This window comes from Puma concolor, chromosome A2 (assembly GCF_028749965.1).
Source record: "Puma concolor isolate L17-30 chromosome A2, mPumCon1.1.hap2, whole genome shotgun sequence".
In the NCBI taxonomy this organism is placed as follows: Eukaryota; Metazoa; Chordata; class Mammalia; order Carnivora; family Felidae; genus Puma; species Puma concolor.
In genome coordinates, this window is record NC_141668.1 from 168606995 (window position 1) to 168885472 (window position 278478).

The 278478-nt window shown below is 58.8% G+C and overlaps 6 protein-coding genes and 3 long non-coding RNA genes across 22 annotated transcripts; 4 read left to right on the forward strand and 5 right to left on the reverse strand.

Moving 5' to 3' along the window:
* Window positions 1-3580: 3580 nt before the first annotated feature.
* On the reverse strand, window positions 3581-139218 carry KDM4B (lysine demethylase 4B). 7 transcript variants are annotated; one of them, XM_086699401.1, is made up of 24 exons: window positions 139093-139218; window positions 104084-104181; window positions 91197-91362; window positions 85587-85762; window positions 84929-85043; window positions 81612-81805; window positions 60763-60812; window positions 56573-56676; window positions 51974-52111; window positions 35899-36095; window positions 27666-27767; window positions 27080-27279; window positions 19301-19563; window positions 19112-19213; window positions 18727-18847; window positions 16563-16741; window positions 14372-14594; window positions 13030-13106; window positions 12768-12823; window positions 12476-12584; window positions 8185-8625; window positions 7213-7332; window positions 6662-6754; window positions 3581-5645 (listed from the first exon to the last, which is right to left on the reverse strand). In XM_086699401.1, exons 3-24 carry the CDS (start codon window positions 91335-91337, stop codon window positions 5469-5471), a joined length of 3378 nt encoding a protein of 1125 aa, XP_086555527.1. In that variant the 5' UTR covers window positions 91338-91362; window positions 104084-104181; window positions 139093-139218; the 3' UTR covers window positions 3581-5468. The 7 variants fall into 7 exon arrangements, with proteins under 7 accessions (XP_086555527.1, XP_086555526.1, XP_086555528.1 ...); XM_086699400.1 differs by having other exon boundaries at window positions 19112-19216; XM_086699402.1 differs by having other exon boundaries at window positions 8185-8349; window positions 8440-8625; window positions 19112-19563.
* Window positions 100912-104210, forward strand: LOC147583851 (uncharacterized). Of its 2 annotated transcripts, none has more exons than XR_015248566.1 (3): window positions 100912-101280; window positions 101915-102269; window positions 103703-104210. It is a non-coding gene; the product is annotated as an uncharacterized LOC147583851 (long non-coding RNA). The 2 variants fall into 2 exon arrangements; XR_015248567.1 differs by having other exon boundaries at window positions 100912-101266.
* A 5406-nt stretch (window positions 139219-144624) lies between the features above and the next one.
* On the reverse strand, window positions 144625-178046 carry UHRF1 (ubiquitin like with PHD and ring finger domains 1). The gene is made up of 16 exons (XM_086699405.1): window positions 177894-178046; window positions 169461-169724; window positions 168548-168708; window positions 164936-165151; window positions 159393-159493; window positions 159088-159274; window positions 158366-158489; window positions 158098-158205; window positions 157708-157812; window positions 156810-156916; window positions 153438-153600; window positions 153221-153358; window positions 151396-151555; window positions 151166-151320; window positions 149378-149482; window positions 144625-146172 (listed from the first exon to the last, which is right to left on the reverse strand). Exons 1-16 carry the CDS (start codon window positions 178044-178046, stop codon window positions 146026-146028), a joined length of 2394 nt encoding a protein of 797 aa, XP_086555531.1. The 3' UTR covers window positions 144625-146025.
* A 9-nt stretch (window positions 178047-178055) lies between these two features.
* Window positions 178056-194063, forward strand: ARRDC5 (arrestin domain containing 5). Of its 3 annotated transcripts, none has more exons than XM_086699406.1 (3): window positions 178056-178417; window positions 183859-184064; window positions 193495-194063. In XM_086699406.1, exons 1-3 carry the CDS (start codon window positions 178261-178263, stop codon window positions 194020-194022), a joined length of 891 nt encoding a protein of 296 aa, XP_086555532.1. In that variant the 5' UTR covers window positions 178056-178260; the 3' UTR covers window positions 194023-194063. The 3 variants fall into 3 exon arrangements, with proteins under 3 accessions (XP_086555532.1, XP_086555533.1, XP_025772164.2); XM_086699407.1 differs by having other exon boundaries at window positions 178056-178405; XM_025916379.2 differs by lacking the exon at window positions 178056-178417 and adding an exon at window positions 178669-182287.
* A 1586-nt stretch (window positions 194064-195649) lies between these two features.
* Window positions 195650-202201, reverse strand: LOC147583852 (uncharacterized). Of its 2 annotated transcripts, none has more exons than XR_015248569.1 (3): window positions 201474-202201; window positions 197053-197275; window positions 195650-196090 (listed from the first exon to the last, which is right to left on the reverse strand). It is a non-coding gene; the product is annotated as an uncharacterized LOC147583852 (long non-coding RNA). The 2 variants fall into 2 exon arrangements; XR_015248568.1 differs by having other exon boundaries at window positions 195650-196059; window positions 201474-201986.
* A 5209-nt stretch (window positions 202202-207410) lies between these two features.
* On the forward strand, window positions 207411-226023 carry PLIN3 (perilipin 3). 3 transcript variants are annotated; one of them, XM_086699409.1, is made up of 9 exons: window positions 207461-207512; window positions 209883-210067; window positions 210209-210293; window positions 213592-213790; window positions 213927-214009; window positions 217211-217508; window positions 221672-221871; window positions 223207-223332; window positions 225152-226023. In XM_086699409.1, the coding sequence occupies exons 3-9, from the start codon at window positions 210225-210227 to the stop codon at window positions 225494-225496; spliced, it is 1320 nt and encodes a 439-aa protein (XP_086555535.1). In that variant the 5' UTR covers window positions 207461-207512; window positions 209883-210067; window positions 210209-210224; the 3' UTR covers window positions 225497-226023. The 3 variants fall into 3 exon arrangements, with proteins under 3 accessions (XP_086555534.1, XP_086555536.1, XP_086555535.1); XM_086699408.1 differs by lacking the exon at window positions 209883-210067 and having other exon boundaries at window positions 207411-207512; XM_086699410.1 differs by lacking the exon at window positions 209883-210067 and having other exon boundaries at window positions 207411-207512; window positions 225155-226023.
* On the reverse strand, window positions 223733-225311 carry LOC147583853 (uncharacterized). 2 transcript variants are annotated; one of them, XR_015248571.1, is made up of 3 exons: window positions 225175-225311; window positions 224767-224884; window positions 223733-224385 (listed from the first exon to the last, which is right to left on the reverse strand). It is a non-coding gene; the product is annotated as an uncharacterized LOC147583853 (long non-coding RNA). The 2 variants fall into 2 exon arrangements; XR_015248570.1 differs by lacking the exon at window positions 223733-224385 and having other exon boundaries at window positions 224389-224884.
* A 7903-nt stretch (window positions 226024-233926) lies between the features above and the next one.
* TICAM1 (TIR domain containing adaptor molecule 1) lies at window positions 233927-244184 on the forward strand. The gene is made up of 2 exons (XM_086699412.1): window positions 233927-234082; window positions 241615-244184. The coding sequence occupies exon 2, from the start codon at window positions 241747-241749 to the stop codon at window positions 243907-243909; it is 2163 nt and encodes a 720-aa protein (XP_086555538.1). The 5' UTR covers window positions 233927-234082; window positions 241615-241746; the 3' UTR covers window positions 243910-244184.
* A 9977-nt stretch (window positions 244185-254161) lies between these two features.
* Window positions 254162-257846, reverse strand: FEM1A (fem-1 homolog A). Its single transcript, XM_025916375.2, has one exon. The coding sequence runs from the start codon at window positions 257708-257710 to the stop codon at window positions 255743-255745; it is 1968 nt and encodes a 655-aa protein (XP_025772160.2). The 5' UTR covers window positions 257711-257846; the 3' UTR covers window positions 254162-255742.
* Between the last annotated feature and the right edge of the window lie 20632 nt (window positions 257847-278478).

Consider the following 278478-nt stretch of genomic DNA (forward strand, 5'->3'; position numbering starts at 1 on the left):
CTAACTAGAGTGTCCTAGTGTCACGAGGTAATTTTGGTTTGGGCCTTACCGTATCCAGTCAAAACACTAGTTTCAAAGCCCCATTTGTAGCCCAGCTGGCTTCCTGTGGTTTTCCATTCGGGGATTCCCACCGCATCCTGCGTGATCCTTTTCATCAGCTACCATTTGTGTGACATCGGATGGTGACAGGAGAGTCACAGCTCTTCTGAAGGGCGTGCCCCGAGAGGTCGCCCCTCACCCGGCTAGTCTCTCCCTTCCCTCGTCTCTAGAGACCCTTTCCCAACGGCCCCTGTGGGGAACCAGCCCCCGAGGCTGTCTGGAGCCCATCCACCCACACCGGGACTCAAAGATCCGGCCGCCAGGCCCTGGGGCCAGCATGGTGGCTGCAAAGGGGACCAAGACCCTGTCCTTACACGCATGGGGCCCACAGTCAAGTAGGGGGACAGTCACGAGACCAGGCAGGGGTCACTCCGTCTGTGGGGGGGAAAGGACGCTGGAACGGCTTGACCGGGGCCCCCCAGATGCATGCCCACGCCCCACTTTCCGGTGCCTCTGACCTCATTTGGAAAAAGTGTCCTCGCAGATGTGGTTAAGGGTCTGGAGACGAGGACAGCATCGTGGGTTATGCAGGTGAGCCCTGAAGCCCAGGCGGAAGGTCACAGGCCGATGCGATTTGGGGACAACAGAGCCGAAGTGTCCAGGGGCCAGTAGGGGCCACTGAGACGGGCCGGTGCCACAGAAATTACTTTCAAATACACTACATCCCATGCACACCTTGGGTGCTGTGTTTCTTTGTTTATTATTATTTTTTATCTTTTAAAGATTATTTTGAGAGAGCGCGCGCACGCGCGCGCGGGGGCAAGGGCAGCATGAGAGGGAGAGGGAGAGTTCCCGAGCAGGTTCCACGTCGTCAGCACAGAAGCCTGGCGCGGGGCTTGAACCCACAAACCGTGAGATCATGGCCGGAGCGGAAGTCAAGGGCCAGACGCCTGACTGACGCACTGAGCGGATGGGGCTTCGGTCAAAGTCTCTCTTTCCACTTCCGGAGGGGGTGGGGTGCGAACGGTGCAGGCGGCCTAACTGGGAGCCTTTAAGAGACAAGACGGGCCTGGGGCCCGAGGGCTGGCCCCACAGGAGAAACGGGACATGCAGGCACAGCGGGGGCGTGGGGACTGCGGCCTCCCGCTCACCCGAGGTCTGGGGTGAGCGCGTTGCTCTCCTGTAAGGGGCCCGATACCGAGAGCGCGTCTGTCTTTGCAGGCTCAGGGTGGGCTCGGCCCCTGGAGGGCAAAAGCCACCGGAGGTAACAACTAACCGAATGGGCGTGGCCGTGTGCTAATAAAACTTTATTTACAAAAGACAAAAACAAGCAGAAGGCCAGATTGGGCTCGAGGGCCATGGGTGGCTGAGGCCGGTCCCAGGACTATATACTCACACGCCGGGCACCTGTCCCAGTCTTTTTGATAGGCTGTCCCTTGAGGGCTCAGATCCTTTTTTTTTTTTTTAACATTTTTATTTTTTGAGAGACAGACCCGGAGCGGGGGAGGGCACAGAGAGAGGGAGACGCAGAATTGGAAGCAGGCTGTCGGCACAGAGCCCTATGCAGGGCTTGAACCCACAGACGTGAGATCATGACCTGAGCGGAAGTCGGATGCTCAACCAACCGAGCCACCCAGGCGCCCCAAGAGGGCTCAGATCCCTGAAACGTCACCTCCCAGACATCTGCTCTGAGAGGTCTCTGTGGCCACCAGCCGACCCTCTGTATTGGTGCCCCCCCCTCCCCCGTTCCTGAGCCCTAAACTCCAGAGAACGAGCAACCGTCTTTCCCTTCTCCCCGGACTTCTCTCCAGGGCCCGGCCCAGCACCCGGGGCCCGGGCACCAGGCACCCCCACCGGCTGGGCACGGCCGCTCACCTGAGGGGTGCAAACGGCGGGCCCTCTGCAGCCAGACCGCCTGGGTCCGCGGCCCCCTCCTCGGGGCTGAGGACAGACAGTGGCCGCCAGGCCCTGGGGGGGGGCTCAGAGGCCCCTGGAACAGGTGGGGAAACGGAGTCCTGGCTGGGGGCAGGGGCTCCCCGAAAAGGAGGATCCGAGAAGTGGGGTGAAGGTGGCGGTGGCAGGTGATTTTATCAAAGGAACTCGCTGTCCAGGACGCCACCACCTCGCGAGGACGCCCTTTGCCGGGGAGGAAAAACCGAGCACCCCGTTTGGGGTCCCCCACGTCGCTGGCGGTTCGTCCCCAGTCCTGCACCAGCTCCTGGGGGGGGGGGTTCTAGTCCCAGGTCCCCGTCTCGAGTGTCCCGTAAACATGTCACCTGCACGCCGGTCTCTCCCAAGGGCCCCCTCCCCGCTCCCAGGCCCGGTGTGTCCAGCTTCCCGTAAGTCCAAGCTGCTCTCCCTGCCCCTGGCCTGCCTCACCCCAGCCTGTGGCCAAACCACCTTTCCAGATGCTCAGCGAGTCCCGTCAGCCCCGGACCCCAGGCTCCTGCCCTCATCCACCCCCGCAGCCCGGCCTCCACAGAGCGGCCACCAGAGGGCGCCGCCCATGAGCACCAGAGTCAGGTCCCGCCTCCTCTGCCCACAGCCCTCTAGGGTCCCACCGCCCTGGGGTCAAAGCCCAGGTCCTCCGGAGGCCCACAAGGCTGTGCACGACCTGCCCCGTCCCCTCCCTGTCCTCCCGTCCCGCCCCACCCCACCTCGCTCACTCCGCCCCAGCCACACAGGCCCCCTCACCGCTCCTCCGATATGCCAGGCCAGGTCCTGCCCCGGGGCCTTTGCACGGACCATGCCCTCTGGCACTCTATCATCTCCTTCAAGACTCCCCGTGCGAACGTAACACCCTTTCCCCTGCCCTTTCTACCTCACCGGATGAGCCATACTTACCGGCTGCCTCGCCCAGTCCTGTTGGCTCCACCAAGGCGGGGGTCCGACCTGCTGCCTTGGTGACCCGCCCCCCCCCCGGGACCTGTTGGATTCGTGGCACATTCACAAAGCCTGGGGGCCCAGCCTCATGCCAGGCCTGGGAGACCCCACAGTGTGGCACCCTCCTCGGCTCAGACGTCACTGGAACTGGGTCGTGGTCACGAGGGCAGTGGGAGAAGGTGGCCACTGGCCCCAGACAAACAAGGGGTCAAAGACAGAATTTTTTTTTTTTAAACCTTTAAGTTTATTTATTTTTGAGAGAGAGTGTGAGTGGGACAAGGGCAGAGAGAGAGGTAGACAGAATCCCAAGCAGGCTCCAGAGCCCAGTGTGGGGCTCGGTCTCATGAACTGTGAGATCATGGCCTGAGCTGAGATCGACCCTGACTGAACCACCCAGGCGCCCCCAGAGTTGTCCTTCGGGCGGGGGGGGGGGGGGAACCTGCTGCCTCAGTCACCGCTGCCACCAGCCTGCCTGTGAGTGGAGCCCGACAGACTCTAGGAAGGGGTGTGGGGGGACGCAAGCCGCGGCCAGACGTCGGCCGGGAAGAACCACCCTCCATCAGGAAGCCCGGAGCGGGAGCGAGGGGCCAGGCCGCCCCCCACCCTCCTGGGGGCCCGCCCCCCACCCCGAAATGAAGACACCGCCACGCCAGGGAGCTCTGTTTCGCAGTGCTCACGAGCCTTTAATTCATTATGAACCTAGAGGCAAAAATACAGCGCATCCTTAATCTTGGGTGGGAGCAAATTCAGGGCGGGTGGCTTTGTTTCTCGTTTTTGTACATAGACACGGGTGTACGTTGGTGGGGAAATGTGCGTTTCCCCTTCGCCGAGCCGCGGCCTGTCTGCACGTCGCCCCAGACCCAGACCCAGACCCAGAGAGACCCTGCCTGGGTCTGGCCCACCCCTCCGCCCGAGGGCCAGCCCCCTTCCTCCTGTTCCCTTTACAATATAAATAGCATTTTCAAACTACATATGAACACAGTGCCGGCGCCCCGCGGGGCTGCCGCATGCAGAGGGGGACCCCCACATCCGGCGGGCTCCCCGCGGCACCTCCCGCCCCCGCCCCCGCCCCCTCCAGGGCACCTGCCCCCCGCCCCCACCAACGAAACGCAAGGTTCTCGGCTCATTTACATCTTTTCTGTTCTCCTTATATAGTTCTTTCTGGCGGGGCAACCAGCAGAACACTCTTTTTAATTTTTTTTTTTTTTTTTTTTTTTTACACGAGCAGATTCTGCCGGCAATCCCTGGGCAGGACGGCAGGGGCCGCCGCGGTGGGCAGGTGGGCGGGGGCCCAAAGCCCCTCACAAGCACGCCTCGGAAATCCCGGTTCCTCCGTGCTGACATCAGCGTCCCCCAGACGCACAGACCCACGTCTCCCAAGCAAGACGCGGATGCCATTGGCCCCTCGGGGTCCAAGGCAGGCACCCCTGCGCCCGTGGGGCAGCGGCCAGGGCCTGGGGCCACCGGGAACCCCCGGACTTGGGCCACGGGGTGGGGGTGGGGGGGCCGGGGAGGAGAGCTGGCTGGTTTCACACCCTCCCTCCCCAGACAGCCACGGATGTCACCCACGCTTGTCGGTGAACAGACGCCCGGCCACGCACACGGCCGGGAGGGGGACGCTCTGGGGACACGGAGCCTTTTGCAAACAGCGCGGAGGCCCCCCGGCCGGCCGGCAGTGCAGTCACGAGGGGAAGAAGCAGGAGAGGGAACAAACCAGGAGAGAGCGTGTTTATTTCGTGAAGGCGCGCGTGGACCGGAAAGGGGCTCTGCGACCCCTGCAGCTGGTGGTCGCCCCCAGAGGGAGCAGGCAGGGCCGGCCGCCCAGACCTTCGCCAAGTCCCGGAGAGAGGAGGGACGGGCCGACGCCTGTCACCCTGTCACCGGCACCCTGCCTGGCCTCCCAGGTGCCACCGGGCCTCCCCGCATGCGGGGCACCTCCCTGCCGCCGGTGCGCAGACAAGCGAGGTTTTAAAACAATGACCAACAAACCAACAAGCCAACAAAAAACCCGAGATGCTTTTATCTCCCTCAGCGTATCTTGGTTCTGGAAAAAAAAGAACGTTTCTGTTTTGTTTTGTTTCGTGTTTAAAGCCACAAATCTAGAAAACAACTTTGGGGATTTTTTTTCCTTTTCTTTGTTTTCCTTTTTTTCCTCGTGTTTTTTTAAACAACAGGTATTTCTAGAAAGAGCCTCACAAAGGTCACGTATGTACAGAAGTCACAACCTCCAAGGCTGCTCAGGAGGCAGGCAAAGCAGTAGCACCTTTTCGAGAAGAGCTTACATGGTTTACGAATCTGAGTCGTGGGGGTGGCGCGAGTCCCCGGCCGGCCCCCCCAGAGCCCGCGTGGCCCTGCTCCCTGAGTCCGGGGGGGAGGCCGCGCGCCGGCGTCCTGCTGGCTCCTGTCGCCGCAGAGCGGGGGCGGCCGCGCAGAGGTAGCCTCTCGGGGGGCCGGGGAGGCGAGGACAGGAATTCACAGCAAGCAAACGCCAGGGCCGGCCGCCGCCTGCCTTGCTGGGCCGAGGGGTCGCCGGGCGGCCGGCTGTCCTAGAAGGGGGCCCCGGGCCGGCACTGCGCCCGCAAGAGGCTCTCCATGAACGCTAGGTAGTCCGGGTTCCGTCCTGAGTCCTCGGGGGCGCGTGGGGTGCCCACTCGCGGGCGCTTGGCGGCCTTCACCTCCTCTCCCGAGAAGGTGTTCTCCTGAGGTGCCCCCGTGCTGAGCGACTGCGGGAGACCAGACGGCACGGGGGTTAGCGTGGCAGCGCGGCGCCCCCAAATCCGTCTGTGGGAGCCTGACCCCTACGGTGACGGTATCGGGAGGAGGCCGTGTGAATGGGACCGGGGCCCTTAAACAAAGAGGCCCAAGGGAGCTCTCCCTCTCCCTCCTGCCACCGGAAGGCAGGCGTCTGTGACCCGGAGGCCACTGTCCCCAGCCACCAAATCTGAGCCCACACGTTGGCCTCAGGACCGTGACAGACGACGTCTGTGGTTGAAAATCCCAAGATGCCTCGTCACGGCAGCCCCCCGGGGGGCTCCGCGCGGGCACCCGGCTGAAGCACGTGCCCGCGGCCTCCAGGCACGGTCCCTCAACCGGTGACCTTCTGGGAGTGACACCGGTCGCCAGGGATGGCTGCCCAGCGTTCCTGCCTCTGCGTGAGCCCCCGATCCCGTGTGCGGGCCGTCCAGGCCCCCCTGGTCACGGGCCCCGGGGAGCGGGCGCCCAGAGCCTGGGCTGTCCTCCCAGAGGGTGGCTGGGTGGCCGGGTTCTGTCTGGGCCCCCTGTGCTTCCCGGAGGGATCCTGGGGTCAGGTCGGCCTTGCAACCCACGCCAGCTCTTACTTTGAGCTCATTCACCGATGGCCACAGGCCCCTGCACGTCAAAACCTTGCCTTTGCATTAAAGACAGGAGAGACACAAATGCAAAGGGCCCAGGAGAAAAAGCCCCGTCACCATCCCTCGCCTCTGGGACTCATTGTTCCCTTTGAAAAGGGATGAGCTTTGGAGAAGCTCTGAGCTCAGGTTTTGTGTTCAGGCGGCCTGCGGCCTGCGCACCGAGCACAATGCCCTCCCCCCCCCCCCAGATTCGCCTCCTCCTGGCTGGGCTGTTCCAGCCCTGCGACTAAGGACGACTAAGGACGACTAAGGACGAGGGGGAGGTCAAGGCCATTTGGACAGGCTGCTTCCACAAGGACCACTAACGGCTTCCGGGGGCCGCGTCCCCACCCCGTCCTGCCACTTACCAGCCGCGACCGGACCCTCTTGGGGAGCTCCTCGTCCAGGGTGAAGATGTCCCCGCGCTTCACCATCAGCTGGGACCCGTCCTCGAACTCCACCTGCAAAGAGCCGGTTCTCAGCGGCGGCCCCGCCCCCACTCATCAAGTAGGAGCCCAGAGGGGGGGAGGGGAGAGATCCAGGTGCTGGCGGAACAGCCAAGGACGAGCGGCCGTCGACCTGGGTGGCTGGCACATGGGTGACTTTCTTCCAAGACTTCAAGCTGCTGAATAACTTCCCTTCCACAATCACGGAAAGAAACCCACAACCACCGCGATTAAAAAAAAAATGTGGGGCGTGGAACTGTATGCTAAAAAACGCTTGAAACAGTAAATTTTATGTCTGTAGGCGTACCACACGCGGAGTCAGAAAGACAACTTGGGGGGAAAATACCGGGCAAGTGGAGACCCCTCCCCGCTTAAAGGCCTAAGAAGCCCTGAGCGTTTATGTCCCCAGCGGGAGCTGGCCACGGCCCGTCCGTGGCTCCGTCCCTGCCCCGGCGAAGCAGGGGCCGGCTCACCTGATAGACGTGGCTCGTCACGGAGGAAATGAACCTGGCCTTGTACATGTTGCCATCCGCCCACCGAAGCTCAACAAACTCGCCCTCGGGTGGGGGTCCCAGCCGGACACAGTCCCTACTCTGCAAGGGAGGAAGGGGGCGGCAAGTGGGGCTTCAGCGCCTCCCACGCCTCCCACTGTCATCTGCCCTGGCCCTCGAGCGTGTGCACAGGAGGGGGGTGGCGTTCCGGGCCTGAACTCTCCCAGCGAGTGCGTGAGCACAGGCGACTCTAGAACTGACCGCTTCCCGCTCAGCGTCTGCACGACCCGGGTGTGGGGGGCCGGGCCCCGGGGCCGGGCTGAGACCGGGTCGAGCAACGTTCCCCGTTGACTCAAGCCAACCTGGCGGTTCCCCCTCCCACTCCCCCACTTCCAAGGGCACACGAAAGCCTTGTCAAGGCTGAGAGAGTTCATTCCTGGAGCCTGTGGTCTGCAGGTGTTGGCAGTAATGCTACCTCCCTATTTCTACCCCGAGTCAGATAGAAACAGACATGGGAACTGTGTTTTGCTAGCAATCTATCAACAAGGTCTTGTGACCCGTTCAGAAAGTTCACAAGGTACACAGAACTAAATGTTGTGGCTGGCAGTGATCATGTGAAACCTGTTTATTCTTAGAATGACCTGATCCATAAGAGTCTTGTATTATAAAAGATTGTGTACAGCAACAATAAAGCCGTCACTTGGGCCATCAGCCCACGGGACCCTCCTGTTCCCAAACTTTCTCTTCTCTCTTTTTTCTTACATTCCCCTACCCTCAGGACCCTGACCTCGGTGATTCTCGGTGATTGTCGTGGCGACACCGACACCCGGGGAAGCCCTCCTGCGGTGGTGGGGCCAGGGGAGCACCGCAGGGGCCGAGCCGGCTTTCGAGGACAGCCCCGCCCCCCCCACGCCCTCCCCCCTCCCCGGGCTTCCCGAGGACAGCCCAGCTCACGGTAATGCTCTCCGGGTACAGGTTGTCGCTGTAGGACCCATCGTCAAAGTTGACTTCGTAGAAGGTCTGCGTGCTGGTGCCGATGACCCGGCAGCGGTAATAGAGCCCGTTGCGGTTCTTGGTGATGACCATCTGGCCCAAGGACACGGCCCTCAGGAACTGGACCTGGGGGCAGCGGGGACAGGGCCGCGTCAGCGTGCAGGCGGCCGGCTGGGGGGGGGGGGGGTGGCGGGAGGGGGCGGGCGGGGCACTCACGGTGTGGCCCCCTGACTTGTGCTTGAAGCAGGTGATGGACACAACGTAGGGCCAGTCGTCAGGCTCCATGAGGACCCCGGCGGCGTGGGCGCAGGTCACGTGGAAGGAGGTGGAACAGTGCTCACAGGAGCACTGGATGCAGGCTCCTGACACCTTCTTCATCCGCTTCCGGCAGTACACGCATTTCTGGGGGGACACAGGCCGAGGACATGGGGCTAGGAGGCCCTTTCCGGGACCCCCGGGGCTGTCTCCCGGGAGCGACCCCCCCAGCCCCAGGGCAGGAACTCAGCAGCCCCCGGGGGCTGGCGTTTGTCCGGAGAAGCACTGTGGGAAAAGCCCGCAGAACTCTGTATGGCCAGGGGTCTTGACCGTGGTGGAGAGCCCCCCAGACCCAGCCAGTGGCTTCCTCCTCCTCCACCCACTGTCTCTGCACAGCTGCCTGGGACAGGCACTGAACAGCCACGCACGGGCACGTCCCTCGGCCGGAGCAGGAGCGAGGCGCCCACCCCCGCCGCCCCGCGGACGGACCCTGAACACATGACGCGCAGGGAGGGAAGCAGACACGAGAGGCCACGCGGGATATGAGGCCACGCGAGTGGAACGTCCACAACAGGCTCATCCACGGACGGGAAGGGGGCTCGTGGGGGCCGGGGGCTGGGTGGGTTGACAGCTGATGGGGACGGGTTTCTTTCTGGGGAGGTGGAATGTTCTGGAACCACATCATGGTGATGATTGCCTCAATCCGTGAACATACTAAAAGTCACTCAACTGTACTTTAAAATGGGGAATTTTACCTTAATTTTGAATATAAGGCACTGTGGAGCTGCCCCCTCCTCCACCCGGAGGCTCTTCCCCAGGAGGGTCCGCCCCGCAGGCCGGACCTGCCCCCTCCCCGCCCCGAGGGCGGCCACTGTGAGCATTTCCTACACTTACTAAGTGGGCCTTTATCGCTCTGTAAACCGTGTTCAAAGGCCAGATAAGCCGCGCAGCGCAGGGCACAGCAGGAGCACGCCCACCGCCGATCGATGGCAATGAGATCTCATTATTAAACTGTCAATACCTAATCCCGCCAGCCCGCGGGGCCGGGCGCACAACCACAGGCGGGGGCGCGTTAACCCTCCAGGACTGGGCCTCCTCCTCAGGGGTGGAAGGCGCAGGGAGCCAGGCCCCCACCCGCCGGCGGAGGCCCAGGAGGACCCAACAGCTGGGCTGGCACAGCACAACCCATCTCAGCCCGTGGGTGGCGGGGCCCTCATCCTGAGCTCCCGCGTCGCAGAGAATGCAGGCCAGGCCCCCACCGCACTATTTGCCAGAGCCTCCGGTGCTGGGCGTCTGGGTCTCCCTGGGTGGAGGCTGTACGGAGGGGGTGGAGGGAGGGCGGACATCGTGCAGAGCGGTGGTCTGGGGCAGCCGGGGTCACCGATGGACGTGACGCTGGCCGTAGAGGCTGCTCTTGCCTGCAGACGCCCCCCATCGCCCCGTACCAAGTCCTCTGTGCTCAGCCTGCCCCTCACGCCCACCCGTCAACCTGCTCTGGCAAAGGCCCACCCTCCCTCCAGCACCGCCAGACGTCAGCGCCTCCCCTCAAAGCAGGGGTGACGAGAGGGCAGAGCCCGCTCAAACCGCCTGCCCCCCACCAGCCACACCTGTACCACCCCCATAGCTGATCACAAGCTGACTCGCTTGGAGTCTCCACCGGACCGCGAAGTCCCTCCAGGTCCCATCCCAGCCTGGTGACGGGGGTGAGCATGGGTGCAAACCTGGCTAGCCCGGAAGGTGGTCTGGGCTCAGGCCCCCCTAGGCATGGGGCCCGCCCCCACGAGCCAGGGCAGCCCCAGTGCCCGGGGCCAGAGGCCAGGTAGTCATAGGGACAGCCAGATGGACAGATGACCAGGAGTGACCATCCCCGAGCCCGCGGCCAGCACGTGGCCCTGGGAAGGCGGGCGGGTGGCTGGACAGGCAGGAGTTAACTTCCGGCTTCCTCACGAGGCTCCATTAGGCAGTACAAGTGAGCCTCATGTAGGAAGATTTTTAATTCATCGTTACAAGTACTGGTAATGAAGAGGCTGCAAGCTGGAAATGTCAGATGATCCATAAAGCGTCTGGGAGGGAGGATCTATCACGGGCGCCAAGCACGGCACCATCACGTCCCTGAATGATGAAGCCTTTTAGGCCCGCCGTCCCGGAGGAGCCCCCTGCGGCCACCCGGCCCTTTCCTAATCACCTGTCGGGACTCGGGTGGGGGCAGTGCTGGCTCCGTGACCAAGGCCCCCGCCCTCCCACACGGGCTCCCTCCTGCTGCCCCGTCAACCCGGCCGGGTGGCCCCACAGGACCCCCCGACAGGCCCAGAGCCCGCTTCCTCTGCCTTCTGCCCCCCTGCAGCCCGGGGGTGGGCAACACAGGTCCCCGGCGAAGCCGCCCGCGAACTCACGGCCACGACGAGCCTGACGGCGGGAGCTTACGCACAGGCAGGCCCGGTGAACGCTCACCACACAGAAGGCCACGGGCGGCCCAGCCGACGGAGGGGAAAGCTGAAGTACAGAGAGGTCAGCGACCTGTCTAGTCACAGGGCTGGCCGGTGGCCTGCTCATCGTCCCGCTCTGTCCGCTGCCCCACAGGCTCCCCCAGGGGCGACCGTCCTCATCGGTGCGCAGAGGAGGTGTGAGCCCCTCGAGGCCACAGTCCCCTGGAGGACAGCGGAGGATGCGCGTCAAGAGGGGCCTAGTTACGGGATTCCTGCAACTCGGTAGCAAAAAAGCAATCCGATTCAAAAATGAGCAAAGGACCCGAATAGGTATTTTTCCAAAGCGGACGTCCGGATGGCCAACAGGTACGTGCAAAGGCGCGCCACATCACTCGTCGTCAGGGAGACGCAAATCAAAACTACGAGATCCCAGCTCACGCCTGTTACAACGGCTCCTACCGAACGGGTAAGTGTAGGCGCGCAGGCGGAGGAAAGGGAGCCCTCGTGCGCTGCTGGTGGGAACGCAAACTGGGGCAGCTGCCGTGGAAAACAGTATGGAGGCTCCTCAAAAAATTAAAAGTAGGGGATGCTGGGTGGCTCAGTGTCTCAAGCGTCCGACTTCGGCTCAGGTCAGGATCTCACGGTTCGTGAGTTCGAGCCCCGCCTCGGGCTCTGTGCCGACAGCTCGGAGCGTGGAACCCGCTTCAGAGTCTGTCTCCGTCCTTCTCTGCCCCTCCCACACACTCTCTCAAAAATAAGTAAACATTAAAAAAATATAACTAAGAAAAAATTTTTTTTCATTAAAAATAGAACAGCCAGGGGTGCCTGGCCGGCTCAGTCAGTAGAGCATCTGACTCCCTGTGTGGGGTTGTTGTGTTTGAGCCCCACGCTGGGTGTAGAGATTACTTAAAACATTAAAAAAAAAAAAAATAGAGCCACCATACGATCCCGTAAATTCCACTACAGGGGTATTTACCCAAAGGCAATGAACACATGATTTCAGAGGGGTATCTGTACCCCCGTGTTCAGGGCCATGGCCGTGACCCAGAAACAGCCCAGGTGCCCATTAATGGAGGATGGACTGTGGGGATGTGACATAGCCACAGAGAGAGGCAAATCCTGCCACGCGCAGCCACACAGACAGACCTGGAGAACACTGTGCTCAGTGACAGAAAGCGGACACAGGACACGTCCTGCGTGACCCCGCTCACAAACTCTGACAGGCAGACAGCAGAGCGGTGGTGGCCGGGGTAGGGGAGGGGGGGCGTGTACGTTCGGTGCGTGAAGCTCAGTCCTGCAGGACAAGGGAGCCGTCCACACCGCCAGACCGTGCACTGGACAGTCTGTCAGGAGCGCAGAGCCCGAGGGAAGGAATCGGAGGAGACGGGGGCAGGCTGTGCGGCGCCCTCTTGCGCAGGACGGCAAGCACAGGGCTGCTAGATTGTGCAGAGACAGCGTCTCTGCACACAGACCGCAAGCCAGGGGCCTGCTGCGCCTTTAAGAGCAAACAGGTTTGGCCAAGCTGCAATGGGGCGTCTGCGCCCACAGGGCCATGACCCCAGGGGACGTACCAGCTTCCACCGCTGCTCGGGGATGGCGCTGATGTCCACAGGGTGGCGCTCCATCACGTTCAGGAAGCGCACTTCGGGGACCGCGATGGCACAGATCACGTGGATCCACCTGGTTGCGGGGAGGCTGGGGTCAGGGCGCAGAGGCGACCCGCCCCTGCTGGCACGACCACCGTCCACCCCTGCGCCCCGCGTGGCCGCCGGCCGGTTGGGGCTTACAGGATCTTCAGGGGCAGTCTGGGCGCGCTCGGTCCTCCTGGCCCCCCACCCCCAGGGGGAGCCCCTCGCCACCCACCTGCGGTCGGTGGTCATCTGCAGGGCTCCGCCCCGGAGGTTACAAAGGCAGCACTCCTGCGGGAACCAGACAGCCCGGTGGTGAGATGGTGAGGGGGCAGGGCCACCACCTCCCCGCCCTGGGGCCGGTCCCACCCCTGCCCGCAGTCCTGACGTTTCCAACTGGCTAGGCCGCCCAAGGTCACCCTGGGGATCGGGGCCAGGGCCGGGTCCCACAGGCCTCGCGGCTTTCAGAGCACCACCCAGCCGCGGGGGTGAGTTACCGCAGTCCAGGCGTGGGCCGTGCACCGGGAACACGTCCAGCCCTCGTTGACCAGCTCGGGGCGGATGCCGTAGCAACCTGCAAACAAGCGAGGGTGGGGGGGACCGCTGAACCGGGCGGCATCTGTCGCCAGGACGCACGCCGCAGCTGATGGGGCCTTCTGGAATTCGGCAGCGGCATTTAGGGCAATTGCTCTCCCCACCCTCCCTCCTGAATCCAGGCCACTGCGCACAGCGGGACGGTCTAGAAATGGCTTGTTTGAAACAAGTAGGGGGAAGGAGAGCGGGGCCCCCTGCTGGGGCTGCTCAGCCGAGAGCGGCCCTCGCTGTCTCCAGTCGCATCTAAAAGGCCCAGGCTCTGCAGGCCAGGGGAGGCTGGGAAGCCCGAAAAGTGACCAAGCAGTTGTACGCAACGCAAAGTGGGCCTCGTGGATGCCAGAGTCCAGACGGCAGAGCGGGGCAGGCCGGGCCCTGTGTTCAGGCAAAATCACTACTCAGGAAAGCAGAAGTTGGCAGGCTCTGGGTTACCCAGATGGTTCGCTTAGGACCTTGGCCCTGGTTTAGAAACGGGCAGACAGCAGGGGCGGGGGCGGGGGGGGGGGGTGGTGGTGGAGTCAAGAGGTCACGCCCCAGAGCGAGGGCTCTTCTGCCCTACCCCTGGGGTCGCCATCCGGCAGTACCAGGGGACCTCAGCCACCAGGCCACAGAACTGTAGTCTTCTGCTGTGTCCCCACAGAGGCTCTGAGGGACAGCAAAGTGTCCCTCCTGGAGGAAGAGGGGGCCCCACCTCCCTCCAGTGCCTGGTCTCAGGGGGTTATGCTGGGCCTTCTGCCTCCCAGGCTTGTCCCGGAAGCTAGACTCGGGCCCCCCCAGAGGGCGGGCTCAGCCTGGGCCTATGCTCCTAGCAGGAGACAGAACGAGCTCTGGGCAGGACTCCGCACGGCAGGCCCTGAAATGAAACAGCTCCGGAGAAGCTTTCTTCCCTTGCCGGGAGCTCGGGCTCGCGTTTGCTGCCCCTAACACCGGAGAAAGGGGCACACACCCATTTTCTTGTCTCGGGCTGAGTCGGGCCCTCAGGGTTCGGGAGGGGGGCCGGCCACCGACGGCAGGGACAGATCCGACCCCCTGGACCATCTCTAGATCTCAGGCCTCAGTGGAACCGTCCGAACTGGCCAGGGGGGAGGCCGCCCCGTGACGCCAGGTCCTGTGGGAAGGCCCGAGACGGCAGCCCAGAGGGAGGGGGCCCGCTGGCTCCGCAGACCTAACTGGGTGGGGAGGGGGGGACCCAAGCCACAGGTGCCACAGCTGCCCTCCCACGGGCCGCCGTCCGGGCCCAGGACTCACTGGCGTGAACCTGCAGGCAGCACTTGGCGCAGGCGATCAGCAGGCTGGTCCCGTCGTCGCCGATGTAGGAGTTGGCGGGAAGCGGCTCCGTGTTCTCACCGCCGGATGTGAAGCACATCTCGGGGATCAACGGCCGTGTCTTCTGGCCACTTTTGGAAGGGGGAGCCACCGAGGGACCCTCCCCGAGAGAGGCCTGGGGAGCCTCCTTGTCGGTCTGTAGGGACTGCAGGAATAGGTCGCCGCCTTCAGCGGGGAGCCCACATGGGGCAGCACACCGGGCCAGGCGCCGTGGCCCTCCCCGACTCTGCCCCGTGCCCGCGCCTCTCGTGGCCTCGTCCTCCAGACACCCTGCGGGCTGCTTCTCACTGTCCCCCGGAAGCTGCCCTGTCCCCCCCCCCCCCAGCCCTCAACCCTGAGGCAAGAGCGCTCAAGAGGTCCTCCTCAAACACAGTGAGTCCCTGTCCTGCCACCCTCACTCCCCACCCCAGCTGCCCCTCGACTCCTCTACTCCAACCACGCCAGCCTCCGGACTCCGCCTCCAACACCATCCTGCCCCAGGGCCTTTGCGAGCGCCATTCCTGCTGCCAGGAACCTTCAGATTTCCGCTCACTTACGCTTGGGAGCCTAGCCCACCCGCAAGACCAGCGGCCTCCAGCCCTTCACGCCTGCTCTGTCTGTCCACGCGGCCCTGTGACTGTGAACCTCTGTGAGGTGTTCCCCCTACTTCTGACATATGTCCCGTAAAGGCTGTAGCCCAGATCCCGTCCCACGAACAGACTGTTACGAAAACACCGTGTCTGTGGCACCCCGGCCCAGCAGCCCCCAGCCGGTCTCAGGAGTAGCAGGACTCTGCACTGCTCCTGACCTGGGAGGGAGGAGCCCCGCTGGAGGCACCGTGCCTGGCACAGGCTTTCCTCACCCTCGTGAGACAAGCTAGCCCCGGCCCCCATCTACAAGGGCTCCGACCGGAACCGTGGGCGCAATGAACGTTAGCTACTGGACTGCAGAGTTCCCAGCGCCCCGACAACCAGCGGCGCTAAGAGGGACGCGCCTGGAGAAGTTGTCTATGTCAAGTTCTGCAAACACTGAATCTGTAGAAACAGCGCCCCGGGCAGTGCTGGGCCGCAGGGCCCTTAAGACAAGTGCGCTGCCCTGGGCCCGGGGCCCAGAGCTCGGGTGGCCCGGCTGACTCAAGGGAAGCGCTGGGTGCTAGGCCAGGAGCCAGGGACCCAAAGTCAACTCGGACTGGGTCCCACCCTCCAGGGACTCCCAGTCCAGGGGCCCATGAACACAGAAAGTGGGAGCGAGGGCGGGTGAGCCTGGGGTGCGGGGTGCCCGGGGACAGCAGGTGCAGGAGGGCTTAGGAAAGAGGAAGCAGCTCAGCAGACTCAGGGATGAACAGAAATCTGTCCGGCAAGGCAGGGGGCCGGAGACCTCGGGGGTCAGCTGTGCGCACGGCAGGGGACAGGTGTCACGGCAGAGGAAGGCCGTGCGCGCCCCGTGCAGAGGCTGGTGGAGCTTCCGGCCAGGGAGCCCGTGGCTAGAGTGGCCTCCAGAACGTGCGCCAGGGCCTCAGGCAGGGCTCCTGCCAGGGCTGTCGAGGGAGGAAAGAGCTGGAAGGCAGGTCAGGGTGTGGGGGAGGGGCCACGGGGAGAAACAGCGGTGAAGCAGCAAACAGGGCAGGGCCTGGTGGCCTATGGCTGGGAAATACAGGACAGAGCGGGACCCAGCCAGGAGTGAGTGTAGGACAGGAGCGTCGGGCTCAGTGGAGACCGCCTGGGGCTCCTCAAGCCCTGCTGGGTGACACGGGGTGTCCTGCCTCTTGGCCTCTCGGCTCAGAGGCCTGACCGGTCAGGGCCCAGCTCCGTGCCGCCCCTGAGGGACAGCTGAGGCCGGCCACCTGCCGATGGCCACCTGCACGCCCCCCTGCCAGGCCCCGCCCCCTCCACCGGCTGCCCGGTTTTGCGCCATCGGTCAGTCACTCTCTGGTAAAGCTCAGCGGCCGGGCTCTCCCCTTCTCCCCGCAGCCCTTCCAAGGGCTTCACGCGGCCCCAAATGCCAACAGCTTCTGCCTGTCACTCGGTGGCTGTCCCGCACCCCCCTGGGCCGCCCGCCGGGCGGCTCCAAACTGCTCCCACAGCAAGCGGCCCCTTGGTTTCCACCCCCCCACCCCCCCCCCGAGCTCCCTCACCTGGGTGTAAGGGTAGAAGAGAGTGCAGATGGCGCAGTAGGGCTCGGTCAGGGCGGCCGCCGCGTTGAACTTCCTCTCGGCCTGGAAACCGGCAGCCTTGTTCTTCCACTGCAGGGAGAGCAAAGACCTCAAGGCCTCGGGGCCACTCATGTCCTCCTCCCCGGAGAAAGGGAAGGCTTCTAGAGGAAAACAGGAGGGCGGGAGGGGACGGAGAGAAACCTGGGCATGGCTGGAGGCCCAGAGGAACCCGTCCCCACCCTGCGGGCGCTTCGCTGCGGGGAGCCCCGGGGGTGACCGGCCCCCACTTCCGCGGCCTTGGCGGGTCTGGCGCGGACTCCCCGGGCTCAGCTGCGCCGAGAGAGGCACGCGGGGGGGACCGAGGAAGAGCGGCGTCACTCCCCCGCTCTGGTGACCCCGTGTCACTACCAAGACGGCGGCTGCCAACAGCCGTCCCTCCCACCTCGCCTGTCACCTGTCACGCCTGCTCTCGCTAGCAGCCAGTCACGCCCCAACCCCCCCCCCCCACAGCCCACTGCCTCGCTTCCTGGGGACCCAGGGCTGAGCCCCCCGATGCTCCACAGGAGCCCTCCCCGAGAAGCGGGTGTCATTCCCCAGGCCCCAAACCCCACAGCAGCTGGGCCGGCAAGGCATGGTGGGAAGAGAACGCAGACAGGAGCCTGGAGGCCTGGGCCTGGGCCTCGAGCCTCAATGAGAGTGAGGAGGAGGTCAGCACAGACCCCCAAGATGCACTTGTGGGTCTCCTACAGCCCGGGGCGGGGGGTGGGGGGGCTGGGCCTGACTCACGGGCCAAGACTGCTCTGCCTGGGGACACAGAGACCCCAAGCAGGCACAGGCACCCCGCCGGTGACGAGAGCTGCTGGCCTCCTGTCGCCAAAGAGCCCAGGCCCAGACGGTCTCACAAGAAAGGGCCAGAGGGGCTGGTGGGGGAGGCCTTGGAGGCACTTTCTGGAAAGGTGACGCTACAGTCTTTCGGACAGCAAGGCCACGTCTGGCCCCCCTGTGAGCTTCCCTTGCCCTTGGGGGCCCTGGCCCTGCCGTCCCAGGTGCTTCCAGAGCCCCTCCTCCCCCCGGCCCTCAGATCAGATGGGGAAACGGAAGGAGCCGCCCAGACGACCGGGCACAAATTCCACATAAAGAAAGGCCGACGGTGAGGATGAAAACCTGGCTTAGCGGGATTTCTGCCGGAGGCCTCAACCCTGGCTCTTGGCTCCCCAGGTTTGTTCCAATCTCCCTACAGTGGCCTGGCCACAGGACAGGTCACGGTGCGACTCTGGGGACAGCTGCCCCCCCCCCCCCGATGTTGGCGTGGCACTGCTCCTATGGGCACAGCCCTGTGATCGCCTAATGGCAGTCATTTCTCAACCCCCGACACGGGGCGGGGGGGGGGGGGGGTTGCGGCCGGCGCGGTGGTGCTCGCTTGCTGGCCTGCTCTGCAAATGTTCTAGAAGCCTACTCTGTACCAGGCATCCGAGCAGACCCTGAGCCCTGAGCCCCTGAGAGGGAGAGGCACGGTCCTTGCCCACCTGGGGGCCGCACGGGGGCCACGGGAGCGGGGGCAGGGGCGGGGGCAGCCCCCCCCAGGCCTGGGGGAAGGAGCCTCTGGCAGGAACAGCACCTGCTCGGCTCTGACGAGAGCAGGTGCGCGGCGGGTAAAACCACAGGCAAAACGCGCCGCATCAGCAGTAACCCAGCCTCGGCATTCCCAGCACCCGCCACGGGCTCAGCACCACGGGCACGCTCCGTAGGCACTGGCTCTGTGCGCCTTCCCGGCAGAACGCCCCACGGGGCCGGCAGCGCTCAGTTTACAGATGGGGAGACTGAGTTATAGAAACGTTAAGAGTGGGCTGTGGTTGGAGCCCCAGGACCTGCGCCCTGCCCCTCCTAGGCCACGTTGTGCGTTTCAGGCCCTGGCCCCGGCACAGAGCGCGCACCCCAAGGTGGGAAACAGCGAACAGGGGTGGCGGCAAGGCCTTGGGGTGGTCAGGCCGGACTGTGGGGAGCACCGCAGGAGGAGCGGGGGCTACTCAGTCCAATATTCCGTGCGGGGGTGGGGGTCTGGGGGCCCGACCTCGGTCGGTGGTGGGGCAGGCAGCGGAGGGAGGCCAGGGCACGGGCCACCGGGGGAACAGGCGCCCTCGCTCACCCTCGTCACTCGAGGCCTCCTGCTTGACCACGGTCAGCGGGGAGCGGGTGGGTGGCTTGCCCAGGGGGTGGCGTCTGCTTTTCTTGATTTCCATCTTCAATTTGGAAAATGTGGACGGTGCCTGGAATGCAGAACAAGAAGCATCTGGGGAGGGCATGGCTCTGACACCCCGAGCAGAGCCCGGCCTCCCAGGGCAGAGGGGACAGCCTGGCCTCCGCAGCAGGCCGGAGTCCCCAGCCGTGGGATCAAGGCCCCAGGAAGGGCTGGCCGGGAGTTACTGTGGTTCCTCTGGGATGCCCCGAGGGGGCTGGTTCAGGCGAGCAGGGCCGTGGTGGGAGCACCGGGCAGGCGGGAGCCCCAGGGACCTCCGCGGACACCCCCCTACCTGCACCTCGCCGGCTCTGCTATCCTCCTCGGGACCCGTCAGCTCCATGGGGGCCGCCTGTTCCTTCCAGGTGGGGCCCCTCTGGGCAAAGTGCTCAAAGGCCTGCTGGCAGGACACGCGGCCCTTGTCACACAGCGTGCTGGGCCGCGGCACCACATACAGCATGGGGATGATGGGGCGTGGCTTCACCTCTGGCTCCTCGCCAGGTGCCTCGGGGGGCACGACGTTGAGAGGCGGTGGGGGGGGGTTCTCCTCGGCTGGTGCGGGGCCCGGGGCCAGCGCTGGGGACTCCAGCAGGGGTGGCAGCCTGGGTGCCTCCTCGGCGGGGAACTGGGCAGGTGGGGGCGGCGGCAGCTGGGGCAAGAGGGCGTGGTGGGGGTGCAGGGGACCATAGCTCTTTTTCTTCCTGTCGCTCTTGGCCTTGGCTGGCCGCAGCTTGCCCCTTCCGTCTTCTGCGGGGAAAGAGGAAAAGACAGGTCGGTGCCGAGGCCAGCAGCCCTCCTGCGAGCCCCCCAGAGAAGAGCCACATTGTGGTTCGGACTCCTGCAAAGCCAGGGGGGTGAGGGGGACTGCTCCAAATGTCATCAAGGAGCGGGACGGGCGCAAGGCAGTACCAGGTTTTGTAGATTTCTACACGTAAAGCATACGTCCCGTGGAATTTGTTTTAAAGCGAAACCTCAAACCCCAAACCGTGAAAAGTGGTCGCTTGAGCAGAACTGGAGAGCCTGCTGGGCCTGGAGGGCCACCCCCGAGGGCCGGTGCTGGGGGATCTCCGGCAGGTGGCAGGGCAGGGCGGGAGGCAGGCCAGGGGTGTCTTCAGTGGTGTTTTAACTGGGGGCCAGCACATCAGAGAAAACTGAATGGATGAGCAAATGTCTGGTGGAATCACGGTCCCCAAAGATGCCCGCGTCCTGCGAATGTGGAGCCTGACGTGGCGGGAGGCTGCGGAGGAGTTAACGATCGTAGGACAGGAGAAGCTTTGGATGGGCCCAGCGTACTAACGGGGATCCTTAGAAGCCCAGGATCTTTCCCAGCTGTGGCCGGAGGCAGAGGGACCCGCGGAAGAAGGGTCAAAGACACCCTGGCCCGCTGGCTTTGATGATGGAGGAGGGGCCCCAAGCCAAGGATGCGGTGCCTCCAGAAACGGGGAGAGGCAAGGAACAAACACACTCTCCCCCGGAGACCCGGGCAGGGGCCAGCTCTGCCTTGTTTCGGCTCCGTGCGACCCGGGCCAGCTGCTGCCCTCCTGGTGCCAGAACGTACGTGTGAGTCTGAGGTCACAGTCATGGAAGCCAAAGGGAACTCTGTAGGTCGTGACCCCCCCGTGAGGCCTGCCGTGCTCAGGACGAGGCATCGGGGACCCCTGCCCTCAAGGACATAACCAGCCTGGTGGCCCACTGGAGCACGGAGCCCACAGCACAGTGAGCCCTGGAACCCCCGGGCCTCGCCTGCCCCAATGGAGACTGGGCACACGAGCTCAGGCCCTCGTCTGCATGTCCCAGGTCCCCAGGGGCAAGATGTCACATAAGCAGTGACGGCAGAGGCTGCCTGGTCTGCCTAGGCCCGAGGGCCTCCTGGGGAACCCGGGAGGAGCTGGTCGCCCTGCTGAGGGTACTCGTGAGGCCGGGGGTACCTACGGTCTGGGTCTCCCTGAACCGGCCCCGGGGAAAATAAGGATACACCGGGGGCCAGGGTTCCCTCCCTCTCCAAGAAAGCAGCCACCAAGGTGAAGCACCTGCGTTCTGGTTTGCAACAGGGCCCCGTTTCACCTCTTGCCGCAGAAACCCATCTACGTGACCTTGAAAGAGGTGAGGCTCCCAACGGGAGGGTATTTCACGTCACCCTTGACCTGTGCCGACCCAGGAAGCCGGCAAGCATGGGCGTCCCATCCTGCAGACAGCCAGCCCCAACCGCTGGGACGGAGCCAAACTGCCGACTCGCCCCCCGCCCCCGCGACACCCCACGGCCTCTGGGAGCAGTGGAGGCTCCAGGCCAGGCCCCCTCCCCTCTCCTCCCCTCTCCTCCCCACTGCTCCCCATCTGCAGGCCACAGCCCTGCCCTGGCTGCAGGGATGGCCCGAGGCCTGAGCACTCCGAGGGCCCGTGGGACTCCTCCCCCTCCCTGTGCCGCCGCCCCCCCTGCAGGAGCCCCAACTGCTCCCGAGGCCCCCCTCCTGCCTGCGCCTCATGAATAGTTATCTGGCTGAGGAAAGCACATAATAGACGTTCTCTGCTCTGCAGACAAAACCATTTCTCCCCTACAGACGCGGGGCTTGGATGGCTATGAAAGGTCGCCCGTGGAGGTGGGAGAAGCGTCTGGGGTGGAGGCTGGGGGGGGAACGTGGAGGTGCAGGGAGAGGAGGTGGAGAGACAGTGTGGGAGGGAAGAGGCTCGAGGTGGGGAAGAGACGTCGGAGGGGGGGCGGGGGAGAGGTGTGGGGGGGCAAGCCATGTGGCTGGGGGCGGGGAGCCCGAGCAGGGAGAGATGTGGGGAAGCCGTGGCAGGGGTGGGGAGACGCAGAGGAGGGGACGTGCCGGGGGCAGGGACACACCTGGCGGGAGAGACGTGGGGCGGGGGGTGACCCAGGGCCCCAGGGGCGCGCGGCGAGGCGGGTCGGGGCTGCACGCGGCCCTGCTGCTTCTGTGGATCTACAGAAAGGGCGACGAGGCTGTCCTCCTTGTGGAAGGCGCGCTTTCTGATAAACGGCTCTGTTCTCTAAGGAAGCGCGACACTCCCACCCTGACGGTGCAAACCTACCGAACGGAACCCTAGCCGAGCTCTCCCCAGCCAGAGGACAGTGGGACCTGCTTACTGTCTCTTTACCGTCAAGCGAGAGGCCCTACTGTCCAAGAAGAACACGCCGGGCCTCTTCCCATCTTGCGGGCTCTAGGAAACCGAGGGGGGACACACCCAGGGGACCGTTAGGGGACGAGCCAGTGGCCAGGAAGGACACGTGGGCGCTCAGGGCTCTGTCCTTGCCGGGGGAACCGCCGCAGGGCCTCCCCCTGGGGACCCCATCAAGCCCCTCACCTGCCTGGGCCTGAGGGAACCCGGACACGGAGCAGGGGACAGTCACACGGGCGGGGCTGAGGGTCCCGGCCAGGGATCTCCCCCGCATGTGAGCCTGTCCCCTTCTCCCTCGAGAATGGCAGGGACCGCCCCCCACCACCACCCCAAGCTGAGGACGTCCCAGCACCTCACGGGCCACGGTAAGTCACAGCCAAGAACCCCCCACCTTCAGATCTGAAAGGCCTGTCTGGTAGGGGAGCTCACGGCTGGGGCACCGAAGTTCCCCAAGCGGAGCGCGCCCGAGTTCCAGGCGGGTCTGGGGCCCTAAGCTCAGCAGCGCTGCCCGCTGCCCGAGGACGGCGGGTGAGGCACCACCAGGGCGGTGCTCCCAGGCTGCTGCCAGCTTTAGGGACCACCCCCAGGCCTGGGAGGGCTGGTCCGGTCCCCAGACTCCACCCTCCTCCTGTGTGGAACCTGAGGCAGGGCACACCCGTGGCACAGACACCTGGCTGGACTGCGCTGGGGGCGGGTGTCCTGTGGGAAGGACACGTGTCCAAGTGCAACTCACGGCCCCTCAGAAACGGGCCTCCGCTCACCGCCGGGCGCGGCTGCCTTTGCCGTCCTGCCCTGGCGCCAATCGCACACGGTCGGGCCACCCCGGGCACCTGCTGCTTCCACGACCGTGGACCAGCCCTGCCCCCTCCCCGAGCCCCTGGGCTGTGAGGCCCTGAGAGGCCGGGCCCCGGGGTCTAGGGCCAGCCTGGCCCTCGGGGTGGGGTCCCTCGCGGCACGCCGTACCCGGGAGGAGGGACAGCTCGACGGTGGGACGGGCGCTGCCCCCGCTGTGAGAAGGCACAGCGGCCATACTAACTAGCCACAGGCGGGGCGAGCTCCCCTGAGATGACCATGACCCTCCAGGAGGAGGGAGCCCCTGATGGCCCAGCCAACCGGGGCGGACCCGGGCTGCCTTCCTACCTCGCTCGTGCTCGAGGACCCCCCCCCCCTCCGGGTCCAGGCCCCACAGGGCAAGGCTCTTCCTGCACGGCCTGTCCTCCCGGCCCCTCCCAGCCCTGAGGAGGCTTCCTCCCGGGGACACTGAGTCCCGCCCGTCCCGCGTGTGCAGAGCCCCCTCCTCTCCTGCCCTCCGCCTCCCCCGGGACGCGGTGTGTGAGTGACAGCGTTCACTGTTCTCCCTCCGCAAACCCAAAGCAAAATGCCCCACTGCTGGCGAACAGCACGATCCCCAGCACTTACGGCTCTTGGGGACATTAAGCTTGGATATTAAAGGAAGTCCGGAAAGCACTTTAAGATCTTCCACTCGTTCCGACGACGTGCGTTTGCCATCACCCCTGACTGTGAGCACTTGTTTATTCAACGCGTTCAGAGCTTTCTGCTCCAAGGGCTCGGGGGACGCCTCATAGGACGCCTCTGACTGAGGCACAGGGCTCTCGGCCGTGGCAGCCACATCCAGCACCCCAGAGGGACGGCTTCCTCTCCAAAGCGGCCACCCCCTACCAGATCCTCCCTCCTCCCGGCCCTGGCAGGGAGCACAGATGGTGCATCTGGAATTGGAGGGGGGGAGGTGAGCAAACACCACCCCCCCCTTCCTGGGGTCCACGCACCCCGGGAAGCTGATGGGGTCCCAGGGAAGGACTGGGGAAGAGGCAGAAGACGCTGGAAGGGGCTGCGTGGCCCTCGGTTGGGCTGGGGATTCCACGAGTTACCCCCAGAGGACCCCAGAGCCCCTGCTTTAGGCAGCAGCCGTCTCGGAACAGGAAAGCCAGGGAAGAGCCGGAGACTCACGGGGAAAGCGGTCTTGAAGGGGCATCTCTTGGCATCTCAAGACCGAGGGAGGCCAGGCCCCAGGTGTCACCGGGATGGGACTGGGCAGGAGCGGCCGAGAGCCAGTGAGACCCCAGGCGGTGGGCGTGGGTGGGATACGTACTCCCCAGGTTAGGACAAAGATCTGTCTGAAATTAACTAGATGAAGAAGACAGTCCTTATTCCCTTGCTAAGCAGTTGGGTAAACCGTCTCAAGTCGCAGGTGCGTGAGTACATCTGTCCCCCACCCCCCAGGGCCCCCCATCCAGCCTCAGGCCAACGGCCCCTCGCGTCTGCTCGGAGGGAGGAAACGGACCAGCGGACGTGGAGGCAGCTTTGACTCTTCCCAGGAGGCCCCACTGGAACCCTGGTCTTTCCTGACCCTCTGAACTGCTCGGCCAAGGAGCCCCCCATCCAGCCCCAGCTGGACCCGGGAAAGCCATCTCCACTCAGGCAAAAAGCCACTTCAAGCTAAAACCCAGTTCCTTACCACCAAACCCCACAGGCAGCTCGTCCCCACGCACGGGCATCTGGCAGGGTGTCTCTCGTTCAACCCCCGACGGCCCTGCCGGTGAGTGAGGACCCAGGCACACCAAGGGGGCATCTGGGGCCTGAGTCACGGGGGACAGCCCGAGGCAGGGCAAGGGCGGGCCCGGGGGCCCCGAATCCCCGCCTCCGTCTCCTCCCACCTGCGTGCTCTGCCCAGAACCCGCTCCGCCCCAGGGCGCAACCCTGGGAGGACGGCCCACACCGCCTGCCCAGGCCCAGACTGCAGAGCGCGGCCCGCCCATCTGGGGACAGACCACTGACTGCTCCAGCCCTTGCCAGCCCCGCCAGGGACACCCCACCGAGTCTCCCAACTCCTCGGGCGGAACCCCAAACCGGCCGTATTCCTGGCTCCTCTCTCACTCTCCCTGCAGACCCATGGCCTCCAGGGTCAGATGCCAACCCCAGAGCCCACGTCTGAGAAATCTTCATCTGCCCAACACGGCCCAGCCTCTGGCCACCTGCCACCTCTCACGGGACGGGTACTCAGTCACGAGCGTTTGTTCGGTCGCAGCGCACGCGTGACGGGGGTGCAGGGCCTAGAGGACCCCCTGCTGGTGATACCCATGTACCCCGGGGGCCCACCGGCAGGGAGCCCCTTGGGGCAGCCAGGTGCTCTGTTTCCCCGCTGGTTTCAGCCTTGCTTTCTTCCCGTTATGGGCCAAACCGGCTCCCGCGTTCCCGCTGTGAGGTCCCAGCCCTGGCTGGCCCCGGAACGTCAGAACGCGGCCTTACTTGGAACCGTCACTGCAGATGGTGCGAGATGAGGTGCGTCAGGGCGGGCCCTGATCCCACACCACCAGTCTCCTCCAAGAGGGGGAAGTGTGGACAGAGACGCGCCCACAGAGACAGAGACGGGGAGAAGGGCAGGAGGACCAGAAGGCGGCGGCCACCGGCCACGGGGCGGGGCCCGGAACAGACTCTCCCTCACAGCCTCAGAAGGAGCTGGCTCTGCCACACCTCGAACTTGGACTTCTGGCTTCCGGGGTGCTTCGTCCCGGCAGCGTCGGCCGGCTCACGTTCTCCGTGCACAACGCGCCACCCGGCTCGGCGTGTTCTCCGAACTTGAATTAAACGGGACGCAGAGTGTGATACCCGAGCGACGTCTGAGAGTTGCTCCTGGGGCCAGGAGCGGTGGCCTTCCCTTCTGCCACCCGTCCCGTCCGATCGGGCAGCCTGACTTCTGCCGGCCCCTCTCCCTCCGTCTGTACTTGGGGAGCACCCGGAAACCCTGCGGGGACCCTGAAGGGGCCGCGAGAGCCTGCGTGGCATTTGGAGGAAACCGTGTCGTCGCATCGGGGAGCTCTCCGGACGCACGTCGCTGCGGTCACATGGAGGTTCTTCTGGTTTTTTAAGCAGTCTCTGACTTTTCGGTAAAGGTCTCGTATTTGCCGCTAGGTTTCCTCCAAGGAGCCAACGCGAGGTGGCTGCTGTCATCCCAAGCAGCGTCTTCTGGAGAATCACCTCTCTCCGGCTCACCCAAAGCCTGGCCAGCCCTATGGCTCAGCCGCCGACCCGCTTCCGTGCAGGCGACCGTGCCCACACCGACAGCGGCGAAGTCGTCCTCCTCTCTAGTCGGGACGCCTGTCCTCGCCCCGCCCCGCCCTTCTGGGCCGTCTAGACCCCCCCTCCCCCCGCCTTGACCGTGAACCTCGAAAGCTGTGCCAGGATGTGTGAGATGCTCCAGCATGGCCTCACCGGACAAACTCCAGTCACACAGGTGCTCTCCAATCGGAGCCCTGACCACCAGCCTGTGTGCGCGCGTGGGGCGCGGGGCTGCCGTGGCCTGTCTGCCGAGCAGCCCCTCGTCCAGGCCCCAGGCTGCGCCCGGGGGCAGCCCCCTTGGATGTCACGTCATCTCTGACACGAGCCACGCGGCATCCCGGCGAGCGTACGAGACGGGCCGAACGGCCAGCCACCAGGAGGGACACCGCCTGTCCGAGGTGTGCGCCCCCCCCACCCACCCAGGGGGGTCCGCCATCCAGCCCGGCCCGGCCCTTCCTTCGTACCCGGGGAGCACCTGCGATGGGCGCACAGGTGGTCAGCGAAAGCCGTCAGCGGGCGAACGAAAACGGCCACAAAGCAGCAGCACTGACCACAGCGGGGTGGGGGACCTTTAAAGCGCTCACATGTCACCACTCCATGCCGAAAGGGCCTCAGACGGTGTACGGGGCACGTTTCTGGGACCCCTCCCCAGCACAGCCCCGGGTGCAACCTCACGTCGGAAGCCAGCCGGCCGGGCGAGGGTCCGAACCTGCTGCGCACACGCACGCGTGTCTGGCCGCAAACAGCAAGCTGCCCTCTGACTTGAGGGACAGAGAACACGTCCGTCATGGGCCGAGTGCCTGTGTCTCCCCGGCTGGTGCCCAGGGATGGCATCCGGAGGTGCTGGGGTGATGAGGTCGGGCCCTCGCGAATCGAACCGAGGCTGGAGAGCCCCCCTGAGTGTATGTTTCTGTGAGACCCCCCCCCCCCCCCACTGCCGACTGAGCAACTGAACCGGACCCTCCAGAGCAGGGACTCTGCAGGCACAGCGGATGCTGGCTTTTCCACCAGCCGAGGCTCAGGAAGGAGACCCTCGGCCACAACTGACCTTCTGTGGCCTCGGCCTCCCGGCCCTGCGGTGGCGTCGGCTGGGGCTCCTCCTCTTCCTCCTCGGGGTCGGCCTCCTGTGAGGTCTCCTCCTTCAAGCCGCCAGCCTCCTCCAGGAGGGCGGCCCCGGTGGCCCCCTCCCCTGGGGACTTGGGGTCTTCCGGCTTGGGCTTCTTGGGCTGGCTCCGTTTCCGGTGGGACCTGGGGAGGGACAGTCATCAGCCAGAAGGCCAAGTGACAGGGAGGAGCCCCGTCTGAGCCGCCCCACCACCCAGCTGGCAGAATGGAGCCCCGGGCGGCATCCCAGGGGCCGTCACGGGGCCAGCAGAGCTGGCTCAGGGGCAGGTGGGGGGACAGGCCCAGGGGGCCGTGTGGGGCAGAGCGGGTGCTGATGACCGGGAAGGGGGGGTGGTGGGGGGCCGGGGCAGGGGAGGTGGAGGGGGACAGGCCTGGGGACCATGTGGGGCGGAGCGGGTGCTGATGACCGGGAGGGGGGATGGCAGGGGCTGGGGCAGAGCCGCTGTGAGGGGGGGGCGGAGGCAGGGTGGCGGGTGGAGATGCCTGCACACAGGGACAGGTGCACTTACGGCGGCCCCGGCCTCCTGGTCTGCTCTTTCTTCCTTTCTAGACTGGCCTTTCTGTCCTCCTCAGTCTTTCTCCAGTGTCTGTTTTCTTTCAGACTAATTTGTCTAGAATGTAAACGTCAGGGAGTTTTTCTCTAGCACCTGTGCTGACTCCCCGGACGCCTCATCTAAGGGCCTGGCTTCGGGCACCAGCCGTCCCCGTCCCCCTGCTCTGTGTCCCTCACTCGAAGGAGCTGCAGAGGCCCCCTGCTCGCCTGTCCCCAGCCGGCCTCCGGGGCAGGGCCCAGCCTCGCTCGGGGATGCAGCTCTCTGGGGGCGGCCCTCGGCCCCGAGTGAGAAGTCACCTGAGGCTTAGCTCTGGCTTCTCAGTGCAAACCAGACAGAATCGGTTATAAAGGAAAAAAAGACCGTGACCAGGGTGGGTGGGCCACCACGTCAGAGGCCCGGGCCTCCCTGTCCGGCTCTGGGGACTTTGCAAGGAGGGGAGAGAAGTGGCTTTTAGGCTGACACCAAGGCGTGTGACGGGCCCAGGAGCAGAGGCAGAGGCTGGGGCGTGGAGAAGCCCGCGCTGGGCGGGTCACCGGTGTCCTGCAGGGGTTGAGGGGACAGCCCTACGGGGTCTCAGACTCAAGGCCTCATCGCCTCCGAGCCTTTCTTCCCCCTCAGTGTCAGCAATGCCGATGGGAGGCTATGGCTGCGGCTTCCCGTCCCCCAGGGGCTCTCGGTCTGGCCCCAGTGAGGTCGGTTTGGACACGGGGTCCTATTGGGGGGGGGGTCCCTGTAGCGGTCACACCTCCAAGGATCAAGAGGTCACCCAGCAAAGCAGGGCTACCTGACTGGGGCCGGGAGGGGGACTGGGGAAGCCTTGAGGGCTCCCGATGCCAGGACCCCCACCTCCCACCCAGGGGGTGCCCACCACCGCCCCGCTGTCCCAGGACACGGGCTCCTGACAGCTGCCTCGCCACCTCGCCCCGCGCCTGCGGCCAGGGTGTGGGGGGGCCTCTCCTGACTGTCCCCTAATGCTGACTGCCCTGGTCCTTCCCACTGCTCGGCTGCCTCGCTCGAGAGCCCCAGGCAATGCCAGGCTGACAGGCCCCGGGTGATGTTCGCACGTGAGCCACTCCGATGACCAAAGGCGGGGAGCAGGGAGCATTCCGGGGGAGGGAGCGTCATGGGTGGAGGCATGGCATCACACACATCATGGCGTGCATGGGGCGCTGCGGGGGGTGCGGGGTGGGGTGGGCGGGAGGACACGCGGGCAAGGAGCCAGGCAGGAGGGGGCGCGGGAGCCAGGGGGCCGGGGGGGGGGGGGGGGGGCGGAGAACGCACTCTACCACCACAGAGCCCCTGGGGCCTCCGGGCGGAGCGACTCTGGGAGAGGCGGGCCCAACCCCAGGACAGCAGCACGGCCCAGCTGGCTGCTACCGGAGGAGGGGCTTCTCTCCAGGCCTGAGGACACCGCAGGGCAGGGGGCCCACAGGCGAACCCCCACGCTGGCCCCAGGCAGCAGCCAGCAGGAGGGTGTCCTCCCACTGTCAACTCACCTGGCCTCGGTTTCCTGCAGCTGCCCGTCTCCTCGGCTCCCCTCCTACCCACCCCCCACCCAACCACGGAACCGGAGGCCACTCCTGATGCCGCCGGCCACTCCCAGGGCGGACGGGGGGGGGGGGGGGGGGGGGGGGGGGGGAGGGGGTGGTCCCGTCTGTGCCAGGGAGCCTAGACCTTCCTGGGCCCCCAGAGCATCCTGGACTCAGAGCCCTGGGCGCCCCCAGCCCCCCAAGCACCACTGGGCCTTGGCTAGTGTGGAGACCCCCAGGACGGGTGGCACCAGGCAGACGGGCAGGGGCAGAAGGCCACCCTCTGCGGCGGACTAGGAAACGCGCGCTGAAGGTCAGCGTGCAAAGACAGCCCCGCTTTGTGGAAACGTCAGCTGGGAGAACTGCTGGCAGCCGGGCGGGGCCACCGGGCACTTCCGAGTCGCGCAGTGCGGCCGTCGCAGCGCCCCCCGGCCACATCCCCAGATGGGCCGCCTTCCCTGCTTGTAGCGGTTTCTCCCCTACCGCTGCCTGCACGGCCACGCTGCCTGCCAGCAGTCACGCGGGGTGTGGCCATCCTGCCGCCACGTGCCACGTGGCGGAAAGCCTTCCTTCCGTCTTTCTGACTCTGCAGACAGCGTCCATCCACGAGCGACGCGGCTGCCGCCGTGTATTCCTTGCTCGCCCCTCCGAGAGTCGGTCATCGGCCTGTCTCAGATGCTCGGCTTTCCAGGCGACCCCCAAGCTCCTGGTGTGGCCTCTGACGCAGGGTGTCCCACGCTCCTCGGTGACACCTGGGGACCTGTCCCCTTGAGACTGCCTTGGACTTGCCTGGGTGGGATCCAGGTCCCTGGATCTGACGACCTTCTTGGTTGATGCCCTTGTTTAGTCGGAGCATATCCTCCAGGAGCTTCCTCAGTAAGGAAGGGAAATTGAGGCTTTAGAGATCTAGAAAGATCTTTATCCCCTTGCATATTGAGTTGGTAATTTTGCTAGGTTTTGTTTTCTTTTGTTTTCGGAGAGAAAGCGCGAGTAGGGGAGGGGCAGAGAATCCCAAGCAGGCTCCTCACTGGCAGCGCAGCGCCCGACGTGGGGCTTGAAATCACGAACCGCGACATCATGACCCGAGCCGATATCAAGAGTTGGACACTCAACCCACTGAGCCACCCGGGCGCCCCGGCTGGGTACGTACTTTCCGGTTGGAAATTGTTTCCCTTCCGATTTCTGAAGGCCTTGTTCCTTCGTGTGTTGGCTCGTAGCATCATGGGTGCAAGGTCCAATGTCTTTAGGGTCTCTTGTTCTTTACGTGGGCCTGGCCGTTCCTTCCAGAAGCTTCTGGGATCTTCTCTTTAACCCAGAGCTGTGAAGCTGCATAGTGACGTGTGCACAGTGTGGGTCATTCTCGTCTTCTGTGCCCGACTTGGAACTCTGCGAACGCAACGCTTGGGTGCCAGGCAATGTTCTTTTCTCTCTGCCCAAAGCTCCTGGCAGAGGCCGGAGCTGCTCAGGGAGCCCCCTGTCCTCTGCTCGACCCCTCGGCTCTGGGAGACTCCTCAAGCCGACTCCCAGCTCACCTCTCCGTCGGCCCGCCTGGAGCCAGGTCTTCCTGAGCTGCGGGCTCCTCCTTGTCTGCAGTCGTGCCCGGGAGGGTCAGGTGGCTGGCGGCTCACCGCTCTTGTCTCTCACTGGAGAGGCCGACTCGCACGCCACCTTCTGCCGAATCTCAACCCGAGCCCCACGACGCCTCGCACTCGGCCTCCAGCCCACCAGAGTCCCCGGCGTCTCTCCCCGGCCTTTCCAGAGAGCGCCACGAAGGCGGGCCTGCTTGCCCACCCTTTCCTTCCTGCCAAAGTCTGTGGGCACTGCTCAGCAGCCGCCCTCCCTCTGCCATTCTCGGTCACTCCTCTGGGCTCCCGGCAGTGGTTTCAGGAGAGGGTGGAGGAGAACACGAATTTACCGGCCAGGCCTGACTGGGCGTCCCTGCCGTGGGTTCCTACGAACTGATTACTGGGACCGAGTCCAAATACCTACACTGATATTTTCAATACGGAAGCAGGTTCTTGGGATCGCTGATGGCAGGAGAGGCGGGGTGGGGTGCTCCTCTTGGACCCCCGCCCGTGCAGCAGGCCGGGGGAAGGGCTCCTGGTCTGGTCAACAGAGGGGCCCAGAGCACCCAAGGCGCCAGCTCTCACAGGACCGGCCGCAGCCCCGGGTCTCTACCTCCACAGAGGACCCTCAGGCCACGGCAAGGCCCCCGGGGCCAGCACGGCTGCTGCGTCTGGGCACAGGGGGCTGCGAGCTCTGTGCCCAAGGTCCTTCTCCCCACCACCTGGCCCCAAGACACTCTCCCCCTTTCCCTCCAGCACCCCACGCCCTCAGAGACAGGCAGGCCTGCGGCACCTAAAGGATCTCACCTTCAAGAAACTAACCGCGCTGTGGGGAAGGTGCATTATCACACGCCTCCTGGAACGCATGGTTGGTGCAGAGCGCTTCTGGAAGCACTCGTCAGAAGTAACAAGGGGCCGAGAGGAAAAGGCAGCGTGTGCACCCGCAGGGGGATCGCTCGTTCGGAACGGGAGGAGGAAGAACACGGAGACGCCGGCCTGGGCTCAGCACCAGGCTCCACGGGGGCCTGAGGCGCCCAGGCAAGGGTCCTCCCGGTGCTCAGGGACCGGGGGAGGGGGCCTTCCAGCAAGGAGCAGGGAGGTCACGGTTCATGGCGTGTGTCACCGGGCGGGGTCAACTCACACGACCAGAGTTTGGTGTGGAAGATTAACCCACAGGAGGGCGACAAGAGAGGCCCACATCACTCTCCCGGAGAGGCCAACACCTGGCTTCTGCCTGGAGACGACATCTGGGGTGCGGTGTGGGGGTGCCACCCGGAAGGCCGAAGCCCTAGGGGGCGGCGGCCCGGCTGAGCCGGTCTGAGCAAGGACCACGGACAAGCTGCAGGTGCCAGAGGAGGCGGAGAGGCCGCGTGGGCACTTGCGGGATGGAGGGGGCAGCGGGCAGGAGAGGGGCCCCCCCGCACCACACCCTTGGGCAGGGGCCCCAGATGGTGTCTGGGGGCACCTGTGGTTGTCACAACCGGGGGTGCTGCTGGGTCGGGGGTGCTCCTTAACCTCAGGATGTGTCCTCCCCAGAGACTGACCTGGCCCCCAGTGTCCCCAGTGTTGAGGGGAGGGGCTCCGGTGTGGGGACAGGGCTGGCATAGCCCCTGGCTTGGGCCGGAGGGTGTTCAGGGGGTGCCATCCCAGCCGGGGCTCAGGGGGGCCGGCACAGCGGGTCGGGGCAGGGCACCAGTGGCCGGGAGAGAGTCACACGGGACTCTAAGTGTCACTGAACTCGGGCCGAGCGCAGCGGCGTCCAGCTTGGCCTTGGGTCCCCAGTCAGCCTTTCTGGAGAACTGCCCCCTCAACCCGTGACTTTGAAGAAAGAGAAGGGAATCAGCTGTGTTTTCCATGTTTAAAGGCTTTAAAGACAACTACATCCTTGGGATCACGACTGATCTGTTACTCAGTCTCCCTGCAGGAGTAAAACAGCTCCCCCGCTCCGGTCGGCAGCAAGGAAGGGAGAGGCGCAAGGCAGGAACACTCCAGAAAGGAACAGTGTGGGCACGACACGACACGGGGGCTGACAAGGGGGCCAGGAGGGTGAGGCGGCGGCCGAGGCAGCGGGGCTGCAGGGCGCTTCCTCTGGCACGGAAGGTTCTGGGCTGGCACCCTGTGGTCCCTAGTCCCCGGGCCGGCTCTTCCGACAGCCTCTGATGCCACTCCGTTCCTGGCCCTGCTGCCTCTTTGCTGGCAATCCGCTCTGTTGACCAATTAGCCGGAGCCACAATCAATCAGCCATTATGCAAATGCACGTCTGGCCCGGGGGGGGGGGGGGGGGGGGGGGGGGCGGCCTCAGCAAGAAGCTGCTCTTGGCAAAGAACGCGGAGAGTGGGGAGAGCCTGACGCCGGAAATCAAAAGGACGGACAACAAAAGAAATCGGAAAAGGGAGACTCACCTTCACAAGGGCTGTCAGGAGCTGCCGGAACATTCTGAGAGAGAGGGGCCCCGGGGTGGGGGAGACACGCAGGGAGGCTGAGTCTGCCCAAGATTCGCGGTTTCACAGACGGACACGTGGAAACAAGGACAGCCCGGTCGGGGGCAGGTTGTGGACCTGCACGGCCACCCGGCCAGGATAGTTTTCCCCAGAAATAGTTCCCAGGACGTCCCCACAGAGTGTGGGAGTGCCAGCGACGGGGCCCCCCGAAGGAAGGAGGTGGCCCAGCCTCCCAAGCCCTCAGCGCCAGGCCCCAGGGAGACACAGTCCGCTGCCAGCCAGGTCAAGATCAAGCCAGAAGGGACCAAGTGGCTGCACTGGAAAAGCCTTGCTCGAGGCACAGATCCGCCAGCCCCCTAGTTTGGTGCCGCTGAGGGTGAAGGAAGCTCAGAGCACAGCGATATGATACTTTGTGGCAGGTGAAAATGATACGAAATTCCAACCTCAGCGTCCGACGATAAAGCTTTCCCCGGACACACCAGGCTCGCTTGTGTATCGAGTGTCTATCGTCTACAGCGGCTTTCGTGGAGTCGAGTGGCCCCGAGAGACCGGCTGGCCCTTCACCGCGAGGTCCCGGCTCACAGCCGGGGGCCCAGCAAGCATTTGCTGACTGGTCCGCGGGCACCAAGAAGGAATCCGGCGGAAGGCTGTCTGTGAGCTCTCAGACCCGGGGAGCCCGGGTGCTCCCACAGAAAGCAAACGGACCGACGTTCTGGGCACCAGGCCGCTGCCGGGCCCTGCAGCTGGCTGTCTCTGGTTCCTGGCACCACGCTGATTTCCACCTCAGCCCAGACCTGCCCCCCGCGCCCCTACGGCCTCGGCGACACACCAGGAGGGCGCTGTCGTCTTGTCCTGTCCTCCCCCACCCGATGCCAGGCAACGGGTCGGGCAGCGACTACCCTGTCCTGGAAGGGTCCACGCGGTAGAGGGGGCCCTCTGAGCCCAAAAGGGGTGGAAAGAACTCTGCAGTCACTGCTGTCATCGCGAATCCAAACAGCACGTTTTGGCAAGTGCCAAATGAGCACCCACAGACGCAAAAAGCCCAGCCACGCTAGCTGCCGAGAAGGGACCCGCGCAGCGCCCATGCGCAGAAACAGGGCTCTCGCGCCCAGGATTGTCAGGAGAGTGACAGACCGCACGCGTCCTCCCAGAGAGGAAACTGTGCGGCCCAAGGGCCAAAGGGCTGGCCTCCCGGGAGCTGGAGAACGAGGGGTTGGAGGGAACCTGAGACCCTGATCACACTGACGCCACCTGCCCCAAGGCCCATTGCCTGTGTTTGGGGGAAGTGGAGGCCAGAGAAACACCTGGAGAAGAAACAGGAGGAGGGCAAGAGGAGGGTTGGAAGGAAAAGGAAAGGGGGGGGGAGGTGGAGGAGAAAGGGGGAGATGGGGAAGAGGGGGAGAAGAGGGGAGTGGGGAGGGGGGAGGAGGAGGGGAGAGGAGGGAGGAGGGGAGGGAGGACGAGAGAGGGGAGGGAGGAGGGGAGGAGGGAGGGAAGAGGAGGAGGGGGAGGGAAGAGGAGGAGGGGGAGGGAAGAGGGGAGGGGAGGAAGAGGGGAGGGGAGGAAGAGGGGAGGGGAGAAGGGAGGGAGGAGAGAGGGAGGAGGGGAGGAGGGGGGAGGAGAGGAGGAGGGGGGAGGAGGGGAGGAGGGGGGAGGAGGGGAGGAGGGGGGAGGAGGGGAGGAGGGGGAGGAGGGGAGGAGGGAGGGAGGAGGGGAGGAGGGAGGGAGGAGGGAGGGAGGAGGGGAGGAGGGAGAGAGGAGGGAGGGAGGAGGGAGGGAGGAGGGGAGGAGGGAGGGAAGAGGGAGGGAAGAGGGAGGGAAGAGGGAGGGAGGAGGGGAGGAGGGAGGGAAGAGGGAGGGAGGAGGGGAAGAGGGAGGGAGGAGGGAGGGAGGAGGGAGGGAGGAGGGGAGGAGGGAGGGAGGAGGGAGGGAGGACGAGAGAGGGGAGGGAGGAGGGGAGGAGGGAGGGAAGAGGAGGAGGGGGAGGGAAGAGGAGGAGGGGGAGGGAAGAGGAGGAGGGGGAGGGAAGAGGGGAGGGGAGGAAGAGGGGAGGGGAGGAAGAGGGGAGGGGAGAAGGGAGGGAGGAGAGAGGGAGGAGGGGAGGAGGGGGGAGGAGGGGAGGAGGGGGGAGGAGGGGAGGAGGGAGGGAAGAGGGAGGGAGGAGGGGAGGAGGGGGGAGGAGGGGAGGAGGGGGGAGGAGGGGAGGAGGGAGGGAAGAGGGAGGGAGGAGGGGAGGAGGGAGAGAGGAGGGAGGGAGGAGGGAGGGAGGAGGGGAGGAGGGAGAGAGGAGGGAGGGAGGAGGGAGGGAGGAGGGGAGGAGGGAGAGAGGAGGGAGGGAGGAGGGAGGGAGGAGGGAGGGAGGAGGGGAGGAGGGAGGGAGGAGGGAGGGAGGAGGGGAGGAGGGAGGGAAGAGGGAGGGAAGAGGGAGGGAAGAGGGAGGGAAGAGGGAGGGAGGAGGGGAGGAGGGAGGGAAGAAGGAGGGAGGAGGGGGGAGGGGAGGGGAGGAAGGGAGGAGGGGAGGAAGGGAGGAGGGGAGAAAGGAGGTCAGGGACAGCCTGCGGCCAGCAGCCCGGTAAAGAGTGAGAGTGGGAGTCACTTACGGTCATCACCAGAGCCAGGCAGGTGCAGCGGCTCGGGCCGCCGGGTGACTCACCTGCGCAGGAGCTTGGCCTTGAGTGAGGCCCGGGAGGCGCTCCAGGTGCTCAGCTCGGGGCTGCTCAGGGCTGTGGGCCGGGTGTGGTCCAGCACCGTGAGGTCCTTGCCTTGCTTCCACAGCTCGTACCGCTCTGGCTGCAGGATGCGCACGAAGACGTCCATGGAGATCTTGACCATGTCCTTCCGGCACGTGCACTGTTGGGGGGCGGGGAGGGGAGACCCGCTGAGCCCGTGGCCAGCGAGCTGAACAAAGGCGGGGGTGACAACGGCCTCGGCCCTCTCCTCTCTAGAACTGCTACCTTCAGACACAAAACGGTACCTTTCTGTGTCGGGCGGAAGCCGTGCCCTCCAGTGCGAGCCCCTGGCCCGCCCCTGTGGGGTCACGGCCACCGCCCAGCACACGGTCCAGGGACAGGACAGCAGACCCTTTGTGGGGGCCTCGGGGTCAGCAGGCATAGAGACGCAGCTAAGGAGCCCGAGGCCACGGGGGTCCACTTTCCGGCCGCCCAGGTGTCGGCTTTAAGCAAAATCTCCCTCCTGTCGGACACACGAGCCCCCAAGTGGGTAAAAATGCACAAGAAATGCTTCCTAACAGCAGCAACTCCAAAGGTTAGGAAGGAAGAGGGAAGAGCTGTCAGCCCCAAAAGGCCGAGCGCAAAAAAAGAAACACAAGTGGTTCCGAGCAGGTACAGGGTGCCCAAGGACACACACAGGCCGGTCCCGATCCCTGCCTCGTGGGTTTGGGGAGAGGAAGCCAGGACCCGGAGGCTCAGCAGCCGGCCCCGGGGTGGCGAGACCTCGGACACAGAGCACCGGCTGAGGAAGGGGGCTGGCACGGTGTGCCGGGCGGCCTGGAGGAACGCTGCCTGGGCCGGAGGGTCCTTTGTGTCTGGGAGCTTCGAGCGCTGGGGCAAACGAGTGTGGCAAAGACAGGCTGAAATGGCGTCCCTTTTGACCCCTCCTCTGCTGTCTAGACCCGTCCCTCTTGGGCCCTGAACGACTCCCACAGGCCACATGTTCCTGGAGCCTCTCTCTCCTCCAGGTCACAGCATAAGCCCCGGGGCTGGGCACCGTGCGGGAGGCACGCAGGTGTCCCGGGGACACTTAACACCTCGGGGAGTCATTGGCCAGAAAAGCCAGCCGAAGATTCCGGAAGCTGGGCTCTGCCCAGTGAGCCAATGACCCTCCTCAGTCAGCAGAGGAGGAATCCAGGCAGCCCTGGTCTCCTACTTACCTGCGGGATGAGACCGAGATGGGGCTGGAAAATCATCCTACTGCCACAAGGGAGAGAAACGGAGGGGACACTGGTCTAGGGCAGAGCCGGCAGAGGGCCAGGCAGTGAGCACCTTCAGCTTTGTGGACTGCCCCGTCTCCGCCACAACCTCTCAACTCTGCTGCTGGAGCTCAGGAGCGTCACAGATGAGCACGTAAGTGAACAGAGGTGGCTTCACACCCATAAAACTTGATTTAGGAAAACAGGCGAAGGGCAGGGTGTGGCACAGGCCCTGGTGTGCGGCCCACTGGTCTAGACTCTGAAGATGAACCGGCCCCCGCAGCAGGCAGCCTAGGGCACCTCGGGGATGGGGGGGGACGTGACCCTGGGGTGCTGCACTTGCAGCCACCCTTCGGGGACATACGTGCCCAGGGACACCTGCACATCCACCGCAGCCCCTGTGGCTCGGACTCTGAACTCCTGCCCCTCTCTGCCCCCCCCCGTCAAATGAACGGGCTTAGGAGAAGCCCGTTTCCGAAACCGTGGCTTAAAACCTATTTCCATTTTAAACACACATCTCGCCCTCCCTTTACAACCGTGTCGCCGTCACCGCCGCTTTCTCAACGGAAACGACGGTGAGAAGGAAGAGAGCTAACTGCCTCCCCTTCCAAGGGCCCTCGATCTGCCCCGGAAGCAGGGAACGTGGAGGACCCCCGATCTGAGGTGGGCGCCGTGCGGCTGCAGGAGGGGCTTCGGGAAACTTCCAGAGGAATCTCCTGCGGACCCAGGCCCCACCCCCCACTCCCCCCGGGGCTGGAACCGGGAGCGCGGACTCGGGGACAGCGATAACCTCGCCACGCTGAGCAGGAGGGACCATTTGTGGACAAGCGATTCCCAGCAAACGCAATTCATTTAATGAAAAACTGTGCAGGAGAGGAGGGCTGGCGGTACAATTTGGCTTCGCGGTGGCGGGAGCACAGATGGTGCCCGTGTTTCAGATTCCTGGCCCGGCCGCAGCCTCCCCAGAGTCACCATCAACAGCAGCTTAAGGGATTTGTATCGAGTGGCTTTGCAATCGCTTCTCCTTAAGTAATTAGAAAAAGCACCTGTGTGCAGCACGGAGGGGGACACGTGGATGTGCTCCACGGAGCACTGCCTGGCGGCCTGGAGTCCGGCCCGCTTCTGGCCACGGTGGGGCTGGTCACCGGCGGGGGCGGAGAGCGGAGCAGACGGGCATCCGGGGAGCAAGCAGCGGGACCCAGGGAGGGGATGACAGCCGCTGGGATTCAGGACACGGCCACGTCACCTCCACGGCGGAACAGCCGGGCTCGGGAGCAGGTGCCACGGACCCACGGGCTCCCGTCGGCCCACCACACAGGGAGACAAGGCTGCTAAGGCCAACGAAGGGACCTCAGCTCTTCCTCACAAGCGACTTCCTGGGGCTGAACGTGCCAGCCCCCCAACGGCCCCCGTGGGACCATCACACACCGCTGTTTCGTTGTGGCCAGCGGGGAGCACGCGCAGAGGCTTGGCGTTGCCGGGGTGACCCGGGAGGGGGCTGGGGCAGGAGCTTCGGGCAGCCTCTGAACAGGGCCCGGGGCGGGAGGCCCGGAGCAAACGGCCCTATTCGTTTTCGATCTCCCCCTCCGGCCCCCGTCCCTCCCCCAAACCCTCTGGGACACGCGTTTTCAAGGATCTGCTGGAGTCACTCAAGCAGACGGTCTCTGCTGCTCTCGCATCAGCTCCCCAAGTTAGCGGCCCCCCGTCGGCGCCGGCGACAGAGAGAGCGTGCTTGCTGTCACACGGCTGTCACGGGCTGGCCGTGTCGTTAGTTTCCGATGAGAAATGGGGCGCCGATGCGGGGGAGGAGGTCTGAGGGGCCCCCTCCGGGTCCGAGGCCCCGCCCCAGGGCCTCCCGTACCACGGTCAGGGCCCACAGCCCTCAGCCCCCAGAACCGGGCGTGGAGGGGCTCTGTGCGGAGCAGGGCTCAGTCACTAGCTCGCTGAGTGGCACCTGTCCTGCCCTAATCAGCCAAGGCAGTGTGGCTGGGGATTGCATCAGTGCCAGGCGGGGCCATCTGGGATCCGAGGAGGAAGCAAAGGCAAGAGGCGGGAATTGGGGTGGGGGAGGCGGGCAGAGACTCACTGTGGCACGGGGTCCCCCCCACTGCCAGCCTCCACCAACGGTCTGTTCCCAGACAGCTGCCTGACCTGCAGGTCCCCACCCTGGACCTGCCTGCCTTGGGGTCGGCCTCCCGTCCACGCACAGGCTGCCGCGCCTCGCCCCGATCCTGGGCTCCCTGCCCCGCACTGGGCCCGGCACCCGTGGCTTCGGCCTGTGCCCTCATACCCTCCATCGGCCCGCAGGCAGCCAAGAGGCACAGTGTGGGCTGGGGCAGGGTGGACACCGCCCATACCCGCGGGCGGAACCTGGTTCCCTGACGACGCCTCACATCGAGAGGGGCCCGACAGCCTGCCTCCCAGAGCCGGGTTGTAGCTAATTCACGCGGTACGTGCGGTGGCCCTCCCGCAACGCAGGCAAAATGCGTGCTGCGAAACGACAGCAGAGGAGAGACAGTGCCCCCCCCCTCGCAAAACCAGAACCCCTCCGAGGACAGGCCTGCCCAGCCTGCCCTGACCAAGGCCAGGCTGGTGGGGACAGCAGCCGCCAGCCCCACCTCCTACCCCCGAGGGATCTCACCCAAGGAAGTGAGAAATCCAGACAGAGCCGGGCTCGACTCCAGAACTGTAAGCAGGCTGGTCAACAGTCCTGGGCAACGAGATAGGGCCGCCCGTCGGGCCAGGACACCATTTAAGTGGCAGAACCATCCTCAGGAGAGATCCGTCATCTCAAGAGTCACGCTACGCGCAATCCCAAGCACACTGAAGCCGCCATCACGACCAAAAATCTTCAGAACAAGCCAAGGACGTTCGTCAAACACCTACCGGGGCCCTTTCAACCGTGGGGCCCAACGACCCGCCGACCAAGCTGCTTAGTTTCCTAAATCTCTTTATTGGGCAGGTGTGTCCCTTAAGGCGAGGGTGGGCAAACGCAGCCCCCCACCTGTGCGTGAATAAAGTTTTCCTGGCACGCGGCTGCGGCCACGGCTGTGCGGGCGCTCTGACGGCAGGGTGGGGCCGTCCCACACAGACCTTGTGGGGCCCTTTACAGGAAGCGTGCCGTCCCTTGATGTAGGGGGCAGGGCGACCTTTATAGGTAGCCTGAGGCCGAAGGACCCGCGGGGGAGCCACCACAGACTCCGTGCTATGGACAGAGTTGTGTCCCCCCCGCCCCCGCCCCAAGTTCTCGTGTTGAAGCCCCAACCCCTAACGCGACTGCAAGCAGAGACGGGGACGTCAGCAGGTAACTACAGTGAAACGGAGTCCCCTACTCCCCGCCCCGTCCTGTCCCCACCTCTTCCGCGCGAGGGTCCGGCGAGAAGGCAGCTGTCCACAATCTGCCAGACGGCTCTCACCCGAGCCCAGCCCCGCTGGTCCCTGGTCTCAGACGTCCAGTCTCCCCAAGTGTGGGGAACCCGTTCCCACTGTTTATAACCTCCCCCCCGCCCCGCCCACGGTACTTCATTACAGCAGCTCGAGCTGACCAAGACGGACGTCCTCGTGAGGACTTACTGCGGTCCTGGTCTTCATACCGAGGAGAGCAGGCTGCACACCCCCTTCCATCTGCTTCCGGAATCCAGCTCTCGCCGGGTGCCAGGAAGCGCCCAGAGCCTGGTGCGCACAGGCCTGGCCTCAGGCTCCGTCTTCTCTGGGCCCCCTGCCCTCCATATCTGTCACCCGAGCTGGCCATTCACCGGGGAAACATACCCGCCAGAGACCGAAAGGGCCTCGGAGGGCCTGGCAGGACCCGCCCCGTGCTGTCTGGGGGCTCTGAGTCCCCTCCTAGTACAGACAAATGGCAGAAAATGAGAGGAAGGGAGCCCTCGGGGCGGGTCTCTCTCCTCTCCTCTGGGGTGGTGGGCGTGCGGGTGGGGTTTTGTTCCCGAATCAGTCCCAAGGTGCCACACCTACCAGCAGAGACATCACACGAGGCCCAAGTCGCGGGAGTGGCTTCCCCAAGGGACTCCCGTCACCCCAGGGCTGGCGGCAAGCCGCCTGCAGCCTTCAGAACAGCTGACCCGGTGTGGACCTGTGCTTTACGGGCCTTTAACTTCCTAAGGCTTTAGGATGTTTAAAAAGAGAGGCACCAAGGTTCGAATCTGCAACGCAAGCCATCAGAAGAACCCAGAGCAAAAGGGTCTCGGACTCACAGCTCAGAGAGAGCCCCATCTCCTGCGTGCGGACTACTGTGTGCTCTGAGCTACAGGGACGAAGTGGTCAGGTGTCGCCGCACGCTGGTACCTGGCCTCAGCAGCTCTGGCTACGATGGGGTGGGGATAAAAACGCGTGAGGAGACAGGTGCACAGAGGGCACAGCAGGGCCCCATCCCCCCTCCCTGGTCGCTGGGAGCACTCACCTACTGTGCCCTCTCCTCATCCGGCCCCTCCACATAAGCACCCTGGGGGAGGGCCAGGCCGCGATGCCTCTGCGCCCACCCGGGGACTGAGTCTCACGGACATCTCGCCAAGGTCCCCGAGAGCACCGGTGGGGGAGGGGAGAGGGTGGGGGGAGAGGAGAGAGAGAAGGCAGGAGGGGCAGCAGGAGCCCAGCCAGGGCCCCAGCTGGTCCCCAGACACAGTGCCCCCCGACATGGAGCCTTCTGTCCCATAAGCACAGGCCTCTGTCACCCCCAGGGGATGACTTCTGTCACAGAAGGCCGGGGATCTTGAGAGCACCAGCCAGAGGCTCAACAAGAAGCACTCTTGTCACTTCCAGATGACAAATGACAAGAGTCACGACCGTGGAGTTTAGGGGCCCCGGGCCTAATCTGAGCACCGAGCCGGGAGCAGGGAGGCTGTCACCCCAGGCTGGAAGCCTGACACATCAAACAGCCTGACGTTCACGCGTAGGTCTCCCAGGATCTGCTGCGGGGTCCGAGGAAAATGAGAAAACAGGACAGGGAGGAGGTCTGCCGCCGCTTATCAGAGCAGGGGCCACAAGCGGGGACGAACAGGCTTCTTCTCCCCAGAGCGTGACAAAATAGAAACTGGCATATCGTCAGGCTCAGCGCGGGTGGCCCTCGGGGCCCAGCAGCACTCGGCTTGGGCTGTGTGGGCCGGGGGAGGACAGGGGACAAGCCCCTGGCACTCAGGGCACACGTGGCGGCAGGGACTCCCAGAACCACCAGCAACACGAGACCCTGATGATAACCGAGCTCTACAACCTTGACGCCGGGTCTCCCTCTCTGGGCCGTAAAGCGGAGTAAACTCAACCTTTTCACAGGAACGAACGTTAACGCCCGACACGACTTAGAGGATCTCATGACGTGGCCCTCCCGACGGCCTTCGCCAGAGCGCACAGAATGCTGCCCAGCCACGTGGGAGGGCGGGCTCAGGTCTGAGTCAGCAGGTGGCAGGCGGCCAGCGACCCGTGGCTCCTCTGGGACTGGGCGCCACACAGGCCACCCCCCCCCCCCCCGCTCCCCATCACCGCCAAGGACACAGCCAGCTAGGGAGCGCGCTGGAGTGTGTGCGGCCGGGTGCAGGGTCTCCTCTGCAAGCATTTTGCCAACTGTAGAGAAAGCGTCAGCCCGCAGGCCCAGAAGTACACCCCTACATCTTCCTCGGGAGGCTGGCGCCACGTCTGGGCCACAGAGACGGGGAGGGGGCAGAATGTCATTACAGCAAACCCTTCTGGGGGGAGGCCGGCCGCGCGCCGCAGGGGTGTCAGATGAGCTGACGCACGCAGGGCCCCCGGCCCGGGCTGGCAGAGCAGTCGGCGCATTTCCGCTCCTGGAGCGAGACCCCCGCCTAGTCCTCCCGCCCCTCCCCACGCCGCTCATCTGGCAGGAGCCGGGCCACCCAACTGTTTCTCTGCATCTGAGTCCTAGGCCTGGTGCTCTGTTCCCGCCATCCGAGGACTCACCCTTTCCCAGCCACACCGATCCCGTGCAGAATGACTGAAAGCAAGCAAACCGCTGTGCTTTTGTAAACTGCAACAATAAAAACACCAAAAGCGAGACCTTCCTCGGACGCTGTTTTTGCGAAAGGAGAGCTCTCTCCTGTGCTGACTCCACCAGCGGCCCCGCCACACGCCTCCGCAGCCTGTCCTCAGTGACCTCAAAGCCACTGTGGCTCCTGGCCTGCGGGAGCCCCATGGTCCGCACCCCCCTCCGCCTCTAAGCCTGGGCCACGCGTTGCCGGTCTCTGTGGGCCGGGCTCCAGACGCGACCTCCCAAAGCTGCTTCCGAGGGCTCCACCGGGAGCAAACACACAAAACTCGTGCGCGGAGCTTGACCGCTCCCGACGGACACGGGGCCCTGAATGCCTGCAATTGGAAGGGCCGGGGACCTGCCGTGTCCAGGTTGTTTCCAATCTTCTCCATACTTAGGAATCCCCATATACTGGGGTGTCTGGGGGGCTCTGTCGGTTAAGCGTCCGACTTTAGCTCAGGTCATGATGTCACGGCTCTTGAGTTTGAGCCCCGCGTCAGGCTCGGGGCTGACTCCGGAGCCCAGAGTCTGCTTAGGATTCTCTACCCCTCGCCTGCTCTGTCTCTGTCTCTCTCTCTCTCTCAAAAATAAGTAAACGCTAAAAAACCCCAGAATCGGCCCCTTAAAAAAAAAAAGAATCCCCCACATACTAAACTAATGGGATGACAGCGTGAGTGAGCGTGAAGTTCGCTTCCCTCAGCTGACTCTGCTAACGGAAACCACCTCCGTGTTTCTGGAGGACGGGATGTGATGCCACTCCTCTCGTCCGGCTCTCCTCACCCCACGTGTGTGCAAGTCCACGTTCTTTAAGAGGCGGATTCTGACTGATTTTTAATGTGTCTTTATTTCTGAGACACAGAGAGACAGAGAACGAGCAGGGGAGGGGCAGAGAAAGAGAGGAAGACACAGAACCCGAAGCGGGCTCCAGGCTCCGAGCTGTCAGCACAGAGCCCGACGCGGGGCTCGAACCCACGAACCGCGAGATCGTGACCTGAGCCGAAGTCCGACGCCCGACCGATGGAGCCACCCAGGCGCCCCGATGCAGATTCTGATTTAAACCAACCGCTCAGCATGCCCCTCCTGGCCCTCCCACCACAGAACGTCTCGGCTTGTCCCCAGGTAGCAGGGAGGTCACGGAAGTAAAGAGGGTCACCTGCGGGGATGGACGCCCGACAACACGTGAGACCAAAGTCACCACCACACTAATACGGGAACGTCCGTTTCGCAGAGGAGGGGAAATGGGGACTGAGGCTGCCACGGTCAGGGCACGAGGCCAGCAGGCGCCCAGGTCCCCTGAGGACCTCCCCGCTGAGCGGGAAGACCATGCTGGCGGAAGTCGGGTGGGGGAGGGCCTGGGGGGGGGGCACTTGGCAAAGGCTTGCAGGGCTGCATACGCTCCATTCGGACCCGAGGGTCCCGCCCCAGGCCGACAGGGCTGGTAGCCTCAGGGGAGGGCCTGTGTTATGACCCCAGCTCCTCTGGCCCCCCAGCTGCCCCATTCGCTCCCAGCATCCCTGGCCCGCCTCACGCTCTGATCTGTGCTGGGCTCCCCGTGGCACGACCGCGGCCACAGAAAAGGTGGACACGTCACAGCAGGGCCGCCAGCAATCAGAAGAATGCCGGGCGCCCTTGTTGGCGGCTCCAGCAGTGGGCGGTCTGGGCCGGGGCTGCCCCAGGACACCCGGGCGGCCCTGGAAATGACCGGAGTGCGCGAGACAGTAATGAGGCCAGGCTGCCTCGGGGCCCGCCGAGTCCCGTTTGCCGCGTTTCCCCCAATTTAAATAGCACTGAGCTTTAATCGGAGGCCACCTCTTCTGAAAAATTGAACAGACATTAAAGTCTGCTCGTGTGAAAGAGCCAAACGGGACAGAGAGGATGCGCTGCTGGCCTAGAGGGGAAAATTATTAAACACGGTTCGATGAAATCATCGACCCAAACAGCATGCGTGCACGGGGACCCTCGCACTTTCCCGCCACAGGAGCAGGAGCAGCACCAGCTCCCGGGCCTCCTGACGTCAGGAACCGGGGCGGAGCTTCGCCAGGGCCCGGCGGGCGGGTCAGCAGCCAACGGCCACAGACAGACCAGCGGCCCGCACGGTCCCTGGCGCGCACGAGGACGGGGCACCCTCAGAAGCAGCAAACCCCAGGTGGTGAGGCCGGGCCAGCGAGGGCCGTCTTCCGGCCGACGGCTCCCCGTCCCTGCAGAGCCGGGTGCCCGAACCCACACGCCGCCTCCGCCCTCTGCCCTCTGCCTGGCCAGGCGAGGGCCAGGCACGCTCCTTCCAGAGCACTCGGGCTACTAGGCACTTGGGACCACAAAGCGTTAAACGCCCACCGACGGGGGCAGAAACCCAGCCACGGAGCCCACATCTGCTCGCGACGGCTCACAGACGCCGCGGCCCCCTGTTTCTGATGTAATTACCAGCGCTGCAGCAACAGACATAACAAACCAGTTCATTAGGAAATCCACTGGAAGCTCTCAGAAGCACTTCATAAACAAAACAATTAGGTGCACGGCTCCCGGGGCTCCCCTCGGTCCTCAACCGGGGGCTGCTTCCTGCACGCCCCACAGCCAGCCGGGCCGGCAAGGTCGCTGGCCTTGGACCCGGCACAACGCGGCCCCGGCAAGGCCGGGGCTCCAGTGGCACACCTCGTCCCCTTTCTCTATAAAGGAAACCTCACCTGTCACTGTCCTCTCTGGGGCCCACCTGGGTGACCTTGGCCCACCAGGACGGCCCGGAGAGTCTTCCTGTCTGTCTGCAGCCCGGGGCCTCCCGTCTCCCATTCCAGCCTGCTAATGCCAACGACAACGCGGTGATACTAACAGACTGGGCGCTCAGTGCCAGGCATGCTTCCCCAGAACACTCCCACCACACTGACAAAGGCCACGGAGGACACCACATGCGGTCGAATCTGAAACGAGATAACCGAGAGGCCTGGGGGCCGTCCCGAGCTACCTCGCGACTCTAACACCCAGAACTTCTGCACCGGGAGGAGGAGAGAGTGACAGGAAGCCCCGGGGAAAGAGCGAGGGAAAAACGTCTCTCGCACAGCACTTTTCCTCGAGGCCCGCGCACCTGCCTGTCTGGGGCCATAAATCACAGGGGCAGCGGGGCGCAGAAGGGCAGGTGCCCGGCCCCACCTCCAGCCCGGGCGGGTCGCGGCTGCCCGCTCCGGCCCTCTTCCTCGCTCCCCCACCCTCACCCCGGCCCGGCCTCCTGCCACCTCCCCTCGGGCCCCTGGATAATCGCTGCAGCAGGCCGCATGCTCCCCACACAGAAGGCACCCAATCCGCGCAAGGTGGGTCACGGCTGACGGTAACGCAGACAAAGGCGCCCCCGGCTGGGGCTTCGGAAGAGGCCCCGCCCCCTGTACGCAGTGCATCTGGGGGGCCCGGGGGCCCTCTCCCCTCTTCCACACTCCGCAGAAGCCGCTCCCCCGCTAGATGCTTCTGGGGGGAGCCGACAGTTCCCGGGGAAGCTGAGCTCTCGGCAGGCGGGTGGCCCAGACAGCTGGCGGAGACCCAGTTCACGCACCCAGGCTCCCGGCCGTTCAAAACGGGTTCCAAATCTCTCTCGCTCTGTTTCATCTGAAGTCAACTTGTGCACCTGCCTCGTGGGGCGGTCTGCGATGCCGGCACCACCTCAGAGGGGGAGAGAGCCCCTTGCCAGGCCCCGCCCAGTGCCGCCCACCGCGGGGGCAGTTGGGGCTGCACTCAGCTAATCCAACGTGGCGTGCGGCCCCGTGGGGCTCATTCGAGCTCAGGCCTAGAAGGGCTGGTGCGGGCGCGTTTATCTTCTCCGAGTGAAGCTGGCGCACCCCTCTGATCTCCCCCGACAGCAATCCCACTACAAAGCCTGCCCGTCTGAGCACGTGCCCAGGGAATTGCGTCCTTAGAAATGGAGCACAGGCCTCGGGAGGCAACTCTGCCGCCCCCGCCGAGCCCCGGACCCCAGCCAGGAGGAGGCCACCAGCCTGTAGAGACGCCCTCGGGTGGGGAGGGGGTCCCTCAACAGGCGCACGCCTCCAAGCGGGGGGAGGGAGACGGGAAGGGAGCGGGCGTTCTGGGCCCGGCCCTCTTGCTGCCGTGACCTTGGCAAAGTCACTTCACCTCTCTGGTCCTCGCGAGGTCGCGAGGTTCAGAGTCACCTTGAGGCAGGGTGGTGCCATCGGTAAAGCTGGAGATGGAGACAGAAAAGAAGAGAGACGGAAGGAAAGGGGAGACAGTGCTACCTCCGAGGAGGGGTCCGGCCGAGGAAGGGCAGGGCTCAAAACAGACGCGGCAAGGGCTGCGTGTGACCCGGGAAGGGTGGGGGTGGGGGGTGGGGTGGGGGACAGGCCCCACACTCACTCCGCGCACAGGCCCCATAGTGTCCTGGGGTCCCCGGGGCCCACCGCCCACCTGTCACCCTCTCCCTGTAGGTGCAGCTCCCTCCAGGACCCTCAGCACAGCAGCGCTCAGGATGCTGAGTCTGGCACATACCTTTCCACACTCCCCTTGTTTCGGATCTGGCAGGGGAGAGAGGGAGCTGGGGCTCGAGCAACCCTGTTTGGTGTCTAATTCCCCTTTATGAAACAGACCAAGAGAACCACCGGGAACACGAAGACAAACAGCCCAACCTGGAAGCGGCTGCAGGGCGTTTACGGAGGAAGCACCCAGGAAAGGCAAGACCACTCCCCCCTCCCCTGGAAAGCTACGCTTGTTTTTCCAAAGAAAAAGAGTTGTAAAAAAAAGAAGAGAAGAGAAGAGAAAAGAAGAGAAGGGAAGAGAAGAGAAGAGAAGAAAAGAAAGAAAAAAGAAACACGTTGAGAGCATACGTTTTCCAGGGACCCGAACTCCACCACGTCGAGCTAACATCTAGCAACGTTCGGGCAACCCCCGCCGCCACCCCGCCCGTCCATCCATAGAGCGGGGTTCCGAATGCTTCCCTCAAAGTGCCCGGCCCCGTCCTCCCGCCTCGCCGGGGCGGGTGGAGCGGGCAGGAAGTCCCCCCGGCCCTGTCCCTGTCACCGCTGCTCCCTCCTCGCAGTCCCGGCCCTGGCCCCTAGGGACTCAGCGGTCTCCGCTCGCCCTGGCCCCCCAGCTGCGTTCTCCTTAATTACACAAAACCCTGGCCGCTCGTGGCTGGCAGTGCGGTGGGTGGGGGCCATCCCCTTCTACCCTCCGGCCCAGGAGGAGCCCCCGTCCTGCGCCCGTGAGACCGGAAGCCAGGGAAGCGAGGGGCCTCGGTGACGGGGCTGCGCGATCCACAAACTGGCAGGAGGGTGGGACACAGAGGCAGGCGGCGTCTTCCTGCCCGTCCCCCCACAGCGCGGGCCCGGGAGGGTCCCGGCAGCCCTCGCGGCTCTCCTCCCGGAGGCCGATGGGTGGGAAACGTTAGCGCCGGCCAAGCGGCTCAGGAAGGAAGACCACGGAGGACGGCAGACACTGAAACACCGCGTCGACTCGAACCCGGACCTTGGCCGCGAGGCCCGGGGGAGCTCCCTCCTAGAGCTCTCTGGCAAGAGGCTGCAAAGCCTGGGCTTCCTCTGGGGTTTTCCCGCCCGGAGGAACCTGGGAGCCCGTCTGGCCCGCGGGGGCCGACCGGCACCCGAGGCCTGGGCCTCCTGCTCCACCACGGGAGGTCCGGTCAGTGACGCTCTTCCGGAGGACATCTCCCCGGCCCATCCGGAAGCTCTCGAGGCAGAGGCAGCCGCCGCGGTGCTGGGTGTGGTGCTCGGGGCCGGGAGGCCAGCCTGCCTGAGAGGGGAGCCCCTCTGACGCCAGAGACCCCGGGGGCTGGGAAAGGGCGCGGGAGGCAACGGGTCAGCCCTGACCGGCCGGAGCCGGCGCTGGCAGGAAAGGCTAGGGCCCGCCCGCACCATCGATCCTCGAGACCAGGGACAGCTCACTGCTCTTCAACGGCCGGGAGGCGACGGCCTTCAGTTCTGCAGGCCAGGTGGTCTCGGTCACAACTGCCCAACTCTGCCGTCACAGACGGAAGCAGCCAGAGACAACGTGTCAATGAATGGGCGTGGCTGGGTGCCAATAACACTTTATTTATAAACCGGAAATCTGGGTTTCACCGAACTGCTGTGCTGTATGTTCTTCTTGTGACTTTTTTTGTTTTTTGGGTTTGTTGTTTTGTTTTGTTTTGTTTTGTTTTTTTTTGCACGACTCTCTAGAAAAATGTAAAAACCGTTCTCAGGTTGCAGACCACGCAAAAACAGCCTGCCAAATTTGGCCTGTGGGCCCGGGTTTGCAGACCCCTCTTCTAGAAGGAGAAAGCACATGAATTCCTGACATTGACAGAGGCCAGCCAAGCCCGAGAGCTGGGTTTCTCGTGCACCAGCATGGAGGGAGCCTGGGAGAAGAGGAACAACCTGAGAACCGAGTGAAAAGTCTCTAAAATCTGGAAGATGGGAACGCTTCTCCCTGGGGTCTGAGGAAGGTGTTGGAAGGAACTGGCCCAAGCAGAGATGGGGGTGGGCAGCTCAGGCTGGCAGGGAGAAGCCCTGGCTGAGGAAAATCATGCTAGAACCCTCCCCCAGCCCCACGCTCCATTCCCTAAAGTGCGGCCAAGGACGTAGCAGGTCCCCGAGAACCATCTGACCCGAACAACCTCCCTGCCCCTCCCAGGTCCTGCCTCGGACATGCCTCGGCGGTCATCCGTACAGCCAGCCGCCTCTCCTGCCTGGACTGGACTCTTTACGGGGCCGCGAGGCTTGCAGGAGGCCGAAACTGCCACCCCCATCCCCTGGCTGGGAGCTGACGTCCCGGACCGCAGGGCCTGCCGCGCCACGGCCAAGGGCTGCTCCCCCCCCCCCCCCCGCCTTCCCGCCACAGGACCAGGCAGCTGGGGTGGCCCCGCGAGGGAGCCCGGCACGGGGCCCGGCCGCCCGCCCGAACCCCGGCTTGCGCGGAGCACCGCGCTCCACTTGTTCGGTAATTTCACGCTACGCCGCCCGGCAATGTAAGCGTGGAGGCCCAATCTAAGACGGCACTTCCCAAATGTCACTTGTTTGTGAACACACGGCTGAACCCAAGATTGCTTTTAATATCCGGGCAGTCCCTGCCGGCCCCACTGTGGCTTCGGCTCCGACAGCACCTCCAGAGGACAAGCCTGCGATCTCGTCCAGACCTTACGACTTAATCGCGGCTCACGCCGCGGCAGGGGCTCTGCGCAAGGGCCCCTGGAATTCTCCGAGCTTCCTCTCACCACCCACAGCGGCCTGCGGTCGTCCACGCAGAACCACACCCCCACCCGGGACGTTTGATGGCTCCTTTACACGTCTCTCTTTGAGCGAAGCCAGTGTCTCTGCCAGAGACACCCTCCCCCGCCGCTAAAAATCCCGACACTTAAACCCCCAGAGCGCCTCTCCAGCCTCCTTCCAACAAAGCCCGCGTCCTTTTCTAAACCGCACTCCAACCGCGGAGCTAGAGACACGGGGGGTTAGAAGAACAAAGGTTAGCCAGTTCGTCGAGGCCCGAGCTGCCCGCCAGAAACAGAACGCAGCCACCTGCGCGATCTTCGTTTGTCTGGTCTCCACGGTCAAACGGTAAAAAGGAACAGGTGACGTTCACTTTAACATTTCGTTTCACCCAATCTATCTAAAAACACAGCCTACATAAGCAGCACTACCGAGTACTTGTGCAACATCTCACGCCCCTCGTTATGCAGAACCTCGGACAGCGTGCGTGTTACGCTCTCAGCTCGCGGCCAAGACACCCACACGCGGCCAGCCGCCACGCACTCATCACCACCGGGTCCCTACTTCTGGATCTGGTGGGAAACGCACCGTCTGCCCTGGTCCCGGGCCCTGACTTGGAAGCAACCAAAAGCAATTCCTCGGGGGAGCCCCCAGGCTCCCACTTGGGAGCCTGGCGGGAGGCACCCCATTTTCACGCCGCGTTGGCCTCGCCGGAGGGGACTCTCCTGTGCCGGGTGCCCCCAGCACTAGGGAGCCGTGAGTAACCGGGTCTGTCTGCAGCGGGCAGAGGCCGGAGGGGCCAAGACCCTGGGCCAGAGCCCGAGCCCAGCCTGACGGGAAGACTGCCATCTTGTGCTGAGGCCGGGACAGGGGCCTCGGGCCTCGGTGGCAGTCCTGGGAGGAAGGCCCTTGGTCCAAGCAGCTGTGCACCCACCACCAGCCCCTCCTTGCTGCCTCCTAGGCTCCAACCCCCCACTAACTAGGGGTCCGGGATGTGTACATCCCGTTGCTGGGCTCCCAGAGCCGTCTCGGGCTCCAGAGGGAGCCGAGGGAGCGAGTGGAGGGAGGGAGGCAGGTAGACACGAGCCCACCTGTGCCTAGCAGCTCCCAGGAACCTGCCACCCTTCGAGCTGTCAATGAAAACCACACAGACGGGTACGTGTGGAGCCAAGGGCATTTGGGAACAAGAACTCAGTTCAGATGTCAAATCTGTCGGCCAGTAACCGGCCCTCTTAGAACAGAGCAGGAAATTCTCGGGAGGAGAATCAGAGGAGTGTGTTCCTGTCCCCCAGTGACCTCCATGCACAGCCCAGACCACCAGGAAGTCCTCGGGCCCAGACAGTAGAGTCTGCCAGGAGGGAAAGCCCTCGGCCACAGGTCCCAGGCTCCAGGCGGACACCCACCCACCCGCCCACCTGCCCCCTGCTGCCTCCCTGTCCGTTCCAGGCGAGGAACGTGCTGGGGAGGAGTTCCCGGAGGATCCCGGAAACAGACCCGGATGGAGAGGCCAGGCCCCCGCCGAGTAGAAACAGAGGCTGCAGGGGCCCCGGTCCGAGGGGGTAGGCTGAGGGGGGCCGACCGCCACGGGGGCCCTGTCACGGGGCCTGCGGGCACTTACCTGAGTGGCCACCTTGCCGTAATCGATCCACCGCAGGGTGGCGAAGTTCGTAGATTCCGCGCAGTTGAACCCGTGATTGAACCCGGCGTGGTAGCCGTAGGGGAACGTGATCATGAACTCCCCGGCCTCCTGCGTGATCTGAGGGGGGAAAGGGACAGGTGAGTGGGGAGCCAGCAGCTGAGGGGCGAGGCCAAGTTAGGAATGGCATTCGCTGCTCGGCTCACCTACCAGAAGCAACGCCGGCCCAGGCCAGGCTGGTGGCCAAGGCCACCAGGAGCCACCGCCAAGTACAGCAGGGGCACGTGGGATCAAGGACTTCCCAGCAAGGGCCAGGGAGCCCCGACGTCGGGAGCGAGTGGAGGTCTGCCCGGTGGAGGGTAGCCCCACTGCACGGGCCCCAGCCGATCTCCCACACGGTTTATACAGCAGGCACGGCCGTGGCCAGGAGGAGAGCTCTGCCGTGGCCCGCCGCGCACCGGAGCCCAGGGTGGCGTACCCCAAGGTGATAGACGCTCTGTTTTTTTGCGGGGCGGACGCCTGGGGGGCTCAGTCGGTTGAGTGTCCGACTCTTGGTTTCAGCTCAGGTCATGATCTCAAGGTCCGCGGGATCGAGCCCTGTGCTGGGCTCTGTGCTGACAGTGTGGAGCCTGCCTGGGATTCTTTCTCCCTCCCTCTCTCTCTGCCCCTCCCCCACTAGCACTCTCTCTCAAAATAAATAAAGAGTCTTAAAAAAAAAAAGACACCCTCTAGACACACGGGGCTATTCAATGCTATGCCTCTGGGCGCTCTCGGCTGCAGGGACGGAAGGGGTCTCCTGGTCTGGAGGTAGGTGGCCCTGTCCCGTCTGCCGTCCACGTTCTGATACGGCATCGGGGGCTGGTGAGGAGGTGCAGACAGCACTGGCCGCAGCCGCAGAACCCTTCGGGCGCAGGACAGGGTGTGCTCAAAGTACAGGGTCTTTCTAGCCCTTGTGAGGAAAAAACATCCAGCTGCATAAAAACATTCCTGGAAAATGACCCGGGTCTTCTGGCCGTCATAAGACAGGGTCCGTCCCTCATATCCCGGGAGGTGGCTCCTTCCCAGTGAGAAACATGTTATATGACACGTTATAAGCATGTTGTAAGGACACAATGTCAAGGTCGGAACTCTGTCACATGAGCTGACGTCTCTAGACTATTCAAACGGTCTGATCCGATCTCTCAAACAGACCCCAAACCAAGGAGGTGGGTGTGAGTGACGGGGGAGAGGGCCCACAATGAGCCCAGACAGGCTTCTGGAACCTCCACTCCCAGGCCTGGAGGAAAAAGGTGGAGGCTGCAGCCGCACCCCTGGCCTCGCTCCGTGAGCACTATTCTCTCTCCCTGTCCAGGAACACGACAGGCGGGGCTGGTGGCCCAATCCACGGATGTGGAAACCGAGGCTGGCGGCGAGGGAGTGACAATGTAGAGTCCGAGTGGTTACAGGTCGTCTGGAGTTCTGAGTAACCAGCGCCCCACACAGGAACGGACCACGCCGGGCAGCCAGCCCCCTGCCGCCCACGATCCCCAACCTGGGAGATGTGCCTCTGTTACCGGGGGGTACGTCTCTTTCTAGGGTTTCATTCAACGGCCTCGCTCGGACTGCGCTCCTGTGTCTGATTCTGTCCTCGGTGCGTCTTCGAGGCCCTCGGACCCTCCCGGTCCCCAAGGGTATTCCGTCGTGTGGCCGCGTCGCTGTCTGCTCATCGGCTCCCCTTGCTGGGCTGTTTCTGGTGCGGGGCTCTGGCGAGGACGGCTGCAGGGGGCGCTGTGCTCCAGGCTGCGCACACGGACGGACGGACGGACGGACGTGTGCTTGCGTTCCTGCGGGGTCTCCGGGGGGCAGGAGGTGGAGGTTCCCAGGCAGCTGCCCGGCGGGTTTTCTGCAGCGGCCGCCCGTTCTGCGTCCCTGCTGCCGGTGGTGGGGGTGTGGATTTTCGCCGCGCCTGCGGGTGGGCCGCAGCATCTCCCGGCTTCGGTCGCCTCTCCCCGAGGTGGACGGGTGCGTGTGTCCCCTTCTGCCCCACTTACCCGGCTGTTCATCTTTCTACTGTGGCTTTGGAGGAGTGCTCGAGCTTGCTAATCTTTATTTATTCCTCCAGAGAGATGAATAGTAAAACTTGCTGAATTCGTTTAAGTAGCCCGTAAGAAGTCGAACCCTGAGGGGGTGGGGGCAGGCGGGAGATGGGGGGGCGGGAGACTTCCAGAAGCCAACCACAGCGTCAAAAATCAATCAAAGCCGACACAGCCTGGAGAAAAGCCAGTCCTTAAGAACACGAAGATATTTTTCTTTTCAAGTAATGAATTGCACCAATCAAGGGAAGTCAGTGTGCATTAAGTTATATTTTTAAATTCCTGTCCAAGTGACAGGCGTGTGGGGGATGGAGCGCACACACGGCGGGAGACGGGGGCGGAGAGAGAACACCCAGGGTCCCCAGGGCCCCAGCAACCCCCGTCCACAGCAAGGATGCTCTGGGCCGGCTCCTGTCACAGGATCGCGTGAAACGGGTTGCAAATAAAATCATAATGTAGAATTTTTTTTTCTTTTAGAATGTGATTACTGATTTTCTTATCGTTTTTGAGCTGACCTTGGACGGCACCATCCCCCTCTTCCTCCAAGCGTCCTCGCCTGCCCTCCTCCCTCCCTCCGGCAGGAGGCATGGGGCCTGGCACAGGCTGGGAGCCCCATGGTGGGGCGGGGGGGGGGGGGGGGCTCACTGCAGGGTCCCTGGGAGGCAGGGCTCTGGGAGCCCGGCGCGGGCAGGTGCCTCAGGCAGACTTTAGAGCCCGCTCTCCCTGCCGACCCCTCCACAGACCAAGGCCCAGAACAAATGCACTCCGTGAGGATGGCAAGGAAATCATGTTCCTGTCACCCAACTCTACATCCTGGTGGCTTCATCTCGAGCCTGCAGTGTCTGTCCTCCATGTCACAGCCGTCAACGTTATCCCGACGATAAATTAGAAGGCACTTGGGATGACGGATGCAAGCCGTGAAGGGAATGCCAGCCCCAGACGCCAGTCATGGAGAAAGCCTGAATTCAGCTGCTTCCTCGAGCTCTCGCAGAATAAATGAGGAAGTCCGTGGCAGATTACAGAAATACACACTTTTAATTATTAAAAAGCTCTGCTATTGATCTGCTTTTTCTTCCAGAAGTAAATACCATTACGAAGATTTATAAGCGGAGAGCGGGAGGCCCTCCCCCCCAGGGCTGCCAGGAATTCAGATGAGGACCCAGACGGGGCATTCATCTGGAGCCCGACGCCGCTACCTGCTGGCCCGGCCGCGGCCTTCGCCCCGCAGGCCCCGCAGACGGCCGGGCAGGGGTGAGGGGAGCGGGGCCTCTGAGGCCAGCGGCCCCGCCTTCCGTACACAAAGTGCAGTGCCCACGTGGGCAGCGACACGGGAGACGGGAGGGTGCCCCCGCCAGCCCACCCCTCCGGCCGGCATCTCCCTCTAGGAAGCGGCGCCCGGGAGGACGTTCTCCACAGAGCGCGGGAAAGCACGTCCTTCTCACTTCCGCCAGCAGGGCTGTGTCCGTTCTCCTGACAGCCGGGGCGCTGGAACCAGGAGGGGAGGAGCGGAAGGCACGGAAGCCCTGTGTCTCTCACGGCAGAACGTCCCGCTGTCTGATGGACGAGCCCGACAGCGAGAGCGAATCCCCGACCTGAGCACCACGGCTGCAGGCGGTTTGATCGAAATGTCAGAAGCGATTTCCGACTCGCTGACGCTCGCGGCAAGAATGCGGCGCGAGGGTCCCGATCGCGCAACTTGCCCCCGCGCCTGACAAACGCTCTCGTAGGGAGGCCTTCAGGAATCAGACCCTCGGGAGCCTCTTCCTCTCTGGCTGGCCCTCGGTGCCCAGCCCAGAGGCTGCCCGGAAGGTTGCAGGCACGTCCCCCTCGGGGAGCCGGGCCCGGCCGATCCTGTCCACGAGGCCTGTCTGTGGGGAAGCGCCCCACCCCCGGGCAGAGCCCCGGACAAAGGCCCAGCCTCCCCCTTCCCCCACCCCTCCCCCGCAGGGTCCCCGCCAGCCACCCAGATTCCCCAGCCTCAGGCCTCATGCATCACAGGCTTTCCCCGGACGAGCGGAGCGGCCCCTGGAGCAGTAAATTGAATGAGTTCGCAGTCTTCGTGCTGCGGGAGAGCCAGATAGATCATTTCCAAACAGGTATTCCTTCTCTCAAAGGATGTGTGCAGTGGGCCACGGGGTGGGGCCAGAGATCGGGGCCAAGTTGGGGCGTCTGGGGGCGCGGAGAGGCCTGCCCGGTTCTCCGGGGGCTTCCTGGGAAGCTGGCAGGAGCTGCCCCTCCCCTGCCACCCTGACCCTGCAGGGCCCTGCTGGCAGCTGCCAGCCCCACCAGACAAGGGACTGGGTCTGCGAGGGGCTGGGAGGCAAGGCGAGGCCCCACTCGACTCCCCCCTCTTCTATCCTCACCCCCCACCACAGCCCAGCCCAGCCAACCCACTCTCCTCTGGCTTGCCAGTGCTCTAGAACCTTCTTGAGGGGTGAGAAACCAGTTTCCCGGGACGTTGGTGGTTCCCTGAGCCGCAGCCCCAGCAGCCCCAGCAGCACCTACGTACCCGGCTGAACGGGATCCCGTACTTCTTGAGGATGATGGGCGAGATGAGGGTCATCTTGTGCCGCAGGAAGGCGTCACAGCCCTGGGAGCTCCCGGGGAAGAACCCTAGAGCAGAAAAGATGGGTGTCAGCCTGACGGGTGGCGCTGGGAAGGCCTCTCTGTGGGCGGCGCCTTCCCCCAATCAGGCACGGGGTGTGGTGCCCCCGGCTCCGAGGGAATGAAACGCACAGGACCTCGTCGCAAAGCCACGTGCTCTGCTGGTGGCCGGGAAGGCAGCCCCTCAGACCCCCAGTCAGCGAGCCCAGAGCCCAGCTGTGCAACACAGTGTGCCCCCCAAGTCACAGATGGGGTGCGGGCCTCCCCCCTGAGCACCCCCCAAATAAAACCCGTGCCGCGTCGCACGGGCGCAGTCGCTCAGCCAGTGCGTTGGTGTAGCCGGGGAGATGGGACGCAGGAAGGACGCGCTCACACCGGAAGTCACGGGCCGTGCCCCCCACACAAGCAAGTCACGGACAAAGAGGAAGGAAGGCCTCAGCGCGGGCACGGGCTCTGCCTGGGCTCTTCGCACACACGGTCCCCACGGCAGGCGAGGAGACAGCGGCTCCAGCTGCCAACTGGCCCTCTGAGGCCCTCAGTCTGGCGGGCAAAGGGCCAAACAACCCGACCCGGCCTAAGGCTGCGTCCACCCCTGACCGTCTGTGACACACGAGGGGGTCTGAGTTCCCGCCCGGGGACGCTTTCTGTCTCCCCGAATGCCACACAACCGGTTTATAACAACGTGTGCAGGGGCACCTGGGCGGCTCCGTCGGTTAACCACCCGACGACTCTTGGTTTCCGCTCAGGCCACGATCTCCCGGTTTAGTAGTTTGAGCCCCGCGTCAGGCTCTGTGCCGACAGCGCAAAGCCTGCTGGGGACTCTCTCTCTCTCTCTCCTTCTCTCTCGGCCCCTCCAACCCCTTCTCAAAATAAATAAACTTAAAAACACGTAAAGCGACGTTTGTAAACGTACAGAAGTCAGACTGTCAGTTCTACTTGCTCAGAACCGTGTTTAACACAGTTCGGAGACCTTTCCAAGTCACCAGTGGGCCCAAATCAATGACACGTAGGTCTAGCAGTTAAAGAAAAGCCGGCCCCGGGATCCCACGCAAAGGTCCTGGGCCTCTCACCCAAACCACGACCGAGAGACGGCACAGTCTCGGTGAGGTGCAGGACGGGTTCTCAAGGTCCCGCTCCCTCCAGGACTGTCCCCCAGGCACAGCCGGCCCGCCCAGGGATCCTGCCAGGAGCCGACCCAGACCTCGGGCCCCCGGCCTCCAGGCCAGCGCACGTCCCCATGGGTCGCCAAAGAGGGCACACTCCCACGTGCGTGCATGCTGTGAGCCAGCGCTCAGCCCCACCCCCACCACCCACACACACCTGCTGGGGCAGGAGGGCTTCCAAGTGACAGAGTCACGGTGTCGGGGGTGGGGGGTGGGGCGCCCGCCAGCCAGGACACGACTGCCAGGTTCTGGAAAGTGCGAGGGATTACTGAATCCAGCAACTTTCCTCTGTGCTAAAAGCGTTTCAATTAGAGTTATGGCCCCTGCCGCCCGGCCCGCGGCCTCTCTGCAGTTCTTTTTAATGCACAGTTTAAGTGGCTCTCATTAAAGCTCTAATAAAGGCGCACATTTTAAGTGATTAGCACCAATAACGCGCCAACACATTAAAGCTCTCTCCATGGGCTCCACGACTCTCCCAGCGAGCCCATTTGGAGCTCGGCTATTCATTTTCCATATTCATCGCAAACTCATTCCATCCATCTCAATAATGGAGCCTGTGACGCGCGCCCCCAAAAAAGTTTGGAAGGGACACCGAGGAGGGCAGTGACTCACTTGCCCTAGAACCTCTCCCGCCCTCCCTCTGCGGAGGGGTGCAGGGGAAGCGCGAAGCCAGCCCTCCCCCAGGCCAGACCAGTCCACACCGGTCACAACGCAACGTGGGGAGGCTCCCAGGGGCCTCCGGCTCCTGGCCGACCTGTCCCACCAGCCACCGTGCCTCCCGCACGCCCCGAGACAGGTTCCCGGGCAGCAGGGCCCCAGCGTGAGAAGGACGTGGGGAGCCGGCCGGGCTCCAGGGAGAGTGGCCATGGTCCCACGGGATCCCGTGTCTAGCTTTTCTGGGGGGCATTCAGATCACCCAAAACTTGTCTAGTGGAAAAGGCACAGAGAGGAAGAAGGGGCCGGGCACGACTGCAGAATCCAGCGGAAAACCGGGCCGGGCTGTGGTCACCGGAGGCCGCCCGTGCGGATCACTCCATGGCGGCTTCTTCCATGGCTGTGTAGGTGTGGGAGGCCCCGCGGTGGCCCCCCGAGATGTCTACGTCCTGCTCCCCAGTACCTGTGACCATGTTGCCTTCCGCGTGGCAGGGGCTCCACAGAAGGGATTACGTGCAGGAGCCCAGGATGGGGGCGACCCCCGGGTCACCACAGGGTCTCCACGGGAGGGAGGCAGAGGGAGGCCCTGACCGCAGAGGGGAGAGCACGTGACCACAGACAGGGACACAGGCTGACGCCGGCATCTCTGGAGGCAGGAGCCCGGGCAGCCCGAGCCCGAGACCCGGGTCAGACAGACCCCTGAGCCCCAAACGTGAGGGAGTAACTGTGTGCGTTTAACTAGGGCTGTTTTAGAGCAATTCCAGGTTCACAGCAAAGCTGAGAGAATCGTGCTGCTTGGAGCCACTGACTCGGGAGTGATTTGTCACAACAGCAACGGCAGAGGAAAATAAGAAAGACATTTCTCGACTTGTATTTCCCAATTAGTATTTGTGTTTCCAACTTATGTTTAAAACAGTGCGTGGGGAAAGCATTTCCATTTGGGTGTCACCTGAGATGTTACGAAGGAAGAGAAATCGCTCTTTGCCAGGGCGGTAACTGGCATTTCTAGGGTGACAAGCGTGTTCCCGACAGCAGGCTCCAGCCCGGGAAGGCCGGGTCCGGGTCTCCAACGGAAACGTGAGCCTGGCTGCACGCTCGGCCGCGGGGCCAGCCTCACTCCCGGGACAAGCCTCCCCGTGTCCTCGTCCTCGGGGGAAACCGTGCAGCAGGCGTTTGCTGAACAGACGTGCGGCTCCGAGTGCGGCCAGTTCTCAGAAGTTCTCGGAAACAGCGACCGTTTCCGTCTCCCAAGCCAAACGGGGCAGGGGAAGAGGGTGGCGGGCACTCTCTGAGGGAGGCAAGAGGAGGGGTCAAAGGACCCAGCAGGAAGTTGGGGAGGCTGTGCCAATGCTGAACGATGGCTTCTGGAAGATTCCCCTGGCTGCCAGGGGAGGGCGGGCAGGCTGCTGCCACAGCCACCCAGAGGGACGGCCCTGCACTGTCCCGAGGGGGCTCCTGAACCACAGGGCCATCACCCCAACCGCCCCGACTACCGGGTGCTGCCTGCCGGCGAGGCCCAGACGCTTTGGGCCAACGGGGTCTGTTAACGTTCTCGGAGGCACTCAGGGCCACCCGACGTGAGAACAGAGCAGGGCGCCGTGACGGGGAGCAGCGAGAAACCTCACCAGCCCCTTTGTCGCAGTGGCCGGGGGCCTCAGCGTCACCCAGCCCGGTGTCTGGCTTGTCTCCAAGGATCCCGTGTCCCGAGGGCCTGCCTTTACCCCGAGGCGTCAGTGCCCTCTCTCTGGACACAGCTGGGGACTCACCGTGACAAATCCCGTCCTCCCAGGAAGCCCCCTCGGGCCCAGGCCAGCACATGCAGGCGGACACCCTCACGGTCACCATGCGGCTGCGGGGCACAGGGCAGGGGCTCCTAACTGGACGTCTCACTTTCCAGACTGAACACAGACCCGAAGGCCCAGAGGAGGGCGCGATGTAGTACCAGGCGCCAGGGGGGGACGAAAGACCACGGCCGCCCTCCCTGGCCCGCGGGAGCCTGCAGTCACGTCCCGCAGCTCCGTGCTAACACGCCGGGAAAGAGCGCTCCAAGCAATGGCATCTGTGCGTCACTCACAGAGCGACAAACCCCAGCGCAGGGTCTGTGGTCACGAGAGGGAAAGGGAATGGAAAACCAGACAGGGACACCTTATAGCACGCCAGCCCCCCCAGAGATGGACACTCACACAAGGAGCACGACCCGAGACGCTGGGGCCAGCCCCCACCCCCACCCCACCCCCGCCCTCGGCCCAGGTCCCCGCCCGAGGGGGCAGACACCTACCGATGGCCAGCCGCTCCAGGCGCTTGCCGTGCTCCGGTGGGATGGCGTACCTACGAGAGAAGGGAGGCACGTCAGAGGTGAGGTCACGGGCCACCACGCGTTTGAGGGACCTGGGGCTGCGGCCACGGCCTCGGGGAGACATGCGGGCCGTGCACAGAGCAGAACTGGGTGCCGTGAGAAGGGTGAAGAGCAGCAGGGAGGGTGCCGGGGGAGGGACCCACACAGAAGTGAGGAGGGGTGGGGCGGGAGGGCCCCTCCACGGCGGTGACGGCACCCGCCCCACGCCGGCACTGGTCAGAGCCACCAAAGCCTCCACGAGGCTCAGAGAGCGGAACACGAGAAAGCAAGCAGGGGGCCTGAGGGGGGAACAGGAAGGTTCCCAGCCTCCCTCTGTCGCCTCCCTGCCTCCCGCTCCCCCAGCCCCGGGACCAGGAGCCGACGGGGAAGGAGCTTCAGGAACGAGACTCCGTTTGTCACCACTTGTAAGTTTTAGCTTCACACGTTCTACGTTTGAAAGATTGCTGAGTCCCCGTCACAAACAAGAAAGACGTGAGGTGCAAGTTTGCCAACAGATGAAACGAGAGTGACACTCGCTAATGCTGTGTGCGGAGGCTGGCGCCGGGGGCCCGCCTGGGACCCGTTCCCGGCAGGCAGTGGCCACGGGGGGGGGGGGGGGGGGGGCTGGCGGGGGTGCGAGGAGCCCGCCCCAGCTGACACGGCACCCTGGCCACCCCGGCAAGACGAAAAGCTCCGCGTTCAACAGAGGCAGGCAGAACCGGGACGTCGGTCCTTCACGCCACAAAAGTGCTGAGCACAGGCCGTCTGTCCCGCGGAGGAGGAGGCGGGGAGCACATGAGTCCCCAGGACAGTGGCGACCCCGCCCCCAGGGGTCACGGGGCCACGTGTGGGGACATCCGTGGTTGTCACACTGGGGGGGGGGGGGCTCCTAGCATTGAGCGTGGGGGGGGCCAGGGATCCCACTCAGCGCGCCCAGTGCCCGGGATGCCCTGGGGACAACAACCCGCCCCGTGTCCACAGTGCCGAGGGGAGAGACGCTGCGTCCGCACGCCTCTCGTTCTAGAACGAGTCGGATGTGGGGGGCGCAGGGCGCGGCACGCCCTCCGCCCACACTCACAGTGGGGGACGCAGGATAGGAACAACACAGGACACAGAAGCCGGCCCGGACTCCGTGGCGGGCTAAGTCCACTCCAACCGAGACATTTATTATTGCTTTTTAACAAAATAAAAGGGGGCGGGGGTAGGAGATAACGCCGTCTCTGATCCGACGGACAGAAATAATCAATTTCTGGGCACGGCGCACGGCCCTTGCGGAGACAGCACAGGACCTGCAAGTCTGCTGCTGCTGCTGGAGAACTTTCCAGGGTCTGGACAAAGATGAGGTGACTCTTTTTTAAACAGCCTCGTATCACGTACGTAAAGATGATAAAAGTTAATCCCAATCCAAAGCACCTTTGTGGGATTAACGTCCCCCCCAAACAAGGAAATGAAACATTCCAGTCCTTCTGGGAACTTGCCGGAGGACGGGAGGAACTAATTTATGACTCCAAGGCTGTGATGATTAATGCAATATCCCCAGTCTACAATGCTGCTTTCACTTAATTACCGCCTGTAATTGGGAGTTGTAAAGATAAGATTAATTGAATCTGGTGGATGTTAAAAGTTTAATACATTGGAACGTGGCTCCTCTGTTATCGGAAAGTACAGACCGCAAGACGCTGGGCTGAGCACTGAGAAGCGCAGCCCCTGGAGGGATTAGAAAGGACTGGCGGACGGGAAGCCGACAGCCTCGGGGACTTCTGGACTCCAGTGGCCAAGGGAGAGCTGCCCTCCCGCCGCCTGGAACAACGCTCGACAGCCTCAGCATGCTGAGAAGACCCGGCGCCAGCGGCGCGCGCCCCCTGCGCACCCTCAGGGGCTCGGCAAGACGCAAGCCTCAGATTTTGAGGGGAGACGAGCAGAACTGGGGTGTGGGTGCTTTACGACACACGGCTCTGAGTGAGGGGCGGGTGCGCGTCTGTTAAAACACTGGGGTCTTCCGACGGCCGGGAGAATCCCGGCACTGTGGGCGGCAGGGTCCCCCGGAGCCCTCTCTCCATGCCAGCGCCCTGGGGAGCCCTCCACGGTGGGGGCCCAGGTGAGCTGGCTACAGACCTGGCCTCCCAACAGCAACGGTCACGTGTCCCCGGAGGGAAGCCCCCAGGCCCCACGGGGCCCCCAGAGCAGAGCCGTGTCACCCTCGTCACGGCCACATGTGGGGGCCTCGCTGCCCCTCGGCCCGGCTCTGGGAGGGAAAGGAGGAGGGAAGAAACACAGCTATCTGGGTTGAGCGTGTTTGTTCGCTAACCCCCGAGGCAGGAGCATCTGTCTGGCCATTAGCGAGCCAGTTCTCGGGGCCATAAAACAGAGTCGGTTTTATTGGTCACCAACATGGGGGCAATTTGTCTCGCTCCCCAGGACCTCCGTCCCCATCACAAGGTCAAACTTCACGGCCAACAGCAATCCACTCTGCCGGCCTGCAAGCCCAGCGGCCAGTCTCTGGACGCGGCGGCCCGTCGCCCGGTGGCAAAGCGTTCCTGCACGGTGTCCTCAGACAGACAGCCTCCCCGGGCCCAGTCCAGTCCGGGTGGCCAGGTGTAGGGCCCGGAGGGTGCGAGGCCCAGGGGCACACCTGTCATGGTGGAAGAATCTGGAGAAGCCGGGATCAAACATGGGGGCAGAGCAATCCCCAGAACCCAGTGAGGTGGGAGGGGGCGAGCCGACTGGGGCCCGGCGAGCAGAACCAGACACGGGGAGTGCGGGGGCCAGGGGAGCCCCGGGGAAGGCCGCAGGAGGTACGGCGGCCCGCGTGGGGTCGCTCGGGCGCCTCTGGCTGCAGCCCCCGTTTGCCTGGGACGGTCTGGCAGCTGCCGTGGGCCTGTCTGAGGGGGGCGCTGGCCGAGCCTCGGGCCCACAGTGAGTCCTGCACCTGAAGTCAGCCAGGCAGGCGTCTGAACTTTCTCCACAGTGTCCCACGGGGTGTTTTTATCTCCGTGTTTCCCCAGCCCTCCCCCCTCCACACACTCTCTCTGCTCTGGAACCTTCCCCACAAAGTCCTCCTGGACAACACTAAACCGTAAAGTCACGGAAAAGTCGGTGCTGTCGGAGCGGTATCCCTGGCAACCACCCCAGGTGACCCTGAAGCAGGACTCGACAGGCTCCATAACTCCAGGCTTAATGCCGCGGAATTACCGAGAAGGCCGAATTCAGGCCTCGTTTGCCAGACGCCCTTTTCGGAGAGGCAGCCGTCTGCAAACATCAGGGGCTTCGGTGGGAAAAGAAGACATTTCTAGACTAGGAAAAAGGCACGCGGGAGAGACCAGGGCCCCGGGAACCAGGCCCCCAGGTGAGCAGGGAAGACGCGTGATGTGCATCGGTTGAAAGGCCATTACAGTCCCGCCGTTTCACGGTTCAAACAACCGACCAAACAGAAGGAACACACTTCAGGCACGATGGTGAGGGGCCAGCCCGACGTCCAGAGAGCGAATTTCAGAAGGAAGCGATGCCTGGGTCCGAGGAGGGGCGGGATGGGTCACTCTGGGAAGGCGGGCGTCCCCCAGTCTTCCCGGGGTTTCCTGGTCCTCCGTTTACCCTTTGAGGTGCTTGTGGACAACACACCCCCGTCAATCACGGCCGCCCCAAAAGGCCAAGCTGAAACCCACAAATCTGCCCACAGGGCTGGGTCCAGGGCGGTGAGCAGTCACATCCAGGACCCACAGCCTGGTGTTGGGGAGGATCTGACCTGTCTACAGGGGGGTCAGGAACACGCGTGCTGGAGAGGGGCAGCGCGTGGCTCTTGTTCTGACGGTGAGGCCAGAGGACAGGATGTCTTGCCAGCCCCAGTGAGGCCAGGCCGGGTCCAAGGCGGGACACCGCACGGCCCCAGACGTCAGGAGGCTTCTGCCGGCACAGGTCACGACAGACTCCGTGGGCCTGATAAAGACACTCCAGGGCTTGTGACACTGGGCAGGTCGGGGGTGCTGGGGCGGGCAGAGGCCTCCGCCTGGCAGCCAGGCAGCTCTCGGGGCCAGACAGAGCTGGGCAATTAAAAGGCGATGTGTCCTCCGCGGGCAGGCCCGCCGGCCGGCCCAGGGACAGGCCGCTTCCATTTGACTGACTCACCGGCCCGGGAAAGTCTTCCTGTCCGCCGCGGAGGATGCTATTAATAGTGTCATTTTCTTGGTGTTTTGTTTATTCCCCTGGAATGGCTTGATGGATGTGAATAATTATCAGACTATAAAAGCCAGCAAATGTGCTATTTTCTATCGCTCTAAATCATCAAACAAATAAAGTGTGAAACAGCATTTTTGAATATAATTTTCCCCTCTAATGGCTTAGAATTATTATCAAGAACAATGAAAATAAATAAGCAAATGCCTTGTGAGTTAAAAATTAAACGAGCGTGTCACGAAGAGGAACACAGACTGTCTTGGAGAGCGGGGACCTGTTCGGGAGCCATTAGTTACGATGAGGACAAGTAGCAGGGCTCTGGGCCGTGCAGGCCCCTCCGGCCAGAGAGGCGAGCGCCTGCGCCCGCCCGCCAGCCACCCCGCGTCTCCTCGAACGCGCCGGCTGCCCCAGGCCGCAGGGTCTGTTACAGGTGGACAGGGGTCCCTTGCCAGGAGGGCAGCATTTCCATGGTAATGAGGCAACTCCCAGCATGCTCTCCTGCAAGGATAAAAGGCTCACTGGGCCCGAGGCTCTCAAGTCCCCGGCCGCCCTTCCCTCCGGGCCCCTCAGCACCTGCTGGCGGCCCCGCGCTGCCCGCAGCCGTCTGGCTCTGGAGTCAGGACATGCGACGCCGTGATGCTTTCTTTCTTCCCCAAGACTCTGGTGACTCTGCCGGTGACGAGCGCCCAGCCTGACAGCTTCCACTGCGCGAGGCTCCCGGCCATTAGGTGCCGTGACGAGAAAGCTCATCTCCCCACCCTCCTTCCTCGCTGTTGAAGAACGTGTGCCCAGAGCAGGGGTCCAGCCAGGAGCCCTTTGGAAATGTCAGCTCGGCCTGACGCGTGTTGGAGGGCGAGGAAGTTAATTTCACAGTGTGTGCACAAGGCCTGGGGAGACAGGCCCCTGGCCGTTTAACATGCCATAATTATGGAAACAGAAACAAGAAGGCAGGGGCCACTAGAAGTGCTGAGACCGCGTGTCAAGTCGGAGGCCACCTGGCACGAGCAAGCCGTCCACACAAGCCCCGGAGGCCACGGCGGCTCCAAATGCCAGCAGCCCTGCTAGGGCCCCGCGTGCTGGGCGTGTGGAAAGGCCATCGTTACTGCCGTCCTCACACACAAGGGCCCGTCTTGGCCCACAGCCCGCGCCCTCTCTGGCCACGCGTTGGCCGGGCAGTTCCAGTATACCGCCCCGCACTCTGGGCAGGCCGAGCAGAACGACCCGGTCACAGAACGGGCTTCCCCACAAGCCTCCCGGCCGATGGGGCACCGTCTTTGAGCTGGTTAGTGGAGCAGGAGGGCCCAGACAAACACAGTCATGGTGGTCACCCCTCATCTGATGTCCAAGCGCATCAGGTGACTTCTGTGTCTAGTATTTCACGTGTGGCACGTAAGTTATGCCTCGATACAGCTATTAACAATGCCTCAGCCCTGTGGACATGGGAGTGGTGAGTCCCAGTCCCTGCCCCAGTTTCTGGGCTCAGGACCACAGATGCATTTGGCTCTTCAGGGTCTTCTGGGCCCAGAACCAAAGCATCCAACAGGGTAAGATGAGCCCATCTCAGAGGAACCAGAAGCCTACAGATACCACCTCTGGAAAAGGCACCAGGCCCTGACAGCTTTACTGAGAGCCTCACAAAACTTCCACACTAAAGGGCCAGTGCCCACCTACACTTACGGTTACCAAGCAGACAAGAAGTTCAGATGGCACGTAACTCCTCCTATGAATCCAGCATATTTTCGAAAGAATGAATGAATGGGGAATGCAGTCACCGACACAGGACAAAGACACACAGGAAAATGATAGGCCGGTGTCACATAGCTGCCAAGTCCTAGGTAAAATATTAGAAAATCAGACACAGAAGTGTATTATGAGACTAACCTTTTACCCCAAGGCTTGCAAAAACAGCCCAACAAATAAAAATCTACATAAAATTCCAAAGCATTCAGTATTAAAGCTCTTAGCCAGCTAGGATTAAGAGGGACCTCCCCATGGTCACAGTGCACGATGAGGCAGGAGAGGCATTCCGGAAAGGGCAAGTTGTCCATTCCCAAAGCAGACGCCAGCCTATGCCGTAGGTCAAGAAAAAGACGCAAGGACAGTAAACGGAAGGGAAGAGACAAACTCTTTTCTCTGAAACAACACGGTCTTCTCCTTGGGAGAGCGGAGAGCAGCTGGTGAACAACGGAGTGAGGCGGTCCAGCCAGGGAGCAGAATGAATGCTCAGCGTGAGGACAGCCAGCCGTCCTCCACACCAGAAAGGCATTCGCAGCACGGCGTGCAACCCACCAGGTACACCCTGCCCCTTGTCTGTGGTCCCGAGGCAGGAGCTCCCCCCCGCCACGGAGGAGGTTGAAGGCAAACCCGGGTGAGTGCTCACCACTGACGGACTCGCAGAGTCTGACCCAGGGGAGCCGACGCGCATCTCTGCGAAGCTGGCGCTGCGGGGTAACGGGACCGCTCGCAGCTTCCGTCCGGGGCAGGAGAGCCACAAACACCCATCAGGATGCTCCCTCACCCACGAGCTAGTTCCTCAGTAAACGAGGTAAGAGACCACGCTGTGGTCTGACAGCACCGACTGACTTCGCGACACAAGCGTGGCGGGGTCGCTATGCCGGGTGGGAGCAAGGTGGCCTTATCGTGATGGTTGGAATGTGAAAACAGCATTAATGATAGTCACGCCAGGGGCACCCGGGAGGCTCAGTCAGCTAAGCGTCCGACTTCTGGTTTCGGCTCAGGTCACGATCTCACGGTTCGTGGGATCGAGCCCCACGTTGGGCTCTGTGCCGACAGCGTGGAGCCTGCCTGGATTCTCTCTCTCCCTCTGTCTATTCCTCCCCTCCCCTGCTCACTCGCTCCCTCTCTCGCGCGCGCTCTCTCTCTCTCTCTCTCTCAAAATAAATAAATTAATTAAAAAAAAATAATCACGCCAGATGGCAGGGGTCACCCCACACATCAGTCTAGAGAAATAAAAGACGTTAGAAAAAGCACTCGGCATGGGGCGCCTGGGTGGCTCAGTCGGTTGAGTGTCCAACTTCGGCTCAGGTCATGATCTCACAGTCTGTGGGTTCGAGCCCCACGTCGGGCTCTGTGCTGACAGCTCACAGCCTGGAGCCTGTTTCCAATCCTGTGTCTCCCTCTCTCTCTGCCCCTCCCCCAGTCTCACTTTGTCTCACTCTGTCTATCAAAAATAAATAAATATTTTAAAAAATTAAAAAAAAAAAAAAAAGCACTCGGCAGACAGACTTGCCCTTAAAACAGGCGGAAGACGTGCAAAGGGCCTTTAGGGACGGATAGTCTGGGGTCCCCGTGCCTGCTAGGATGGGAGGGAGACGCCCTGGTAGCGGCCCAGGCTACCTGGACGGGGACACTGCTTGCAGGGGGCTGACGCAGGGACGGAGGGGCACGAGGACCCTGTCCCGGACACTCAGGACAGAAAGGGTACACGTGCAAGCCCCTGAGCAGCCCCTGAGCGGGGGCTCCGGGCCCGGGGGGGCTCCCGTGCAGCCCCAGCTGGTCTCCGCTGCACCAGGGAGCTCAGCCCGGACTGCGCAGCCCCTCCCTGAGCGAGCGGCTGGAACTGTCCCATCTCGACTTCCAAGGAGCCTCGTTCGGCAGCGAGGCAGCCTCCCTCATTTGTCCTGGCGCTGCAGCCCCTTTGTAGGACGAACACAAACACGTGCCGGGGAGACAGGATCAGCAGAGGACCAGGGTGGCTTGTTCCCAGGAAAGAACCTCATCGAGTCACGGTGGGTTTATCTTTAATGGATCGTTTTATGGGACAAAAGGCGATGGAATTCGGTACCTGGTGCGAGCAGTGTCAAGGATTTCAAATAATGACGTTTTTATTGAGACGCACGCAGGAGACAGAGAAAACAGGGCGTCTCCGATGGGATGCCCGCGGCGCCGATGCGGGAGACAAGGGTGTGCTGCAGGCGGGAGGGCTCGCCGAGGCCTCTCCCGGGGCCGTGGGCCCCCAGATGCTCCCAGCCCACCCCGGGGGAGCCAGAGAAGCCGAGACCCCGGCCGGCTCACACACGGCCAGCCCACGTTAACCAGGGAACCGACTTCTGAGGCGAGTGGTGTCGAGCCTGCCGTTAAATGCTGAAGTGGAGGCATCTGATCCCAAGCCCCGGTTCATTTTAGACCCGGGAATTATTTTTGTCGTATGACAGGACTGAAACTGCCAAGGCACGTGCGTGTTTTTGATGTTTTAAAGGGGGTGGGGGCTTCTCAGGTGAGGCTCTGAACGGCAGGCCGGAGAGTGGAGCCCAGAAGGGAGACTGAGGTGCGGGGACGCGGGGCCAACGCGGAGCACCCCCGGCTCCCCCTCGGAGCACCGCTCTGAACATCCGCTCGTAAAGTGAGCCGAGCCGGAGGTGGCCTCCCGCTGTACCCACACCCACGGCCCCCAAACTCCTCCGGCCGGAGGCGCGTCGGCAGTGGGGAGGCCCCCCAACGCGCTGGTGTTTGCACACGGGCAGTTTGAAGCGAGGGAACAAGGACAGGACGCGGAGGGACGCGGCCGAGGGGAATGAGGCCGATGTCGGCCGCCCCGGCCCCGTACCGGCACGAGCCCAGGACACAGCGACAAGCTGGGTTGGACCTGGGAAGGTGGCTGGGAGTCTGGCTCTCTCCACGGGCCGCGAGCAGCTGGGACATCACCAACGCGGGGAGGCTGAGGTCTGTCGAAGTGATTTCCGACGCCCTGGACGTGTGTGCCTTCGTCAAACACACACCCGCAGACGGCGGGGCCCCTGGCGACCGCAGGACGGGCCACAGGGGGCCCTGAGCTCCCCACCTCCTGCTGCCGTGCCGGGAAGGGGGAGCACGCTCCTAGCCGGAGTTTTGAGCAAAGTTGACAAAGACTCTCTCTCTCCTTGTCCGCAGATTTGCAGGAATCTCCCTTTCAGAGGAGCTGAAATCTGCCCACTGCAACCCTGCTGGCATGATAGAAATTTGCCATGGAAACCAGCCCCTGTGTGCAGACCCCGAATCTCTGATGGCTCGTCTAGCTAACAGGCGGGGAAAGCGAATCCTGGCCAGGAAGGCCGTCCCCCCTCCCGCCCCGGTGGGGGGAGGGGACCCCGCCCACAGTCACAGGCTCAGTGGGCTCCTGATCCGAACACTGCGGGGTGGGAGGCGCTCAGCAACGACAGTTTGAAGAGAAGAACTGACGGTTTCCTGGAGTGGTGGGCAGAGAGGGGACTCACCTGGCACTCCGGCCCGGGAGCCAGAACTCAGGCCGCCTACGGCAGAAATCCCGCCTCCCTCAGCACAAGCCGGCCGCTGCTGTTTGCGACCCTGAACAAAAGACTCTGAAGTGAGTGAAGGCCCATCTGCTCCTGCCAGACCAAGCCAGTGGGGACGTGGGACAGGCCAGCGACGTCTGGGCCCTCGAGCGGCCAGCAGACAGAAGACGGGGACACCCAGTGGGGACACCTGCCGGCCCAAAGCCCCCACGTCGCGGCCTGGGCCTGCCCCCCAGCTGATGCGTCCTCTGGGCCAGAGGAACCTTGCTGGGATGTGGCTGCCTGGACGAACCCTCTCGCCCGCCTGTCCTCCAGCCACACGCACCTGGCCCAGCCGCCCACCCTCCAGTGGGGCCCTCTCCACGGGTTGCCGGGCTGCGTCTCTTCCTACAGGCCTCAGCCCTCAGTCCTGCGGACTTCCTGCCACCGCCACGCCTGGCCCTGCTCTGGGGGCGTGGGGCCACGCCATCAGCTCCTGTCCTGACGGGTGGCGTCGATCCCGGGTTCATGCTGGACCCAGAGCAGGCACTCGGTGAGGATGTGAACTGACTCATCTAGCCCTCTCCTTTCCCCACCGTCCTCCCCCAGACCACCCCCCTCCCCCACCGGACAGGGACCTGAACGATGTTTCTCAGGCTTCCTGGCCGAAAGTGCAGCCACGTGGCCAGGCGCCAGCCAGTGAGACGGGAGAAGCCGTGGCATCCTGTGGCCACCCATCGACGTTTCTGGAATACACCCCCCACACCCCCACGCCCCACCCGGACAGCTGCGTGACCTCTGCGGAAGCCACGCGTCGGCCAGCCTGGGTCCCCGCCATCCTGTCTCCGTCTCCCACGGGAACCTGACAGGTTCCGCTTCGGCTCAGGTTGATTCAGTGACAGTGCTGGGGACTACCGTCAGAGTCCTTCCCCTCCCACACCTTCAGGTCCAGGCCACCTTTGCCACCCGGGACACACCCTGTCCCCAAGGCCGAGCGACCGCCCGGCCACCTGCTCCCAGAACCCGCCACCCCTCCCAATTCTCAAGGAGACACTCTGAGGGGCGAGGGGAGCAGCGGTGAGGAAAGGGGGCTCGACCACAGCCCCTCCATCTGGGAGCTCCGCGGCCCTGAGCTGGAGCCCGGCCAGCCTGGGCCTCACCCGCGAGGAGGGCAGCTCAGGGCTGCAGCAAGACGGGCAGGCTCTCGGAGCGCAGCCTGGCACACGGAAAGCATCGCCCACGGCCACTGCCGTCGGGATGTCTCAGGACGTCCTCGTGTGCAGTCACGGACACCGTGCCCAGGCATCAGGTAACAGCACTAACGCAGTGGGTGCAGCTGGCCAGGGTGGAAACAGCCCCAACGCCCGTCGACAGTGAACCGATGGACGGACAGACAGGTGGAGGCGGAGTCCCACAGCAGATAAAAACGAATAAGCCACCGTTCAGGTAACGGGGGTGTCTTCCTCACAAACCCCGAGCACAAACACAAGGACAGATAGGTCCATCTGTGTGGAGTTCAAATGCAGCCAACACCCGGCACGCTGCCCGGGGCCACAGACACACGTAGGGAAAGGACCCATCAGGTCGGGAGGAGGACGGTCCTGAGGGCAGTCATCTGCTCTGGGTGGGGAGGGGGCTGCAAAGGGTGGGGTAGGGGGTGGGCAGTGGGGGGGAGGTTACACAGGGGCAGGCCGCACAGTCATTCGGTACACGGCACGTAAATACGCATCTTCGGGTCGCATACACATTTTGCACGCTTTTGTACTGCGTTATATTTCACAACAAATTCTTTATAGCAGACGCAGTTCTCAGATGCCCCTAAGTCTTCTGCCCCCTGCTTGCAATTAATTGCCCTTGGTCCTAGTGTGCCAGATTTTTGCTGTTCTAATTAAGGTCCCACATCAGGACACCCTAAAATAGGGAGATTACCTTGGGTGGGCCTGACCTAAGCAGATGAGCCCTCACAAGGGGCAGGGCCCTTCTTCAGGAGAGGATCCCATGCTAGCCTGAAGATGGGGGCCGCGGGTGGGGGGGGGGGGACACATGGCAAGTTCTGAGTGACATCTAGATGCCGACAGCCCAGAGCTAGCAGCCGGCAAGGACTCCAGCCTCTGTGACCTTGAACCGAGGACCCAGCTGGTCCACAGAACCTACAGAACCGTGAGCAAATCCATGCAGGCCATGAGCCCACTCGTGCAGCAACAGAAAACCAAAGCCACCTCGACTTGAGGGAAGGAGGGAAAAGAGATGAAAACTCCCCGACAGGAGTGTGCCAGGACGCTCACGTCCGTCCACTGCGTGCACGGGGCACGAGGCTGTTCTGCTCACTCTTCCCTTTTTTTCTTTTTTAACATTTATTTATTTCTTAGAGACAGAGGAAGACAGAGCATGGGCAGGGGAGGGGCAGAGAGAGAGGGAGACACAGACTCCCAAGCAGCTTCAGGCTCCGAGCCGTCAGCACAGAGCCTGACGCGGGGCTCGAACTCACTGGCGGCAAGATCACGACCCGAGCTGAAGTCAGACACTTAACTGACTGAGTCACCCAGGCGCCCCCCCATTCCCTTTCCCGATATTGGAGACTTCCTCCCTCCCTGCGTCCCTCCTTCCTTCCTTCCAAGAGTATACTTCAGATAGGACATCATGGAAACAGGGAAGGGAGGGCACTTACACTGGAGACACTGGACGGCCCACCTCAGCCGGGGGACCAAGGCCAACACCGCGGTGACAGCACGCAGCCCCGGGGTGGTGTCAGGGGGAGGGCGCTTCACTCGGGGGGTCCTCCTCCCTAAACCCATCACCCCAGTCTCACTACCAGAAAAGCCGCAGACACACCCAAGGAAGGGCCTTCTAGAAAACCCTGCCCGGGGCCTCCTCGAAACTGTCACAGGGCATCAAAACCGAGGGAAGTCGGAGAAGCCTCCACAGCCCAGAGGAGCCCAAGGAGACGGGCCGAGTCCACGTCACGTGGGCGCCTGGGACGCTTAGGACCTAAGCGTGGGCTTTACTTATGAAGAACGGATCAACGTTGGTCCATTAACCGTGACCAATGCTCCAGCCTGACGGGAGGTCCCAGCGGGGGAACAGCGCGGGGCGGGGGGAGCGCTTGGACTTTCTCCTCGGTGTCTCCATAAAGCCGGAACGGTTCTAAAAGCTGGTCTTTTTCTAACAAAATATGCCACCGAAAGAGGAAAACAGGCAGAGAGCGCCCCGCAGTGGCACGTTCGCCCAGGGGCGGGGGCTCCGACACGGGGCCTCCCGCCGCCTCCACCAGGGGCCCCGTTCCGCAACGTCGCCCGCTGCCCAGGGGCTCGCGGCGATGCGTCAGGCCGTCCGCCGAACCGGCAGAGCCCCCGCTGGCTCTCACCGGCTTTTCGAGGAGAGCGTGTGGCGAGATTTTTCCTTGGCGGAAGGCCGACCCTCCTCTGCTTCGCGCGACGTTAAAATCGCCGCGCGATCGCTGCGCAACGCCGACCGTGCCCGTCCCCGCCGGCGGGCCGCGAGACGCAGGGGCCGGGCCGCGGGCGTGGGTCCCGCCGCAGGCCGAGTGCAGCCCCCGGGAGGGCGCCCCGAAACGCGCCGGGCCTCCCGCGTCCCCTGGTCCAGCCCGAGCGACACGCTGTCAGGTGCTGCCGGAGCCGCGACAGGCCGTGAGGCTTCAGGGCGAGTGAGGCTGCGAGTCGGAAGCGAGTCGGAAGCGAGTCGGACAAACGCCGCGCCGTGGGAGTCGCAGTGCGCTGCGCCACGCCGGGCAAACTCCTCCAGAAGCGCCCCCGGTACTCGCTGTGGTCGTCAACAGCGCGCTCCTGTCCTCGCAGCCTGACGCCACCCGGCGCCCCGGCTTGAGACGCACGGCTCTCCGCGGCCTCAGGGGTCAACGTGCCGACGCCGAGATCAGCTCTCGGTTTTAGGTTCGCAGCACACCCGGGCGAACAGAAAGCCTGGGCCGGCGGCGTCGTGGACGAAAGCGTGGTTCTGACCGAGCTGGGCCGAGGGCTCCCTAAAGCCGGGGCGGGGACCCAGGCGGGGCCTAACACGGCTCTCCTCCCACAAGCTCTCCCTCGCACAGGCCCTCCTGGTCATGGGGCCAAACCACCGGTCCCAACGCCGTGCCGGCGGCCTGATGCCAGGCTCCAGCCCAGACCCCCCTCCCCGTGGCTGTGGGTGAGGTGGCCCTTAGTGACCTCCTGGGGCTCCAGGTCCTCCGGCCACACGCACACACATCTGCACGCCCTAGGGTGACCGGACACGGCAGGCTGCCCACTCGGGGGGGGGGGGGAAGAGTCCGGGAGGCGGGACTTTTGGCTCTGAAGCCCAGCACACGCGAGTGCATCGTGCAAGGACACAGAGGGCACACGGCTCAGGCACAAACGGAACGAAGGGCGATCAGTGCCGTTGCCCTGGTCGTGGTCACCATTCAAAGAGGAGCTTCTGGAAGGGGGACCAAGAAGGCTCTCCCCGCCTGCCCAAGGCCCCGTGCCTCCAACAGGGAAGCCGAGGGCCGCGGCAAGCCCAGCGAGAGGCAGCAGAGGTTCTGACCCAGAACCCACGGGCCGGGAAGATGGGCCTCAGTTGGTCCCACTCAGCACTCTCGGGGCCTCACTCGGCCACCTGGGACAGCAGCCACGTTCTGGCAGAAGGGGGCCCCGTCGTGAAACTTCCCCAGTGGCCTGTTTGGGGCAAGGCCGTGTGGGCCACGGACGGACTCCGGCTGCAGGCCCGGGCCGCGCTGCATCAGATTTAGGCATGCTGGGGGGGCAGCCGCTCCCCACCCCGGCATGTTGACACGCTCAGGGACCCGCCCGCCACCTCATCTATTACCTTTTCATCAACGGGGCTCTGATGCCTCCAGCCTCGGTGGGGATCTGCTCTCGGGGGAACTTCCTGCTCTAAAACCCTCCTTCTGTGGCTGTTTCTGTCACTCTCACACACGCGGGACCCGGGGCTAGGGAAAGAGGAGCCTGGCGGGCTCCCCAGCTGCTAACAAGGCACAGACAGAGCTGCCTTCCTTCCGGCATCCTGGTGGCTCTTTTCCATCCAGCCCCCCCTCCCCCGCTCCCACCCCCTGCCCTGCCCCGCACCGCAGTCACACTGAGCTGCCCGTGGGGGGAGGGGGAAGGGGCTATGTCCCCAGATGCCCAAATGGGGGTTTGGCCCGGGGTGAGGGAGGGGGGATGGAGAGCATCTATTTCACTTCTGCTACACGTCCGGGTGACAGGACACAGCGTTGGGAAGCTGAGTTATTAAAACCAATCTGTGAAGCCGTCAGGCTCCTACCAATTTCCATCCACGTTGGCGGCAGGCCGAGCCCTCCCTGCCACCACGGAGCCTCTCGTGGGCCAGAGCCAGGCGGCTGGGAGGAGTTACTCCTGTTGCCGGATGAGGGCTGCGCCTGAGTCAGGGAACGGGGACCCCCGGTCCCCACTGAGCCAGGCTCTCAGAAGCCATGAAGCCTCTAAGGCCCCTCCAGGCGCCCCCCCGCACCCAGGGGCCAGCACTCTCCACCATCGGCCACCAAGGCTGCTGCCCACGGCAGCTTCCTGAGGCTCCATCAACCACCCCACGCCCCCAACTTCCCAGTCCCGCTCCCTGGGGACCAGGCAGGGGGCGCACTTGCCGGGCACCGTGGTCCAGCAGCGCCACCTGCAGCCAGGTCCGGGGACAGCCGGGAGGGAGGCAGGGAGGCACACAGCCAGAGGGCAAGGGAGCAGCCCAGCGGCCCCCTTCCCCCAAGAGCCTTGCCCCGCCTCCCTGGGCAACAGAGCCACCAACCTGGGACCCCGCACCTCCGCCCTGCCTCTCACCCAAGCCGCAGCCACAGAGCAGGTAACGTGGAAGCCGACCCGCACCCGCGCCCACAATGCCCTCCCCCCCCTTGTGCCCCCTCGTGCAGGGAGCACGTGTCCTCAAATGTACACACGTGCACACACTCACGCACGAACGCGCACGCGGGCAGCCTCAGCCGTGCCCGCTGGGACCCAAGCTTCCCCGTGGCAGAAGGAGAGCTGCACAGTCCCTCTCTTGAGAAACCTCCCTGAGGGAAAATCCCAAAGGAAAACTCTAGGGGCAGCTGCTCAACAGGAAAAATTCTCAGCGGGCCCGGTGCCCCGCTCACTCGGGCTTCTGAAAGGTCAGAGAAGAAGTGGAGTTCTGGCCCCGCCCCCCCCACTCCTCCCCACACGCTACTTAGAAGGATCCACTCGTGGCACCCAGGGCCGTGCATGAGCCAGCGGGGCTCCGTGCCCTTTGCGGGAGCACAATCCGAGGGACCCTCTCCCCAGCCCCCGGGGCAGGGAGGCCGCACGGGCGCGCGTACACGTGCACGAGAGAACGCGTGTGAGCACAGCACGTGCGTGTGCAGACGTGCGTGAACGCGACACGCGTACGGCTCTGAGGACGCGTGCTCCCCGCCGGGGCGCGTGAGGATGACCCGAAAGACCGCATCCCGGGCAAAGAGAGCAGGAGGGAGGCGCTGGGGAAGCAGTGGGGAAACTGCGGCAGCGCCCCGCGCTCGGGGGGGGGGGGGGGGGGGGGGGGGGGGGGGCTGCTGAGTCACGGGCCGGAAGGCCACGGTCGGGGCCCAAACACTGGGGCTAACGCTAGCTGTCCCCGCCCAGGGGCCCTGAGTAGGCCTCTGGGAGGCACATCCTCCACCTACTCCCCCCCCCCCCACCCCGCCCCACAGGCGCAGGGGAGTGGCGGGAGGCAGTGCTGTCGGAAACGCTGTGCCCCGCGCAGGCCTGCATCTGCGAAACAGAAACGGGCCAGCTGGGTGTATCACAGGGCCCCTCCCGCAAGCCGACGAGCCTCGGGACCCACAGGGGCCAGATCATTCGGGGAATGGCTGCGGGGGCCCATCTGGTGCAGGGGCCCCGGGACAGGCCGTGGGACGTCACCTCCAGCTAAACGGCCACCAGGGGCTCCGGGAAGGCCCGGGTCCAGGGCAGGCGTCCGGCTCCCCTCTCTGGACACCGAGCCCCCGGGCCGCCCCACCCCCCGGGCACGGGCCGAGCCACCCGAATCGGGGCCGAATGGCCCAGCCGTCCCCCGCGGGCTCGTGCCCGCCCCTGCTGGCCTCGCTGACTGACCGGGCCCCGGGGAGGCCGGCGGGCGGGAGGGGGTTGCAAGTGCCGGGTCTATTTAAATCCCATCTCAAAAGGGGTTTTGAGGCACTCGAACGCGGCGGATGTTCTCAGCCCTCTGCCTGACGGCACTACCTGATGCCGGCCTCTTGAAGCAATTCCGTGCTTTTACCGACACCAGGCTGTTCCCGCCGCGGTGACACACAAATCACTACCGAAGTAGCAACAGACCCAGAAAAGCCTCATAAGACGCCGTAAACCTGAGGACGGCGACACTTACAAGAGATGCCACCGGAATACTCAGAAACGGTTGCAATTAAGCTGCTGCTGACGCGAGCGGGGTGGCTCAATCAGGGAGACAGGTGCTTGGGAGCCACGTGCCAGGGAGCAGCCCCCGCCCCCCCACTCCCCACCACCCTCGTGCTCCGGGCAGGGGCGCCGCCCTCCTGGGGGCCGATGAGCTCCGTGACCACCAGCCCGGGGACCAGAGGCACGGCGCCCACCCCCCGGGCTGGTGTCTGGGGTGGCCTAGAGGAATCTCGCCGGGAAGACCGGTTCCCATGGGGGCCGCGCCGCACTCCCAAGAGGCTAAGGGGCCACCGTGGCCCCAACACCGAGCCCCCTCTCTGTGCCAGGCTCCGGCTGGGGGCTGGGGACCCAGAGGAGACAGAGGGCCCTGCCCTCACGGGGTCCCCCATCTGGCGGGGAGATGCACCGGCAGACGTAGCTGGTATGAGTGTGGGGCGCCCTGCCGGCATCTGGGGCCGGCACCCTGGTCTTGGGGGGAGGGCGGGAAGGCTGCCAGCATGGTGACTGAGCAGAGCTGCCCCGGCTGGGGGAGCAGGGAGCTTGGCAGAGGACGGGGTGCGGGAGCCGGCTCCCACACGGCCCGCCAGCCACGCCTAGTCAGCATGAGGGACCTCCACGTGCAATCTATCCGCCTTCAGGACCAGAACCAAGACCAAGGTCAAGCTGCCTTCCGGAACATTCTTTCCCTGAGATAAACTCCTGCTGTGCCCAATGCCTGCCTCGCTGACTGCTGCCTAGGGCTGTCAGGACTGGGTTGTGGCGAAGGGGTGGCAACGGGGCGGGGAGGGGTTGGGGGGGGTGGACAGCAGGGGATGGAATGCTGGGCTGTGGCCTGGAGAACACCAAGCCGCTAGAGACAGGGGGCGAGCGTGCAGGGCCGGGTGTCCGTCAGTCCTGCCTGTCAGCTGCCCATCGGCCGGGGGCTGCTACCCTCCATGTTCCAGGGCCGGCTCCCACCCACCGACAGCTCGCGGAGCCCCCTCGTCTCCCTCGAAGCCAGCCCCCGCCTCTCGAGACTGGCCCGGCCCAGCCGCCTCCCTGGGCTCCCCCGGCCACTTCCCAAGTCAACCGCCCTGTGACCCGCGCTGTCCACCCCACGCTTCGCCCCACGTCAGGCAAGGCCACCCCATCCTCAGGCAGGGCCACGGCTCAGCGCTCAACCTGCCTCTGGCCAGCTCGTGCCAGGACTCAGCAGTGGCTCCTTTTATTGGTTTCGTTCCGGGCTTTAAAGGCTTTTTTCTCCCTTTCTGATCCCTCTCGCTAGTAGCCCCGGGCCAAAACCCAGGCGTCTGCTGGGGGGCTGAGCATTGCCACTGCCCACCCCGCAGTCCTCGCTCTCCTCCTGCTGCTGGTCCCAGGGGGCCTCTGGGGCGCTCAGGGCCGGGGTCGGGAGTCCATAAAAAGGATGAAAGAACCTGGGAAATTTCCATGGCAGGAAGCAGCAGCCAGTGCGGAAGGGTGGGGGCGCCATCTAGTGGCGCTTGGGGGAGCCACGCGGGGTCAGGACCGAGACCCCCCCCCCCCCCCCCCGCCCCCCGCAGCACCAGGAACCATCCTGTCAGCGAGCCGGGCCGCGGCACACACACACTCATACGCCACAAATACACGACCGCACACTTACACATACACACGCTCACACACGGAACTCATGCACACGCACGTACACACCCATGCTCACGCACACGTATGCTCGTGTACCTTCACACACACACACGTACGCACAAACACAGATACACTTTCACGTACACGTACGCACGCTCACAAACACCACTCGCACATCCTCACACTCACATGCGAACACACACACGTACACGCGCACACAGCCCCAGCCTGTGGATCTGTACGGGGAGCCAGAAGGCTGCTCGTCTGCACTCAGCCTGCCACGGCCCATGCGGAGGACGCCGGCTGCCGGGCAGAGGCTCTGGGGGAGGAGCACCTCACACCCCATGCCACGGTGGGGGCAGAGCGCAGCCCCTCTCCAAGGGGGGCCTGGGCTGGGGCCTCCACGGGGGGCGGGGGAGTGGGGATGGAGGGGAGAAGACAAGGTAACGCCCTGGGCAGCCCAGGGGTGACGCCGCCCTCCAGGAAATGCCTCCACTAACACGCTCAGGACCGCGTGGGGTGTGAGATCCAGGCCTTTGTGAAATGGACATCACCAACCCCACCCATCTCTCTGCAAGTTTTCCCTGAAAGGTAAATGCCTCCCAGCTAGAGGCTGCAATGCTCAACAGCGGATTCGAAGCCACGGAATGCCACAGAGATAAATGGATCGAAAACAAGAAGCCCGTGGAGTCATAACAGGATCCCAGCAAATCCCCGAGGTAACACAATGCAGCACGAGGCACAGGTCAGAGGGCCCGTGGCCCGCAGGACGGCGGCCCCGAAGATGTCCACGCCTTAATCACCACAACTGCGCGCACATCGCCTCACACAGGACAGGGACTCAGCAGACGGGATTAAGCCGAGGCCCCAGAGGCAGGGGTGACCCTGAGTTCCCAGGGGGCCAGCGTCCTCACGAGTCCTCACGGGACGGAGGCAGAGGGTCAGAGGCAGACAGACGGGCAGACCCCACGCTGCTGGCCGTGAGGACAGAGGAGGGGCTGCGGGGCCAGGGATCGGTGCCACCAGAAGCCGGCAAAGGCGGGAGACGGGCCTCCCTGGGGCACGGGGGTGGGAACTGCCCTGCCCACGCCCGGGTGTAGCCCGGTGAGACCAGGGTCATACTCCCGGCCTCCAAAAGTGTCAGAGAACACACGTGTGTCGTGATAAGCTCCTAGCGGTCATCGGTTAGAGCCGCCCCGGGAAACTCACACAGAGCCCAGGCCACGTTCAGCCCTAACGCTTCCTCATCCTTCCCTGTCGGGGCAGGAGCCCATGGCTGGACAGCACGGCCGGGGTTCCACCGTGCCAGCATCAGAGGTCAGGAGAGGGTGGTCACACGGCCAACACCTGGACCCGGGAGGCCTGGCTTCCACCTGGGGCCTCCTGCCAGAGTCTGAGCCTTCTGCTCAGAGCGCCTGCGCCCACCCGCCTTGGCAAGGGCTCCGGGGCGTCCCTGACACTTAAAAGGACCGGGGGTGGCCTCCCCCCATGCCTCTGGGCACAGGCCCAGCCGCTCAGGGCTCAGCTGTCAGCTGGGACACCAAGTTAAGGGGTACCTCGGCCAGGGTCTGCCTGGGTCCCCAGCCGGGCTGTGCACCCCCCCCCACCCCTGCCGTCTCCACACACAAAAGCACTCGGCTGAGCTCCAGAGTGCCACGCTCTGCTCCCGGGGGGCTCCCCCCCCCTCCGCCCCCAGCTCCCTCTGAGCTGTGATGATTACTGTAACAGAATAACAGAACCTTCTGGACAGCTGGGAAGAGGCAGGGAGGTGCAAAGCCCGGCTCAGAAATCTCTGCTGGAAACAGCAGTGAACAAAGACAGCCTTGCACAGAAGGCGGCTCCGGCTGTCCTGCAGCAGAGGCTGTGGGTGCGAAGGGGGCGCTCGGCTCGGAGATTCCGGAACACGGGTCGCGCTGGATATTCGGCCCAGCCTGCAGGGCCCACGGCCCACAGAGTGGCCCGCGGGGCGCACGCCCACACCAGCCCGGCAAACCAGTGGGTGTACCGCGCCCCTGACCGCAGGGGGCCTGGAGCCGCTGTGGGGAGGCCAGGGGAGGCTCAGTGCTCACAGCCGCCCACCCCAGGCCTGCGGCCCCAGGGAGAGCCCCCAGCACAGCAGACACTTCGCGGATGCCGCCCCCATAGTCTCCACGGGTAGCAAACCACAGGCTCTGGGGGGGGGAGGGGGGCAGGAAGCTCGTTTCTGGGGACACACATCCCCTCATCACCAACCGAGACTGTCCCTGGAGCCAACAGGGCCAGATGCCCCTCAGCTTCCGCCTGCCCGGCCACGGGTCCAGCCGTGTCCCCGAGGGGTCGTCCAAAGGCACCCCTGCCCCGTGTGCCCCGGACGAGCCGATCCGCAGCCCCTCCCGCAGCCCCGGCCGCCGCGGACGCTCACCAGGACTTGGGCTCCCCGAAGTGCAGGTAGTTGATGCTGTAAAGGTCCATGTCCTCCGTGTGCCAGGCGAAGGTGGTCTTCCACATGCCGAAGTACAGGTAGGGGGTGTTGACGCCCTCGATGATGGTGCCGCACTCGCGCTCCACCATGTCCAGGATGGTCCGCAGGCTCCCGATGTTCCACTGGGCCACGTCCTGCGGGCGACCCGCACACGGTTGAGCGTGCGGTTGGCGGCCAGCCACCCCCGGGCCCCGGCCACCCCCAGACGCCAGCGGCAGCACAGGGAGGCTACGGCGTGGCCCCGCAGAGGGCCCGAGCGCCAGCGGTCGGCCCTAAACCCGCCCCAGGGTCTGCAACCCCCCTGAGACACCGGCCCCAGGCCAGGCAGTCAGGCAGGACTTTCTCCGGATTCCACACTGAGCTGTGTGTTAATCATGGGAGGTGACGGGGCGCCTGAGTGGCTCAGTTGGTTGAGCGTCTGACTTCAGCTCAGGTCATGATCTCACGGTTTGTGGGTTCGAGCCCCACATCGGGCTCTGTGCTGACAGCTCAGAGCCTGGAGTCTGCTTTGGATTCTGTGTCTGCCTCTCTCTATGCCCCTTCCTGCACTCTGTCTGTGTCTCTCTCTCTCTCAAAAATAAACAAACATTAAAAATATTAAAAAAAAAAAAAAATCATGGGAGGTGAAAGCTGTGCTGAGAATAGACACTTCTCCAAAGAAGACATCCAAATTGTGAACACACACGTGAAAAAATGCTCCATGTCACTCATCAGGGAAATACAATCAAAACCACAATGAGATACCACCTCACACCTGTCAAAACGGCTAAAATCAACAACTCAGGCAACAACATGCTGGCGAGGATGCGGAGAGAGAGGCTCTCTTTTGCATTGTTGGTGGCAATGCAAGCTGGTGCAGCCACTCTGGAAACCAGTCTGGAGGTTCCTCAAAAAACTAAAAATAGAACTACCCTACGACCCAGCAATCACACTTCTAGGCATTTACCCACGGGATACAGGGGTGCTGTTTCGAAGGGACACATGCTCCCCATGTTTATAAACATCAACAACAGCCAAACAAACAGCCCAAATGTCCATCGATGGATGAACGGACAAAGAAGACGTGGTACACACACATGCACACACACACACGCACGCACACACACACAGAATGGAATACTACTCAGCAATCAAAAAGAATGAATTCTTGCCATTTGCAACAACGTGGATGCAACCAGAGAGTATTATGCTAAGTGAAATTAGAGAAACACAAATATCATACGACCTCACTCATATAAGGAATATAAGATACCAAACAGATAAACCTAAGGCAAGGGAAGCAAAAATAATATTAAAACAGAGAGGGGGACAAAACATAAGAGACTCTTAAATATACAGAACTGAGGGCTGCTGGAGGGGTCATGGGCAGGGGGATGGGCTAAATGGATGAGGGGCATTAAGGAAGACGCTTGTTGGCATGAGCACTGGGTGTTATACGTAGAGGACGAATCACGGGATTCTACTCCTGAAACCGTTACTGCGCTATATGCTAAGTAACCTGGATGTAAATGTAAAAAATAATGGGGCGCCTGGGTGGCGCAGTCGGTTAAGCGTCTGACTTCAGCCAGGTCACGATCTCACGGTCCGTGAGTTCGAGCCCCGCGTCGGGCTCTGGGCTGATGGCTCAGAGCCTGGAGTCTGTTTCCGATTCTGTGTCTCCCTCTCTCTCTGCCCCTCCCCCGTTCATGCTTTGTCTCTCTCTGTCCCAAAAATAAATAAACGTTGAAAAAAAAAAATTAAAAAAAAATAATAATAATAATGATAATTTTTTTAAATGTGTGTGTGCCCCACAGGGCCCCTGGGATCCCCGTCCTCCGGCCCTCGCCACACCCAAGGGTGCATGCAACTCTGCCCTCAGGCCTGGCCACGTGGCCTCACAAGCTTGCCAATGCTTTGGGGTCCGGGCCAAGTGGATGAGCTCAGGGTCCCAGGGAGAGGGACCCTCCTTGTCCAGGACTCCCTTGCCACAGGACCAGCCACTGGATGTGGGAAACCGAGGTCCAAGAAGGGGGAACCAGGACCAGGGGCAAGCTCGGTCCCTGACCTCCCAGGGCGAGGGCCTCTCCCTCAGGTTCCCAGGGGTGAGCTCACTTCAAGCCTGACACGCCCTTGGTGCCCAGCTTGGGAGAGCAGACCCACCCACGCTGCACAGTGGGACCCTCTAGCTGGAAGGCCAGCGGGCCACAGGTCAGACAGGCTCCCCAAGGTGGGCAGACTGCTGGGACCCACCCAACAGTCACACCTCTTGGGAACCACAAGTCACGGCCTGTCCTGATGGGTTCGGGGGCGGGGGGGGTCCTGGCCCTTCTCAGGAGGGGGCTTTACTCCCACCCACGCCAGCTGGGACCCCAGCCCAGATCTCAGGGGGCACCCCCAGCTGCCGTCATGAGGAGCACGGCTGAGCGGATAAAGTGTGTTCCAGCAAGAAGGGACCTTCACGGTGACGATCTGGGGCGGGGGGCAGACATGGCAGCTGAGGGGCCACCCAGGGCAGAACTCCAGGGCAGAGCACACCCAGGGGAGAGTCAGGCTTAGGAGCTTGGACATCAACCCCAGTAGATCCTTCCCAGGGTTACCGGAAGTCCCATAAGTGTTAATAAACTGTCCCCTAGAAAAGGGTACGTCCCACTCAAGCCCCCGCGTGCTGAACAGCAGCACCTCTGCAGGGCCTCTGCACCACGTTTCCACCAATGCCTGGTCTACACCCCTGGACGGGCAAGGCCAGCATCAGGTCCGAGGGCTGAGGAGCCAGCAGAGGCCCCTCCGTTGCCCCAGGCACCCCCAGGGTCCTCCCGGCCCGGCACGGGGGCTAGAACATCCCCAGGTTTCCCGGATGATGGAGCACTAGGAATTCAAGAGGAAAACCACGAGACTAACTGGGGATTAGGAGGCCCCTGGCAGAAGGAAGGAAATGCTCCGTGTGGCCTCCGGAAGACCACTTTGTGACGGGGCTGCTTTGGTCCAGCCGCAGGGACATGGCGAATGATCAGGGCAGGAGGGGCTGATGATTTCGTAGGAAAGATTCTGCAAATCAGAACGCGCCTGAATTCCTTCTCTCCTCCCCCCGCCCCCGCCCCCCAAAGACTTGGCATGTGGACGCGCACGGAGCCCGGACAGAAAGCCCAGCTGAGCTTGCCGGGGCGTCTTAGCGCCCACATTTCAAGATCGAGTCCCACGCTTGCGCCTTTCCCTCCACGGTTCAGCAGGACACGGCGTCCGTCACACCCCCGGAGCGTCTCGGGGGCCCCGGTACTCACGTCATCGTACAGGGAGCCGCTGATGTCGGCCCCGTAGATGGGGGAGACGAAGGTGAGGTTCTTCCAGTACTTGCGCTCCAGATCGTCGAAGTCCTGGTGCCGCGGGGTGCAATACCTGTGGGAGGAGCAGCACCCTGAACGTGGCCGTGGGGCCCACCCCCATCCCCGGGGCGTGGAGAACACGGGCGCGGCCCCATGGCCACCGGGAGGCTGAGTGCATAAGGGATGGGGCTGCCCCGCCTGGGACGCCCCCCCCGCCCCCCCCCCCCCCCCCCCCCGCTCGTCCCGCCCCGTCAACCACCCGGGACAGCAGGGGCTCGGAGGGTCCTCTCGATCCTCAACTCTGCAATCACGAGAGGCCAGGCCGGGAGGCCGGTGCTGTGTGGGGGCCGCAGGAGGAGGCGGCTGCCGCCCTGCCCTCGAGGGCCGCTTGGGCTGGGGAGCAGAGAGACCGCCCTCGGAAACGGAAACGGAAACAGAAATGCACAAAGCGCGCAGGGAGCGAGGGAGGGGACGCAGTGCAGGTGTGCGTGCGTGTGCCGTGGACACCACAAGTGCAGGGCCGGGGCCACGGAGGCCCCTCAAGGTGTGTGGCTCCCCCTCGGAGGCCGGGTGTCGGGGGCCCGTCCCCACAGTGGCCTCAGCCCCAGCCACGTACTTCTCGCTGTTGGCCAGGCGGCGGTACTCCCCGACCGTCATGGCCTTCTTCTGGATGTTGTACTGTGTGAAGAGGCCCGACTGGCCCGTCACCACCTGCTGGATGGGGGCCGGGATGACCACGTCGTCGATGTCATCGTACGTCTGCCTCGGCTTCCACTCCTTTGGGGGGATGATCTGCAAGACGGAGAGGGGCGACTCAGCGGCGCCTCGGACGCAAGGCCCTGCCCCGGAGACCAGCGGCGGCCCCCTGGGGGCGTGTCCGGGCCACACGCCTCGGGCACCGAGAACCTTTTACGCGCTTCATCAAACTCCCAGGTGGTCTGTGCGGGGCCGCGGGCACCACTGCCCCGGCCTCCCGACACTGCCCCTCAGGCCCCCTGCAGCTCAGGACCAGCCGGGCCAGGACCCTGGAAGACACAAGGAGACTGGAGAGAGGCGACAAGGCCCACGTGCAAAGACACAGAAGAGTGAGTGAGGCGCCGAAGGCAGGAGGGTGACGATGACACAAACCCGGGGGGACGAGACCTGGGAGGGCCGCCTCAGGAAAAGCACGCGCACTGCAGCTCTGGGCCAAGCCCTCGCCGCCCCTCTCCAGGAGGGACACGAGGGCTGCGGGAAGTGTCGCCCCAGGCGGAAGGGGGCCCAGGTCTGTGCTGAGCTTGCTTCTGGCCCTCCTCCTACCCCTCCTGGGCCGGGCGAGGCCTCCAGGCCGGGCAGGGGCCTCCTGGGTGCCAGGCGCACTTCTGTGAAGGCCCTTGTCCTGGGCAGGTGTTTGTAAATGACCAATCTCCTTCCCAGGCACCCAGCGGGCCACCCAACAGCTCTGGGAAAAGAACTAAACCAACCTGCCTTCAGTGCGCCAGCCAAGACCTCTGGGGAGGCCCGAGCCTCGCCCAGCTGAGGGCCAGGGAGGACCATCGCCACACCGATGCTGAGTTTGCAGAGGGCTTCCAGAACGGCTGCAGTTCATTCACCATCCCCAAGGACTCCCCTATACACATCGGTGTTAGAAAACGTTTTGCTTGGCAACGAAAACACTTACTCTCCAGTCACCTATTAACAGCAGAAAGGCTCACCTCCACCGTCCACACTGCTGGAGTTATTGACAGACCAAGAGTCAATAACAACAGCCATTAGAAGAAGGCAATGGGGGGGGCGCCTGGGTGGCGCAGTCGGTTAAGCGTCCGACTTCAGCCAGGTCACGATCTCACGGTCCGTGAGTTCGAGCCCCGCGTCAGGCTCTGGGCTGATGGCTCAGAGCCTGGAGCCTGTTTCCGATTCTGTGTCTCCCTCTCTCTCTACCCCTCCCCCGTTCATGCTCTGTCTCTCTCTGTCCCAAAAATAAATAAACGTTGAAAAAAAAAAAAAAAATTTTAGAAGAAGGCAATGGGTCCCGCCCAGGGGGATCCTGCCCCCAAGTGACATTGGGCGATTTCTGGGGACACCCATGGCCGTCACGACCTCCTGGCGTGGATGCGGGATGCTGCTTAGGCCCCGGAAGTGCCCAGGACGCCCCCAGAGGGAATGACCCACCTCGAGGTCAGCAGTGCCCAAGCTGGGAACCCTGATTTTCATTAAATAGGGACACGGCTGCTCAATCGAGGCCTTTTCTGGGGACGTCCCCCCTCCTACTCTGTGCCCAGAGTTGCGGTAAGTGCCCTGGGTGCCCATGTCTGGTGTGAGGCCTCATGACAACGGGGTGCGGGGCTCAGCCTGCCAGTCCATGGTTTTCTTAGATTTCAAGTGAAAAACCAGACGAGTCAGGTGATAACGAGTAGCTAACACGCTGGAGGCTGGAAATGCCACAAATACAAACGAAAGGGCCTGTGGTTCGGGCACCCGAGACGCTCTCCCGGAGAACGGGTCCTGGGACGAAGGGCTGTGAGCCTGAGTGGCTCTTGAACCATGGAGGTTGCGCCCCCTCTTATAAAGAAGCCTGGACTTACTTCCTCCTGTGGGAAAAGGGCCCTGGATCTGGTCCAAAATGTGTTCACCGAGGGGAACTGGGGAGTCTACCCATTCAGTTCCTTTGGAGGAAGCCGGTCCGTCAATTAAGGCTCTAAAATGAACCAAACGCGGGGCGCCTGGGTGGCTCAGTCGGTTAGGGGTCCAACTTTGGCTCAGGTCATGATCTCACGGTCCGTGGGTTCGGGCCCCGCGTCGGGCTCTGTGCTGACAGCTCGGAGCCTGGAGCCTGCTTCCGATTCTGTGTCTCCCGCTCTCTCTCTGCCCCCCACCCCCACTTGTGCTCAGTCTCTCTCTACCAAAAATAAATAAATGTAAAAAAAAATTAAAATGAACCAAATGCATCACTCCCAAATTTTCGACTGCCGTGGAAAACATCAGGAAACCAGAGAGGGATGCTTCGGGCCCTCATGAGCTACACTGGCCTGGCCACACGCTAAGAAGGTTCTGGAAAAGGCATGTGATGGAGCGGGCCTAACGTGCTGTGGCCTGACACCCTCAAATCTCTGTGAGACCAGGATCTGAAAGGAGGCTCCCGGCTGCACAACCGCTCACGGGTATCATCTGCTGAAACAGGAGCACCGTGACTCCTCCCCTCGGTGCCTGGCGGGCCAGTGGACGGACCCCTCCTCGAAGCTCCTGAGGCCGAGCTGCAGCCGAGGCCGAGAGGGACAGAAAGGTCCCACTCCCCAGGCGAACAAGGCAGTGCCAGGGTGGCTCCGGGTGTCTGGGCAGCCGGGGCAGAAGGTGCGCAGCGGGGGGAGCCCCCATAAGAGGAAACGAAATGAGGGGCCAGCCTCTGTCCCGACCCCTCGTGTTCCCGGGGCCGTTTTGCAGGCTGCGGGCCTGGGTGGAGGGGCCACCGCACCGTAGGGACAGTCCCCAGGGGCGTGCCCGAGCGCGGAAGCCCCTGCCCCCTCCCACAGGACCCGACACTATGACCCGTCCTCATGCCCCGCCCTGGTCCCCCCGCCCCACGCTCCCCAAGGAGCCCGGGGAGGCCCAGCGCTGGCCTGAGAGGGCAGGGGCCCAGCTGGGCACTGGCCCCAGAGCACAGGGCAGCCAGGGAACGTGACAGGGGCACCCCGACAGCCCCAGAGCCTCTTCTGGTCCTGGGCCCGGGCTCCAGCTGTATCTACTGAACGTACACCCCCAGCCCGTTCCCCCGGGCCCTACAGAGCCTTGCGGGAGAGACAGATACAGCTCTGATGAAACAGAAACGTCCCGGCACCCCACACGGACAACAAAGAAGGACGGACAACAGAGAAGGGCGGTCAAGGCCGATGCGACCAGGGTGAGGGGACACGGGCATCAGCAGAACGCTCTCAGGCCAGGAGGACACCAGGTCCCTTCTCCAAAGAGGCCAGCAGCCAACTGGGGTGCCCGGGGGGCTCAGTCGGCTAAGCACCCGACTCTTGATTTCAGCTCACGTCATGATCTCACGGGTCGTGAGTTCGAGCCCCACGTCGGGCTCTGTGCTGACCGTGTGAGCCTGCTTGGGATTCTCTCTTTCTCTCTCTGACCCTCCCTGGATCACACTCTATCTCAAAAATAAAATAAACGGACAGTAAAAAACAACAACAACACCAACAACACCAACAAAAAGCCAGCAGCCCTGAGAGCCTAGGTAGGGCCCCCCTGTGAAAGAAGAAGGGGTTGCCCAAGGACGCCTCCCGGTCCCCGCCTGTCCCCACGGAGTGGCAGGGAGGCCCCTGAGGGACTCGAGGCCCCGGCACGCGGTCCCTGGCAGGCAGGCAGCAGGGACGCGTGTGCACGTGTGGAGGGCGCGATGCCGCCGTCTCTCAGGACGTGCCCGGGTCCGCCCCGCGCTGCCCTCACCTCCCCGCACACGTAGGTGACCACCCGTCAGAGGAAGCAGCAAACAAACTCCCTGGAAGGAGCACGGAACACAGGAGGCAGAGGGAAAACGGACTCGAGAAACACCTGCCTCGCGAAACATCCGGTCCCAACAGTTTCCTTCCGTCTAAATCAGCAAAAACGGACTCCGCCGGTACGTGAGCTTACCACAGGGTCCCGGGGTACCAGGGCACAAAGGGGAAGCTCAGGGGCCGAGGAGTCAAGAGCGAAGGAAGGCAGAGGCGCAGACACGGTCCACACAGCGGACACAGAGCCCGCAGCCGCCACGGCACCAGGCACAGAAAGCTCAGGAAGTGTCCAGGCCAGGGGTCCAGCCAGGAAAGCAGAGCCCGAGACAGTGAGGCAGAAGCAACAAGCAGGGATGACAGCCGCGGAGGCCTGACGGGGCTCCGGGCAGAGCTGTGCCGGACGGCACCTCGCCACGCCTCCCGGCACGAGGGACACCTTGAACCAGAAGGGCTGCCGTCCCAGGAAAGTACATGTAGGCCAAGGACAGGGGCAAGGCAGAGGAGGCCCACGCCCACCGCCCGGGGCCCCCGCGACAGGGCGCCTCGATGGGGCAGAGCAGGCAAGAAACCGTCCCCTGACGGTGGCCCGCTGGGCAGAAGGCCCCCGGACCTGCAAGAACCCAGGACCCAGGGTTTCCGGCTGAAGGAGGCTACAGGGAGAAGCGAAGCTAACGGGACAGCAGGGGCTCGGTCCCCAACCCGGAGGAAACGCCGTGTCCACACCGTCTCGCGTACGATGAACAAAATCAAGGAGGAGGGCGGGAAGGAGACACGGCGAGCCCGCTGCCCTCGGCGCGTCCTTAGGCTGAGATCAAAGGCGCGACCCTCACCGCGAGAGGGACCGACACTTGCAACAAAGCCACCCAGAACCAGGCAGGGGCGGGAAGGCAAAGGCATCACTCTCCTCGCCGCAGCCAGGGGGCAGCACACCCTGGGCCAAATCCCGCCCGCCGCCTGCTTTCGCACAGCCCGAGAATCAAGAATGCTGACCGCTTCTTGTTGGGGTTTCTGCGCTTTTAAATGGAAAAAATAACAAAAGAAGATTTCAGGACAAGTGAAAATTCCACGGCCTTCCTGTTTCAGTGCCCCCAAGTACTGTTTTTACTGGCACGTGGCCACGCCTCTCGGTTTACAGGTTCCCAAGGCGACAGAGCCGGGTGATGGGACAGAGACTGCCCCCCCCACCAAGGCTGCCCCACCGCCTGGCTCTCTGTGGAGGTTTACAGACCCCTGGGTTGCAAGAACAGAGAAGCGGGTGTCCTAGATGGAGAGGCAGTCGTACGGGCAGCGACGGGAACTCCAGGCAGACAGGTTACAAATCCTCCAAACTACCGGGTGACCCGAACACGAAGAAACCATGGTTTTTATGGTAAAACACAACGCAGACCGTCCTCGTGTGTTTGCTGTCACGCACAGCACGCCCACACACATATGTGCGCGCAGGTGTGACCTGCGCGGAAAGGGACGCGGCGCCCGGCGCCGGCTCTCATCGCCCGCCCTCGGCCAAGCGCCGCCGCCCCCGGGGCTCGTCCCCTCCACCGGGTCCCACAGGGACAGGGGCTGCGGAACTCATTTGTGACGCCGGGCCCACAGGAAGAACTCCGTAACGCTGGCTGAAAATGAGGTCAGAGCGGCCCCGCGGACCCACGAACGGGTGCCCGCCGCCCCCAGACACGGTCACGCCAGACCCGGGGCCGCGGGGCACACGCGGGGCCGAGGCTGGTGGAAAGCGGCGCCGGGCCCAGGGCGTCACCCACCTTGGCCAGGCCCGCCCGGTGGGCTCCCTGGGACTCGATGTAGGCCACGTATTTGTTGAAGTCCTTAAATTCTTCCATGGTTGGGCGGAACGTCATGATTTTACAGCTCGGGTTCTGGGCCCCGTGATCCTCAGACCCCATGGCTGCAGCTGAGGGACCGTCACACCTGCGAGGGAAGGACAAGAGAGCGTGAGCGTGTCAGTGCCGCCACCGTTCCCAACACGCTAAAGATACCGCGACCCCGGGAAGACAAAGGCAGGGCCCGCGCAGGGAAGCCAGGGCCAGAGAGGAGCCTGGGAACAGACTCCATCTCCACACTGGCACAAAAAATCAAAATGACTTCAACTAATTAAAAACAGAGGCGCCCTAGTTCTCAAAGCCAACGCACCACTGGCGGCCAGAGCACTAATTTCAAAGCAAGGGCCCTGAGAAAGCAAGGCTGCCCTTCTGGGGGATTTTGGATCCAGGTTCGCCAGCATGAGCTTCGAATCGACGCGTCTACCTCGGAGCCGATACCCACGCCCGCGGCAGCCCGCGGCAGAGGCCCTCGGAGGTGAGTGAGGCCGTGTGTGGGTGTGCCCTTCACGGTGTGCACCCCCGAGCCAGCAGGAGAACCCCTCCCCCGGGCGGCCCCACTGTGAGCGGCGCATGGAACACTCGAGCGTTCCAGGGGTTAAGGGGACCCAGCGAGGCAGCCGGTGGCCCATCCCAAGCAGGGAGGGGCTTGGTGACAGACTCTGGGGAAGGGTCCCTATTGTCAGATTAAGTTCTCCAAACTTGAGGGACAAAGACCAGCCTCCCTCCAGGATCTGAGAAAGGTCGGAACCCAAGTGCACACAGACCTGAGAACTTGGAAAGCAATTAGCCAGACCCCCCACGTAAGGAGGGGCAATGAGAAAGAGGGGCAGGAAGCCCGCCGATCCTGGAAGGACACGACACAGCCTCCCCAAAGGCACTCCCCTCCGCAGGCACTAGAGGGCAGCACGAGCCCAGGAATCTCTGCTCGGCCCTCGGAACCGGCTGGGTAGGTTCTGGGGCCCTGAGCACCCCGTCACGTGGCCGGGGGGGGGGGGGGGGGGAGGTCATCACTGTCGCCCCGTGTGCATAGCAAGGTCCAAAGCTTTTCCCTGAGGGGCGGCCACAAAGCTGAAGTGTGCATGGCAGGCCACAGACACCTGTGACAATAGGTGACAGCAGTCCTGGGTGGGATCACAGGGAACCACCATGAAAACGTGGCTGTATAAAGGGAGAGGGGTTGTCACCAACCTTCCTCCAGGGCAGCTATAGGGCTCCAGCCACAGCCGGGCTGCCTGCCCAGGAGACCGCCCCCTGGAGCCCTGACCAGCCCCATCCCGGGGACTGAGCAGCACGCAACCCCAACCCAGCCCAGTCGCCTGCAGCCAGGGCCTGGGACCCGAATCCCCACCCAACCCCCGCCCTCTCCCCTCCAGCCCAGAGGCCACGGTGCAGGGCTCGCTTACACTTACGACTTCTGTTGCTGCACAGAAACACAGGGTGTGTCTGTCCTGCGGGAGCCCGTGGCCCTGGGGGTGGGGGCGGGGGTTGGGGAGACCTTGACCGGACCCTCTTGGAACGTCGGCACGGACTGAGCTGTGCAGGGAGCCGCAGAACGGGAGACTGAGGAGACCGCCCTGTGCGGGGACCTCACCCCAGACACCAGCTCTAACACCACGAGGACAGGCTGCAGCTGAGGCTCATGGGCCTTTGTCTGCCCTCAGCCCACAGGCCACCCCCTACCCTGCCGCCCCCCACCCGTCTCCCACCACCCTGCCACCCCCACCGCGTGGCGCGGTGAGACCTGGGGATCCTGCTGACCACCCAGCTTGTACGGATAAGCAACCCCGCCCCCCGCTGGACACGACCACCCGGCCACGGCCGCGGGTCCTGAGCCCCCAGCCCGCCGTGGACAGGGCCCAGGCTGGCTGCCAGCGGGCACATTAGCACCCAACAGTCCCCAGCCCTGCTGTTCGTGACGGACGTGGGTGACCCATCCGCTCCACACACTAAACTCGTTTTTCGTCGTTCACCGAGGCCACACGCAGGTAGGTGGCAGGGCCCGGGTTCCCACACCCGACAGCTCCCGCTGGTGGCTTGGCCGGTGCTGGCCGGCAGCTCCTCTTCCTGCCGGGCCAGCTCGCGGGTGGCCTGCGGGGGTGGGCGCACCGGTCACCGTCAGCCGTGTCCCCTCCAGCGGAGGCCGCCTCCGGCCCCGTCCGCCAGCCGGCACCGACGGTGGGAGAGGACACCGGGCGGTACGCCCGCCATCTCGCCGCGACCGGCCTGCCGCGGGCAGGGCGGGGGCCGCCTCGGGTCCTGCCCGCACGAGCTCCCTCGCGCTTCGGAAATCACGTCGCGGAGACGAGCTTCCCGTCCGGGAGGCGGAAAAAGCAGATGACAAGACGGCAGGCGGGTTTTCGGCACGCCCTACTCCAACCACCACCGTCCTCTCGATTCAGCCCGGCGGTGGATTACGTGTGATTTTTCTTCTGTCTTATTTGTGCCTTTCGAAATGAAGGTTTTGAGTAGGTAAATATAAAGAGGAAAATTAAAACGGTCTCTAATCCCAACACTCCATACCCTTGACACGTTCTTTGAAGGCAGGCAAATAAAAATCATACGTGTACGTACTTACGAAACGGAAAAGGAATCTCACCGAACAGCAGCCCTGGGCCAACCTTCCAGTTTATTGGAAACATGGGCCGGTGGGGAGGGGGAAGGACCACCCTGAGGGAACTTGCAGAACGGTCCAGAAAGAGCGGTGGACTCTTTACAAGTCGGCGCCAAGCCGAAAAGCAGGCACGCTGACAATGAACTACTAAAAAGACACAGCCCAGTAAAAAAATGCACAAAGGACATTTCTTCAAAGAAAATACACGCACAGCCAACGATCCCATGAAACGCTGCTCAGCATGATTAGCCATCAGGGAAACGTAAACCAAAACCACAGCGAGACATGCTACACCCCCACCAGGACGGCCGTGAGAAAAAGGACGGACGATAACAAGTGTTGGCAAGGGGGTGGACAAAGTAGAACTCCGACACACGGCTGGTGGGAACAGAAAGCGGGGCAGCCGCCGTGGAAAAGTCCGGCGGTTCCTCAACAAGTGACTGTAGAATTTCCCAGGTGACCCAGCAATTCAGCTCATAGACGTATGCCCAGGGGACGGGAAAACGCGTGTCCACGCAAAAACTCTTACATCCGTGTTCAGAGCAGCGTTACTCACATTGGCCAGAAGGTGGAAACCACACAAGTGCCCGCTGACCGTTGCACAGATACGCACAACGTGTCCCCCGCGCACAGCACGTCCCTCGGCCACGAGCAGGAGCGACGCGCCGACACCCAGTGCTCCGCGGACGGACCCCGAACACACGACGCTCAGGGAGGGAACCGGACAAGAGGCCACGTGGGGTGTGGGTCCATGTGCGTGAAACATCCAGAACAGGCTCCTCCACGGACAGGGAGCAGATTAATGGGTTTCGGGGGCCCGTGGAGGGGGTGGGATGACTATTGATGGGGATGGAGCTTCTTTTCTGGGGCGATGGAATGTTCTGGAATTATTGTGGCCTGGTGATGGTCACACAACTCTGAATACGGTAGAAACCGTGGAACTGTATGCTCTAAGTGGGTGCGCTTTATGTGTGAATTACGGCTCAATAAGGCTGTTACTACCCCCCACTAAAAATAAAGTAGAGGCGAGCGGAGGGTGGCAAGAAGGAAAGGGGAGGAAAGTTCTGCCCTTGGAGAAACCACTGCAACGGGCTCAGAGACGTCGGCGTGCCGTGACGGAGGAGCCAGGCTTCAGGAAGACGTCCGGGGACCATTGCGGAAATCCGGACAAGGGCTGGATGTCAGGCGGCACGAGGGAACAGCGGTTCGTCTGGGGGTGCGGTCATGATGCCGGTGACACTTCAAGACGCTTTGTTAAAATCAAACGGGCGTGGCAAGTGCGACCGCTCGCTGCCCACTGGGCCCTTCTCACGCTGTTTCCCGTCAGGGCTCACACACCTGCCTTGCTGGCCTGGGCCGCGGCCGGGCACGCCCCTCGATGGGGACCCCCCCTTGTCCCGGTCTCCCGTGCTGGGACGCGGAGGGCCGTTCCTCTGGGGGACACGGGGCAGGGAGGGGATCTGACTTGCAGCCGTCTTCAGATTTGCTTCCCTTCCATGCTCACAAAACCACACAAAACTTCTCATGCTCATCAACTCCAAAGGCACGAAGCTGTCATGTTTCCACTCACTCTGTACAGCCCTCACGGACGCAGCCCGGGGCCACCCACCTGCCGCTGGGGCCCGGGCGCCGGGCATCCTCCTTGGCCGACCGGGGAACAGGTAGTTTTAGGTCCTGGAGCTGGAAGTGGCCGAGTCGGGGACAGACAGACAACAGCACAGACTGGTGAGCGAGGACTCTGAAGACAAAGCCAGCGTGTGACAGGACAGCACCGGGAGGCGGGGGTCTGTCTGGCCAAAACCGAATGTCCAATTCAATCAGGGTGCAAATCACACGGAGGTCAGGGGCGAGAGAAAATTCCAGGCAGAGGGAAGAATCTTGGCGATGGCAGGGAAAAGGTGAGTGGACGGCGAGCCGGGAGGGCCACGTGGTGGGGCGCATGCTATGTTGGGTTGACCGGGAAGCCCCTGGGAGTTTAGGGCAAGGGCACTAAGGGGTTAAAGACCCCATTAACATCCTGAGAAAGCCCTCTCTGGCCGTGGGAAATGGACTACAGCCAAGGCCGGCCTCGTGGGCTCAAGACCCAGGCAGTCACCCCTGGCCCGGGTTTAACACTCGGCCGTTGCCCACTTGAAATTATTCCATTTTACATTTTTTTAAAGTTTACTTACTGAGAGAGAGAGAGAGAGAGCAGGGCAGGGTCAGAGAGAGAGAGGAAGAGAGAGAATCCCAAGCCGGCCCTGCCACCATCAGCCCGATGTGGGGCTCAAACTCATGAACGGTGAGATGGTGACCCAAGCTGGGATCAAGAGTCAGATGCTTAACCGACTGAGCCACCCAAGTGCCCGAAATCCTTCCATTTTAGACCGAGAGGCCTAAGGGTCTCACTTCGTCCTGGGCCCGACAGGCACTACAGTCAGGCCCGGCTGCAGGGGGCCAGCGTGGAAGCCGGCAGACAAGGCAGAGCCAGGGACAACAGTAGAGTCGAGGGGGCTGGATGATTTCAAGGGCAGAGGCAAGGGTGGGGAAGGAGGAACCAAGGGCAGGGGAGACCACTGGCCCGGCCGGCAGAAGGTGGGGGGGAGAGGCAGGTGGGAGAGGTTTGGGTAAGATTGTGGTGGGCAGCAGAATGCCCCCCAGACGGCCACGTCCTAGTCCCCGGGACTAGGACTGTGTCCCCTTCCACCATAAAAGGGACACTACGGAGCCTGACCTGGGGATGATCCTGGATCCTCATGAGAGAAGAGACAATGCAGGGGCAGAGGCTGCACGGATCCAAAGAAGGGCCCGCGCCAGGGAAAGCACCCAGTCCTCTGAAGCTGAACAAGATCAAGAAAATCACTTCCGGGGGTGGGGGGGGGGCAGTGGGTATCTGGGTGGCTCAGTAGGTTAAGCGTCCGACTTCGGCTCAGGTCATGATCTCACAGTCCGTGAGTTCGAGCCCCGCGTCGGGCCCTGTGCTGACAGCTCGGAGCCTGGAGCCTGCTTCAAATTCTGTGTCTCCCTCTCTGTCTGCCCCTCCCCCGCTCACACTCTGTCTCTCCCTCTCTCTCTCAAAAATAACTAATCTTAAAAAAAATTAAACTTTATAGCAGCGCTTTCAACAATAGCCAGATTATGCAAAGAGCCTAAATGTCCATCAACTGACGAACGGATAAAGAAGATGTGGTTTACAGATACAACGGAATAGTACTTGGCAATGAGAAAGAATGAAATCCTGCCATTTGCAACAACGTGGATGGAACCGGAGGGTATTATGCTGAGTGAGATAAGTCGGTCCGGAAAGGACAGATACCATATGTTTTCACTCCTATGTGGATCGTGAGAAACTTGACAGAAGACCGTGGGGGAGGGGAGGGGAGGGGAATAAATAGGTACAAACAGAGAGGGAGGGAGGCAAACCGTTAGAGACGCTTAAATACAGAGAACCGGGGGGTTGATGGGGTTGGGGGGAGGGGAGGGTGGGTGGTGGGCATGGAGGCGGGCACCTGTTGGGATGAGCCCTGGGTGTTGCTGTATGGAAACCAATTTGACAGCGAGTATTTTCGTTAAAAAAATTAAAAAAAAAAAAAAAAAAGAATCATTCCCTTAAAAATTAATTAATTAATTAAAGTACGTTAAAATAAGTTTTTAAGGGGCGCCTGGGTGGCGCAGTCGGTTAAGCGTCCGACTTCAGCCAGGTCACGATCTCGCGGTCCGTGGGTTCGAGCCCCGCGTCGGGCTCTGGGCTGATGGCTCAGAGCCTGGAGCCTGTTTCCGATTCTGTGTCTCCCTCTCTCTCTGACCCTCCCCCGTTCATGCTCTGTCTCTCTCTGTCCCCAAAATAAATAAACGTTGAAAAAAAAAATTTTTTTTAATAAATAAATAAATAAATAAATAAATAAATAAATAAATAAAATAAGTTTTTAAAAAACAGGAAAGAAAATCACTTCTGCTCCGACGTCTCCCGAAGGAGCCACCTGCCGACGGCTTGATTTCTGCCTGTGAGACTCACCCAGAAGTGTGGCCTCCCAGGCATGGGAGAGAATCAAGTCACCGCGAATCCCTCAGGATTTCCACTCGTGTGACACCCCCACCCCCCGTGAGGCTCCCTCGGCTGTGGGAGCCACGGCCGCCTCACAGGAGGGACACCCTGGAACCCCCGTCCCCTCCGCCCGTCCAAGCACAGCCCGACTTCTGGCTGGGGGCGCCCACCTCCCGTCCCGGCGGCCCCCCCAGACCCGAGCCAGGCCCCGCCACCCGTGCAGAGGCAGGGCGACACCGTGAAGCCAGAGCCAGCTGGGCTGTGCACCGGGTTTTTTTCCCTAACAGGCAGGGCGGCCCCGAGCCTCCTGGTGGGTTCCCTGGCTGCGACCCGCCTGACCTCTCACAGAAAGGAGAGTGTCCTCACTGCGAGGCCCAGAGCAGAGAGGCACATATGCCGACCATCGCGGGGACACACGCCCCCATGGGCGAATTCCAAGTACGTGAAGTTTATCTCCGTCAGGTTATTAACGTCTTTCAAGTCGTTTGCTCGGGACCCCGCATGCCGCGGGCCTTCCTGGCCTGATGCCCTCCCGGCCACCCGGGACCAACGATCGCAGTACGTAAGGGCAGCGCCCGGCTGTCGGGGGCAACCCCAGGTAGCTCCTCCCCACACCCCACACCCGGAAGAGGAACAAGCATCGTCAGCCCAGGGATGTGTCGCAAGAGGGCGACGTTGGGCAGGGCTGCCCGGGGCTGCCTGTTTGGGTCGGGGCCTTTCTCTGAGTCATGGTCACCTGGGCCCGGGGAAGGCCTGGCACCCCACCCGGGGGTCTTTCAACGCAGGGACTCGTGAGCTGTGGGGGGAGACACCGGCCGACCCCGAGGAGTCCTCGGCCACCACGGGCCCTACACGGCCTGGCGCCCTCGTCCGCCCGCAACCCCCACCCCCCCCCGCCCCCCCCCCGCCCCGCCCCAGCTGCCACCTGGTCAGGAGCAGAAGGCTGTCCCCACATCTGGAATCCAGCCCCAGGACAGAAGCCCCCTGGATCCTGATAAAGGGGCGCACTGAGCCCCGGAGGCCTCCCCGCAGAGTGGGAACAAACACGTGAGGGGTGGGGCCCCCACAGCCAGTGAGCAATCCGCAAACCGGAACCAGAGGGGAGAGGATTGCTCCGGCCCAGGACGCAGCCTCAGGTTTTCTGACTGAAGGGCTCAGAGACTGACCCTGACGGGTTATGAGGTCGGATGGCAGACGTTTTCCAGGATGTGGATGGGGGGAATCTGCACCTCTGAGGTTGTGATATGTAACATGCCTGAAAGTATGTCCTCTGAGCAAATGTGACCTTACGATGAAGGTTAACTGTGAGGAAATATAACCTTGAGAAATACTTAACTACCCTTGTCTTGGGAAGTAGCTGGGGCTCCATGAACATGATGTCTGAAAGTTCCCTGGGAACCCCAGTCCTTCTCGGGGAGGCCCATCCCCTGCCCCAAAGGGGCCTCTCTCCCCCCAACCCCTCACCTCTACCTGCCCCTGCCAGGCTCCGGGCCAGGAGGTCTGGCCATCGGATGAAACGCCCAGTGACCCCCAGCCAGCCTGCCCCCACCTCGGCACAGCTCCTGCTGGCAGAGGACAGCTCCCGAAAGGGGGCGACGGCAGTCAGGTCCTGGAGCGCAATCGCTCCCCAGGAGGGGCCTCTGCGTCACCAGGACTCGAGGGGGAACCTACCGCAGAGGTGACACAAGAGCCCCCTCAACCCCCCTCATCTGGTCCCCCGTGTGGGCCCGGTGCTGTGTCACTGTGTCCCACAAGCGGCTGCAGAGAGGGCCAGGTGCCTGTGCCTGTGGTCAGGGTCCGGCAAGGAAGAGAGACTAGAAAGTCCTCCACATCCTCCTCCTCCTCCTCGGGGAGCGTCAACTAGGCCCCAGGTTCTCCGCGAGGCACGGGCACGATCCCTGACCTCACAGAGCCCGCAAGCTGGGGACCCGGCCGACCCCCGTGTCACAGAACCCTCACCCTGCCTGCCCTCGGGCCCACGGCACCACACGTGGGGAGGGCTCTACGTGCGGGCCTCCAAGCAGCAGGAGAGCACTGGCCGGCGGGAGCATGGGGCCCAGGAGGACGGCTGACCAGGGCGGACAGCGGGCAGAAGTGCTGGGCACAGCCCGGGACGACACGGACTCCACAGAGGATGCCAGACTCGATCGGCCTTGGTGCCACAGAACCGGCCCGTCCAAGATGGCCACAGAGACAGAAGGGGACCGAGCGGGCAGAGCGCCTCCCAGAGGCAGGACGCCAGGAGGCCGGGGCGTCCCCTCTGGAGTTCCCTGCCTTTTCCGGCATCCAGGAGCAGCGCATCCCTGGCCGGCGGCCCGTCCTCCACCCTCATAGCCAGTGGCACAGGGTCCGCCCACGGCTCTGCCTCCGGCCCTCCGGCCCCCCTCGTACAACGACCCTGGTCGTTGGCACCAGGGACCCCAGATAATCCAGTAACATCTCCCATCTCGGGGGCCTTCAGGTAACCCCGTCTGCCAAGCAAGTCCCTCTTACCACGCGGGGGAGCACACACACTGCCAGGCTCCCGCGAGCGGGCTGCGTGCGCCTTCGGGAGGCACTACTCAGGCCGCTCAGGTGCCGTGTGAAAAGTCCATCGTGCAAAGAAAGAAACAGTCCCCGTGTCCCTCCAACCTGGGTGCTTTCTGCTGTGGGGCACATCTCGGGAAGACCAGCACATCCGCCTACGTTCACCCAGACAGGAGCACAGTTTCTAGAACGCCGGAAACAGGACCGGGCTACCAACGGTGGTCCGCAGGCCCTGTTGTCCCCGAACCTAAGCAGACGTGGACAGCGGCCCGGGGCCACGGAGCAGAAAGAGCCGCTCTTACGCGGCAGGGTTAAGATCCCCAGGGACAGCCAGCGGCGGGGGCCGTGCAGGCGACCCCCGCTGACAACCTCGGCCTGCAAGTTCACGGTGGCGCTAGCAGGCCCGGGTATGGTGGCGGCTGTCCCAAGAGGAGCTCTTGCGCACGGCTGGGGGGGGGGGGGGGGGGAGATGGGAAGTGGCACGGCCACTGTGGAATGCAGCGTGGCAGTAACTGAAAAGGTGACACAAGGGCTGGGACCACGTGACCCAGCAACCCCATGCCTGGTGTCCACCCAAGAAAAACAAAACACACGTCGGCACAGAAACCTGTAGTGAACGTTCACAGCAGCATCGTTCGTAACACCCCCAAAGGGGAAAGAACCAAAATACCCATCGACTGATGAACAGCTACACACGGTGTGTCCCCCACGCGTGGGAACGCGATCAGCCAGGAGCCGGAGTGAGGCGCCGCCAGCCCCACCCCCCCCAAGGACGGACCCCAGACACGCGACGCTCAGGGAGGGAACCAGACCCGAGAGGCCAAGCGGGGTGTGAGTCTGCGTGGGTGAGACGTCCAGAACGGGCCCATCCAGGGACAGGAAGGGGACTCGTGGGGGCCAGGGGAGGGGGAGGGACAGTGACTGCTTCACGCACGGGTTTACATTATAGGAGGGGTTTCTTTCTGGGGGGATACAACACCCTAGAATCAGATGGTTGCATAGCTCTGCATACATACTAAAAAATCACTGTACTGGGGCGCCTGGGTGGCTCAGGCAGTTAAGTGTCTGACTTCGGCTCAGGTCATGATCTCAGGTCTCATGGGTTCGAGCCCCACGTCAGGCTCTGTGCTGACGGCTCAGAGCCTGGCGTCTGCTTCGGATGCTGAGTCGCCCCTTCTCTCAGCCACTCCCCCACTTGTGCTCTCTCTCAAAAATAAGTAACATTTAAAAATATATAATAAAATTTAAAAATTTAAATAAAAATCCCTGTACCGTACACTTTAAAGGGTGACTGTTACGGTATGCGAATTCTGTCTCCCTAAGGACGAATTTTTGCAAAGCCCAAGGTAGCCTGCTGGGGACCTGCCAGACCACAGGGAACTGGTCTGCTTTCTCTCAAGGATTCTAATCTCCCTGAACGCCCCAGGCCTTTTGGAAGAAGGAACCAGGAGTCTAAATTCACGTCTCCCCCTCCGCCAGAGAACCTTTTCAGTCGTGGCGCTCAGTTTCTTCAACTACAAAATGGGCTGATCGAGGGAGAGGGCACGTCAGGATGACCGCAGCGAGGGACCACTAAAGGTTAATCTAACCGCACGGAACGAGGTACGCACACAGAACATGCCCCACTGATCTGGGTACAAAGAGATGGCCACGTTTTGGAGATGTGGCCGTCTTCCGACAAAGCACAAGCTTTAAGAGTAAAAGCAATGCCGTCGGGAGACACAGAGGAGATCGTTTCCGAACCCGTCCACGAAGGCCTGGCCCATCCGGCCCCGGCAAGCGACAAACTAACCCAGACCAAGGCCGACACACCTTTTCTGTACAGGATCACACGGTAAATATTCCCACCTACATCCTCGAGCTCGACTCTCCATTCTCAAGCTCGAGCTGACAGAGGCGATCTGTCCAGGCATGCCGCACTCTGCGTGCCGATAAAACTTTACTTGCAAAAACAGGCAGAGGGCCAGATCGGTCCACCGGCCAGTTAGCTGACCCCACCCCCAGATGCCTGAAGTCCACCCCTTAAGCAACAAAACCTTTTCTTCACCTCTCCTACGGGGGACCTGAGTTCCACTGCCCACCTCCCTGATTTCCTAAATCACGACAGAGCAAAAAAAGCCACACTCCAGACCACGCTTGGCCCAATTAGCTACACGGCCTGGGAGCCCAACACTGAACACGAGGTAGCCATTCTCGGGGCACCAGGGAAAGCCACCGTGGGATGGCCAGGAGCACACAGGGCTGTTCGCCCCACACTGGCCAACCCCCTGCCGCCGGTCACCCCTCACAGGCCACGCCCGCTCTGTAGATGTGAGCCGGGAGATGATGAGGTTGTTCAATCTCTTATGAGCCCACCATTGGCCCACCATCTGAGGCCACCTCTTTAAAACCCTCTGTCCCGGGTTTATTAGAAAAGTACAGGAGTAGGCAGAATGCCCGGAGTGAACACCCGCAGCAGCTGGGCAACGCGATTCTTTTCAAGGTATTTTATCGTATTGTATTCGTAATTTTTTAATGTTTATGTATTTCTTGAGAGAGGGGGAGGAGAGAGACAGACAGACAGACAGACAGTGTGAGTGGGGGAGGGGCAGAGAGAGAGGGAGACCCAGAATCGGAAGCAGGCTCCAGGCTCCAGGCTCCGAGCTGTTGGCACAGAGCCCGACGTGGGGCTCGAACCCACAAACGGCGAGATCGTGACCTGTGTCCAAGTTGGACACTTAACCGACGGAGCCACCTAGGTATACAACAGCCCAAAAGGTATTTTAAAGGGGCACCTGGGTAGCTCCGTCATTAGGCATCTGACTATTGATTTCGGTTCAGCTCATGAGCTCACAGTTTGTGGGATCGAGCCCCATGTCAGGCTCTGTGCTGACAGTGAGGAGCCCGCTTGGGATTCTCTCTCTCCCTCTGTGTCTCGCACATGTAGGTATGTGCACACTCTCTCTCAAAATAAATCAAGAAACGTTTTTTCCTAAAAACAGCATTTTAAGGGGCACCTGGGTGGCTCAGTCAGTTAGGCACCCGACTCTCGATTTCAGCTCAGGGCGTGATCTTGCGGTTGGGGAGTTTGAGCCCCACGTCGGGCTCTGCACGGACAGCACAGATTCTCTCTCTCCTTTTCTCTCTGTCCTTCCCCCCCTCCTCTCTCCCTCTCTCTCAAAAATAAATAAACTTAAAAAAAAAAGTATTTTAAAGCAATTCTCCATTTTTAGAGCCCCCCCCCCCCCCCCCCACTTCTCCACTGTGACTGGTCACCATTTCCTGCAGGGAGTGGTTTGCGGTGAACGTGCCCCTGGATGAGCCAGGTCCTGATCCACATGACGCAGATGGGGCAGCTCAAGCGGGGCGATGCCGGCATCCCCCGAAATGCGCCATGGCGAGGCGCAGCACTGTCACTCGGACGCCGAAGGACGGGAGCGCAAACGTGAGCGCCGGACTAGAGGAGGAGCGGCCAGCAGAGCCACCCCGAGGGTTCTGGGCTCCTCTGTGCAAAGGCTCCCGGGCCCCGGACAGCCCTGAACTCAGGGCCAAACAGCAGCCGCCTTCTCCCAGCGTGCGTGCAGGCCTGATGGGCTGCCCCGAGGGGAGCCGCGGCCTTCCGTGCCTCGCTCTCCTGTGGCCACCTGGGCCTAGGGCCCGAGCACTTACTTCAGAGTCCCGGTCGTACTGGAGAGCCAAGGCCGCGGAGGACAGGTGCCCCGTAGCTGGCAGGGGTTTCTATCAGGTCCCGGCAAGGGTGATGGTTCCTACGGTGCACAAAATAAAAGCACGATGAGCTAAACGGATCGCATGCTTAAATCTCAATTCCAGACTCTACTCCTAACAGCTGCGTGTAGCCCAAGGATACTGCCTTTACCCAGACATTTCCAAATCCTTGCCAATTTGCAAGAACAGTAAAATCATAGCTGTAAGCACTTTCCCCACTGAAGTCCTGCAACAACTGCCCGTTTTAGGCTCAGCCCCTAAAAATCAGTAGCTGACGAAGTGAGGGCTCCATGAGACAATCAAATTAAACCAAAGGAGCTTCTGGAAACCTTAAGATTCAGGCAGTTCCTCAGAGGTTTATAAGAAGTTCTGCCTCCTCCAAAGCCCCCCAGTCAGAAAGGCACCCCTCCAAGGAGGAGAGTCACAGGGACAACACGTATGTCTGGCGACCAGTGATGACACCCCCGGCAGGCGGAGAGCACAGGCAGAGGACAGAGCAGGGGCTGTACGGGGCCAAGACCCTTGGAGGGCAGGGTCCGAGCCAGTGAATGCACCGCTGGGCACAGAGACACCCCAACACTATTGAGTGGACACAGGACAAGACTCCCAACCTTCGGTGTAGCCCCGGCACCTTGGACAACCCGGGCTATCAGCTCTCCCGGATGCTCCCACGTTTTCTCTTATTTTTGTCGGGTTTTTTAAATTCCTGAGCACGACCCCATTAAACAGATCACACCGTCTCTTCCCAGGTCAGACCCCCGGGTTGAAAGCGTCAAGCTGTGGGACTGCCCGACCTCGGCTGCGCCCCTCTTCTGGGCAAGGTAAATAAACTCCCGAGGCCTCCCCGGCCTGCCCCTGCGCCCCGCGCAGCTGCCTCCCCCTCCACAGCCCCGCTAGCACCTGCCGGAGGCAAGGCTCAAGTCTGAGGACCCCTCCCTGGAGGTGTGGCTGGCAGAGCGCAGCCCCCAGGATGTCCACGCCCTCAAGCCCTCATCCCTGCAACCTGAGGCCCCGCTCCCTTCCGCAGCAGAGGGGACTCTGCAGGTTAAGGACCTTCAGGCGGGAAGATGACCCTGGGTCACGGGCGGAGCAGGAGGGTCAGAGAAGGCGACACGACAACAGGAGCAGAGGCCGCACCGTCACACTGGGAAGGAGGAAGGTGGTGCCCCTCGAAGCCGCACAGGCAAAGAACGGACTCCCGCCGGAGCCACCGGACGGAGCCGCCCTACCCACGCCTCGGCGGCAGCCCCGTGACACCCGTGCCCGCGTCCTGGCCTCCCGATCGGGGGCATCGGTGTGTGCGGTTTTCAGTCACGAAGCGTGGTTCCCCGTTACAGCGGCCCAGGGACACTCACACGGTGGCTTCTGTGTGCATTTCACGGATTTCAGGGGCGTGGAGAGATCTCTTCACTTCCACTGACGGAGCGGACTCTAGGCCGCGAGCTGCTGGCCTCGGGCTTTTTTGCTCCTGTGTCGAGGGGATCACATGTCTCCCTCCTCGCTCCTGACCGTCTCTGCACGGGCTGTTCCCACGTTGGACATGGGCCACACCCACCAGCACGTGGTCTGAAAGGCAGAGACCACCAGGGCCCGTGGTTCTCAGCTGGACAGACCCAGCGCTGCCGGGCCACCAAGACCATGGGTCCTACTACCCTCCTGCTCTGGGGGACAACGGCACTGACCCCCGAGCTGGGAGGCCGGGGTCGGGCCCCAGTTCTGTGGCCACAGCCCAAAGACAGCCTCTGTCCACCCTGACCCATGTCCACAGTGACCAAGGGGCCAGGCCCACCTGCCTCCACTCCTCCTTCAGGGGCCGCGTCCCCTACCCACCCCCCCCCCGCCCCCACATGGCTGGCCAGCAGCCACCCTGGAGGTGCTGGGATGCCAGAGCCTGGCCTCAGGGCCCTGAAGCGTGGGCTGGGCACAGTGACAGCCTCCCAAACAGGACAGCATGGGAACAGGGAAGGGGGTGAGCTTACAGTGGAGACACTGGACGGCCCACCTCAGCCGGGGGACCGAGGCCAACACCGCGGTGACAGCACGCACCCCCGGGGTGGTGTCAGGGGGAGGGCGCTTCACTCGGGGGGTTCTCCTCCCTAAACCCATCGCCCCAGTCTCACTACGAGAAAAGCCGCAGACGCACCCAAGGAAGGGCCTTCTAGAAAACCCCTGCCCGGGCCTCTCAAAACTGTCACGGAGCATGGAGCTGAACAGAGTGCGGACTTTACTTACTAAGAATGTATCAACATTGGTTCATTAACTGCAACAAATGCTCCAGCCTGAGAGGAGGTCCCAGTGGGGAGACCATGTGGGGTGCGGGGAGCACTCTCAATTTCTCTGTCCCAGCAAGATGCTTTAAAAAAAGAAAGTCTAAGTAACGTTTTTAAAGAAAAACAAAACAGAAAGGCCCAGGCAAGGCAGGCTGGGTTTGATGCTTCCTGTTGCCCAGGCTGGCCCGGCCCAGCCGCTGACCTCACTGTGGGCCCCGGGAAATCTGGGGCGCTAAGAATAGAACCCGGGAAGGGAGTCCGGTTGCAACAAGGTAAGAGCCTGCAGTGGCGACCTGAGACATCAGACATCGATGTCCCTAAAAGGCACCGTCTGACCATCCCTCCTTTAAAAAGGCACAATCTGACCACTGGAAGAGGCTGTTACTCTGACCGCGGGCATGCAGGGGCTGAAGCAGCAGGCTGGGTGGTGTTCGCTTCACCCCCCGCCCCCCCCCCCCGACCCTGCAAAGGGCAGGCAGGCGGGGCCAGGAAGCAGCAGCAGCAGGAAACGGGGAAAGAGCCAGCTGCACCTCAAGGCTGAGGCATTAGGGACTGCCACCACCTGGTGGCCTCTCTGGGGAACCCCCTGCTTGGCTGGGTAAGGAACCCCTGAGTCCCCTGGTCCTACCAGCTCTCAGCTGTCCAGGGCTGACCCTCAGGGTAGGTCTGGAGGGCTGGCCCACACCAGACCACACTGCCCATTCGTGCCCTGGAGCTGGGCCCGGCTTTTGGGAGGCAGAGCGCTGACTGGGCAGCCTCGGGGCCAGATGGGAAGGGAGCCCTCACCTACTCATTCGGCTACCTGGCCAGGAGGACCAGACGCCCAACTCTGCCTGCCCGTCCATGGCCACAAGCCCCAGGTGGCCCTCAAAAGGGGCCTGGCATCCCCTGCTCTCCACCCAAGCCTACAGGGGCTGTTCGTGACCCTCACAAGGCAGGGAGACCCCCAAAGCCTCAGAAGGTCCACCGACCTGAACACACTATCGTCAGATCAGTATGAACTCCGGCTTTCTGAAAAACGTACATATACAGACAGGTGGACGCAGAAATAAACACAGACGCGCACGGAGGCATGCGTGGGTTCGGATTCCCATTTCCAAGCTCTGTCGACTGACAGGAGAGGCCCCGACACCCAGCTCACCGTTCTCAAATACCATCCTCCAACGTGGAGAGGTGTCCTATTCTGGGGCTGAGGCAGGAAATATACAAGGTGAGCCGAGAGAGCATCTCCAGCACTTCGGAGGAGCAGGAAGGAAGGCAACCCTCCCTAGAGGGTGTGGTCACGAAGGAAGGACACAGGACCCCAGTCGAGGAGCGCCCGATGGCCAAAGCCAAGGGCAACTGAGGCGACAGAATGGTGACGGTGCCAGACTACCACGCGCAGGACAGAATAAATGCTCCTAAATCTTCACTGGCGCAAAATTCGAAACATACCATAAATGAGGGAGAAGGGGCCACCCTCTTCCACAAAAGAATTCCAATTCACAGATGGAGAAGCAGCCAGACTAATACGAAGTCACAGTAAAAACCAGCGCAGGGAGATGCCCAGCAGGTGCTGCAACGGACGGGCACAGGTGTGAGAGGAAACAAGGCATCTGCACAGTCTCAAAGTCCCGAAGGGAAAAGCAGCACCTTTCCCTGCAGACTCCCGGGCGGCGGCACCACCGTAACCGTGGGATGGGGGCTGACATCACCCACCGGCAAAGAGACACAGCGGCTGGCGGCGCAGAGAACTCAGCGTGTCCCACACCGCGTGACTTGCATCCGAACCCCAGAGAACACCGGGCACGAGGCAAGTTGAGGGATGTCCGGCAGGATCCCCGACCAGCGTTCTCCAAAAGCATCGAGGTCACAAGAGATCAGCAAAGACGGAAACGGTCCCAGCCCCGAAGAGCCGGAGGTGTGATGGCTAAACGCAATACAGGGTCCCGGGTGGGGCTCTGGGGCAGAACGGGGACATGCGTGTGACAGCTGGCGGAATCCAAATAAAGGCTGTGGTTTGGTAAATACTCTCGCTCTGTGCTGCCTGCTTCGTGTGGGTTATTCTGCAGTTATGTTCCATGCTAGCAGCGGGGAGGTGGCTGAAAAGTACCCAAGAACTCTCGATGCTGTCTTTGTAACATTTCAATCCATCTAAAATTGTTTCCAAATAAAAACTCAAAAAAAAAAAAAAAAAAAAAAAGCCAACCTTTACCTCTGTCCTCTGAAGCTCCCTGCACAGCAGGTTTTAGCTGGAAGAAGAGAATGGCTGTAAAAAGATCCAGACCGATAAGCGAAGAAAAGCAAGCTGACGCCACACTGCAAGCTAGTTTCAGGACCCACGGAAGACCCAGCCTGCCGAACCCAAGTTTCAGCTCCTTCCTGTCTGCAAGAGGCCAGGAAGCGACACGTCTCATCGATCTTCCCATACTGGCCAAAGACCCTCTTACTCACAGCCTCGCACCAAACCCTCCGTATCCTGAGGGACACTGAAACCCAACTGTGGACGTCGTGATGGCTCAGTCAGGGACGTGGCGGGCACCCCAGGCTGTGTGGATCCCGACGAAGAAGGGTCTGGTCTCGTTACGTGGAGACGTAAGAACCACATTACCTTCCTTACTGCCCACCGCCAACAGCAGACACAACTCAGGATGACAAAACTTACAGTAAACTAGACAGTGTGGCACCAGCACGAGGACAGACACAAGAGATCAACAGTCCAGAAATAAATCCACACTTGTGTCTTAATTGTTTATTTCTTGTGCGACAGAGAGAGAGTGCTCGAGCATGAGCAGCGGAGGGGCAGAGAGACAGGGGGGACAGAGGATCCAAAGCAGGCTCCGGGCGGTCAGCCCAGAGCCCGATGGGGGCTTGATCTCATAAACCGCGAGATCATGACCTGAGCCGTCGAGAGGCGGACACTCAACCGACTGAGGCACCCAGCCGCCCCCGGAAATAAATCTGCACTTGTAAAGCCAGCTGATTTTCCAGGAGCTGCAAGACCAGTCGAAGGGGAAAGAACACTCTTTTCAACAACTGGACACCCGTGCGAGAAAGAATGAAGGTGAACCCGTACCTCACACCACATGCAAAACTCACCTCAAAATGGATCCTAGGTCGAAACGCAAGAGCTCAATCTATAAAACGCTTAGAAGACGACACATGAATTAATCTCTGTGACCACGGATTAGGCAATGGTTTCTAGACGCGACACCAACACCACAGCCACAGAGCAAGGGAGGAAAAAGGAGGCCAAAACCCCAGAGAAAGTGGTAACAGGGCAGTCGGGGCCTGTTCCTGAAGTGATGACACTTTTCACACTATGTCCTCTGTTTTCACGAACTTTCTCCCTGGAGAGCATGGTGGTGTCGTGGGGACAACCACAGGCTCCAGAGGCCTGGGTCAAGCTCCAGTCATGTGAGCTGGGGCAAGTTCCTAACTGGGCCTCAGTTTCCTCATCTGTAAAGTGGGGTCACCATGTTAATGCCCTACTCGTGCAGTTGTGGGGGCTTAAATAAGGCAACCGACATAAGCACTTGAAGGAGTCCCTGGCACACTGTAAGCCCTCTACAAACGGCAGTTGTTACGGGCTCACTCCGCCTGGGGCACCTGGGTGGCTCAGTCGTTAAGCGTCAACTTCAGCTCAGGTCATAATCTCATGGTTTGTGGGTTCGGGCTCCGCACTGGGCTTTCTGCCGTCAGCGCTGGATCTCTGCCCTCACTTCTCTCTGCCCCTTCCCTGCTTGTGCTCGCTCTCTCAAAAATAAACATTTTTACAAAACAGTATTTATTTCCAAAAAAACAAAAAGCATCCAACTCTTGATTTCGGCTCAGGGCATGATCTCGCTGTCTGGGGTTCGAGCCCCGAGTCAGGCTCTGTGCTGACAATCAGGCTCGAGCCTGCTTGGGACTCTCTCTCTCCCTCTCTCTCTCTGCCCCTCTCCCACGCGCTCTCGCTCTCTCTCAAAATAAACTTAAAAAAAAGGAAAACAGAGGCTCCCTCGGGGAAAGCAGGCAGATCTGATGACACGTGGGGTGGCAAGACACCCTCACCGACCTGTGCTCCCGGTGGCCACGCGGGGGGTCTCTGAAGGGGAACCTGGCCACACCTCTTTTTTAGAAGACGTCCACCTCCTACCAGCCAGCTGCCTTTAAGTTCAGGACACACGGTCTCCCCGTCCGCCCAGACGCCTCTACAGGACCCTCCTCTGCAGGGTCTGGAGCATGAAAGGCGGCCAACACCTTGGCACCTGGCGGGGGGGGGGGGGGGGGTTGCTAAATACAGACTTCTGAGGGAGCGCCAGGGCCTGGGAAGTTTCTGGCTTGGTGCCCCGAGCTGTGAGATGCCTGGAGGTGATCGGCCCTGTTCTGCGGGACCCACGGCACGCACTTCACATGTTGGAAAGGAGCGAGCGTGCTCGTACGTGTCTTTCTCAACGGTGACCTCCTCCGGCAGCTAGGGGCCACAGATCAGGGAGACAAAAGTAACATCTCGAAGCACTGGGTAAGGAGGGACTTTCAATCAACGGTGCTGGGTCAACTGGGCAGCCCTTTAGGAAAAAGGCAGTCAGACCGTACATCCCAATGGATGAGGGGTCTGCATGAAAAGCAGGTGACCACACGAGTGCTGGAAAAAACCACGCGGAGTCCCCCTCCAACTCAGCACCGAAAAGCCTTTCCAATTAGGACTCCAAATCCAGACACGATAGAAAAAGAAAGATCCGTAAACTCTACTATATCAAAAATTATTTCAAAACACACATACTGCTTCAGGGCAAATAAACAAAAACAAAAAACCCCCCATTAAAAGGTCAAAACGCATGCTCTCTCTGTGCCCCAACCCACTCACATTTCGTCTCTGTCTCTCTCAAAAATAAATAAACATTAAATTTTTTTTTTTTTTTTTTTAATTAAAAAGGGGCACCTGAGGGACTCAGTCAGTTAAGCGTCCAACTTTTTGGCTCAGGTCACGATCTCACGGTTTGTGAGTTCGAGCCTCGTGTCAGGCTCTGTGCTGACAGCTGGGAGCCTGGAGCCTGCTTCCGATTGTGTCTCCCGCTCTCTCTCTGCCCGTCCCCTGCTCACGCTCTGTCTCTCTCTCTCAAAAATAAACAAACATTAAAAAAAATTTTTTTAATAAAAAAATAAAAAGTCAAAATGCAACTGGTGAAACTCAGAACAAATATTTATAAAAACACCACAAAGGGCACATGGCTAACCTCCCTAATGTACGTGAGAGTTTTACAAGGGATGAAAAGCAAGAAATCCCACTTAAAAAGGGGTGGAAAAGGTACACCTGGGGGGCTCAGCTGGTCGAGCATCCGACTTCGGCTCGGACATGATCTCACACTTGACCAGTTCGAGACTCACGTCGGGCTCTGTGCTGACAGCTCGGAGCCCGGAGCCTGCTTTGGATTCTGTGTCTCCCTCTCTCTCCGCCCCTCCCCGACTCATGCTCTGTCTCCCTCTGTCTCCAAAATAAACAAACATTAAAAATAAATAAATAAAAATTTAAAACATTTTAAAAAGGGGTTAAAAGTACGAACAGGCAGTTCACAGAAAAGATGTAAAAACGGTCTCTGACATATTAAATACTGCTCAGCCTCCCTCATCATTCCCGAAATGCTAATTAAAACCACACGGCACATCCTGCTGGTAAGGCTGGGGGGACCAGACCCGTCATCCCACAGGGCCGATGGGAGTAAACCCATACCACCCTCTGGAAGCGAACTGGGCAGAAGCTGACGACACACATCTACGCTTCACTTCTGGCCCAGCGATCTCGCTGCTAGAAATTCACCCCGAAGATGCTCTCCCACGAATACAAAAGTACCTACATGCCAGGGCTTTCGCCGCAGCGCCGTTTACAACTGTGAGACACTGGAAACGACCTAAACGCCCAGACACAGGGGAGGCTGAAATAACCGTGCCGCGCCCCACGGTGGACACCACGTGGCTGCGCAGAAGAGGACGTCGCCATGGCCAGGTGAAGAGGCTTCCAGGATACGCCCTTCAGTGAAAAGCGCAGAGTTCAAGTTTACTGTGCCACGCTTAACGTGAAAAAGGCGGGGACAGGAGACGACACACACGTCTGCTCTTTTGAGGGGCAGTGGAAAGATAAGCCGGAGACGACTGAGATCATTCCCTGCAAGGAGGGGTGGCATCTGTCTCCAGACGTCTTTCTGCACAGTCCTGCTAATGTCCCGCCTCCTGGATGAATGAATGAAATCAACAAGAGTTGGGGAGGGGGAGGAATTCTCTAACAAATACTACAAATAAATACAAGCCAGATCTCAGGTAAATAACAGAACCACAGTAAAGAAAAAAGGAAGACTAACCCAGGCCACTTTTAAACACAATTTTGGGGGCGCCTGGGTGGTTCAGTCAGTTAAACGTCCAACTATTGGTTTCGGCTCAGGTCACGATCTCGCGGTTTGTGGGTTCGAGCCCCGCGTCAGGCTCTGTGCTGACAGCTCGGAGCCTGGAGCCTGCTTCAGATTCTGTGTCTCCCTCTCTCTCTGCCCCTCCCTAGCTTGCACTATGTCTGTCTGTCTCTCTCTCTCTTTTCTCTCTCAAAAACAAACATTAAAAAAAAAAAATTTAAGGGGCGCCTGGGTGGCTCAGTGGGTTAAGTGTCCGACTTCAGCTCAGGTCATAATCTCACGGTTCGTGGGTTCGTGCCCCGCGTCAGGCTCTGTGCTGACGGTGCAGAACCTGCTTGGGATTTTCTCTCTCTCCCTCTCTCTCTCTCTGACCCTCCCCACTCGTGCTCTCTCTCTCCTTCTCAAAATAAACAAACATTTTCAAAAAACCACAATTTTGCAACCATATGCCTTGGAAATAAAAGATCCAACAAATTATTAACTTCTACTCCACAGGCTTCTTTTACAGCTGGTGATGAGGCCGAGTTCTTGCTGACAGAGAGGGGGTTATAACATAGGAACGCAGAAGACAGCAAGGAGCCTGTGGGGGGGGGCACTGGGCCTGGAAATCTCAACATGAACCCCCGGGCACCGGCGCGGATATGTGCGTGTGCCAGGAGCAGAAACGTCTGTGTGTGTGATATACACGTACATGTCACAGGAACACCAATACACACACATGGGTAATTATTCCCAGCTTTGGCCAGCGAGAGGGCCGAGAAGCACAGACACCCCATTGACAATGAGCACAGGAAACACCCAGATCTTGGTTTCTGAACGGCACTGTCCACAAGAAGAACAAGGCTCCGTGGAGAAGTGGTCGACCCCAGAGGAGGGGCAGGGAGACCACAGGACAGGCCTGGGACACCCACTGTGTCCCAAAGTTAGGAAGCACGCACGGAACGGCGAGGACATGCCAAAGGACACAACGAGCCACCTCGAGGCGCTCTTCCTCTGGATAAATTTGGGACCGCTGGGGCAACCAAAAACATAATGACGGCACCGGATCACAACCTACTGAATCGGGTAAGAATCCATGAGCCCACACGGACATAAACAAACAAACAGGGAAGAAGAGACAGCTTGTCCTTACAGCGGAAAACCAATCAACGAATGCGAAAGGAATGATGGAATCAATCCTCCTTTAGCCAGAGTCAACAAGGGCCGCTAAGACCGACAGTGGACGCTGGAGGAGTGACAGGCGTCCACATGGTCTCAGACTATCTCCCCGCAAGAAACTTACCAAGTGCGAATTGGGAAAGTAGTAACTTTAGGACAGAGATCCCTCCTTACCCCAGAGATGGAGGTGAATATCACCAGACATGGAACACACTGACCCCAGAGGCCTCCGGATACAACGTACAAAGAAGGACAGAAGGTCACTTCTGGGATGTTCCTGACAAAAGTACGTAATGGGGAGGAAGCGTCAGACAAACCCACACTGAGGGACATCCCACAGGATAACCAGCCTGTCTTCTCCCAAAGGTCAAAGTCATGAACTCCAAACACACTCAGGAACGGTTCCAGGTTAAAGGAAACAAAACCAGTCTGACAACTGAACACGATGTGGGATCCCAGACTCTCTCTTGAGAATTTCGAGAATTAATTTCCTGATTTTGACAAGTTGTCGGGAAGACAGATTGTCTTGTCTGGAAGAACTGAACACGGAAGTATTTCGAGGTAAAGGGGCATCTCTCTGAAACAGCTCAGGGAAAGTGCAGAGGGAGAGGGAGAGGGAGAGGGAGAGGGAGAGGGAGAGGGGGAGAGGGGGAGAGGGGGAGAGGGGGAGAGAGAGAGAGGGAGGGAGAGAGAGAGAGAGAGAGGAGGAACAGAGCAGACGAGTGAAACGTTCACACTCGGGAGAAACGCATCCCGGAATTCTTTGTGTTATTCTCGCAACTTTTCCGTAAATCTGAAAATCTGCCTCTAAAAACGTTCACGGCAAGAATTAAAGAGGAAGCACCCGGGTTGGAAAAGTAACCACAGGCGGGAGTGCTTGGGCAGGAGGCCTGGAGCTGGGAGTGCCGCGGACTCGGCTGCAGGCACCTGCTTGGCGCGTCAGGAGCAAACACGGGGTCTGCCAGCCCACCTACATCTCCACTCGGCTCCACGGGGTCCGGGAAGCAGCGCGGGCAAAGGCCACCTGTCCGCCCGGCCCACGGCCACGGGCAAGGGGCTGGAGCCACGCAGAGAGAGGGCCGGATGCCAGCTTCCTCGGGGACCCCCGAGCAAGCTCCCTGCACAGCCAGAGAGGCCTAGCAGAGGCTCGGAACACCAGCCCTTTCTTTATTCACACGCAGAGGTCTCAGGTGTTCCGTAAGTCACCACGTAAAACCATAATCATTAACCAAACAACCTTCCTAGGTCTCCACAAACGTGCCCTGTGACTCTGCGTGGGCAGCGGGTGGGGCCGGGGCTGGGCCACGCGCAGGTACACGAGTCACGTGCCCAGAGAGGCCCTGTTCCTCCCTTCCGGCCCCGGTGAGTCTGGACAGGTTCGCTGGCCTCCCCGAGCCCCACCCTCCTTCTGGAGTCCGCTCTGGGCCGTCCCTCGGAGCCCACGGTGGGGTGAGATGACAGCAGGGGGGAAGGGCCGACGCAGAGGGCACAGTTAACCCCGAACACAGTTAGAGCCGGCACGGCTCTAAACGCCTGGCACGTCTGACCGGCCCCGACCCTGGGAAGCAGGTACTGCGACCGCAGCCCGTTTCACGGAGGAGGAAACTGAGGCACGGGGAGGTGGAGTGACTTGTCTGAGGCCACGCCGCAAGCAAAAGGGGGGCCGAGCCCACCAGCAGGGAGACGCGTGAAAGCCCCGGTGCTCCCCTGCCCCGTAGCCTCCAGACTGCGGGCCTTCGTGAACGTCCCAAGAGTCCAAGGAGGGAGACGCTGGCCAACATTTTTATAATCTTAGTGAGGGGCGGGGAGAGGGGGAGACCTCTCCAAGCAGGTCACAAGACCAGGAACTTTAGAGGAAAAGACAAATGTGGCAATAAACTTGCAAAGATTCTATGTACCAACACATCAAAAATAAAGCTGAAAGATAAATGGGAAGCTGAGAAAAAAACAAAAAAAAATGTGTGACACAAAATGGTGCTAACAGCCCTAATGCAGGAAAGGTTATTATAAGATGCTTTTCTCAACCGGAGGCGATCCTGCCCCCAGACGACATCTGGGGACATCTGTGGCTGCCACACTGGGGGGCTCCTGGCATCCAGCGGGTGGGGCCAGGAATGCTGCTCAGACCCCACGGTGCCCGGGACACCCCCTCCCCACCCCACCCGAGAATGGCCCGGTTCAAAGATATCAAACGGTTTGAGAACTCCCGTTGCGAGTCAAGAAAAAACACAAGCGCGCCAGTTTAACAGGTGGGCAGCGGCTACGAACCGGTAATTCAAAAAAGAGGCGACTGGGAGGTGACAGATGACAAGGACAGACGGAAGCTGGGGCTGCCGTCCGTATGACGAGAACCTCCAGCCACCGTGGGAGCACCAACCCCAACCGCCTTCCTGGGGACAAACGAGCAACCCACCTCAAGATATGAAAGGCGTCCACGCTCTGAGCGCCCGCAGTCACAAGCCCACCTCGAAGAACCAGCAGCCAGGACGCTCACTGCAGTGACGCTTAAAGAGAAAAGAATCCACGGAATCCAAGGAGAAAAGCACACACGCCCCAACAAAAACGAAGGCGCATGCGGTCAGGGAAACGGAAAGACACAGTCCACCGGACACGGCAATGACCCGGAGAGCCGGGGCCAAGATCCAGGGTGGTAGGATCCGGGGGAATTCGTAACCCACCCAGACTTGTGCCTCCAGTGGGAATACTTGCGCTGACCTTTGTAAGACCAAAGCGTACTTGGAGCCCAAGTGCAGAGCTGTGCCTGGGACCCAGAGGACCCCGCCCTCCAGCAGCTCAACTGGCTGCTCCATCCAGGGAGACAAGAACCAAGTCCTGGGAGTAAGCCTTCAGCAAAACCATTAGAGTACCCGCTCTACCTAATTCACATTTAAAGTACCGCGAGCCTGGGGCGCCCGGGGGGCTCAGTCACAGAAGTGTCCCGCTTCGGCTCAGGTCATGATCTCGCGGTTTGTGAGTTCGAGCCCCGCGTCGGGCTCTCTGCTGCCAGCACAGAGCCTGCGTCAGCTTCTCCGTCCCCTCTCTCTCTGCGCCTCCCCTGCTCGCGCACGCTCACTCTCTCTCCCAAAAATACACATTCTGTCGATTTAATTTTTGTGTAAGTTTCTTTCTCTTGAGAGAGGCAGAGAGAGAGAGCAGGGGACGAGCCTTGAGAAGGGGGAGAGAGAGCATCCCAGGCAGGCTCCGCAGCGGCAGCGCAGAGCCTGATACGGGGCTCAAACCCGCAAACCGTAAGACCGTGTTCTGAGGCCACACCAAGAGCCGGAGGCCTAACTGACTGAGCCCCCCAGGGGCCTCGGAATTATGCGCTTTCAAAGGGTGAGCGGACGGCCCGGGAATTCTACTTCATAAAGGTGCCGTTTAAAAAACCCAGCACCCTGGAAAATGAACACATCAGAGCTCGCCCACCACTTCGGAGCCCCGCCTGAATGTATCCAGAACGCTGGGACCGCCCGCGTCGCCTGCCGCAGACCGGTCTCCGGGTTCACCGCCGGGCCCGCCTTACACCCAAGACCTGCCTGCCTGCCTGCCTGCCTGCGAGTGGGAGTGACGGGTGACCCAGATCTGGAACCCTGGGACAGCATCAGAGCCACAAACCAGTCAGCTTAGACGGGGCGACAGAGAAGAGGCCAAAACCACAGAGAGGGTGATGACGCAGCATCGGGGCCTCCCAAGCCCGGACCGGAGGGGGCAGGACCTCGCAGACACTTTCCCATGCGACGGTCCCGCGAGGGCTCTGTCACGCTCGTCTCACCGAGGGCGAGGAGGAACGGACGAACGACGGACACCACGCGGGCAGACGGACGGGCACAGGAGCGCCCCTGAGCCCCCCGGGCTCTTTCACGGACCGAGTGAGCTTAATCCTAAGGACGCTCAGTGCGAAAGAAATCACCATCGATTTGCTTCAAATCCTACCGGGAATTCTGATAAGACGTATCTGAGAAGAGCGACAGCCAACAGCGGAACATGCTTCAAAACGTAAAGTGAGAAAAACCGTTCTGGGCATTAAAACATCACACTGGAAAACATTCACTTCACACCAAAGAAGGCAGTAAAGGAGAGGAACCAAAGACGAGACAGAAAACAAAAGGAAAGTAACAGACGGGAACTCCAACCACATCAATAATGACATTAAACGTGGATGGATTAGGGGCGCCTGGCGGGCTCAGTCAGGAGGGCGTGTGGCTCTTAATCTCGGGGTTGTGAACTCAAGCCTCACGCTGGGCGGGGAGCCTATTTTAAAAACAGATAGATAGAGGGGACGCCTGGGTGGCTCAGCCAGTCGAACGTCTGACAAGGTAGGCTCAGGTCATGTCACAGTTCGGGAGATCAAGCCCTGCATCAGGCTCTGTGCTGAGAACAAGAAGCCTGCTTGGGATTCTCTCTCTCCCTCTCTCTCTGCCCCTCCCCTGCTCACGCTTTCTCTCTCTCTCTCTCAAAATAAATAAACTTTAAAAAAAAGATAGTTTTAAAAAACGACGACAGAGAGATGAATGAATGAACGAACGAATGTGGACGGATTAAACAGTTCCAATAAACAGACACCGTCCTACGGTCAGGAACGAGACAGGGATGTCCACTCCCATCACTGTGATTCAACGCAGCACCAGAGGCCCAAGCCTCAGCAATCAGACAACAAAAAGAGATAAGACACATCCAAATCAGCAAGGAAGAAGTCAAACTCGCGCCAGCTGCAGATGACACGACGCTCTATAGAAAACCTGAAAGACTCCACCAAAAAACTGCCAGAACTCATACATGAGTTCAGCAAGGTCACAGGATGCAAAATCAACGTACAGAAATCTGTTGCATTTCTATACACCAATGATGAAGCAGCAGGAACGGGAATTAAGCAATAAATCCCATTTACGATTGTACCAAAAACCGTAAGATATGTAGGAGGAAACCCAACCAACCAACCAACCAACCAACTAACCAACAGGTAAAAGACCTGTGCTCTGGAAACTATAAAACACTGAGGAAAGAAACTGAAGTCGACGCAACAGAAATGGAAAGACAGCCCATGCTCATGGGTTGGAAGAATAAATATTGTTAACATGTCAATACTACCCAAAGCCATCTACGCATTCACTGCAGGCCCTATCAAAATACCACCGGCGTTCTTCACAGAGCTAGAATAAACAATCCTAGAATTTATACGGGACCACAAAAGACCCCGAAAAGCCAAAGCAACCTTGACAAAGCAAAGCAAAGCTGGAGGCATCACCTGAGTACAAAGCTGTAGTGATCAAAACAGTATGGTTCTGGCATGAAACACTGGATCAGCGGAACAGAACTGAGAACCCAGAAATAGACCCACAAACACATGGCCGACTAATCTTCGACAAAGCAGAAAAGAACAGCCAATGGAAAAAAGACAGTCTCTTCAACAAATGGTGTGGGGAAAACTGGACAGCAACACGCAGAAGAATGAACCTGGACCACTTTCTTACAGCACACACAAAAATGAATTCAAAATGGATAAAAGACCCAAGTGTGAGACGGGAAACCACCAAAATCCTCGAGGAGAAAACAGGCAAAAATCTCTTTGACTTTGGCCACAGCAACTTCTTACTCAACACGTCTCCAGAGGCAAGGGAAACCAAAGCAAAAATGAACTATTTGGGGCCTCGTCGAGATAAAAAGGCATCTTCACAGCAAAGGGAACAATTAGCAAAACTAAAAGGCAACGGATAGAATGGGAGAAGGTATTTGCAAATGACGTATCAGATAAAGGGTTAGTATCCAAAATCTATAACGCATTTATTAAACTCAACACCCCAACAATGAAACCAAACTAAAAAACGGGCAGAAAGCATGAACAGACACTTCTCCAAAGAAAGACATCCAGATGGCGAACAGACACCTTAAAAAAGTGCTCAACATCACTCATCATCAGGGAAATACCAATCAAAACCACAATGAGATACCACCTCACACCTGTCAGAATGGCTAAAAACAAAAAATCAAAAACACAAGAGGGACGCCTGGGTGGCTCAGTTGGTTAAGCGTCCGACTTCGGCTCAGGTCCTGATGTCACGGTCCGTGAGTTCGAGCCCCACGTCGGGCTCTGTGCTGACAGCTCAGAGCCTGAAGCCTGCTTCAGATTCTGTGTCTCCCTCTCTCTCTGCCCCCTCCCCAGCTTGCGCGCGCTCTCTCTCTCTCTCTCTCTCTCTCTCTCTCTGTCAAAAATAAATGAATGTTAAAAAAAAATTTTTGGGGGGGGCGCCTGGGTGTCTCAGTCGGTTGGGTGTCCGACTTCGGTTCAGGTCACGATCTCAGTTGGTGGGTTCGAGCCCCGCGTCGGGCTCTATGCTGACAGCTCAGAGCCTGGACCCTGCTTCAGATTCTGTGTCTCCTTCTCTCTCTGTCCCTCCCATGCTCATGCTCTGTCTCGCTCTCTCACTAATAAAGAACGTTTAAAAAAAAAAACACACACACACAAGAAACAACAGGTATGGGCGAAGATGCAGAGAAAGGGGAGCCCTCATGCACTGTTGGTGGGAACGCAAACTGGTGCAGCCACTTCGGAAAACAGTGTGGAGGTGCCTCAAAAAGTTAAAAATAGAACCACCCCACGACGCAGCAATTGCACTACTAGGTATTTACCCAAAGAAAACAAAAATGCTAATTCAAAGGGGCACGTGCACCCCGATGTTTGTCGCAGCATTAGCTACGACAACCAAACTACGGAAACAGCCCAAGTATCTGTCAACTGATGAACGGACGAACGTGTGGGACATACACGCAATGGAATATTACTGGGTCATAAAAAAGTCATAAAATCTGGCAACAACATTGGAGCCAGAGTGGATTATGCTAAGGGAGATAGGTCAGTCAGAGAAAGACAAATATCGTATGATCTCACCCATATGTGGAACTTAAGAAACAAAACAAATGAGCAAAGGGGGCAAAAAAAAAAAAGAGAGCGGCAAATCAACACAGACTCTTAACTATAGAGAACAAGCTCCAGTCACCGGGGGCGGGGGAATGGGTTCCCAGATTATGGGGATTAAGGGGCGCATCTGTTGTGATGAACCCCAGGTGGTGGTTGGTGTATGGAAGGGTCGAATCACTAAATTCTGAGCCTAAAACCGATATTACACTGGATGCTAACTAACTGGGATTTAAATTAAAACTTAAAAAAAAAAAAAAAAGACCCAACTAGATGCTGTCTATAGAAGACGCTCTTTAGATGCGAAGATACTAGTAGGTTGCACCTAAGAGGATGGAAAATAAAATAGCAACTATAAGGAAACCGGACTGGCTGCCCTCATATCCCCCAAAACAGGCTTTAAAACAAAAATGTTAGGGATGAACGTTTTATAACAATATAACAATTATAAGCTCACATGCATCTACTAATAAGACCCAAAGTACACGAAGCGAAAACTGATGGAAAAAAAGGGAGAAACGGAAAATTCAATTAACAGTAGTTGGAGACAGCAATACCCCACTATCAACGATGGATACAACCACCAGGCAGAAACAACAAAAAAAGAAAACCCTTGAGCAACACTGCAAACCAACAGACGTGTGGAGAGAACCCCACCTAAGAGCAGTAAAACAGACTTTCTTCTCAGTACATGGGAATCATCCTCCAGGACAGACCATATGTTAGGCTGTAAAACAAGCCTCATTAAATTAACAGGAATTTCAAATCATACAAAGTAGGTTCTCTGACCACAAGAAAAATTAGAAATCAGTAACGGAAGGAAATTTGGGGATTTACAAATATGTGGAAATTTAAAAGCATACTTTTTTTGAAGCCTGTTTATTTAAAAAAAATTTTTTTTAATGTTTTTTTTTTTATTTTTATTTTTTTTTTTAATTTTTTTAACGTTTATTTATTTTTGAGACAGAGACAGAGCATGAACGGGGGAGGGGCAGAGAGAGAGGGAGACACAGAATCGGAAGCAGGCTCCAGGCTCTGAGCCATCAGCCCAGAGCCCGACGCGGGGCTCGAACTCACGGACCGTGAGATCGTGACCTGAGCCGAAGTCGGACGCTCAACCGACTGAGCCACCCAGGCGCCCCTTTAATGTTTATTTTTGAGAGAAAGAGACACAGATCATGAGCAGAGGACAGGCAGAGAAGGGGAGAAGACACAGAATCCAAAGCAGGCTCCAGGCTCTGAGCTGTCAGCACAGAGCCTGGCGTGGGGCTCAAACCCATGAACAGTGAGATCATGACCTGACCCGAAGTCGGATGCTTAACTGACTGAGCCACCCGGGTGCCCCAAGTTTATTTATTTAAGAGAGACAAGAGAGAGCATGAATGGGGGGGGGGGGGGCGCGGTGAGGGGTGGGGTGGGGCAGAGCGGGAGACAGAATCTTAAGCAGGCTCTGAGCTGTCAGCACAGATTCAAGCCATGGGGCTTGAACTCCCAGACTGAGAGAGACATCATGACCTGATCCAAAGTCAGATGCTTAACCGACTGAGCCACCCAGGCGCCCCCTAAAAATCATACTGTGAAATAACCAATGGGTAAGAAAATATCACAAGCGAAACTAGAAAACACTTTGAGGTTAATGAAAACTAAGTCACGATAAACCAAAACTTACAGGATGCAGCGAAGCAATACTTAGAGGGACTTCACAGCTGCCTATGTTGAAAGAAGACAGCTCGCAAACCAATAATCTAAACTTCTACCCGAAGGCACTGGAGAGAGAGCAAACTAAATCCAAAGCAATCAATAAGAAGGAAATAATAAAGACCAGAGCAGAAATTAACAGAATAAAAGAAAACCAACCAAAGCCAAGAGTCGTTTCCATGAAAAGATCAACAAAACTAGTAAGTCCCTAGGTAGACCGATCAAGGAAAAAAAGGGAGGAAAGATTCAGGCTGCTAAAATCAGGAATGCAAGACACTACCACTATGCACCTTATAGAAATACAGAGGATTATAAAATGACGCAAGGATACCGAGCAATAAAAAGCAAAGAGCGACTGATACGGCCGACAAACTAGATGGAGGGACTAAAAGTGAACGAAGCCAATCCCCGAAGGCTACGCGTGGTGTCTGATTCCGTAACATCCTCAAAATGACTAGATTATAGAGAACAGAGTGGTTGCGGGGACCTGGGGGCAGGAGCAGCCGGTCACCCTGAGGGGGAAGCACAAGGAAACTCGCCCGTGTTGACGGGACAGCTGCGTATCTCGAGTGCGAGGGGGGGTGACACAAACCCACGCGGGCGACGTCACAAAGACATACCAGCAGGTGAGCGCAAGGATTCCCGGGAAGGCCGGCGATGCTCTGTGCCAATGTCAATCTCCCAGCCTTGATGGCGGACTGCGGTTACGTAAGACGTCACCACTGGGGGAAGACGGGTGAGGAGCACACGGGACCTGACCTCTTTGTACTATTTCTGCAACTTCTTGGGAGTCTGCAATTCTCGGACAATACAAAGTTTAAAAAGGTAACGTGGGGGATATTTCACCGTGGAGGTGAGGAAGGGTAGACCGTTATGCGGACTGATGCTTTGGGGGCTGGGTGATGGGTACACACAGGTTCTTCACCCTGTCCTGTCTCCCTCTGCGTGTGCTCCAACTCTCCACAATAAAAAGCTTACAAAGAATGAATAAGCGGAACCATCCAGACTTACAAACACCCTTCAAACGTTCCCATCAAGACCGCAGGCCCTCTGGTCTCCTATGCACCCCGCGACAGCGGCCAGAGAGGCGACCAGGGCTGCCCCGGTGTCTTCCCATCACAGACCCTAACGAGACAGGGGGCGGTCTGAGTGCCACCTGGAATGATGACAGCATTCCAAACAGCATCTGAGATTTGCCTAAAAGCACAATCTCTAAAACTGAGCCCTTCCCGGCGCCAGGAGCTTGCTTCCCATGCAGAATTTCTCCTTCAGCTGCCGCGAAGTCCCGCGGGGACCGACCCACCCCCAAGCCCTCATTCCAGAGCGGAAAGCTGAACGGCTGAGATCGGGGGTTCCTGCAAATCCTCAGGAGACCAGATTTCGAAGTCCTCACTTCCAGGTGAAAACGATCGGCTCCGACACCAAGGTCCCGACTCTGTAAACAAGAACGTTTAAAAGGGAGAACAGGGGCGCCTGGGTGGCGCAGTCGGTTAAGCGTCCGACTTCAGCCAGGTCACGATCTCGCAGTCCGTGAGTTCGAGCCCCGCGTCGGGCTCTGGGCTGATGGCTCGGAGCCTGGAGCCTGTTTCCGATTCTGTGTCTCCCTCTCTCTCTGCCCCTCCCCCGTTCATGCTCTGTCTCTCTCTGTCCCCAAAATAAATAAACGTTGAAAAAAAAAATTAAAAAAAAAAAAAATAAATAAATAAAATAAAATAAAAGGGAGAACAACTGGGGCGCCGGGGGGCTCGGCGGGTTAAGCGACAGTGTGGGCTCAGGTCAGGATCTCACGGTTTGTGAGCCCGAGCCCCGTGCTGGGCTCTGCACAGACAGCACGGAGCCTGCTTGGGATTCTCTCTCCCTGTCTCTCTGCCCGTCCCCCCCCCCGCCAAATAAATACACAGACAAACAAAAATAAGGAGAAGAGTAAAGGAAAGGAAGACTGGCTGACACAACCAACAGGGTGCGTTCACGTGGCCCCACCTTGCCCGGCCGTCCAAGCATCCCCCAGTACCTTCCGCACTGGGCCCAGCACCCAGAGACAGGCCCCCTCGCGGAGAACCGTGCCAACCGCCCACGTTCCAGCTTCCCCAGTCACGACAACGCTCTCAGGCTGTCAACCTAGCATCGTCCATCGCCAGTAAGGGAGAGGGGGCTCCGAGAGGTTGAGCAACTTGCCCCAGGTCACAGAGCTGGGAGGAGTGGTGGGGCCCGGGTTCGAAACCAGCCGTTCCAACCTGGGAGTCAGCACTGGCTCGTCTTTCCCACACGTACAATCCCCCAAGTCCGGTCCTGCTGGCCCCCAGCCCAGACCACCTTCTTCTGAGCCACCGTCATGACCGGCCTGGATGACGGCCGAAGACAGCCCCCAGTTTGTACTCCCACCACCAAAGGGGTCTCTGCAAACACATAAATCTCTTATTTCATCATCACCTCCCCAGGCTTCTCCCTGCCTGGAACGGGGTCCGGCTCACCGCAGCCTAAGCGACAGAGCCACTCGCTCTGGCCTCTGCAAACCCCAGCCTTACTGGTCTCCCGCCAGCTCATCACGTTCCAGCTACACGGGATGCCTCCCAATCCTCAAATGTGCCAAGCTCATCTCCGCCTCAGGGCCTTTGCATGTACTATTTGTTCTTCCACTTGGAACTTCTTGTTCCAGGTGTCCTCGTGGTTGGCACCTCCTCGTCATTCAGATCTCTGCCCAGGTGTCATCTCCTGGGAGAGGATTCCTGTCCACCCCTTGTTTTCCCGCTCACAGGGCTCCCTCACTTCAGCACCCAGGGGCTACTCAGCACCTCGCCTGGCACCTTAAGCTTGGAGATGTCTAATGATGGGCTCCCAGGCCAGCAGGGCTGTGGTGAGACTCTGTTTTCTTCCACAAAGTGGGGGCTGGTAGAGTCCGCTGGTCGTAAACCCCAAAGTTCCCACGTGGCGGCCAGGGATAAGAGTCCCTGTGCCAAGCACTTTTTTTTTTTTTTTTTTTTGGAATGATTATTTTTGAGAGAGAGAACACTAGCTGGGGGGAGAGACAGAGAGGGCAGAGAGAGAATCCCAAGCAGGCCCTGTGCCATCGGCACAGAGCCCGATGTGGGACTCAAACCCACGACTGCGAGATCATGCCCTGAGCCGAAACCAAGAGCTGGACGCTTAACCGACTGAGCCACCCAGGCGCCCCCAAGCGCTTATTAACGGACATCGCCCCGTTTGCGGCTTGCCGTCCCCTAGTGAGGGGAGCATGCGAGGCTGCCGAGGCCCAGAGAGGCTGTGCTGTTCGTCCCAGGTCAGTGGCAGAGCAGATTTGGGAGCTGGGGTCCCATTCTCGGTGCTGGCTCCACACTCAAACCAAGTCGTGAGGACCAGTTGCTGATCCCCCCAAAAATCCCCCAGAGAGGTCTTCCCGAGCCCCTGTACGTGGAGGCAGCTCCGGGAGCCCTGCCCGGCCCCCCACCCCCACCCCTGTCCAGGCCAGGCTCACCGGAGGGCCAAGCAAGGGAGTGCGTGCACCTCAGGGCGCAAGGCCAGCATTTAAGGCACCAACCAGAGCCGGGGAGCCTTTGGTGTCTCGGGGCTGTTCCGCATCCGGGGTGGAAATCCCAAACGCAGACACACGGAGGCAAAGGGCGGAGGGTTCTGGCAGTTTCCAGAGAACCCCCGGCAGGCCCCACTGGTGCCCTCGCCGGCGAGGGGGAGCGCGGGACTCTATCAGGCCCGGTTCACCCGAGCAGCCCAGGGGCCTGGGGCAGCCCGGTCCTCTGGAGCGCCCACTCCGACCTCCCGTCTCCCCGGCGCTGGGGGCCAGGCCCCCGCCCCATCCTGACCACGCTGAGCTCCAGGCCTCCCGGGCAATCAGGCTGTGTGACAGGACCCCTGCCTGCCGGTCACAGGGCCACGTGGCCAGCCCCCAACCAGGGATCCTTGCCTCCCCAGCTACCGCATCGGCCCTCAGGGCAAGGAGCACGTCCCATCGCCCCCAAACCGACCGCCGGACCCCAGGAGCACACAGACGGACCCTCGCCAAGTCCACACTGACTGAACACACGTGAGATGCTCACAGGAACGCAGAAGGCCTTTCCTGGTTTGGTTTCGTCTCACCGGCACTGCCGATTTTTATATCGTGAGGGTAAGTTACGTTGGTAACGAAGACCCGTCCAGGAGGCTCGTGAGGGAAGCAGCCATCGTGACTTGGCTGACCCCAAAGTCTCCAGACCTTCTTCTGGCTGAAGGCCAAGTTAATTAACACGCAGAGAGCTGGGACTTCAAGGACCAGGTGCTGGAACCCCGAGGCGGCAGCTCCCGGAAGCGGGTGTCACAGTGGCGGCACCAAGGACGCCTGAGCCAGGGCGGCCGAGGGGCACAATACCCAACGCAGGGCTTTTCACACTCAGAGCTGGTCTGCAAAAGCCACAGGCTCACCCCGAACCCGCCGGCAGGCCCGAGCGGCACCAGCCGGCCCAGGACACAGGTTCTCCAGGTGGGCGGCTCCAAGTTCACAAAACCCCAGGTTCACCGGAGGAGAAAACCCAATGAGGCATGTGGAACAGGCCACGGGACTCCGCGTTCTGGCCTGGCCTCCCCGGGGAACAGCGCCCATGCTTCCTGGCCCGTAAATCCCTGGCCAAACCCTCCTACCTGCCCCATTCAAATAAAGAAGCTCCAGAGGGAGGAAAAGCAAACCGATTTTCAAGGTGCCTTCGAATAACCTCGATTGTTTCTTAACTTCTTTCCCAGCACAAATACAGAACAGAGGTGTAAAAACCACAGGCGATTCTGGAATGGAAAGTGGTTTTAGAAACCGCTGTAACAGGGGCGTCTGGGGGACTCAGTCAGTTAAGCGTCCGACTTCGGCTCGGGTCATGATCTCACAATTCACGAGTTCGAGCCCCGCGTCGGGCTCTGTGTTGACAGCTCGGAGCCGGGAGCCCGCTTCCGATTCTGTGTCTCCCTCTCTCTCTCTCTGCCCCTCCCCACTCCTGCTCACACTCTGTCTCTGTCTCAAAAATAAACACACTTTTAAAAAAAGAAACTTCTGTTCCAACACCTTGATTCACAGCAAGGAAACACAGCAGCAGAATCCCAGACAAACACTGTCACTGTGATCCACTGAAGGCTCACCCTGGACCAGGTGTGCCTGAAACTGGGACATTTGGGGCCGCCCTCGGCACTGTGGGACACTGAGCAGCATCCCGGATGTCAAGAGCACCCCCACTCACGATGACCACGGAAGTCACCAGGTGCCACCCAGCGTCCCCTGGGAGCACAGCGGCCCCTGGGGTGGGAACTAGTTCCCTAATGGATTTTCACGTATTGACTGCGCGCACCTCAGCTCCCTGGAAGCGGAGACTTTCCCTGTCATCCCCGTTTTGGAGATAAGGGCAGAGACGGAAAACAGAGGTAGGAGCTCAGGTGCGTGGGGAACAAGCCTCCAGCCGTCCGTCCCCCTCGGCCATCCTGCCTTGAGACCTCGGGCCATTTAAGACCGGCTGCAGCTGGGGAAGGCTATTTCCAAGCCATACTCGTACACGGGTCTCTCTCCCGGGTTTTCCCACGGCCAAAGAAGCATTCCAAGTTCCTGCAACTCCTTCCGGGAAACGTCTCGAGCTCTAAGTTCACAGCCCCCCAGCATGGCCAGCATCCAGGCCGCAAACACACAGCCCCGGGCTTAGCCTCCAGGACTCATCAGCCTTCCTTCACAGCTGGTACGAGGTTCGGCACTCCCGTCAAAGATGAAACGTATTGCAAGGTGCACGGGTGGGATCGAGACCCGGCCCTGGAGCCCAACACCCCAGAGGGAGGGGCAGCACTGCAGGCGGGGACTTCAGCTTTTTCCACTTCCCCACAGCACCCCAATACAGGGCCCTCTGGGGGTCAGCCCCTGCCCTCCCCGAGGCAGGCTGTCCTGACCTCCTCCTCCTCCAAATGCTGGCTTGAATCCTACCTCCGTGAAAGGCTCAGGACCTCCCCTGGACTCTCCCCCAAGGGCTCTCCCTTGGCCGCACCCCGCCTGCAGTGGGTCAACGCCCTCCCCTCTCGCCCCTCAGTGGCCAGAGCTGGTTTGTGTTGGATCTGTCTCGTGTCTCCAGCTAGAGGCGGATAGCTCCAGAAATTCTGATGGCCCAGGAAGGGGGACAGGAACGGGAGGCAGATGGAAGGGGCCAGTCTCCGCTAAGCGCCAGGCACCCCCACGGCCGGCTCAGCCCATCCAGGGCCTGGGGTCCCTCCCCAAGGACCGGCCTGGGGGTGGGGGGGACAGCATGGAGTGTGAAATACACAAAGCATGTTGGAGACTCAGTACCAACAAAACAAAAACCAAAAGAGCGTGAGACAACTCGGGGACTGTTTTGATGGCGATTACAGGCTGAAACGTTAACATTCGGGGGACGTCAGGTTCAGCAGAAATACATTAATCAAATTAATTTCATCTGCTTTTTTTACCTTCTACTGTGGCGACGAGAAAAACTCCAGTGACACAAGGGGCTTGCTTTGCGTCTTTACCTGCCGGCACTCCCTTAGGAAAGGCGTCTGCGTCCTTGTTTCCTGCTAAGGGTGTTGTAGCCTCAGCTCCCACATTTAGGTCACCGGTCCTTTCCGAGTTAGTTTCTGTATACGGCATGAGGCGGGGGACCAACTGTGTCACCAGGCACTCGGTTAGCATCCACGCGTGGACCCGTGGGGCGTCTTCCCACGAGCGCTACACTCGGGACACCCCGGCTCATCCGTATCCTCTGCCAGAGGGACGGAAAGTCACCCACACACGGGCACGTGTCCTGTGCCCACAGGGAAGACGCCAGCCGAGCACACGGGGGGAGGCGGGGCTGTCGGCACACCCCTCGTGGCCCTCAGCCCTCCCTGATCTGCCCAGATGCATCTCTGACTCACCCGGTATGGGGGTGCCACTACCCCTTGGGGGCAAGGGGGCATCCGCTTACCTCTTTAACCACGCAGGGTAGGGGACACCCGAGCAGGAGCCGTGGCCCGCGTGCAACTCCATTGCTGGTGGGCTTCACGGGGCTCTGTGAGGGCTGCGGGGACGCTCCAAACCCAGTGACTGCCATCTAAGAGACAACTCCCAACCCCAGCAGGGCTGGGGCCAGGCAGTCCGGGAAAGGGAAGCGGCCCAAGGAGGCAGCTCACTTTTAAAAGGCACTGGCCGGGGGCACCTGGGTGGCTCAGTCGGTTGAGCGCCCGACTTCGGCTCAGGTCACGATCTCACAGTTCGTGGGTTCGAGCCCCGCGTCGGGCTCTGTGCTGACGGCTTGGAGCCTGGAGCCTGGAGTCTGCTTCGGATTCTGTGTCTCCCTCTCTCTCTGCCCCTCCCCAGCCTGTGCTCTGTCTATCTCAAAAATAAGTAAATAAACCTTTAAAAAATAGATAAAGGAAGCTCTCCAGGAGGCCCACTCAGGCCCTGGACGACGCACGGCCAACCGCGTCAGCAGGAACCAGGACACCCGTTCCTGACTCAGGCCATGGAGGATTCCAGGCAGGGAGGTCCCAGACCTACCGACCAGGGGGTGATCCCACAGAACACAGGATACGGACAAGCCAGGGTGGCGGGGGCCAGGGCCACACGGTTCCGTGTGGCAGACGCAGGGAGGCCCTGCTCTGCATACAGAGCTCCCGCAGGGGACCCCCTGGGCCGGCTTGGGCTGGAGGAAGAGGGCAGACAGGTGAAGACTCATCACGGAGGACAGGAGTCTGGAACCGTGCACGCAAAGGGCGGCCTGAGCACCTCCTCCAGGTGAGCTGGGTCAGCACGCCTGATGTTCTAGAACTCTCTCATCCTCCAAACCTATCCCCAGACCCACAGGCCAAGTCTCCCCACACAGATGCTCAGTGAGAGAACCAGACACAAAAGGTCACATTTTGTATGATTCCATTTATGTAAAACGCTCAGAACGGACACATCCACAGACAGGATGGGGGTTTGTGGCTGCCCAGGGGGCTGGGAGGCAGGGGGGAGCGACTATTTAATAGGCACCGTGTCTCCTTTAGAGATGATAATAATGTTCTGGAATTTGTTGGTTGTGATGGCCGCGCGGCTCTATAAATGCTCTAAAGCCAATGAATTGTTCCCTGAAAAGGGAGAATGTTACAGTATGTGACTATCTCCACAAAAATATATTTAAGGGGCACCTGGCCTGGCTAGGTTGGTAAAACACGCGACTCTTGGTCTTGGGGTCGTGAGTTTGAGCCCCACATTGGGCACGGAGTCTACCTGAAATACGTATATGTGTACTTATTATGTATATTGTAGATATTTTTAAAAAACACCACAGGGCAGGAGTACTTTACGAGGGGCTGCTCCACAAATTCAGGGTCTGGGCATCACACCAGAGCCAGTTGCTGGGGAGCTGTCCCCTGGCCCTCCCTGGTGACCTGAATGGCTCTGGTCTTAGCCCCCTTTCTCTTAGCCCCTCGGAACTTCGGGCAAACACACCCGAGAGGTTCAGGCTTCCCTGCCTCCCCCGAGCTCTTCTCCCTACAGGCCCGCCAGGCCACGGCCCCCAGCGCCCCCCCCCCCCCCGTTCCTTGCCTGCCGGCTCGCCGTCACCCACGAGGACAAGGCTCAGCTCACGTGGTGACTCTTCTGTCACCTCCCTGGCCGCCACCCAAGCCAGCAGACGCTGCCCCGGCCCCGTGCTTCCACTGGCCCGGTTTGCATGTTACCTTGGCAGCCCCGGCCCCCCGGCCCCTCTGCCTTCCGCCGTGCGCCACGACCCCTGTGGGCAGGAGACGCCGCTCATCCGGCCGCCACAAACACCCAGCCGGGCACAAGCGGGGTTGACGATACTGTCACACGCAATGGACGCCGGCAGACGCCCTCAGATGGAGCCAGGGCCCCCGTGGCCGGGACCGTGAACGCGAGCCACTGGTCAGCAGGCCAGGAGCCACGGGTGAGAGGCCTTCTGTGACTCTCGGTTTCGTGCCTTCGCCTCGAGGTCGGCAGACCGCACGGCTTGGGCATTTGCAGAGGCCGCGGGACGTGTCACCGAGGCCACTGTGCCCACTCTGCCTGTGACTGTCGGCCTCGACCCGACAGCGCCCAGCGGCCGCAGCTCTCTCAGTGGTGGGCGAGCTCCGTCCGTCCGTCCGTCCGTCCAAGCACCCACACTCCCTTCTGCGGGGCCCAGCGAGAGGCGCTCCCTGCGCGGAGTGGCCGGTTTCCCAGTGAACGACACTGCCGGGGCGGGGGGGGGGGGGGGGGGGCTGCCTCTGGTGCAAGCAGGACACGGCAGACGGGAGCGGCCGAGACCGCTCTGTGGCTTCCACACGCGGCCGCCCGGGAAGGCAGCGAGAACGGGACGCCTTCTTTTCCAGAAGGGGTCAGCTGAACTAGCCTCTCCTGACTCCCTACTCTTCCTCGGGGAGGAGGACTTGGAATAACGTGGCGAATCAAGAGTTTAAATTCCAGGGGCTTTACTCACACGCAAGCGAGACACGAGCAATCCTCTCAACTCGTGACCAAGATAATCAGATCCATGCAGCCCGCCGACCTGAGATAGGAAGCCCACTGTGCCGAGGGCCGACGCTGATAGATGGGATTTTGACAGAAACAGGGGCGGGGGGGGGGGGGGGGGGGAGGGGGTGGACAGCGGGTATCTGATTCGAAGGGGCCAGCGGCAAAATGATGGAATCTTCCGGTCAGGCCGCCCGGCCAGGGTCGCGCTCATTCGGGTGCCCAAGTGGAGACCACACCAGCCGGCTCCCAGGCTGCCGTCTGAGCTGCCCAGAAATGCCGGGGCGTGCGGCCCATCTCCAACCCCGCTTAGGGGCCGGCGATCCCGGGCCCACCCCTGTCGTCACACCGTCACGGTGCCTGCTGGTGGCTGCAGGCTGGCTCTCGGTCAAACGGGGCCTCGGGGATCCAGCCCCTGGCTTCTTCCGCACAAAGCACATCTCCAGATGCACCGCCAGCTCGTCTTACACACATCGTCTCTCTCCACGTCCTCTCCCTGGAGCCCGGAGCGAGCGGCCACGAAGCCACAAAGGCGGGCCCACCTCCGCCCCTACCTGCCCGGAAGGTGCCACCATCTGGGGCGAGAGTCTGGACTGCCCCGCCCAGAGATCCCCTCTTCGCCACTCGCCGTACAGGCCCATCTGAGAAATGCAACTGGGATCACGGGCCGGCAACCAGGGCCAAATCCTACGTTAGTCCTTGTTCTGCTCTGTACCTGGGGACCCACCGGGGGGCTTGCTTTCTGACTACTCGCTTTCTCCACCGAGCAAAAGCACTCGAGGCCGCCACCCCCTGGAGTCACAGCCCAGAGCCGCAGGACAGCTTTGCGCTCCTCTGCTGCTAAAAGGCACGGCCGGCCGGCCAGCCGGCCGGCCGTGGGGCCAAGGCGGCTTCACACACCCTGTCCGGCAATGCCCTCACTTTCCCCCAGCGCCCTCGCATTCACCAGAACCGCCGACGCAGGGCAAGGAAAGAGGGGACGGAACGAAAGAAGGAAGGGAGAAACGGAGAGGCAGAGGGAAAAGAAAGAAACAAAAAAAAAAAAAAAGACAGGCAACTTTGGAAAGCCAAGAAGCTCTGAGTAACCCTCTCCAGATTGTTTACTTCCATCAACTAAAGAAAGCATGACTGTAAATTAACGGTACGCTCTCTTGACAAGTCAGAACGGTCCTGGGAAGTTACCAGATCTGAGACACTGAAGACGTCCTTGGCTCGGGAATCACACGTCAGCCGCTCTGCACACCCAGCAGCCGTGGTCGAAGAGAAAGGCAGGACAAATGCTGCCAGGCGCAGTCCCGCACCCGACACGTGCCATCTGGCAGCCACCTGGCTGTCCAGGAGCCCCACAAAGCTCAGCGTCCACACCCGTGAAAGCCACCTCTTCAGCGAGTCCCCGTGGAGACCCTGCGGCTGGTGACTATAAAAGCCACCTCCCAGAATGCCTGGGTGGCTCAGTCGGCTACGCAGCCAACGTCGTCTCAGGTCACGATCTCACAGTTCGTGAGTTCGAGCCCCCATCGGGCCCTCCGCCGCCAGCACGGAGCCTGCTTCGGATCCTCTGTCCCCCTCTCTCTGCCTCTCCCCGACTTGGGCTCTCTCTCAAAAATAAATAAAAACTTTAAAAAACAAAAACATAAGGCGCCCAGGTGGCTCGGTCGGTTGAGCGTCCGACTTCGGCTCAGGTCATGATCTCATGGTCCGTGATTTCGAGCCCCACGTCAGGCTCTGTGCTGACAGCTCAGCGCCTGGAGCCTGATTCGGATTTTATGTCTCTCTCTCTCTCTCTCTCTCTCTGCCCCTCCCCCGCTCCCTCTCTTTCTCTCTCTCTCTCTCTCTCTCTCCTTCTCAAAAATAAACAATCAAAATTTTTTTAAATAAAAATTAAAATAAATAAAAAACAAAAAACAAAAACACAAAACCACCTCCCAGGACTCCACCGCCCCTTCCGACGCAGGCGCTGGTGGGTAAAGAGAATGGGTCAGATGCTTACAAAACAAAGTGATTGGGAAACGCGTCTTCCTTTTAAACCCTCAGCCTCTGCTAGACCAAAACAAACTCCTTAGGCCGAGAGGACTCCTTCCCAATCTTCTGAGAATATTTCTTCCCAATTTTCCGGGGTACAGTACAAAAGGGGGGAGCATGAGAAAGTCAGGCATCACAAATAGCAAAGTATTTGCCCCTGCTCACAGCTACTTTTTTTCTTCCTTCATTTTGGGGTTGTTTTGGTGGATGAAATCGTAACATTTTCTGTATTTCTGTATTTCCAGCAGTGTTAATTTCCCTTGAAACAAACCAGGACCCCCCTTTTTTTAATCTAGAGTGCTTCGATGTAAAAAAAGATAGAAATTCATTCATTCAACAAAAGAGCGTTCACTGAACACCCACCGTGTGCCAGGCTGCCCTAGGTGCTAGGGAGACACGCGGCAGCCAAGACAGATGTCATTTCTATAGCGTGGACCTCACACCCTGGTGCAGGTGTCCCCAAACCACAGCCCACAGCTCAAGCCCCACTCACTACCTGTTTCTGCACAGCCTCCGAGCGAAGAATGGTTCTGACATTTTTAAGTGATGAGGTGAGAAAAAAAAAAAATCAAAAGAAGAAAAATAGTTCGTCACATGCAAAAAGTATGTGAAATTCACAATTCTGTGACCATGAATAAAGTTTTATTGGAAAACAGACACACTCGTTTATTTCCATACTTTCGTGCTACAATGGCAGAGCAGTGGGGACAGAGACTGGCCTGTAAAGCCAACACTATCTACTCTCTGACCCTTCACAAAAGGAGCTTCTGTCCTCTGAACGAGATGGACCATAAACACATAAACAGCTTAATATGTATTTACAGCAGGGCTAAATGCAAAGATGAAAAGGCAGGGTGGGGAGAGAGGGTGGTCGCAAGGGTGAGTTTAGGCAGTGTGGTCAGGGACGGCCTCTGAGCAGAGACCTGAATGACAAGGAGCCAGCTGGCTAGAAGAGTGCAGGGACAGCAAGTGCAAAGGCCCTGAGGCAGGGAAGCTGGTTAGGACTGAGGGAGCAGGCACGGGAGGGGGAGGGGGAGGAGGAGGGCGGGGAGAAAGGACAGATCACACAGGACAGAGCAGGGAGGCCACGGGAAAGAGTCTCGAGTTTTTTCCAGGGACAACAGGAAGCCACCAGAGGGTTCTGAGGAGAGGAAGACCGTTTTTACAGTTTCCAAAAGCTCCCTGAGGGAACAAGACTGAAAAGTGACAGACCAGATGCCAGGGATACCCTCTCTAACCAACGAGACCCTCAAAATCCAATTCATCCAACAACAGAATCAATTCCTCAATCCACCCCGCCCTTGCTAATGGCGTGACACAAACTTCTCTTGTTAACGTCCTGGTTAAATCCATTTCGTCGTAGATCTGCAACCAGCTTATTAACAGACCCACGACTTCGGGGACATTTCTGTTCAGGAGGAGGCGAGATTAAGGACGTGAGTCACCTTCAAGTCGACTCAGAGAGAGCTGTTAAGCAAAGTGACAGGAAGGGGTATGGCGGGGGGCTGGGGGGAGCAGGAGAGGTGAAAGCCTGGGCAGGGCGCCCAGGGGGGCTCGTGACGGCAACAGCCCTTGAAGGTCCCTGCACCATGGCGGCGGGGGGGCCCGGGGGAGTCTGTGGGTGTGTGCCTCTCCTGGAGTGGAAGCTACGGGCTGGGAAGGCCAGAGCGACAGTCGGGAAGAACCCGGACAGCCAGGCTGCATACGGCCGGCACCATCTACAAACACGGGCCCCTCCCTATTCAAGAACGGAGGGGAGGAGGGGGACAAAGGAAACCAGAACTTGAGGCAGATCGGGGTCACAACCAAATATCAGGGTTAAAGGCTAAGTGACAGGCTCTCAGGGCGACCGCGTGCCCCAGGGGACATCTGTGGTTGTCACACTGGGGGTGGCTCCTGACATCAAGTGGCTGGGGCCAGGGATGCTGCTCAGCCTCCTACGGTGCCCAGGACGGTCCCATGGAGAACAATCCGGCGAACGGTGACAGGCAGAGGGAGCCCCGGAAAGAAGCAGATGGTTGCAGCAGCAGTCAACCCAGTCCCGCTCAGAGCTCCTGGTGCCACACGAGACACTCAGTGCCTCTCATCTCCTCCGATCCCCACAATGACCTACGAGGGGCTCTCGCTGTACCCATTTTACAGATGAGAAATGCAAGGCCCAGGGAAGGAAAGTGACTGACTCCAGAGGAGGGATTTGAACCCAGGTCCCTCAGACTCGGAAGCCTCTCTGGGGACAGGAATCCAGAGACACCGCCAAGAACAGCAGGTCAGAACGGGGTCCCGGTTCGGCACTCTCCTCCGCCGCCCGGCACCCTCAGCCAGAAGCAGAGGCACGGGGGGCGGGGCAGGAAAGAGCTGGGGCACTGAGGCGCCACAGAGCAGCCCCGGGGACAAGTCTCTGGGGCAGAACCAGGAACCCTGGCCGGCCCGGGCTGCGGATGAGGCATGGTGGGGACCGAGGGGGTTTGCGGGGCCCTCCCAGTCGTGCCCTCTGCCAGGAGTTCATTTGTTCTCCACCCCCGCCCCCCCCCCCCCCAGCTTGGTTCTTGAGCAAGCGACTGGCCCGAGGTCACACACACAGCTCTGAACCGCACACGCTTCCAGATCCCGGGAAAAAAGCCACCCAGAAAGGCCCGTCAGCCAGCGCCTGGGTCCATGAGCACGCATCCCCTGGTGCTGCCTGTTCCTGAACCAGGCCCCACGGATGGTGGACTTCACACCCCAGGGCGCCCACCTGTCCCTTCCCCCGCTAACACCGAGGCCCCCTGAAGTTAGGAATTCTCCATAACCTGCTCCAGCGCTCAAACGTGCCCACTGTCACAGGTGTCAGATAGAACCCAGGAACAGATGGCCGAGCCCCTCCAGGGGAAGGGGGCGGGGCGCTGGAGGGCAGGGGCGAGAAACCAGCAGAGAAGGCGGCCAAACGAAATGCAGGATCAAGTACAGAGTCGCCCGGGTGGGGGAAAGGGGCATAGTGGGGGGCGGGAGGGGGTCGCTGTCCACCCCAGAGCCCAGAGGACTCCTGCAGGATGGCACAGGGACAGGGAAACTACAACAAAGGCCGGGCGGGTCCTAAGTGACCCATCAGCAACACCTTTGGACTCCAGGAGTTAACATTTCCTCAGCAGCCCACCCACAAAGAGGAAAGGATTCGAAAACGCGAGAAAATCAATCGTTCCGACACCCGTGTGTATCTATTTCGGGTCAGTGGCTACACGCTCACGCGAATGGACACACGGCTCACCGGCGGGGACGGACACAGCGCCCGCGTGCATCCGCCACAACACCTGGGCGCTCGTGTGCAACCGCACCCCCGCCACCCCCTCTGCTCCCCAGCGGTGACGTCCCCCAGGGCAGGGCAGTCTGACCTGCACGGTGTCCCCAGCACAAATGGAAGAACACCGGGGTTGGCCAAGCATCCAATCAGAAACACGGAAAAAGGGCCAGCGAGTTTCAGAAACCCTGGACTCAGACAATCACAAGTTGACTCCGCGCCTTTCCCACTCTGTCCTTCAGGGTTCCAGAAAACAAACTGCAGGGAGGAGAGAGGCCATCCTCGGCTCTCCCAGAGGTGGCAAGAAAAGGCTGACCAGCGAATTGACAATCCCTCCCCAAGCCTCATAAGGAAGCTATTATTTGAGAATTAGGGGAGTCATTAGCTCTCGGATGGCACCGATAAAAGCCCGCAGAGTCGTCTAATGAGCCCGTCTTAGGGGCTTTCTGCCGCCTGGAGACAGCCACGTAAATGGTTGTGCAGAGCCGTGGGGCAGGGCACCCAAGCCTTAAATGCAATCCCAGTATCCTCAGACCCCACGGCAGAGCCAGCACCCAACGGGACCCAAGGGAGCTTGCTGAATAAATGCCACTGGCAGAAACACACGGAAAAGAACACACACCGCGCGTGTTACAGGATTACTGGACCCACCTTCCCGCTAGTTTCCTAACTCGGGAAACAGTTCCCCAGGTGCACCCGAATTAGGAAAACAAAAGCCTCCTCCCCCAACCAAACAGCCGGGGACGCACCAGAGCGCAGTCCAGGCCTCCCGCACCCCCAGAGGGGGGCAGAACAATCTCGTGGAAAGCCTTCCACCGCGCCCAGGTGGACACGCACCCCACGGCACCCGGTGTCATCGCGCCCACCGCGCGCACACCCAGGCCCTCGCACACTGCCGGGCCGGGGCCGGTCCCTTTCAGAACGAAGCCGAGCCCCGGCTCCCACGGGGAAGGGACGAGATGGGACGGCCCAACGGGGTCGCCGCGGGGAGCGACTCCACAGTCTATTTCTACAGAGACGGGGGTCTTCGGGACGACGACGGGGCTCGGAGGGGGAGGCACTGAGGGGACGCGTCCGGAAGCTGCGAGGTGCATACCAAGTGGACACGGTTTTTAGTTTAAAAAATCCAGACTGCACGCCTCTCTTCGGGGGCAGGTGTGGAAGCCGCGACGGCGCGGCGGGCTGCCTCGGGGCGGGGGTGGGGGGCAGCGACGGCCACGGCGGGGGGCGCCACCGGGCAGCGCCCCGGCGGCACCACCGGGGCGCGCAGAGCGGCGGACGCGCAGGCGGGCGCTGGCCGGGGCCTGGGATCGCCGGCGCTCGCGAGCTCTCCGTCTCGGCCTCTCTCCTCATTTTGTTTAATTATCAGGATTGTTGTGAATAATAAAGAGGGGCCCAGCCGGGCAGGGCCGGGCCGGGCCGGGCCACCCACGCTGTCATCTTTTGTGCAGGGCCGGCGGGGACGCCCCGGCCCAGCCCCCGCGCGCCCCCGGCCCCGGCCCGGACGCCCCCGCCTCCCGCCCCCGGGCCCGCCATTGTCCGGCCGCGGCCGCCCCCGCCCGAGGCCCCGCCGGGCGCCCCCCCCACCCCGGGCCGGGCGGTTAACGCCCCCAACCGCCTCGCGGGCCGGGACAAAGCGCGGCGGCCGCGGCCCGAGCAGGCCGCGCCCGAGGCCTGGGCCTCGAGTCCCGGGCGCCCGCCCGCAGCCCGGGGCGCGGCGCGGGGGCGGCGGCGGCGGCGGCTGCGGCGGCGGCTGCGGCGGGGCCCGAGCTCCGACGCGGCGGCCGCCTCCCCGCGGGCTCACCTGAGGCGGCGCGCGCGGCCCGGTCCGGAGCAGCGGCGCGCGCTCCCCCGCCCTCGGCGTCGCACCCCCAGGCCCCGCTCGGGCCGGGCCCCGCTCGGTCGCTGGCGGCCGAGCCCTCCGCGAGCGCCCCGGGCGGGGCTTATGAGGCCGCGCGCCAGCTCCGCCCTGGCTGCCATTGGGCCCCGAGCCCACGCCCGCGCGCCCATTGGCTGTCGCTGACAGCTCCGCCCCTCCCCTCCGCCGGGCCCATCAACATCGCACGACCCGCCCCCCGCGCGCCTCGATTGGGCGGGTGCAGGCCCCGGCCTCGTCTCCCCATTGGCTGGCCGGACGGGACACGCCGGCGCCCACCCACGTGCCCGCTGACCGGCTCCGTTTTCATTGGAAGCGGTGCACGCCAGTCAAGGCAGCAGCCACCAACCCGACGGTGGCTGGGCCTCGGATTGACAAGGGCGCCTCGGGGACCGCCCAACGACCGCACCGGGGCAAGTGAGCATTGGCTTACGGGGTGAGCCCGAGGCGCGGACTGGCTGAGGCGAATGCCAATCAGGGCCCGGGCCCCGCCCCGGTTATCAGGCTGCAACTGAGTACGTGAGACCTAGCACAACATCAGCACCAGGCCGGGGTGGCACGGCGACGGGGTTCGAGACTCGCGGCCGGAACTTGGACGCAGAGTTTCCCACTCCTTTAAATCCCGACGGGGGGAGACAGCTCCGGTGTAATCCATGTAACAAAAGAACTGGAGAAATATAAAGTCAAGCAGCAAGCGCCCCTCCTCTGCCCCCCAAAAAGCCAAATTTATTTCCATCACAATCAACAAACCTTTGCAAACCCGCAAGGCCCTCGGGGTAGTTAGGTGCGCTTCCCGGAGTTCCCTAACACAAGACAGGCCCTAACACCAAGGTTCGAAGGTCCGCCGGTCTCCACGCCTCACTGGGACCTCTCTGGGCCTCGGTTACCCCTGTGAAGTCGCTAACGATGGTAACAGCTCCCTCCACCGCCTGCCCCTCCTCCAGGGATGTTGCAAGAACCGAGTGGGACCAGACACACAAAGGGCTTGCGTGGGTGGCTTCTCATGAGTGGGTTTACCACTGTCATTGCTGTTACCACTTGCGCAGTAGACAGCAGTGGGGCGCGCACCGGGCCACAGGCAGGCATGCAGATCAGCCGCAGGAGTTTCTCCAGTAACATTGTAAATATTATCCACCCTGGACCCCGGGAGGTCAGGTACTTCATGCAACGCCTTCAGCGGTTACAGGCTGCAGCGCAGGGTGCAGCCGTTTCCAAGGCGGTGCTCTACACCAGAACTAGGCAGGTAACTTAGGGCACTAGGGAACTAGGCAGGGAACTAGGCAGGGAACTGAGGGCACGGGGCGCTCTACAGGACTTTCAACCGTGTAGCAGTTTAACAAGAGGTGGGTCTACATGCCCAGCCCTGGATCCATCCCCTACCCACGTTGGTGAGCAAGCTGCAGAATGGTCCAGAACTCTGTATCCAGCAACCGACGTTATGGACACAAACACAGAGACCAGTGTCGTGTGGTTTCTAAGGGCACGCATCCGTGTCAAGGCACACAGAAAGGCCGCCCTGAAATGGAGAAAAGGAAACCTTTGGAAAGGGGATAGATCCGCACTGCTAAAAAGAGTAGTCAGTGGGAATGTGAATCTGTTCAGGGAGGTTTTCAATTCTCATGGGACTATATTCATACATACCTCGTGTAGTTTAAATTTAATTTTAAAGATGCCAAGTAGTAACTGCCCCCAAGGAACTCCCGAACCAGTGGGAAAGACAAACGCATCTGATCATGGCAACACAGCATCCACGATGCAATAATGGAGGGGATCCCCCCCACTCACCACCACCCCCCCCCTTATTCTACTTCAAAGTTTATCCTCTAAGACCGTAAATATCAGGTGTTTGGATTTCACAGACTCTGAAATCTTTTTTTTTTTTTTTAATTAGAGCACCTAAATAGGTTGCCAACTTTCTTATCTTGTGTAGGGAGACTTTAAAACACCACCTATTATGTAAAAATCTGAACGACTGTAGAATCCAGATGGGAGGAATATTCTAGGGTTCACCATAACTTTCTGTTTGAAAGTTTGTATAATAAAAGGTTAGGAAAAAAGCATGATCATTGCCATTTAATTAAAAAAGTGTCCTGTGCAAAGTAGGAAGGAAACACTCAGAATTTTCAAAGGGACAAATTCGCATGGGGATAAATCACCTGGGTTTTCTCCAAGTCTTTGCAGACAGGTGCGAATCTCAGGCAAGGCTGGTACTGGGAGCCACCCTGGATCTCTCCCTGAACAAGCCAGGGGGCCTTCTGCACCAGCCCCGGGGGGTTGGGGGGGGGGGGCTGAGAGAGAGGGAGACAGAATCCCAAGCAGGCTCCGCAGCATGGAGCGTCACGCATGGAGCGTCACGTGGGGCTCAAACCCATGAACCAGAAGATCGTGACCTGAGCCAAAACCAAGAGTCAGACACCTGACCGACTGAGCCACCCAGGTGGCCCTGGAGGGGGCTCATTTCTAACTGGTCTTCATCTTCCCCAAAAGGGCAAGGTACAGGGCTGGGACTCCCCTCCCACACACAGGCCAGTCTAATGCAGAAGTACAGATGGTTGGAAAGGCATCTCCTTTGTGTTTAAAAAAAAAAAAAAATTCCTTTTTAGAAGTACATTCAGAGGAGGAATCCCAACGTTCCATTTCACTCCAAGTATGTATCACTGGACATCCGTGTAGATTTCACATTTTTGAACACACACACGAATATGCACACGCCAGACCACCGCTCACATCTGTTCGTTTCCTAAGGTGCTAGACAGAGTGGTAACTCGGGAAATGAACGGAAATGAAGAGAAAACCGACACAAGGCAGTAGGTCTTCTGACTTTTTTTTTCCCCCGCATATATCCAGTTTTCAAATGTTCCAAAGGGATCACGAGCCGATTTTATAACCCAGAGTAGAATAAAGGAAGGGAGGTTTACGTTAAAAACTCAACTAGGGGGGCGCCTGGGTGGCGCAGTCGGTTAAGCGTCCGACTTCAGCCAGGTCACGAACTTGCGGTCCGTGAGTTCGAGCCCCGCGTCAGGCTCTGGGCCGATGGCTCGGAGACTGGAGCCTGTTTCTGATTCTGTGTCTCCCTCTCTCTCTGCCCCTCCCCCGTTCATGCTCTGTCTCTCTCTGTTCCAAAAATAAATAAACGTTGAAAAAAAAAAATTAAAAAAAAAAAAAAACTCAACTAGGGATGCCTGGGTGGCCCGGTCCGTAAAGCATCGGACTCCGTTTCCGCCCAGGTCATGATCTCGAGGTTCGTGGGTTTGAGCCCCAACATCGGGCTCTGTGCTGACAGCTCGGAGCCTGCCTGGGATTCTCTCTCTCTCTCTCTCTCTTTCGCTCTCTCAAAATAAATAAACTGAGAAAAAAAGTATTAGGAAAAATGAAGTCAACCAGGTGGGGGTAGTCAGTTAAGCGTCTGACTCTTCATCTCAGCTCAGGCCATGGTCTCGTCATTCATGGGTTCGAGCCCGGGTCAGGGCTTTGTGCTGACAGCGATGCAAGGCCTGCTTCTCTCTCTCCTCTCTCGGCCCCTCCCCTCGCTTTCACATAAACTTTCTCTTAAAGTGAATAAAAAACTTAAAAAAAGATCACAACAAAGTCAACCGGGTGGATTTAAAAACGGGTGGTTAATCCATATAATGGAATATTATTCAGCCTTTAAAAGGAGTGAAACAGTGACACGTGTTCCCATGTGAAGACCCCCGAACGCACGACGCTCAGGGGGGGAACCAGACACGAGAGGCCACGCGGGGTGTGAGTTCACGCGTGTGAAACGTCCCAAACAGGCTCATCCACGGATGGGAAGGGGGCTCGTGGGGGCCGGGAGAGGGGGATGGGATTCCTTTTTAGGGTGAGAACGTTCCGGAACTAAAGGTGATGGTCGCGGGACTCTGAACATACTAAAAACGAGTTAACTTTACACTCTAAACGGGTGAACTTGAGGGGCGCCTGGGTGGCGCAGTCGGTTAAGCGTCCGACTTCAGCCAGGTCACGATCTCGCGGTCCGTGAGTTCGAGCCCCGCGTCGGGCTCTGGGCTGATGGCTCAGAGCCTGGAGCCTGTTTCTGATTCTGTGTCTCCCTCTCTCTCTGCCCCTCCCCCGTTCATGCTCTGTCTCTCTCTGTCCCAAAAAAATAAACGTTAAAAAAATTTTTTTAAAAAAATAAACGGGTGAACTTGAGGGCAACGCGAAATGTATCTCGATAAAGCGGTTACATAACCATAAAAACCAAAGCAAACCAGGAAAGAAATACGCCTAATATTGTGATCGCTTCTGCCCGGCATTTCCAGTTTCCTGGGTTTCGCTAATTTTTAACAAGAGACGTTGTTCGTAACTTTTACTTATTTTTTTTTTATTTTTTTTTTCAACGTTTATTTATTTTTGGGACAGAGAGAGACAGAGCATGAACGGGCGAGGGGCAGAGAGAGGGAGACACAGAATCGGAAACAGGCTCCAGGCTCTGAGCCATCAGCCCAGAGCCCGACGCGGGGCTCGAACTCATGGACCGTGAGATCGTGACCTGGTTGAAGTCGGACGCTTAACCGACTGCGCCACCCAGGCGCCCCTATTCGTAACTTCTAAAATGAGAGGAACGTCCAAAAAGCCAACAGTCTCGACAGCGAACCCACCTCCGTGTGCTCTGCCCCTGGGGGCTGGGGGGCCGGCCTGGGGCACGTCTGGGGCACTTCCTCTGCGCGTTCACAGTTGACATTTGACACACCACGAAAATGACCCATGCAAGAAGTGTTGCAACGAAGGACTTGAGTGTTTCCGCAGAGGAGCACAACCATCAGCAAACCTAGAACATTCCCCTCGCCCCGCGAGGCAGCCCGGGCCCCTTTAGCTCTCTGCCCCGCCCCCACCCAGCATGCTTTCAAGGGCACACGTGATGCATCGCGAGGACCAAACGGGGCAGAACGTCTTCCTGGCTATCAAGTCAGCGCGGCCCGCGTCAAGGAAAGGTGTGGGGACCAGGTGGGCGGAAACTCTTCCCTCTGCAGGATTCAGCTGCGCCCTTCCCTGCAGTTGATGGTTAACCCGTCACCATCCTTGACCTCCAACTTCTGCTGGAGCCAAGAGAGCGTGTCAGTAGCCCCCTGGCCCGCAGAGACCTCTCTAGGATCATGTGACTTCAGGCCGAGCTCCTAATGGAGGGGGTGGCTGTCCGTTTCCTCACACGTAAACGGGAACAGTACCACTGACCTTGGGGAGCAGGAAGTGAGCCCTGGTTCCAAGCCGGAAGGCTGGATGTGGCCCCTTGGCTCGGGCTGGTGGGCCCTGTAAAAGTCCCAGCCCAGTCACGGCACACCGCCTTGTCGTCAGTCCGTCCTCTCCTCTGGAGGGGACGGATGCCACCTGCCAGGCCTGTCTTCCTGGGGCTTTCGTGAACAGAACGCGAAATACGGGGAACCGAAGAGGTCCCCGCCTGGCAGACCACAAAACCATTCGCCGACAGAAGACACAACCCAATGCATCTGTAAAAGGCATTTATTCCAAGAATCTAAAATTTGGACAAAGAATATTGAACTGTTTAGAAAAAGCCTACACAGGATTTCGCTGTTTCTTCCTAATACATTAACAACCTAATAATAAGGAAAAAAGAAAGACTTTTTAAAACGACACCACTCCAGTTTGTCTGCAGTTATGGGATTTAAAATATTCCTGTTCTATTGAGGTAAAAGCTGCAAACTTTGGTAAAGTTAGAAAAATTAACAAATCATTCCAAAAAAATACAAAACCAAAAAAGAAAACAAAACAAAACAAAACCAGAAACACAACCAAACCCTAAGTTATAGTTTTCTTGGTACATATACAATAACTACAAAAAAATTTCATTCAGAAAAAAAGTACTTAAAAAAAATTCCCTCTTAGAATTCTCGATCGGGGAGTTGAAGATTCAGTGGAAAGGATGGACAAAAAAGAAATCTCCCCCAAACACTCACCCGCTATCGGGAAGAACAGGTTAACCACAGTTTTAGGATCTCGTTGGCATTTTCGGCAATTCAGTGCTAAAAAGAGAGCCCCACGTTTCCAACAGAAGAAAAGACCCAAAGGCACTTGAACATGGCTTCGAACGTCCGCTTCCGTGGCGCGGCAGACGAGACAGCGGGCACTCGGCCGCCCGCCCAGCCCCGTGCGGAGGTCCGGGGGCGGCGGCTTCGGGGCGACTCCTGTCCGCTCACCCCGGGGGAGGAGGGCTCTGCGTGGGGCGGCTGCCACGTGAAAGCAAACTTGGGGGATGGCTTCGGGGCCGGAGGGGGCTCCTCGCTTCTTGTCACCCTCCCCGTGGGTGACGGTGGGGCCGGCCACCCCCGGGCCGCCAGCAGGCGCTGCCTTGCTGGCTTCTAGGCGGCAGGACGCGCGGTCAGGGAGATGCGCTCGCTTTCAACTTCGGAGGCCGAAGCCACGCACCTTGAAAAAGATTGTTCTGGGCGGCCGGGCGCCTTCTGGCTCGGCGGCGGCGGGAACTTCTGGGAACTTGGCGCCGGGAACACGAGCAGCCTTCGCGCCAAGGCGTTTTGAATTCCATCTTCGGAAAAAATTGTTTGTGTTTGTTGTTCTGCTGATAAACTGCAGGCTTTGTATTTTTCTAAAACCAAAACACAACACTGAGAAGTCCAACTTTCTTTCCTTCTTTCTTCGAGCCGTAATACAAACTCCGGGAAATGTGTAGGTTAAAACAAAACAAAACAAAACAAAACAAAAAACCAGGAAGACGAGGCTTTTTAGGGAGTGGAGGAAAAGCTACCTGTTTAAGTTAAGCCCACTAAAAACAAAAGAGGGGGCCAAGACCCCTGTGACACGTTTTTTTTGTTTTTTTGTTTTTTTTTTTTCCCAAAAAAAACACTACCGGCGAGAAGCGTTTGAGGATCACCGCCCGCTGCCATAGCCGGGGAAGAGCTGGTTGAGGACGGCCTGTAGCGGCTGGTTCACCTGCATGGCATAGCTCCGGCCCAGGTCGTAGCGGCAGGCCGGGCAGCTGAACACCTGCGCCCGGAAGGATCTGTCCAGGCAATCCTGCAAGACAGCGGGGGGTGAGCGGCACCGTCCGAGCCAGCCGCCCGCGTCCCCAGGACGGAGCCAGCGACAATTACCGACGTCTCACAGGGTCCGGAGGCCCCTCCTGACCGTCGGTCTCGCTTTCTACCTCTAGCCTGGCCTCCCCGGGGGGGCTCCTCACGGACTCCAAGCTCGTCCTGGCCTCCAGGCCTCGGTACTGAGGTCGCGCTGCCCCTCAGCTCTGTCCTCTGGCTCTCCTGGTACTCACGCCTCGGCTTGGGCCGCCTCCTCAGAGGGCCCTTCCTTGATGACCCTCGAATGTCAGAAGCGGCCCTCACCCTACCTGTCTTTTTTTTTTTTTTTTTTTTTTTTTTTTTGAGAGAGCACAAGGTGGTGGGGGCAGGGGGTGGGCAGAGAGGGGGAGACAGGATCCGAAGTGGGCTCTGCACGGTCAGCACTGAGCCCGATGCTGGGCTCAAACTCACAAACGTGAGATCAGGATCTGAGCTGAAGCCAGACCCTCCGCCCCCCCCCCGCCCCCGTCTTAAAATGGCACCTTCCACCTTCCGGAAATCATCTTCCACGAATGTCCTTGTGGGACACGGACCAGACAGTCCCCACCAGCACCAAGCACAGGACCCCCACGTGTAGTACGTGCTCCATAAACGTGTGCTGGTGGGGAGACAGGGAGGAAGGGAAGGAAGGATCTCTGGCCCTGAGCCAGATTTCCGTCTGGGTTCCAACTCGATTCTCAACCGAGCGACCGCTGGAGAAGAAAGCCGGGTGGGGAGAGCGGAGCAGCGGACCAGCCTGGGAGAGCCAGTCGCCCGCTCTCACAAGCGGAGCCGCCAGGCACCCGGCCGGGACCCCGCACACAGGGATGCGAGCACTGGTGGGCGTGCACCCCTGACGGATGGCGTCGGGCGCCTGGGGGAAAGGACAAACTCGACACAGGAGAAAGCCTGCTGGTGCCACGGCACATCCGACCGCCGTGCGCAGCCCGTGGCTTCCCGTCTTAGTCGCAAAACTCCCGCATCCTTGCCAGTAAGGTCTACGGCCCTGATTCCGGGGACGAAAAACACGACTAAGATTCGGGTCCACGCTCAAAATTCCGGCCGTGGACTGCTGCGTTGCTCACGACGGCCACAAGATGGAAACACCCCAAGCGTCCATCCGCACGCTGGGATATCATCCAGCCTCAGGGAGGAAGGACGTCCTGCCGCCTGCCGCCGCGTGGACGGACCCGGAGGACACCGTGCGCAGTGACAGGAGCCGGACACAGAAGGACACGTCCCGCGTGACCCCACGCACAGGGGGTCCCCAGAGGAGTCCCGTCCACAGGGACAGAGAGCGGACGGTGGGAGCCAGGGGAGGGGCAGGGGGCAGGGAGTCCGTGTTTCATGGGGAAAGAGTCTCAGTCTGGGGAGGTGGAAAGTTCTGGAGATGGAGGGTGGGGGTGGCTGCATGACAGCGTGGGTGTGCCTGATGTCAGAGAGCTGTGCGCTTGGAGATGGTGAATAAGGCAAGTTTTACATGGTGGGCATTTTACGACAATAAGATAATTTTTCAATCAAGTACCAAAGTTAGGGGCACCTGGGTGGCTCAGTCGGTGGACTGACTTTGTGGCTCAGGTCATGATCTCACGGTTTGTAAGTTCAGGCCCCGCCATCGAGCCCACGTTGGATCCGGGGTCTCCCCCCTCTCTGCCCCTCCCCCGCTTGCTCACGCGCACTCTCTCTCTCTCTCAAAAACGAGTAGATGTCAAAGAAAACAAAATAAACCAAAATCAGATGCTAGGACGTGGGGGCCAAGGCCGCCTTCCTGTAGCACCCCTCCCCCCACCCCCCCCCCCCCCGGCCGAGGCTGAGTTCTTGCCAGGGATCAGCAGCGGGGACAGACCCACGTACCAGCAGCCCGTCCGTCCACGGCACCCGCACCCGCTCCACGGCGAGGCTCGCTGCCAGACCCCCCACCATCCGCTCCTTCTCTGTGGCCTGACCCGGAGCCCACCGCAGCACCTGTCACCTGGAGTCTGAAGGTGTCACTCCATTCCTCTGCACCGAGTCAACTGAGGCTCAGAGGGGCCGGGTGGCTCTCCAAGGCCACACAGCTGGGAGGGGCAGAGCCTTGCTTGGGGCACACGGGGCATCTCTCCCCGGCCACACGGCTGAAGGCACTGATCGGGCCACGAGGCAGGGCAGCGGGGCCCAAGGATGGAAAAGTGAAGGGCCTGACCCGCCACACTGCTTGGCGGTCTGAGCCCCCCCCTGGCATGACAGCTAACACTGAGGCCTGCACAGAGATGGCCCGAAGGCGAGAAAGGAGGCCTGCAACTCAGCCAGCCAGGGCAGGGCGCTCGGGAGGCGGGGACAGCCTGTTCTCAAACTGCCTGCCCGCGCCGCACAGAAGTCCCTACCAAGCGACTCTGACCAGAAGACGCGGCAGAACGACCACACTCACCGGTGCACCCCACCGAGCGACTCTGCCTCCGGGGGACGCTGGGTGGTGTCGGGGACAGCTGTGGCTGTCAGGACTGGGGGTGCCTCGGGGAACCGACTGGGCGGGGCCGGGGATGCCGGTAGGCTCCCCCCCCCCCCCCACAGTGCCTGGGACGCCCCCGCCCACCCTGTCTCAGCCCTTCCCAGGCTCCCCTCCCGCCCACCCTCCTAAGACGGACTACCCTCCGGGCCCACCTCCCACCCCTCGTCCCCTCGAGGCCCCCGCTGCCTGCCCGTCCAGGCTCCTGCCCCTGCCGCTCTGCCTACCTGGGATGCTGCCTCCACTAGGAAGCCCTCCCTCCTGCCCGCCCTTCCCGCCCCGGACCCACAGCCATGGTGGGGGTTGGGGGAGAATGTTCCAGGGGAGGGGGGACCAGAGAACACTCCCAAGGCAGGCAGGCGAGGGCCTGCTGGAGAGACAGGCACAGGGCCCCTATGGCTTCAGGTCACAGGGAGGTGGGCAGCGGCGGCCTAGGTCCCCGGTTTTACTCTGCAGCACGCCGGAGGCACGGGAGGATGAGGTGCAGGGCAGGGGGGTGACGGGAGCCCAGGACAAAGGCCGGGAGGCCACCTGGACAGCCATGACCAGGCCCTGGGCAGCCTGGGCGCCCGGAGCACGTGGCAGCAAAGCCCCCGTGCCAGGGGGTGGCAGCAGGCGCGGGGCAGTGGGAGGTCACGCCGTCCCTTCGACAACTTCCGGCCCGGCCCGCGGCCGCCCCTCTCACCTTGCACACGTTGTGCTGGCACACGGTCGTGATGGGGCGAAACACCAGCTCTTGGCAGCAAATGCACTGGAACGTCTCCTCCACTTTACTCAGGAACTTCTGGAACTGGAGGAAGGAGAGTGTGTGAGCCGAGCCCACCTCTGAGCGGCACGCCCACACAGGGCGGAGGCACCTGTTGCCCGCCCCCGGTCAACACAAGAAAACAGCGGCCCCGAGAGGCCCCGAGTCCGAGGTGGGCTCGTCAGCAGCTGCTTGGGCGTCGGGGTCCACCGCTAGGGGCCGCAGAAGAAGGCCTGTCAACGTGGAGCTCAGAGGCCGGGGGAGGGGGACCAAAGATGGGACAGGCGGGACCGGGACGCCGCAGCAGAGCTGGGAGGGCGGCGGGCAGCCGGGGAGGGGCTGCCCCGGGACGCTGCGAGGAGAAAGGCGACCGGGAGGACGACACACGGCCGGCTGGGTCACGGCCCCCAAGACGCCACATCTGAATCCCAGGACTTGTGGTGTCACCTCGTGAAGCTAATGGGACTTTGCAGACGGGGTTAAGGACGCTGAGACGGGACACTGCCCTGAGTTACCCAGGTGGCCCACGTCATCACAAGGGTCCCTGTGAGAGGGAGGCGGAGCCCGGAGCGACGTGCGGGGCCCAAGGATGCGGGCCCAAGGATGCGACACTTGCAGACGCCGGGGAAGCACGGGAAATGGGTCCGGCCCTGGAGCTTCTGGAAGGAGCCGGCCCTGCCCGCACCTGGCTTTGGCCCCTAGGCACTCATCCGGGCTTCTGCCCTCCAGAACTGCGAGAGAATGAGGGTTTGTGTTGCCATGAGCTCCCAAGTCCGTGGTCATTCGTCACGGCTGCTGCAGGAGTCCTGAGCAGGAGCACTGCGGGGGAAGATCCTCACGGCCGAGGGACCGTGAGGGCGAAGGCCCCGAGACAGGATGACCGGGACCAATAGCCGGGGTGGCTCAGTCGGTGAAACACCTGGCTCCCGCTCACAATCTCACGGTTCGTGAGCTCAACCCCCACATCGAGCTCTGCACTGACAGCGTGGAGTCTGCGTGGGATTCTCTCTTTCACGGTCTCCCTGTCCTTCGTCTGCTCGCTCACTCTCTCCCCAAACAAAGAAACTCAAAAAAGCAAAACAAACGAAAAGAGGACATCAGAGTCGACAGGCAGGCCCTGAGCATACATAATGGACTCTGGAGAGCGAGGCACGGGCCGCGGTCAGGGGCCACTGGGCTGCTCACTTTCAGTGACCCGTCCACGTCATTTACTACGCTCAGAGCAAGAGGACCGAAAAAAGACAGGCCTGGTTTGGCGGTTCCTTAGAAAGCCGAGCACAGACTGACCTGACGATCCGGCGCCTGGGACTACGCCCGAGAGGGGAAAGCTGGGGACGTGCCCCCTCGGCGGGGGCGTATTTTCTGTGCAGGGACAGAAGCCAGACACAGAAAGAATATGCCGCGTGACCCCACGCACAGGGGGTCCCTAGAGGAATCCTGTCCACAGAGAGAGAATAGATGGTGGGAGCCGGGGGTGGGGGGCGGGGGAGTCAGCACTTCATGGGAATAGAGGCTCAGTCTGGGGAGATGGAAAGTTCTGGAGACGGGTGGCGGGGGCGGCTGCACGACAGCGTGCATGTGCCTGAGGCCGCTGAGCCGTGCGCTGAACGCAGTGATGATGCTGAACTATCTCTACCCGTCGCGGAAACAAGGGTGAGGGGAGAGGCCACCCAGGCCGGGAGGGCGGGGGGGGGGGGGGCGGTGGGCGGGGGGGGGGGTGGCGCTCACCGGCCCGTCTTTGAGCGACTTCAGGATCTCGCTCCACAGCTTAGTGTTGTTCTCGTCCTCCTTGATGAGGCTGCTCTGCTGGGCCGTGAGGCTATAGGGCTCCACCTTGCTTTTCTTAGGTGTCCCTCGCGGGGACCCAGCACCAGCCTTGCCCCCTGCCGGCACAGAGCGGAGTGGGTGAGGGCGGGCGGCTGAGCGCGCACGTGGGCGCCGCCCGCAGAGACACCTACCTCCGGACTTGCACTTCCGCTTGCCCTTGCCCTTCTTGGGGGAGGTGAAGCCCCCCTCCTCGTCCTCGTCCTCGTCCTCGTCCTCCTCCTTGGCCTCCCTCTTGCTGTTCTCCTTCTCCTTCTCCCTCCTGGCCCGGGCTTCCAGGTAGCCTTCCGGGTACTGCAAGGGGTCAAGTCGGGCGGTGAGAAGCACAGGGTCCGGGGACCGGGGGCCGCCCCGGCCGGCGCCCTTTCTGCCACCTCACCCCATCGACATTCCGTCCCCGGTCCCCGCTCTGGCCTCCAAGCCTTGGACTCCCTCTCCCGGCTCAGCCTCCAGGGAGCCTCGGGCAAACGCACCTCCAACTGTCCAACTTCTCAGGAATAAGAGGGCTGAGGGAGCAGCGTGGCCCTGACGGGGTGGAGGGGAAGCGGTCGGACGAGGGGACGCCTGGAAAACGCTGCGCAGCAGCTCCAGCAAGTGAGCGTCTAATTATCACCCTCGCTATTTACTTTTGTTAAATGTTTATTTCTTTTTGAGAGAGAGAGAGCGTGCAAGCAAGTGGGAGAGGGACAAAGAGAGAGAGCACACACGAGCAAGCGGGGGAGGGGCAGAGCAAGGGAGGATTCAAAGCAGGCTCCACACTGAGGACGCGGGGCTCGAACCCAAGAACCGTGGGATAATGACCCGAACAGAAGTTGGACGCTCGGCCAGCTGAGCCACCCAGGCACCCCTATTTCATTCAGAGGTGGGCAAACTCCTCCCCTCCCCAGGCACCAGGCAGGATTTCTGCCTTCGGAGCCCCGCTGAGGCCCCGGAACGAAAGGGGGCGCCCCGGGAGAACTTCATTTACAAACAAGTGTCCTCAAGGCCCTTGCTCGCCAACCCAATTTAGAGGAGTCTGGGGCTCCTCTGGGGTCTGACAGGCATTACTGAGTTAGAACCCCATCTCCAAGGCACCTCCAGTCCCGTGGGACTTTCTGGGGTTTCATCAAGAGATCGACAAGCTTCTTTAGGAACACAATCGTTAAGTCGTGAATATTCCGGGAGCTGGTGTTCCCGTCGTCCCCTGGCTGTTTCCCTCTCCCGTTCCTTAGCCTCTGAAATTCTCCGAGGTACAAACATCATGTTCAGAAGACGACTCTTTGGTGACCCTCGGCGGGGGGGGGTATCTGATTCTCAGTGGCAATTAAGATTCCTTAAATAGTCCCACACCGACTTATCAGCTGTAGAGACTCGCCGTAATGAACAGAAAAGCCATAATTATGGTGCAGCAAAGGCGCGCCCCGCACCGGGTGAGCCCTGGGAGATGGGATCGGGAGGTGGGCGCCCCGGCCGCGGGGCGGAGGTGAGCGAGTGCTCGGAGGGCGTACCCCTCCCCACGTCACACCGGTTTTGTGGGTTTGCCCGGAGGCGCCGTGGAGCCTGGCGAAAAGGAGGAAACCGGATTCCGCGCAGATTTCACACAAACCCCTCTCGGAACACAGCTCTCACAAGGAAGTGTGGTTCTCCACCCTCGAACCACGAACACAAACACCACCCGCCCACCCCCAAAATCCACGGGCTGAACGATCCAAAGGGTACAGCCCGCGAGGTGCAACCAGGTGCCCAGAAATCACTTAAGATCACAGGAACCTGGGGGAGCTTCCGGCCGGGAAGGCGGGCCCCCCCTGGCCGGGCCCTCGCTGCCCAAACCTCCCTGAGGCAGGCTCTGCCCCGATCCCCAGCGACCGGCCGGGAAGACGAGGCACGTCGCGGGGCAGCTCCTGGCTCCGCGGGCATCAGGCCAGAGGAGTCCAGAGCGGGGCTCCCAGGCGGGAGACGGCAGGCCCGGCCTGGACGCACCTGCATGGTCAGCCCCAGCTTCTTGATCCGGTCCTTCCCCTCCTTCGTCCAGGGACCAGGTTCCGCATCGTCCCGCCGGAGCAGGTAGCGCCACACCAGGAAGCCGGACTTGCCCTTCTCCGGCCAGTACCTCACGACCTGCGGGAGGCGGCCGGCGTCAGCAACGTGTGGGGTCTGGGGCCGCACGGGGCCGGCGGGGGCAGGCGGGGCCGCTCACCTTGTAGATGCCGTCGTACCGGTTGCCCTCGGCGGGGGCGTACTTGCTGTGCTTCCGACCCTTGACGTTCCGCACGACCCGCACCGGCTTCCCCGACCGCCAGTCCTTGGCCTCGGCCCCTTTGCGGTCGTTGATGGGGGCGCTGCAGTTCAGGGCCAGCGCCCTGGTCGGGGGGGGGAGAGCGAGGCCCCGTGAGGGAGAGGCCAGCTGGTGTCCCCCAGAAAGAGAGGCTCACGCTCTCGCCACTAGGGCGCGGGCCTGACCTTCTCTGGAAAGAGGGTGTGGCAGATGGGGGTCAGGTTCAAAAGAGATCAGAGCGGGCTAGTGTGGCCCTGACTGTCCTTATGGGAAAAGGGTATGGGGGCGGGGGGGTGTCTGGGTGGCTCAGTCGGTTCAGCATCCGACTCTTGGTCTCAGCTCAAGGTCACGAATGATCTCGGGGTTCGCGAGGTCGAGCCCCGGGTCCGGCTCTGGGCTGAGCGTGCAGAGCCCCACTTGGGATTCGGTCTCTCTCTGTCTCTCCGCCCCTCCCCCGCTTGCTGTCTCTCTCAAAAGAAGTTTTAAAAGCTTTAAAAACATTAGTTAAAAAAAAAAGGAACGGGGCGCCTGGGTGGCGCAGTCGGTTAAGCATCCGACTTCAGCCAGGTCACGATCTCGCGGTTCGTGAGTTCGAGCCCCGCGTCGGGCTCTGGGCTGATGGCTCAGAGCCTGGAGCCTGTTTCCGATTCTGTGTCTCCCTCCCTCTCTGCCCCTCCCCCACTCATGCTCTGTCTCTCTCTGTCCCAAAAATAAATAAACGTTGAAAAAAAAAAAATTAAAAAAAAAAAAGGAACAAGGAACAGAGGCACGGCACCTGGGGGAGAAACCCACGTGAAGGAGGCAAAGGCTGGAGGGACGCACCCACGAGCCACGGGACGCCAGAGACCGCCGGCGGCTGCCAGCAGCTGGAAGGGGGGGGGGATGCTCCCCCACAGGCTTCATAGGAAGCACAGCCCCGCCAACCCCGGGATTTCAGGGTCTGGGCTCCAGAATTACGCAAGAATGAATTCCTGTTGTTTTACGAACCACCCGCTCGTGGTGTTTTATGACAGGAGGAGCCACAGGACACGAACACACCACGCGGAGGTGTGCGAACCCACGTGGGGCTGGGAGGCCCATCCCACCGAGGGGCACGGAGGCCCCGGGACAGGCAGACGGGGGGTCAGGCTCAGCACAGACGCACTGGCAGCGTCTTCGTGGCTCAGAAGGAGAGACGAGCTGCTGTGGACACACGCTTCCCGAGGATGACTACAGACACGTGGGTCCAGCTCTTGTCCCGAAAGTGAGCTCAGGGCAGTCCCCGCATCGTCCAGGCTTTCCTGAACACGGGCCCCCAACAGCCACTGAAACTAAGATACTCCACTAGACAAATAACTGTGTAACAAAGCACGCCCCCCCCCCCCCCCGTATTTAGTTGCTTGTTCTGCGATTTTGTTTACTTACTTAAGTTTATTTATCTGAGAGAGAGGGGGAGAGGGGGAGAAAGCGCACGCGCACGAGCAGGGGAGGGACAGAGAGGATCCCCAGCAGGCTCCGCATCACCAGCGCAGAGCCCAACTCGGGGCTCGAACCCACCAACCTCGAGATCGTGACCTGAGCTGAAATTGGATGCTTCACCGAATGAGCCACCCAGGCCCCCTGAATTCTGCGATTTTAGACAACGGTATGATAAATATCACTACGTATAGAGGTGCAGGGGGGAGGGGAGGGGCTCAGTCGGCTAGGTATCTGACTCTTGATTTCGGCTTAGGTCATGATCTTGCGGTTCGTGAATTCAAGCCCCACATCGGGCTCTGCACTGACATCACGAAGCCTGCTTGGAGTTCTGTCTCCCCCTCTCCACCCCATCCCCACTCATGCACGCGTGCACGCTCTCTCTCCCCAAAAAATAAACTTTAAAAATAAAATCTTAAAAATATACACAGGTCACTACACATAAGATTTTCATGCTCTCGTGTCTCACAAACACACTTCCGAAGTAGAATTACGCGGTCACAGATAAGAACGTTTTCAAGGCTCTCTATACATATAGATAACTTTCCGAGAAGGTGGCACCCACCTGTGTTTCTTTTTTCTTTTATTTTTGAGAGAGCGCAAGTGAGCGAGGGGCAGAGAGAGAGACAGAGAGAGAGGGAGGGAAGGAGAATCCCAAAGCAGGGCTTAAGTTCACCCAATATGGGGCTCGAACTCACGAACCCTGAGACCATGACCTGAGCCAAAGTCAGATGCTTAACCAACAGAGCCACCCCAGGCGCCCCCGCATCTGTATTTCTACCAACGGTGGAACACTAGTCTAGGTCTTGACATTTCTCAACATTTTAGAGGTTTTGGCCAATTTTACAGGGGAAAAAAACAGGAGTTTACCATCGCTTCAATCTGTATTCTCTGATTACCAACACGGAGTAAGCTTCCGTGGTCATTAAGGATGTGCGTTTCCTTTGTGAACGATCTGTGTGTCTTTTGCTATTCCCTATTAGTTTTTCTTATTGATCTGCAACAGCTCTTTATATACGAGAACACAGCCATCACGTACCATGTCCGTAGCAGACTTGTCCCCCAAATAGTCATCTGCCTTTTCATTCTACATATGGGTTTTATTGATGCAATGTGTAACATTTAGGTCATCGCATCTCTTGTCATTTTCTCGGTTTCAAGATGCTTTTTGTGCTTATAAGATCCGTTGCCAATCTGCAGTGCGGGGTCGGCAATCACTGGCCCGCCACTTGGTTCTGCAGATAAAGTTTTGCTGAAACACAACCGTGCTTATTCATTTACGTGGGCTCTGAGGCTGCTTTTGTGCCACGATGACAGCACTGAATGGTTACAACAGAGACCATGCGGCCCACAAAGCCAAAAATATCCATAACCTGGCCTTTTAGGGAAAAAGTTTGCTTTAACACATCTGAAGGACTTTAGCAAAAGGAAGGTAAAAAAAAATGGATGTTCGTCATCCCTACGTTCTACCACTGTTTCTTTTTTTTAAATGGCAGACTTTTTTTAATGTTTACTTTTGAGAGAGAGAGAGAGAGCACACGTGAGCAGGGGAGGGGCAGAGAGGGAGGGAGACAGGACCCGAAGCAGGCTCTGTGCTGACAGCACAGAGCCCGACTGAGGCGGGGCTAGAACTCACGAACCGCGAGATCATGACCTGAGTTGAGGTTGGACACTTAACCCACTGAGCCACCCAGGCGCCCCTCCACCGCACTCTTAATGGGACTCTAACTTCCTGGACAGGACACCCCAAAACAGAACCAACCCCACCCCTGTGCAGCTGCCACAGGACGAGGCAGAGGCACGGCTGCAGAAGAAATAAGAAAACCCGCTTCGGCAAACCTGTTGGTGTTGGTGAGCTTCTGATCACAAGACTGCTCCGCGGTCCGCTTGTTGCCAGAAAGATCTCGACCACCGCTGCCCGTGTACGTGAAAGAATTCCCGTGGTCCTGAAACAGAGAAGGACAGGCTGAGCCCTCCACACACAGGAGCACAGACTCCACCGAAAACAAACCCACACACGCCCGTTAGGATGTCAACAGAGACACGGAACGTGACAAGTGCAGACAAGGACGTGGACAAATCGGGACGCCGTGAGGGACAAGTAAGAACGCAAACTGGCACAGCCACGATGGAAAATGGTACGAAGGTTCCTTGAAAAGTTAAACAAAACTGCCATACAAAGCGGCAGGTCCCACTTCTGGGTCTACGCCCCAAAGAATTGAAAACGGGGCCTTGAGAAGGTGTTTGCACACCCACGCTCAGGGAAGCATGGTCCACAATAGCTAAACGTGCAAACAACCCCGGCGTCCGTTGGTGGATGAACGATTAACAGTGTGTCCATCCACACGCTGGAGGATTACCCAGCCTCAGGAAGGACGTCCTGCCGCCTGCCACCGCGTGGACGGACCCGGAGGACACCGTGCGCAGTGACAGGAGCCGGACAGAGAAGGACACGTCCCGCATGACCCCATGCACAGGGGGTCCCCAGAGTAGTCCCATCCACAGACTCAGAGAGTGGATGGTGGGAGCCAGCGGGGGGAGTCCGTGCTTCATGGGGACAGAGTCCCAGATTGGGACATGGAAGGATCTGGAGACAGATGGCAGGGGAGGCTGTAGAAAAGCGTGCGTGTGCCTGATGCCGTTGAGCTGTGCGCTTAGAGATGGTGACGATGATGAATTTTATGTGCATTTCCCACAGTTTTGTTTTATAACTCCAGACCATCTCCCCCCCACTCACCACGTCGTCCTCGTATCCCCCGGCCAGGACCAGGGAGTAAGCCCCGTCGTTGCTCCGGCCGTGGATGCCCGCCACGTGAGGTCGATGGACCCCCGACTCGCTGACCTACAATGATCACCGAGAAATAAGTGGAGCCCTCGGGACTGGCTGCAACAGAAACACTCAACCCCACAGCCCTGGCTCCCTCCCACTTTCAAAGCCAGCGGCGGGACTCTTCTGCCAAAGGCGTCATCACCCCTGTTACAAGAGCCCCTCCCCCAGACACCCCGAGTCTGAGCCACACCCTGGAAGGAACCGGCCTGAAGCCCAGCCCTGCCGCCTTCCCTCGGGGTGGCCCTCGCCCAGGAGCGGGGGCCTCTGAGGCCCCAGAGCCCAGGAAGTCGGGGGTACCTGGACTCTGAACCTCCACATGGTGCCCACGGGGATCCCCGGGATGGGTCCGTAGTGGTTGGACGGGACGATGGTGCACTCCTTGGTACGGCCCACGCACGCCATGCCCTGTCCGTCCGTCCGTCCGGAAACAGAGGCAAGAGCAGTTTGAGCGCCGGCGGGCCAGGAAGGGCGGCAGGGGGCGGGGCGCGGGGGCGGGGCTCAGTGGTGCGGGGGCGGAGCCGGGGCGCGGGGGCGGGGACAGGGCGCGGGGGCGGGGCCGCCTCACCTTGCCCCAGTCCCGCTGGGAGGAGGACGTGGCCGATGCCATCTTCGCCTTCTTCTTGCTCTCTTTCAGCTTCTCCCCGGCCAGCACCACCTCGCTGGCGTCGTTCCGACACTCGGGGCAATACCTGCGACGGCAGGGGCGTCACCTCCGGCCCGCGCCCGGCCCCTCCCTCGGGCCCCACACCGCAGACTCCCTGCCTTCCTGCGCTGGGGGAGGGGGGGCGTTTCCATTTCGATGGACGCCGGCGCGTTAAACGAGAAGCCCAGCTCACGCGTGGCGAGCGACCCCACCGGGCAGGGCAGGGTAGGGCGAGAACGTTCCCCTCGCCCCGGAACGTTCTACTGGACGGCAGACGCTCGTCCCTCCCCCACGGGAATTCCCCGGGCCTCCCGACGAGGTCGGCAAATCCGACTGGGATACGGGACACACACGGGGACGCTCGACGGGCACCTGCTCGCGGCCGCGGACTCGGTTTCCCCACCCCGGCGAGGGCGCTCGGTTTCCCCACCCCGGCGAGGGCGAGGTGTGCGAACGACAGCCACGAGGAGCGGCGGCAACGAGCCCGAACAGGTTGGAGGGGGGGGGGGGTCCCCGGCCCGGAGCCGAGCCCGTCGCCACCGACCGCCCCGTCCGCGTCGACGCGAGCGTGGTGGCCGAGAGGCCGCGCTTCAGACGTGCCGTGACGCTGCCCCCCCCGCCCCAGCCCCGGCCCGCCCGCTCACCACTCGTCCTCCTTGGGGATGCTGCTGAGGGGCGGGCGCAGGCAGTAGGTGTGGAAGGCCATGTCGCACTCGTCGCACATGAGCTGCTTGTCCGGGTCCTGCTTGCCCCCGCACAGGTGGCAGGCGCACACGCGGCAGGCCTTGTTCTCGTCGTCTCTGCAGTGCCTGCAGGAGGGCCCGCTCTTCCCTGCGCACGGGACGGCGGGCTCAGCGCGGGCGGCGCCAGCCGGGCACGGTCGGGACGGGAGCCGCCCCCCACCCCACGCCCGACGCGGAACACACGGTGGGGCGGGACCCGAACGCACTTCTCATCGGGTTTTCCACCACGGGGCTCCCCTCGCCCGGGCGCTCGATCTTGAACACCTCGTCCACGAAGATGATCCGACAGTCATTGAGAGAATCGTCCCTGCGACGCAGAAGCCGTTAGTTAGACCGTTCCAGCTGGCCGACCCGCCCCGGGGGCCTCGGCGGGGACCCTGCCACCTAACGCGGCTCGCAGAGCGCACGGGCAGCTCTGGTCCGAATGCTACGGGGGCCGCGAGCGTCCACGGAGCTCCTCCCCTCGCCAGGTCAAGTCCTACTGGCTCAGAAACCAGACGAAAACGACACGCACACCGGGGTTTCACCACGTGATGCGTCTGAGAGAATAATGTCTAACCTTGCGGCAGGCAAGACCGATGGAATTAGGCATACAAAACCTACAGGTAAAGTCTGATTCAATTTCCTGATCTCAGACTATGAAAACTCTGATAGCTTAAAGGGACCCCCAGTGAGGGGCGCCAGGGTGGTTTAGTTAAGCGTCTGGCTCTTTTATTTTTTTTCCAGAGACAGAGCAGGAGCAGGGGAGGGGCAGAGAGAGAGGGAGACACAGAATCCGAAGCGGGCTCCAGGCTCTGAGCTGTCAGCACAGAGCCCGAGGCAGGGCTCGAACCCACAAGCTGTGAGATCATGCCCTGAACCAAAGTCAGATGCTCAACCGGTTGAGCCACCCAGGCGTCCCCAAGCGTCCCAGTCTTGATTCCAGTTCATGTCATAATCTCACGGTTCTCAAGATCAAACATCAGGCTCCACGCTCAAAATGAAACACACATTTAAAAGAAAACAATGACCTCCAGGCATCAATCCAACAACTCCATCAACAACGTCCCCAATGGCAACCGAATGTGGTCACCAACATGGGCCACCTGTGGAATTCTACCTTTGCTAACAACCATCCTGGAAAAGTAAAAACGGATGGAACTTGGGGTGCCTGGGGCCTCAGTTGGTTAAGCATCTCACTTTGGCTCAGGTCAGGAGCCTGTGGTTCATGAGTTCAAGCCCTGCATCCGGCTCTGTGCCGACAGTACAGAGCCTGCTTGGGATTCTCTCTCTCCCTCTCTCTCTGCCCCTCCCCCACTTGCACTCTTTCTCTCAAAATAATAAATATATAAGCTTTAAACAACAACAACAACAACAACGAACCGGGGGCATCTTGGTGGCTCAGTTGGTTGAGCGTCCAACTTCGGCTCAGGTCATGATCTCGTGGTTCACGAGTTCAAGCCCCACATTGGGCTCCGTGCCGACAGCTCAGAGCTGGAGTCTGCTTTGGATTCTGTCTCCCTCTCTCCGCCCCTCCCCCGCTCATGCTCTGTCTCTCTCTCAAAAATAAATAAACATTAAAAAAAAAAAAAAAAAAAAAGCAAGGGGTGCCTGGGTGGCTCAGTCGGTTGAGCATCTGACTTTGGTTCAGGGCATGATCTCTCTATCCGTGGGTTCAAGCCCCACGTCAGGCTCTGTGCTGACAGATCGGAGCCTGGAGCTGCTTCGGATTCTGTGTCTCCCTCTCTCTCTGTCCTTCCCCTGCTCGTACTGTCTCTCTCTGTCTCTCAAAAAACGAATAAATGTTAAAAAAAAAAAATTTTTTTTTTAAAGCAACGGAATTGATGGGAATGCGTTCCATGTAACCCAACGTACACAGAATATTATTTCAACCCGTGAGGACCGTTACGGCACTGTTAACAAGCTACTTGGTGTTCTTTTCCAGCACGAAGTCCTGACGCCCCGTGTGTGTCTCACACTCCCGGCACGTCTCAGCTCGTGCTGGCCACGTTTTGGTGCTCGACAGCACGAGTGGCCACAGACACGGCCCTGGGCCACATAGGCCCAGGTCGCCCCACCAGTTCACAGGAGGCCCGGGGGAAAAGGCGCGTAGGAGGTGGCGCTGGGAGATGCGCAAGGCAAAACCCCGCTGCGGGGATGCTTTGGCACAAACAACCCGGCTTCTGCAACAGAGAGCCCGGCCAGGAAAGGGGGACAGCAAAGGACCGGAGACTGAAAGGGAACGGCAGCTTGAACGATACACGGCAACCTAACCGAAGCCCACGCACGTTACACAGATCCCGACCAAACGGATGGCCGAGGAAAAAAAGGGGACATAGCTGGAAGACGGACCAACGACCGAACACGTTACTCAGAAATTAGGACCGGGGCGCCGGGCTGGCTCAGGCGGTGGAGCATGTGACCCTCGATCTTGGGGTCGTGGGCTCGAGCCCCGCGTTAGGCATAGAGGCCAGTTAACGTGAATCAGTTAAAAAGTGAAAAAAAATTGCGATTCATCTTTGCGTTGTGATGATACTGTTACAACTAAGTTTCTTAGGAAGAGTCACCTTACGGAAGTAACCCGCCAAGAGACGCATGGATGCGACGGCTCAACGCCTGGGCGTTACCTCACTACGCTGGGGGCAGTGGCATTGTCAGAGGAAGGTAAGTGACAAGAATCCATTGCTAGTGGACACTCCCTTGCAGGAAGGTGAAGGAAGTTCCTCCGACAGGTAGGATATTATACAGGAAGGCATCTGAGGAACACAAGGAGGAGAGAAAAACAGAAAGGGCACAAGTGTGGGCACATACGACAGATTAGCCTCCGTGCGCGTCCTCAAGGCCATAGGGGAGGACTGAAACACAGATCCTGACACCGTCCGCTTCTCGGGGACTATGAAGGGACAGAAACGAAGACAGGTTTCCACTCTTCACCCCAAGTGGCAAAAGTGACCACCAGTATGTCACGTGTTTACAGTGAAATCCAGAGAAACCACTAGGAAAACCACGCACAGCGATACACTCGGGAGACCACATGCAAATCTGCACAGAATCCTGTAACACGTTTTAAGTGACCCACGGGAAACGGAGGACACAGAGGGAACAAAGTCCCAGCACAGCATGATTACCGGAAGCGTGAATAGTCTAAACGTGCCAATTAAGAGGCAAGATGGCAAAGTGGATTAAAAAACAACCCAGTTGTAACCTGTGTATGGGAACGTCGCTTCCAATTCAACCACATTGGTTGAAAAGTCAAAGGGAAGAAAAGGACACAGCATGCAAATGGTAACTTGCAAAAGCCAAGCAGGTATGTCATACCCTCCCCGCGGAGCCAGGAAAACTAACACAACGGAAAGATCTTTGACCAGGAGGACGGAACTGCCCTAAAGGTGTGTGCACCAGACAAGAGCCTCCCAACTGTGCAAGAGAGGCAGACACACCCCACAGCGAGAGCAGGCCTTCGGGCCTTCTGGTCGCAGGGCCGCACGGGGCACCTGACGGAGAACCAGACAGACAAGCAGCAAGGATCAGTAGTGAGCACCACCAGAGAACAGACTCTCACAGACTTAAGAGGACATTCTGCCCACCAACAGAATATACTTTTTTTTAAGGAACCCCAGAATATTCACCAAGTTAGACCCTCCCTAGCAGGGGCCATAAAACAAACCTCAACATATTTGGAAGTGAAATCACACAGAGTATGTTTTCTGACCACAATAAAGTCCAGTTAGAAATCAGCAACAGAAGGACAGCTCAAAAGTCTCTGAATACCTGGGAATGAAACTCAATACTTCTAAAGAAGCCAGGAGCCAAAGGGGGAGTCTCAAAGGAAATAAAAAAAAAAAAAAAATTTGAATGGTGAAAAGAAAAAACACAACATAGCAAAATATGTGGAAAGCAGTTAAGGCAGTGCTCAGAGGGAAACGTATAGCACTGAGTGCTGATGTTAGGAAAGAAAACGGCTCAGATCAATAGTGTAAGTTGCTACCTCAAGAAACTAGAAAAGGAAGAGAACCCAAAGAAAGAAGAAGGAAGCAAATTTAAAAGATGAAAGCAGTAATCAATGACATTGAAAACAAGAAAACATAGGGGCGCCCGGGTGGCTCAGTCGGTTAAGCGCCCGACTTCAGCTCAGGTCACGATCTGGGGTGGGTTCAAGCCCGACGTCAAGCTCTGTGCTCACAGCTCAGAGCCTGGAACCTGCTTCTGATTCTGTGTCTGCCTCTCTCTCTGCCCCTCCCCTGCTCACGCTCCCTCTCCCTCTTTCTCTCTCAAAAACAAACATTAAAAAAAAGAAAACAAGAAAACAGAGACCAGCAATGAAATAACACACTGGTTCTTTGTTAGTAATGACATAGCTGCAGCCTGGCCTGAGCCCCAGGACCTTGCTCCTAAATGCCAGCATCAGCCTCTGCCCTGGTGTCCCTGCTCCCACACTGCCCCCTACGGTCCATTCCCCTCTCGGCCACCAGAGCTAGGATTCTTAACTGTAGGTGAAAGCGTGTCACTCCTGTGCTTAAACGCTCCAATGGCTGGCCACAACAGACAATGAACACCAGTTCCGTACCTCTCCATGATGCCTGGAGGCTCCCACAGTCTTGGTTCCTCCCACCTTCTTTCCCTCCACTCCACCCCACTGGCTTTCTCCCCAGACTACAAATGCGCCAGGTATGGCCCTGCCCCAGGACCTTTGCACTTGTCGTGCCTGTGCTCAGGACACTGTTACCCAAATACTTGTGTACGTATACATGATACGTATGATGGAATATTATTCAACCACAAGAAGGAAATCCTGACACCTGCTACAACGTGGATGGACCCGGAGGACGCTGTGCGCAGTGACAGAAACCAGACACAGAAGGACACGTCCTATGTGACCCCACTCACTGGAGGTCCCTAGAAGAGTCCCGTCCACAGAGACAAAGAGTAGATGGTGGGACCCAGGGGTGGGGCAGGGGGCAGGCAGTCAGTGTTTCATAGGGACAGAGTCTCAATTTGGGGAGATGGAAAGTTCTGGAGACAGATGGTGGGAGTAGCTACACAACAGTGTAAGTATGTTTGATGCCCCTGAGCTGTGTGCTTGGGAAGGTTTAAGATAGTAAGTTTTCCGTTATATATATTTTCCCTCTCTCTCTCTCTCTCTCTCACATACACACACACACACACACACACACACACACACAGAGGCAAGGTAGGGTAGGGCTTGGCAAACACTTCCTGCAAAGGGCCAGACGGTAACTATTTTTGGCTTTGCAGGCCACACACTCTCTTTCCCAACTAATCAACTCTGCCCTTGTGACACCAAAGCAGCCACAGATAACCGTTGAAGAGATGGGCGTGGCTGTGTGCCAATAAAACTTTATTTGCCGAAACAGGCAGACGGCCGGATCTGGTCTGTGGACTGCAGTTTGCCGAGCCCTGATGCGGAGTACATCCCTACGTGCGCTTTGCTTCTGTGCGTGTCTATGCCTGCTTATGCGCAGAATATCCCTGGCAGGTTACAAGAGGACAGGTCTCCAGAAGGGACAAGCGGGTGACCAAGGGAAAGAGAAGAAGGGAGAATATTCCTTCGGTACTGTCCGGACTTTGACCCATTTGAGATTATGACTATTCACCAAACTCAAAACGGCACAAAAAAGAGAGAAAGGCAACTTGAAATCTCCACTGTCGGGGCTCAGAGACGGTCCCCCGAGTGAGCGTGTGGCAGAGACCGAGGGCCTCACCCAGACGGCGCCGGCCGGACAGCCGCAGGGCCCGGCATGTCACTCACCCGAGCCTGACGTTGGCATACAGCTCCCGTGCCGTCCGCGTCTCACGCTTGCGCAGGATTTCCGCATCATACCAGAAGCCACGCTCCTTGGGGTTGTCGGGGTTATAGTTGAGCATGACCACCTGGCCGACCTCTATCTCCTGCCACTGCAGAATGGTTCGGGCACGGGCCCGCACGTCGCGGGGACTCATCTGGACCACTCCATTCTCCGGGTAGCTAGGAGGAAAACCCCATGCTCAGATCCCGGGGGGAACACCCGACTTCACTCCCCGGGGAAGGAGATAGAAGCCGACGCAGAAAAGGCTGTGCCAGCATGGGTTTGGGTCACTTTGATCACGGTGGCCTGTGAAGTCCCCTCCCCAACAATCTCCTTGGCGGGTATGGAAAATACACAGCCAGAGAAGACACACCCCGATTACAGAAGGTGTTGTGGGTTCAGCTGTGTGTCCCCCAAAAAGACTTGTTGGGAGTAGTAATCCCTGGTACCTGGAAAAGAGAGCTCACTTGGAAATAGGGTCTCTGCAGATGTCATCAAGTTAAGAGGAGGTCAGCACTGGGGGGGGGACCCTAAATGCATTGACCGGTGTCCTTTTTTTTTTTTTAATTTTTTTTTTCAACATTTTTATTTATTTTTGGGACAGAGAGAGACAGAGCGTGAACGGGGGAGGGGCAGAGAGAGAGGGAGACACAGAATCGGAAACAGGCTCCAGGCTCCGAGCCATCAGCCCAGAGCCTGACGCGGGGCTCGAACTCACGGACCGCGAGATCGTGACCTGGTTGAAGTCGGACGCTTAACCGACTGCGCCACCCAGGCGCCCCGTATTTCCTCTTCTTAATAAGGACACCGGTAGGGGCGCCTGGGTGGCGCAGTCGGTTAAGCGTCCGACTTCAACCAGGTCACGATCTCGCGGTCCGTGAGTTCGAGCCCCGCGTCAGGCTCTGGGCTGATGGCTCGGAGCCTGGAGCCTGTTTCCGATTCTGTGTCTCCCTCTCTCTCTGCCCCTCCCCCGTTCACGCTCTGTCTCTCTCTGTCCCAAAAAAATAAATAAACATTGAAAAAAAAGAAATTTAAGAAGAGGAAATACAACACGGGGCGCCTGGGTGGCTCAGTTAAGCAACCAACTTTGGCTCAGGTCATGATCTCACGTTCGTGGGTTCGAGCCCTGCGTCGGGCTCTGTGCTGACAGCTCTGAGCCTGGAGCCTGCTTTGGATTCTGTGTCTCCCTCTCTCTCTGCCCAACTTCCCCCATCTCCTCAAAAATAAATAAACATTTAAAATTAAAAAAAAAAAAAAAAAAAAAATAGGGCGCCTGGGTGGCTCAGTCAGGTAAGCGTCCGACTTCAGCTCAGGTCACGATCTCACGGTTTGTGGGTTCGAGCCCCGCGTCGGGCTCTGTGCTGGCAGCTAGGAGCCCAGAGCCTCGTTTGGATTCTGTGTCTCCCTCTCTCCCTGCTCCTGTTTTTCTCTCTCTCTCTCAAAAATAAACAAACATTTGAAAAAGGGGGGGGGAGGGCACCCGGATGGCTCAGTCAGTTAAGCAACCAACTTAGGCTCAGGTCCTGATCTTGTGACTTTTGAGTTCGAACCCCGTGTCAAGCCCTGTGCTGACAGCTCAGAGCCTAGAGCCTGCCTGGGATTTTGTGTCTCCCTCTCTCTCCCTGTCTCTCCCTGTCTCTCTCTCTGCCCCTCCCCTGCTCACGCTCTGTCTCCCTGTCTCTCTCAAAACTAAATAAAACATTAAAAAATTAAAAACAGGGGCGCCTGGGTGGCTCTGTCGGTTAAGCGTCCGACTTCCACTCAGGTCATGATCTCGCGGGTTGTGGGTTCGAGCCCCGCGTCGGGCTCTGTGCTGACAGCTTGGAGCCTGGGGCCTGTTTCGGATTCTGCGTCTCCCTCTGTCTCTGCCCCTGCCCCACTCGCATTCTGTCTCTCTCTCTCTCTCAAAAGTAAATAAACATTAAAAAAAAAAGAAAAAAACAAAACAACAAGAAGAGGAACTTTGACAGACAGGAGAGTGACGCGTGAAGACAGAGCCAAAGACTGGAGGGACGCGGACACAGGCCAAGGACTGCCAGCCGCCACCAGAAGCTCTAAGAAGCAAAGAGGGACCCTTCCCTAGAGCCTCCGGAGGGAGCGCCGCCCTGCCGGCCCCGTGATTTTGATTGTGGACTTCTGGAGTCCAGAGCGGGGAGAGCACCAACTCCTGTTACTAGAAGCCACTCAGCAGTGCCACGTACTTTGCTGGGGCAGCACCCCCCGCCCCAGGGCTTACTACAGACGACATCTGTGGAGGCAAAAGACTGCTGCCTGCCTCCCCGTGCCTCTACCGGGAGGGGTTTATGGAGAGGGGCTTACCTCGTTACAATAGGAAGGCATTATTCCCAACATGCGAGAATATTGTAGCAGCCTCGAATAAGGCATAAAGTAATTGGGCTGAAAGAAACATTCTACCAACAACGAGGTTACACCTCAGCCGAAGGGGAATCCCTAGACCCATCACGACCGCCCGCAGCGCCTCGTGCCCCCTTTTCTCCAGCAGACGTTCGAGAACGAGGGTTGCCCAACTTTCCCCGAGGGTCAGACAGTGAATGTTCTAAGGTTTATAACTACCCAACTCTACACAAGCAAAACAGCCACAGCCAATATATAAAGAAACGGGCGTTGATGTGCTCTGATAAAGCTTTCTTCACAAATCCGGGCGGCACAGGGCTGGGGACGCGGCCCGAAGGCCGCAGTGTGTAACCCCCTCCGAGAGGCCGCGGGTCCTGCAGGGACGGACTCCTTCCTCCAACTCTCCCAGTGGGTTTTTGCAGAGTGAAGGGAGGATGTGCCAGAAACCGGCAGGGAAGCCGATGGGGCCCCTACACCACCCCCCCCCCCGGAATGTAAACTCCCTGGGGAGGCACACGCCCTCTGTTACAGAAGGAGGCATGTCCCCCAAAGTCCCCAGGTCGGAGCCCTAAGCCCTGATGTGACTGCACGTGGAGGTGGGGTCTCCAGTGAGGGGAGCAGCGTTAAGAGAGGCCATAAAGGTGGGGCTCTAGTCCGACGGGACTGGAGTCCTTCGAGAAGGAGACACCAGGGCTCTCTCTTGGCCCCACAAAGGACCGGCCGCCTGAGGACACAGTGGGAAGGTGGCCATCCAAAAGCCAGGAAGACCCTGCCAGCCCCGTGATCTGGGGATCTGCAGCCTCCAGAACTGTGACATGTAGCCGTCCAGCCTGTGCGGTCTCGTGACGGCCACTCAAGACACCCGAGGAGCACATCCGAGGTCCTCTCCGTGACAGACGGGGACTCCCCGTGCCTCGCACACAGTAAGCGCTCACTAAGTACTTGTGCACTCCGGTGAGGGACAGACGAGAGAGCCGGGAACCGGTTCATGCGGTGGCGACACAAGGCACGAACAGAATAAAACAGGAAGCGGGGTGGGCGGGGCACCTTTCCAACTAGATGACCCGAGGAGGAGGGGGTCCGCCTGGCTGTGGGTCCCCGAGACGTGGCTCCTCGAGGGGTGGCCTCCTGTGTGGTTTGCTGGCGTGGGTGGTGCCAACCTCCAGGCCCCACATACACGGAGCCAACGCCCCGGCCCGGCCACCCTCGGTGCCACTCACTCGTCATATTTGACGTGGTAAATGATGTCGTCTTCGGGCGTCACACTGGAGGTAGAGCTGCAGGGCTCGTCTTGCGAAGGCGCCTTCCTGGTCACCCTGACAACCTGCGCCTCGAACCACGCCCCCATGTTCGTGTCCCGAGCATCCACATAGTCGTTGACCTGCCAGGGGCGAGAAACCGAGGACACTGGTCCGATCGGCAACGCCGACCACAGACGCCGCAGGCTCTCGGGCGCCCGGGACTTCGGGACCGGGATCAGACCCAAGCGCCCACACAGGATTCCTTGGCTGCGGCACCGCCGCCATTGGGGCCCGGTCGCCCTCCGGGCGGGGGTGTCCCAGGTGCTGTCGGGGACTGAGCAGCATCCCCGGCCCCCCGCTTGCCGATGCCAGGAGCACCCGGAGTGGGGACAGCCACAGACGTCCCCGGGTGTCGCCAAGTGTCCCCTGGGGGCAGAACCGCCTCTGCTTTGCAGTCCCGGGGAGGCCAGAACGCCCGTCTCTCAAGATAAGCTGGGAACCCAGATCTTTACGTGACGCTGGCTGACCTCAAGGGTGGCAGCGAATTCAGGGGTTTCGCGGCCCCTGGGAAGGGCACAGAAGACCCCCGCACAACCCGGACACAACACTCACCACGCAGGATCACAAGGGAATGCTGGAATATTCTGTTCCCACAGGGATGCTCCAGGAGCCCACCCGCTGGCGATTTTCACAGCAGGACCGGGGGCCCAGCCCAGGGAATGAGCAGCCTGCCCGCCCTCCTGGGACCGCAGGTGGGCGCCGGGGAAGCCAGGGACGATGGAGGGGCGGAGGGGCAGGGGGGGCAGGCTGCCCGGCGGCCTGGGGGCGGAGAGACTGGCCGGGCGGGGGGCGGGGAGCACACTCAGCCCCAAACCTTCTGCGCGAGACCCACCTTGTACAGACCCAGCTCCGTCTCGTCCCACGCGTCTTCATCCGCTAAGCCCGCCTTCCCGTCCGCCTCCGAGGCCGCCTCGCCGCTGTTGGAGGACTTGTCCGACTCGCTCTGGCCCAGGCAGCAGCCAGAATCGGTATCTGACAGTTCAGAGTCTTTCTCCTTGCTGCCGCTGGGGGGGAGCACCAGGCTTTGGCGGACCAGGAGCTGGATGGTGTCGTTCAGGCGGACGTCATAGTCGAAGAGAGTGTGGCCGTCCTCCATCTGCAGAGACACGGAGGCCAAGGTCACCGGCCCGCCAGACACCTGCCCTCGCCCTCCCGGTGCCAGGCAGGACTCCGCCACGAGCACAGTGCCCCACCTGCCCTCGCGGAGGCCAGGATCTAGCTGAGGTTACGGGACGACACGACCTAACAACTCCCGGGGGGTGCACGCTGTCACGCCTTCCCTCGGGGCCCTTACGCCTCCAAAGAGATTCCCTGTGTCATACGGCGAACATTCCGTGAACACACAGCATAACCTCCCATGTCAGGAGAGGTTTTCTTTCTTTCTTTCTGAACGTTTATTTATTATGAGAGAGGGAGCCGGAGAGAGGCAGGGAGAGAGGAGAGAGAGAGACTCCCAAGCAGGCTCTGGACCATCAGCGCAGAGCCCAAGGCGGGGCTCGAACTCACGAACCGTGAGATCACGACCTGAGCTGAAATCACGGGTCGGGTGGTTAACCGACCGAGCCACCCAGGAGCCCCAGGGAGGTTTTCTTAATATTCTGTCTTTCGGGGGCGCCTGGGTGGCGCAGTCGGTTAAGCGTCCGACTTCAGCCAGGTCACGATCTCGCAGTCTGTGAGTTCGAGCCCCGCGTCGGGCTCTGGGCTGATGGCTCAGAGCCTGGAGCCTGTTTCCGATTCTGTGTCTCCCTCTCTCTCTGCCCCTCGCCCGTTCAAGCTCTGTCTCTCTCTGTCCCAAAAATAAATAAACGTTGAAAAAAAAAAAAAAAATTTAAATGTGTGCAGCGTCCCAGGACATCAGAAGGTCAGGCTGTTACAGAACGCAGAGACTCCTGGGGGTGAATGGAACCCCCTAACCAAGGGGGTCTCGCTCAGGGTGATCCTGTCCCCAGGGGACACTCGACGAGACCTGGGATCGTTTCGGTTGTCACAACCGGGGTGCTCCCAGCATGAGCGGGCGGGGCCGGGGAGGCCCCCACAACAGGGAGCGACCCAGCCCCCGTGTCCCCGGTGCTGAGGAGACCCTGTCCTAGATGCACCGATGCACACACCCAACAGTCACCAGTCCCTTTGGAGGCTCTGGCTCTCGCTCGGCCCCTCTGCCCACCGGAGTCCCTGCTAGCAAACCCTCCCTGCCAGCCAACTCCCGTGGGCCACCCTGGGCGCGTCCCGGCAAGGGCGCGTGAAGGAGTTTTACCTTCTGAGCCGCATCCCGGTGGCTCAAAAGGCCAAGGAGTTGTCTTTTGCTAGAAACTGTCCCGGGGCGCTCCGCCAGCTCCCAGCAAGGACCCTCAGTGCATCTAGGACTATCCCGATGCCCCAAGGCAGGTTTCTGCACTGCGGACACATGGGGCCGGACTGTTCCCTGCAGGACCCTCCTGGGCACCACGGGGGAGCGGCAGTCCCGACCCCACACGCTCCCTGCCGACCACAGACGTCCCCAGACACCGCCCACCGTGCCCTGAGGGCAGAACTCGCAGGTTCAGAGGCAGTGTCCTAAAGAAGAAGAAGGAGAGAAAGGACAGCAGACACGAATCAACTTTCTTTCCTTCCTTCCCGATGTGCCGGAAGTGGTGGTTCCAAGGCCAGGTGGCGGGCGATGTCTCACACCAAAGCGCGGCTCAGGGCCCAAAGCCCCTGCTGCACTGGCTGCTAGTCTTTTCTTTACTGGTCACAGGCCGGAGAATCTGATGAATGATCACCCCGCTCCCCCGGGAGGATGCACCTGGACACATTAACGCTTGCCTACGGCCACAGGGAATTCCGCGACCCCGCTCCCCCCACCTGTTCACCTGGCACGAGGGTGCAGCCTCCGATGTTCCCAGCCCTGCCCACGTGCCACGGGAAGGCCAGGGTCAGGGAGACATGATGCCGGCCCTCCATCACAGGGCCAGCACAGGACAATGCGTACAGGGGACACAGATGGGAAGGAAGAGACCAGACTGGTCAACCTGCACACCCATATGCACCGCCAGGCTCACAGCAGCCTCAGGGCGGAAACAGCCCAGCGTCCATCAACGGGGGGCGGGGGATACACACAACGTGTCTGCCGCGCACGAACACGTCACTCGGCCTGAGCAGGAGCGAGGCGCCCACACCCGCTGCCCCGCGGACAGACCCTGAACACCTGATGCTCAGAGAGGGAACCAGAGACGAGAGTCCACACGGGGTGTGAGTCCAGAACAGGCTCCTCCAGGGACAGGAAGGGGACTCCTGGGTGCCGGGGGGGAGGGGGGGGAAGGAGCGACAGCTAGTAGGGATGGGGCTTCTTTTTTTTTTTTTTGGAGGTTTTTTATTTTTGAGAGAAAGAACGAGAATGAGGGGGGGAGGGGCAGAGAGAGGGAGACAGAATCCGAAGCTGGCTCCAGGCTCTGAACTATCAGCACAGAGCCCGACGCGGGGCTCGAACCCACAAACCGTGAGATCATGACCTGAGTGGAAGTCGAATGCCTAACCGACAGAGCCACCCAGGCAACCCAAGGACGGGGCTTCTGTCTGGGGCGTTGGAATGTTCTAACCTTGACTGTGGTGACGGATGCACCATGCTGTGAATATAGTCAAAAGCACTAGACTGTGCACTTTAGGGGGTGAACGGTGTGGTACGTGAATCACATCTCAATAAAGCTGTCATTTATTTACTTGTGCTTTTTTTTAAGGGAGAAAGGGAGTCCAAGAAAGGCGGGTACTGTATGATTCCAGCTCTGGCACACTGTGGAAAAGGCAAAGCCACGGAGACAGCAGGGGCTGGGGGAGGAGGGACTGAGCAGGTGTGACACCAAGTTCAATTTCAGGGCAGCGAGGCCCCTCTGATCCACAGTGGCGGGTACGTATCGCCACACCTGTCCAAACCCGCAGAACGCACGCCAGGAAAGAACCCTGACGTCACCCATGCGTTGAACGTAACAGACATGTCACCCTAGCAGGGATGCCGACAGCTGGCGGGGGGGGGGGGTGTACGTGGGAGGCAAGGTGTACTAGAAATCTCTGAACCTTCCTTTTAATGGTGCAGAGAACCTAAGATCCAGGTCATGTCCTCACAGCCATGAGATCAAGCCTCATGCTGGGCTCCGGACAAGGGAGAGCCGGTGGGAGAGAGCTGGAACCAGGGAGAGCACAACCGGGCCCCGAGGGTCCACAAGGGGTCAGGAAGCCCTGACCGTGCAGGAGCAAGGACAGAGACAGAGGCACAAATAGGACAGGGAAAGGGGCATTCGGGCTGCAGGCGGGGGGTGGCAGGGCGCATAATTCACAAGCTGGTCTGGCTGCTTCCTGAGGCCACTTCTGGAACCTTCCAGCAGGGCCCCCGCAGTCCGCAGGAAGCTTGCGCAAGTATCTGCTGTAAGAGAAGGTATGCGTTGTGTGCCCCTCTCCCTCCACCTTGCCTGCCCAAAGCTGTGCACAAACGTTCTGTTCAGGAACCATGGGGCAGAGAGGCTGGGCCCAGGCCTGCCTCATGCCAACGTGTTCGGCATCAGGTGCTGGAACATTCCACGTTTGGATTCATTTTCAAGATCCTAAAATTCCAGAGCCTCTGGCCAGCTCAGTGGGTGGAGCGTGCGACTCTTGATCTCAGGGTTGTGAGTTTGAGCCCCACACTGGATATAGAGATTACTTAAAAATAAAATGGCAAAAAAAGAAAAAAAAAGGGGGGGATCCTAAAGTTCCAGCGGAGGCTAATGGCATGAATAAAAAGTACAGAAGCCGAACGACAGGTGATCTGCACCTCATGGTAGCAGTCCTAACGTTAAAATTAAACTTGAAGTCAACATCTCGTGGAACCAAACTCTGCACTGAAAAATCCCTCGAACTTGGTTTGGGGCCGATAATTCCATAAGTGACAATCCAGGTCTAGGCAAAACTACCCACAGTATTTATGTCTGTCTGTCTCTCTCTCTCTCTTTTTTTAGAGGGAGAGAGAGCAAAAGCAAGCAGGACAAAGAGGCTGAGAGGGAGAGAGAGAGAATCTCAAGCAGGCTCCACACTGACAGCATAGAGCCTAACTTGGGGCTCGATCCCACAACCGTGAGAGCAGGACCTAAGCCAACAAGACTCAGACACCCAGCCAAGCCACCCAGGCGCCACTGTCTTTCTTTTTTAATCCAAGTATGCTTCCTGGACATTTGGAATTTTCGGCCACGCATGCCGTGCAAGGGCGAAATAAACACGTACGCGATTTGACATCTAAACACGCTGGTTCCCGTTGGAAACTGGGATTAAAAACTTGCCACGCCTACCACTGCTGCCCACTCTCTGCCCCCTCATGACAATCTCAAGGGCTACTTTTCAGGGTGCAGGGTGCTGCCCAGAGGCACGAGAGGTCAGGAAATACACGCCCCAGGGCCTGACAAGATGTGGTTCTTCAGTCTGCTCGGAGCAGCCATTTCAGCGAGAGGTGGGGGCGACAGACGCCAGAAGGGGCTTACCGTGGGCCTTGAGCCTCATACCAAGAGGGAGGGACCCACAGCTGGACCCACAGCTGGACCCACAGCTGGAGGAGGGAAGGGAGCACTGACCGGGACTGTGGGTGAGCTGGGAGAGGGAGGAAGCAGGAAACTGCTCTGCAGCCCTTCCCGGGAGCGCAGCCCTGGCCCCTCACCTGCCCTGCTTGGCCTCCAGGCTCTGCAGCAACCCGACATGCAGACAGGACACACGGACAGAGATGGGAGAGAAGAAAACACGTGAAGCCGGAGCCCAGATGCGGCAGAGGGGACAGGGCTCCCCGGTTCAGCGGGGAGAGCAAGGACAGCAGATGAGCACCTCAAGGCCACACACGACCCCTCCTCATCACCAGTAGCTCCGTGGGGTCTTCAACAGGGTCCAAGGGACTCCTGAGACCACACAGTTTGCGCACCCCTCCCCGGGAAAACCTCTCTGCAACACGGTGTCCTAGGGGACCTGTTCTAGTACATTCCGCGGCAATGCTGTTCCTGACAGAAACCCTGGACCCCGAATGGAGGCGGGAAGGGGTGTAACTGGCAGGCTACAGCCAGTGTGACAGTCTAGCCTGCACCTGTTTTTGTAAATAAAGTTTTATTGGGCTCCTCCTGAGACACGCCCATTCATTTGCATACTATCTCCCAGGGCAGGGGCGAGCAGTCCTCACAGAGACAAATATTTACATAAGGGGTTTGCTGACCTGGCTTAGCGGGAATGCCCTCCAGCTGGGAGCTGGGGGGAGGGGGGGGACCCTGCCTCGAACAGGCTGAAGGGCAGGACTCTGCTGCCCGACTCTGACTCTGCCCTTCAGGAAATCGGGGACAGCGTTCAGGAAGAGCCAATTTGAGCTGGTGGGGTGCGAGGACACGAATGACCCTCGCAAGGCTGTTCTCAGGGCGCCATTCAGACTGATCCTTCAGACTGTCCTTAGCACAGCTTTTGAGGCCCGTGAGGCCGATTTAGCTGTTTTCCTAAAGTAAATTATCTACTAAATCAGTACTTCCCAAGTGGCGGCAAATGCAGGGAACGAGCCGCCCCCCCCCCCCCCCCCCCCCCCCCCCCGGCGTCAGCAAGGCCAAGGGGGAGAAACCCAGAGCCCACGGATTCATTGCACCTTTACCGCTAACCGGCCGGACCTGGCCATGACCGCCCTGCTTTCTCACCAGGCCGCACGACACCCACTTCCTTGGGCAGGGAACGTGGGGAGATTATGTGAAGAGCACAGCACTGCACCTGAGCTCAAGTCACCACGAAGGACAGCCATTGTCATTTTCATGGGCAGCCAAAAAAAAAAAAAGGGCGCCAGATGCCTCTCGCCCTTGCCCAGGCTGGGCCTGCCGCCCGAGTCCCTGCCCCCATTCCGCCTTCTTGCATTTCCGCCAATCAAGCGACATAACCGCCAACCTATTCAGCCTAAACAACCCGGCCACGAAACCCTCCCATATCCTGGAGAAAGACTCAGCTAGGTTCTGCTTTATCGGCTCAATCAACCTCCCTGCAGCCCTTGGACTACTACATGTTTCTTTTGGGGGGGGGGGGCGAGGAAGGATTACAAAGACTCTAGAACATTCTGTGGAAACAGCCTCTTGCCCCCACTGGAAACTGCACAGCTTTCTATCACCTGTTAGCTTGGTCTGTTTGCAGACTTGACTCACTGAGGTGCTGCTATATAGGCCTTTGTCCCCGTCCTCCCCCCCCCCCCCCACCCCGTCGCTGTCCACACCTCCCGGCAGCCAGGCCAGGGCCTCGCCCTGCATCCTTGGGGAAGTTGCATCACGCTCCAGGCTCGGCTTCCTTATCCGGAAGCCAGAAGTGACGACACATTCCCTCACAAAGCTGCCGAGTGGGGCCCGTCTCTCATCGCTGACATCCTGAAAATTAAAGGTACAACATACGTGTCTAACGCCTGCAGGTGTTCGTGTTAGCGTCCCGCTTTATAACTTACACAGGAGTTGTAAGGACTTCTGTGTGGATCAGATATCACATTACGAATGAAGGGTGATGGGGGTTTGATTACGTGGGCGTAGACATTGGTCAAAACTGCAAAGGGTCCGTCTGCTTTTGGTGCGTCTATCTCACTGTATACAAATGCCACCTTAAAAAAAAACACACACACACACAACCACACACAAACTGATATTGAACTCTCATGACAGGCGTGCTCAACTATTTAGAGAGAGCGTGAACTAGCGTCTGCAACTTAGTTTGAAACGAGTTCCAAAACATACAGTGGCTTGGTGGACAGAGAGGAGGGCAGAGCAAACTGCAATGACGCGAATATGGAGACGCAAATGCAGAGAAGCGTCCGTGGGAAGGCCCAGGGGTGGGTGCTTAGGTGTTCATGGCTCTTGTGACTTTTCTGCAGGCTTGAAATGTAACAACTGTAACACGCGCCACCTGGGAGAAGCTCACAGCTATTCAAACTTGAGGACAGGATCCAGCCCACCTCTGAATTACACTGTGACCTGTTTCAGAGGTTCTCAGAAACTCCGCTCCACGAAGAGACTGAGTGGCTAATAGAAGTCAGCCTGGATGCCACAGAAATGAGCCGTTGTTGGAGGCGGAAGACAGCACCTCGGCAGAGGTTACTCACAGCCCTGCCTTTTTTCGAAGTCGCAGGCGACCAAACAGTCAAAGCCCCCAGTTCGCGGGACCGGCTTCCCCTCCCCAGGCAGGGCGGGCTAACTCAGATTCTTAAGACATTGAAGTCATCCTGCCTGTCGCAGGAAGGAGGTGAAAGGTCTCCCAAGGGCACCACAAGCCCAAGAAATTAATCATCAGGTCTCATTTCGTGGTAAGCACGCTGGATCCTCCCAGCCCCCAAAAATCCTGGCGGGCCAGGCGCAGTGTTGATTTCTCAATCGAGACACCAGATGGCGGCAGTACCCACTTCAAATGCAACAACAAAGTCAGGCACGCGCACCCCAACTGAAGACTTTTAATCCGGTACAGTCGCTACACCGCTGTCCCTACCGCGCACCCAACTCTGCGATGGCCCCTGCAGATGGGACTGGCGCTTGGTGTCGTGCTATCTTATCCCACGCCCAGGGAAATCCCACTCACAGGACGTGCCATCTCCCCAGAGATAGCGACAAAAACGGAAACCCCCCTGCTGCCCCTGGAGAAAGCGTCCCAAGTGTGGGCAGCTGGGAAAGCAAGGGTGGCCATTTTAAACGCCACCAGGGGCCCAGGGAGAGAGCGAGAAGAAAGGAGACGGAAAAGCGGGGCCCGCAGACCCGTGGAAAGCACAACGTCCCGCTCGCTCTGCACAGCGGGCCCAGAGCGGCGGAAATTCCTGGCGAGCAAGCGCCATCTCCGGACTCTGAACAAGCGGATCCAAATTTCCAGAAAACAGATTCTGTGGGGTCAAACTCTAAATAGGTACAGGCCGTGGGCCAGCAGCGTGTGTTTCAAAGAAAAAACCTGCTCCCCTCCATCCCAGTGTCTGAGTAAGCGATTCGAGGCTCTTCCTCGAAATTCATCCGTCCTCCATTGGCCACCTCCAACTTCTTTCTCTAGAAATCATTGGGAGGGGAGCTTCAAAAAACCGGGCAGGCAGAGTTAAAAGCCCAAACGCTACGGACTGGAGTGCCAGCTTCCTGCCCGGTATGTCGATCTGCGAGTGGAGCCTTTGTTCCTGGCTCAGGCATTTGAGGTTTCTGTGGAGACGTGAAGCGGGACCGGACGAGGGGCGGGGAGAGTATATGTACTACGCCTGGACCAGGCAAGAACAAAGGTGCTGGGCGGGCGGCAGCCGGCGGGGCGGGTTTACCTGCTTGCCCCTGTAGAAAAGCCTCTGCAGGCCTGGCTCCACGTGGAACAGCCCCTGGATCTTCCTCCTCAGCTCCTCCACCTTGGTCAGCCTGGACAGCGAGTCCACAGTGTGGGCCACCTTGCCGTCCATGGTGCGAACCTGGATCCACATGGCGTCTGCTGGTGCTGAGGGGGAGAGAGCGGGACCCCTAGGTCAGTTCCGTTGCTGCTGCCACCACCAGACCGTGCCATTCTCAGGTCACCTTGGCCTTTGTCCACCCTGAGTACACTAGGAAACTCCTCGAACGCCCTCCCGGCGCGTGAGTCCCCGAACTAGCCACAGCTGACCAGGGCCCGGCAGAGGAAGTGAAGGAATTAATGCATTAATGACCAGCAAGGGCGGAGAGGCGAGGAGGGAGAGTAAATTAGGGGAAGGCAATCGGCGTCTCGGACCACTCACTCCAACCCACTCCGCCTTTCACAGAGGGAAGACAATCATGTCCAGAGGAGGAAGGAGGACACGGCCGAACGGTGAGGGGCCAGGTTCGTTCGTTTATTTCTTCATTCATTCATTCATTCATTCATTCATTCTCTGAATTAATACTGACGCAAAGGGAAAACCCAAAAGTCCGGCGCGGATTAGAACTTCAGAAGTCCCAGTAACTCAACTAAGTGTGACCCAAGGGGGACGATCCCCCCCACGCCCAAACCCCCGAGCCCCCGACCCCTGGCGCGCGCGCGACCCCCCCCCCGCGCGCGTGCGCGCGACGCGGCCGGCCCCGCGGTGGCCATGGCAACCGGCCGCCCCGTCCCGGCCGCCCCCGCGCGCGCCGCGCGACTCACCGCGGCCCCGCGGGCAGTCTCGCGCTCCCGGCACTCCGACCCACGGACTCTGAGCCTCTCTTATTCTCCCGCCCGTCCGCTCGGGCCACGCCAACTAGCCCACGCCCACCCCCACCGCCGGGACCGGCCGAGGGGCCCCGCGCGCCAAGTCCCTCCCCCCTTCACTTGAGCCGCCTCGCTCATTGGCTCCGCCGCGCCCGGCTGCCCCGCCCCGCTCGTTCCCCATTGGCCCAGGCGCGCCCGGGGAACTAAGGGCGCGCGAAATCGGGCTCGGGCGCGACAATTGAATCGCGGGGCGCCCCGCGCGCAGGCGCGGAGCCTGACATCCTCCCCTGCGGCTCACCAGGCCCTCCCCCACCCAGCGGGCGCGACCCCCGCGGGGCTTTGGGGACGTTCCCCTCGCCCCGGGCAGCGCCCGGGCTGCCAAGGACGACTCCCGAGGGCCGGCGGGGCGGGGGAAGAGCCCCAGACGGCGTGCACAGCAGCCACGCCGCGGGGCACGCGTGCGCCCGTGCTGGCCGCACGTCCCCGGGCCGCTCGGGAAAGTTTTCCAAAGTCTCCGCGCCCGGTGCACCGAGCCCTTCCCCCCACCCCCCGGCCCGGGCTGGCACGCCGATCCGTCCGGAGGCTCACCTCTCCGGCCGCCCCGATCCGCTCTCCTGCTTGCGCGCCTGGCCCGGCTGGGGATGGCGATGGAGATGCGTGTGTGGCCCCGGACCCCGCGCCGACCTGCCCGTAACCCGGAGCGCCCTGGACGGTCACCACTGCCCGCCGCGCTGCCAGCTGCTCTGATTTTTTTTCCCGCGAAAACTCAGCGTTTGGGAGTTGCGGGGCCGCGGGAGGCCGCGCCAGGGGCGGGCGCCTGCCTGGTGATTGGCCGCTGCAGTGGCGGGAAGCGAGAAAGGGGGTGGGGGGCGCCCCCTCCCCGATCCAGCCCCACTCCGCCCAGCCGGCCACGGCCCCGCCCAGCCCTGCGCGCTCTGCTGGGCGCGCCCAGTGTGCAACCCGGCCCGGTGGCGGGAGCTGGGCCCCCCTAACTACGTGCGTCCCTCAGGAGCCCTAGGGAGGGACCCCGGGTAAAGACCCCCTGACCTTTTAATTCCTTTCCCACAGCCCGTCTCCCCGGGCACGGGCACTCACTGACAGTAGGGCAAGGAAGGCCGGAATCAATGTTTAAACACCGCAGTGGGATGTTGGGGCCCCTCTGGAGACCGCCTGCACCCCGATGGCCAGCCTGATCGCCCCAAGCTCTATTTCCTGGCGTCAGGGCCTGCTGGAGCTCCCCACCCGCAGGGCTTGTTTGCTGGGTTTTCCCGCTTCGTTTTCCCGCCTTCTCCGGCTGTCCAGGCGGGCAGGACTGCCCTGCCCCCTCCGCCCTGCTTGCTCTGCTCTGGCCAGTCTTGGCGGGCACACAGTGACCCATGCTGGGCACCTACAAAGCGCCTGGACACGGTGTTCAGAGCTGGGGGGCCCAACAATGGGCAAGGCCGACCCCCGTTGGTGGTCTCCAGACGGGTAAATTCTTGTCTGGAGAGACAGGCAACAAACAAACAAACAAACAAATAAATAAATAAATCAAGCTAATCATTTCAGATTCTATTTGCAGCAAAGCCAGGACAGTGGCTGGAGAGGCATGTGGGAGTGGGCAGGGAGGACATTCCGGTTGAGGTGGAGAGGTGGCCTCTCTGAACAGATGACATTTGAGCTGCGATCTGAGATAGAAACCAAGGACAGATGGGTCGAGGAGGCACGGCCAAGCTCAGAGGCGGGAAAAGGCTTAGAAATGTGGGGGGGGGAGCGTAGCCAAGAGGCCAGCATAGCTGGGCAGAGAGGGGATGAGGTCAGAGAGATGTCACCTGGGGCCTCAAGGGCCACCAGGAGGACTTTGGTCTTCGTGTCTTGAGCGGCATGGGAAGGCAGTGAGCAGAGTCCCTTCTGTTATGTCCCCAGGTGGCAGACAGAATCATGTCCCCCACAAAGATATCCCTGGAGCCTGTGAATACGGTAGCTTCCATGCCAAAAGGAAGTTTGCAGATTAAATTACATTAAAGGTCTTTAGGTGAGGGAGATTATTCTAGATTGTGCAGGCTGGGCCCAAATCATCGCAAGGGTCCTAATAAGTGAAAGAGAGTGGCAGAAGGGCCAAGTCAGAGGAGAAGTGACCGGGGAAGGAGAGGTTGGAATGATGAGGTCAACAGGCAAGGAATAGGGCAAGAGTCTCCCCCAGAATCCCAGAACACCTTGATTTTAGCCGAGCATCTCCAAGAGCTGACAAACCGCTTAGGAGACAAGACGGCAACGTCTACAGAAGACATCGTGTAAAATAAAGCAAGACACAGCAAAGACCATGAATGAGGCCTGCCGGAGTCTGCAGAACGGACCTCTCGTGGCAACTCTCGTGCTCCAGCGGCCCTCCCACTTAGGCATCAGCCCACGCGCAGATCAGGCACCAAGAAAACCGTTAGGGGGGGCACAAGTTCTCGGTCTCCTTTTTTGCAAAATCATATATTCTTGAAGGTCATTAAGTCGCTCGACAAACTTTTACTGACACCCCTCTTGTCTGAACCAGGCCTGGAGCCAAGCCGACGTGGGTGTGCACAAAGTTCCTCCCGCCCTGGAGGGACTTTCCCATTCGATGGGGGAGACACGGGTGTAAAGGGAAGTGTCAGATGGGTGAGAGGGTGTTCGTGCAAAGTGGAGCACACAACACTCTAAGCGTCTTCGATCGGGACACACCAGACTTCGTACCCTGGCCATATCCATAATTTTTTTCCGACTGGGGTAAATAGCCATTAAAATGACAACGGAAGCGGGTGAGCCTAACCAGCGTATGAACCCTGAGAAGCGCGCGTACCGCACATGGGGGCCATCTGACAGAGCAGAAAATCCCTTGGGGCTCGTTCCTCGTTCCTCTCCATCTCTAAGCAGAGCTCATGATGCCTACCTTACCGGAATGTTGTGAGAACTCTTCCCACCCAGGCCTCTGGCCTCCTGGCACGATGACAGGCGTTCCCAGTGTGGCAGGAATGTTAGGGTCTGTGGCTGTTTTTGCGTATTCATTTGTTATTTCCTAGGAAAAAGTGGTCAGGTTGTCATTTCCCCAACCAGTGAGGACTTTGGAATTCCCAAGCCGTCCCACCTCCCCCCCCCCCCCCCCCGAACAACAGCCTCGTCTCCCCTCCCGGCCACTGGAGGCCCCTTCCCAGAACCCTGGCTGGATGATGTCACAGACAGGTGACCTCACCGCGGCAAAGGAACCGGGGATCTCAGTGTCATGGGGGAGGGGCGAGGATGTTCCTCCACCACCCCAACCCCCCATGTCTGTGGTGAAGTCGATCGAATTAGTGTTGCCCAAGGATGTGGTCTACCCGGCCGGCTCCAGCATAGAAGGGCAGGTGGTTCTCATACTGAACAGCACCCTGGTGAACCCCATGGTGAAGGTGGAGCTCGTGGGAAGGGGTTACGTGGAGTGGAATGAAGAAATCGGGGCATCCCGTGATTATAGCAGGGATGTTATTTGCAACAACAAGGCCGACTATGTGCACAAGACGAAGACATTCCCAGTAGAGGGTAAGGACCAAGCCAGCAGCCGACTCTAGCCATGATAGGAAGCTGGGTCTGGAAGGTAAACACATGTGTTAGTTGATCAACAAACCCCCAGGGATACCAGACAGGGGCAGAGGCCTGGTTCCTCCCCAGGAAGGAGGCTATGTATAACAATGACCATCAGATACTCACAACACGAAAATAACAAGACAGGAAGAGCCGAGCAGGACCCAGCTATTCGAAATGAACTATCAAAGTCGTTCCCCTGGAAAATGCTATCCTTAGCCCCATGACCACTTTGGGAGGCCAGTAAAAAAATCTTTCTTGTGATTTTACAGATGAATCTCCCTCTAGCAGTGAACTCCGAGGAGACAAAGATAAGGAGTCCTATGGTCAACCGGGAAAGAGAGAGGGGCAGGGAAGACATTCTAGGGAAAGAATAACTCGGCCCCGACTCCACGAGGTTCAGATCCAAAGTCTGGACAGACACCAGGGAGGCTGAGCTGCCCTGGAGCTACATGTCCTTTCCAAAATGTGTTCACGGGGGTGTTCCCGGGTGTTCCACAACTCTTGGCCAATGCTCAGCTAGACAAAGTTTCATTCTAGAATTTTAAAAGTTTTAGATAGGGAGGTCACGGAGGTCCCTTCAAAGAGGTGACTACTGAGCGATGGGAGGGACACCAGCTGTGCAGATTTCTAGGGGTCGGAATGGTAGGGGCGGGCGCCTGGATGGCTCGGTCAGTTAAGCGTCCGACTTCAGCTCAGGTCACGACCTTGTGGTTCGTGGGTTCGAGCCCCGCATCGGGCTCTGTGCTGACAGCTCAGGGCCTGGAGCCTGCTTTGGATTCTGTGTCTCTTTCTCTCTCTCTGCCCCTCCCCCGCTCACACTCTACTTCTCTCTCAAAAAATACACAAACTTTAAAAACATTTTTTTAATTAAAAAAAGGAAAAAGAAGGTTCTGGGGCAGGAACGGCCCCATGCCAGGCCTTACTGGCCAGCAGCCGTGTTGCCTCTCCGTGTCTCAGTTAACCTATCTGGAAAATGGGAGACAGAAAGTCTTGCCTCATAAGATTGTTTTGGGGACTTAGTGACCTAATGGTATACGAAGGGCTTAGACTAGCGTGGGGCACACAGGAAGGCGTCATAAGTGTTACTTTTTGCAAGCAAACAGTCCCCACCCAGACCTCCCCCAGCGTCAGATACCAGCCTTTCTGATTGCCCAGCATTCCCCCCCCCCCCCCACCAAAGCATGAGCCCAAGCGTGTTTGTTGAACGAATGAATGCGTGTCTGAAGGCAGGACCTCCAATTTTGCAGATCCAGAGTAGCGGTGAGCACATCCCCGTGGGTAGCTTGGGGTGACCACCGCAGCCACATCACCCGCCCGGGGCCATCCCCCTCCAGCCCGGCTGAGGCCTAGGCCTGAGATCTGTAGACCATGCAGAGCCCTAAAAGCACAGAGCTCAGCCTAGCTCGGGGATGGGCGGGCCAGGCCCAGAACAAAGCCCTTGCCAAAATAATAAATAAAAAGTGGGGGAAGAAAAAAAAAAAAAGATTCTAGAACCTTCTGATGGCATTGGTGTGTTTTGCTTTCAGATAATTGGTTAAGTGCAGGCAGCCACACCTTTGACTTCCATTTCAACTTACCTCCCAGGCTTCCTTCTACCTTCGCCAGCAAAATTGGCCACGTCTCCTACTTCGTGCAAGCCTCCTGCATGGGTCGGGAGCACGTTCTAGCGAAGAAGAGAATGTACTTGTTGATTCAAGGGACTTCAGACTTCCATCAAGAAAACGCACTGCAGGTAGTGATAGGAGAGGAGCAGGGGTCGGACTTGTCCTCAAAGCTCACGGGAGGCAGGGGGAGGTGGGAAGGCAGGGGACAGAGGTGGCCCCCACCAGGAAGGAGGAAAAGGCACGGATGGTTCCCCAGGCCAAGTTCACAAAAGGTGAATCAGAAACCAGGGCAGGCGCAAGGCTGGGGCTCTCAGCCCGGACAATTCTGCCTCCCCAGGGGGCACTGGGTGGTGTCCAGGGACATTTGTGGCTGTCACAGCTGGGGGGAGGGGAGCTACTGGCATTGAGTAGGTAGGGCCAGGGCAGCTGTTCAATACCTCCCAGTGCCCTGGACGCCCCCTACAGAGAATGAGTGGTCCCCAATGCCCTTGACCCTGCAACAAGTCAAGACTAAGCAGAGACCTCCCTGTGACCCACGGGTGAAAAAGGTGCCTGGATGCTCGGTGACTCTCCAGGGTCTTTGAGCCCTCAGACAGCAGAGATGGTGCCCCCACAAAAAGAGGCATGGAAGGGGGTGGCCTCTGGCCCTGGAAAAGGAAAGGCCATGTGATGTTGGTCTGGCTAAGCAAAGGAGGTTTTCTAGATGGTTCCTGGAGGGCCAGGTGCAGAGAAGTCAAGGTAGAAGTCAAGGTGGGTGGAGTGACGTTGGGCCAAGTAACTTCCCTGGGGACTCCTATCAGATCATAGTGGCTCAGATGGCTGGCATTTTAGTTTTCGAGATCCAGGTAGGAATCCCAGAGCCCACCCCCCCCCCACCTCCATTTCATGTTTCATGTAAATCCCGAACTTCCCACAGTGCCCGGCGCAGGTTGGAGGATGTGTCCCAGAATCTTGTCCCAGCCGCCAACTCCAGTATTATTATGTGTGTGACAAGAATCACCTGGAGCCCAGCCAACCTCTTGCGATGGTCCTGGAGGGTCTCAGGAAGGGTAGATGCTTGGAGGGGTGGACCAGCCCTGGGATGATCAGGCCTGAGCTCAAGGCCGCTTGACCATCTGCCCCCTGTGTCAGCCCTGAGCGAACTATGGCCCTCCTCTGGCCTTCCCTTTGGAAATGTCGGTGCTGGGTCAGACCCAGCCTGTGATTCCGTTGGCGGCAGATATGCTATTAGCTGGGTGGCCTTGGGCAATTAACACCTCCCAGGGGGCCCCCCCGGGCGGCGGGGGGGGGGGGGGGGGAATCGGTTGAGCAGCTGACTCTTGATTTCAGCCCAGGTCACGATCTCTCGCATGTTTGTGAGTTCAGGTTCCGCCTTGGGCTCTGCACTGACAGAGCAGAGCCTGCTTAGGATTCTCTCTCTCTCTCTCTCTCTCTCTCTCTCTCCACCCCTCCCCCACTCGCTCTCTGTCTGTCCCTCTCTCTCTCTCTCTCTCTCAAAAACAAAACAAAACAAAATACCCCGGCTCCCGGAGCCTTGACTTGACTGTCCTGATCTGCGCAATGAGAAGAAGAAAACTACTTCCCTTGACGGGTGCCTATGAAGACCGCAGAGTGTTCAGCATAAAGTCTGCACACCCAGGAGGTGCCCAGTAAGTGGGAAGATCTAAAATCAAGATCATAGCAGCAAAGGGAGTTATCACACATGCGTTTTGAGGATATGAAAATACTGGGTTTTTCTGACTACTCAGTACTGTCTTAACCAGACTGGTCAAGGGAGGCCTTTTTGAGGAGGTGACATTTTAGCAGAGAATTGAAAGAGAAGAGGGGGAAAGCCATGTGGACATCTGGGGTAGAGGGTTCCGGGCAGAGGGAGCAGTCCGTGCAAAGGCCCTGGGGCACAAGGCCCACCTCTGATGGAGGTGGGAGCCCTGGTGGGCAGAGGGTCGTCATTTCATTCCCTTCAGCTGCTTTGGGGAGGATAGACAAGAGGCGGCAGGGTGAGGGCAGGAGCTGGGGCACCGGGGCAGAGGTTACCTCTCTGGTGCAGTGAGCAGTGATGGGGCTCAACCAGGTACAGGCAGATTCTTGACCCCAGTCTGCCCTCAGAGCAGCCAGAGGCAGTCAGGTGATGACCTTCCTCTGCCCACGGCCCTCCCCGTCTCCCATCTCATTCAGGGTAAAGGCCAAAGTCCCTGCTGCCCACAAGGCCCTGAGTGACCTGCCCCATCCCCACCCTGCCCTCCCCTCTGCCCTCCCTCCCCTTTGCTCCCTCTGCTCCAGCCAAATGGGCCTCCTCAATGTTCGGCCCACACGCCAGGCCTGGGCCTGCCCCAGGGCCTTTGCACGGGCTGTGCCTTCTGCCTGGAACACTATGATATGGTCTTCCTCTCCTTCCTCCTCATCCTTCGGATCTCTGCTCCGAGGCCACGTAGTCACTGAATAAACTGTCGCAACCCCAACAGAGGGCACTTTAGCTGCATCTATCCAAATGAAAGTGAACATGCACTTTGTCCCAGCCACTGCCCTTCTAGAAATTTCTCCTACTGATATTCTTTCACGCGTGACGTGACCTCCTACAGCAATGTTTTGGTGGCAAAAAAAAAAATTGGAATCAGCCTAAATGCTCATTGCTAGGAGAATGAAACCGGCAGGGTGCTGTCCAAGGTATACTCTACGGAAAAGTTAAAGAGAAACAAAGACCGGACAAGGACACGTCAGTCCCGGGGTGGCGTGAGCGCTGCGCAGCTCAGAACCCCGAGCCCCGCCGCAGCCCGGTGGTGAGAGCGTGAAATATACTTCCTTGCAGGTGTAGCAAACGACTCTCCGGAAGGAGGCCAGAGAAACTGACAAAACAGCCACTGCCCCCCTGGGAGGGGAGCTGGGCAGGGGGGGAGGGGCAGACATTTTCCCCTTCCACTTAAAAAAAAAAAAACAAAACAGCTTTATTGAGATACACTTCACATACTTTATAATCGCCCTCCTCCAGTGCGCAAATTCAATGACTTTTAGTGTGTTCACAGAGTTGGGCAGCCGGCCCCTCTGTCGATTTTAGCACGTTCTAGTCACCCCAGAATGAAATCTTACATCCCTTAGCTGTCACCCCTCAAACTCCCCACATCCCCTCCCCCAGCCCCTGGCGACCACTAATCGATCCGCTTCCTCTCTCCCTGGGTTTGCCAGTGCTGGACATTCCATGAAAATGGAATCGTAGGGTCCAGAGCCTTTGTGTGTCAGCTATCTCCCACCCGCTCGCCTTTGTGCGGGCTCCGTCTGTGATGTATCCTTTTTTATGGCTGAGTAATATTCCACGGCACAGATGGGACCCGATTTTGTGTATCCATTCCTGCACTAATGGATACTTGGGTTGTCTCCTCCACCTCTCGGCTGCATAGAGTCAAGGTACTGCACAGGTCGTACAAAGTTTTGCATGTTTCTCTTGGCCTGATACCTCTAGGGGCATTGCTGGGTCAGATGACGAGTCTGTTTAACATTTGAGGAACCGCCAGCCTGTTTTTCCACAGTGGCTGCCCTGTTTTCCCGTTCCCTTTAGCCAGGCTCGAGGGCTCTGATCTCTTCACCTCCTCTCCATTCTTTGTACCTTTAAGAGTCTTGAAAGATGGGACCCCGTTGCCTCTTCCAGGAGTCAGTACCGTTTGGAAAAGGAACTTGTCCTGGAGACATTTCCTAACCACTGACTCTAAGCGAGCCCCCACCCCCCCTCTCCTTCACTCCTGCCCCCCCCCCCGCCATTTTGCATCCCACCACAGCCTCATCGGAAATGACCTGGTTCATTTTCAATGTGCCAGTTATGCGTTCGTGCCCCGCCCCTCCCCCCGCCGCCTCCACCAGAGCAGGGACTGGGCTGGTCTTACTTCTTTTTTAGGTTTTTTAAGTTTTGTTTTGTTTTTTTTTTTAATTTAAGTAATCTCTGCACCCAACCTGGGGCTCGGACCCACAATCCCAAGATCGAGAGGCACACGCTCCTCTGGCTGAGCCAGCCAGGCGCCCTGGGACTAGGCTTGTCTTAACTGCTATGGGTTTTCCTTGAACTTGGCACTAAATCGATGCAAACAAATACTGGTTGGATGAATCCCCCCACCCCCCACCCCCAGAGGCTCACCTATGCCAAAGGGATGCGGGGCCCTAAGACACTCCCAGATCCGGGAAATCCAATGTGGAGCTTGTACCCTCAACATTATTGGGTATCAGAGGGCTTTGGCCACCCTGCCTGACCCAGCGTGGGAGGCCACTGGGCCATCGTTGGTACTTCTTGGCCCCTCTCTCAGCCACAGGCCAGAGGTACAGGCTTGGCCTTGAGTTAGGGCAGCCACTTCCTTAACACCTGCAGGGTTCTAACGCATGCGAGGAATTTTCCGAATGAATGACTGGAGGGATTTAGAATAAAACTGCCTGCAATTAGCCTCCTGGAGGAGAGGGAGGCGGGAGAGGGAGGAGGAGGCAGGGGGTCAGAGGCTGAGGGTAGAGGTGAGGTCACCTGGGGTCAGGGGTCAGCCCTAGGTCTCCAAGGGAAAGCAATCCTCTCCGGACGGGTGTTTTCCAAACCTCAGACCACACCCATTCATGGGTTGGAAAATCAATTTAATGGGATGCCAGTTCATTTGTATAAAATGCAAGAATACATAAGGCCAAAATGGAAAGTATTAGAAAAAAGCCAATTTGGGGGGTTGCAAACATTGTGTGTGTGTGTTTTAAATAGAAGAAGAAAACAACAGAGAATAAAATAAGTAGAATAGGAAATGAAGAAAATATGGTTGGTGGGTGGCGATTAATTTTTTTTTTATGTTTATTTATTTCTGAGGCGGAGAGAGACAGAGCACGAGTTGGGGAGGGGCAGAGAGAGAGGGAGACACAGAATCCGAAGCAGGCTCCGGGCTCTGAGCCATCAGCCCAGAGCCCGGCGCGGGGCTCGAACTCACGGACCGCGAGATCGTGACCTGAGCCAAAGTCGGTCGCTCAACTGACTGAGCCAACCAGGCGCCCCAATTAATTTTTTTTTTTAACGTTTATTTATTTTTGAGACAGAGAGAGACACAGCATGAACGGGGGAGGGGCAGAGAGACAGGGAGACACAGAATCGGAAACAGGCTCCAGGCTCTGAGCCATCAGCCCAGAGCCTGATGTGGGGCTCGAACTCACGGACCGCGAGATCACGAGATCCCGCGAGATCGCGAGATCGTGACCTGGCTGAAGTCGGACGCTTAACCGACTGCGCCACCCAGGCGCCCCAATTTTTTTTTTTTAATGAAAGAATAAGGGCGCCTCAGTGGGTTAAGTGTCTGACTCTTGATTTCGGCTCAGGTCATGATCTCACAGTTCGTGAGTTTGAGCCCCACATCGGGCTCTTCACTGACAGAGCGGAGCCTGCTTGGCATTGTTTCTCTCTCTGCCCCTCCCCTGCCTGCTCTCTCTCTCTCTCTCTCTCTCTCTCTCTCTCTCTCACAAAATTTAAAAAAAACCCTCAAATATATACTAAAACATGAAAGAATAGAATAAAATAGGTCAGAAAATATAAATGTGGTGGGTTGTAACAAGCTTTGTTTTTACAACATCAATGTGTTGGACAGAATATAATAGCTTTGAATAGGTAGACTCCAGAATTTACCAGAAAAAAATTAATCTGGTGGGTTACGACCAGCTAATGTTTTATAAATTTTGTTTTTATATGAAGCAAAATAATAGAATAAAGTAAGTCCACTAAGCGTAACGGGAAAATGAATTCAGAAGGTTGCGATGAAATATATTTTTGAAAAAATATATTTTTTAACATTTTCATTTATTTTTGAGAGATAGAGACAGAGGGTGAGCGGGGGAGGGGCAGAGAGAGAGGGAGGCACAGAATCCGAAGCAGGCTCCAGGTTCTGAGCTGTCGGCACAGAGCCCGACGCGGGGCTCGAATTCATGAACCGAGAGATCACGACCTGAGCCGAAGTCGGACGCTCCACCGACTGAGCCCCCCAGGCGCCCCTGTGACGAACATTTTTAAACGAATACAGTAAGTAGAATACAGTAAGACAGAAAGTACCAGCAGGCATGTGTCATGGGTAAGTATTAGTTCATGACACGATGTCTCTTTCACAGACCTAGACGTAGATGCAAACACAGGTTGTATTCTCTGTCACGATATTAAAATCTATGTGTTTGTGACACGCTCTTCCAAAGGAGCCAGCCAGGCGCCCCTGAAATCTACGATTTGACCATGAGTTATGGTTTAAAAAACAAAAGAAGAAGAAGAAAGTATATATGACAGGTACTGTACGTGGCCCACAAAGCCTAAAATATTTGTTACCAGTTTCTTTATGGAAAACGTTTGCCAGCTGGTGGCGGAGAGCGACTCTCCTGTGTAAGTCCAAGAAGAAAGGTCGTCCGGATGTCTGGATGTTCCTTCTAGCCCTTTTCTGACACCTAACACATAGAAACTATGTAAACATCCATCTTGTAAAGGGGGGCTGCCTGAAGAAATAAACTATAAACTATTTTGCGACACGCTCAGTGGCCATGGTGAAAACAAACCAGAGCAGCAGGTGTGTTGATACGAATGCATCTTGAGCCCCGAATGCTGAGCTAGAAAAGCCAGTTGCTGGAGAACGTGGACAGCTTGATTTATTTAAAGCACTAAGATATGTAAAACAGGATTGTATACTTCTCCCACAAGCAGATGCATTTCTACGTAATATGAAAGTTGACATGAGGGGCACCTGGGTGGCTCGGTTGGTTGAGCATCTGACTCTTGCTATCAGCTCAGGTCTTGATTTCAGGGTTGTGAGTTCAAGCCCCGTGCTGGGTATGAAGCCTGCCTAAAAAAAAGAGAAGAGAAGAGAAGAGAAGAGAAGAGAAGAGAAGAGAAGAAAAAGAAAAGAAAACTTCATACGAAAATGCGAGATGCCAGTCTGGAAAAGAAGGGGAGAGGAAAATGGGGCAAAACACCCAAAAGTCACTCAATTTCAGTCAAATCAGTAAAGTTTCCTTTCTTCCACTGGTTAGAAGACACACTTGTGCTTGTTACATTATTCTTTCTAAAAAAAATACTTTTTAAGTTTATTTATTTATTTTTGAGACAGAGAGAGAGAGAGAGAGAGAGAGAACGCAGGGGAGAGGGAGGGAGAGAATCCCAAGCAGGCTGTGTGCTCTCAGCGCAGAGCCCAGTGCGGGCCTTGAACTCATGAACCGTGAAATCATGACCTGGGCTGAAACCAAGAGCTGGACACTTAACCAGTTGAACTGCCCAGGCGCCCCGCTATGTGATTCTTTACACACTTTTTTCTGAGACAATAATCTGGCGTAGGTCCCTCTGTGTATGTCGTAGGAGAACAAATGTGTAGGTACAACAAACTGATCACCGTGAAATTCAGGATATTGCCCTTTGCAGGTGGGGTTGCCGCCTGGGCAAGTGTGAGGGACTTTGGGGAAAAAACTAGCAAATTCCTTCTTCTTCTTGGAGGGAGGTTACAAGCGAGTTGACTTGATATTAATTCACAGTTGCATATTTGCTTTGTGGGGTGTTCTGTGTCTGAGTGTTTTTTTAATCTGCAGATATGGGGTGCCTGGGTAGCTTGGTCGGTTAAGCACCCGACTTCAGCGCTTTCTCTCTCTGCCCTTCCCCCATTCACACTGTCTCTCTCTCTCTCAAAAATGAATAAATGTTTTAAAAAATTAAGATAGGGGCCCCTGGGTGGCTCGGTCGGTTGGGCGTCCGACTTCGGCTCAGGTCATGATCTCACGGTTCGTGGGTTCGAGTCCCGCATCGGGCTCTGTGCTGACAGCTCAGAGCCTGGAGCCTGTTTCCGATTCTGTGTCTCCCTCTCTCTCTGACCCTCCCCCGCTCATGCTCTGTCTCTCCCTGTCTCAAACATAAATGAACGTTAAAAAAAAAATTTTTTTTAAGTTTGTTAATTTGAGAGAGAAAGAGTGTGTACTCAAGCAGGAGAGAGAGAGAGAGAGAGAGAGAGAGAGAGAGAGAGAGAGTTCCAAGCAGGCCCCACACTCAGCACGGAGCCCAACACGGGGCACGAACCCACAAACTGTGAAATCGTGACCTGAGCCGAAATCGAGGGTCAGGTGCTCAACCGACTGAGCCACCCAAGCGCCCCCTGGTATTTTATTCCTTAAATGAGCAGCGATCTGGAACAAATCAGGAGAATTTGTAAACGCTGATGTGGCAGCGGGGCGACCAGGGGGGCAGCCCTGATGTGTAATGTTTACCAACTTCCCTGGTGAAAATACTCCCGTCAGAGCCAGCTTCAAGCGACCAACTCGATGTCACTAATGCGGAGTGGGAGGGGCGTCTGCAAGTATTTTTTGCACGATTTTTTTCCTCTCTCTCTGTTTGGTATGCTGAAGGGGAACACACACACACACACACACACACACACACACACACACACACACTTGTAAAAGTATCAAGTTCCTCTGCAAGAAGATACCGGAAGCCAGCAAAAGTGGAGAGCGATTATTCTAAGCCCACCCCACATCACGTTGAATCCTTTAGAATATTGTTCACAAATAAAAAGTAAAACGTCACCCAAGCCACGCAGTAAATATAATGTGTGACTTTATCTGCAACCCAGCAGCTAAGTTGATAGAACGGCTGCCTTTTGAGGCATTTATTGAAACACGTTACATAATTTCAACTCTACAGTTTTCTTTTCGTGATTCAGAGCCCGGAATATTTTCTCCTAAAGTCTGAACTACTTGGGTAAACCCTAGGTCTCTGGCAAGACATCTTCTGTCGTCTAGAAATCCAATGACCAGGGGCGACTGGGTGGCTCAGGTGGTTGAGCACCTGCCTCAGCTCAGGTCATGATCTCACGGTTTGAAACTTCAAGCCCCACATCGGGCTCTCTGCAGTCAGCACGGAGACTGCTTGGGATCCTCTGTCCCCCTCTCTGTCTGCCCCTCCCCTGCTCACATGGGCGTGCTCTCTCTCTCTCTCTCAAAAATAAACATTAAAAGAAGAAACAAAGTGGGGCTCCTGGGTGGCTCAGTCAGTTAAGTGTCCGACTTCAGCTCAGGTCATGCTCTCACAGTTCATCGGTTCGAGCCCCGCGTCAGGCTCTGTGCTGACACCTCGGAACCTGGAGCCTGCTTCCGATTCTGTGTCTCCCTCTCTCTCTGCTCCTCCCCTGCTCACGCTCTGTCTTCTCTCCCTCTCAAAAATAAATAAACATTAAAAAAGAGAGAAGGAAGAAAGAAAGAAAGAATCCAAGGTCCAGAGAAGTCAAGCCACTTACTCAGGGTCACACAGCAAGTAAGCAATGGAGGTGGGGGTAAACCAGGGTCTTGTGGATTTCAAAGGCTTCTTTTGCAGAGGAGGAAACTGATAGTCAGAAAGGCAAAGGGAATTGAGTAAAGGAAGCTGGGAGGCGATGCCAGGCTTTTGGCTGCTAAATCCCCAAGGCTCCAGATCCTACCTCGGGGCCTCCTAGTTAGGAGAGTCCCAGCGGTTCCAGGCTTGCAGGAGCTATGGTGGGGGAACGTTAGGCAGGCGAGCGGATCCCGTGGCCGTGACCCCTCACGGTTGCCCATCCTCCCCAATTCCAGAACCCTCTGTTCGTGGAGGCTGAGAAGAAAGTCTCGTACAATTGCTGCATCCAGGGTACCATCCACCTTCAGATCCAGATGGAAAAGAACACCTTCGCACCGGGGGAGGGAATTGTCTTCACCACGGAGATCGGCAACCACACCGGCAAGCGCATCAAGACGGTCGTCTTCGCCCTCTACGCCCACGTGCGGTACGAGGGCTTCACCCCCAAGGCGGAGCGGCGGTCGCGGGAGGACAGCAGTGAGCTGCTCCGGCAGGAGGCCAACACCCAGATCGCACCCTTCGACACCACCAAGATCGTCAGCACCCTCAACCTCCCACAGGTGCTGTCCGTGAGCAGCAGCACCCGGGGCGGCGAGATCATGAGCACCCGCTATGAGCTGGTCAGCACGGTCCATCTGCCGTGGTCCCTGACCTGTGTGAAGGCCAAGGTTCCCATCATCGTCACCGGTGCGCCTGTGGATACCGCCGGCTGCCAGCCGCTGGAGGGGGCAGCGTTACCCGTGAGCCAGGAGTGCCAGAATTAAGCGCCCAAACTTCTAAATATTAAAAGTTTTATTGGACGGTATGAGCAGCCCTTTCTTTGTCTCATAAGACAGGCTTCAGATGAGTCACGGTGGATGGGGGGGGACATGCCTGAACCTCCTTCTCACACCGCAGCCACTTAGGTATCGCTTTCTCCCGATGGCCAGAAGACCAGGGGAAGGGACAAGACTCGGCAGTCGTCCCCGCCCCGGTTGGCGCTCCAGACCCATTTCCTTGCTGGGCTCTTAGAGTGCCTAGACCTGGGGTCCGCGGCTGGGGTGGTTCAGCCCTCTGGGCAACCAGCAGTCGTAACGGCTGTCCCCAAGGAGGGGAACAGGGGCTACTCCGAGCATGGCGGGGGGAAAGGGGGGCCAGAGATGCGGCTCATTGTCCTGCAATGCCCAGGATGGCCTCACCCCAGAGGATGACCCAGCCCCAACGGTCCACAGTGCCAAGGGGGAGAAACCTTGCGTTCATCATTTGGGCGTAAAATTGAGTTTCATCCGTAGCTCACACTGGACGCCAGAATAAATCCCCGATGGGTCAGGCGGTGCAAATCAGGGTGACCCCTCCAGTGTTTGCGAGTTACCTCCTCTCTCCCTCCCGCTTGTTGTGTGTATTTAAATGTTTACTTATTAATTTATTTATTTATTGACAGAGAAAGAGAGAGAGAGAGAGCAGGGGAGGAGCAGAGAGAGAGGGAGACAGAGTCCCAAGCACGCTCCTCACCGTCAGCACAGAGCCCAATGCGGGGCTCGAACCCACGAACCATGAGATCATGACCTGAGCTGAAACCAAGCGTTGGACACTTTAACCGACTGAGCCACCCAGGTGTCCCTTGAGCCACCCAGGTGCCCCTTGATGCGTGTGTATAAATGTGTGCGGTATCCCAGGACCTCAGTAGGTCAGATGATTATGGGATGCAGAGTCTCCTGGAGGTCAATGGAATCCCCTAACCCAGTGAGTCTCACCCAGCGTGGCTCTGCCCCCAGGGGACACTGGGCGAGGTCTGGGGGCATTTGTGGTTGTCATGACTACGAGCGCTCCCGGCAGCCTTGAGTGGGCGGGGGTCAGGAATGCGGCTCAACATCCCTAGTGAACGGGGTTGCCCCCCCCAATCAGGAAAATCTGGCCCCAACAGACTCTTAACTACAGACAACAAACTGCTGATTACCACGGGGTAGGGGTGGGGGGATGGGTGAGACAGGTGATGGGGACAAAGGACTTGTCGTGATGAGCACTGGGTGATGTACAAGAGTGTGGAATCACTATCCTGTGCACCTGAAACTCATATCACACTGTATGTTAACTAAGTGAAATTTAAATAAAAACTTAAAAAAAAAAAAATGATCTGGCCCCAAATGTCAGCCCTGCTGAAGAGGAAAGGCCCTCGGCTGGGGAAATCCATGGGGGCAGGTGGCTGCCAAGCCCCGGGGTTGGGTCTGAGGGCCCCTTACCCAAGTCAGGGCCTGTCCCTCCTACACTCACAGCCTTCCAGGGCAGACGTCAAAGTCCTCCGGGCATATGGCCTGCACATCGGGCCCATGTCACATCCATGACCATCAGTCACCAGCACCTGACCTCCCCTACATTCTGTCCTCCCCGCAAATAAAACTCCAGGATGCCTCGTTAAATTTGAATTCCAGAAGGACAGTAATAGTTTAGCATAAGTACGTCCCATTGCCGTATTTGGGATATACTTAGGCTTAAAAAAAATCATGCGTTGTTTATCTGATATTCTGGTTTAACTGGGTGTCCTGTATCTTATCTGGCAATCTGCTTCCTCAAGCAACCAGGAGACTCTGAATACAAATCAGGCACTTCGGTCCCTTGGGTCCCCTTGGCACTCACCCTGGCCCACCAGGCTCCGCGCGGCCAGGAACGAAGGAACGACTTCCCTGATGTCACGCCAGATTCTTATTCTTCTCCCCCTTCTCAGATCTTTGGCTTCTGTCTTCTTCAAAGCCACATCATCCATACCTCCTCTTTCAGGAAGCCTTCCAGACATACCAGGCAGCACCTCTCACCCTCCTCGGGTCCTGAAATATGGGTGACCGTCAAGCGTCATTTCTGCAGGCGATAAGTGCAAATAATAACAGAAATGATGGGGACAATAATAAGACCCTGGCAAGGACTGGCTCATTTTCCATCAGGGTTTCCTACTTCCTCCTGGGCACATGGCTGGACTACATTTCCCAGTACCCCTTGCAGTTAGGTGTGGCCACGTGATTGGCCTGGCCAATGGGAGGTAAGATGATCATGGCCAATGGCCCTGTGACTGATCTGGTTAAGCGACGGAAGTCACTTCAGGGCCAGATCCACGCTACAAACTTGCCATGGAACCTTGTTCTCTCTCTCCCCTTTTGCCAGCTGCTTGCAGAGGAGTGTTTGGAGGGGTGCTGCCCCAGGACACTTGATTCGCGCTTGATTGGTGCAAACGCAAGGAATAAAACTTTATGGAATAAACAACAAATAACAATAAATACATAACAAGTAGAAATTTGCTTATTCCAGCCATTGGTGTACCCTAGGATTTCTCCGCGTCTGCTACTCTGATTTTTTTTGTAATGTTTAGTTTTTGAGAGAGAGAGAGAGAACAAGCAGGGGAGGTGCAGGGGGGGTGGGGACAGAGAATCAGAGGCAGGCTCCGCGCTGTGTCGGCACAGAGCCTGATGCAGGGTTCAAACTCACAAACCCGTGAGATTGTGACCTGAGCCGAGGTCGGCCGCTCCACCGACCGAGCCGCCCAGGCGCCCCTAGTCTACTCTTATCATACAAGTAGCTATATTTATGGAGGCCTTTGGACATTTGGGGGGCATGGACTCAATGTGGCCACAGCCAAACCTGTCACGTCACCTTCTCCCCACCCTGCACCGCCGGTTCAGTCCTCAGCTCCCACGTGGATGAAGTTACCTGAGTCGCTTCTTCCCCCAAATTCTGTTTGTTTTACTTCTTCAGCAACTCTGTTAACCTGCCCACTTCTCTCCATCTCCCCTGTCACCACCCGAATCCAGGCCACCATCAGTGCTTACGTGGATGACTGCAGTGGCTGCTTCCCAAGGGGGCGTACGTTCACCTCTGCCGTTTCGTCCATTGTCCACACGGCAGGCAGAGAGAGAGCCTCTCAAAACGGAATTGTGATGACCGGAGAAGCCCCGCCCACATGGCTCTCGGCTGGAGGCTTTAGTTCCTCGCCACCTGGGCTCCTTGGGTGTTCTCGAAACACGGCAGCTGGCTTCCTCCAGAGTGAGTGATCTGAGAGAGAGCAGGGAGGCCACGGTGACTTTTGTGACCGAGTCTCAGAGTGTTGGACACAATCGCTTCTGCCACATTTTGTTTGTAAGAAACAGCGCACTCGGTCCAGCCCACACTCACAGGGAAGAGAATTAGGCTCCACTTTTGTAAAGGAGTGTCGGGGTGCCTGGGGGGCTCAGTCGGTTAAGCATCCGATTTTGGCTCAGGTCATGATCTCGCGGTCCGTGAGTTCGAGCCCCGCGTCGGGCTCTGTGCTGACGGCTCCGAGCCTGGAGCCCGCTTCCGATTCTGTGTCTCCCTCTCTCTCTGACCCCTCACTGCTCATGTTCTCTCTCTCTCTCAAAAATAAACATAAAAAAAAATTTTTTTTAAATAAAGGAGTGTCAAAACACTATGGAGGGGCGCTTGGGTGGCTCAGTTGGCTAAGTGCCTGACTCTATTTCAGCTCAGGTCATGATCTCACGGTTTGTGAGTCTGAATCCCAAGTCGGGCTCCATGCTGACAGTACGGAGCCTGCTTGGGATTCTCTCTCCCACTCTCTCAAAATAAATAAATAAATAAACTTAAAAAAAGAAAACATTTGTGGATGTTTTTTGTTTGTTTGCTTCTTTTTTTTTTTTTTAACTTTAAAATTTTTTTTTTCAATGTTTTTATTTATTTATGGGACAGAGAGAGACAGAGCATGAACGGGGGAGGGGCAGAGAGAGAGGGAGACACAGAATCCGAAACAGGCTCCAGGCTCCGAGCCATCAGCCCAGAGCCTGACGCGGGGCTCGAACTCGCGGACCGCGAGATCGTGATCTGGCTGAAGTCGGACGCTTAACCGACTGCGCCACCCAGGCGCCCCTAACTTTAAACTCTACACCCGACACGGGACCTGAACTCATGACCTGGAGAGGAAGAGTCACATGCTCTACAGCCTGAGCCAGCCAGGCATCCCTTTGGGCGTGTTTTTAAAAACCACATTCCTCTGGGGCGCCTGGGTGGCTCAGCCGGTTAAGCGTCTGACTTTGGCTCAGGTCATGATCTCACAGTTCGTGAGTTCAAGCCCCACGTCGGGCTCTGTGCTGACAGCTCAGAGCCTGGAGCCTGCTTCAGATTCTGTCTCCCTCTCTCTCTCTGCCTCTCCCCCACTCGCACTCTGTCTCTCTCTCTCTCAAAAATAAATAAAAACATTAAAAAAAAATTTAAAAACCACATTCCTCAACCAATCGCTTGACCAATTCCATTGGGTCCACCTTTAATATCCTTCTAGACTCTTCCTCTTTCCATGATCACACCCTGGCACAGCAGCTGGAGGGTCCACCGATGGATGAACTGATAAACAGGTGTGGTCCATTCATACAATGGAATATTACTCAGCCTTAAAGAGAAAGGAAATCCTGAAACATGATGCACCATCAATAAACACGGAGAACGTTATGCTAAGTGAAGTAAGTCAATCAAAAAGGACAAGTCCTGGGGCGCCTGGGTGGCTCAGTCAGTTAAGCGTCCGACTCTTGATCTCAGCTCAGGGCATGATCTCGAGGTTTGTGAGTTCGAGCCCCGAGTCGGACTCTGTGATAAAGGCACAGAGACTGTTTGGGATTCTCTCTCTGTCCCTCTCTCACTTGCACACGCGCGTTCTCTCTCTCTCAAAGAGAGAGATTAAAAAATTTCAAAAAAGGACAAATCCTGCATGATCCCACTCACGGGGGTCCCTAGAGGAGCCCAGTCCACAGAGACAGAGAGTAGATGGTAGGAGCCCAGGGTGGGGCAGGGGGCGGGGAGTCAGTGTTTCATGGGGACAGAGTCTCAGTTTGGGGAGATGAGAAAGTTCTGGAGAGATATGGTGGGGGGTGGTTGCACAATAGTGTGAATACACTTAATGCCACTGAGCTGTGCACGAGCTGCGCACTTAAAATGGCTAGGATAAATTACAGTAAATTTTATGTTGTGTGTATTTTACTACCATTGAATTTTTTGTAATAATAACAATGCCCAAGGGGCACCTGGGTGGCTCAGTCAGTTGAGGGTCCAACTTTTGATCTCAGCTCAGGTCTTGATCTCGGGCTTGTGAGTTCGATCCCCGTGCTGGGTTTTGCACGGGGCATGAAGCCTACTTAAAAATAATGGGACACCTGGGTGGCTCAGTCGGTTAAACGTCTGACTTCAGCTTGGGTCATGATCTCATGCTCCATGGGTTCAAGCACCGCATCGGGCTCTGTGCTAACAGCTCAGAGCCTGGAGCCTGCTTCAGATTCTGTGTCTCCCTCTCTCTCTGCCTTGCCCCCGCTCACACTTTGTCTCTCTCTCTCTCTCTCTCTCTCAAAAATAAAATAAACATTAAAAATTTTAAATAATACTCAAGCCTTTTTTTTTTTTTTTTTAGGGTTTATTTTTGAGACAGAGACAGAGAATGAGCAGGGGAGGGGCAGAGAGCGAGGGAGACACAGAATCCGAAGCAGGCTCCAAGCTCCAAGCTATCGGCACAGAGCCCAACGCGGGGCTCGAACCCATGAACTTTGAGATCACGACCTGAGCCGAAGTTGGACACCCAACCGACTGAACCCCCCAGGCGCCCCTATAATACCCAAGCTTTACATGGTCCTCACTGTGCCCCAGGCACCAAGCCGAGCTGTGGACTGCTTCGCTTAATCCTCTCCATCATCTGTGAATCAGGACAACAGCCATCAAGGGTCATCACTGCCCCCATTTCACAGACCAGGCAGCAGAGGCTCAGAGAAGGGCAGGGGGGCGCCCAGGCTCACAAAACCAGGATGAGATCCCCTAACCACCGCTCAGCAGCGCGTCGGCTTAGGAGGAAGGGACGCATCTCAGAGATGCAGAGCTGAGGCAGGTGACCGGCTGGCCAGCGGCCCTCAGCATCAGTGAGTGGCCAAGCCGAGATGGGGACCCAGGGTGGTCTGAGCCCGTCCTGGGGGCTGGGGGTGTGAGTCCTCATTTACATCTCCCCTGGGCACCAGCGCCCTTTCCTGTAAAGCTTACAGGGCATCATGGAAGCAGCCAGGAATGGCGGTGCCCGAGCAGGGCTGGGAGTCTGAACCACAGGCTCTCCGGACGTGGGCTTTCTCATCTGTACAATCTGTAAGGAATTATCACACTTAAAATAATGTGACTACTGATGATCGCCATGACGGCTTTTAAATGTGAATTGTTATCACTCACCGTGGCACAACTTGACACGTGGGGCTGGATCACTCTCTGTGGGGGCTTCCCTGGGGACTGTGGGGGCTGGGCAGCATCCCTGGCCCCACCCCCTCCACGCCGGGAGCACCCCGAGTAGGAACAACTGCAAATGTCTCCAGACACCCCAAGTGGAGGCAGAATCCCTGAGAGTTCTGAAGGCAGCATTGCCCCAGGTGGCAAAGCCCCTGTCCGCGTTATAGGGTCGGAAGTCTATGTGGAGTTCGTGTATCTGATACAGTCAATGCTAATGAGGTTCCCAGCTCTGCTATTTATATGCTGTGTGACCTTGGCTGAGTCACTTCCGTCTCTGAGCCGCAGTATCCCCACCTGTAAAACTCGAGTTCATCATTCGTCCCTCCTTCCCAAAGGTGCAGGATTAAACAGCCTACGTCTATAAACGCGTCGGCCGAAGTAAGCACTCACCCCCCCAGATACTGTTGTCACCGCAGCTGGGGGCTTCTGGAAGATTCTGATGCACAATGGCGGCGGGGCTCCTGCCCCCTCCCCGCCGCCATCGGCTGCCTCCCCTCTGGGCCCCAGATTCAGGAGACCACACAGGCGGGCGTTGGGAACACTTCCTGTGCGGTGGCCTGTGGTACCCACTGGGACAGGTGGGCCAACGGGAGAACACAGCTGGGACCGCCCCACTTCCTGCCCCGGGGGGAGGTGCTTCTCACGTTCCTTCGCCCCCACCCCCAAAATAACACCCCCCACCCCCCAGGAACCCAAGCCACTGCACCAGCTGCAGCCTCCAACTCAGGGGACATAGGACAGGCGGGGCCCGGCAGCTGCCACCACGGAGCCTGCCCCGCTGGGAATGTCCTCCCCCCCTGCTGCTGCCACCTCCGGCATTCCGATCCCAAGGGGGTGACCTGGCCTCCCCCGTGTCCAGGACATGTGAGCCCTGAGCGGGCAGGGGGGCTGGGGGGGGTTGCTCTTTTGCCGTCCTGGGTGACAGGAGACCCTCTCTGGCCGGAACCCCCAGATCCCAGGTGCCTCCACTCCTCACCTCAAGGGACTGTTCGAGGGGGAAGGGGCCGGTTGCCAGGACAACAGCCCCCCACCTCTGCCTGTGGACAAAGGGGCAGCCGGGAGAGCCAAGAACGGGGTGTTCTTTCCCCACCAACGTGACTGGCACATCCTGGCAGCTGACGCTTGGCGGGCCAGGCCCTGAGCTGCTGGGCCTGGCCACCCCAGACAAGGCCACTCAGTGTAGGGGCAGCAGGGGGTGGCTGTGGCCCTGAGGGATCTAGTTCCTGGTCAACCGCCCCTAGGCCTCCGTCCTTCCGGCACATTCTGACGAGGAAGTCAGCCCGCTCTGCCTGCAGGACTTCACAGAAAGGCCAGGGGGCCTCAGATGTCTGGCTCTGAGCTGGACGGGCCACCAGAGCTGGGTGCAAAGAGGCCACACGGAGCCCTTCCCTCTGCTGGGACCCCTGGCCTGGCATTCTGGGGTTGGCGGTGCCCAGTGGGACCCGACCGGCCCGGGAGGGGCCGGCCCAGGGGACAGTGGCTCTCAGAGCTGCTCCCCTCCCCCCAAGCCCGTACCTCCGTGCAGGGGACAGCGGGCAGCTGGCGCCATGAGGGCGGGGGGGGGGGGGGGGGCGGGGACAGGCCAGGGCCTGCATGTTAAAAGACCCCCGGTTTCCCGCGGCGAGCCGGCACAAGGAGACAAAACCTTGCCTTCTGGCCATCGGGCCACAGTTGGTCAGACCGTCCAGCCACTGGCTGGAGCTGCGTCGCTGGGGAAGACGTAGGCAGGGCTGCTGCGGCTGGGGTGTGGCTCCCAGGAAAAATACAGGACGCGCAGCGAAACTAACATTTCTTAGCATGAGTATGTCCCTTACGATATTGGGGTCATACTTATGCTAAAAACTATTCATTGCGTATGTGGAATTCACATTTAACTGGGTATCCTGTAATTTTACTCGATAAATCTGCAACCCACGGGCTCTCAAAGAGGCAAAACTAAACTCCCCAACGCCCTCCCAAACTCATTCCTCCGCTGGTCCCAGCCCCGGGGAGGGCCTAGGTGGCCTCCGCCCCCCTGGGTCCCTCGCCACAGGCGCGAGTCAACCTCACCTTCTGAACCATGGCCTGTCCACTCCCTGCCGTGGTCTCTCCCACCTACCCCCACCCTCCCCGCAGGCCTGGTCATGGGCCATCAGCTCCCGCCTGCCCTGCCCTCACCCCTGCCTTTCTCTGCCTCTTGAAGACTCCACCCCCCTCCCCAGAGACCTAAACAGGGCCTCCCTCCTCTCAATCCTCCGTTTCAACGATAAAGGCCAAAAGCTTCTGCTTGATGAAGCCCCTTCCTCAGCAGGGCTCCAAGCAACCCCTACTCCTGGTTCCCAGCCCCCTCTCCCAGAAGGCGCCGTGGTTGCCCAAAAGCTTCCTGCTTGTTCAAGACCCCAGCTATGCCCCCACCTGAGTCAGGTGCCCCTCTTCTCCGCCCACAGCCCTCCAGGGCTCCCACCTCCGCCTCTCCCCACCCCACCGGGGTGTAAGCCCAGGTCCTCCCCTAGCCTACCTGCCTCGTCCCCTCCCTCTCTCCCCGCCCTGGATTGCTGTGCTCTGGCCACTTGGGCGGGCCTCTTCACCCTTCTTCCAACACAGCAGTCCAGTGCGGCCCCAGGACCTTTGCACAGGAATTCCTGTTGCCTGGAGTACACCTCATCCGGACGGCCGTTTTCTGTTTCACCACTGTTCAGCAAAGCACACAAGAGGTGTTTAATACACACTTCCTGAATGAGTAATTCATCACGGTGCCTGGAATGTCCTCCTGTATTGCCCTTTCCTCCTTTCTATGACTTCCACCTTTTCTGTAAGACTTCCCTCAAGCAGGTGAGCTCGTCTTCCCCTTCCTGATTTCCTTTATCCATAAGGTGGCCCAAGACATTTTCCAATGCTCCCTCCCACCCGCCCTTGCTGACCATGCTTCAGAACCTTCTGTGGCTCCCTAATGTCCTCAGGGCTCCTATCAGCCTGGCCCTGACCGAACTGTCGGACTTGGTCTCTCTTCCCCGACACCCTGCCCCCACCACATTCTACCCTCCAGCCTCTCGCTCTGCACCTTCACACTCTCTGTTCCCTGTGCCTGGAATACCTCTCCAGTGCCTTCACCTGCCTGACGCTGATTCCTCCTCTCTCTCAGGACTCGGCCTAGACGTTACTTCCTCCTGGAGGCTTCCCAGGACCACCCACAGCCTGGGTCCAGCCCTCCTCTGGGCTCCACTGTGCCTGTGTAGCTCCAACGCGGCCCAATCGCCTCTATTTTTGACCCTTGGGCACCAGAGCCAACTTACTCGTCAGACCCAGGAGACCCAGGACCCATGACACTTTTAAGGGCCCGTGGAAATGGTTCTTTTCAACTTATCTTAAATTCAGAAGAAAAGAATGAATGCAATACCAGTGCAGTTGTAAAAGGTCATTTGCAATATTTTTTTCATGGAGGGAGGGACTCCAAAGTGCCTTAGGGCTGTGAAAGTCTTTTTTTTTTTTTTTAAGTTTATTTATTTTGAGAGAGAGAGAGAAAGAAAGCGTGAGCAGGGGAGGGAGGGGCAGAGAGAGAGAGAGGGAGAGACAGAAGCCCAAGTAGGATCTGCACTATCAGTGCAAAGCCCGATGCGGATGGGGCTCAAACTCATGAACCGCGAGATCAAGACCTGAGCGGAAATCAAGGGTTAGACGCTTAACCCACTGCGCCACGCAAGTGCCCCAGTGCTGTGAAAATCTTAATGCAGCCCTTCTAGTCCCTGGCAAGTGTCTCCCTACTGGGTTACAAGTGCCTTGAAGGCGGTAGAGGCTGAATCCCCAGGGCTGCCGAGCACGAGCCTGGTACACAGCAGGTGCTTCATAATTGTTTGCTGAATGACTGAATATGCAGTGAATCACTAGGTCCTCGCAGCCAGGCCTGACCTGGCTCACACATAATAAGAGATGCTTGATAAATGGATGGATGGATGGATGGATGGATGGATGGATGGAAGGAGGGAAGGGTCAGACTGTGGATGGAGGGGACACCTGGGCCAAGCAGAGACCAATCTGGGACCAGCAGCGCCACCTAGTGGCACAACGCTGGTCTGTCTCTCCTTCCTCTAGACTCGGCGCAAACGAATGGGAGTTTTCCGAGCTTTTCCACTGGAAAGTGTGCCTAGAGAAGAGGAAGGGGAAGCCGGGAGGAGGGGGAGGAGGAGGGGGAGGGGGAGGAGGGGGAGGAGGAGGGGGAGGAGGAGGGGGAGGAGGGGGGAGGAGGGGGAGGGGGAGGAGGAGGGGGGAGGGGGGAAGGAGGGGGAGGCGGGGGAGGCGGGGGGAGGGGGGAGGGGGAGGAGGAGGGGGAGGGGGAGGGGGAGGCGGAGGGGGGAGGGGGAGGGGGAGGCGGAGGGGGGAGGGGGAGGCAGGGGGAGGGGGAGGAGGGGGAGGCGGAGGGGGGAGGGGGAGGCAGGGGGAGGGGGGAGGAGGGGGAGGAGGGGGAGGCGGGGGGAGGAGGGGGGAGGGGGAGGGGGAGGGGAGGGGAGGGGGGAGGGGAGGGGGGAGGGGGAGGAGGAGGGTACATTGAGATCTCAAACAAATTCCGACTACCCATTTCTGGTTTTTCGACCTGGAACATCACCTCTGTGACCCTCAGCTTCCTCATCCAGAAAATGGGGGAAATTAAAGGCAGGCCTTTGAATAATGTAATAAAATAGCTCAGAAAACAGTATGTTTCTCACCTCCCACCCTGGGAATAATCCTGGACAGGTGTTGCCCTCAAGGAGCCCACCCAGGCGAGGAGGTGACAGAGGGAGGACGTGGCTGGGGCAGAGAGAGGGAAGTGAGTTTGGGGGTAGAGTTGTCGCATTTAGCAAAAACAAAAACAGAAAAATAAAAAGGATGCCCAGCTCAGTTTGAATTTCCGGTCAGCAAGGAATCATTTTTGAACGCTGAGTATATCCCAAATAGTGCACGGGATATACTTATACCCCCCAAATGTATTCCTGGTTGCCCAGAAATTCAAATTGAAGTGGACATCCTCTATTTTGTCCGGGAGCCTTCGCCTGGGGGAGACTGAGGAGGTGGGCAGGAAGACTTCCAGGAGGAGGAGGCAGTGGTGCCGAAAAGCGAGCACTAAGCCTCTGGTCGTGTAGCCGCTGCTGGTGGTGCGGTCCCCTCCCCCACCCACATACGCACATGCGCAATGGCCAACGCCCCGACTGCACTGGCGGAGAGCTGAACGTGGGGGTTGAGCACCACACTAGGGAAGAAGGTGGGCATGGCTGTTCTCCTTTCCTTCAAAAGTTGTGCTACCAGACATTACTCCCAGTGACTCTTGAGCTGTGTGACCTTAGACAACTCACTTAACCTCTGTGAGCTTTATCCATCCCAGGACTCTTATCCTGCATTACCCCCTCATCAACTTCCTGGCAGGGCGTCCAACTTACCAAGCATGGTCTGCCTCAGGGCCTTTGAACGTGCTGTTTTCCCGGATCTCTAGGGGGTCTCTCCTTTTCTCCCTCGCTTCTGCATTAAGAGGCCAATCTGGGAGGCCTCCCTTGCCCACCTTATTAAAAATCACACCCCCATTCTCCCATCTTCAGTCCTTTGCTTTTCTCAGTAACACCACCACCCGACCTACTATGTATTTCACTCATTTCTCGTTTATTGTCTGTCTCTGCCACTGGGTGGTGAGTACAATGCTGGGATCTGGATCTGCAGCTCCAGAAAAATGGCTGAGTTAATGAGTAGGAACGCGAATGGGTAGGAAACAAAGGCCAGCAGCCGATGTGAAACATGTAACTGTTGTGGCTGGTTGCTTTAACCCTCGTGGGGTCTCAGACTCACTTGAGAATCTGACGAGCGGCACTTGGTTACTTAGATGCGAACATTCAGTTTCCTGATGTGCAAAAGCCATATGGCGCTGGTGGCCACCATATTGAATGCCACGGAATTCCAGAGCATTCCCAGCGTCCCAGAAAGCTCTACTGCATGGTGCTAGTGTGGTCACTGTTGAAAAACCACAGTCACAGATGCCGATTTGTTTTCTTGTTCTTTCCGAGGCTTCAGAGACGCCACCCCACCCGATGTAGCAAACTTGTGGCTCCTGAGGTGAACACAGCCCCAGTTGGGTTTTGTTTGGTCCAGTGGTTTTTGTAAAAGGCAGAGCACTTTCTTTAGTCTAAAATCTTGGTGGATGTGGGAATCTCTGGGTGGGTGTCCCATAGGGCCACTCTCTGCCATGCTGCCAACGCTTCAGCGGAGGCACTTACTTCCTTCTGGCCCTTGGGACCACGTGAGTTTGAGACTTTGGTTTATAGACCAAGAGGATAAATGATTGGGGGGTGGGGGGGTGGGGTGCAAACAAATCCAAGTGGTTGCTGCTTTAGGGAGGGGTTGATCCAGGAGTCAGAGATCTGGAAGTTGGTCCCTGCACTACCCTTGACCGACCGTTTCTGGGCCTCAGTTTTCTCATCTGTAAAATGGGGATGATAAAGGAACCGTTTGGGAGGATTAAGTGGTACCATGCAGGTCAAGACCGGCAGAAGGCACTCTTTATCTGTTCACCTATGTGGCGAAGGCTCTGTTCACATTGCTGGGTCGAGCTTGGCTCCATCACCTTCTCAGGGTTGGGACTCGGTTCCTGACGCGACGGGGCATCAAACAACGATCTCTGGGGTTCTCACGGCTCCTGGAGAAAAGGGGGGACTGGGGGAGGGGGTGGGGATCCCAGAACCCGGATCGCACCTCCCTGCGCCGAGTTCATAGGATCCCGAGGTCGGGAGGGGCGCCCTTTGCTGGATCAGGCGTCTTCCAAGGGTCGCCCGACTCAGACAGAGGGCGGATCGCGCGCGCGCCCAGCAGCAGTCCGGGCCTTCCCGGACTTCACTTGTGGCTCCAACGTCCCGGACCGAGCGGGGCCGAGGCCTGACGGCGGGCAGCCTCCCGATACGATTGGTCCTCCGGCCCGTCACTCCTGAGCGCCCGCCCCCTTGACTATAAAAGCCTCCCCAGGGGGTCAGCCCCAGACGGTTTCCGAGCTGGCTGTCGCGCCCTGCACGTCCCGCTGACCGCGGTGAGAGGCGGGGGGCCCCATGGAGGCGGGGGGCGAGGTCCGCGGAGTCCCGGGGCGTCCCAGGGGAGGAAGGAGAGGGGAGGACCTTCCTGGGGCCTCGGCTGCTCTCTTCGGCCTGGGGAGGGGTCTCCAGCCCTGGCTGAGCTTTCTTGTCTCTTTCAGTGCCCCACCCCCCACCCCCCACCCAAAAAAAAACCCAATTTCTGGAACACAGTCAGACTTTCAAACTCTCTCCTCTCAGTTCCTGAGACTTTTTTAGGGGGAGGCAGAAAGAGCCCCTAGAAGTGGCAGTATTAAGGCGGGGGGAGGGGCGGTAAAGTCCCCATTATAAAACACATCCTCTCTAAACAAAAACAAAAACTGTGCTTGCTTTGCAAACGCAGTTTGGAGGCGAGCAGCGGCAGCCTGTCCTGCACAGGAAATCGGCCCTCCCGGGGCTTTAGGGCGCGCCTACCCCTCCTCCTCCGCCCCCAACCAGGGGACTTTCTGCCTGGCAAAGCCCCCTTTCCAGCAAATGGATTTGCCAACTGGGGGCTTAACTCCTCCCACACCCCGGTTTCTGGTCGCCCAGCTGACCCTGGGGAGCTCGCGGGCGGCCTCCGGCCCCCCCCCCCCACCTTGGGTGGGTGTGGCCAATGGGTTGCTCTAGGCGGCTGGGAAGGCCTACCCATTATCTGAGTCCTTGGGACCTGTGTCAGGATTGAGTCCAAGGGCCGGGCCCGGGGCCTCGGTGTCTGGGAACTTTGGAAGTTGTATCTTAGCATGCCCTGGCGGCTGGACGTCTGCGCAACTGCAGCGTTTCAGCTAGCTCTTGTTCTGGGGGCTGGAGCCGGCTGCAGACTGGTTGCAGACCCCAGGGACTTTGCGGGGGCGCTGACATCTGCAATGCGCCCCCCGCCCCTTGGTTAAACCCGCGCCAGGAGGGATCGATGGGCAAAGGGAATGGGAGAATGGGCCTCCAAGGTGCCCAGGTGAGCTCAGGCTCCGGGGAAGGTGGGGGAAATCATGGGACTCGTGATGATCACCAGGGGCAAGTGCACCTGCTGGCCCCACTTCCCAGCTGGGGACCTTGGTAACAAGCAGGAGCTCATTCCTGACTGGCTTCGCATGTGCGTGAGATGGTTCTGTTTATTGACCACCTACAAGGTGCTAGGCACTGAGCTAAGCGCCACATGTGCAGTCCCTCTGCCGATCTGCAGGGACTCCGAGCTGGGAACGCTTATCCCCATTTTACAGATGGGGCAGGCAAGGCTCTGCCAGAGGGTGCTGCTCTCCCAAGCTCCCGCCGCTAGCGACTTGCAAATTGGACCCCAGAACTGGTGCTCTCGGGACATCCGTTCGCTGGATTGTGCCTGGGGGGACAGGGCAGTGCGGCGGCCAGGTGGCCGGGCCCCCTTCCTCTAGAAGGAAAGACTCAGAATCAAGGTCAGGGGGTCACAACAGGCTCTTCCCAGAAATACCGGAAGAACCAGCCCCGAAGGCAGGCTCTACCTTTAGCGCCGCCATTTCGCAGGTGAGGGGGCTGAGGCCAGGGGAGAGGAGGCTCCTTGCTCAACCAAGTATAGCATGGGCACAGCTGGGACTCTTGCCATCTGGGTCTGACACCCACCTGCCCTCGCCCGGCCAGAAAAACGGAGCGCACCTGTGGCTCCCGTCGTACCTTGCAAACGTGTGCAGGAGACTCACCTAGGGAGCCTCCCTGGCCACTCCAGAGCCTGACTTGGTCTGCAGTGGGGGCAGGCACCGTCTCTCGTGTGTGTGTGGGTGTGTGTGTTAATGTTTATTTTTGAGAGAGCTCGAGTGGGAGGGGGACAGAAGGGGGGACAGAGGATCCGAAGTGGGCTCTGTGCTGACAGATCCCATGAACCCCGAGATCGTGACCTGAGCCACAGTCAGATGGTCAGATGCTCAAAGCCACCGAGGGGCTCCATATTTTTTTTTCTTTTTAATGCTTAGCTTTTTTTTTTTTTTTTTTTGAACTGGTAATATTACCTACCTGGCTCCAAAGTCAGAGGCCTGCCCCAGCCACCTGATCTTCCCTGAAAGGTGGCCACTGTTAACAGTTTCCTGTGTCTGGAGATTCTGTGCCAGCAGACATCTTTGCCGCCCCACCCCCACCTTTCCTCCCTGAAGGTCTCCGGCCAGTTACACGTAGGTCTCTGTAGCCACTAGCCGGGGCTGTGCCCCGTCTTCTCAAGGCCCCTTCTGCTGGGAAACCGGGTTGTTTCCAGTGCCTTGTTGTGGCCGACAACAGGTATACACCTCTGCCCGCGTGGCAGTGCAGGTGTGGGACCAGCCCCTGCAGGTCTCTGGGTCAAGGGGAAGATGGCTCTTGAAAGCAGGTAGCCATCAGCGAATTGCTGTCCACAGAGGTTTTGCACCCCAGGTGCCTCCCCAAAGTGTTGATAAAGTGGAACCCTTGGCGTTGGCCTTGAAGGCGTGGCCCTGGAAACAGCTGCATCAGCAGCACCTGAGAGCTTTTTAGAAGCAGTCTCGGGTCCCCACCCCACCCCTGCTGAACCGGCACCAGCATCTGCGCGGGCCCACGGGTGCAGGTGAAGGATTGGGAGGCAGGGCTCTAAAAAACGGGGGGGGGGGGGAGGGTGGAGGTCGCAGGGCAGATGTGAACCCGGACTTCCTCCTGGGGGGAGGGACAGGGCACGCTGTACCCTGACTGATCCGTGCGTCTGCCACAGTGCCTGTTCCTGAGAAATGTCTGGCAACGGGACAGAAGCCACCGTCAGCAGCAGCCCGGTGACAGCGGAAGAACCGGTACAGCAGGTGAGGGAGGTGGGGGGGCGGGGCCTGCTGGTAGCACGTGGAGGTCAAGGAGATCTTTCTGCTGCGGGTGAGGGTCCCTCACCCGCACCCCGGACACGTGTCTCACGGGTGGGGGTGGGGGCAGAACCGGAAACCCCAGAGGCTTGGGGGAGAGCAGGGCTCCGCCCCGAATCGCCTGTCACCCTGGGTTTGCCTGTTCCGGGCATTCCCTATAAATGGAGTCCTGCGATCTGAGACCCCTTCGCGTCTGGCTTCTCCCCCTGAGCATCATGTTTTTGGGGGCGTACCCACATCGTGGGTCGTCCGTGCTTCGTTCTTTGCTTGAAGCCGAGGTAAAACGACACATGACAACGACACAAATACTGTGCTGAATTGTGCGCGGTTCAGCGGCGTTGAGTACATTGGCCACGTGCAACCGCCACCGCCATCTAGTCCCGGAAGCTTTTTGTCCCCCCAGATGGGAACGCCATCCCCGTTACCAGTCATTCCCATTACCTTCCCCTCCTCCCCAGCCCCTGGCCCCCACTAATCTCAGTTTACCTATTCTGGACATTGCAGAGTGAATTTTATAAATTCACTCTGCAATGTCCAGAATAGGTAAACTGAGATTTACCTTTTATGGTAAATTTATGGTAAATTTAAGGTAATTTACCTATTACCTGTTATGTTAGGTACCTCATGAGTGAAATCCTGCAGGATTTGTCTTTTCGATTTCCTTCCTTTAAAAACTGTGTGTGTGGCGGGGTCAGGGGAGGTGCAGAGCTAGTCACGGGGCTCCAACTCGCAAACCGCGAGATCATGACCTGAGCCGAAACCGAGTCGGACGCTTAACCTACTGAGCTGCCCCAGGTGCCCTCCTTCCTTTTAAAAAAAAAATTTTTTTTTTAATGTTTATTTATTTTTGAGAGACAGAGTGTGTGAGAGGCGGAGGGGCAGAGAGAGAGGGAGACACGAAATTCGAAGCAGGCTCCAGGCTCTGAGCTGTCGGCACAGAGCCCAACTCGGGACTCGAGCTCACGAACCGTGAGATCATGACCTGAGCCAAAATCAAGAGTCAGATGCTTAACCCACTGAGCCACCCAGGCATCCCTGATTTTTTTTTTTTTTTTTTTTTTTTTTTAAGTAAACTCTACTCCAAACAGAGCTCGAATTCACGACCCCAATTTCAAGAGTCCCATGTCCTCCAGGAGCCAGCCAGGTGCCCTGAGACTATGAATTTTTTAAAACCTACCTTATACCATACTTTTTTTTTTTTTTCTCTTTAATCCACTCACCAAATCATGGACATCTGGGTTGTTTCCACCTAACTTGGCCGTCAGGAATGCTGGGAACCTTCATGGGCGAGTCTTGTGTGGATGTGTGTGTCTTGTCCCTGGGGTAGATTCCTAAAAGCAGAGTTGCTGGATTACCCAGGAGATCGGTGATTAAGTCCTGAAGAGACCTCGTGGGTAAACCCTGGAGGCAGACGGTCTGAGTCTAAGGCCCAGAGTGGCCGCTGCCTGGTTTTGTGATCTTGGGTGACTTACTCAACCCCTCCATGCCTCAGTTAACCCTTCTGTAAAATGGAATAACATGCCCCACCTCCCGGGACTGGCGGTTAAGTGCGTTCAAACGCGAGTTCACACGGTGCCTGTGAGTCTTCTGCCGGTATCTTCACACGAGTGATCTTTGCAACTCCTACTGAACGGGAATGGATGCCCGCCCCCATGTTATGGGTGGGGAAACTGAGCCTCTGTCCCAGCAACTCAGTTCTGCTCCTGTAGGCTAAGAGCAACCATATTCCATATGTAAATGACCAGGGGCGTGGCTGTCAATAAAACTTTATTTACAAAACCAGCCGGCAACGGAACATTAGCCACATAAAGGAATGGAGCACAGACACCTGCCATCATGTGGATGGATCCGGAGGATGCTGTGCACAGTGACAGAAGCCAGACAGAAGGCCATGTCCTGTGTGACCCCACTCACGGGGGTCCCTAGAGGAGTCCTGTCACAGAGACAGAGTGTAGATGGTGGGAGCCGGGGCTGGAGGCAGGGAGTCCATATTTCGTGGGGACAGAGCCTCAGTTTGGGGACAAGTTCTGGAGGCGGATGGCTGGGGGTGGCTGCATGACCGTGTGCGTGAGCTTGATGCCACTGAGCTGCGCACTTAGAAACGGTTAAGATGAGGGGCACCTAGTGGCCCAGTCGGTTAAGCGTCCAACTCTTGGCTTCAGCTCAGGTCATGATTTCACAGTTCGTGGGTTCAAGCCCCACATCGGCTCTGTGATCACAGTGTGGAGCCTGCTTGGGATTCTCTCTCTCCCTCTCCTCTGCCCCTCTCCTACTCATGTTCTCTCTCTCCTTCTCTCTCTCTCTCTCAAAATAAACTTTTTTAAAAATTAAAAAAAAAAAAACAAAAACCTAACACTGATACATGCTACCATATGGAGCACGGACCTTGAACACACGATGCTCAGGAAGGGAACCAGACATGAGAAGCCCCACGGGGTGGGAGTCCACATGTGTGAAACGCCCAGAACAGGCTCATCCACAGACAGGAAGTGGATTCCTGGGTGCTAGGGCGGGGGGAAACAAGGAGTGACCATTCTGGGAGTGATGACAAAGTTCTAGAATTAGCTGCTGTGGCTGTACGACCTTGTGAAAACACTAAAACCCTCAGAATTGTGCTTGCTTTTTTTTTTTTTAATATTTGTTTAAATTGCGTTTTTAAATGGTGGCATTAATGGTGTGTGAATTACTTCAATAGAGCTGTTAGGAAAAAACAGACAAGAATAAAATCACAGGGCACCTGGGTGGCTCAGTTAAGCGTCCAATTTCGGGCTCAGGTCATGATCTTGCGGTTCGGGAGTTCAAGCTGCGCGTCAGGCTCTGTGCTGACGGCTCAGACCCTGGAGCCTGCTTCAGATTCTATGCCTCCCTCTCTCTCTCTCTTCCTCCCCTGCTCACACTCTGTCTCTCGGTCTCTCAAAAATAAATAATTAAAAAAAAATTTTTTTTAAATAAGAAAATCAGGTGTGGGCCCCCCACGGGCTGTAGCTTGCCGACCCCAGCTGCGCAGGGCTCTCGTCTCTGGTCACTGGCCCACAGTGGGTGTCAAGTGCACGTTCAAACAGATGAGGGGGAGGGGCTGCGATAAACGAAGCCCAGAGCGGAAGGAACCCCCAGGCCCCGGCTGGTGCAACCACGTGGCCACAAAGCAAGCGCGGGCCGGGCCGTTTCCTGGCCGGGAGGGAATTCGAAATTGCAGGGCACCCCAAGTCCTAGGCCCGGCCCCCTGAGTTGCCCGTCCCCGTAGCCGAGCGTGGTGGACCGCGTGGCCGGCATGCCCCTCATCAGCTCCACCTGCAACATGGTGTCGGCGGCCTACGCCTCCACCAAGGAGAGCCACCCCCACGTCAAGACCGTCTGCGATGCGGCCGAGAAAGGCGTGAAGACCCTCACGGCGGCCGCCATCAGCGGGGCCCAGCCCCTCCTCTCCAAGCTGGAGCCCCAGAGTAAGCAAAGCCCCGGCGAGCACGGAGCCTACCTCTTGGCTGTTTGGGGGGGGGGGATGGGGAGCTGCCCCTCCCCGGTCCCGAGGGGCGTGCCCGCGCCCCAGTCTCGATTTCAGTCTCGCCCCGTCTCTTGCAGTCACGTCAGCCAGTGAGTACGCCCACAGGGGGCTGGACAAGCTGGAGGAGAATCTGCCCATCCTGCAGCAGCAGACGGAGAAGGTAACTGACCTCCACCATCGGGAGCCCCGGGGGGGGGGGGGCGGGGGCTCAGCCGGGAGGGGGTCCCCTGGGGCACTGAGTGTGGGGTCCCATCTCAGCGAGAACAGACACGCGCGACCACTTCCTCCCCGACCCCTCTTGGGTCTGTCCCCAGCACCCTCACTGGAAGAATGCTCTGAACACCAGCCAGCTCTGTTCAAACCCCCCCCCCCCCCACACACACCTCCCGCGCTGTGCCTCTCACCCTGCCTGGGGCAAAAACCGAGGCCGTCCTTAAGGCCCACGCCGTTCCCCCGCCCCTGCCCGCATTGCCCACCTCCCTTGCCTCACGCCAGCCTCCGTACTCAGGGTTCAGTAACATCAGTACCCGTGGGCACCGGACACGGTGATAGAGTGCTTGCCCTTGTGGAACTTTCATTCAGGGGAGAGACGGGGATGGGGGGAAGCAAATACTGTGAACACCTCCGTCTCCGTCCCACCCCCGGACCTTTGCACGTGCACTCCCTTCTTCACGAACCCGACTCTCAGGCCTCCGTTCTCATCCCACCCCTTCAGAGGCCTTCCCTTCTCTCTTAAAGAAGGTCCTTCTAGCTCAGCTCTGTCCAGAACCGTCCCTGATGTACATGTTCGTTCCCTGCGCCGCGTCCCGTGTGGAAACTACCAGCTGTATGTGGCTGCCGAGCCCTTGGAAGGTTGGCTGGTGTGGCTGAGAAACTCAATGACTAATTTTAAATGGAAATGGCTGCAGGTGGCCAGCAGCCAGCATCGTTCTGGCACACCGGCGCCGCTTTCCTGAGCTCTGAGTCACAACCCGCACAACGAGCTCCCTTACAAGCCCACGGTTCAGTGGTTCGGGCGTATTCACACCGTGGAGCCGTCGCCACCCATTTTAGAACATTCCATCACCCAGACACCTCACGTCCCTTAGCCGTTATTCTCCTTCCTGCCAAACACCCCGGCCCCCACGGGCCCCCTTCCCGTCCGTGGATGAGCCCGTTCTGGACGTTTCACACACGGGGACTCACACACCTGTGTGGCGTCTCGTGTCTGCGTCCCTCTCTGAGCGGCGTGGGTTCGGGTCCGCCCGCGGGGGCGGCGGGGGTGGGCGCCTCGCTCCTGCTCGCGGCCGAGGGACGTGCGCGTGCGCGGTGGAGGCACCTGAGGGACGTGCGCATGCGCGGTGGACACGTTCCTCCGTGGACGTGCGCGTGCGCGGTGGACGTGTGCTTATTCCTGCCTCCGCCACGGACAAGTAGGTTGTTCCCGCTTCTTGGCTGTAATAACACTGCTGTGCGCACTTGCATAGTTTAGTTTTTTTACGACATGAAATGTATTGTCTTTAACCGTTTCTAAGTGCACAGCTCCGGGGTATCAAGCGCGCTCACATTGTCCTGCAGCTCCCCTTGCCCCCCGCCGCCATCCGTCTCCAGAACTTTCCATCTCCCCAAACCGAGACGCTGTTCCCATGAAGCACGGACTCCCCACCCCTGGCTCCCACCATCCACTCTCTGACTCGGTGGACGGGACTCCTCTGGGGACCCCCTGTGCGTGGGGTCACGCAGGACGTGTCCTTCTGTGTCTGGCTTCTGTCCCTGCGCACGGTGGCTTCCGGGTCCATCCACATGGTGGCAGGTGGTAGGACGTCTTTTTAAGGCCGGACGAGACTCCAGTGTGCAGATGCACCACGTTTATTTTTTCACCTGTCAGTGGCTTGCTTCCACCTTTTGGCGATTGTGAGTCACGTGTCCAAGTTGTGCTGGCTTGTAAGTTTGCCGCCATCTGAACGCTTTTTAGCTGCCGCTCCGTCTCCCCGAGTGGGGTAAGGGCACAGACTGCTTCTTGCTCTGTCTGGTGCCCATCATATAGCCTGGCACGTAGTGGATGCTTAGTCTCCGCTTTTGCCGTGTGGGACCATTAACAGGCCGGGCACTGAAGGTGGAAATTGCCCAGTTCACAGAAGAATGGAAAAATATTGGCATGAGCCACCTTCTAAGGGCTGGGCACTCGTGTCCTTCTGTCCTGCTGGTGCCACCTGAGGCCAACATTCCTTCCGTTTATAGAAGGGATGAGCTCAGGGTGACATTCTACGAGGCCATCCAACAGAGCCCCTCCCAGCTCTTGACTTAGAGGCACAGCGCTGTCCCTACTCCAGGCCCTATGAGGTCACCCCCTAATACACACACACACCAGGAAATGGCAGCGTTCCCCGTTTCTATGGGATGTGGTGGTGTCACAGCTGGGGTTTGAACTTGGGCCGGCATGAGCTACGTGACCGCCCCCGTGGGCACCTTTCTCCACCCAAAAGAAGCCAATTCTGGGGACCTAGGTGGCTCAGTCGGTTAAGCGTTCAACTTCAGCTCAGATCATGATCTCACGGTTGGTGAGTTCAAGCCCCATGTTGGGCTCTGTGCTGACAGCTCAGAGCCCGGACCCTGCTTGGGATTCTGTGTCTCCCTCTCTCTCTGCCACTCCCCCACTGGCACTCTGTCTCAAAAACAAGAACAACTAATTCCCATGGACACGAGAGGTCTAGGTGTCTGGCAGGATGCCAACTTGAAAGAGTGGGAGTGGGAGTGGTTGGTTGTTAACTTTCCCGAGAGTTCTGTGCACATAGATCTGCTTAGATTCCAGAAGATCAACACTCGTTGATCCACAAATGCCCACCGCGTGCTGGACCCGCTTCTCCTCCTGGGATATACAAGCCTGGGGGAGGGGCAGAGAGAGAGAGAGAGAGAGAGAGAGAGAGAGAGAGAGAGAGACAAGCCAAAGCAGGCTCCAAGCTCTGAGCTGTCAGTGCAGAGCCTAACGCAAGGCTCAAACCCACGAACCGTGAGATCGTGACCTGAGCTGAAGTCGGACACTTCACTGAGCGACCCAGGCGCCCCCTTAATTACCTCTTTAAATAGTCCCATCCTGAGGTCTTCGGGATTAGGGTTCACACTGCGGCCCGTAACACTGTGGATGAAGAAACAGAGAGGTGGAGGGAGTTACCTGAGGCCACGCAGCTAGGACCTATCAAACCAGGATTCAACCCAGGCTCTGGAGCTCAGGATCTTCCCTACCAGACTCAGCGTTGACCCCTGTGCGTTCGCCCAGGAGGGAGCAGTCCTCCCTTTGACCTCCCCGGAGGTTGGGGCGCAGGGGTGGGGGGACCCAGGTATGAAGGGAGGATGGGGGTGCTGATGCCGGCCTGTGTTCTAGGTTCTGGCAGACACCAAGGAGCTGGTCTCGTCCAAGGTCTCGGGGGCCCGAGAAGCCGTGTCCAACACCGTGTCCAGCGCCAAGGACACAGTGGCCACCCGAGTGACGGAGGCGGTCGACGTGACCCGGGGCGCTGTGCGGACTGGTGTGGATGCCACCAAGTCTGTGGTGGCCAGTGGCGTCCAGTCGGTCATGGGCTCCCGGGTGGGCCAGGTGGTGCTGAGCGGGGTGGACACGATGCTGGGCAAGTCTGAGGAATGGATGGACAACCACCTGCCCATGACGGACGCTGAGCTCGGTGAGTGCGGCCCGGGGGCCCGGACCCCTCCCCAGACCTCCCCCGTCCTTGCGGCCACCTAGGGTGTGTCCCTTCAGTGCCATCTGGCGCCCGATGTCTGTTCTCTTTGAAGCAACCACCAGAGGGCCCCTCTGAGCACCGCAGTCAGGTGCTGACCTCTGCCCACAGCCTTTCAGGGCTCCCCCCCTCCCCTCATTCATTCTACTCCGGCCATGCTTCCACCCCAGGGCCCTTGCACCAGCTATCCCCTCTACTGGAAACGTCCTCCCCCTAGACATCGGGAAGGGTAGTTCCTTTCTGCCTGCAGCTCTGTGCTTCAACGCCACCTTCCCAGTGAAGCCTCTACAGTTGCAGCCTCCCTCGTCCATACTGTGTCCTAAAACCTGCCCCCCACCCCCTCCTCACTGGGCTCTGGTTTTTCTGCCTGGCACTTCTCATCACTTTCACGAAGCAGACGCTTCTGTCTTGGTCTTACTGCTGTGCCCCTTGTCTAGGACGGGGCCTGGTGCTCAGTAGGCATTCAACCCCAAGCGTAAAATCACTCTCCTCTGTCGCTCCCCTCACCCCCCGCCCCAGGCATTTATCTGTCCATTCAGATGTTCCTTGAGCACCTGCCTCCTGACTGTCTTTCAAGTCCTGGGGGGGATACATCAGTGCATAGAATTCTGCCCTCAAGGAACTCACTGTATAAGGTATAAGGAAGTCAGGTCAAAGGAGAGAATTCCAGGGGGAGGGTGGGGTAGATGTTTCTGGGACGGTGAATGGAGGGAGGGAGGGAGGGAGCTGCATGGCTGTCAGGGCAGAGAGGTGTAGAAAACAAAGGTCCTGGGGCAGGACCTGTCTGGTGTGTTAGAGAAACAGGCAGAGTGGGCGAGGGAGAGAGGGGGAGGAGGGGAGGGCCAGGGGAGGGGACAGGGCAGGTCTGCAGGGCCTTTGGGGGCGTGGGGAGGACTTGGGCTTTTCCCCTGGGGAGGTGGGAGTCCTGGCGGGCTGTGGGCAGAGGAAGCGGAACTTGATTGGGTGCTCACGGGCGCCCCCTGGTGGCCGCTGCGGGGAGGACGGACGGGCGGGCGGTGCCGGTGAAGGCAGGAGCCCAGCGGATCCAGGGCAGGACGGACGGAGGGTACCCTGCTGGTCCCTGGGGGCGTGATGGGGGCTAGGCCAGGCGGGAGCAGGAATGAAGACAGACAAGCGGGGGATGAAACTGTTGAGACAAAGCAGCCGGTCTTATCTGTGGTCCACAGTCCTCTTGTGGTCCTGTCCCCACATTCTGGGGACAGCCATCCTTTGGACATTTGTGTTTTGGTTTTTCATCCTTTGCACATTCGTGAAGGACTTTTGCCACACCGCGATGCGGACTCTGGTGCCCACGGCAACGAGGGCCCATGGGGCTGCGTGTAGGTTAGACACCGTGCTCCATCCGACTTTGGCCAGACAGATGTCCTCAGACACTACCCAGCGTCCCCTGTGGGGCAGACTCACCTCCCAGGTGAGACGCCCTCCTTCACCTGTTCTGCAGCATTCATGCAAAGGGACTCATGTGGTTCCCTGGTGGGTTAGCACCTCTGTTGACGATTGGAATTGCAAAACGTCACTATTCTAAGTATCTTTTCTTTCTCTGTTAGCTGGGAAACTTCCCTGGGGAAAGTTCTCTGTTGCAGTGTTAATCACCCCAGGTACAGCTCGCGGAGGAAACACAGAGCACGGGGCTAGCTGGTTGGAACGCGCAGACTTACGTGACATATTCTAATGCTACGCATTTGCTTTATCAACATTTCACTTGTCCCATTGCTTTTGGCCAGTTGGAGGCCCTCCTCGAGTTGGCTCTGCGTCTCCGTGATCCTCCCTGGGAATCCTCAGTGCAAAGTGGTAGTCGTTGGCTTTCTGGAGAAACTCTGATGATTCAGGCGGGCTGGTGATCTTAAGCCCTGAAGCATGTGGTTTGAATGCAGATGTCCTGTGTCCTTTGAGTGTCCAAAACCTGACCTTGAAACTTTTTTTTCCCCATGTTTACTTTTTGAAAAAGAGAGAGCAAGGGAGGGGCAGGGAGAGGGAGACACAGAACCCGAAGCAGGCTCCAGACCCTCAGCTGTCAGCACAGAACCCGACGCGAGGCCTGAACTCACAAACTGTGAGATCGTGACGTGAGTCAAAGTCGGACGCTTAACCGACTGAGCCACCCAGGCGCCCCTGTGACCCTGAACCTCTTGAAGGAAGGGACCTGCCAGCCGATAGTAGGTGCTGGAAGTCAGGTAGAGTCAGCCGTGGGAGCAGCAGTGTCTGCCGGGAGGAAGGTCTTGAACCAGGCCCGGAGGCCACTGCGGACAACGGATCCGTCTGACCAGCCATGCTTTTTTGTACTTTCTGTCCACCCACTAAGGATGAGGTCACTGTGCACACGGGTGGTGGAACCAGGCATGTGCTCGGGGACTCAGACCATGAAAACAGCCCCCTTTCCTCCCTGTCCTCCTCCCCTCTGCCAAGGGCACCTGCCAGCGCCACAGGGCCCTGCCAGCTGGCTCAGACGTGCTGGGATCCTGCCAGACATCCTGGCCTAAAACAGCAGAGCCACATTCACTTCCAAGGGCAGCGCCCCAGGGCCCCTGGGGGCCACGGAGAAGTTCTGGACTGCAGTAGGGCAGGTTGAGAATGTTGCTAGTGTGGGTTAGTCTTTGCAACCCGCCTTGGGTGGGGGGATGGGAAGGTCCGTTTTTCTCAAAACGCAGGTCGTTTTCTCTGCCCGAGTGTCCCACGTGTATGCTTGCTGTTCTCTTTTTCTTTAATGTTTGTTTATTTTAAGGTCGGGGGGGGGGCACAGAGGGAGAGGGGGAGAGAATCCCAAGCAGACCCCACTCTGTCAGTGCAGAGCCCAGCTTGGGGCTTGAACTCACAAACCGTGAGATCATGACCTGGGCCAAAATCAAGAGTCGGCTGCTTAATCGACTGAGCCCGCTCCCCCCCTCCCCCAGGCACCCCTGTTGTTCATTTTTGAAATGTCATGAAATGACATTCTCCCCAGCCGACTCTATCAGACTACCCCCAACTCCACACCTGGCCCACCACCTGCATTTGTAAATAAAGTTTTATTGGCACACAGCCACGCCCATCTGCGTCCGTGTTATCTGAGCCCTTCTGCAGGACAGCTGGAGAGCTGAGTAGGGCCAGTGTAACTGCTTGTGAAAACAAAAATATTGGCCGTCTGGCCCCGTGCCAAAAAGTTGATCCACCCCTGGGTTAGAGTGTGTTCTTCTGGAATGTTTAGCGTTTGTGGAAACCGCTGAAATCCCCCGATCGAAGGCTAACCTTGATTGAGCTGTGGGTCAACAGCAGCCTGTGGGATTTCCTTCCTTTACTTTCTGTCTCTTGTTGATGGAGCAGTGCCTGGCCCGAAGCAGCGGCGAAAATACGTGGCTAAAATGGGGACCTCTCTTAATCAGGCTCTTCCTGCCCCACCAGGGGTCATCCGTTGTGTTACGCTGGCCGTGTGTTTGTGCTCCCTGTGCTATTTATTTAACACCCTTCTTTAAATCCGCTTTTCAAGATTCTTTCAGAAAGACTGATGTTATCACTTACTGAAAACAGAAAGCCAAATCATCTGCTATAAACCGCTAGCAAAAATCGCGAAATGCTCACTTGTGCGCCTTTTTCGACGCAAGTAGCTCAGATTCCACAATTCAGGCAGCTCTGACTCAGGTGGCCCTACAGAAGGGGAAACTGAGGCTGCGTGGCACAATCACTTTAGAGCAGGGGGTGGTAAACATTTTCTTAACCAGATTGGTAAATATTTTTGGCTTCGTGGGTCAGTCTCTGTTGCAACTACTTACGTCTGTTAGCACAGAAGATAGGTAAATGAACGGGCGTGACCGTGTGCCAATAAAACTTTGTTCCTAGGGACAAGTGGTATTTGGCCCGAGGGCCGGGGTGTTCAGACCCTCGTGCCCTTCCAAGGCCTCTCGATCTTGGGAACCGCGGTTCTCATCATGCCCGTTTTGCAGATGGGGAAAAGCAAGGCGGGGGACCCCTTCGCTCCAAGGCTCCACAGCTTGCGAGGGGCACAACTTGGGCAGGTGCGTTCAGGCCCGAGGGCCGCACGCCGAAGCCTGAGCGGTACACGCGGCCGGGTCCCGGCCCTCACGACGCCTGTCCTTCCTTCCTCCCTGCAGCCCGCCTCGCCACGTCCCTGGAGGGCTTCGACATCGCGTCGGTGCAGCAGCAGCGGCAGGAGCAGAGCTACTTCGTGCGTCTGGGCTCCCTCTCGGAGCGGCTGCGCCAGCGGGCCTACGCTCACTCTCTGGGCAAACTGCAGCTGACCCGGCAGCGGGCCCAGGAGGCCCTGCTCCAGCTGGCCCAGGCACTCAGCCTGGTGAGGCCCCGCCCCTGCCCTGGGGGCTCCGCCCACATCCCCCCCCCCAGCCCCTGCCCCCACCACTTTGCGGTCACATCCTGCCCCTTCCTGCCAGGCTTTTTTCTATCTGTTCTCTAAGGAGCTAAATTCCTATTTCTCTCTCTCTTTCTCGCTCACTCTCTTTGCTGAGCTTCCTGTACTGAGTGCTAGCTCCGCCCTCTTTTTTTTTTTTTTTCTTTTTCTGTAGGGAGAGAGGAGGGGAGGGGCAGAGAGAGAATCCCAAGCAGGTTCTGCACTGTCAGCTCAGAGCCACGAACTGAGCTGAAATCAAGAGTCGGACGCTTAACTGACTGAGCCACCCAGGCGCCCCCCCCCCCGCCTTTTTCTTTAATTTAAAAAAAATTTTTTTCTTTTAGCGTTTATTTACTTTTGAGAGAGAAAGGGAGAGAGAGAGAGAGACAGAGCATGAGCAGGGGAGGGACAGAGACACAGAATCCCAAGCTGGCTCCAGGCTCTGAGCTGTCAACACAGGGCCCGATGCGGGGCTTGAACTCACAAACCGCGAGATGACCTGACCCGAAGTCAGATGCTTAAGCGACTGAGCCACCCAGGCGCCCCTCCTCCCTCTTTTTCTTCAATTTTTGATTGGGGTAAGATTGGCCACTTTTAACCATTTCCAAGCGCACAGCTCAGCGGCATCAGGCACGCTCACACCATCATGCACCCGCCCCTGCCATCCGTCTCCAGAACTTTCCATGTCCCTAGACCGAGACTCTGTCCCCATGAAGCACGGACTCCCCACCCCTGGCTCCCACCATCTACTTTGTCCCTGTGGACGGGACTCCTCTGGGGACCCCCTGTGCCTGGGGTCACGCGGGACGTGTCCTTCTGTGTCTGGCTCCTGTCACCGCGCACGGCGTCCTCCGGGTCCCTCCACGCGGTGGCAGGCGGCAGGACGTCCTGACTTTTTAAGGCTGAATAACATTCCATTGGAACGGTTTTCAAGGCTCTGCTACATTCCGTTGGCCAAAGCCAGTCTCGGGGCCGGGCCCAGTCACGAGGAGCAGCAGACAAAATGGGAGGAGGTGCAGGGAATGTGCGGTCCCTCCCTTTGCAAGCGGCACATATGTGCCCCTGTCGGTGATGAGACCACAGCGGGGAGAGCATACGTGAGCACAGTGTCCCGCTTTCCTCCGCTTCACAGACCACCTCCTCCCGGATAAAAGGACGACTCTGTGGGCCTCTCTCCGGACTCCTGCCTCTCCTGGGACGCGTGAGGGGCTCCGCGGGCATTGGCCAGGGGCTGGAGGCAGCCTCTCACTCTCTCTCTCTCTCCCCCCTCCCCTGCTCCAGATGGAAACAGTCAAGCACGGAGTCGATCAGAAGCTGGTGGACGGTCGGGAGAAACTGCACCAGATGTGGCTCAGCTGGAACCAGAAGGAGCTCCGGGGCACCGAGGAGAACCCAGCCAAACCGGAGGTACCAACGTGGGGTGCCTGTGGGATCCTTAGGGCCCTGACTTCCTTCCTTCTCCGCGCCTCTGTCGGATGGACCTACCTGCTTGGAAGGCTTTCCGCAGCCTCTCCAGCCATTAACCACCTTTAGGACGTGACGGCACCTCTTCCAGGAAGCCCACCTTGATTTCCTCCTTTAGGTGTGGGTGTTCCTTTGAACTGCAGGACACTTGTGACGTCTCTCAACCTGCTGAACTCTAAACCCTGCCGTGTTTCCCTTCCCCTGTGTCCCAGCGCCAATGTGTCCACTACGAATGGGGGGGCGTCACTCAGCTGCGAGCAGGAGTGAGGCGCCCCCACCGGCCGCCCCACAGACGGGCCCTGAACACCCGACGCTCAGGGAGGGAACCAGACACAAGAGGCCCCACGGGGTGTGAGTCCACGTGTGTGAAACGCCCCGAACAGGCTCATCCACAGACGGGAAGGGGTTCAAGGCTGTCAGAGGCTTGGGGAGGGGGTCAGGATGGACTGCTTCATGGGGAGGAGCCTTCTTTGGTGGGTGATGGAATGTTCTGGAGTTCGAGGCAGTGGTTGCACAACCTTGTGAATGTACTAACAACCACGGAACTATATACTTAAAAGGGTGAATTTTCTGGTCCGTGAGTTACATACGTCTCTAAAAGAAATTGAGTTGCTACATAAAGCACATAGTAAACCCTTCAAAAATGGCATTTGTGAAGATATCACCTGCTGTCTCTGCAGGTGCAAAATTGTTAGCATTCAGACCCAACTACATCCGCCTCCCTCTCCCTTCTCCCCCACCGCTGACCGTGGCAACCTCGAGATGTGGGTGTTGACTCTGGTCGGCACCTCCCTGTCAGGGTCAAGTCCCGAGCGAGCGCTCTGATGGCGGGTTGCGGGCAAAGTCCTGCCTCCCAGCCTGCTCTCTTCCCCCCCTGTGGTGGGGGTGGGGTGTTAAGGTCCCGATGCACGCATTTACACTTCCGTCTCCCCCACCACACAGCTCCTGCCTGGAAAGTTCTTCCAGACGTCCTCTTAAAAAAAACCTGAAAAACGTCTTGAGATACAAAAAAAAAAAAAAAGCTTTATTGAGATATAATTCACATGCTATACAGTTCACCCATGCGGATGATCCAGTGGTTTTTCGCGTGTTCACAGGGCTGTGCGAACATCGCCACAGTGCATTTAGAACGTTCCCACCAACCCCAAAGGAGATCTTGTCCCCGTTTTAGCAGACGCTCTTTGTCCCCAGCACTCACGAACCCCCTTCCTGTCTGTGGATGAGCCTGTTCTGGCCGTTTCACATTCTGTGGGGCCTCCCGTGTCTGGTTCCCTCCCTGAGGGTCGTGTGTTCAGGGTCCGACTGCGGGGCAGTAGGGGTGGGCGCCTCGCTCCTGCTCGAGGCCCAGTGACGTTCCCCTGTGTGGGTTTTGTTTACCCGTTTACAAGTTGATGGGCTTCTGGGTTGTGTCCACTTTTGCCTCCTGTGGATCACGTCCTGTGACCAGCCCCAGCCCGTGTATGGTCGCGTGTCTCCATTTCTCTTGGGTAGATACCTAGAAATGGAACGGATCGCTAGTCCTATGGAAACTCTTAACGTTTTGGGGGACCACCGGACTGTCTTCCGAAGTGACTGTGCCTCTTTTTCACTTTGGGGTCTATGTCACTTGGCTCAAAACTCAAATAGAGCTGGGATCCCAAACCACCGTGCTGGACGGGCTCGCCAAGGACAGGTTTTCTGGAAGGTGGGCAGGAGAACCCCCACTTTCTCTCCCCGGGCTTTGGATCCCAAAACATGGTCCTGACTGTCCGCCCCTTCCCAGCAGGTGGAGTCCCAGACGCTTACCATGTTCCGCGACATTGCCCAGCAGCTGCAGAACACCTGTGCCTCGCTGGGGTCCAGCATCCAGGGGCTGCCCTCCCACGTGAAGGACCAGGTTCAGCAGGCTCGCCACCAGGTGGAGGGCCTCCAGGCCACCTTTTCTGGCGTCCATTCCTTCCAGGACCTGTCCAGCACTATCCTGACGCAGAGCCGAGAGCAGGTGGCCAAGGCCCGAGAGGCCCTTGACCACATGGTTGAGTACGTGGCCCAGAACACGCCCATCATGTGGCTGGTGGGACCCTTTGCCCCGGGAGTCGCCGAGAAGGCCCCAGAGGAGAAGAAATAGGACAGTCAGAAGGGGGCTCGAGGGACCTAGTCTTTCCCTGAGGGGTCAGCATGAGCGCTGGACCCTCCGCCCCCTCGCCTCGCTTGGAACGTGTTTCTTCCCTTCCTCCCGGCCCATCTCAGCTACCACCTCGGGGAGCGCCCTCTGCCGCCTCGGAGGAAGCACTGCCTGCCTTCATCAGTCTTTAGGGGGAGGTCTCCAGAAACAGATTTTTTTCTAGGAGGCCCCCAGGCCCCCTCCAAATTTTTTCTTCTTAGAAACAAAGGCTAGGTTTCTTACATCCCACCTGTGCTACATCAAGGCCCCTGGATATCCGCCTTTAGCTAACGGACTTGGACTTCTGGCTTGCGAAGTGGCCCTTCTGGGGTGTGGGGTGGAGGCAGAACCGCTGAGACCCATTCCGGAGCGGGGGGGGGGGTGGGGGGGGGGAGGGGGCCCTGGGGCCTGCCCGGCCGCTCGCCGGTGCCTGGAGTGTCACCGTTGCCTTAATAAATCTCACCTGCAGCTGAGTACAGGCTGTGTGCGCACGCGCATGCGTTCCCAGGAGCTGAGCGACGCGGGGTCCGCGGGTGGCCGCCTCTGCCCGCTTCTCTGCTCTGCTCGCGAGGATGGGAACAGGACAGGGCCAGATCCGGAGTGGGGCTCAGAGCTCTCGTCCAGCCCCTGGGACAGGAGAAGAGCAGGGCGGGGGGATCCTTCACCTCCCCCACCGCCGCCAGGCCACGCGCTGCGGTGTGGGACGCTTAGACCGAGCCACCCAGGCGCCACTAAAACCTGTCACTTCTTTTAGAGTAGACCTGAACGCTTCTCATCACGAGAAAGAAATCGTAGCTCTGGCCAACATTAACTTCTCGTGCTTGTTTTGCAATACACACACGTACCAAATCACTGTGTTCTACCCCTAACACGGATACCGTGCTCTATGTCGATTGTGTCTCAATTTTTCAAGAAGGTTGAACACGTTTGGGGGCAATACAAGAAAAAGAACATGCAAGTACAAATTCAAAATCAGACACAACGGGGGCGCCTGGGTGGCTCAGTCGGTTGAGCGTCCGACTTTGGCTCAGGTCATGATCTCTTGATTCGTAAGTTCGAGCCCCGCATCGGGCTCTGTGCTGACCACTCAGAGCCTGGAGCCTGTTTCGGATTCTGTGTCTCCCTCTCTCTCTCTGCCTTTCCCCAGCTCATGCTCTGTCTCTCTCACTCTCAAACATGAATAAACGTTAAAAAAAAAAAAAATTAGATACAACAGAAACCCTGCCTCTCAAACTTCATGATGAATACTTCCTACACGCAGTCCCCGTACAAAGTGATTATATTGGGGCGCCTGGGTGGCGCAGTCGGTTGAGCGTCCGACTTCAGCCAGGTCACGATCTCGCGGTCCGTGGGTTCGAGCCCCGCGTCGGGCTCTGGGCTGATGGCTCGGAGCCTGGAGCCTGTTTCCGATTCTGTGTCTCCCTCTCTCTCTCTGCCCCTCCCCTGTTCACGCTCTGTCTCTCTCTGTCCCAAAAATAAATAAACGTTGAAAAAAAAATTTAAAAAAAAAAAAAAAAAAAAAAGTGATTATAGTAAAAGCACAAGCCCTCACCATCCAAAGAGCCGGGTGTTTGCTTGTGTGCTGGCCCGGCCCGTGAGCTAAGGACAGTTTACATTTTTCTTTAATTACCTAAGCAAGCTCTACCCCCAACATGGGGCTCCAACCCGTGACCCCAAGAGCACCCCAGTGCCTTACCCCCTGAGCCAGCCAGGCACCCCAGCATAGTTTACATTTTTAAAGCGAACAAAAATAAGCAACAGAGACCCTCTGTGGCCCGCAAAGCCTAAAACATTCACTCTCTGACCCTTTGCAGGGGAAGCTTGCCAGGCGCAAGCTTGAGACCTTCCTGTTAACGTCTTACTGCTTAGAAGCGTTTCTCCCAGTACTTAAGAGCTGCGGTGTGTTTTGCTGCGGTAACTTTACACATCACTGAGTCCCGCTTACGAGACTAGGCCTGAGGGTGTCGGCACATCTCCAGCAGAGGGTGATGATGGCAGGTTTGGGGGGCGGGGAAGCGAATGATCGGTGCTGGAGCGATGGGTCCAACGTCTGTCCTCAAGCAAGACACAGGCGTGAGGAGAGGGATTTAGGGTCTCCAGCCCCACTAGAGAACTAAAACGACCCTGTATGCAAAGGCAGGACAATGTCACCTTCTCCTGGGGGCTCTGGCCTATGGACAAAGGTTTACAAACCCTTAAGAAAGCCTGGGTGGCTCAGTCGGCTGAGTGTCCAATTTTTTGTTTTGGCTCAGGTCACGAATGCAGGGTCATGGGATCAACCGACATCGGGCTCTGTGCTGAGCCTGCAGCCTGCTAAAGATTCTCTCCCTCTCGCTCTCCGTCTCTGTCTTCTTCCCCCTCCCCCTTATGCTCTCTAAAAAAAAAAACAAAAAAGATTAAAGTCATTTGTGGGGTGCCTGGGTGGCTCTGTTGGTTGAGCACCCGACTCTCAACTTCGGCTCGGGTCATGATCTCACCACTCATGAGTTGGAACCCCACGTCAGGCTCTGGCCTGCTTGGAGTTCTCTCGGTCTCTCTCGTTCTCCCTCTGTCTCTGCCCCTCCCCAGCTCATGCTCGTTCTCAAAAAATAAACATAAAAAGTCATTTCTAAAAATAAAAAGCGGGGTGCCTGGGTGGCTCAGTCGGTTAAGCGTCCAACTTCGGCTCAGGTCATGATCTCACGGTCTGTGAGTTAAGCCCCACATCGGGCTTTGTGCTGACAGCTCAGAGCCTGGAGCCCGTTTCAGATTCTGTGTCTGCCTCTCTCTCTGCCCCTCCCCTGTTCATGCCCTGTCTCTCTCTGTCTCAAAAATAAAATAAAACGTTAAAAAATAAATAAATAAAAAGCAATCTGGGGCATCTCCCCTGTGTTCTATCACTCCTGTTCCTGAGTTTATACCCAAGCTCAGTGTGACCACATGTCCACACAAAGGCCACCAAACGTTCATGGCTGCTTTATTCTCTTTTTTAAAAATGTTAATTGAGGAGCCCGGGTGGCTCAGTGGGTTGGGTGTCTGACTTCAGCTCAGGTCACGATCTCACTGGTTCCGCTCTGTGCTGACAGCTCGGAGCCTGGAGCCTGCTTCGGATTCTGTGTCTCCCTCTCTGTCTGCCCCTTCCCCGCTCATGCTCTGTCTCTCCCTCTCAAAAGTAAACATTAAAAAAAATTTCTTAATGTTTATTTTTGAGAGAGAGAGAGAGAGAGAGATTGAGATTGAGATTGCAAGCGGGGGAGGGGCAGAAGATAGGGAGAGGGAGAATCCCAGGCAGGCTCGATGCTGTCAGCCCAGAGCCTGACTTGGGGCCTGAACTCACAAACTGTGAGATCACGAGCTGAGAGCAGGAGTCAGACGCTAAGCCAACTGAGCCTCCCAGGTGAGACTGCTTTATTCTTAATAGCCCCAAACTGAAACAACCCAAGTTTACATCCAAAACAGAAGAGGCAGATAAATTGGGAGAGACTGAGAATAGCGGAGGAATTGCACTTTGGGATGCGCAAGACAGGGCAAATCACAGTCAAGTCCAGAGAACAAAGGGAGGACTATTGCTTTATAGAAAAAAGGTGAAATACTATACAGCAAAGAACAAAGATAAATTACTGATATTCACAATATGAAAGCTAATAAAGGAGCGCCTTGCTGGCCCAGTTAGTGAAGAAAGGTGACTTTTGATCTTGGCGCGGTGAGTTCAAGCCCCACGTTGGGTGTGGAGGTTACTTTAAATTATTGATTAAAAGATTAAAAATACTTTAAATTGGCTGATTGAAATATTAAAAATAAATCAAGAAACACTTATTTTTAAAAAAAGAAAATAAAGAGGGGCGCCTGGGTGGCTCAGTCGGATGAGCATCCGACTTCGGCTCAGGTCATGATCTCAGGGTCTGTGAGTTTGAGCCCCGCATCGGGCTCTGTGCTGACCGCTCAGAGTCTGGAGCCTGCTTCCGATTCTGTGACTCCCTCTCTCTCTGCCCCTCCCCTGCTCACGCTCTGTCTCTCTCTCTGTCTCAAAAATAAATAAAACATTAAAAAAAATTTTTTTAAAAAGAAAAAGAAAAAAGAAAATAAAGAGAAACCTCATTTAGAATGGAGTCAGTAAGCCCCGAAAGGGGGAGCTCAGTTCTCACACGTAAACTTTGGGAGGAAGATTTTCTCCTGACCAGCAACAGCCCAGCCAATGAAAAACCACTGTAGCTCAGCCAATAAGAAACCACCACAAGTCAGCCAATGAGAAAGCACCATAACTCAGCCAATGAGAAGCCACCATAATCAGCCAATGAGAAACCATCCTCTGCCTGAGCGCTACCTCTCCTGCGGGGGACTTTGCTTCAAAGCAGCTCCTCCCGGCTTCCTCCTTTTTATCTAGAAAGCGACAGTCCTCCCCTTCGTTCTCCGGCCTGGGCTGTGGTTTGCCCTGTCTTGCCCATCCCAAATTGCAATTCCTCCGCCATTCTGAATAAGCTCATTTTGCTGGTAAAATAACCGGCTGTTTTATTTTTAAGGTGGAGTGCGTTAACATAGGTGAAGCTCACAGTCACCGTGTTGAGCAAAAGAAACCAGACACGAAAGGATCCATACTCGGAGTCCGTTTCGGTGCCGTTTCGGAACACAAACTCAACTACGGCGACAGCGATCGGAGGAGGATTGCCCGCGGCGCTTGGGGGCATTCCAGGGGTTGGAAGCGACGTGTAGACACACGCCTTGATCTGGGTGTGGGCTGCAGGAAATGGGTACCCATGCAAAAGTCCTCTGAGCTGTCCGTTTAAGATTCACATGCTTTAGGGCCTGTGAATTATCCTCCAACACAAATTAAGAAAGAGAAAGTAACATGCAGTGGTGGGGGGGGGGGGGAAATGAGCCCTTTCCCTTTCCGGTGGGAGTGTGAACCAGGAGCCCTAATTTGGAGAAGAGTCGTGCAGGATTTAGTAAGAGTGAAAATGTATATTCTCCACGTCTGAGGAGAAGTCTCAGAAGTTCCCCTTCTGCACAGCTGCCCTAGAGAAACGCTGTCCACTAAGTCCCCGAAGCATCTCCAGGTTACAAGGGGGGAAACTGAGGCACGTTTCAGAGAGTTCATCCTGGGCTCCATCCCACAGCTACGAAGTGTAAGAGTAAGGATTTGAACCCATTGCGAAGGCAGCCCCGGCCTAGGGTTTACAACCACCACCACAGAAGGTTGCGATGCCTTTTTTTCGGGAATAGTGGAAACAAACTGCGTGTCCAATGCCTGGGGACTCAGTAAGTTGTACTACAGTCACGCTTAGTGAGGCCATAACACACTTGAAAAGAACAAGGTTGGGGCGCCTGGGTGGCTCGGTCGGTTGAGCGTCCGGCTTCGGCTCAGGGCATGATCTCAAAGTTTGTGGGTTCGAGCCCTGCATCGGGCTCTGTGCTGACAGCTCGGAGCCTGGAGCCTGCTTCCGATTCTGTGTCTCCCTCTCTCTCTGCTCCTCCCCCGCTCATGCTCTGTCTCTCTCTCTCTCTCCCCTTCAAAAATAAATAAAAACATTAAAAAAAAAAAAAAAGGAACAAGGTGGGGCTACCTACACTGGCTCAGAAAACTGTTGGACGGTCTGGCCTGGACTGTAACACTGACAATGTTTAGTATCTGGCCCTTTAGCAGGAAAACAAAGTTTGCTCACTTCTGGCCGGTGGGAATTAAAAAGGAAACCAAAGAGCATTAAATGTCACATTCATGGATACGTGTCTGTGTGTGCAAAAGTGAAAAACTGAATGGGCACCCCGTGGAGGGCCCCGCCCCCACCGGAGCAGGAGGGAGAGAAATTGGATAGGCACAGGGCACCTCACCTCTTTTATTGAAAAGGGGAGGTGGGCAACTGTACCGGTCTGCAGGTGGTCAGATTTACGCATCTGCAGCTCAGGGTTTCCCCTGGAAGCCTGGATGCTCCGAGCAGGTTACCCTCTCTGAGCCTCAGTTCTCTCACCTGTAAAATGGGCACATTCAAGTCCATCTGGGAGGATTATTTTAAGGCAAGGATCAGATGACCATCGAGAGGTGTTCGGTGTGGGGACAGGTACCTAATGAAACTCCAAAAATTGCTAAGAGTGATGGGGGGGGGGGACCCAAGAGGCACGGAATATGGGTTTAATGGCCTCTCCACCTCTAGCTGCAGAAGCTCCAAAGGTAGGGACTTCTTCCTTCGTCCCCAATGGATTCCCAGAGCCTAGACATGCCTGGCCCACAGTAGGTGCTCAATAAAATCCCTCCCCCGCCAGAGACTCACGCTAAGCAAGGCACCCTAGGTGGGGAGGAAATAGCATCCGTATAACTTCCATTTGATTCCCCTCCCATGACTCTTTACACGCACTTCGGCCTGGGGTCCACGGACCTCTTCAGAACCCCATGATGGAATTCATGAAGTCACGGAAAAAAAAAATTCACTTTATTTCCACTGACTTTAACCGATATTCACCATTTCCTCAATTATGAATGAAGGCAACGGCAGGAGCTACGACTTTGTCCCCAATAGAAAACCACAGAGATTTTCATATCAGATTGCATTGCCGCAGACAACTCGAAATACGGCGCTCATCACCACTGTAAAGTCACTGGGGTTATTGGATCTTGTCAGTTAATGTGGGGGTAAGTAGAAAGGTATAGCCCTAAGCGTGTTTCGGTGGCGCTCTATTTCAAAAGTGTTTTAAAGTGATCATCTTACAAGTATTCAACACAATTTTTTTTTTTTTTTTGAGAGAGCGAGAGAGCGTGCGAGCAGGGGAGAGGAGTAGAGGGAGAGACAGACAGACAGAATCTTAAGCAGTCTGCATGCTCAGCATGGAGCCCAACTCGGGACTCAAGCCCATGACGCTGGCATCACGAACTGAGCGGAAATCAAGAGTAGGAGGTTCAACTGACTGAACCCCCCCCAGGCACCCCAAACACAATTTTTTATTTTTTTAATTTATTTTTTAATGTTTATTTACTTTTGAGACAGAGAGAGACAGCGCGAGCGCGCGTGCGCAAACGGGGGAGGGGCAGAGAGAGAGGGAGACACAGAGTCTGAATCAGGCTCCAGGCTCTGAGCTGTCAGCACAGAGCCGGACGCCGGTCTCGAACTCACGGACCGTGAGATCATGACCTGAGCCAAAGTCAGGCGCTTAACCAACGGAGCCACAAACACAGACGCCCCAAACACAATTTTTTAAATTGTGGTAAAATAGACAACGTGAAATTTACCATCTGGCCACTCTTAGGTGCACAGCTCAGGGGTATTAAGCAGGCTCACGCTGTTGTGCAACCACCCCCATCTCCAGAACTTTCCATCTTCCCAAACTGAACCTCTGTCCCCATGAAACACTGACTCTCCTCCCCCCCCCCACCCCCCACCCCGCGCCTGGCTCCCACCATCTACTTCCTGTTTCTATAAATTGGACTCCTCTAGGGACTTCCTATGAGTGGAATCAGACGAGATTTGTCCTTTTGTGTCTGGCTTGTTTCACTGAGCATAATGTCCTCGTGGTCCACCTATGTTGTAGTGTCCGATTTCCTTCCTTTTTAATGCTGAATAATATTCCCGAGTGTGGATGAACCACATTTCCTTTATCCATTTAGTGATAATGGATCACGAAGTTGCTTTTTAAAAATATTTTAGTGAATATTTTTACTTGCAAAACACTCCTTGTAAACCTCTTGTACTTTGTTTTATGTACCTACCGATGGTGTTTTCAGAAGAGGCTCCGAGCGTCTCCACACTGGCTAAGAAATCTGGTCAGAGGCATTAGGATTTCCATTGGCCCTTCGTCCATTAAAACAAATAAACAAAAATTATATTTTGCAACTCTGTTGGTATAAAGACGACTATGACCCAGGATGGGACTATATTCATTGTTTTTGTTTTTGTTTTTCTGATTTTAAAAGAAATGAAAACATTTTCGGAGGGGGGGGTGGCTGAGAGTATGATGGTCCCACATCTGAACTCTGCCCAATGGACATGTGGGCGCTGGGTCCGGGACCCCCTCAAAAGGGTTAGGACCCCTTATGAATGTTTACACATCGTGTCCGCAGCTTCTAGAAATGCCGTCTGGCTGCTCTTTTCCCAGCCACCCGGGGATCCCCAACCCCACCCCCAGGGTGGCCAGGACCCCCCTTCCGCCCGATTTCGGGTAGCCCTCCGCCGATATCACTCCAGCCCCCCGTTTGCGGCAGTGGAAAGCGTTACCACTCGCCGAGATGATCCGTTTTTTTGAACCGGGGTTACTTTCTCCCCAGACTGTGGGCGCCCCGAGGGCCAGGCTCTGTCCCTCTCGTGGTTCCCAGCGCCCGCGCCCGGGAGGTGCCCAAACTTGCCGAAGGCCGCAGCCCGAGCGGGGGGGGGGGGGGGGGGGGCGGGACGTCGCTGCGGGGTGTCTCGGGGACTTTCCCTGTCCCGCGGGAAAGCGTGACCTCACCTTCCTGCCAGGCTCCCTGCGGGACGCGGAAGGGGCGGGCGGAGGCCAGGGGTGGAGCCGTCTGCGCGCCGTCTGCGCTCCGCCAGTCGTGGGCCCCGTCGCCGGGCCACCAGCCCCCGCGCAGAGGACGGAGCGGGACCCCGGGTAGGTGGCGGGGGTGGGGGGGGACCAGGGGGTTAGCGTCGGCGGGGGAGGGCACCCCCGACGCCTGCGGCTCCTCCCCAGGGTTCGCGACCAGCTGCACCCCCCCCCCCCCCAGTTCATGGCGCCCTCGCGCCCCTTCTTCGGTGTCCCCCTCACGCTCGGCTCCTCTCCCGGGTGGCCCTGGTCCTCCCTGACCCCCTGCTTCCTCCTTACCCCCCCATTGCTCCTCAGCACCCCAGATGTCTTTCCAGCACCCCGAATTCCTTTCCAACACCTCGAAGTCCACCCCCCCTCCCGGATCCCTCCCCAACACCCCAATTCCTTCCCAACGCCACCGATCTCTCCCCAACTCTTCTGGACTTCTCCCAACACCCAGCAGTCCTCCAACCCGGATTTCTCCCCAACATCCGGTGCCTCTCCCCAACCCCCCCCCCATTCCTCTCCAGCCCCCCACCCCATGTTTCTGATTTCCTCCGGGAGCTCGGAGCCCCCTTCCCCGGTCCCTGTTCTTCCAGCCCCGCAAACCCCGCCTCTCCCGCTCGCCCCTCGGGGGCCCCAGCCCCTTCGGGGCCCTGAAACCACTTTTTCAGCGGCTCCCGGAACCCCCTTCCCCGGCAGGAGCCTGCTTCCCTCAGCTCGGCCCCCGCACCCCCACCCCTTCCCGTGGGGGACAGGGTTGGTTGGCTGGTCCTCGCCTCCGAGTCCCTGCAAGTCGCCCCCCACCGCCCCCCCCCCCCGCCAATGGCTGCTGGCAACATTCTGATCTGGGTGGCCCCAAAGAGCCTCACGCACGGGGCCTTTTCTTCCCTCTCCCTGTGGCTGAAGTAGGAGGTTGGGAAGAGGCCGCCGCGGGGACACCCACGCAAGCTGGAGGTTGGGGGGGGTTGTGTGTGGGGGGGGTATGTCGGGGGGGGGGTGTGTGTGGGCCCTAAACCTGCCTGCGCCCGGCTCCTCCTCTGAATAGGGACATGTGTTCATCCTTCAACACACATTTGTGACCAACCTGCCGCGTGCCAGGAGGCCCGGTTCAGGATGCTGGGCACACAGTAGGGGCAAAGCAGGGCCCTCCCGGAGCCCTCCGTCAGGACAAATAAACAAAGCGAGATGATGCTTGCCGAGTGCAGAGAATGCATTTCCAGCAGCTTCTCTGCTGGCCTGGCTTGCGGATTCCTCAGATCCAGGCATGGCAAGGGGCCGGCACATAGTAGGTGCTGCGTGAGTAAGGGCAGGAACCCTGGAGCCAGGCTTCCTGGTTTAAATCCCTGCCCCTTTACTTTCCACTGTGTGACCCAGGGCAAGCCGCTGTACCTCTCTGTGCCTCCCTTTCTTGTGTTAACTCGGCAGTCAAAATAGTCCTAACTTACAGGGTTGTCATGGGCTTAATTCAGTGTCTGGTCCATAGTAGATGCTCAGGAAACACTTGTTGAACGAATATCCCTTCAGTCTCCCGCACATTTTTCAGAGGCAATCTAGATACGTTTTGCCTTCCGTGCCTTGTCGTATTTCTTTTCTTTTTTTTTAATAATTTTTTTAAACGTTTATTCATTTTGAGAGGCAATCTAGATACGTTTTGCCTTCCGTGCCTTGTCGTATTTCTTTTCTTTTTTTTTAATAATTTTTTTAAACGTTTATTCATTTTTTAAACGTTTATTCATTCTGCGGGGGTGGGGCAGAGAGAGAGGGAGACACAGAATCCAAAGCAGGCTCTGAGCTGTCAGCACGGAGCCCGTTGCGGGGCTCGAACTCACGAACTGTGAGATCGTGACCTGAGCCGAAGTCGGACGCTTAACCGACTGAGCCACCCAGGTGCCCCTATAAATTTTTAAAAAATATTTTATTTATTTTGAAGTGGGGGGGGGGGGTTGGCAAAGAGAGACAGAATTCCAAGCAGGCTCCAGAGCCCGATGCGGGGCTCCAACTCATGGAACAGTGAGATCATGACCTGAGCCGAAATCAAGATGCCACCCAGGCGCCCCTGTCACATTAGCCAAAAGGAGTGGGTCGTGCCTCTACTATGCGCCAGTCCTGGTGGAAAGCAGATTAGACTTTTTGTCTTGCTGGGGAGAGGAGTGAGTCAGCAGGAAACATTTATTGAGCGCTTACTGTGTGCCAGGTGCTGTTCTGTCCATTCGTTGATTGATTCCGGCAGGATTTATTAAGTACCTACTGTGTGCCAGTCACTAGGTACAGCTGTGTAACAAGACAAATGCACATCCCGGTCTTAGGGGTGCTCACTCCGGTAGGGTGTGGTGCCTGTGCAATAAAGTAGGTAAAATCTATCGTGTCAGGTAAGGAGAAACACAAAGCAGGGGGTGTGGGGGAATGGGCTTCAGTTTTAGGCAGGGTGGCCAAGGGTCACCTTGATGAGGAAGTGACGTTTGAGCCGAGATCTGAAGGCAACAAGGGAGCCAGCCATGTGGCTATCTGGGGAAGGGTGTCCTGGGCTGAGGGAACAGCTAATGCAAAGGCCCTGAGGCAGGATCCAGTCTGGCATATTTAAGGAACAGTGTGGCTGGATCTGAGGGAGCAAGGGGGAGTGGAAGGGGGTGAGGTCAGGGAAGGGAAGGGGGAGGGTGGGAACAGGGAGGACTTGATCCAAGGAGTCGTGACTGAGATAACCTCTGACTTCTCCCTCCTAACCACAAAGCAGCTCCTCATTGTCTGTCTAGAACATTCAGGACAAAAGCCCAGGTACCCTCCTTGCCTCCTCCTGCTCCTCTCCCTTTCTCCAAATTATCCACAAACCCAACCATTTCCCCCCACTTCCTTGAGCCTCCCCCCCCCCCCCCCCCCCCCCCCGCCCAGCCCAGCGTCCATCATTGCTGGGCTGAGCCAGTGGTCACCTCCCCCCAGGTCCCAGGCTCCTCTCCCTGCTCCCCACAGTCCGTTCTTCCGGAAGCGGCCACTGGAGGACGCCTGTGAGCCCCTGAGTCAGGCCCCGCTCCCCTCTGCCCACAGCCCCCCCAGAGCTCCCATCTCCCTCAGGGTAAAAGCCCAAGTCCTCCCCGTGGCGTTCAAGGCCCTGCAGGACCCCGCCCCCTTTCCTTCCCTCCCCCTCACACACTCGCACCAGCCACACGGGCCTCCTCCCCATTCCTGCAACACGCTGGACTCTGACCTGCCCCCGGACCTTTGCACTTGCGGCTCCTTTTGCCTGAAACTGTCTTCCCCCAGATCGTCACCTGAGTTGCTCTCTTACCTCCTTCAGGTCTCCACCGACATGTCATTTCTCTCCAGAGGTCTCCCTTGCTCTGAAACAGGTCTCCCTGTTTCAGATTCTGTGTCTCCCTCTCTCTCTGCCCCTCCCCAGCTTGTGCCCTGTTTCTCTCTCCCAAAATAAATAAAGATTAAAATAAATACATAAATAAAAGGTTACAGATATTGGGGCCAATTAGCTGTTCTGCCCGGTCACGTTGGTTGAGTTTGCCCCTCTGAGGAGCGGGGGTGCAAAATCACATCCCGGTTTCTTGTCAAACGTCTTCTGTAAAGGACTGTTTTCAGCTCTGCAGCCACTCAACTCCATGGCTGTCGTTGGAAGGCAGCCACACGCTGTGTGTATATCAGTGGGCATGGCTGGGGGCCAAAATACTTTATTTGTTTCAGTAAATAAACTGCCCTCTGGCCTGGGCAGTTACGCACAGTATCATGAGAGCGCTCCGTTATTTTTTTTTTTCCTTCCTTTTTTTAAACTAATCTCTATGCCCAACATCGGGCTTGAACTCACGACCCCTAGATCAAGAGTCGAACACTACCGACTGAGCCGGCCAGGAGCCTCCGTCATCAAGCCAGTCTTGATTTTAAAAATCTGCAGGAGGGTAGGGAGTGAGCTGGGGGGGGGGATACCCAGCAACACTATTGCAGGCAGAGAGCAGCTGGTGCAAAGGTCCTGAGGCAGGACTGTGCCTGGTAAGTTTAACGAACAACAGGAAGATCCGTGACCTTCGGGGGACCCACTAGATTGGGTGCACCTGGGTGGCTCAGCCGGTTGATTGCCAGACTTCGGCTCAGGCCATGATCTCACGGTTCGTGGGTTCGAGCCCCGCGTCGGGCTCTGTGCTGACAGCTCGGAGCCCGGAGCCTGCTTCGGATTCTGTGTCTCCCTCTCCCCTCTGCCCCCCCCCCCACCCTTGCTCGCACTCTCTCTGTGTCCCTCTCTCTCTCTCTCAAAAATAAATAAACATTTAAAAAGTTTTAAAAATATTTGAATTGATTGCCCACTTGACAAAACTTAGCAGTTTCCTGAAACTCTGCCTTTGCGGCTTCTTCCCTTGAAGTAATAGCCAGTGTGGCCCCGCGGAGTCCTTCCTCCTCGTGGCGGCACACCTAAGTCACAGTCACCACATTTAGACAGCTCTAAGGTGGTTCCAACTTCTTTGGTCCCGCCTCCCTCAGTGTGAAAGTTCAAGTCCTCCGGACTACCCGCCAGGTCTCCTCTCCCTCCTCCCTCTCTCCCCCTCACCCACTCAGCCCTGCGGGCCTTCTCCCTCCTCACTGCTCCTCCATCAAGCTGGGCTGGTCCTGCCCCAGGGCCTTTGCATACGTAGTTCCCTCCTCCTGGACCTCTCTTCCCTCAGATGTCCCTATGGGTCCTCTCTCCATTTTTTTTTTTTTTAACGTTTATTCATTTTTGAAAGACAGAGAGACAGCACAAGCAGGGGTGGGGCGGAGAGAGAGCGGGACACAGAATCCGAAGCAGGCTCCGGGCTCTGAGCTGTCAGCACAGAGCCCGATGCGGGGGGCTCGAACCCACGAACCGCGAGATCATGACCTGAGCCGAAATCGGATGCTCAACGGCCTGAGCCCCCCGGGCGCCCCTCACTCTCTCCATTTTTACGTCCTGTTGAAATCTCTGTCATCGTTGAAGCCTTCTTGATTCACGTTGTTTAAAACTTCAACCACCCACCCCTGACTCATGGGGTTCGAGACCCTCCTTCCCGTCTGCTGTTTCTCCACGGCATTTGTCCCCAGCTGATAGATATGCTGTGAGCGTCCCTCACTTGTGGGTTGTCTGTCCTCCACGCGAGGAAGTCGGCGGCCTTTGGGGGGGTCTGTGCTGTCTCGCCCCCCGCCCCCCAGTCAGCACTTCGGCATGTCAGGCCGCTTCTATTTCTGAAACAGCCAAACAGCCACCTGCCTCTACATCCTTCCCCCCAGCGCTGCCCCCCTCCACCCCCCTGCCCCTTCTCACCCGCTTCTCTTCCGCCCTGCTCCCTGCGTCGGCTCAGTCCCGTCCGCCTTGCACCTCTGCCCCCAGTGCTGGCTCTCCCCGTGCCGTCTCCAACCTTTCTGGAGTCTTTGACCTTGGCCCTGGGGCCCCGGAATGGCCTGCATCTACTCAAAATGCACTTAAAAAAAAAAAAAAATCCTGAATCGTTTATGCAGTGAGGCCCGTGATTTATCGGCAAAGGGGGTTGGGTTGGTTCACGAAGCAGCTCTTGGTCTGTGCCGGGATCGCTCAATGTCAGCACCTGGCAACATTGGGTCTGGATCGTTCTGGGGGGGGGGGGGCATCCTGGGCACCACGCGGTCAAGGAGGGGTGAGCAGCATCCCTGACCCTACCTACTCGATACCTTTCTGTGTAGTCGCGACACCCACAGATGTCCTCAGACATCGCTGAGGGTCCGGGGGCGGGGCTCAGAACTGTTGTTAGTTGCGAAGGACGTCTGTACCCTTAGGGGTGTCATCGTGGGCACAAGCGTGAACCAGGCAGTAGGTCCCAGCCCAGGCTGAAAGGCATATCAAGTGTCCTCAGCCTCCTGGAATGGATCTGAAGTGGCATTTTTTTTTTCTAAATCTGAATATGACCTGCTTTGAGCAGCTGGTGACCTAAGTTCCGAGGTTTGGAACAGTGTCCCTAGCATCTGTCGTGCTCATTTGGGAAAGGCCTTTTTCTGTGCCCGTGGTTTCATCCACAACATTGGGACCATAGGAGCTCTGGCCCCATTCATTCATTCATTTATCCCACAAGTATTTGTTAGGTCCCTGCTCCGGGCCACGAGAGTCTCAGCCCCCTCCTCTGGTGCCCCGGGGTCAGGAGACAGGTGACAAACGCGAAAAGTCTAACGCACAAGGCACGTCCACCCGTGACGCACTGTGGGGGAGCAGGTGACGTGGGCGAGACAGACTGGGAAGGACGGGTGTGGATGTGTAGGGCTCCCGAGACGGTGCCATTGGGCCTGAGAGTTGAAGATGACAACAGTGTCGCTCAGGCAAGGGTCTGAGGAAGAGCCAGCTTGGCGTTTTTTTCCTCTTTCTTTTTGAGAAATAGAAGATGAGTAGCCACAGCCCGGTCACGCGCGGAGCTGGCTCTCAGCAATGGCTAGTGTCTCATCAGCACGGCCCGTATCAGCCGCTGCTGCGTAAATTACCCCGGAACCTCCCGGTTTAAAAACACCAAACGCTGGGACGCCTGGTGGCTCAGTGGGTTGAGTGCCCTACCCTTGATTTCAGCTCAGGTCGTGATCCCAGGGTCGTAGGATCGAGCCCCGTCTTGGGCTCTGTGCTGAGTGTGGAGCCTGCTTGAGATTCTCCCTCCCTCCCCCTCTCTCTCTCTCTCTCTCTCTCCCCCTCTGCCCCACTCCCCTGCTTGCCCTCTGTCTCATAAATAAAAAGTGAAAAGGCAACCCACGGGATAGGAGAACATATTTAAAAATAAATAAAAACAACAAACACTTATCATCTCACACAGAGAGAGACTGGGTGTCAGGAATCTGGAGGAAGGTGAGTCGGGGGCCTCTGGCTGGAGTCTCTCATGAGGTCACGGTCAAGCGGTCGGCCGGGGCCGCCTCATCTGAAGGCTCGACCGGGGCTGGAGTTGCTGGGAGCCCAAGCCGCCCCCCTCACGTGGCTCATGGCGGGCGGCCTCGCTTCCTTACCCCCGACGGGGTGCCAGAGAGTGACCAAGCTGGTGTTTTCTGTCACTGGTGACAGCCCGTCACTTTTGCTGAGGTCTGTCGGTCACAAAGGTGGATTCTGGGTTACGGCTGGAAGCCCCGCCCTGGGCTGTGAATGCCAGGATGGGGGTCCCTGGGGGCCACCTGGGAGCCTGATCACCTCCCTAGCGAACACGTATGGGATGCCTGCTGACTTCCAGGCATCGGGGCTCGGAACTTTCCATAAGGCTATGGCAGCACAATGCCCTGAAACGATCCCAGCAGTGGGTTTATTATTATTCCCAACAGGCAGTGGAGTCTTGCGGCTGCGCACGCAGCCTCTGGAGCCACGTTTCATGGCTTCAAGTCCCAGCTCCGTGACCCACCGGCTGTGTGACTTTGGGCAAGGGACCTCATGTCTCTGGACACATTTTGCCATTTGCAGGTGGGGGAAATCGTAGCGTCGCCCTCTCGGGGGACACCAGGCAAGTGTTGGCGGCTCTCGTGTCGCAGAGGAGGAAATGGAGGCGGGGGAGGGGACGCGTCTTTCTCAAGGTCACCGTGGCAGGCGGTGCTGGCGCTGAAGGCAGGCAGGTGGGGGCGTCTGGGCCCCCTCCCAGAGCTGCCCCCTTTCTGACGGTGTCTCTCTCGCCCCACAGGTCGGCCCCAGGGTCCCCCCGTGGGATTGGGGTGAGCACGTCGGGGGACACCCAGCATGCAGGAAGGCAGGTGCTGCGGAACATGCCTCCAGCCTCCAGTGTTGCTGCCCGCGGCTGCACCCACCTGTGTCCATGGCCCGCACGGGCCCGTCGCTCTCCGGCGCCTTCGACATTCTAGGTGCCGCAGGCCAGGACAAGCTCTTGTACCTTAAGCACAAGCTGAAGACGGTCCACCAGGGCTGCCGAGGGGCAGACCTCCTGCACGCCATGGTGCTTCTGAAGCTGGGCCAGGAGACGGAGGCCAGGATCTCCCTGGAAGCTCTGAGGGCGGACGCAGTGGCCCGGCTCGTGGCCCGCCGCTGGGCCGGCGTGGACGGCGCCGAGGCCCCGGAGGAGCCCCCAGACTTGTCCTGGGCCATTGCCCGGGTATACCACCTGCTTGCCGAGGAGAAGCTGTGCCCGGCCCCTATGCGGGACCTGGCCTACCAGACAGCCCTCCAGACGTTCAGCTCCAGGGACGACCACCGGCTGGCCGAGCTCCAGGGAGAGGCCCGGGACCGGTGCGGCTGGGGCGTCATCCGGGCCCCCGGGAGCTTCCAGCCCCTTCGCTCCGATCGGGGCTGCCTCCCGCCATCCTCGGTGTCCCCCTCGGGCACCCGCAGCCTTCCCAAGCCCATCGAGGGCCTTTCGGGCTGGAGCAGAGGGTGTTCTCTGAGATCCACCAGCAGCCCCGCCTCCCTCGCCAGCAACCTGGAAATTAGCCAGTCACCCACCATGCCTCTTCTCAGCCAGCACCGCGGCTGTCGTGCGCCCAGCAAGCTGTGTGAGGAGCCCCGGGCAGGCCCCGGGCCCGAACCTGAACCTGCCCCCACAGGCTGCCAGGAGCCTGAGGAAGTGAGCTGGCCACCATCCGAGGAGGCTGTCAACCCTTCACCTGGGGACACAGCCGGCCCTCCATCGGGGGTGACTGCCGGGCCCCTGCTGGGGGAGACCGCTGGCCCCTCATCGGAGGGCCCCTCTTTGGAGGACCCCTCATCCAGAGAGACTGCCGGCCCCCAGATGGCACCAGACAGCCCGGGCCCTAGACTTCCTGAGGTGGTCCCAGATGCAAGCCCCACTGGCCAGCCCGACACCCCCAAAGCTCTGGAAAGCGTCACCCGCTACCCGGTGGAGTGCAGCCACGTGCTGGCAGCCCCCGCATCTCTCCCCTTGCCCCCCAAAACCACTTGCCCTGACAAGGACCAGACCCCCCTCTCACTCCCTGTAGAAGATACCGCTTCCCAGAGGACCCCCCCATGCCCCCCCACCCCCTCGGCCCCGAGGACCTCCGCGCCCTGCCCTTCTCCATCCATCCCACCTTCCGCTTGCTCCGCCGCCTGGAATCCGTGCCCCCCGCCCCCCGAGTTGGAGCCAGAGCAGAAATTCTACAACTTTGTGATCCTGCACGCGGGGGCAGACGAGGACATTGCCCTGCGGGTCCGAGAGAGGCTGGAGAGCCTGGGCGTCCCGGATGGCGCCACCTTCTGCGAGGATTTCCAGGTGCCCGGGCGCGGCCACCTGCGCTGCCTGCAGGACGCCCTCGACCACTCAGCCTTCACCCTCCTGCTGCTCACCCCCAACTTCGACTGCCACCTGGGCCTGCACCAGGCGGGCCAGTCCCTGATGAACAGCCTCACGCGGCACGAGTGCGGGGACTGCGTGATCCCCTTCCTGCCCCTGGAGAGCTCGCTGGAGCAGCTCAGCCCTCACACCTGCAGCCTGCTCACCAGCCTGGTGTGGCTGGACGAGCGCTCCCAGATCTTCGCCAGGAAGGTGGCCAACACCTTCAAGCCGCAGAGGCTGCGAGCCCGCAGGGCCCACTGGAGGAAGGAGCAGGACGTCCGCGCCCTGCAGGAGCAGCGCCAGCAGCTGGAGGGCGAGCGGCAGCGCGTCTCGGCGCTGAACGCCGCCTACTCGGCCTATTTCCAGAGCCACTCGGCCTGGCAGGCGCAGATGGAGACGCTCCGGGTGGCCTTCGGGAGCCACATGCCCTTTGGGACTCCGGGGCCCCTGGGAGCGCCCCCGCCCTTTCCCTCCTGGCCGGGCCACCAGCCGCCGCCGCCCGCGCCCCCGTGGCTGGCCGGCGCCCCGGCACCCGCGCCCGCCTTCCCGCAGCCCCCGGCGCCCCCTCAGAGCCCGGGGCTGCAGCCCCTCATCATCCACCACGCGCAGATGGTGCAGCTGGGCCTCAACAACCACATGTGGAACCAGAGAGGGACCCAGGCGCCCGAGGACAAGACGCAAGGCGCGGAGTGACCGGTGACCCCGGCCTTGGGGACGCCCGCACCGTGCCCGGGGCGGGAGGAGGAGCGCGACGTCGTCTGCAACCTTCAGGACACCGCTGGGGAGACCTTCGTCTCTCAGGAAATCGTGCAAAACGGGCCCCGGCGACTTTCTGGCGCGCGAGAGCTGGGGGGGCGGAGTTGGTGGCGGCATTTGCGGATTCTCACCCGGGTGCTGGCGGTGGCGGGGAGTGGGCTGGGGGATGTGGGAAGTGTGTTTCGACTTTAATAAATATTTATTGAACGCTTCTCCAGTGCCGTTCCACTCCCGGAGACGTCTACTGTTCCCCCAAAAAGGGGATTGGAAGGGAGACGCCGGGACCGGAAGTTGCGCTGTTTCTCTCGTTTCGTTGGGCAGAGCATAGTCACGTGGTGCCTTGGACTGCAAGGGAAGTTGGGAAATGTAGTCTTCTGCTGGGCAGTGTGCTTTGCTGAAAGTTTTGGTTCCCATTATCACAGAATGTGGAGAGAAAAGACACAGGACATTTATTACTTGATTGCTGTAAACCCCCCCCCTTTTTTTTTTGCCTGGGAGGGGTCCTGCCTTGATGCCCCCCAACTACCCCATTCTGGGCTCAGATCCCACCATGCGATCTTAGGCGAGAGCCTTGGGCTTGCGGAGGCTCAAGCTCTCATCGGAGAGGTGGGCTTATGATGCCAGTGTTTCAAGGTTGTCCGCGGATCCTTTGCGACACACTCACGCTCCAGGGGCAGTGTAAGTGCTCATTAATGGCAGGCCCGGAGAGGAGGGGGCTAATCTTTTTCAGAGTCACAGACCTTTGGGAAGGAGTAGAATTAACATTCGTGGGTTACTCACATTTACGGATTCCGGAGGCTTTAAAGATCTCAACGTATTTTGTTTTATTTTTTATTGGTATCTATTTGTTTATTTATTTTAATTTTAATTTTTTTAATGTTTATTTATTTTTGAGACAGAGACAGAGCATGAACAGGGGAGGGGCAGAGAGAGAGGGAGACACGGAATCTGAAACAGGCTCCAGGCTCTGAGCTGTCAGCATAGAGCCCGATGTGGGGCTCGAACCCACGAACCGTGAGATCATGACCTGAGCCGAAGTTGGACACCTAACCGACTGAGCCTCCCAGGCGCCCCTATTGGTATTTTTTTAAAGTACTCTCTGTGCCCGACTGGGGCTGGAACTCTGGACCCCAACATCAAGAGTCACAGGCTGCACCGACTGAGCCTGCCAGGCGGCCTTGAACCTAATTTGAATCCCCAAAATTGAACGCCCTCGGGGTACAGGCTTACATCATTGGGCTCACTTTACAGAGAAAAAAAAACAGGCTCCAAGAGGTGAATTCTGGTCCCCAAGGTCACACAGGTCAGGAGTGGGGAGATTGTAATTTCCAGGGGAAGGAAAGGCAAATTTGAGCTGGTTAAACCAGGAAGCTGCTGGCCCCTCCCACCCAACTGCTTCCTGCAAACATGAACTTTGCAAGCCTTTTCCCCCTTTCTTGGGGCCCAGGAGGGCGGGCTTGGCTGACTCACCCAGGCCGTCAGATACGACTTATTATTTTAGTGGCTGACTCAGATTTTGCCAGGGCCTTCGTAGCACTGACGTCAAACCCGGGGAGGAGCCCCTGAAATCAGCTTCCAGGGCGCTGCAAGGTGGCGTAGGTTCGTGGACAGACTGTTTCCAATCATCGACGCGGGAGCTAGCTGCAAATAACGGGACAGCTGCAGTGAACAGGCCATTTGGTTCATTCAAGTAACATTAATGGGGTGCCTACTGTGTGCCTGCATTGGAGTGCAGTAGGGGCACCCAATACATCCATGCAGTCAGAATCGGAGGGGGGGAAGCAGTGACTGAATCATCAAATGAAGCAGAGATAATTTCAGAAAGTGAAGAGACATCAGAAGAAATGAACAGTGACATGGGAGTGTCCCGGGGCGGGGGGGGGGGGGGGGGGGAACTTTGGACCCAGTGGCCAGTGAGGGTGTAAGGAGCCCGTGTTAGAGCCAAGGCCTGTAGAAAGAGGAGCTGGCCGGGATGAGAAGAGTTTGAGGACCAGGTGATTTTTCTGGAAAGAGGACAGAGCTCGTGCAAACGCCCTGGGGTAGAGCCCTGCCTGGCATGTTGGAGGAACAGCGAGAAGGCCTTGTGGCTGGAGCAGAGTGAGCGAGGGGGAGAGAGGGTGGAGAAGAGGAGGGGAGGGGATGCACGGTTTTGTGGGCCTGGGGGAGGACTTGGGCTTTTCCCTGGGAAGGCGGAAGTCCTGGAGGCCCTTAGCAAGCAGAGGATGGGGGTGGGGTGGGGTGGGAATCTGACTCCAGTGCTCACAGGCGCCCTCTGGTGGCTTCTTTGGGGAGGACAGACTGGGAGGTGGGTGCATGTGTGAGCGAGCCTGCGACCAGAGCGGTGGCAACAGACCCTGGCCAGGCCGGCCACCATGGGGGCTGGACGCACGTTGGGGGCAGAGGAGGGACAAGCGGGCACGTTCAGAGCACGAACCCCTATTAATCCCTGAGAAATTGTGAGACTCGGAACAAATCGCAGCCCTTTTCTGGGCCTCATTTTCCCCATCTGTCCGTGGTCCCGGTGACTTCGGGTCTGGAGCTCCAACACTTCCCACGTCCCTGTGTCACGGCAGCATATTTAAAGGACAATCACTTTGAAAACCCTGGGCTGAGGGTTTTACATGCCCCATGAACTGGTTTCGCCCTCCCAATAGCCCAGGGGCTGGAGACTATCCCTGCCCCAATTTACAGATGAGGAAACTGAAGCCCAGAGAGGCGAAGTCATTTACCCAAGGTCACACAGCACGCAAAGTAGCTTTTGGGGGCAGAAGAAGGAGCCAGGTGTCCCTCTGCTGGATTCTAGCCCCTACGGAGGTTGTGCACACTGTGAATTCATGGCCTCCATTTTTTTTTTTTTTTTTAATCTGTGAAATAGTTTTGTTTTACTTGTTAATTCCTGGTTTCTCCGCCACACCCTGCATACCCTGAGAGCACCGGGGTGGATCTGTCTGGGTCCCTGTAGCGTTTTCAGAACCCAACCCAGGAAGTGGAGCACAGTCATTGCTCAGTGAGTCCTTTGACCAACAACGCGGGCAGCCGTGTCTGTGCCGGGCGCGGCTCCCCACCCGCATGGGGTTCACCGGGCACTGAGTGGGCAGGATGTGGATTCAGCCATCTGCTTATCCAACCCACATTTACTGAGCTCCTCCTGGGCGCAGGCCCTCTGGGCACAGTGGTGACTCAGTGGTCACCATGCCCCCAAGGTGACGCAGGACGACCCCGTTCTGCTCTCCCAGGCTCGTGGTCCGCTGCCACAGAGGGAGACGTTACGGGGCGATGAGGCCTGCGATGGAGAGGTGGAGGGGGCTCCGGAGGCCCAAAGGGGACCGTTGACCAACCTGGGGGCATTGAGAGAAGCTTCTGGAAGGAGGAAGGAAGCTGAGACCTGAGGCGTGAGTTGGAATGAGCCATGGGTTGGGGAGAGAGTTCCTAGAGGTGGGCACAGCATGGACAAAGGTACTGGGGCGAGAAAAGCCCGCGGCTAGGGCTACGGCCAGGCGCGGCCATGGCCAAGGTTCCCCAGAGCGGGGCGGGGGCGCTCAGCCACACGTCCTGCCTGCCGTCCTGGTGCCCCCTGCTGGCCGCCACCGTCCCAAGGCCAGTGTGCCCCCAGTGGCCCCAGGTCTGGGGTGTTTCCTGGGAAACCCCTGTCCCCACTAGAACAAACAGCCTCAAGGAAAAATAGAGGGGAATTTTTTGAAAATTTCCCCTTCTTTAAAAACTGTGAGATATGAGGGCGCCTGGGTGGCTCCGTCGGTTAAGCGTCCGACTTTGGCTCAGGTCATGATCTCACGGTGTGTGAGTTCAAGCCCCGCATCGGACTCTATGCTGACCGCTCAGAGCCTGGAGCCTGCTTCGGATTCTGTGTCTCCCTCTCTCTGTCCCTCCTCTGCTCGTGCTCGGTCTCTCAGAAAAAAAAAAAAAGAAAAAGAAGAAGAAACATTTTATTTAAAAAATGTTTTTAAATAAAAACTGTGAAACATGAATCAATAACAGATGATTTATTTTCAGAGGTTCTTAGCTGTGTCCCTGCTTGGAACGGTGTCTTTCCGAGACGGTTAGATCTTGTACAAATTTCTCCCGCTCCCTGGGCCCAGAGAGGGCAATGCATAGCCCAGTGTCACACAGCGCATGCGTGGCTGCCCCAGGGCCTGGGCAGAACTTGAGGGGCTTTGAGTTTGAATCTTGCACGTCCCCTGCGTCTCCAGCGCATTTTGGGTGTCCCACCAGAGGGCGCCTGTGAGCACCTCCTGTGACACAGCCCTTCAGGGCTCCCACCTCTTTGGGGGGGGGGGGGAGGAGCCGAAGTCCTCCCCGCGGGCCCCCAAGGCTCTGCACGACCTGCTGTCCCCTCCTCCGTCTTTCCCCCTAGCCTAGTCTGTGCGAGCCACATGGGCCTCGACCCGCCAGGTGTGGTCCTGCCCCAGGACCTTCACGTGGGCTGTTCCCGCTGCTTGAAATGCCCTTCCTTCAAATGTCTACATAGCTCCTCGCTCACCTCCTCCAGATATTTGCTCAAATGCCACCCTCTCAGGGCAAGCTTCTCTGAGCCTCCCATTTAAAATAATTTACAACCACATCCACCAGATCCTCCCATCCTCCCCCACACTGCTCTATTGTTCCCTAATGCTCGGCGTTTTTAGACTAATAATAGTAATAATGTCACTTATTCATTGAACACCTGGTTTATCATCTGCCTTCCTCATGAGGATGGGAATTTTATCTGGTGAGTTCCCTGCTGGACCCCAGTAGCTGGCACACAGCAGAGGCTCAATACGTGAATTTGAACGAATGTGCCAACCTTTCTCTCTTTCGACCAATCTCTTTGTTCCATGTTCCCCACGGGGCTCACAGCCCTGTGGGGAAGACAGACGCGCCACTAGGTGGTTGCAGCCGGGGTGGTCCTGGGTGTGACGGGGGACGCAGAGGCCACTGTGGGGGCTTTGGGGTGGGGGGCGGTCATGGGAGGCTTCCTGGAGGAGGCATTCCAAGAAGGAAAGGCTACTGCAGGCGGAGGGTGCAGTCCGTGCAAAGACTCCGAAGGATGGGGAGGAGCCAGTGTGGTCGACCTGAGTACAGAACCTGTGTCCTGTATGTGGCGCCCCCTTCCCCCCAGAACAGGATCCTGCGTTTATGGGGGGGGGGGGGGGAGGGTGAAATCCAGAAAGCGCTGCAGTGAGCCTTCTGCGCCACCAGGGGTCGCCGTGGGACAGTGATTCCGGGTTCTCCCCTGCCTGGAACCGAAGAGCATTCCTCCTGAAGAGAGGCCCCAGAGACCCCAGAGAGTGCCAAGTTCAGGTCATGCCGCCACGCCCCTTTCCTCGCTTATCGCCTCCGTAAATAACAATAGCAGCTGTATAAACATCCTCATTAACTGGGCCTTTGGAAATTGTTCCGTCTAAGGCTGTTGGGGACCAGAGCCCAGAGAGGGCAGACACCTGCTTTAAGTCACCCCAGCCTGACCCGCACAGTGCCCCCTCCCACCCCCAGTGCCTCCGGGCGCGGACCTTTTATTTTTAACTTGGTCAGTGGCTCTGGCCTTTTTATAGCCCTGGGAGGTGCCCAGGGTTTCCAATTTCCAAGGGAAGTTAAGAAAAAAAATTGTACTCTTCCCAAGAAAAGGAGCTTCCTGACCTCTGGGGGTGGGGGGCCGGCCACATCTCCTGTCTTCCCTGACGCTCCCCGGGGGGCCCCTCAGACCTCTTATCGGGCTCTCTGCCTGTCCCCGCCCTGCGAACCCCACGCCCCTCCTCTGCGGGGACCTGGGCACTGGAGGTTGGCAGGCCAGCCTGGCGCCACCTGCCCGCCCCATCCCTTGCGGGTCGCTGTGTCGGAGCCCCTTTGTCACGTGGGATCTGACGTGCTCTGGCATCAGCCCGCCCATCCCCCTTGCTCACCTGTCTCCTGTCCCGCAGGTTCTTTGCTGGCCATCTGCCCTCTTCCTGAAGGTCTTTTCTATTTCTCGAGTCATTGAGTATTTTTCTTCAAACAGGCTTTAAGATTACCCCCCACCTCCCTTTTTTATTTCTGGAATTGGATCGCGGTGATGGTTGCGCAACCTTGTGACTATAGTGAAAGCCACTGAACCGTATGTACTCTTTGGAATGGTGAATTTCATCTCAGTAACAAATTGTAACAAACTCGTCTTTATTTTAAAACTCGGGGTCATTTTCGGTACGAACATCTGTAAACTCACATGTCGTAGTGGGGGAGGGGAGGCTCGCTATGCTTTGTCCCCTAAGACACGTTCAAGAAAAGACTTGAAAGCTTTCCCAATTCATCTGTGCCTCAGATGCATAAATGAGCGTGCAGACAGCAGGCGCCCTGTAACCACACAGCTCTTTGCGCAATTATGCGCCGGGATGTTGTCACAGACAAACCCGTTTACTCCTTCCTGCGATGCTAGCAGGCAGCGGCTCCTGCCAACCCCATCTTACAGATGAGGAAACTGAGACTCGGGGAGGGGCTGGTGATGTTGCCAAGGTCACGTGGCCGCGGTCGGAAACCGGAACCACCCCCACCACACACGTTTCATTCAATTTGATTTAACTTGTTTCTTAATATTTTTTATTTAAAAGAATTTTTTTTTTTTTTACAGTTATTGATTTTTGAGAGACAGAGTGAGCGCACAAGTGGGGGAGGGGCAGAGAGAGGAGACACAGAATCCGAAGCAGGATCCAGGCTCCGCGCTGTCAGAGCCAGACGCGGGGGCCCGAACTCACCAACCGCGAGATCGTGACCGGAGTCGGAGTCGGTCACCCAACCGACTGAGCCACCCAGGCGCCCCGAAGTATTTTAAGTTTCTTAATCAAGTTTTTATTTTAATCCCAGCACAGTTAGTACAGTGTTCTGTTAGTTTCAGGGACACAGTACAGTGACTGAACACTTCTATGCTCGGTGCTCAGCAGAAGCATCAATTTTATTTAATTTTTAAAAGAACCAGGGGCACCTGCGTAGCTCAGTGGGTTAAGCACCTGACGGGCTCAGGCCTCCATCTCAGGCTTCGGGGGTTCGAGGCCCGTTGCAGGGCTTTGCTCTGACAGCGCGGAGCCTGCTTGGGATGCTCGCTCTCCCTCTCTGCCCCTCCCCCCCCTTCTCTCTCTCTCAAAGTAAACTTAAAAAAATAAATAAATAAAAGGACCAGCTTTGGGGTTCACTGGTTTTTCTCTGTTGTGCATCAAAAACTTTTTTAGAAGTTTTCTTAAGGTCGGTAATCTCGACACCCAACGTGGGGCTCGACCTCGCGGCCTCGGGACCCAGACTCGCAGGCCCCTGGCTCCGGGAGCCCTCATTTGTGCATTTCTGTCTCACTGATTTCCACATGCTTTGGGTTGACTTTCCAGCTTCCTACGGTGGGGCCCTGGGCCAGGGGCTGGCGTGCCCCTCCTGCGAAGGGCACAGTAGGTCCCTCGACCTTGGGGGCCTGACGCCTCTGTGGCAAGCGCTCCGTCGCACCACCCGCATTATGAAAGCCCCACGGGCACCGGGCGCCCTCTATGCCAGCACCCCCCTCCCCCAGCCTGTTCCTGCAGCTGCAGCCAGGGGCCTCCAGGCTTCCATCGGGCGGCATCTCCCCTTGGCTTGAAACCGCAGTGGCTGCCCAGCGCCCTGGCTACGGGCCGCCAACCACCTGCCTGTGCTCCCCCCGGGCCCCCCAGCAGCTTCCTCCCTCACCCCATCGGGCCACATGGGCCTCCCTGTGAATTCCTTTATTCGTGCAACAAACTACCGGGTGTCAGCCCCTCTTCTAGGCACTGGGGACACAACAGGGGGACGAGCTGGTGTGGTTGACGTTCTAGGGAAGGGGACACAGGAACAAATAAGGAAGCAAATAGGGGTCATCTCAGGGGTTAAGTTATACGTGTGGTCTGGGAAGGAAGTGCACAGCGGGAAGTGGATGGCTGAGAGGCTTTCAACAATCTGGGAGGGCTGCGTGGAGGAGGGGACATCCATCCGATCAAAATTACTGCTTGAGGAGCTTTTGATCGAGGGCATTAAGGCACAGGGCAGGGGGAGGCTGCACTGGAGCTCAAATGTCCCACCCCACTCAACACCGAGGCTCAGAGTCTCTTCCACAGCCCACGGAGGGCAAAGGTGCCGGGGTCCCTCCCCAGGAGTGCCAGTGTTGCCCACATTTGGGCTGGGTCTTGCCTAACACACGGGGCGACACCAAACCTAACTCGGGACTCCACACCCCCTTCTCCGGGGACATGCAGTTAGCACCCTGCTGTGCCAGCAGTCCCAGGGAGGGTCACCTCCCCTTTCCAGGCTGTGATGTGATTCCGACCCGTGCTATCTTTAACCCGAGGCTGGGACGCTCCGCTCCCCTCCCTGTAAACACTGCTCGGATGACACCCCTGGAATCCTGGGGGGTGGGGGGGCGACGAGTGTGGCCCAAGTGTCTGGGGAGGAGCTGTAGTCCCAGAGGCAAGAGACACCCCTGCGTGAACTCACCTGCTCCCTTGACACGTGGGCGCCGAGGCCACGGCAGTGACCCCACACAGCCACGGGGCTCCGGAAGGTCTGATAGGCGAGTACCGAGCACCCAGTAATGAGCAGAACTGAGGTGCTAAATTCGGCTTCGTGGAGGCAGGCAGTGGCTCCCACTGGTGGGGGCGCCGCACGCTTTCTCGACCTTGGGCTTCAGCCTCAATCCTGAGCTCCCGGACACGGACACGGGGCCTGGATAGCTGCCCCCACCCCCCATCACCTGCCAGTGACTTAACACTTCCCGCCGGCCGAGCGGCTTCAGGCAGCCTGCTCTCTCTCCCACTTTACACAACCCACCTTCACTCGGCCTACTGGGACCCTGGCCTGCACTCCCCCCGCCCGCCACCTGGGGACCCCCTCCCCCCAGCCCCCGGAACCGGAAGCACATCGTCTGCAACCGTTTGGAGCAGGGGGATCACCTCTCACCTGACACCCGAGCGGGCCGTTTTTAAGATGGCCTCCGTGGCCTGGGGGCGAAAGTCGCACTTCTCGGGTCTGAGCTCGGATGGAAAGTGTTTGGCCCAGATCAGCTTTCCTCTGGGGCGAGTCTTCTCACACCCCAGTGGCCGGTTTCCCCCACTTGCAAAACGGCAACAAGAACACCTACTTCGGGAGGCCTGGGTGGCTCAGTCGGTTAAGCTTCCGGCTTCCGCTCAGGTCACGATCTCGCGGTCCATGGGTTCAAGTCCCGTGTCAGGCTCTGTGCTGTCAGCGCAGAGCCTGAAGCTGCTTAGGATTCTGTGTCTCCCTCTCTCTGACCCTCCCCTGCTTCTTCTCTCTCTCTCAAAACTAAATGTAAAAAAGACACACACACAAAAACACACCTACTTTACAGGGCTGCTGTGAGCAGCGATTCAGGTGGCCCATGGAAGCACGTGGAATGGTGCCTGGCATCCAGCAAGGGCCCAATAAATGCCTGGGCCGGTGTTGCGTCCCCTGAGACTACTCTGGAGCACCTGCTGATTCAACACCCACTCCTCCCAGGCCACCATGTGTTCCCATTACAGCGGAGCGGGTGCTGTTAGTGGTCGGACCCCCGTGAAACCAGGAGCCGGAGAAGCAGCCCGGCCTTCCCCACTGTCGTGTGAGGGGGCGACACGGAAAAATCAGCCTCGATCCGGCCGGTGCAATCCTGACCCGAGGGGGCCTGCACCGTGCCTGGCGCACAGGGGGGCAGCGGCGCCTACTCAGCGCGCCAGACCAGGGAGCAGTGCTCTCACTGTGCAACCGTACGGAGAACTGCAACTACACGAGGGAACCAGCAGGAAAAGAAGAGGGACCAGATTCTCCTCCCCGACCGGAACCGCAGAGCTACCGAGTTCGGCCTCTTGGGCGCTCCCCCCGCTGCCCCAGCCCTCCCTCGCCTTCCGGGAGGGCCAAGCCACCTCTTTGGAGCCTTCCCTACCGCCAAGCTGGGGTTTGGGAGAAGTCAGCGGTTTCCCTCCTTTTCCACGGGCAGAAACACGCCACTTCCCAGGGAAACCCCACACAAGGTCCCAGGACACAGACAGAAACTGCCCCAGTGAGATGGTGGCCCGGGGGCTGGGCTCTGCGAGCCCCCACACCACGACCTTTGCGCTGGGCGGCACCCTCTCCCCGCCTTCTTCCTGCCCGCCCCGGGAGGGAGCCGTCCATCCCCCCACCGCCCCCGTCCCCCCACGGCTGCCTTTTAAATGACTCGGGCACCGGCGCGGAGACGCACGATTTAAACTGCCTCATTGCTTTATTCCGTGCTTTGAAGGGACAGGGGCACTTTCCCGCCTCGACGGAAGGTAAAACCCGGCCTTGCCAATAAATAACGTCCTAACTAACACTGCAAATGCAAACGGGGCCCAGGGGCCCGCTGTGGCTTCTCGAGGCCTCCGTGCAGCTGCGAGAGGAGGCTGGGGGGGGGGGGGGGGGGGGGGGCGGAGAGACACCCTCTCCAGGCGGGGTCCCGCCTCCTGAGCCCAGGAGGCCGCTTCGTCCTCTGCCACCTGCCACCTCTGCCACCTGCCACCGCCACCTGCCCGCCGCGGCCGGGGGCGTGGGCGGCACCGCTGCGCTTGGCGCATGCGCGCCCTGAGTGGTGGGAAACCGAGATTTCTTATCACCTCACTGGCAACTTGTGGACATTCGCCGCCTCCTCCAGCTCAGTTAACAGCGAGTGGGGACCTGGCTCAGGAACACCTGCGTTCAGGCTTCCAAGCAGCTAAAAAAAAAAAAAAAAAAGCCTAGAGCCGCGGGGCTGCGCACAGCCACACTGCGCATGCGCGCGGGGCCCGGGAGGCCGAGGCGACTGCCCTTCCTGGGACTCAGACACTGAGACCCTGATCCACTCCGACCGTGCGGGTCCTTGCCGGGTCGGGGAGTGACAGCCCCGCCAGCTCCTTCGGCGCCTGGCCCGATCCTTGCTTGGAAAACGCCCCTCTTTGTGGTTTGAGTGGAAAGTTGGGGGAGGCCCAAGTAGAAGGCAAACAGGGAAGTTCTAGAAAATGGACAGTCGCCTCGCTTTAGGGACCGCCACCAAATCCTCCACACCACCGAGCTCGCCCCTGGTAGACAGCCTCGCCACCTGGGCCACGGCAAAAACCTCCCTGTGTGACATCAGCTCATTCCGTGTGACCAAAAATTCTCAGGAAAAGAAAAAATACGGCAGCCCAACTTCTGGCCTCCTGCGCCACGCCCGTAACCTGCCCGCTAAGAAACGCAACACCACACCAACGAAAGCCATGCGAGGGGCAGGCCGCCCGGGCAGCGAGCCCTGCCCACGGCCCGTGGTGACGGCTGGGGGCTGGGGGCAGGGAGCAGGGCGCAAGCGTGCTGGAGAACTGAGAGTCGGCCCGCTTCTCCGACCTGCCACCTGGGGGCGCCCCCCTCCCCCGTCCTCACACCGCACTGGGCCGCAGGGGGGCGAAAAAGCAGGGACCCGATCCTCAGCTTCTTCCCGGTTCTCGGAAAGGAAGGCAAAAGCTCCGATCCCTCTGCCTCGAGGCAAGAAGGCAAAAGTCCTCCGAGACCCGGGCAGATGGGATGTGTGGACGCGCGTGCAACTTCCCCCGATCAAAGACAGGCTCGCGGGCTCCCGGAGAGGGCCAGTTCCTCGAGCGCCTGATGCGGAAGGCTTCGAGCACCAACGACTTGCTGATTCCTTTCCTCTCTCCGCAGAGCGGAGGGGACAGGGGCTCTGGAGACTGGAGAGCCCTTCTGTTTCCCGCTGCCGAAGGGCTCGGGGGAGGGGGGAGGCGGGGAGACGAGCGTGGGCCCCTCTCTTCCCGGCTTCTCGGCTCTCAGGACCCCGTCAGTGCAGCTCGATGAAAGCCTCCAGCTCCTCGGGGATGAAGCCCTTGTAGGGGATCTTGTTTTTGTCCAGGGCGCGGGCCGCAAGGCACTGCAGGGTCACATAGTTGAAGGGCTGAATGGTGCTCTTGGCCAGCAGCTTTTCATCCAGCAGCTCGTAGGCGGTCTTCTTGAAGGCATTGGTGGCATCCATGTGGGCGCCCGCTTCGATCAGGGCGTTCATGATCCCGGGGCAGTTGTTCTGGGCCGCTATGTGCAGCGGGGTGTTGTTGTCAAAGTCCCGGCTGTCTGGGTCCGCCCCGCAGTCAAGCAGCACCTTGACCACCTGGGGAGAGGGGAACCGGCCCACCGGGTAGCGGCCGACGTTTGTGGTGTCCTTGTCCACGGCCATGTGCAGAGGGGTGAAGCCGTTCTTGCCCCGGGGGGCGCACTTCAGCAGCCGGTACACGGTCTGGTGCTTCAGGTGCTCCTGGTCCGGCGTGCACTCCACCTTCTCCAGCAGATACAGCAGGTGGAGGATGATGGCCAAGGCCTTGGTGAACTGGGCCGAGTCCCCGGGCTCCTTGGGCAGCTGCAGGGCCCGCTCCACCTCCCGCACTCCTTTGCAGAGCACGCCCATGAGGTCCGCAAAGCCGATCTGCGCGCCCGGGCTGCCCTTGGCCGCCCGGTCCTGGAGCACGTACGAGAAGAGTTCGGCGAAGGAGAGGAAGCTGCTGGCGGTCATGGGGCTCAGGGGCTCCAGGTTGTTCTGCTGCATGTCCAGGGCGTACTTCCACAAGCGGATGCAGCGCTCGAAATTGCCCGAGTCGGCGTACACCGCCCCCCGGTAGCGGATGTAGTAGGACGTGTCCGGGTGGGCCGGCCCCAGGATGCGCTCCCGGACCAACAGGGCCTGCGTGCGCATCTCATCCGGGTCGGTTATGAGCGCTTCCAGCTCCTCGGTGGTGGTCACCTCCCTGGAATAGTCATAGGCCAGGACCAGCTGCGGGGGCTCCGGTTTGGGCAGATACGTGCCGCCCTGGTGACGCAGCTCCATGGCCCGTCTCCAGTGTTTCAGGGCCCCGAGCAGGTCCCGCTTCTTATCCACGTAGGTGGCTCCCAGCAACTCGAGGGCTTCCACGGCGGCCTCCCGGCTCGTGGGGCAGCAGCTCTCGTACGCGTCACCGAGCGCGTCCTCCGGGGAGGAGCTGCGGCCGCGGGGCCCCGGGGGCGGCACACATCCCGGGCCGGCGGAGGGGCCCCCCTCCCCCGCAGGCTGCTCCTGGATGAGGTACTCCACGATGTTGGTGTGGCCCGTGACGCTGGCCGCCAGCAGCGGGGTCATGCCGTAGCCGTCGCGCTCCATGCGGGCGTGGCAGCCGAGCAGCAGCTGCAGGATCTCCAGGCTGCCGGACTCGGCGCAGTCGTGCAGGGCCGTGTTGCCCTTGGCGCTGCGCCGGTTCACTTGGGCGCCCTGCTCCAGCAGGTAGCGGGCGATCTCGCGGTGGCCCTTGTAACAGGAGATCATGAGGCACGTGTGGCCGTGCCGGTTGGCCACCTCCAGGTCGGCCTGGTGCTCGCCCACCAGGTAGCGCACCACCTCCAGGTGCCCGTCGAAGCAGGCGGCGCGCAGCGGCGTCGAGTTGGTGCGCGTCGTGCGGTTCACCGACGCCCCGCGGCGCAGCAGGCTGCGCACCACGTCCAGGTGGCCGGCGGCCGAGGCGGCCCACAGCGGCGGCGCGCCCTCGATGGTCTCGCCGTCGAAGTGCACCGAGCCGCCCGCCTCCACGCTCGCGCCGCACCGGTCCACCAGGTACTCGACCACGTCCAGGTGGCCGTAGCGGGCGGCGATGAGCAGCGGCGTCCCCCCGCCGGCCACCTCACCCGTCAGCTCGTCCAGCTCCTCCCGGCTCCGGCCGCTGAGCAGCTTCTGAAGCAGCTGCAGCTTGCCGTCGCGGGCGGCGTTGTACACGGCGGTGCGGAGGTCCATGGCGCGGGCTTCCGCCAGGCCATGGGCCGGCCGCCGGGGGACGCGGAGGGCGCGGGCTAACGCCCGGAGGGGCGGGCGGCAACCTTCACCGTCTCCCCCGCCGCCATCTTAGGGGCTTCGCCGGCGGAACAAAATGGCTGCCGCGTCCTGGCGCACCGCGGGATCAGGGGGGCGCGCAGGGAAATGTAGTCCTGGGAGCCGGCCTCCCCCTCAAGACAGACGAGGGACGTAGAGGGTCAAGACTACCGCTCCTAGAAGGACGCGGGCCAGCAGAGGGGACCTGGGAGCACGGTGCATGGTGGGGATTGTGGTTCCGAGCGCAGAGGGTGGGGGCGGAACCTGGCCGGGCGTGGACTACAATTCCCGTCGCGCAACGCTATCACCATGACTTCTGGGAACCCGGGCAAGTTTCACTACGTACTTCCTGTGGCTCTCTCCGCGCTGCGGCCCACAGGAAACGCGGGCGCGGGCCGAGAGACTACATTGCCCGAGAGGCATCGCGAGCGACTCGGAGCCAATGGGGAGCGAGAACGAGGGCTAAGCCGGCCAAACGGCCCGGTGTGATCTGGCTGTGGCGTGGCGGAGCCGCTGGCCGGCAGGGGGCGCTCGGGAGAGGCGGGAAGGCTGGCGGCGCCTAGGACGGTAAGGGACGCGCGGGGGGTGGGGGGTGGGGTACGCGTGTGGCCCTAAGGGCGGGTGTCCCGCGCTCAGCTCGCTTCTCAGTCATTCGTGTGCACGCATACATTTATTTACTCCCTCATTAATACACGATTGAACACTTAACGTTGCTTCCTCCAACACTCGACACCCCGAATACAAAATCTACACTCGACTTAGACCGCCTAAGCCCTTGGTCGTCGGACCTAGGTCTTAAATATCCTTCTGAGTAAAACCTCTGGGGTTGGGGGCTTTGAGAATTTCGGCCACTCGCCCAAGGACACGGGGCAAGTAAATGGCAGGGTCGGGATTTGAACCCGGGGAAAGGAAGCTATGTCATTGGCAGGACCCCGTGCAAAATGAAAATGTGGCCTCCCTGGGCTCAAACTGATTAAGAATTTCCCTCCCGGTGGTGACAGCAGAGCCTCAAACCAAACGTGGGGTCCTTCCGAGCCTGGGGGCCCCGGGTGACTGCACACATAGGTCCACACTTGCGAAGCGTGAACCGCACCCCCGAAGCCAGACCCTGACCCCCAACACGCTCCCGCCTGCCCTTTGCTGCCGCCTGCCCCCAGGGTTATTGAGAACGTAGGAAAGATGAAGGATGCGGGCGGACTCGGGAGTGTTCCAGAAACGCAGAGGGTTCTCTCACACCTCCTAACTTGTACAGGTACTGTTCCCTCTTCCTGCAACACTGTTCCACACCTTCACTTGGCCACCTCTTGGACCCTCTTCAGGTGAGACTCCCGAGGCCTCCTGTGTGAGCCCTTGACCCGGTGGCGCTCCCTGGATGTCCTCCCTGGCACCGCTGACGTTCTCCGGGAATCTTCGGGAAGGACTCTGTCTGAGTCAGCTCGGGCTGCTATAACAAATGCCACAGACGGGGTGGCCGTGTTAGTCAGGGCTCCCAGAAGAAGAGAACCCAAGGCTACACACGGAATTGGCTCACGGAATTACGGAGGCCAGGAAGTCCTCTGATGGGCCATCTGCCACCTGCAGACACAGGAAAGCCAGTGCTGCGATTCAGTCCGAGCCCGAAGGCCCGAGGATCAGGAGAGAGCTCCGATTCCCAAGACCAGGAGACATGGGCATCCCGGCTCCGGCAGGGAGAGCAAATTCTCCGTCCCTCCACATTTTTTTTTTTTTAAAGTTTATTTTGAGAGAGAAAGAGAGAGCAAGCACACGTGAGCAGGGGAGAGGGAGAGAGGGAAGAGAGAGTCCCAAGCAGGTTCTGTGCTGTCAGCATGGAACCCGATACAGGGCTCGAACCCACGAACCGCGACATCATGACCTGAGCCCAAGCCAAGAAAGAGTCAGACGCTTAACCGACCGAGCCCCCCCCTCCCCCCCAGGCACCCATCCACCTTTTTGGTCTATCCAGACCCTCAACGGATTAGATGAGGCCCACCCTCATCGGTGAGGCCATCTTGCTTATTCCATCTACTGATACAAATGCTAGTCTCTTCCAGAGACACCCTCACAGACACTTGCAGAGCAGTTGAGCGTATTGCCTGCTCTCTCGGCATCTCGTAGCCCCGGCAGGTTGGCACATAAAATAAGCCATCACAGTGGCTACAAGGACAAAACATTTATTTCCCGCAGTTTGGGAGGCTAGTAGTTGGGAGACCAGGATGCCAGGGCGGCTGGGTTCCGGGAGGGCCCTTTTCCTGGTTTGGAGGTGCCGCCTTCTCGCTGGGTGCCCACGTGGAGGAGGGACATTTCCGGTCTCTTCGTCCCCTGACAAGGGCGCTAATCCCACCGCGGAGGCCCCACCCTCGTGACTTCAGCTGACTCTGATCGCCGCGGAAAGGCGCCACCGCCCAGAGCCATCCCACCCGGGATGGGGCCTCGCCCTGGGGATTCGGGGGACACGAATGTTCGGTGCATAGCGCGCTCCAAAATGGCTTCCTGAGATTTGGGGCCTGTTAGTGGAATTTCTGCATTGCTGCGCTAAGGGAGGGGGAAAAAACGAGAGGCCCGAGGAAGGAGAGGTGAGGACAGAACCCCTCACACAGGCTGGGTGGGGTTTGTTTCGAACGCGGGGACCAGAGGCAAAGGCAGCTACAAAGGCCCCTGGGCTCACGAGTGGTGGGATGGGGGTTCGAACCCAGGCCCGGTAGCTCCAGACAGGGCCTGGACCTTTAGTCACAGAAACGTAGGGTCCAGCAAATTGTGATATCGTTTATGTCCTCGGCCGTACGTAGTTTCTACAGTCTTTCTTGTTGCACAAATGTTATACATTCTCTACAGGGTAAAAACTAAAAGTCAGAAAAGCCGAAAACTCCGTACCATATCCCCTCGCCAGAAACAAAACTGCGAGTGACCTACAGACATTCCTTTAAAAAAAAAGGTGGGGGGGGGTCGCTGCGTGGCTCAGTTGGTTAAGCGTCCCACTATTGGTATTGGTTCAGGTCATGATCTCGTGGCTCGTGAGATCGAGCCCCGCATCAGGCTCTGCACTGACATTGTGGTGCCTGCTCAGGATTCTCTCTCTCTCTCTGCCCCTCCCCTGCTCATGTTCTCGCTAAATAAATAAATAAATACACCTTAAAAAAAAAGAAAAATAAAAAATTTAAAAAAAGATTTGAAATAATTTTCACACCCAACGTAGGGTTCGAACCCACAACCCTGAGATCAAGAGTTACACGCGCTCCCAAGCTCTCCCGGCTGAGCCAGCCAGGTGCCCTGACCTACAAACGGGTCTCTTGTATATCCTGTTCTGTGCACATGTCTGAATTTCTTTCATCCTTGAGTGCCATCAGGTGTTGAGAACAACACCGTTTTTTTTTTTTTTTTTTTTTTTGTCCTTAAAGTGGGCTTCATGCCCAGCATGGAGTCCAACATGGGGCTTGAACTCAGGACCCTGAGATCAAGACCTGAGCTGAGGTCCAGAGTTGGACGCTTAACCGACTGAGCCACCCAGGCTTCCCTTCCTTCAATGTAATAACGCTCTCCAGGGGGAAAAAGAAAAATAAAAACAAACACCCCTCCTCCCCCCAAAAAAACACCAAAAAACACCCCCCACCATGCTACACATACCCATGGCTTTAAGTTAGATATAGTTCAGCATTTCTTTGTTTCCTGCGTCGATAAAACATGGAAAAGTGGTCATTTGAGGGACCAAGAAATTACAGGTGTTACATTACCTCCTCTTGTGCCCTTAGCATTATAGCTTGAATATTTTACCATTCATTCAACAGGTACCACATTTTACATGCACAGTCTCCCGCTGGTGGGTATATATTGGGTGCCCACTAGGTGCCAGGTACCTGTCCGGACATCAGGGGTATGAAAGTGAACAGGACGGACAAAACTCTGCTCTGAAAGAGCTGACACTCCAATGACAGATGTTCCCAGCAGTATTTTTGGGATAGTGTAGTATTCCGTTGTGGGGAATTGTGCTATGATGTGTGTAGATAACCAATCCCCTGCTATTAAAACCCCCACTAGCTACATATTTGTGGGCAAACATTTCTGCGTTTTCTTTCATTATTATTTTTTTGATTGGGGTAAAATATACATAACATAAAATTAGCCTTTTGACCGTCTCCAAGTGCACAGCTCAGAGGCGTCAGGCACACACATAGTCGGGCAGCCGTCCCCGCCACCGTCTCCAGAACTTCCCATCTCCCCAAACCGAGACTCTGTCCCCATGAAGCAAGGACTCCCCACCCCTGGCTCCCACCATCTGCTCTCTGTGGACGGGACTCCTCTGGGGACCCCCCTGTGCCTGGGGTCACGCAGGGATGTGTCCTTCTGTGTCTGGCTTCTGTCCCTGCCCACAGTGGCCTCTGGGGCCATCCATGTGGTGGCAGGTGGCAGGAGGTCCTAACCCACTTCCTGTCTATGGATTTGCCTGTTCTGGACATTTTGCATAAATGGAATCACACGCAGTGTGGCCTTTTGTGTTTGGTTGTCTCGCCCACGCTGCAGATCCTATCTTCTGGAAACCACTATAATTCTGGATTTTCTGACCCACAGTGGGGATGCATCATCCTAACTGGCCCACTCTTAGGGGAGAGCCAGGGACCAGGGGAGGAAGGGCTGAAGTTTGCATGAGATTAGGGGTAACAGATAAGTCAAGACAGCAGAGGAATTGGGGGGGGGGGGAAGGGGGAGATCCATAAAGTGGCTTGAACTGACCCTGGATGCATCTACCCTCTAGAAGGAAGACCGAGAACAGGATGTAGGCGTGGCCGTGGAGAGACACGCCCACAGCGACTTTTGATTTCATTGGTGTGTGAGGACCTCAGTCTTCTCTCCTGGCTGAGCGGGAGGGACCCTGCCCCCGGGGTACTGCCTTCCAAGAGTTGATTGTCAAATTTTCAGCATTTTTGACAACTAGATGTTAAACCCGGCCAGTATTGAAATTAAATTCTAGGTGCCTAAAAGTTAACAAATCACGAAAAACAACAACAACAAAAACCAAAGGTGATGAATACAGAACATGCATCACATCCTCATTACTCTCCAACTTACTGCTTTTAGCCGGGCCCTCGGGGTGATTCCTGCCTACCGCGTGGGCAGGGTGGAAATCCTCCCCGACCCTGACCGTGACCCGGTGACCCTACCCACTTCTTCCCAATTTCCTGCTCTGCGACTCCACTCCCCCAAGCGGGAAACCATCCTGGTGGGAGTTCCTTCACCGCAGAAACGGACTCATGATTAAAATGAGCTACCCCGCGGGGGCGCCTGGGTGGCTCAGTCGGTTAAGGGCCCAACCTCGGCTCAGGTCCTGTTCTATGTTCTCGCGGTTCGTGAGTTCGAGCCCCGCGTCCGGCTCTGTGCCGACAGCTCAGGGCCCGGAGCCTGCTTCGGAGTCTGTGTCCCCCTCTCTCTTTGCCCCTCCCCTGCTCGCGCTCCGTCGTCCCTCTGTCAGCCACCCCTCCCCCCAAGGCCCCCCGACTCTGCTCCGTCACATGTCACCTTGCATCCAAATCTACTCTGGAATTTATATATTGAAGCCATTATTCTCGGTCTGCGCTCGCAACGCGGGCTGGGACGAGCCGCGATGTTTGCCTGTGGGCGCTCGGGGCTGTGTGTGTGCTCAACAGGGCCTGGCATACAGCAGGCGCTCCATATGTGATGTCGAGTGGACAAAGGAATCGTTCCGGGCAGCACAGCACCACCCTGCCTGAGAATGGTGGCCGAGATCGCCCCGGTGCCGGCGCCGTCCACCTCCTTCTCTTTCGCTCGAGTTTTTCCCGCCGCCCTCAGGCTTCGGGGAGGCAGCGCGGGAAGACAGGGTGGGGGTGGGGCCGCCATTCGGCCGGGACTGTGGCCCGGGGCCAGGCGACCGCCCCCTCCCCAGCCCCTCCGCCTCCGGGGAGCCCGCTGTCCCGCTTCCGGTCCGTCCCCGCGCGGGACTAAACGCCGGGCCGCACCTGGGGGGGGGGGGGGGGGTCGGCCAGGGCCGCCGGGCGGGACTTCCTAGCGCCCCACGTGGTGGCCACCTGCGCGGCCGCGCTCCGGACGCCCCAGGTTGGCCAAGAGGCCAGGCGACCGCTAGGGGGCGCCAAGCCTCGGCTGGGGGCTGGGGGCTGGGAGCTGGGTGCTGGGAGCTGGGTGCTGGGGGCTGGGGGCTGGGGGCTGGGGGGAGGGGGGTGAGAAATGCGGGGAGTGACTACCCTGCCTTGCCCGTTACTGGGTTACCGGCTGCATGCCTCCCACCCAGACGCTGAAATCCTAACCCGCAAAAGGCAACGGTTGTAGGAGGTGGGGCCTCCGGGAGGCGATTAGGTCAGAGGGCGGAGCCCCCCGAGAGAGAGAGAGAGGCCCCGAGAGCGAGAGCCAGCGCCCTGTCCCCTTCCTCCGCGTCAGGACGCGGCGAGCAGAGGGCCCGTCCCCCAAGCAAGGGGGCACCCGGGGTCATCGGCGCCCCCAGCCTCCTCACCCGGAGGAAACAGGAATCTGCGGGTTGGAGGCCCCCAGCCCGTGGCATTTCGCTGCCGCGGCCGGGACAGGCCAAGGCGGGCTGCTACAGCGAAGTGTCCCCGACGGGGCGGCTTAAACAGAGCCGGATCCTCCCACACTCCGGAGTCTGGATGTCACAGGTCACAACGTCAGCAGATGGGGCGCCTGGGTGGTGGTGACCCCGCGGTTTGCAGGATCGGGCCCCGCGTCTGGATCTGCGCTGGCAGCGCCAAGCCTGCTGGGGATCCTCTCTCGCCCTCTCTCTGCTCCACCCCCACTCACGCTCTGACTCTCCCAAAATAAATAAATAAAGTTAAAAAAAAAAATGCCAGCAGGACTCCTGGGTCCTGTCTGCCTCCCCCTCCCCCTCCTCTTCCTCCCCCTCCTCCTCCCCCTCCTCCTCCCCCTCCCCCTCCCCCTCCCCCCTCCTCCTCCCCCCTCCTCCTCCCCCTCCTCCTCCCCCTCCTCCTCCCCCCTCCTCCTCCCCCTCCTCCTCCCCCTCCTCCCCCCCTCCTCCTCCCCCTCCTCCTCCTCCCCCTCCTCCTCCCCTTCTTCCTCCTCCCCCTCCTCCCCTTCTTCCTCCTCCCCCTCCTCCCCTTCTTCCTCCTCCCCCTCCTCCTCTCCCTCCTCCCCTTCTTCCTCCTCCCCCTCCTCCCCTTCTTCCTCCTCCCCCTCCTCCCCTTCTTCCTCCTCCCCCTCCTCCCCTTCTTCCTCCTCTCCCTCCTCCCTTTCTTCCTCCTCCCCCTCCTCCTCCTCCCCCTCCTCCTCCCCCTCCTCCTCCCCATCCCCCTCCCCCTCCTCCTCCCCCTCCTCCTGCTCCTCCTCCCCCTCCTCCTCTCCTTCCTCCCCTCCTCCTCCCCTTCCTCCTCCCCCTCCTCCCCTTCTTCCTCCTCCTCCCCCTCCTCCCCTTCTTCCTCCTCCCGCTCCTCCTGCTCCTCTCCTCCCTCCCCTCCTCCTCCCCTTCCTCCTCTCCCTCCCCCTCTTCCTCCTCCTCCCCCTCCTCCTCTCCCTCCTGCCCTTCTTCGTCCTCCCCCTCCTCCTCCCCCTCCTCCCCCTCCTCCTGCTCCTCTCCTTCCTCCCCTCCTCCTCCCCTTCCTCCTCCCCCTCCTCCCCTGCTTCCTCCTCCCCCTCCTCCCCTTCTTCCTCCTCCCCCTCCTCCCCTTCTTCCTCCTCCCCCTCCTCCCCTTCTTCCTCCTCCTCCCCCTCCCCCCCTCCTTCTTTGCTTATTTAATAGCTGTTTGTGGCACTTTTGTAACACGGCCCCCACATTCTCTGACACTTCTCCCGTTCTCTGACTATGTCCCCTCCCCTTGAATGTGTGTGGTCACATGTCTGCTTGACCTGTAGAGTAAAGTGGAAGTCGTTCTGGGATTTCTGAGGCTAGGGCATAGAAGGGCGGAAGCCTCCCACCCCCCCCCCCACCCCCCCAGTTCTCTTGAGCTGCCCGTCACCATGAAGGAAGTCAACAACCCGGAGATCATGGTGCTGGCAGGCCACTAGCAGACCCCCGTCCACTGTCCCAGAAGGACTCAGCCTTCTGGCCGTCTGCTCCCAGCTGTCCCCTGCAGAGTAAAGGCCTCTTGGACCTTCCAGCCCAGCCATCCGGGAGCTGCCACCACCCACGTGGTAACAGAAGCCCCCCCAGACACGCCCAACTTCCTCACCAACAGAATCAGTGACATCTGAGACAAGATGATTGTTTCAAGCCTGTGTGCTCTTGGGTGGTCGGGTGGTCGGGGAGGCAGCAGTGATACTGGGACTCTAATTTGCATGTCTATGACTACTAACCAAGTCACACGTCGCCCAAGAGTTCGTTTACTATGTCTGTCTCCTCCCCAGGGAGCTGCCTGCCTGCCCGCTGGGGGAACCCCGCCACGGTTCAGTTCCCAAGAAACGGGGCTTGACGTGTCCTTGCGGGGAGTAGACAGATCTGTGCGAGTGCAGTCTTTTGCTCCATTCACCCCTCCAGCCACAGTTCTTGACGTTCTGGGTACCTACAGTGTGCGGGGTCATGTGCTAGAGGCTGGGGGTACAGCACCGAGCGGCCCAACGCCATTCTCAAGGGCCCGGAATCTGGCCGAGGGCGATAACTCAAGTCCGGCTGTGTGGTTAGGGACTCAGGGGCCCGGGGGATGGACAGACAGCCCCTGGCTGGGGAGGGAAGGAGAAAGTAGGGGGCCGTTTGTTTCGCAGACACGCATTTTCCGGGATAGCTGTTACAAAAAGTGGAGTCCCACATCATTCTAGTTGTCTGTTTTGGCTTAACAAACTCCCCCAAGCTCCGTGACTTCTGTGGACTGCCTTGCGTCGTCCCAAAACCCGTATGTAGAAGGCCTAAGCCCCAGCGCGACCCCATCTGGAGATCATCTGTAGGGGGTATCCCGCAACCCTGGGGGTCACACTCTGGTGTCACCCGGGCCCCCGTTCTATCGGCTGGAAGGCACTCACTAAGTCTGGTCCTCTTCAGAGGGACGGAGCCAGACGTCCCCCTCTCCAGGGAAGGAGATTCAACGTGAGAGGGATGTCCAAAAGTTTGTGGATGTTTTTAAGCCACACGCTTGAGCAGAGACCAAGAGCCTGGACCACAGGGCAGGCACGACCCAGTCGGTGCCTCCTTGAGTCGCCCCACGCCTACAACTCAGCGTTGTAGCGGAGATCTCCAACGCAGGGGTCCTCCACTGGAGACCGCGGCGCACCATTCTTCGTACAGCTTCTGCCAGCAGGGATGATTGACGTCAGTGGCGTCTCATGTATTTCTTTTTTTTTTTTTTCTTTCTTGTTGAGGGTCTTCAGAAGCGACCCTCCAGCCCTCCTCCAGCCTCTAGCAGGAATGTTACTGAGTAGCAGGTGTATACTTTCCTTAGGAAAACAAACAAGAGAGAAGCGTTGTGTTTGTTATTTTCTTTTAATTGAAATAAATTAACCATGTTCAAGTGTATAAATGAAACATTTAAGGGGAGCCTGGGTGGCTCAGTCCGTTAAGTGTCAGACTTCAGCGCAGGTCATGATCTCACGGTTTGAGGGTTCGAGCCCCACGTGGGGCTCTGTGCTGACAGCTGGGAGCCTGGAGCCTGTTTCCGATTCTGTGTCCCCCTCTCTCTCTGCCCTTCCCCCGCTCAGGCTCTGTCTCTCTCTCTCTCTCTCCCAGAAGTAAATAAACATTAAAAAAGTTTAATGAAACATTAAAATAACCACCTTGAAATGTACGATTCGGTGGCATGTAGACCATTCTAAGTGCTGGGCAACCTCGACTCCTGTCTAGTTCCGAAATATTTCCAACGGCCCTAAAGGAAACCCCATCCCCAACGGACGGTCCCCACCCAACTTCTTTGGACCCGCTTCTTCTGGACAATTCATGTAACTGGAATCGCGCCCCAAGTATCTGGCTTCTCTCCCTGAGCATCACGTTTCCAAGATGTATCTACATTGTATCGTGTGTGAGTGCTTTGTGCACTTTTGTGGCTGAATAATATTCCGGCGTAGGGGTGGACCACATTTTGTCTCTCCACTCATCTGCTGATGGACACTTGGGTTGTTTCCACCTTTGGTCTGTGAGGACTAGTACTGCAATGATAAGCATTTGTTTGAATCTGTTTCCAATGTTTTTTGTGTTTTTTTTTTTTTTTTTTTTTTAAGTGGCCTCACGCCCAGCATGGAGCCCAACGCAGGGCTTGAGCTCAAGACCCTGAGATCAAGATCTGAGCTGAGATCAAGAGTCAGATGCTTAACCAGCTGAGCCACCCAGGTGCCCCTCAATTCTCTCGGGTATAAATCTAGGTGTGGAATTGCCAGATTATATGCCAATTCTGTTTTAACTCTTTGAGGAACCATCAAGCTGTTTTCGTGTATCTGTGATTTAAAAAAAAAAAAACAGGGGCGCCTGGGTGGCGCAGTCGGTTAAGCGTCCGACTTCAGCCAGGTCACGATCTCGCGGTCCGTGAGTTCGAGCCCCGCATCAGGCTCTGGGCTGATGGCTCGGAGCCTGGAGCCTGTTTCCGATTCTGTGTCTCCCTCTCTCTCTGCCCCTCCCCCGTTCATGCTCTGTCTCTCTCTGTCCCAAAAATAAATAAACGTTGGAAAAAAAAAAAAAAACAGCTTTATGGAGGCATAATTAGTATATAATAAACTATGCATATTAAAACTGCACAATCACATCATCCGCGAATAGAGGCAGGTGTTTTTTTGTTTTTTTTTTCACTTCCTTCCAAAACCAGTGCTTTTGATTCCTTTTCTCACTGCTGTAGCTACGACAGACCTGATCTGTTCCCAGTCTTGGAGGGAAGCGACCAGTCTTGTATCATGGGAGTGTGCCGGTCACTGTGGGGTTTCATAGGTGTTCTTTGTTGGGTCAAGAAAACTCCCCTTCTATTACACTTATCCCCAGACTTAAAAATAAAAAAAATAAAAATAAAAAAAGGATAGATGTCAGATTTTGTCAAGCGCTCTCTCTGCATTTATTGAGATGATCGTGCAGTTTGCTTTTGGTGACTATATCGTAAATGACGCGGACTGATTTTTCAAAAGTTAAACCACCCCTGCCTGGCTTGTAACTTCTTGTTTTGCTCTAATTTCAAGCTTATAGAAAAGTTGCGAGAAGAGGCAAAGTAGTTTTGCTTATCCTTTACCCAGATTCCTCAGTCGTTTGCATGTTATCATGTTTGCTTTATCTATGTGGTCTAATTATGTAGATTATTGTTTATATAACATTTATTATATAGGAGTATATAATATGATACATAATATTTATATTATGCTCTATATTTTAAAATGATTTTTAACGTTTATTTATTTATTTATTTTATTTTTTTTTTTAATGTTTATTTATTTTTGAGACAGAGAGAGACAGAGCATGAACGGGGGAGGGTCAGAGAGAGAGGGAGACACAGAATCCGAAACAGGCTCCAGGCTCTGAGCTGTCAGCACAGAGCCCGACGCAGGGCTCAAACTCACAAACCGCGACATCATGACCTGAGCCGAAACCGAGAATCGGACATTTAACTGACCGCATCACCCAGGTGCCCCTACATTATAATTTATAACAAAATATGGTAAGATGTTATAAGTAATACATTACATAATTATATAAAACATATAAAATAACGCATGATGTATAAAATATAAATTCAGATGACATAGAATAAAATGTAATGCATTTGTACACATACATATACACATAATGCATATATGTTTTCTGAACCATTTGAGTCAGTAAGTTGGGGTCTTGACCACCTTTCCTCTTTTTTTTTTTTTTTCTGGAGAAAGAGAGAGACAGAGAGAGAGAGCGCACACGTGTGTGGGGAAGGGGCAGAGAAAGAGAGACTCCCAAGCAGGCTCCGTTCAGAGCCCAGCCCCGGGCTCGATCTCACAGCCCTGGAATCATGACCTGAGCTGAAACCAAGAATCGGACGCTCAACCGTCTGAGCCCCCCCCCCCCCCCCCCGGTGCTCCATTGACTAACTTTACTCTTAAACACGTTGGTGGGCGTTCCCTTGGAACAAGGACTTCTCCTACAGAGCCACAGTTCAATGATCAAAATTGGGATATTTAACACGGATGAGTCTACGGGCTTTGACATGAGGATTCCAGTGCTTTCTGCTCCCTTCACAGCTGTGCTCCTGGAAGGTCAGGAGTGTTCGCAAGCCGCTGATGCTTTCCTTCTCTCCACGGCTGGTTTTATCCCTGAGTCCGAACCAGGCAGGCTGAAACAAGGATGGTTTTGTGTTGTGTGTGTGTGTGTTTTCTCCAACTGTTTCCTCCCCGCTGTCTGTAAAATCTCTCTTCTCTGCCCTGAGGAGCAAGTTCTGTGACCTGTCTGGTCACTGTCAGCTAAAAAAGTCTTGGGGCCCTTGGGTGGCTCAGTCGGTTGAGCGTCCAACCTCGGCTCAGGGCATGATCTCACAGTTTTCTGAGTTCGAGCCCCGTGTCGGGCTCTGTGCTGACCGCTCGGAGCCTGGAGATTCTGTGTCTCCCTCTCTCTCTCTGCCCCACCTTGGCTCGTGCTCTGTCTCTCTCTGTCTCAAAAATAAATAAAAACAACCACAAAAATCTTGCCCTGTCCAACCCTGTGAACAGTTTCCATCTGACAGCTTTTTCCATCTCCTCCTTGGCTGGCTAAACGTCTCTGGGCGTGGCATGGTGCCCCCCCCCCCCCGGGGACAGGACCCAGTGCCCTGTCCCTCCTGCGTCTCTTTGCACCATGTGCTGCTTCTGTCCCTCCATCCCTCACCAGGCTGGGGCAGGGCCAAGGAGCAGGAGCGTGGAGCAAACCAGCAGGTGTGAGCGCTGACCCCCCCCCCCCCCCCACAGATGCCATCTCTGGTCAGCACCGGGCACAGGCTGGGCTCCTGGGATCCAGAAAGGCAGGTACAGAAGGGGACAGATTCCAGAGCCAGATGTGGGTCAGGGGAGGAAGCTCAGCCATCTCCTTGTGATGCTGCCTGCCTGTCGTCATGGAAACCGAAGCCACTCTCTTTTGAAGGACCCATTAAGGTACTGGATGGGACGTAATCAACTCTCCCCCGGGGTGGCCCCCAGCCACCCTTGGGACCAACGGGAAAGGCAAGTCCTGGAGACCGTGCAGCGTCTGAGCTCTGCCCTCGCCATCCTGACTGCTGCCGATGCACTGCGTGACCACAAGTCAGCTTCTGTTTGCATCTCGACATGCAAATGTCGTGGAAATGACAGAGGGACACGTCACAATCGCCACACTGTCTCTGAGTACCAGGCTATGGGAGGAGCATAAGGTAATGGCTTGAAATGCGGACGCTGGCTGCACACTGCCCGCGTTCAAATCCTGGCTCTGTCCCCCACTAGCTGTGCAGGCCCCAGGAGCCTGCTCATCTCTGACCTCGGCCTCTTGTCCTACAAAACGGAGTGTGACAGTCGTAACCAGTTCATGCGAGGTAGTGTATCTAAAGCTATGAAAACAGTGTCTGCAGAAAGGAAATGTGGTATGGTCATGCAGTGGAATATTACGTGGCCATAAAAAGGAAAGAAGCACTTTCTGACTCTTGATACAATGTAGATGAATATTGGAAACATTATGCAACATGTCCGACATTATGGAAACATTATTATCCCCGAGAGAAGTCAAACATAACAGCCCACACAGCATAGTATAGTATTTATGTGAAACATTCAGAATAGGCAAATTAATACAGGTTAGTGGAGCTGGAGGGGCGGGGTATAGAAGGAGCATGGGAAGTGACTGCTTAACGGAATGGGGTTCTTTCTGGGGGTGGTGGAATGTTCTGGAAGTAAGTAGTGGTGATGATTGCAGAACACTGGGAATGTACTGAGTGTCACTAAATTGCCACTTTAAAATGGTTAAAATGCAAGTTTTATGTTATGTGCATTTGTTTGATGAGATTGTAATGTTTGTTTTACTTTTGAGAGAGACAGAGCGTGAGTGGGGGAGGGGCAGAGAGAGAGGGAGACACAGAATCCGAAGCAGGCTCCAGGCTCCGAGCTGTTGGCACAGAGCCGACTCGGGGCTCGAACCCACAGACCGCAAGATCATGACCTGGGCCAAAGTTGGGTGCTCATCTGACTGAGCCACCCAGGCGCCCCATGTTGTATAAGATCTTTTCTGGCGGCATATCACAACACAGTGACACTTGCAGAGAAGACGTGCAGAACACTTTGTCACTTGGAGTTCCAAATAAGAGAAGGATACGGGGCATGCCCTGGGGGGGGGGGCAGGGGACAGCAAGCTGGAGCTGTAAGCAAGCTGAGTAGGTTTCCAGGACTTCTAGGGATTGGCTAATTTGAATAACTTCCCGGGCTCCTGGACAATGAGGCTGTCCCTAGTTGCCTGGCTCCCAGCCCTGGGGCAATCGAAGCAGGTGCACAGTGTCCCTTGAACATGAGAGCTGATAGGGAAGTGGTCCAGGTGTTGGATTTCATCAGCTGCTCGAGAGGAAGGACCTCGTGGGCCTCTGGCCTGTGGCTCAGAAATGGGTCCGTCTCTTACTCCCTTCCTTCTCCTTTTCCATCTGTCAATCCGTTATGTATCCACCTTTATACTTTTCTTCCTACTACCCACTTATTTATCTGTCACTATTGCCAATGTCCTCGTTGTAATTTCTTGAGCATTTACTATGTACCAGGCGTGGTGCTATGCATTAACACAATCATCTTGATCTCTGCAACAGCCTGAAGAAATTGCCACAATTGTCACTATTTTTGCAGATAGGGAAGCTGAGTTGGGAGGGAACGCTCTTGCCCAATGTCCCCACTCAGCATTCTTCACCTTTCTGCCCCACTGACCCGTGGAGTGGTCTCTAATCCCATCACAGAACTAGAATTTCTGCTCGCACCAAGAGCTGGCTGATTTTAATTTTCAGCCCACATAGTGTTCCAAAGGCAGGGTCCCACACACTTCCCATGAGACTCTGAGGCGTTTCATTCCACATTTCAAACTCTACATTTTCCTACGGCTGCTTTTTGCCTTCGGAACTGTGTTGCATCCGCTGTCGACTGGATCACGTGTTTTATTTGTTCTGTCCTTGTCTATCTCTCCAGGATATGGGCGTGTCTTTTAGGCAGCTCTACCTTGTGAGCCATTCGTATGCCTTCCCTCTCCAGGAGCTTATAACTCTCTTTTGAAATGTGAGCCTGGAGATACAGGTTCACAGGAGGTCCCAGTTGGAAACTGCCTTGGAAAATGTGAACAACACTGGGTGGGCTTCCAACTGTTTGAGATACGTGTAGCAGAGATTGTTGGCTGTTCTCAGCAACCGTTCTCTCTCTCTCTCGCAGCGCTAGAACCTGCGATTTAAAGCTGAGCACATCTGGCCTCAGAAAATATAAACAATATTCCAATACATGGTGCATCATTTTGGACCATGGGGGGTGAGCGCGATGCACGAAGGGTAGCAGAGCAATGATGCAGAAGGAGCCTGGGCCCTGCCATCATGGGCACTAAACCATCCCTGAAGTGCATACACCCAGTTATGTGACATAAAATGAATGCACTACATGGGTTTTTTTTTTAATAAAAAGAATAAGTTGGATTTTTTTTCACATAGTAAAATGCACAGAACTTAATTAAGTGGGTAGATGTTTGGCAATTGTATATACCCCCATACTGTCACTCCCCTAATCAAGAGAGAGAACTTTTTCAGAACCTTGGACAGCTCCACAGACCCATTTCCAATGGATTCCTACCCACCTGGAGGCACCCAATCCTCCAACAAATATCTCCTTCCTCCTTCCTCCTCCTCCTCCTCCTCCTCCTCCTCCTCCTCCTCCTCCTCCTCCTTCCTCTTCCTGTTCCTCCTCCTCTCCCTCTCCTCCCTCTCCCTCTCCTCCTCCTCCTTCTTCTGAGTAATCTCTATGTCCAACGTGGGGCTTGAGCTCATGAGCCTGAGATCAAGAGTTGCACTCTCCTCCGACTAAGCCAGCCAGGCACCAAAGCCCAATGTTCTGATTTCTCTCAATATAGATTAGTTTTGCCCGTTGTTCTGTGTCCTATAAATGGAATCATGCATGTGTGCTCAAACTTATTTTGTTCAGCATGACTTTCTAGTCCTCTATACTTCCATGTGTATCATAAGTTTGTTTCTTTCTTTTTGAAGTTTATTTATTTATTTATTTTGAGAGAGGGAGCGAGAGAGCACAAGCAGGGGAGGGGCAGAGAGAGAGAGAGAGAGAGAGAAAGAGGGAGAGAATCCCCAGCAGGCTCTGTGCTCCATGCTGAACCCAATGTGAGGCTCAATCTTATGACCGTGAGACCATGATCATGAGATCATGACCGTGAGATCATGACCTGAGCCAGAATCGAGATTTAGATGCTTAACCAACTGAGCCACCCGGGGGCCTCTCATTAGTTTGTTTCTCCCCCCTCCCACACACACACACTGAGTAGCCCATGGTGGGATAACCATAATTTGTTTATCCACTCACCAGTTAGTTTTTGGCTATTATGACTATAACTGTTGAGGTTGTTTCTGTAAAATTCATTCTGTGGAAACAATGTTTGTTTCTCTTCTATGTAAATCTAGGCATGGGATTGCTGTGCCAAAGGGGGGAAATTTATTTCCATTTCATTTAAGCACTGCTATTTTGAGTCTATCAGCATAACTGGACCACATTCTTGTAGATTGGCCTTGCTTGCTTCTTTGCCTTATTCTCAGGTCCCTTGACTTCTACTTTCTGGGGCCACCTTCCCTAGAAACTACACTTGTCTCGTGGATTCCCAAATGAAGATAAGTGGGCACAGATCAAATACAATAGGATAGCTCAGTGGGTTGTATCCTCAGTTCAGACGCCCACAGCAACTCTGTGTGCTGGTTTATGTTTATAGGTGCACATGGCCTCCGTGATTTTGTGTCTGGTGAAGGTAACAGGGGCTCGGACACCAGCATTTATATCTCAACTGAATACTTAGCATGTCGCTGGCATGAGGGCGTATGAAGGTGAATCTGATGAGATTAGCTGAAGTGTCTCCCCAGAGATCTTTGGGAGAAATAAAAGGTTGTTTTTTTTTTGTTTGTTTGTTTTGTTTTTTTTTGGACAGAGAGAGACAGAGCATGAACGGGGGAGGGGCAGAGAGAGAGGGAGACACAGAATCGGAAACAGGCTCCAGGCTCTGAGCCGTCAGCCCAGATCCTGACGCGGGGCTCGAACTCACGGACCGCGAGATCGTGACCTGGCTGAAGTCGGACGCTCAACCGACTGCGCCGCCCAGGCGCCCCAAGTTGGTGGTCTTTTTAAATCAAAAGAAGAATTCCCTAAGAATCAGTGGAGAAACTGCTCAAAATGCAGATTTCTGGGTCTCCCTCACCTCTGCTTATTGAAGCTGGGAGGGTCCTTGGAATCTGCACTCTCTATGAGCTTCTCAGGAGAATCATCCTCACGTTAAAGTTGGGGAATCCAAGGAAGAGGTGGTCCTGGGTGGGCGAATTGTTGGGTGTAGCTGGCAGGGAAATGACGTGCGATTACTCTGAGCAGGTGCCAGACCAGGTGAGCTATGTGAGGATATTTGAATTTTATCCTGCAGCGCAACGGGAGTCTTTGAAGGGTTGAAGACAAAAGTGGGACTCGATCGGATTTGCGCTTTAGAAGACCCCTAATGTACGTGGAGAATGAGCTGGCTGTGTGCGTACTGGGGAAGGAGGAAAGAGACCACAGATGACCAGGCAGTGGTGGAGGCAGGGGGCTGGATGAGAGGTGGCTTTAGCCAGAATGACTTACCTTGGAGGATACAGGGATGGAGGTTGCTGGATGAGGAGGGGAGGGTCTCTGGGTGCCTGTGTCCCCCTGCCACATTGATGGGGACGTGGAGGGAGGGGCATACTGGTGGCTGGGCGGATTGGGCGTTCAGTTTGGAATGATTAACTTGGAGTGAGTGTGAAGCACTCAGGGGAAGGTATTCACAGAACTACCAGGGCAGAATCTCTCCTTTCAACCGAGTCCCTAATTGGGGGGACAGTATTCAGGTGCCTTTTCCTATCCAAAAGCTCTCCGGCACCCAGAGGGTGATTCTAAATATACCAGATAATCTCACAATTAGCCTTAACCCAGACATTGAACCCCCTCTCCCCACACCATTCATGAAGCGCCTCTGGCATTTAGGTGTCTTAGTAATCGTGTTTCTCTGCTTGTTAATGGACCCACTGAGGCAGTACTCCTGGAACAGAGAAAGATTTCATTTGTCTGGGACTGAAGAGGGAGACAGGGGTTGCCGGAGCTAATGAGGAATCAATGCTTCGTAATTGCTAATTAAATGAGCCTGGCTCTCTCCTGGGGCTATTAGTTGGCTGGCTGGCCCTTGAGTGTCCACAAATTTAATTACACTCCCCAATAAACACCTGCAGCAACCATCACCCTATGGTATGTCTCTGGGGGAGACCAAGGAGAAGCAGGATCTTTGTGTATGCGTGCTGAAGCCATCAATTAATTTATTGATTGATGTATTGGTTTATTCTCTGGTGCCTTTATTGACCCAACAAATGTTTATTGAGCACCTGCTGTGTGCCAGGCCCTGAATTGGGTGCTGGGGACACAGCTGTGAAGATACAAACACAATCTCTGCCTTCATGGGGCTCACAGTGTAATGGGAGACAGTCCTGCAAACAGATAACTGAAGTTATTGGAGAGAAGTTCTGGAGAGAAGATATCCCAGGTCTATGAGAATGTGTAATATAGACTTGACATGGGGTGGGGGCGGTGAGGCAACCAAAAAAACCTCCCTTGGTGACACGAAGCTTGGCGAAGAGGGTAGAGTGAGCCGTGGGGGTGCTGTAGGGGGCGGAGTTTTCCAAGTTGATGGAATCGCAAAGACAAAGGTTCTAAGGCTACAACGAGCTCGAGCTCGCTGTGGTGTCTGTGACTTGATTAGGATGCCATAGAGAATTGGGGGTGAGCCTCATGGAGGCCACAACTCACCTACCAGGCACAAGTTTACCTTGTCCTGTAAGTGGTCCACGGAACTGATGGCAGGATGGGGGAGGAAAAAACCATTCCTCGAAATGTTATTGAGAAGGCGCCAAAGAACTATGGTCTAGGGAGGGCCTCACATGCCATTCCTTCATTGATTTCCATCAGGAAAGTGTAGTAAGATGGTTAAAGACCCTGGGCTCTGAGTCAGATGTTTTGTAATTCCCGGCCTGTGGGGGTGTACAAGTGACATGGCCAATACTATATATGGCACGTCGCTGTATGCTCCGGGGGCGCGTGTCCCTGTTTTGTTCCCTCCCTTATCCTTGGTCCTCTCCCTGGATGTAAGTGATCCTCTATGATCCCCTGTCCCCCACACTTGCTCGTCCGTCTCAGGCGGAGGCCGACGGGAGTCCACGCTATGAGGAAGCTGTGACTTGTTGTCATAATACATCAGAACAACAAAATCACTAGTCTTCCACACAGCACTAGACCACAACCGCTCCAGTCTTCTTTGCCACCCTCTGCCCCTCCCCTGGGAGCCCCCACCCAGCTTCTACCCCTCACTTGAGCCAAGCCATAACATCTGGGCTTCCTACTTCTCCAGTGCCTCTTCTGGTCCTCCTGGAGAGAGGCAGGATCTGATTCCCAAGGGCCCAACTCCCACCCAGGCACGTCAGGAACATGAAATTTGGAGTTGGACGGAGGTGGGGTTGACTTACAGCTTCATTCACCCTTGGGCTAGTTTCATCCCTGCCAATCTCTGGGTCTCAGTTTCCTCATGTGTCACCTGGGCCCAATAACACCCATGTCCTAGGGATGAAAGATGGCGTGATATAATGTACATAAAACGCTTGGCACAATGCTTCTCACAGAAGTCTGGAAAGAGCACAGCAATGTCATCTTGGCAGGCACGTGTTCCCCCACGGTCCTACTGACTGGCCATCTCACCTGTTAACAGGGAATTACAGATTTGTGTATGTGGTTTCATTTCACCTGCTGATCTAGAAAAGAATTCGTCGAAACGTCCATTAAATGAGGGGCAGGTCTCCAGAAGCGTCAAACCATCCTCTGTTCCCCCATCAGGGTGCAAGGGCGAGCTCCCCCCGTTACCAGGGAAGCTGCCCCGTTTCCTGGTGCTGAAATGAAGTCGTCCCCGGAAAGCCTCTGGGAGCTGTCCGGAGTCCTGGTGCTGAAGCAGATCGCGGTTCCCTTCCTGGTCCCCGAGAGGCGCTGTCCGGAGTCTCGGTGCTGAAACAAATAGCAATTTCCTTCCGTGGTGGTCGGTGAGCTATCCAAAGCCTCCGTGCTGAAGAAAACTTGACTTGCTTCCCGCTCTTCCCTTGGCTCCCCCCACTCCCCTCTGTGATCTGTCCTTCTGACTCTTCCCCTCCCCCAGATTTCTTTACCTTCCTATTTTCTTCCCGGGGAGCTTCAGAATGACAGTAGGTGAGACACGGAGAGGTCGCAACCAGGACTCATACCTGCTCCCCACCTCGTGGCTGTTCCCAGACTTACCTCCCAGGTAGTCAGCCCCGTTGGTCTCCGCTTCCCAGACCGCCAAACTTTGCCGTCTTTGTCACTTTCTTGGAGGATATCCATGCGCTGAGCTGCAAACCAGCCCCATCCCCGGGGTCCCTGGTCCCTCAGACCACCCTCCCCACCACCACCAGGCAGCCTCTGTACGCCTCACCTGCTTCCAATCTCGTGGGCAGATGCAGGTGACCAGTGGCTGCCAAGGCGAGGACGTGCACTTTTATGGGCTTTGGGGAAGGCGGGGCACCGGGAACCCGAGGAGGGGCTTCACCGGCTGGCCA

What these genes read in the sequence shown, in the direction of transcription:
- KDM4B (XM_086699398.1), bottom strand. Translation starts at nt 91,337, where the DNA reads ATGGGGTCTGAGGATCACGGGGCCCAGAACCCGAGCTGTAAAATCATG. An exon ending in AAGGCCAAGCTCCTGCGCAG is followed by an intron (nt 27,768 to 35,898) that starts GTGAGTCACCCG and finishes TTTACATTCTAG; the next exon opens with ACAAATTAGTCTGAAAGAAA. An exon ending in TGACGAGCCACGTCTATCAG is followed by an intron (nt 6,755 to 7,212) that starts GTGAGCCGGCCC and finishes GGCTCTTTGCAG; the next exon opens with GTGGAGTTCGAGGACGGGTC.
- UHRF1 (XM_086699405.1), bottom strand. Translation starts at nt 178,046, where the DNA reads ATGTGGATCCAGGTTCGCACCATGGACGGCAAGGTGGCCCACACTGTG. An exon ending in TTTTCTACAGGGGCAAGCAG is followed by an intron (nt 169,725 to 177,893) that starts GTAAACCCGCCC and finishes GTGTCTCTGCAG; the next exon opens with ATGGAGGACGGCCACACTCT. An exon ending in AAGCTCACCAACACCAACAG is followed by an intron (nt 153,601 to 156,809) that starts GTTTGCCGAAGC and finishes CCCCCCGACCAG; the next exon opens with GGCGCTGGCCCTGAACTGCA.
- ARRDC5 (XM_025916379.2), top strand. Translation starts at nt 181,936, where the DNA reads ATGATGTCACAGACAGGTGACCTCACCGCGGCAAAGGAACCGGGGATC. An exon ending in GAAGACATTCCCAGTAGAGG is followed by an intron (nt 182,288 to 183,858) that starts GTAAGGACCAAG and finishes TTTTGCTTTCAG; the next exon opens with ATAATTGGTTAAGTGCAGGC. An exon ending in ATCAAGAAAACGCACTGCAG is followed by an intron (nt 184,065 to 193,494) that starts GTAGTGATAGGA and finishes CCCCAATTCCAG; the next exon opens with AACCCTCTGTTCGTGGAGGC.
- PLIN3 (XM_086699408.1), top strand. Translation starts at nt 210,225, where the DNA reads ATGTCTGGCAACGGGACAGAAGCCACCGTCAGCAGCAGCCCGGTGACA. An exon ending in TGCAGCAGCAGACGGAGAAG is followed by an intron (nt 214,010 to 217,210) that starts GTAACTGACCTC and finishes CCTGTGTTCTAG; the next exon opens with GTTCTGGCAGACACCAAGGA. An exon ending in AGAACCCAGCCAAACCGGAG is followed by an intron (nt 223,333 to 225,151) that starts GTACCAACGTGG and finishes GCCCCTTCCCAG; the next exon opens with CAGGTGGAGTCCCAGACGCT.
- TICAM1 (XM_086699412.1), top strand. Translation starts at nt 241,747, where the DNA reads ATGGCCCGCACGGGCCCGTCGCTCTCCGGCGCCTTCGACATTCTAGGT.
- FEM1A (XM_025916375.2), bottom strand. Translation starts at nt 257,710, where the DNA reads ATGGACCTCCGCACCGCCGTGTACAACGCCGCCCGCGACGGCAAGCTG.